We start from the raw sequence: 288,358 nt of genomic DNA, 5'->3' as shown, positions 1-288,358 counted from the left end.
ATGTAGTCGTTTGCTTAAATTAAGTACCTTAAAAATAAATATACCTTTAAACAGACTGGCATTATTATTACAGTGGGACACAGCTGCCAAACACCCACGAACAACTCACAGTTGCTTTTATACCTCAGGTTATGGGCCACAAAAACTACAAAATAAAAATACCTTTAAATTAATTTCTATCCCTGCTTGGGTCTGCCAACACATAAAAGAGATCCCACTTTACCAAGCAGGGGTCTGGCTCCCAGCCTACACAAAATAAAAGCAAACATGAACCACTTTCAAATCCACGACTTGTCAGAATACAGCAGGTTGTCTGTATTTGAACAAATAGCTGCCATCTGCAATGTGCATTAACAGCGTGTTTAAAAATAAACAGCAGTTCGGCATAAATATAATAGTGCTTCCTGTCCTGTCATTATAGCTATGAAGTCCATGTTATAACAAGCAGCAATAATGCAACACAGACCATAAGCAAATAATATTATCTTTAAGCAGCAATAAAATGACCTGCTTAGGGCATACACTTACTAAAACTCACAGTTAAAGCTGAACTACAGATATGAAAACAAAGCACCAATTATTGCAGTTATGTACAATATTTGTTAAAAGATAAAATGTACTTTGAATGAAAATAACGAAAAGGCAGCCCACAAATGATTCATGACCCGGATGAATAAAAAAAAAAAAAAAAAGACAAATATTTGCCCATTCGAAATGGATGTGGTAATCCTCCCACTGTGCCTTTGTATTCTGACAGAGAGGAGACTTCCCTGCTGGCAGCACTGATCAAGGGACAACAATCTGACAGGGCAGTTGTAAGAAGCTGATCGGTAGATTGACTTCTGTATAACCAACCTGTCCATACATGAATTGAAATTTGGCTGATCCCTGCTGAACCAGCGAAACTTTGATCCATGTATGGCTGGCTCATGTAGTTGAATTTGATATGCTTTGTATAGCAGAACACAGACTGGAAGAGTAAGTTGCAGCTAAAGGAACCAATATGGTGCGTCAGATGTACATGTATTGACCGTGAGCAAGCTGACAGGAGGAGAGAACAGAATGAGCAGTGAAATAGGCTGCTTCTTTTTAACTATTTAACTTTAAGCTGGGGGCAGGAAGGTAACTTAGCTTTATTGCTTAATGGCAGCAAAGGAAAAAAAAAAAAAGAAGGTCATCAACCTGATTGTACAGCGATCATCAACCTGATTGTACAGCCTGGCAGGACTGTGTAAAGCTTAAAACAGGCTAGAAAGATCATTTGGCAGGTAAATCAGCTCTTGTGTGCATTGCAACTTGAGCTTAACCACAGAACAAAGGACAGAAAACCACAGCAGCAGATGTCTGATGAGTCTCGATTCAGCTGCGATATTCAGATGGTAGGGTCACAATTTGGTGTAAAAAATATTAAAGCATGGATCCATTCTGCCTTGCATCAATGGTTCAGGCTGCTGGTGGTGGTGTAATGATGTGGGGATATTTACTTGGCACACTTTGGGCCCCTTAGTGCCAATTGAGCATCGTTTAAATGCTACGGCCTACCTGAGTATTGTCGCTGACCATGTCCATCCCCTTATGCCTACAGTGTACCCATCTTCTGATGGCTCCTTCCAGCAGGAGAATGCACCGTGTCACAAAGCTCAAAACATCTCATTACTGGTTTGTTGAACATGACAATGAGATCACTGTACTCCAATGGCCTCCATAGTCACCAGATCTCAATCCAATAGAGCACCTTTGAGATGTGGTGGAATGAGAGATTTGCCTCATGGATGTGCAGCTGACAAATCTGAAGCAACTGCGTGATGCCATCATGTCATTATGGACCAAAATCTCTGAGGAATGTTTCCAACACCTTGTTGAATCTATGCCACGAAGAATTAAGGCTGCTCTGAAGGTGTACCTAACAAAGTTGCCGGTGAGTGTATATAATACCTAGGGCTTACTCTGAAGACTTGTATGGAAGCAGTTTTACTGCTAAAGGATCAGCACAGCACAGGTGTCAAACACAAGGCCCGCGGGCCGAATCCGGCCCTCCAGGCCATTTCATGTGGCCCTCGCACCTCTCCTCCTTCTGATCCTACTCCAGACCCCTACTTTCTGCTTTCAAGCAAAAAAATAAACTGACAGGCGGACCTGAATGGTCCGCCCGTGTGAAAGGGGCCTTAATAGCACCCCAATGCACCTAGTCATCACACGTGTTACATTGTACCACAACGCATGACGCAACCCTACCATGCTTTTTAGTGGAGCATTAATAAAAAAAAAAAAAAAAAAAAAAAGAGAAGAGGTTATGCACTTCTTTGGTGTAATTTTAGATGTGGCGAGCAGTCCATTCAAATGAATGGGCTGCCCTATTGTAACGCACTGCAACCCGTGTGTCATCACATCACACAGGTGTAAACCCAGCCTAACATAATGCTATAGACTGATGCACAATGAGAAAATAAGATGAATTAGATTTCAGCTAAGGGATCAGCTAGAGATGAATTCTGCAATGTTTTTCTAATCTTCTATTGTGTCCAAATTTGGTGAGCCTGTGTGAATTGTAGCCTGTTTTCTGTTCTTAGCTGACAGTGGCACCCTGTGTGGTCTTCTGCTGCTGCAGCTCATCTGCGTTAAGGTTCAATGTGTTGTACGTTCAGAGATGGTATTCTGCATACCTTGGTTGTAACGAGTTATTTGAGTTAATGTTGCCTTTCCATCATCTCAAACTAGTCTGTGAAAATCCCAGTAGATCAGCAGTTTTTGAAATACTCAGACCAGCCTGTCTGGCACCAACAACCATGCCACATTCAAAGTCACTTTAATTCCCTTTCTGATGCTCGGTTTGAATTTCAGAAAGTTGTCTACACCACGTCTAGATGCCTAAATGCATAGAGTTGCTGCCATTGGATTGGCTGATTAGCAATTTGTGTTACCAAGCAATTGAACAGGTGTACCTAATAAAAGTGGCTGATGCGTGTGTGTGTATATACTGTATATATATATATATATATATATATATATATATATATATATATATATATATATACACATACACATACAGGGCTCAAAATTTCAAGTCCTGAGCTACTAGCCAGGCCTCAAGAGTTACTCGCCACCAGTTGCCCCACCTAATTCATACACTGCCCTGCGCCTAATTGCACCCGTAAACACGCCCTTGTAGATTATCTCATGGAATGACAATGTTTTATGCAGAATCAAGTTACAAAATTAAATATTACCAACAACAACTTTAACAAAATGGGACAGGGCACTGGGGGCAGACCAGAGGGACAGGGCACTGGGGGCAGACCAGAGGGACAGGGCACTGGGGGCAGACCAGAGGGACAGGGCACTAGAACTGGGTCTCTTCCCCATTCTCTTCCTGTCTCCTCTGCAATTCCCATCCATCCTCTCTCTCTCTCCCATTCATCTCATCATCAGGAGCCTGTGTGTGCGGCTCCACGCTTGCATGTCCCCACATCCCCCTTTTATTCAGGCTGACAGAGAGGAGAGGAGCTGCAGTACAGCGGGAGGGAGTATAATCCAGCGCTGAGATCCACACAACGGCACAGCCATTGACACCATAGCACAGCGCACACTGACAGCGCACATTGAGACCAGTCTGTTCACAGTGCTCAGGCTAAACTGTTGGACACTTACATAGAGCACAAGGAGAAGAAAACTGCACAAACTAGAAGGCTGCCGCTCTCATGTCAGGGCAACTTTCAGTGAGCGCTGCACCGGAGTGGTCATTTTTGCAATTCTCCACCTCACTCATTACTTTCTGCTCTCCAGCTACATTGGTCGGGGGAGGGGGGGCAGGCTCAGAGAGGTCATACTGTTAGGTCCCATGGCTTAATGAGAATTGTAAGTAGAGCACCTGTGTACTGCTCTGCCTGTGCGCGGCTCACCAGACTACTTTTCCCGAGCATGCACCTTTCCTCTTCGGCCGCCAATCTCATCGGGACTCTTAAGTGTAGGCACAGATTGGAGGGAGATTGGTCATGCAGCCCTGTCATCACTCGCCCCCAGCTTAAATCCACTCGCCAAATGCTAGTAGGCGAGTGGAAATTTTGAGGGCTGTATATATATATATATATATATATATACACACACACATATACACACAGACACATACACATATACACGGTTTCCCTTTTGTTTATCCAAGCTATTAGTGATGAGCCGATTTCTGGCTTGCACATGTATGTACGGTTTATAATCTACTGTATACAATTGTAATGTTCAGCAGTAAGCTATGATCACAAGTAATACTCCCAGATACTGTATGTAGCCATTGTGATTTCCAGCTTAATAAACAGATTTTACCTTGGCAGCCAACAAAACAAATACACTATTTAAACATACATTTTTCCTAAGGGCAGAGAGAGGCCAGTAGGGCCATATGCATCCACAGACCACCAGTACTTACAATATATTACTAGGTATGGACTAGTAAACAAAAATGTATGAGATCTGTACATGTAAATCCATCTGCAAGACCCGAGTGATCGTGCCCATGTGATATAAAATATCTGCACCACTTTTACAGGATATATTTATATTATGCAGTTTGTGAAATTCCATACTGCACTTCAACACTACCTAATTAATATTGCATTATTTATAAGGTAGGCATGGTGTTGATTTATTCAGAAAGCATCCTTCTACATACAGTATATTATACTAGTTTATTTTCTAAATATGTAAACTGTGCAAAGCCCAGAGACTGGTCAGAAACACAAGGAATGTACAAAAAAATGGGAACCAGCCCAAAGTCATCCACTGAGGTATTTCCTATAAGGGCAGAACTATTGATTGATTGATTTAATGGATTTATAATGCGCCAAATACTGACCCGTCAGGGCAGTGTCTATTGCAATATCAGCCTGTAGGAAGCAAAGTCCAGGAGCAGAGCAGACTATGTACACAGAAAATATGTCTTAACCAGAATAAATAAATAAAAAAAATCAGCCCCACAGATGGAAAAGAGCATCAGACAAAACGTCAAGATACAATAGGTATACCTTGACTTCAAAGCCGTGTCAGATGATACTGAAAACATTTTTACACAAGGTCCTAGCTAAACCACTATGGGTGCTAAATGCCAAATAGGATCCTTGGAACTACAATGTGGTTCACACCCCAGATTAAAAGGAAGCTGTCACCAAGCACAGTCCATAGGGTTTTACTTTTCTTATCTTACCATTAAAAAAACGTATTTACATCAATATCAATTTGGTGGCCCCATTTCTTTCCCTGGTTTAATAGCTCATTCACAAGTATGCATACATTTTTGTGGGTCCTCAACATATGTACATGGGCAAGAAAAAAAAAACCCTTTCTTTCTAGTTGAAGGGCAGGTGTGTTTATTTACTTCATGAATGTATGTTGGCGACCTATTAAAAATGAATGCCAATGCACAGCCCATTGTCATACCACATTTTAGTAAGCACATAGGTGTAAAAGGACCCTCAATGAACAAACCCTAATAGCCCTTTATTATTTATAGCACCTACACCATATAAAACCAAGTACCTGGTAGCACATACTATCTCCTGCTACATTTGTTGCACTGATTAGGTAGCATTGTTCTTCTAATAGGCTTGTCCTTTTAAGGGAAGCCATAACCTTTTTATGGTATTTAACATAAATAAGCAAACATGGTTAGTAATGTGTTAAAATAAGCCATTATTATCATTTTTTTTTTTTTTTTTTCCATTTCTCAGGGGGGGCTTAACCTGCCCCTACCTTTGTGTAATAGTGTAAGAAAAGAACAGAAAGGAAAATAAATATTATAAACCTCCACCACCAACTACCAGAGGGAGCTATCAGGCCTTCCCTTTATATTCATTTGTGTACTCAGCCCTCCTACCCCTTACCCACCACCCCCCAAAAAAAAAAAAAAAAGGGGGGAGAGGGGGGGGGGAGGAGATATATGGGGGAGAGAGAGAGCAATCAGGAGGGATCCACCTCATCTGTACCCCCCCTGCCCACCCGCCCCCCGCCCTCCCTAAACTTCCTCCATCCCTCCCACACCTCCTCCTGTCCCCTCCTAGAACCTCCATGGAACGCCCACATCTCCTCCATCCTTCTAATTCTGTCCACTTCACGGAACCATTCCTCTATGGTAGGCGCCTCTTTTTTCTTCCAATTCCTAGGGATAAGAATCTTAGCTCCATTTAATAGATTCCATTATTATCATAATTAAATCAATGAGTGCTAATGTTTTAAAAAAAACCAATTTTTTAATACAATTTGTAAATATCTATGTACATATGACAGCCATATTTTCTATGGTCTGAGCACTTTTAATCCATAAATCTGGATGTTGCCAACAACATTCAGTGATATACATATTACCATTAAGGATGTATTTACTGTACATCAAATTTGCATGAAACATTTTAGAAATAAACAATTAAAGTATACTGAATGTAAACCCAGCCCCTAAAACCTGACATATGCTTTAGCATAGTAATGTAATTTTAAAAGAAACTTTCAATATTTTGAAATACAGTGGAACCTTGGATTAGGAGCATAATCCGTTCCAGCAGAATGCTCGTAATCCAAAACACTCACATCGCAAATTGAGTTTCCCCATAGAAGTCAATGGAAACTAAAATAATTTGTTCCGCATTGACTTCAATGGCATGCAATACCAATGTGGCCAGAGGTGGTGGTTGGTGGGGGGGGGGGGACGGGGGGGTGAAGGGCCCAGAGAGCCTCGGAAATGCTTGGCTGACCTTGGAAAGACCCGGGAACAGAGTATTTCCGAACAGCTCGGAACCATTCCGAGTGTCACCAGCGCCCCCGCACCTCTGTCCAAATGCAGTACTGCACACCCCATTAGCTTAAATTCTGCTAGTTTTGCGAGACAACACTTGCAAACCAAGTCAGATTTTTTTTTTTAAAGTTGCTCGTCTATCAAAATGCTCATTAACCGCGTTACTCGTAAACCAAGGTTCCACTGTATACCGTTTTCATTAAAAGAAAACCTGATGATTTTGCCATGAAGATGCTTGCTTAGGCATTTCCTGTTATGGGGTGCAGTGGTAGGTACCTGTCTCCCAATTGTGCTCCAGGGTTGTCACCCTATTACATAGAATTCTGATGGAGACTACCAGTGGCTGTTGGACACACATTAGTTAGGCATGGTCCACTGTTGTCACAATCAGAAAACCCACCAGCAGAAATGTAGCACATGCATGTAAACTTGTAAATTTCCTGCAAAAAGGCTGAGAGGAAACCAACAGCACTGAGATGCAACAGTGGATAAAAAAGAAAGGTCAAAATAAGCATTTTTTTTTTTTTTTTTACAATGTGCCATTTTTTTTTAGGATAATGGTTTTTCACAGATGAAAGGGTTGGATTTACTAAAGACAAATAGACTATGTACTCTGCAAGTGAATTTGCTCCAGCGCTTAGCAAATGAGAGGTTGCTCTACTTTGCAAAGAATAATAAAAAAAAATCAAATTTTTACTTGCATATGACTGGATGATGGAAGTCGGCAGAATTTACCTTCCTTTACTAAGCTTTAGAGCAACTGCACTTACAAAGTGAGCAGTCTATTTGCCTTTAGTAAATGTGATTCATTTAGGATTTACATCTACTCGAAGCTACATAAAAACAAACTTTCCAGTAAATATTTTACGAATAAGTTAAAATGCATATTTGCTTGGAAAAAAACCAAAACACTACAGATCCCTTTATAAGGCGTTTTCCCATAGGGGTTTTTGCTCAGCTTAGAGGCTGCCAGAGGGCTTTCTTGATGATGCTGAAACCCCCTTTTAAAATGCACATAAGGGGACCTATAAATATATTGCTGCTGGGCACTGCTAATTACCAGTACCAGTACCAGTATTGCCTAGAGGTAGCTAAAGTGCACATATTTAGTACCAGTGTACAATATATTACCATAAAACATAACCGATTTACTACGTTTCTCTTACATTTTGACTGGCATCAACCTAGAAACCTTTAATAAATCAGTCATCAAACCTTGTTGTTCTGTTATTTGTAAAGGCTAAGGTCAGGACTGTAATATAAGCACATATAAGAATCGCAAAGTAGCCGGTGGACATATGCTGGCATGATCCTTGGGTCTTCTCGCTGGAGCTCTTCGGGGCTCATTTCCAGGTATTCGGTCACCTCTGGGCAGGGAATCACCCTGGGAATGTTAAAACCATTCTGTCCTCCTGTTAAAGTCCACAAGACAGGTAAATTGTTTTATACACATTTAACAATGATTTAAGTACTAGTTACATTCATAAGCTACTGTAAATGCGTTTGTGTGTATTATATCTGTGTGAGAGTCACATATACTTCGATAAAGTGTACTACTACTACTACTTCTATAGCGTGTGGCAGCAGGCAGGTTAAGTTCCCTGGTTGCATCCAGGATGCAATGTATATATCACCTAGGTTCAGGCTTTATACCAGTTTGTACCTCTAGGGGGAGTGCTGGGAGGACTTGATGAGCCCAGCTGTATCAGGTGGGCTCGTTAGGTCCTCTACAAAAGCTCCCAGCATGCACAGAGAGAGGCTCCAACCTGGAACCAGACTTGTGTGAATAGTCTGGGGAGTGTTCTCTGTGCGGTGAGACAAAGCCTGTGTGGCTACTACTACCACAACTTTAAAGGGGAGTTCCAGACAATATTTATGTTTATTAAAAGTCAGCAGCTACAAAAAGTGTAGCTGCTGGCTTTTAATAAACAGACGCTTACCTGCTCCAGCGTTCCAGCGACGCTCCGCTCCTCTCCCCGGCGTCTTCATTGTCACTGTGGGCACCCGGCCGTGACAGCTTTCGGCTTCACGGCTGGGCACCCACTGCGCATGCGCGAGCGGCCCGGCGCTGTTTGATTGGACAGGCGATCGCCTAGGACCTGTCACGTGTCCTAAGCGATCGCCTACAGGGCGGGGCTGCCAAAAGGCGATTAAGCTTAATCGCCTTTGCAGCCCCTCGGCGGAAGGAGGACAGGAAGTCCCCTTCTCCTGAAGCCCCCACTCCCCCTCCAAAAAAATTACATGCCAAATGTGGCATGTAAGGGGGTGAGGAGTGGGATAAGCAGAAGTTCCATTTTTGGGTGGAACTCCGCTTTAAACAGCAGGGAGTTAGGGACTGGGGGAAGCACTAGGCTGTACCCAGGTGTTAGTTAGGGACACTGATGTGTTTAGTGAGCGGTAAAGTGACCAGGGTTTATTTTTGCGTTTCTTTTGTTTCTGTCACATTTATTTTTGTATATAGTTCAAATAAAAAAACGCACTTTTTTGTTTTTCTCCTACCACCGTCTGCTGTGCCCAATTGTTTTTGTGTGCTGAACCCTTCCAGGGGGTCACACACACCCGCTGCCGGGCTAACCCCCTCACAAGCGGGATAAATTTATGCAGCACTTTAATTATTTTTTATACATTCACATCAGTCCCTGCCCTCAAGAAGCTGACAATCTAAGGTCCCCAAATCACATTCATACACATACTAGGGCCAATTTTACCTACCAGCACGTCTTTGGAGTGTGGGAGGAAACCAGAACACCCAGTGGAAACCCACGCAGCCACAGGGAGAACATGAAAACTCTGCAGGTAGTGCCGTGGTTGGGATTCAAGCCAATAACCCTAGTTATATATTATTACTTAGTAAATTTACACTGTAAATGTGGTATATTCTTTATATAAGGGGTGTATGTACTGAATTATATGCGAGTGTATTATTTAAGTACAAATGTGAGATTTACAGATACTTTGTATAGGGGTTATATATTTCTGTGTAGGAATTGTATATGTGTGCAATACTGGGAGAACAGCCTGCCAATGCCCTAATGGTCATACTTCTTCTGAGATGCCCCCTGCACACCTCTTCACTAGGAAGATCAGTTTCCTACTCTTTCTTCACCCCTAGCTCTCTAAGCATCTTATGCAGCTGATAATAGAGATTATGTGCTCAATTATAAAGGAAAAAAAGGTATTTTTTTTTATTTTTTATATATCTATACACAAATGTTTTGCCTTTCATTTATATTTTAAACTGGGTTGTTTTACATGGTTCACATATACTTTTACTTACCCTTTTTTTTAACCACTTGCGACCAGCCTCCGCAGTTTTGGTGAAACAACAATACCTTACGTCGCTTCGTCTTTTGGCCTCTCGGGTTGCGCGCCCACAGCGTGTACACCAAGCCGATGCTGGCGCGATGACCGCGGGGCACCTGCGATCGCTCATGACAGAGAGAGAACCGTGATCTGTGTGTGTAAACACACAGATCACGGTTCTCTCAGTGGAGAGAAGACTGATTGGTGTTCATACAATATATGAACACCAATCTCTCTCTTCCCCTAGTCACTCCCATCACCCCCTAGTGTTAACCCCTTCCCTGCCAGTGACATGTATACAGTATACAGCATTTTTATAGCACTAATCGCTGTATAATTGTCAATGGTCCCAAAAATGTGTAAAAAGTGTCCGATCCGTCCGCCGCAATATTGCAGTCTCAATAAAAAAAAAAAAAAAAGTGCAGATCGCCGCAATTCCTACTAAAAAAAAAATATATATAATAAAAATGCCATAAAATATATCCCCATTTTGTAGACGCTATAACTTTTGCGTAAACCAATCAATATACGCTTATTACGATTTTCTATTACCAAAAATATGTAGAAGAATACATAAATCGGCCTAAACTGAGAAAAAAAAAAGTGGGACATTTATTATAGCAAAAAGTAAAAGATATTGGGCCAGACTCACAAAAGAGATACGACGGCGTATCTCGGTGATCCGCCCGTCCTAACTATGCGGCCGATTCATAGAATCAGTTACGCATAGCTAGCCCTAAGATCCGACAGGTGTAATTGACTTACACTGTCGGATCTTAAGGATGCAATTCTATGCCGGCTGCTAGGTGGCGAGGCCATTGCGGTCGGCGTAGAATATGCAAATGACTAGTTACGGCGATCCACAAACGTCCGCGTTACCCGTCGCTCTAACTTTACGTTGTTTCCGTCGAGATACGCCGCGTAAAATTAGGGCTGAGCCCTAGTTCTAAGCCATGTTAAGTATGGCCGTCGTTCCCGCATCGGAATTGAAAAAATCACGTCTTTTGCGTAAGTCGTCCGTGAATTGCGCTGGACGCCATTTACGTTAACGTCTAAACAAATGACGTCCGTGCGACGTCATTTAGCGCAATGCACGTCGGGTAATTTTGCCGACGGAGCATGCGCAGTACGTTCGGCGCGGGAACGCTCCTAATTTAAATGGTGCCCGCCCCATTTGAATTAGGCGGGCTTGCGCCGAGCAGATTTACGTTACACCGCCGCAAGTTTACAGGTAAGAGCTTTGTGAATCAGGCACTTCCGCTGTAAACCTGCGGCGGTGTAACGTAAATCAGATACGTTACGCTGCCGTGGAGCAACGTAATTCTTTCAGAATCTGGCCCATTGTGTTTTTTTTGTTCAAAATTGTCACTCTTCTTTTGTTTATAGCGCAAAAAGTAATAAATACCACCAAAAGAAAGCTCTATTTGTGGGAAAAAAAGGACATCAATTTTGTTTGGGTACAACGTCGTACGACCGCGCAATTGTCAGCTAAAGCGACGCATCGCAAAAAATGCTCTGGTCAGGAAGGGGGTTAATCCTTCCAGGGCTGAAGTGGTTAATAAATAAAAAACTAAACAAAAAACAAATACAGGGACTGAAAACACAAATTGTGAAGAAATATAACCCACCTTCTCTGTCAGCCATGCTGTCAAAGAAAGCCCACAGGGGCAGTTTCTGGGAATTGAGTTTAATAAAGGCGACATAATGACTGGTTTCTATACATAAGACAGCAAAGAGCTGCAAATACTGTCTCTGGAACACAGCCTGTTCATTCAGATTTTTAGGCAAACACAGTTCCCTGGGATGATGGCTGCAGCGCTTCTTGTGAAGATGAACCTGTTCAGAAGAAGATGTCATGTTAGAACACCAAAAAGCCTGAAAGACAAACAACAAAAGGGTCTGAAATAAAGATCTCTGTCGCACAAAGCAACCAATCAGGTTCACAACGTCATTTTCTGTCTCTTGAAGAGAAAACCTGAAGTGGTTGCTATGAACTCCAGACACTTCTAGAAATGAAACTTTTCATGACAGGAGATCACGAATGTCATACCTGTCTACTGCAGATTGCACAGTATTGTTTTATGTGACCTGGCGTGATCCCTGTGTCCTCATAACAGTCCAGACACTCCACTACTGCCAGGGACTGACAAATACAGCATTGCCTTGGGGCTGTGGATAAGAGAAGGAAACCGATATTAAAATTCAAGATTTCAGAATGTTATTTTGAGCTTTAAAAATATGCACAGCATGTCAAGACATTTTATTACCAGCATCCGTATGCCAAGCAAACACTAACAAGGCTGGTAAACAAAAGCGTGAGGATTTTGCAACATTGCAACTTTCTTGCCAGTAGCAGCATATGATATGAGCAAGCTAGACGCCAAGCAAAAACAAAAGACTCAAAGTTAACCCTTTTTCACTACTAGAGCGTGTTTTTTCGCACATTTAAGCTTGAAGATTAGTTAACACCCCAAACATTATACATTTTCTGAAATCGGGAATCCTGAAAAATAATATGGTGGTAGTTGCAAGTGCACATTTTTTGGGAGGGATGAAGCTAAGGTTTCTTCCTTGGCCACAGCAGCTGGAGAAAGTGCACTTGAAACTGGAAATAATGTAATCCTTGTCACTTCTGCGTTCTTACTAGCTTGGGGAGGTGAGTGAACGTGTTCATTGGTCTCTTCCCCTCTATCTGGCTGTAGCAGCGGGGGGAACGTGTGGAAACTAGCCGCTGCTGCAAGCCTTATATCAGTGGCAGCAAAAAGGTTAATAAAGCCCTGTATTAATTCATACATTTTTAAATGTATTTGTTAATTTAAACAATGTACAGTAAGTACCTACATTTAATGTGGTATCAACCTCTTGCAAACCACTGTACAGTCAAGCTCAGACTAAGACAGGGAGAAGCAGCATTGTATACTGTGCTGTTACAAGGAATAGACAGCAGATTGATAGAGAGATGAGCATACAAGTGTGCTGCTTCTCCTCTCATTGTTCAGTCACAGGCAGGAGGAGGGACAAGACCTGTAGGTGTTAAGTTCCCCTTTAAAAAAAAGGAGACTGTAAAGCATTGCACCTGCGATCAACAGGTTGTGGGTGCCAGTGGAATTTTTTTTCAGGGGGCAAACAGTATGCCAACCCCGTCGGTCGGTAGGTAGGTAGCACTTACCCCATCACCGGCGGCATTCCCCTGCTTGGTGGCGGCAGCCTTCCGTTCTCCTGGTCATCACGGCGACGACTTACGTTTCCTCCCTCCTCCTCGGTGGCCAATCGGGAGCCTTCTCTTTTCGGACAATCGGAAAACGGATCTCACACACGCTTTCAATTGAGGATTAGCGTTTCAACAGCAAATATTTTTTCCCCGTTGTAACACACCTGGGTGAGCCAAGGACGCATCCTCTGCGACCCGAGCCTACCCCATTTTAAAGCCTATTAGAGCCTTTGGTTCTAATCAGGTGTTTCAAAAAGAAAAACCCTGGCGGCTGTAATTCATGCACCCGGTGCCCTGAAAGGGGCCTGACGCATGAATAGGGGGGGGGGGGGGCATGGCTAGATTCATGCTATGCATATAGGGGGTGGCGGCACCTGGGTGCCCCTAATGTATGGGCCACCACTGGTGGGTGCAGTGTCAGGCCTGCAAACTGTTTGTGTAGCTGCCTGTACCTCTGATACGGGCAGGCAGTTACTGAATGATGGGAAGATCAGTGAACTACCTAGAGTGCTCATCAGCACCCCGGTAGTTCATTATTTCACAGAACTCTGTTTTCAATTTATTGATTAGTCTTTTTCTTAAATACAAAACGTTTTTATTTAATCAAGATCACATTATGTATCTGTTCCTAGTCCTTATACAGAGTCTTGATTAATATCCATAAATCACATTACTATTAAAACAAAATTTCTTATGGACCTATCCCTACATATATTCTACGGTCTTCCATTCCCTTTCATCCTCCCACCCATTCATCCCAGAGAAAAAATAAAAATAAAAAAAATAACCCATAACCCACAGAACTCTGTAAATGAATGCGGCGGCGCTTTTTTAATTGTGAGAGCGGGTGCGGAGACAAGATCACCCACCCGCTGTGACAGGGGGACAATCAAGAGGAGGACAGATGCTTGACAAGTTACATCGTATACCCTAAATATGGGTGTCAGGCCCCGTACACACGACCGAGTTTCTCGGCAGAATTCAGCCAGAAACTCGATCGGAGCTGGATTCTGCCGAGAAACTCGGTCGTGTGTACACTTTTCAGCCAGGAAGCCGACAAGGAACTCGTCGGGCCAAATAGAGAACATGTTCTCTATTTCCTCATTGTTCAATGAGGAAAGTTGGCCCGCCGAGATCCTCGGCGGCTTCAACACAGAACTCGACGAGGAACTCGATGTGTTTGGCACGTCGAGTTCCTCGGACGTGTGTACGGGGCCTAACATGTTCACAGAAGTGAACTTTACCATTAAATGCAGCAGAGAAAAATCAGGTCTCCTGCCCTACCAGACAGACAGAGCTGTGCAAGTCTCAGAACTGGACAGGTAGGAATACATTTATATCATAAAACAGCTGCCTTATATCTGTTTTAGCTTCAATATTATAAATATGCACCAAAATTGTAGCATTTAAAACACATTACAATAGAATGTATTGTGAGCACATCTCCTATTGAAAACATCTTTTCTCTTTTCCTTGCATTTAGCTGCATTTGAATGAAGATGCACGTGCGTTCTTTTTTGTGTCTTTCCTCAGATGTTAAATAATGAATATGTAATAATTTCGGTCTCTGCCATGTACAGTAAACTCCATTTAAATCTCAAATACATTTTTATTGCTTTGTCCAAATCAAAAATGCTGCTACATTGTGACCCGATAGAGTGTGTTGTGGCCTCTCTTCTTTTATGATAATTGTACCCCCGATAAGATCCTCTCTGAGCCATAAATTTGGCACTCTATAAAATGTTGACCTTTGCCTTTTGTACAGTTTCCATGATCCATTTTTCTGCTTTCAACGCTTTGTCCTTCGGGAAGTATTATTAGATTTGTATTTACCGTATGTAAACTCAATAAAATGTTTCAGAAGAAAAAAAATGGAAGAAAAAAGTCACAATAACAGTACAGTCGGAACTTTTGCCCTCCTGACATCTCTCATGCATCTCCACCCATTGAAACTCTCTGCTTTAAGGGGAGGCGCAACTACTCAAACTTTAATATTTTGCTTCTATTGATTTTCTTTGTTTTATTTATAGCTAAGAAAGAATAAAAACAAGAATCAAACCGATCAGTATAGGTAACAGCTCCAATTTTGCTTCAGTTTTTGAACATTGGCACCTCTCTCTCTCAGTTCATAGCATCATAATTGTTACTTACCATCTTCAAGGAGATCAGTGATGTCCAATTGGAGAGTTGGAATAATTTTTGGAAACATCTTGTTCTTTCCATCTCTGGGCATCTGAATGATGAGGCAAGATGGAACCTGGCACAAGGACAGAAGCAATAATTACACAAACGATTGACACCATCCATCCATCAATCCATGTGGTAACAGAACCCAAAACCTCAATGCCAAAAGGCAGTAATACTAACAACAAGCCACGTTATAGCTTTTGGTGTGGACATACACTCACTGAGCAATTTATTAGGAACACTTTACTAATATTTGGTCATGCCTCACTTTGCTTTCAAAACAAGCATGGATGCCACAAACAATCCTTTGAGATTCTGGTCCTTGTTGACATGGTTGTGTTATGCAATTTCTGCAAATTTGTCAGCTGCACATTCATGCTGCAAAACTCCCTTTCTACCACATCCAAAATGTGTTCTACTTAGATTTGGTGACTGGCCTACCATCTGCGTGCCTCAGCAAAAAAAAAAAAAAACATTTATCACACAAGTCTACATTTTCCAGTCTTCACTTCTAGTTTTGTGAACTATGGAGGGAGATTTACTGCATAGTAGCCAGTTAGCTTCTAACTTCAGCTTGTTCAATTAAGCTTTGACAATAAAACCTGGAAGCCGACTAGTTTTTATGCAGAGCTGCACCAGATTCTGTGTGCACCAGCTTTTTTTGTAAATCCCCCCCAGTGTGCACTGTGGCCTCAGCTTTCTGTTCTTGGCTGACAGGACTGGAACCCTAATGCTGCGTACACACGATAGGTAGTCTGATGAAAACGGTCTGATGGACTGTTTTCATCAGACCAAACCGATCGTGTGTGGGCCCCATCGGTTATTTATCCATAGGTTAAAAAAATAGGAACTTGTTTTAAATTATCTGATGGATAAAAAACCTATAGAAAAAAACGATCGTCTGTGGGTACGTCCATCGTTTAAAAATCCACGCATGCTCAGAATCAAGTCGACGCATGCTTGGAAGCATTGAACGTCGCCGCGTTCTGACACGATCGGTTTTTTAACTGATGGTGTGTAGGCACGACTGATCATCAGTCAGCTTCATCGCATAACTGATGGAAAAATCCATCAGACCGTTTTCATCAGACTAACCTATCGTGTGTACAGGGCATTAGTGTTCTGCTGTTGCAGTCCATCTGCCTCAAGATAAAGCTTTTCTGCTCACCACAGTTGTAGAGAGCATAAAAGGTTATCTTAGTCTCATCAAGGCATTTTTTTTTGTAAAAATGATGCTCACTGGATGTTTTGGGTTTTCGCACAATTCTGAATAAATGCTACAGATTACTGTGAAAGACCCAGGAGATCGGCAGTTACAGAAATACTTAAGCCAGTACATTGCCACCAACAATCATATCATGGTCAAAATTGCCAAGATCAAATAGTTTTACCTGTACTGGAGTTTAAACTGAAACTCCTGACCTGAATCTATTTGATTATTTTAAGTGCTTAAGCCCCGGACCACTATGCAGGTAAAGGACCAGGCTCCTTTTTGCGATTTGGCACTGCGTCGCTTTAACTGACAATTGCGCGGTCGTGCGACGTGGCTCCCAAACAAAATTGACGTCCTTTTTTTCCCCACAAATAGAGTTTTCTTTTGGTGGTATTTGATCTGCGGTTTTTATTTTGATAATTGTACCCCCGATATTTTTTTTTTGCTCTATAAACAAAAATAGAGCGACAATTTAAAAAAAAAATCAATATTTTTTACTATAATAAATATCCCCAAAAAATATATAAAAAAAAAAACACATTTGTTTTCCTCAGTTTAGGCCGATACGTATTCTTCTACATATTTTTGGTAAAAAAAAAAACAACAAACACACAATAAGCGTTTGATTGTTTTGCGTAAAATGTATAGCGTTTACAAAATAGGGGATAGTTTTATGGCATTTCTATTAATATTTATTTTTTTACTAATAATGGCGGCGATCAGTAATTTTTTTCGTAACTGCGACATTATGGCGGACACATCGGACACTTTTGACCAATTTTTAGGACCATTGTCATTTTCACAGCGAAAAGTGCTATAAAAATGCACCGATTACTGTGAAAATTACACGGGCAGTGAAGGGGTAAACCACTAGGGGGCGCTGTAGGGGATAAGTGTGTCCTAGTGTGCGTTTCTTACTGTAGGGGGGCGTGGCTGGACGTGTAATGTCACTGATCGTCGTTCCCTATGACAGGGAACAGGCGATCAGTGACAAGCCACAGGGAAGAACGGGGAAAGGTTTGTTTACACTCACCTCTCCCCGTTCTTCAGCTCCTGTGACCCGATCGTGGGCCACCGGCGTCGATCGGGTCCGCGGGGCCGGTCACGGAGTGCCTTGTGCCCAGCCGTGCCATTCTGTCGACGTATATCGTCGTGCGGCGGTCCTTAACCGCTTGCCGACCGCCCACCGTCATTTACGGCGGCAAGTCGGCTCCCCTGCGCGAGAGCACGCGCCACCCGCTTGCCCCCAACCCTGGCGGGCGCGATTGCCGACGGGCACCCGCGATTGCTCGTTACAGATCGGGGACCGGGAGCTGTGTGTGTAAACACACAGCTCCCGGTCCCGTCAGGGGGAGAAATGCTGATCTTCTGTTCATACAATGTATGAACAGAAGATCGGTAATTTCACCTAGTGAGGCCACCATCCCCTACAGTTAGAACACACCCAGGGAACATACATAACCCCTTCCCTGCCCCCTAGTGTTAACCCCTTCCCTGCCAGTGGCATTTTTATAGTAATCCAATGCATTTTTATAGCACTGATCGCTATAGAAATGCCAATGGTCCCAAAAATGTGTCAAAAGTGTCTGAAGTGTCCGCCATAATGTCGCAGTACCGAAAAAAAACCCGCTGATCTCTACTATTACTAGTAAAAAAATATTAATAAAAATGCCATAAAAATACCCCCTATTTTGTAAACGCTATAACTTTTGCGCAAACCAATCAATAAACACTTATTGCGATTTTTTTTACGAAAAATATGTAGAAGAATACGTATCAGCCTAAACTGAGGAAAAACATTTTTTTATATATTTTTGGGGGATATTTATTATAGCAAAAAGTAAAAAATATTTTTTTTTTCAAAATTGTCACTAACTACTTAACCCCCGGACCATATTGCTGGTCAAAGACCAGAGCACTTTTTGCGATTCGGGACTGCGACGCTTTAACTGACAATTGCGCGGTCGTGCGACGTGGCTCCCAAACAAAATTGGCGTCCTTTTTTTCCCACAAATAGAGCTTTCTTTTGGTGGTATTTGATCACCTCTGCGGTTTTTATTTTTTGCGCTATAAACAAAAATAGAGCGACAATTTTGAAAAAAATGAATATTTTTTACTTTTTGCTGTAATAAATATCCCCCAAAAATATATAAAAAAACATTTTTTTTCCTTAGTTTAGGCCGATACGTATTCTTCTACATATTTTTCAAAAAAAAAATCGCAATAAGCGTTTATTGATTGGTTTGCGCAAAAGTTATAGCGTTTACAAAATAGGGGGTATTTTTATGGCATTTTTATTAATATATTTTTTTTACTAGTAATGGTGGCGATCAGCGATTTTTTTTCGTTACTGCGACATTATGGCGGACACTTCGGACACTTTTGACACATTTTTGGGACCATTTTTATAGCGATCAGTGCTATAAAAATGCATTGGATTACTATAAAAATGCCACTGGCAGTGAAGGGGTTAACACTAGGGGGCGGGGAAGGGGTTAAGTATGTCCCTGTGTGTGTTCTTACTGTGGGGGGGGGGGTGGCCTCACTAGGGGAAACACTGATCCTCTGTTCATACATTGTATGAACAGAAGATCAGCATTTCCCCCGCTGACAGGACCGAGAGCTGTGTGTTTACACACACAGCTCCCGGTCCCCGCTCTGTAACGAGCGATCGCGCACGCGCCCCCTAGTGGCCGCTCGAAGAGCGGTAGTATAGCTACGGGCTCTCGCCCAGGAGAGCCGACCTGCCGCCGTCTAATGACGGTGGCTGGTAGGCTAGTGGTTAAGCAATGTGCTGCTGCCAAATGAGTGTTTGATTAGCTAATAAAAGAAAAACGCAGCTCCCTGGTGAGTCTCACAGACCATGCTGCAAAACATGGGGTGCACGCCCTGCCACTGCCAGCATAAAACTAGTAGAATGGCTTCACTCCCTTATGCTTTATTAATATCCAAGAGTCATAAAAAGCAAAAAAACACAGGCAGGGGAACAAAAAGGTTGACACGTTTCACATGGGATTCGTGCTTTGTCAAAACCACGAATCCTGTGTAAAAAAAAAAAAAAAAAAAAAAAGCGTCAATCTTCCTGTTCTGTTCCCCTGCCTGTGTTGTTGCTTTTTATGATTTTTGGATATTAAAGTGGAGTTCCACCCAAAAATGGAACTTCCGCTTAATCCACTCCTCGCCCCCTTACATGTAATTTTTTTTGGGGGGGGAGTGGGGGCTTCAGGAGGAGTGGGACTTCCTGTCCCACTTCCTCCTTCCGCCGAGGGGCTGGTAAGGCGAATAGCTTAATCGCCTTACTGCAGCCCCTCCCTGTAGGCGATCGTCTGTCCAATCGGACGGCGCAGCGCCGCTCGCGCATGCGCAGTGGGTGCCCGGCCGTGAAGCCGAAAGCCGTCACGGCCAGGTGCCCACATTTGGAATGAAGACGCCAGCGGGGGGGAGAGGAGCGGAGCACCGGACGGTGCGTCGCTGGAACCGTGGAGCAGGTAAGTGTCTGTTTATTAAAAGCCAGCAGCTACACTTTTTGTAGCTGCTGACTTTTAATAAACATAAAAAAAGGCTGGAACTCCCCTTTAATAAAGCCTTTTTGGGGGAGTGCAGCCATTCGTCTTTTTGGTTCTACTGTTTGATTAGCCAATTAGGCAGGTGTACAGTTGTCCCTAATAAATTGCTTTCCGAGTGTGTATTAAATGCACACATGGCTTTTTAAAGCTGTTTTACCTCCGTAAACTTGAGATCACCATGAACCATGGACCACTCTAGCAACTGCTGCACTGATGGCACATCCACTGACTGCCTCTTCTCCATGAAGATCTGATAAAATATACAACCCTGTGGCTCCTTCTTGGGTGTCCTAAATAGATAAATAGGAGGTGTTTAATGAGACACTAATAAAATCGCATCATACAAACCTTGGCAAATGTAATGTTTCCATGTTAACACTAATAAAACATCTTTGTTGGTTTCATTAAAGCTGGTGCAAGTGTGGCAAAGACAATGCATATGGGTTTTCTACAGTCATTTGTCATAAAATGTGACCTGAACCTCATCTAAGTCACAACAATAGACAAACACAATGTCCTTAAAATGGAACTTCACCTTAAAGGGGGGGGGGGGGCTGTACCCCCATTTGCCCCATACATAGTGCTTGAGTATTTTCCCCAAACAATTAAATTTTCATTTGTCCATTAGTCATTAGCTCGTCCATGAAAAATTATGTTAGTGCAAATAAAAAAGGATCACGGACAGGACTCAATTTTCTTTGTCATTAGTCTACAAAATATTTTCCCAGTAGCATTGTGGTTTGCCAAGGTGCTATTTGGCAAAAGGTCAGCAGTGTTTTTTTTGGAGAGCAGCGGCTTCCTCCATGGTAGACTTATGAACGAGCATGTTTGCCAGTTTCAGTAATGTTTTCAAGCCTTTTGCCCTGTACACACGATCGGTCCATCCGATGAGAACGGTCTGGTGGACCGTTTCCATCGGTTAACCGATGAAGCTGACTGATGGTCAGTCGTGCCTACACACCATTGGTTAATATCGATCGTGTCAGAACGTGGTCACGTAAACCACGTACGACGGCACTATAAAAGGGGAAGTTCAAATCCAATGGCGCCACCCTTGCCTCTGCTTTTGCCGTTTCCGTGTTACCGCGTGTTAGTAAAAGTTTGGTTAGAACCGATTCGCGCTTTTCAGTCTTCGTGCTTTGCAGATCGTTTTCTCGGGTTCAGTTTGTGCTTGTGGGTTCGTATCTGTCTTTCAGTGCTTGTAGTCAGGTCGTATCTGTTTTGCAGTGCACTCCTGTCCGCTCATTTTCTGTTTTTCAGGTCGTTCTTTACAGGCCTTGCTGTACTTGGTTGCTTTTTGTTTTAAGTGCGTTCTGACCAGCCGACCGGTTTGAAGCCATGTTGGAAGCGCGTTTTCATTCTCGAGTTCGAGCTGCGTATGGGCTGTCTTCTGCAGTTCATAATCTTTCTAGATCTGTGGCCATGAACAGGGCGAGGAGGAGTTCATGGGCCAAGAATTGGTTGCGCCAGCGTGTCCAATTCTCTCATATGCCTCTGCTTAGGGAAATCCAGGAGAATAACCCTGATGATTTCAGGAACTTTCTCCGTATGATGGACCCCGTTTTACACAGTCTTTTGGATATTCTGTCCCCCTATATCAAGAGGCAGGACACTGTGATGCGCCAAGCCATCACGAGCAGAGGCTCATTGCTACGTTGAGGTACCTGGCGACTGAGAGAAGCCTTCAGGACCTTAAGTTCTCCACAGGCATCTCCCCCCAGGCGCTTGGGATCATCATCCCGGAGACGTCCATATGCCATCTCCATAACAAACGCTAGTTTTGCCAGAACGAGCGCTCCCGTCTCCTAATTTAGTCTGAGCATGCGTGGATTTTTAACCGATGGACGTGCCTACAAACGATCGTTTTTTTTTCTATCGGTTAGGTATCCATCGGTTAAATTTAAAACAAAATAGATTTTTTTTTAACCCATGTATAAATGACCGATGGGGCCTACACACGATCGGTTTGGTCCGATGAAAACGGTCCATCAGACCATTCTCATCGGTTTGACCGATCGTGTGTACGCAGCATTTTGGTGTTACTCGAGAATTCTGTTTTACCTCATTGAGGATTCTGCGTTGGCTGGGCTAAACTATCTCTATTCATAGACAATTTGTCTAAGGACCAGTTCACAGTCCAATGTGTTGTTTTCTGCATCAAAAAACACATGGAACGTAGGTTATATGTTATATGGTTTCCAATGGCATAATTCACACCAGTGTGGTCAGTTCCATGGCATTCCAGTTCCAGAAGAAGATTTTAACCTAAAACTTTATGTGTAGTTTTAGGTTAAAAGATGGACACCCAAAACAACAGGCATGGGCTGGCTGGAAAAGATGCCTGCAGATCTAACTGTACTCTAGAAATGAACACTAGTACGCAACTAAAAATAGGCAGACGTTTATCACCGCACACTCCTTTCTCAAGGCAGTGGGACACGTGGCCACTTATCAATTCTAGATTTAGATATTCGATTTTTAAACTGGTGATTGGCACCACACTTAAATGAGGTAAAACCTCTTATCCCTGTGCACTGATCACTGTTAATTTCTTCTCCAGGTAGCTTATTTCTGCCGTTTTTTTTCCCCCTCATTACTGCCAATGTTATGTTTTCTCCTCATATCCTATCCTGGTGATGAGGACAAACAGACCATACAAATCGGACAGATATTCAATCCATCAATAAATGGCCAATTTGAGATTTTAGTTCTAAACCTTAATTTTATATACTCACAAGCAATGGTTTTGCACAGAGCAGCCCCCTTTCTCCTCTTCTATGATCCGACGCTAGCGCTCTTGGTTCCTCTTTGGCGATTGCCCACCATAGGAAGCCGCTTCCTATGGGGGCACTCATGTAGGCTCAATCCTAAACCCCGCTGCATGCGCCTATAAACACAGATAGACCACCCACTCCTTCGTCATTTGATTGACAGCAGCAGGAGCCAATGGCTTTCGCCGCTATCAATCTGCCCCATGAGGAAGGAGAGAACGGAGAGAGCAGCTGCTCTTGGGCACAGAGCTAGGTCAAGATTGGGCTCAGGTAAGTATTGGGTTATCCAGGACACAGGATTTTATCATAATGTAGAGAATGGATTAAAGGGTCACTAAAGGAATTTTTTTTTTTTTTTTGCTGAAATGACTGTTTACAGGGTATAGAGACATAAAAGTTAACTGATTCCTTTTAAAAATGATTAAAAATTGAATTTAATCTATCATATAATGTGCCTCTAGTTTCACGTTCGGTTTTAAAGGTACATACATGAATTTCCAGGTGAGAGGTGAGTCGGGAAGACTCACAGAACAAAAACAACAAATCCTGGGCAGTGTTTTGTTTTTAAAATGAATCTGATTGGTTCTGAGGAGTTTTAGACACACAGTAATGACAGCTTAGACCACCGTGAAAATCTCCCAGCACCATGGTTATAAGGAAACAGGCAAGCAGGAAGTGTGGAGATCACAGCAGAATTACAGCTACTTCAAAGCAAAAACGAACAATGAGGACATGAAACCAGTACTGCAGTAAGGTAAAGGAAGCCATTTAGCTAAAAAATGTTTTTCCTTTAGTGACCCTTTAAGGTAAAAAAAAACATAAGGCTTTAGAACCAAAAAACTATTAGATAAGCACCTGACTGACCACAACATACAGGAATATACAATGTAATACTGACATATAATCTCACACACATAGGTTGGACTTGATGGACTTGTGTCTTTTTTTCAACCTCACCTACTATGTAACTATATGTAACCATTTCAAAGTTATACATGCTGCACACAGACCTCTTTTGTATACTTCTTTGTTTTCTACTACTGAAACATTTCCAGAGCAATTAGAAAAATGTAATTCTTCAGCTTATACTGTACTGTCCATATTAAATAAAAAGTAAGTAAAGTATGTTTTTCAGGACAATGCCTTTTCTTACCGAATATAAAAGAGCGGCTCTACCCTGAGAACCTGGAATAACTGATTTAGAAACTCCTCAGGATCTGTAAATGGGAAAAAGTGGGAGATGAGACATGCATATCAGACTTTAATATTAGACCTACAGTAGGATATGTGATCAATCGGGACATTTAATGTATTTCTATAGTATCTTAAAGTGAATGTAAAGTCTCATTTTTTTTTATATTAAAATAACAAACAGGTTATACTTACTTGCTCTGTGTAGTGGTTTTTGCACAGAGCAGCCCGGATCCTCCTCTTCTCGGGTCCCTGGCTGGAGCTCCTGGTCCTCCATCCTGCTGAGTGCCCCCACAAGCAAGCAGCTTGCTATGGGGGGCACACCGAGCCGAGCTGCAGCTCCATCTATCCATTCAGAAACAGAGCTGTGGTTTTGGCCTTTCTCCAGATTGGCCTTTCTCCAGATTGGCTAAATGCGTTTGACAGCAGAGGGAGCCAATGACGCCACTGCTGTGTCTCAGTCAATAAGGATGGAGAGTCCAGGACTGCCGATTTACTCATGGACATCACTGGATAGAGATGGGGCTCGGGCAAGTATTGGGGGGGGGGGGGGAGCTGCTACACACAGAAAGCTATTTATCCTAATGCAAAAAAAATGCATTAGGATAAAACAACCTTTTGACTTTACAAATCACTTTAACCACTTAAAGGACCTTGCCTGTTTTTAAGAATCAGTGTTTACACGTTAAAAACTATTTTTTTTTTGCTAGAAAATTACTTAGAACCCCCAAACATTATACATTTTTTTCCTAACACCATAGAGAATAAAATGGCGGTCATTGCAATACTTTGTCACACCATATTTGCGCAGTGGTCTTACAAGTTTTTTGGAAACAATTCACTTTTTGGAATAAAAAAAAAGACAACAGTAAAGTTAGCCCAATTTTTTTTATATTGTGAAAGATAATGTTACGCCGAGTAAATTGATACCCAACATGTCACGCTTCAAAATTTCGCCCACTCGTGGAATGGCGTCCAACATTTACCCTTAAAAATCTGCATAGGCGACATTTAAAAAAATTCTACAGGTTGCATGTTTTGAGTTACAGATGAGGTCTAACGATCGCGGTGATACCTCACGTGTGGTTTTAACACCGTTTTCATATGTGGGCGGGACTTATGTATGCATTTGCTTCTGCGAGCGAGTCGGGACGGGGCGCTTTAAAAAAATAAATAATAATTTTTGATAAATTTTATTCCTATTACAAGGAATGTAAACATCCCTTATAATAGGAAAAAGCATGACAGGTCCTTTTAAATATGAGATCTGGGGTCAAAAAGACTGCAGATGTCATATTTGGGCTAAAATGCAATAAAAATAAATTGTCATTTGAAAAAAATGACAAAAATAAATTGTCTCTTTAAGACATATGGGCAGAAGTGACGTTTTGACGCTGCTTTCGCCCTGCTATGTTATGGAGACTGGTGGGGGCCATCTTGGCCTTACTCGTATACTTGACAAGTTACGGACAGGACCCGATCCCCTCCACCGCTGCTGGTAAGAAGCAGAGGGCGCAGGGGCCCTCTCCCACCGCCGATAACGGTGATCTCGCTGTGAATCCGCCACGGAGACCACCATTATCATTCAAAAAGAGGACGTATATAGTCGTGCGCAGGTCCTTATGTGGTTCACCTTCGGAGCATCGCTTTTAATTCTGTTGCTGCGACTCCAAAACACCTGATACTATATAGGAACATGACAATGCTCAGGCCTAGTAGCCAATCCCTAAATCAAAACACTGTCATATGACAAAGTAAGTGATCATCGCCCTTTGTTAACTTCAACACTGGCCGACAGCGGATATTTTAGTAGAACTTTACATTTCACAATGCCGCAAGACAGCTTGGTGTACAAGTTTGCATTACTATAATGTATTCTAAAATATCACTCTATAATGTATTCTACAATATCACTGTAGTCACCTTTTTCTTCATTGGTGAAGCCTGTGCTCTTCCCTGCAGCCTCCAAAATCTTCCTTAAGGCCATTATTTTAGTGGCACATACATAGCCATTCCTAAATGAAGAGAACACATTACAGAAGGAATAAGTGGAGATAACTTAAAAAAAAATATCCATTTAATATTTTACACAAAAGTTAAAATCAACTTTTCTGTTACTTAAAAAAGTAATGAAGAAAAAACACAGTTTACCACACATCTATTAATAATTGACTGGATTTCCAAGAGGTTAATGGCCATGCAAAGACAATCATTTTAAAATACTCCGTTCAGTAGTAAAATAAACAGTCAATATTACCTGTCAGGAGGTACATCCATGTGAGCCAAAGTAAGTGAAAATACTTTGCAATTGAACAAGCAAGGAGTTAACTGACAACTAAGCAGAGATTGTATGAAGATAACTGTCTACTGTGGCCTTGAGAGGAGAGCATGAAATAGAGAAAAAAGACGGAAAAAAGAAGGAAAACAGTCAGTGTTAAAGGTGAGAAAGCTGCAGATAGTAAGGCATAGGGGGAGAAAGAATTGGCCAATCCAGATATACGTTTACATTTTAACATTACACTTTAAGTACCGGTTTACACCATGAATTAGCTGTGCGTTCTTGTGCAGTTCACAAGCAATCTGGGTGCAGGGCAATTTCAAACACATGGACCACGCTAAAAGTTGTGCATGCACAGAAACCGGATCATATGTTACTAATGTACCATGTGATCTAGTGCACTGCATTTGCGGTGCAATTAAGTTAACATTGACATTTTCAAAGTGATGCAGGAAAACTGCATTCAATGCCCAGTCTGGTTTGTACACTAATAAGCTGGTACACTCCTTGAATGTCTATTTATTTTGGAGAGGAGATCAATCTTGCCCCTAGAGTTCCCAAGACGTGCGATTTTACCCCAAATCACATAGAAAAAAAATCCTAAAGAAGGAAAATCTTTATTCCGTGCTTAGAAACAGAATACCACCAACCATGGTTTTTGGACCTTGCAGGGCCCATTTCTCAAGATAATGTCTTTTCCCTGTGAGGTCCTAAAATAATGGTTGGTAATATTTTTTTTTCTGTGATGTCAGTGATGTCCATGAGTGTCTAAAAGGGACACACCTCCTGATAGGCTGAGACACAGCAGCGGCGCCATTGGCTCCTACGGCTGTCAAAGTCAGCCAGCCAATCAGGGGAGAGATGGGGCAGGGCCAGGTCGGGTCTCTGTGTCTGAATGGATACACAGAGCTCTGACTGGGCTTGGGTGCCCCCACAGAGAGCTGCTGGCTGAGGGGCACTCGCCAGGAGGGAGGGGCCAAGAGCAGAAAAGAGGGACCAGAGAAGAGGAGGATCCAGGCTGCTCTGTGCAAAACTAACTGCACAGAGGAGGTACGTTTTTTTTTAAACAAGCCTTTAGGCTTGGTTTCCACTAGTGTGACTTGTCATGTGACTTGGGACTGCAAAGTCGCACGACAAGTCGTACCCCATGATTTCCAATGAGTACCGTTCATATCTGTGCGACTTCAAAGTAGTCCCTGCACTACTTTTGATTAATTAGATTTGGGGATAATGGCGCTGCTTATACTTTGTGTTTGAGTGTCCACAAGATGTCCTATATTATGAAATGATGTTGCATTTGTAGGGGAGCTCCAATTACTAGGAGAGACCAATGGAAGTGGGTCTCCTAGACCTTATTGTCGTTTATCCAAACGACCAGGTGCTACCCCCTTTTTTATTGCTTATAAACCGCACTGGTGTCCCAATGATCCGTTGGTTCTTCCAGTGAAATTAGTGCGTATGCTTCAAAGGGAGTGTGGAAACAGCCAGTAAGTTAAATTGTAGTTCTGGTAATGTCCTATGTGCTAAGTGTCACAAATGCTTTCAAAGTGTAACCTTGGAATGGTGATATGTGCAATATGTGCCCAAGTCCGGTATTCCATGATATCCAAATAAAATATATATAAAACACAAAAGATATGTATAGAGTGTCCCCCAGGGCACTGTAAGTGAAAAATCAGGGTTTAACACCCTGTAGTGACGAAAAATAAATTTATAAAAAATGTCAACCAATTTATATATGGATAGTGCCTTATTCCAGGACACTGTGCAGGCAAGAAGTGATGGTTGTACTGTGAGCCTTAATGTGAATCACTTCTACCAAAAAGTGAATTAAAAAATGAATGTAAAGAAAAAATAATACATAAAAAAATATATAATGAAAAAAAAGGGACAATACTGTTCGGTTATGACCAACCACAAATAATGTCAAACCTATTACAAAAATTAAATGCAGAGCGACAGTTGATTCATATCAATATATACCATCCCTAGAGGGTGCATGGAATAGGATAAAAAAAAATATATATATATATATATATATATATATATAAGCTAGCTGTTATTACTTAAAAAAATGTTCACAATGAAAAGAGAACATGTGAGGAATGAAGTGGAGTGTCCGAGATCACATATACAAATAATCAAAAATCAGCAACCCTCAGTGGGTGTAAGCAATGATTTTGCTAAGAAGACCTCTTGATTAAACAGGATCTCAAAGACCAAACAATAATTCAGTTTGGAAACAATGTATCACTGATGATAAAAGTGCATGATTGGAAAAACAAAATAGTGACTTCATGTGATTTTCTTCTTTATCGTGACTTTTGTGCTCCCCCTGTTGGGTCCCCACTCACCAGATGTTGGCACCCCTAGGGGCAAAAGGCAATGGTGGTGGTACCTCGGTAGTTGTTGTTGCAACAACAACTACCGAGGTACCACCACCATTGCCTTTTGCCCCTTGGGGTGCCAACATCTGGTGAGTGGGGACCCAACAGGGGGAGCACAAAAGTCACGATAAAGAAGAAAATCACATGAAGTCACTATTTTGTTTTTCCAATCATGCACTTTTATCATCAGTGATACATTGTTTCCAAACTGAATTATTGTTTGGTCTTTGAGATCCTGTTTAATCAAGAGGTCTTCTTAGCAAAATCATTGCTTACACCCACTGAGGGTTGCTGATTTTTGATTATTTGTATATGTGATCTCGGACACTCCACTTCATTCCTCACATGTTCTCTTTTCATTGTGAACATTTTTTTAAGTAATAACAGCTAGCTTATATATATATATATATATATATATATATATTTTTATCCTATTCCATGCACCCTCTAGGGATGGTATATATTGATATGAATCAACTGTCGCTCTGCATTTAATTTTTGTAATAGGTTTGACATTATTTGTGGTTGGTCATAACCGAACAGTATTGTCCCTTTTTTTTCATTATATATTTTTTTATGTATTATTTTTTCTTTACATTCATTTTTTAATTCACTTTTTGGTAGAAGTGATTCACATTAAGGCTCACAGTACAACCATCACTTCTTGCCTGCACAGTGTCCTGGAATAAGGCACTATCCATATATAAATTGGTTGACATTTTTTATAAATTTATTTTTCGTCACTACAGGGTGTTAAACCCTGATTTTTCACTTACAGTGCCCTGGGGGACACTCTATACATATCTTTTGTGTTTTATATATATTTTATTTGGATATCACGGAATACCGGACTTGGGCACATATTGCACATATCACCATTCCAAGGTTACACTTTGAAAGCATTTGTGACACTTAGCACATAGGACATTACCAGAACTACAATTTAACTTACTGGCTGTTTCCACACTCCCTTTGAAGCATACGCACTAATTTCACTGGAAGAACCAACGGATCATTGGGACACCAGTGCGGTTTATAAGCAATAAAAAGGGGGTAGCACCTGGTCGTTTGGATAAACGACAATAAGGTCTAGGAGACCCACTTCCATTGGTCTCTCCTAGTAATTGGAGCTCCCCTACAAATACAACATCATTTCATAATATAGGACATCTTGTGGACACTCAAACACAAAGTATAAGCAGCGCCATTATCCCCAAATCTAATTAATCAATATATCCAGGTTTCCTTGAAACCTGTCAGGGAGGCAGCAGCTTAAAAATCTTTTTATCCTAAGCGCGGATCCCCCCAATCTACCTGCACTACTTTTGTCCCACTTTAATGCGACTTGAGGTCCATAGACCTCAAGAATACACAGGCATTGCTTCAAGTCGCATCAAAATTGCGCGACTTTCAGGTCACGGTGGAAATCTAGCCTAAATAAACGGAAGACACAGGACAGCTCTCCATTTTTGACAAGATCAGCAGGTTTTTTTGCACCCAATAAAAATAGCAAAATGCTTCCAGTAATTTATTAGATAGACCAAAAGGGAGCAGAATTTCATTGTTGGGGCTTACACACAAACACACTTTATTAATATATTCACTCACTTCCGTAAAGGGTTAACTATCTCAGTGCGCAGCAAGTCTCGGGTATCAACATATGAATCATTATCATTCTTATCTGGAGGACGATGCAGCATGGTATCCATTACCGAGGAGCATGCAAACATACTGGTAGGAAAAAAAAAAGAAATAAAGTATTGTCACGATATATTACATTAATTATATATTAAGATATTTAAGAAAAAAATAAAAAACAACAAGAGCACACTAACCAAACTTGTTACAATTAGTATGTTTTAAAGCTGTAGTTCTTTTATTTATTTTTTTGTAATATGGGAAAACTTTCTCCAGATTTTTTTTTTAGATGAACATAAATTTGTCATCTAACAAAATAGGCTTACTGTCCTTGCTGTTGACATGTTGATTCTTCTTTCATTTAATCTTGCTTCCTGAACTTAAAGTACAGTTGCCACAAGAGCAATTTAGGGGTTTGAAAGTGCTAGTTGGCATGCTGTGTTTGCGCTGCTCCCAACCTGCCACTTTTTAACAGCAATTCGTTTTGACAGCTGGGACCTGTTCTCTAACACAGCAGTGGCTGCAACCTCTGCCAAGTAAACACAGAGCTTGAAAACAGAGTCTTTGTAAACACTGTTCAGGAGCATAACAGGGAAATACAATGTAACATTATTGATTGAATACCTTTTCTTTATCCTTATGCAGAGCAAAAGGGTTACCTTTGATCTGCATACAATGTCACTTAAAACAACCTTTGATTAATAATGTATAAATTATAATTCTATAATTTGTCCCTTTTAAAATTACACTAAAGTTAAGATTACGGTGCAAAGCTTTTTACGACTGAAATCAATTATGTGCATTTTTAATGGGACACCAAAAAAACAAAACAAATCCAAAAGTTGAAATAGTAATGCTTTAAAAAAAAATATATACATATATATATATATATATATATATATATATATATATATATATATATATATATATATATATATATATATATATATATATATATATATATATATATATATATATATATATATATATATATTAAAGGATTTTGTCACTGTAGATACAAAAAAATAAGTATTTTGTTTCAGAATATTTATATCTATTCCTCACACGTTCTCTTCCTCCTACCAGTTTGTTTTGTTGATTTTTATTATATATAGATAGATAGATATAGATATCTCTCTCTCTCTATATCTATCTATCTATCTATCTATCTATCTATCTATCTATCTATCTATCTATCTATCTATCTATCTATCTATCTATCTATCTATCTATCTATCTATCTATCTATCTATCTATCTATCTATCTATCTATCTATATAAAAATCAACAAAACAAACTGGTAGGAGGAAGAGAACGTGTGAGGAATAGATATAAATGTTCTGAAACAAAATAATTATTTTTTTGTATCTACAGTGACAAAATCTTTTAAACACTGATCAAAAAAAACAAAAGAAAAACTAAAATTAACTTTTTTTTTCTAATGACATTTTGTCTAAAGACTGCATTGAAAATAAAATAAATTTTGTAGGCAAATCAATATCACCAAAAGAAAGCCCTCTTTGTCAAAAAAACAAAGAAAAAACAAAACGCTTTGCTATCTTATGTTATAACAAAATTATTTCAAAATATACCGGTCCATATCACAAATGTAAAAATTGGTCTGATGGTGTACAGGCGAGAGCTAAAGTGGTTAAAGCAATTCTGATATTCCTATGCCCTCTTTGCTCAGTAGGGGATTAACATGGGAAGTTCATTCTTTATTTATTTATATATATATATATATATATATATATATATATATATATATATATATATATTTTTTTAAGTGATTTTCTCTGTCTTTTGCAGGCTGAATGACCTAAATTAGAGCCATTTATGACCAGCCTTACAGACCCTCTGTGTTTTTCTTAACATAGCCCTTAATAGCACCAACTAGTGGCAAAGTTACTGCTAAATTTCCAACAAATTATATACAGTATATTTAGCGGGTTTGTTCTTTTAGCTCAAACTCTCCAGAGATTAAGCAGAAGAGAAGAATTTTTTAATGTGAGAAGTTTCGAAAGTCTTAAGATTTGTTAGTGGTCAGTGCACAAGGGCTGAAATTATAGGAAACTGTAAAAACCTTTTCTCGAAGTTCATTAAAGGATACAAGGTAGAAGCAATTCTGAAACACTGGGTTATGCTGCTGCCTACAGGAGGATTGGATACCATCAAACAAATCTGTGAGAGAGACAGGTAAAACCCCTCCCTCTCCCATCATGCTACAGTTTTGTGGAAATGCAATATTAGGGGTTAATCAGAAGCACAGAGGATGGGACCTGTGTCCCTTAACTCCAAAAAAAGGATATTACAGTACTAAACCCTTCATTAACCTCCCTGGAGGTATGATTATGTCATATTTTTCATGCTGAAAGCGGTACCATTATTTTGCATAGACATTTGGCGTTTTCCATTGTAGGCCTGTAATTCTTAGGAACAACTCACTTAAATCTGTCCAAACAAGAGTCTAGTAGACATCCCAGGTATGAAGTTTGAAACACAAAATCATAAATTATAATAAATAACTATAAAAAATTATCAAAAATAATAATATAATAAAATGTATTCAATATTGTAATCAAATCAAAAACACTGAAATTTGTTCAGTTGCAGAATTGTCGTCACTTTCAGTGTTTGATGTTGAATTTCCCCACAAATCGCTATCGCTCAATTCTGCAAGTGATTATAATTTATTGTCACTGTTTTCTAGCTGCTCTAAAACCACTTTGTAGGACCTGTCAGCCACCATAACCCCCCCCCCCCCACCTCCTTGAAATTAGCATATTAAACAAAAACGTACAGCATTAGAACACCCTATTGCCAAAGGGTAGTTCAGTTTTGTCCATTGTCAGGGGTGACTGTCAATCTGCTTTGCCACATGAGGGAAGTGTGGGCTCACCTGAGGTGCAAAAAATAAATACAAGCGTGCAGTCTTCACCAGGAAATCCTGCAAAGAAACTTGCTCTACCGATGCTTTGCTGTTTGCTCCTGTACTGACAGCTGGTGTGCTAGTAGAGGATTGAAAGTATTAAGTCAATAAGCAAGTGGGTATATAGTATTGACTCTGTAAGAAAGCTGTGGTCAGGGTAAGGCCGCATTTAGGCAAAAGATGAGCATTGGTCAGGCCAGGCAGAGTCATGACACAAAGGGAAGTCGGGGCAACAAGGGAATCCAAATGACAGTAACATACATAAATAGAACAGATGATGGTAACAGACATAAATAGAACAGCATTGAGAATCTCAGAACTAAATATTCAACAACCATAAAAAAAATAATCTAAATATAGTAATACAGTATGCAAAAGCAGTACACCTAAGAGTTATACTACAAGTCAGAGCATAGGGACACTAGCAACAGAGCCAGTGAAAGTCAGCACAAGGCGCCAGCTTCTTATATAGATCCAGCCTCAAGTAAGTGTTCATTTGGTAACCGCACATCAGAGAAGGGTAAATAATATAAAAAATGCATCCTTTACAAGCATTACATTTGCTTTAAAAATGGTCTGCAAAACTGACCTACAAAAGGCCTGTAGTAATCATTTTTGGTGTTAGAAGTGGGCAGTACTATAGACCATAAACTGTACTACTTTTTATATCACAGATTTCATGGGATATCAGAACAATGTTTTTTTTACCAGAATAATGTTGCATCCAAATAACAGGAGTTGCAATGTCCTTGTATCCCCTTTTTCCAGCCAATCATACGCTCTAATCCTTCTTTGTCTGCTGCAGGTGGCGTGTTCTCCTCAACACATTCGCTACTGTACTCTTGGAATGCTGTGATGCAGATAGATCCCAGAAGTTAGAAAAATCTGTAAACTTTGTCATTTCAAATTCTAAATCCTAAAACCAACTTAAGCCTGCAATGCTTACCAATAGAGTTACATCTCAGAATCGGATTGGTTGGATCATGCAATGAATAAAAACGAGAGTCTGGGCGGCAGTTTCGCAGTTTCACAAACAAGGCTTTGTTGGGTCCACAGAAAAAATATCTTACTCCTCTGTAAATTCCATCAGTGTAGGCAGAGGGGAGCTCGTCCTCCTATCAAAACAATCACAAAATAAAATAAAAAAATCTGTTCCACAATCTATTACGAAAAAGTACAAACTTTTTGTTAGTTGGTAGTTGCACATAAAGAGGCACCATAATATATTTTACTATAGCAAGAAAAATGCTTGCCATACAAACATGCTTTAACAGGTTTAACCAGAACTATAAGATGGGGTAAGGAATTACTGTTGGTGCATTCAGAGGGCTGCCTTTGTGTGATTATCAACACATCACTATAGAACCCAAGTGAACAAATCGCTCAGTTAAAAAAAAAAAAAAGTTGATTTTAATGCAGGGCATTAAAACAGAAAAAGATATGATTCACTGGCTGACAATAACAAATTCATATACTTAGTTACACACCCACAGGGCCCCTAACGGATGAGAGAGTAGGTGACTGCTTTCTGTGGTTGGTGGAGACATATATAGAAAGTAACAACTGTAAAGTATGGAGGGGACTTTCAAGGCACACACAAGAATTTCATTATTTCCATGCTGCAAAAAATATTGTATATGACTTGCAACATTTATTAAACACTTAAATAAGTTTTTGGAGCCAGTTCACACTAAAATACTGTGCAGGAAAGACATGTTCCCATGCAGCTTCATGCACTGAATTCCAATCACACTGCCCTTGCGATCTTCAGCGGGTGTCAGTGCCGAGTTATCAACACTCCAAATGCAGGATGCAAATGCAGTGCGATTGCTCACACCTGATTGTATGGAGCAAAAGTACTATGTAAGCAGGTTCATTTTAAACAGTAGTGCATGCACAACCTTTGGTGCGGTGCAATTGCAGCCCATTAAAAATGAATTGCCTGAAATCGCACTGCACGGAACTGCATGTGAATAGCACAGGAATCGCATAGCATTCCTGTGCGTTCCAATGCAGTTCCTAGTGTGAACGAGCACTCAATAAGTGTTGTTTAACAAAAGGTGTTGATTTTATACAACAAAGTATTGCGGTATGGAAACAAGTTCATTCTTGTGTGTGTGCACCTTAAAGTCCCCTCCACACTTTACACTTCCTTTCTATATGCAGATGCGATGATGGCACACTACAGCAATGAATGATCTTTGATCTTCAGTTGCCAGTGGTTGGTGGAGACATACCTGGTTGTGTCAGTAAATTTTACCTTTCGAGAAAAAGGGAAAATAATCCCTTCTGTCCACCAAGGTTGGTTCCATTTTAGCCGCTATTTAAATCTGCAGATGCTATGGTACTGCACTCATGACCACCTATAGCCCCAGTGATCTTAGAGCATTAAAGTTTATCTGAGAGTTGACATAAGCACAATGGCCGTTATCACCAGAGGCATGCCTTGAATGTAGCATGGGTTAGTGGGTAGAATGTAAATAAAAACACTGCAGAAAACTATTTTGGTATGTTTAAAGTGTTACTAAACCCAGGCCCAGGACCCTGCGTTCACTATATGTGGTCTCCCACAGTACACAGACCATGCAATTGCAATTATTTTAGTAAATATAAACTGCTAAATACCCTTTCTCATCAGCAGTATAGCAGTCTTGTGACTTCTATCAGTTCCTGGGTAAAGCGGTTGTAAATCGCTGAAAAAATAAATAAAAATCCTGCAAGGCAATGGCATAATGTGCTAGCATGCATCTCATACTAGAACATTACAAAATACTCACCTTAGAACGAAGTCCTTCCAACCGCGACTGGGGCCGACATCTACTCTTGTCCTTTCTTCTGGGATCGCAGGCTGAGACGCTACGAGTGGCTGGAGCCGCGTTGAAGTCACTCCTGCGCATGGGAGCCCTCGGTTCCAGCAAGCAGCTCTGAAGATCCGTTGCGGTATGCCGGACCTTCAGAGCGCATGCGCTGTCGACATCAGTGGCTGCATGCAGGGTGAATATCTCCTAAACTGTGCATGTTTAGAAGATATTTATTTTACCTACAGGCAAGTCTTAGTAGGTAAAAAAAAAAATAAAAAAATACAAAGCAGGGTTCACAACCACTTTAAAGTTTGTAGGAGGAGTTTTCATACTACACTGAGCTGCCCTTTTTAGAATCCAGAACCCCTGACCCTCTTGTCCAGACCATGCTGATCACATGCACCCTCCCAAGAAAAAAAAACAAAAAAAAAAAAAACCCACCAAACTGAGCATGTGCAGCATGACTCCAGTAACTATCTTATCAGACCTGTTCTGGAGTCAGTGGAAGAAAGGAGGAGGATCTGTGCATACAAGATCAAACAGCCTTTTATACACAATGCAGAGGATTAACCCCTTAGGTTCCACAGTAAGTATAACAAGCATGCTTTACTGCATATACAGACTGATTTTACAGTTGTGGGTTTAGTAACACTTTAAAATAAGAATTTAAACATTTACAATGGTTGGAATTACTTTGGCTTTACATGTTGGAATTATTTGGCAACCAATCCAAAGTTCTGGACTACATGCAGGTGAATGGAAAGGAGTACATGAACACCACGTGCAGGTGAAGATCTGTCATCCTCTTATTGCATATTCTAGGTCAGCTGTTTGACATTCAAGTGAAAAAAATGTCAGTCCACTGTGCACTGACAAATTAGCCGCCTACAGCAAAATCTACCCAACGGTGCCCACAGATGTTTTAATCTAGTCGTCAAAAATCCAATTCAATATACTATTGGTATCTACAACAAAGCTAATTAATTTTTTTCAGCTTAAATTATTATTTTTTTTTATGAGTTTGCAGTCTGAAAAATTAACTTTTTTTTTGAACCGATCTTTCTGGGCCCAAAAAAATGATCTGCTTAAAAATAGCCGTTTTCATCAACTAGCTTGGCAGTACATGCAAAACTATTCTAACACTTTTTAGGAATAATACACAAAATATTACAAAAGGCAAGATTACCATTTCAAGGCCAGCAATGGTCCCGGGAGAGTCAGGGGTGTGTCCTATCCATCGGATCACTCCATATATGGGAGGATCGTTCACCTCAACCATAGAATTGAGTTCCAAACCATGTCTTATAGATTCTGGTTCAGACAACAGGCTGCCATTTCCAGGAGGATGGTACAGACTGGATGGGGGGTGGTGGTCTTCTGTCGGATGGTTACATACTTGGTCTTCCACTTCAAGAGGATTGTTCAATGGTTGTGGTTCATCCTCTTCAGCTGTTAAACATCACATCATGCTGTAATTATTATTAAGCTCTTTTTGATTATGAATTCTGCATTGATCATAGACCCAAATGCTTTATTAAATAGGCCTGTCTACACACATACAGTTCAGTTTAGTGTATCCTGTATGATATTGGTAAATACTCCCAGAGTCTGTGTGTTTTTTCTGAAAGGCATATTATTCACATACATCCTTCTTTGTACTACTTGCAAAGGCAACTAATAATCCAGTTTTAATAAAGTGAAGAGATTGCTCGGTTTTCAGCTTTTGCAAGTTTTATTAACCACTTGTGTATATCTGGACCGGTCCTTCAGCCCTGCTGCCGCTCCACCACCCCCTGTATTTTCCAGCAATTTTCAGTCATCCAAATGACAGCTGAGAATTGCTGTGTAAATAAAAACAGTCATAGATGCTGCTGTCAAAAAAACAGACCTTCAGACACAGTGGGCCGGATTCAGAAAGAAGATACGACTGCGTATCTCCTGATACGCCGTCGTATCTCTGAGTCCGGCCGGTCGTATCTATGCGACCGATTCATAGAATCAGGTTACGCATAGATATGCCTAAGATCCGACAGGTGTAAGTGACTTACACCGTCGGATCTTAGGCTGCAATTCCAGGCCGGCCGCTAGGTGGCGCTTCCGTACCTTTTACGCGTCCAATATGCAAATGAACATTTACGCCGATTCAGAAACGAACGACCGCCCGGCGCTTTTTTTTACGTCGTTTACGTTCGGCTTTTTCCGGCAGAAAGTTACCCCTGCTATAGGAGGGGTAAGTGCGGCGTATCCTATGTTAAGTATGGCCGTCGTTCCCGCGCCGAGTTTTGAATTTTTTACGTTGTTTGCGTAAGTCGTTTGCAAATACGGCCGGACGCAATTTACGTTAACGTCGAAACCAATGACGTCCTTGCGACGTCATTTGGAGCAATGCACGCTGGGAAAATTTGCGGACGGCGCATGCGCTGTTCGATCGGCGCGCGGACGCGCCTGATTTAAATTGTACACGCCCCCTAGCCGCGGAATTTGAATTCCGCCGGGGGATTTACGATACGCCGCCGCAACTTTAGAGGCAAGTGCTTTCTGAATAAAGCACTTGCCTCAAAAAATTGCGGCGGCGTAACGTAAATCAGATAGGTTAGCGGATCTTTAGATCCACGTAACCTATCTGAATCTAGCCCAGTGTTTATATACATTGTTAAAAAGTGGGAATTAAGATCTACAAAGGACAACGGTACTTTTCTATTCATTCATTCATTCATTTGCAGATACTCTTGCACACTGGTGCCAAAACCACAAAAATGTTGGGCGCCCCCCCCCCCCCCCAAGCTTTTTTTATTATACTGATCTGAATGCAGCACATTGATTTACATATCAGTAAACTATCACTGTGCTTAGAGCATTAAACAAAAATCTGCGTTACTATGCAGTATTTTTTCATGAGTACACATGTACACATGGCATTCTGGGAGCTAGAATTTGTATGCGCGCATACATTGGCTGGCACTATATGGCCCATACTCACTTTTTTTTGTGCAGGAACTTACTGCCATGAAGATCGGGCATTCATATATCAGTATCATATGTAAGGACCGTAAAGGGCATTAATATGCATATAATGTCAGTTATATGTATGAGCAGAGTAAATCTACCAATCCTGCCAGCAGATTTAAAAGCACATATAAAAAAAATGTTCAATTTGTCCATTCTCGTTTTGTTGTTTTAAAAGGAGATTTACAGAATAATTTACAGTTGCTCAACTTGACATATATTATATATCTTTATCCATTAGCCTTGTACTTTAAAAAAAAAAAAACAGACTTTATGGAACTCCCGCCTACTATTACTCTGCCCTTATTATATATAAGAATGTTAAAAGGGGAGTTCCACTCACTTTATCTTATGCGCATTGTGTTTGATATTGGCCATATTTTCAGCAATGGGCATTTCTTTTCTTGGTAGCTCACCATCATTCTAAGATTTTCCTTTTCTCTTCCGCCTTCTCCCACCCGCGGATATCTGTCTCATATCGGGTGGCGCACTGTCTCCGGGGGCCTTTGTGTCATCATTCCCAGGGGTCAGTGTGGATCGCCGCCGCTCATCATCACAAGATATCTTCATTGCCATCACAACAGGACGGGCACTTCTGCCACCGCCCATTGTGATGGCAACCTGAGACGTTTGCTGCGCTGCAAACTGTCCAATGCGTGAGAACAGGCGGTGCGTGCTGGTTATTCAGCAGCACCGTATACCGGAAGATTATCCTTGTGAATTTCACCTGCCCACAAGCAAGATGGGAACTCACAAGAAGGACAAATATAAGGTTATTTTTTAACTGTAGTGATGTAATTTAGAAGAATAATGAGTGCCACATTAGTATAGTATGATGTGAATAGATGCATTTTCTTTTTTTTAAAGTCTATATGTTGTTGGAACTCCACTTTAATTTTTAGGAAAGAAAATAGAGGATGAAGGCCTAATCAGCAGCTTCCATGCATGTGCTGCATATACTTGTGACCTAAAGTTCACATTAGGCCTTTGTGACGTATTTACTGTATGTGAGACTAAAATTAGAGCCACATTGTCTTGACTAAATGACATTACCATGTAATGTGTTCTCCTCTGGAGCAGATCGCTTCCTTTTTCGTTCTTCATCCGGTGGCATTGCTGAAATAAAAAAAAAAAAAAAAACTCAGACAATGTATAACAAATGCCTATATACAATCAACAGAATGGAAAGGAAGCCCACAGCATGAAAACAAATCATGCTGCAATCTGCTGTAGCTAGGAATGGCAGGCCATGACGTTTAAAGGGAATTTATTTTCCAATAATTTTTTATTATTGCTCAGGTACATACACCTCCATAAGGTAAAACATGCAATCCAATTTACATTTTGAATTGCATAGAAAATACTCCATATCGTATCCTGTCTAAATTGACCTAAGTATGTGTATGTATTATTGTGAGCTAGGTGCCTTAGATTGTAAGCTCCTTGAGGGCAGGGACTAATATGAATGTACAATATACGGTATATGTAAAGCACTACATAAAATTCTCGGTGCTTAGAAAATGTAAAATTTGCAGAAATGTCGAAGCAGTGGAAAAAAAAAAAAAAAAAAAAACGCCTGAAGCTTAAAAAGTACATGACCTTTTTTTGGGCAGATTGCAAGCATTTTTTGGCCCCATAGACTTCAATAGAAACGACTGACTTGAGCAGAAAAACGCTCAAATAGCAGCTCTCCGCCCCCTAGTGCTTTTTCTTGGCTAAACAAAAAACGCCTGAAGCTGTAAAACGCTTGTAATACACTTCTAAAATGTTTTTAAAAAGCTTGTAAAAAGCTGCAAAAAAATAAAAAACGCCAGTAAATCAATACGCTCAGGTGTGAATGAAGCCTTATGAAGAACAGTTGTTTAAAGATGGAAAGGAATGCTTATTTACTCTTAAAGAGAAACTAAGCAACACATGCAATACCTTTGAAGAGTTGAATTGTAATAGATTCCCAAGCCAGTAAAGATGCTTTATGGAGGGGTATGCACTTGTTGAGCTGTTGCTTTTGATTATAGTAAGGATTTAAAGATCTCAATTACGTATATTGCTCACTCTATAGGTGCAAAGTTTGCCAGGTTCAACCATGCCTTCAATTGAACCAATAAGCACACCCTATAATAATCCTGTAAAAACAGAAAAAAATGCTGCCTAGAGATTTGTGTTTTGACAGTATGTTATATAGGATCCTTTGCTGCAGGGGGGGTCAGCCTGTCAGTGTCAGACCATACATTGCAACCTGGATCAAATTGGTCTGTATGGCTGTGGTCCCAGATAGAAGCCTCTTCTAAAGATGATGCACAAAAAAGCCCGCAGTTTGCTGAAGACAAGCAGACTAAGGCTGCATTCACACCTTAGCGCGGCGTTTTGTACCGCGATTTGCCGCGACAAAACGCGTAGTTTTTTACCCTCGTTTTCGCTGGAGGGGTGATTTAACATTGTCGGCTATGCCGAACCCGCCTGAAAATAAGGGTCAGGGACTTGTTTTGAGCTTCAAGCGTACGGCGTTTTGGCGTTCGGCGTGGAGATGTGAACCATCTCCATAGAGAACAATGTTAAATCACCCCTCCAGCGTATTTTAGGCTGCAATAGCGTCGGGCTTCAGGCGTTAAAACGCCTAGGTGTGAATGGAGCCTAAGGACATGGATTACTGGAACCAGATCCTGTGGTCTGATGAGACCAAGATAAACGTATTTGAATCAGATGGTGTCAAGCGTGTGTGGTGGAAACCAGGTGAGGAGTACAAAGACAAGCGTGTCTTGCCTACAGTCAAGCATGGTGGTGGGAGTGTCATGGTCTGGGGCTGCATGGGTGCTGCCGGCACTGGGGAGCTACAGTTCATTGAGGGAACCATGAATGCCAACATGTACTGTGACATACTGAAGCAGAGCTTGATCCAGTATATACGCAGGGCAGGGCAGTATTTTAACATGATAACGACCCCAAACACACCTCCAAGACGTCCACTGCCTTGCTAAAGAAGCTGAGGGTAAAGGTGATGGACTGGCCAAGCATGTCTCCAGACCCAAACCCTATTGAGCATTTGTGGGGATATCCTCAAATGGAAAGTGGAAGAGCGGAAGGTCTATAGCATCCACCAGCTCAGTGATGTCATCATGGAGGAGTGAAAGAGGACTCCAGTGGCAACCTGTGAACTTCATGCCCAGGGGGGTTAAATGGGTTGTAAAGGTAAAAGTTTTTTCACCTTAATGCATTCTATGCAACCCTTTTAACCCCTTTAACCACTTAAGGACCGCCTCCTGCACATTTACGTTTGCAGAATGGCACGGCTGGGCTCTTAAAGGCTCCTGCGGAACCTGATCGCCGCCAGTGTCCCGCGATCGGTCACAGGAGCTGAAGAACGGGGAGAGGTGAGTGTAAACACACCTTCCCTGTTCTTCAATGTGGCAGTGACACTGATCGTCTGTTCCCTGATATAGGGAACGACGATCAGTGACGTCACGCCTACAGCCACACCCCTCTACAGTAAGAATCACTCCCCTAGGACACACTTATCCCCTACAGCGCCCCCTAGTGGTTAACCCCTTCACTGCCATTGTAATTTTCACAGTAATCAGTGCATTTTTATAGCACTTTTCGCTGTGAAAATGACAATGGTCCCAAAAATGTGTCAAAAGTGTCCGATGTGTCCGCCATGTCGCACTCAAGAAAAAAAAAAAAAAAGTTGATCGCCGCCATTAGTAGTAAAAAAAAAAAAAATTATTAATGAAAATGCCATAAAAATATCCCCTATTTTGTAAACGCTATAAATTTTGCGCAAACCAATCGATAAACGCTTATTGCGATTTTTTTTTACCAGAAATAGGTAGAAGAATACTAAAGGAATAGAGAACTCCGGCGCTGTCTGACGGACTGGGGGGGGGGGGGGGGGGACTGTGGATCTGATCCCAACAGAAAAAGTGATAATAATGTGAAGTATGGTAGCTGCGCTGTGGAGGGAGGAAATGGGAAGGTGGAAGTGAAAAGGGAATGCAAAGTAAAGGGATCGTGGGTGAACTTAAACAGTGAAATAAAAAAATAAAAAACATTTAAAAAAAAATTTTTATTAAGGTATCTGATGATACTACAATGAACAATACAGATGAAAGTGAACAAACGCCTATAATCCTGTAAAGATTTAACAGTTGCAAAACTATCAAAAATCACACATGTGATAAAGACCTGTCCATAAATAAGATCAAATCTAGCAGTCCAGCTATTCCTCCACAGAACAGTGTCTAGATAAAACACCTCCACCAAAATTGCAATGTGCACAAATGAAATCTTCAGTGATGACACCTTTGATGTGCTGGCAGCTCACCTCACAGCTGCTTATCCAAACAGCTAACCAAGATCCTGATCGCAACTGGATGTGTGGGCTGATAAAACACCTCCTCCTGACTCCTAAGACAGCCAATGTGTGTCATGGAAAAGAGAAGATATATGCAATGCATATAGCGTGACACTGTGGGGTACCTCGAACAGGTAAAGATTTGAGAAAATGCAGTCTGACCGAGTCTGAAATTTTAAATACGAGTTTGGCGCTCGTTGATATTTTTTCCGACTTCACTACCTAAATGTGAGTTTTTTATTTGTTTTTTATTAAATTTATCCATTATATGGAGTCACGCGCAAAAAATAAAAACCACAGAGGTGATCAAATACCACCAAAAGAAAGCTCTATTTGTGAAAAAAAAAAAAAAAAAAAAAAAAAGGACCCCAATTTTGTTTGGGAGCCACGTCGCACGACGTGCAATTGTCAGTTAAAGCAACGCAGTGCCGAATCGCAAAAAGGGGCAAAGTCCTTAACCTGCATAATGGTCCGGGTCTTAAGTGGTATAGGAAGTGCTGGAAAATAATGGTGGCCACACAAAAAAATTGACACTTTGGACCCAATTTGGACATTTTCACTTAGGGGTGTACTGACTTTTGTTGCCAGCGATTTAGACATTAATGGCTGTGTGTTGAGTTATTTTGAGGGGACGGCAAATTTACACTGTTATACAAGCTGTACAATCACTACTTTACATTGTAGAAAAGTGTAATTTCTTCAGTGTTGTCACATGAAAAGATAGAATAAAATATTCACAAAAATACGAGGGGTGTACTCACTTTTGTGAGATACTGTATATCTTAGCAAAATGCGAGGTTAAATTAATGCTCAAATATGGAATGTACTTGTTGGTGTAGAACTGTCCACACCAACAGGCAAGACTGGAGATTTTGTAGCATTCACTTTTCAAAACAAATGAATCACCTCCTGCACTACATGCAAGAAAGCAGCATGCTTAGTTAACATAAGAATTACATCATTAGCAAACAATCCAATCTGGTGAGAGCGGTGAGCAATATCAATTTCCGAGACTAATTGGTTATGTCCGATTACTGTCGCCAGGGGTTCCATCATTAAAGAAAAAATAAAGGAGAAAGCAGGCATCCCTGGCAAATGCTACTAGTAATTATAAAACTGTCTAATAATACATTAGCTGTGTACAGGGCCAGCGCTACCAATAGGCAAGGTAGGCACCAGCCTAGAGCACACACCATTAGGGGGCGCCGAAGGGGCTTCTTCTACCTCATTGGCTGGCTGCGTGAGACAGCCTGAGAAGGAAAGGAGACAGTCTCTCCATGGATAGTCCTGTAGGGCCCCCTCTCTCTGGGTCTCCCCAAAAATAATGAGGTTTCGCCTAGGGTGTTAAAAATCCTTGCATCAGCCCTGGATGTGTACAGTCAAGCAGAAGGTTCAGAATATATTCCATTATAGTTAAAAATACATTATGTACGGTAGTCCACAGGTACCCTGGCAAATGTTTTTTTCAGAATCCAAGGTAAGAAATATAGATGTTTTTGTGCCAGTGTCTCTTTAACCACTTGCCGACCAGTCGCTGTCCATATACTGCGGCAGGTTGGTACAATTACGCAAATTGCCGTAACTGTACATCAGTTTGTGTAATAGATACAGTGCGACGAGTGCACCTGCTGCGTGGCGACGGAGCCGATGCGCGTGATTGGCGCCCGTGATGTCGGCCGGCCACCCGCAATCGCGCCACAGAGAGCTTGTCTGATCAGAAACAGTGATCTCTCTCCTCCTCCAGTCAGTACAGTCCCACCACAGTTAGAAACACCTGCCTAGGGAACACATTTAACCCCTTGATCACCACTAGTGTTAACCCCTTCCCTGCCAGTGACATCAGTGCTATAAAAATGCACAGATCACTGTATAAATGTCACTGATCCCCCCCCCAAAAAAATCTGATTTGTCCGCTGCAATGTCGCAGTCCCGATAAAAATACATGATCACCGACATTACTAGTAAAAATAAATAATAATAAAAATGCCCCTATTTTGTAGACGCTACTTTTGCGCAAACCAATCATTATCGGCTTATTGTGATTTTTTTTTTAACAAAAATATGTAGACTACATATTGGCCTAAACTGATGAAGAAATTAGTTTTTTACTATATTTTCGGGGATACTAAAGCAAAAAAGTAAAAGAAAAATATTGCTTTTATTTTTAAAATTGTCCAGTGCTGTGGAGTCGGAGTCGAAGTCGGAGGAAATTTTGGGTACCAATGGTAAACAATGCACCGACTCCAACCCACGACTCCTACTAAATTTAGATTGCAAATTTAAATGTCCCAATTCACAAAAAGTTATAATTAATGACTTCTCTACTGTAAGAATAAAGACCAATGCATGCAGTGCCTCACGTAACCGCAAAACGAACACGTTAAGTGACCGTGAAGAAGCATGCTTTTCATGTGCTTCACTGTATGGCACGCAACGCACAATTAGAAGCAGCAATACTTATACTTTTAAAAATTAATAAAACTTTGTTGTTTTCATTGTGTTTGTCTTTTTCTTAAACTGTTCAATACAGTAGACTGTTGGCTTCCCAGCCAGTAGTCCTGTGGTAATGACATGTATGTTGCCTTTCTTTCGTTCAAGGAATGTATAAAATACATTTGCATATTAATACAGCGGAGTCGGAGTCGGGGAGTCAGAAGTACAAAAAACTGAGTCGTCGGAACATTTATCTACACATTTATCTACATCTACATTTATCACACGTGGGTAGGTACCGGAGCATGATGGGACTGTGAGGCCTATATAAGTCGGATGCACACCGCGCACCCGTCATTGCAGCGAGAAGAGGCGTCGGTTGAACATCGGAAGAAGGGAGAAGAAGAGAAGAGAAGACGTCACAGAAGAGCCGGGCTGGCCTTCTGCTAGTAATTGAGCTAACACACGAAGATAGCGGCGGCCAGCCCTGAAGGAGAAGGCACCGGACAGCGGGAGAAGAACCGGGGGAGCGCCGAGTCAACAGCGGAGAGCGGCGAAGATGGAAGAAGACCCCCCGAGAGCGGAGGAGACCCCCGGAGAGCGGAAGAAGAAGCCCCCCCTGCTAAAAGAGCTAAAGAAGACAGGGGGGGCCCCCGGAGCAGACTAATAAATTATTTTAAAAACCCTGTGTCGTGTGTTTATTAACTTTAAACACTTTGCCTCCAGGTGAATGGTTAGGGGTACGATGTACCCCATATCCATTCACTTAGGGTGGGGGGCCGGTATCTGGGGGCCCCCTTATTTGAGGGGGCTCCCAGATTCCGATAAGCCCCCCGCCCGCAGACCCCGACAACCAACGGCCAGGGTTGTCGGGAAGAGGCCCTGTCCTTATCAACATGGGGACAGGGTGCTCTGGGGTGGGGGGGCCCCGCAGTGCGCCCCCCTGCCCCAGAGCACCCAACCCCCCCATGTTGAGGGCATGCGGCCTGGTACGGCTCAGGAGGGGAGCTCGCTCATCCCCACTCCTTTCCTGGCCGGCCGGGTAGCGTGCTTTGGATACGGGTCTGGTATGGATTGTAGGGGGACCCCCTACGTCGGTTTTTCGGCGTAGGGGGGGGGGGTCTCCTTACAACCCATACCAGACCTAAGGGCCTGGTATGCTCCTATGGGGGGAACCCATGTCGTTCTTTTTATTTAAACAATTGGCGTGGAGTTCTCCCTCTCAGGCATGCATACCAAATGCCGCAGCTAGAATTGGCGGGAATCCAAGTCGGATCTCCCGTCGCTTCTATGACACGCTCGCTGGAATGTGCTTTGTCTATTCCAGCGAGTGCGAGATGTCGGCACCATGTCGCCGAGAATCAGCGCGATGCTGTCGTGCTAGAAACACATTCTCGGCAACATGTACTGTACATTATGAAATACAATATCAAAAAGGAAGCTTGTAAAAACAAAAACATTTTAAACAGACCCTATCAACAACTTAAATAAGTTTCCCTCCAACCACTTTGCATATTAAATCTCTCTCCACCGAGTCTGGCTGCAATCATTTTAACAGTGGGCTGTTGAGAGAGAGAGAGAGAAGAAAAGATAAGCCTAGGCTTTTTACCAGACAAGAAACAGGAAGTGGGCTGTATAAGGTATTTACTGGCAGAAATAAAATGTTTTACTATCCAAAGTTAAAAACAACAAGGGCAGAAGATTTAATAGATGGAACGTTGAAAAAATGACTGAAGTTCCGCTTTAAAAATTACAAGTAAAAGCACAGGAAAATTGTTTAAATGGTTACGTGCAGTATTTTTCTTTTCCATAAATAATTGCTTTCACTTGTAAATGTGCCTCTGAACCTGCTAGCAAATTTGACTACTCCAGGAAAAAATCAATTCTATAACAGAGCCCACCTCCTTGCAGATCAAAGCGCTCTCCTCTTCTGGGAGTGTCTAATTACCATCTGTGCTGGCTCAGAGGCAGGTGTCCCCTGATGCGTTTCGTCTGATAAGACATCGGGTGTGTTCACACACGTATGAATATCGAGACTATCCTCCTAGTATTTACCCCTTTAAGTCCACAACCTCTGGTAAGCCTTGATACAGTTGGTGGCGGCTTTCTCTGCAAGTCTTAATTCCACTTCTTTTGAGGCCCCTGTTCCAGTGAAAGTGGTTGATGTACATTCATCTTATCATATTGGGTTTTTTACTTTGAACCTCCTGTCTATGCACATTGGTGGACTGTTTAATTTGTATGATTTTTTTCCAATTTCCTATTGTATATTTATTTTTTTACATACTTTAACCACTTCCCATCCGCCCATCGACTTTTTACGGCCCTAAAATGCCAGGAGGCCATCAATATACGGCCTCTGGCCTCCCGGCGCTGTCCACCAGGCACCAGCGATCAGCAGTCACAGAGCCAGGGACGTGGATCTCTGTGTGTAAACACAGAGATCCACATTCTGTCAGGGAGAGGAGACCAATGATGTGTCCCTTGTACATAGGGACAACCATCGGTCACCTCCCCCAGTCAGTCCCCTCCCCCCACAGTAAGAATCACCTAGCAAGGTACACATATAACCCCTTGATCACCCCCTAGTTTTAACCCCTTCCCTGCCAGTCACATTTATACAGTAATCAGTGCAGTTTTATAGCACTGTTCACTGTATAAATGTGAATGGTCCCAAAAATGTATGAAAAGTGTCCGATGTGTCCGCCGTAATATCGCAGTCCTGAATACGGATCGGCCTAAACTGGAGGAATAAAATATATATTTTTTTAAAAAAAAATTGGGATATTACTATAACAAAAAGTAAAAAAATTGAGTTTTTTTGTTTATAGCGCAAAAAATAAAAATCGAAGAGATGATCAAATACCACCAAAAGAAAGCTCTATTTGTGAGAAATTGTCATTCAAAATGCGTCAGAGCTAAAAGCTGAAAATTGGTCTGGGCAGGAAGGGGGTTTAAGTGCCCAGTAAGGAAGTGGTTAAAAAAAAATTGGATATTTATTATAGCAAAAAGTAAAAAATATTGTGTTTTTTTCAAAATTGTCGCGCTATTTTTGTCTATAGCGCAAAAAAAATAAAAACCGCAGAGATGATCAAATACCACCAAAAGAAAGCTCTATTTGTGGGAAAAAAAGGACGCCAATTTTGTTTGGGAGCTGAAATCTCGCCTGGGCAGGAAGGGGGTATATGTGCCCAGTAAGCAAGTGGTTAAAGATTTATCATTTTACCATGATACTCACCTATGTAAATATCACAATTCGTTTTTGTTAATATTTTGTGATCATATATATGCGCATATTTTTATATCTGAGGGTTCTTATGGTAACCATTGCAAATAATAACCCAAATTCTTTTCTCAGTGAATACATTAAACTTTTGCATTAACAATTCTGTTTTAACAAACTGCCAAGTTTTTATTACGGTCTCTGATGCCCCCTGGGGAAAAAAAAATCAGCTTGTTTCCCGTTCTTGTGACACCACATTCTTTCCAAGAAAAAAAAGCTGAACTTGTGCTTCAAATAAAATAAACTCCATTATGTAAATCCCTGGTTATATGTGGCGAAGCATATCCTGTGGCCAGGATTAAAACAGTGTGGCGGAAGATTTGGTAGAGAGTTCACTCCATCTGTCAGTTCATTTGAAATGGTTCAGCCCTCATAACCAAATAGCATTACCTAGCCCCTTATGTTGCTTCCTATAATGTCAGTGCTACGTCAGTATATACTACTAACGCTTTAATGTATTTCTCGATTTCAAGCACAGTTTTTGGCTCTTGTAACTATTTAACACAAAAAAGGTGGATAATGAATGCATTTTAAAATTCAGATTACAATCAGGATACAGAGAAGACGATGCTAATCAGGGCATAATTCAGGCTATGTGAATCAATGGCTGATTACCACATTGTCACAAGGATTTTTAAGTATGCAAGTATATGGAGGGATGATGTTATCCTTAGTCTCGGTAGTACTTAGCCAGCTAGAGAAAATTTATGTTAACGGAGGGCTGATGAGCAAGGAACAAGAGCAGCGGCCCCAGAGCACTATTTTTACATGGGTCTTTTCTAGGCCTGTCTGTGCATCAATACAAGGTCACAATACATTGTACATACCTAAAGATGAAGTGAATATGCCATTTATAGGCACATATTAGAGCTGCGCAAGCCGACAGCTGTCAAAAAAAAAAAACTAAACAAAAAACAGGCAGTCTGCCAAGTTTCACAGCATTCCTCAGCAGCTGAGCCAACTATAAACAGTGTAACCTTTTGTTCTTTAGATCAGAGGAATGAAGTTCGGTCTGTAAATGAGGGAGAAAATGTAATCTCTTAAAGACTTAGACCTCTTTCACACTGGGGCGTTTTTCAGGCGCTTTAGCGCTAAAAATAGCACCTGAAAAATGCCTCATCTGCAGTCCCAGTGTGAAAGCCTGAGTGCTTTCACACTGGGGTGGTGCGCTTGCAGCAAAAGTCCTGTAAGCAGCATCTTCAGGGTGGTTTGCGAGTGGTGTATACACGACTCCTCCGCTGGCCCTGCCCACTGGAATGCATGGGCAACGTTGCAGAATCGCCTGCAAAGCACTTTGGCAGCGGCGCAACACGGGCTCTTTTAAACCCTTTAACCCAACCGTCCCGTGTGGAATGGGAATCGGTTAACGAGGAGATTTACCGATTTCCATTACACGCGGGACAGCGGACTCTGCCAATATCTTATACAGGGATTGCCTTCCTAGATATCCCCTTTTTTTCTGTTGCACCTTCCTCCCACTCATCCTTGGGCCTCAATGTCTGTTCTATCATTTGATTAGCTGACATTTACAAATGGACAATGTGAGACCCTTAGGGTTACACACTCCCACTATGTCTACCTTTCGTCTGTCCCCTGGTGGTGGTTGCAGCCGCTCTCTCCTCCTCAGCTACCATGCCATACATCAGCCACTGCTGCCTTTTGGGATTCAGCAATTTGGCTCTGCAGATCGCTACATCACACATGCATCCACCCCAAGGGAAGCGAGCTATGTCTCACAAAATGTGAGATACTGTGCATACTGTATGATATCTACATGTACCAATGTTACTTCTATCATGTGCAATTTTTTATTGGCTATGCTTTTGTCTACACCATTCATGTATATTATTTCTTGTAAATATAGTAAATACCATTTTAATCTTTTGATATTCAGTGGCTTATTGTGTTCACCTCACTCAAAGTCCCAGGACGACTCTCTGTGTGTTTGCTAGAACAGTGGTTAAGTGCCGCTAAAACTATCGGCACTTTACCGCTACCACCCCAGTGTGAAAGGGCTCTAAACCTTTCTGACTCTTCAAGTTAAAATCATAATTGTTTTGCTACAAAATGACTTGGAACCAACACACACATGCATATATATATATTTTTTAGCAGATATTCTAGAGAATAAAATGGTGGTTGTTGCAATATTTTATATATTTGCACAGCGGTCCTTCAAATGCAATTTTCTTTTGTGGGAAAAAAAATGCACTTTAACCACTTAAGCCACGGACCATTTCGCTGGCCAAAGACCAGGCCACTTTTTGCGACGTGGCTCCCAAACAAAATTGGCGTCCTTTTTTCCCCACAAATAGAGCTTTCTTTTGTTGGTATTTGATCACCTCTGTGGTTTTTATTTTTTACGCTATAAACAAAACAAAACAAAACAAAAATAGAGCGACAATTTTGAAAAAAAATGCAATATCTTTTACTTTTTGCTATAATAAAATATGCCCAAAACATATATATATATATATATACACATTTTTTACCCGGAAATAAACAAAGCCGCAATCGCGGCTGTCGGCATGAGATCGGTGATCGGTGAATTTTTCACGATCTCATGCTTTCAAGCCTGGAGGAGAGATGTGGGGTCTTATGGTCTCCATGTAGGGCGACAAAAGCAAGCCGCTTGCTGTGCGGGCACTCGACAGGAGGGAGGGGCCAGAAGCACCAAAGAGGTACCCGAGAAGAGGAGGATCCAGGCTGCTCTGTGCAAAACCAACTGCACAGAGGAGGCAAGTATGAAATGTTTGTAATAAAAATAAAAAAACACACACACACACACACACACACACACACACACACACACACACACACACTGAAAAAAAATAAAAAAAAGGATAGAAAAATTCTGAGATGATTTGGTTCTTTTGGATACTGCAGTCAGCACTCCCTCAATGCACTTTGTAGCATTATTTAAAAAAAAAAACACAATCTTGCTGCAGTTTAATTGGAACTCCTAAACCAGAAACAGACCCAAAAGAAAATACTAGACGCATATACAGTATATATAAAAATGATATCTCACCACCCTTAGGCATCTCTCTGTCTTTCTCAACAACTCTTGGAGCCTCATGCTTATTCTCGCTGGCTTTTGGTCCTTCTCTGTCTTTCTCATCAGCTCTCTGAACCTCCCGGCTTTTCTCCACAGCTCTTGGTGGGCTCGGGTGCTTAACTCCCCGTGGCAAAAATGTCAGTGGTTTCTGGTGGTTCCTGGGTCTGTGCACTAATTCGTCTTGCTCTCCTGAAGGCTTGTCATCCATGTCACTCTGTTTCCGAACTTGGTGTTTTCCCAAATCCCGCTCCAGCCTACTTCCTGGAACAAAGACTCCGCAATTCTCATTACAGTGGAAAAACCTGTGTCCACGGAATGAGCCATCGGTGAAGCCCTTTCCCTCTGCAGATCCCTGTGAATGCACAACAAAAGAAAATGAAACAAAAAAAATGACTTACACGTGAGGTCACATATGTCATAGGAGGAAAAAATAATAATAATAAAAAAATGTAGGCCTAATGTTTGGGACAGTTGTGAGAATGGGTGGTTGAAACACATAAGGGTGACCCTTCTCATTCACTTGTACATCTAATAGAACACATTGTAGTATGAGAAGAAAGGAAGACTCCAAGGCATGTGCATCATTTAACTAGGCCTTGGAAGTGAAGGCTACCAGCTAGAACTGAATTTTTTTTAAATTGGTTGTAAACCTCAGACATGAATTATGAACAAAGAATATCTCTCTATAGAAGTGGTCTCCAAACTGTGGCCCTTTGCTTGCCTTTCTCCGGTGTTCCATCAGAATAGGTGACCGGTCAGATTAGGTAACAGAAGTGATGTTCCGTCAGCTGAATACTTACTGCGCATGCCCTTGGGGCACTGTTCCCTTTCACTGATAAAAGACCCTCCCACTGACACCAACAATAGGGCATAATTCGTACTACTGACATCAACAATGGGGCATGATTACTCCTATTGACGCCAATGATGGGGCACTATTCCTGCCCCTGGCACCCCCCCAATGCCAAAGTTGCATTGTTAATTAACTCCCACTGGCCACAGTCCAGCCCCCAAAAGTCTGAAGGACAGTGTTAACTGGCCCTTTGTTTAGGAAGTTGGAGACCCCTGTGTTATAGTGTGCACGTGTCTCTATCCAGAGCACTAAGGGGGGTTGATTTACTAAAGCTGGACAAGCTGAATTCAGAAGCCAATTGGTTTCTATGCAGAGCTGCACCATATTTTGCACTCACCAGTTTTAGTAAATCAATCTCTAAGTGTAATTTCTGTCTAAAACACAAAACAAGCACCGCTCAGGCCATCGAGGTGCAATATCTCTACAGGTGCTCGCCCCGGCTCACCGTCACTGCTGAGGTACGGTATGTAGAAAGAAGGCCACACACAGGAACGAGATGTTTGCATGGAAGAAAGCGACAATAAGGCTTAATGTACACGGGACGTTTTACAACCGCCCCTGAAGGGCGGTTGTAAAAACATCAGTTTTGCCACGTTTACATGCTGTGTTATAAAATGAATTTATATATATATATATATATATATATATATATATATATAACGCTTCTATTTATCGTTTGAGTGTGTGTATATATATGAATGAAAAATGTCTATAAACAAAACGTGGCAAAACGCAAGATACCGCATTTTACAAGCTGTTACACTCCACACCAGGGAGAAAGCCTTGCATTACGGTGTGTAGTTACAGAAAAAACAGAAAGTGAGAATTTCTCAGAAGAAATAAGGACATTTAAAAGCAAAATCGAAGGATGAGGTAAGTGAAGGAGGACTTCACTAAGGTAAAGGAAGCCATTTAGGAAAAAAAAAATTGTACCATAGTGTTGCTAACGTAAGCCTTTTCACAAACTTCCAGTAGTCCAGATAGCAGATAACGTGTTGAATGATTGCATATGTTAGTAATCTCATTAGAGTCACATACATGTACAAAATATGAATATCTGCATAGATCTTACCAATAGCTGCACTCCAAAAAGAATTTCTTCTTTGTGATTGACAGATCCTTTGTACCGCAAAACACCCCTCTCCTTGCGTCCACTGGATGAAATAACCTGAACACGTACGTAGTCTCCAGTGCCGAGGTTCATAACTTCCTTCAACCTACTGCGTTCCCGATAAAAGACTAGACGCTCTTCTGCATCAGTAACTGCCAATAACATACTCCAAATCAACTTTTCAACTTCATGTACTGACTCGGAGCTTACACCAACCAACTTTTTGGATTCATGAACCCTAAGCCAAAGTGTCTCTGGATGATGAAGGGCACTGTCCTTCCTGTTGGGATTAGAAGGCGGATTTCCGGTTAATGTTAACAGGCTCCCTCTCTCTACTCTCTCAGGTGTGCCATCAGAAGACTGGAGAAGTGATGAAAAGTCCCGGGCTGCGATAAAAAATCTTGGAGATGACATTCTAGTCTTGATTACAGTCAATGTGAAGGTTCACAAAAATACCTGGTAAAAGAAAAGGGGGTAAAGAAAGGGGTCAAAATCTGCTGTAATATATTAGCACAAGCAACTGTCTGGCAGTTATACTGATGTAAAAGCTTCAACGCTTCACGTAATACTTATCTGGAACAAGTATCTTTACTCTGAATTTATACCAAAGACAGTCAGGAGGCAATCAGTATTGTCCAACGTCAACAATGTCACGTTTGGTACGGATCTCAGTATAGGCTTTATATAAAGGCAAAATTGGGTCTATTACCCTGAGCATGTGGCAGTAACAGAAACCAGATTAATAACATAATAGTAATGTTGCTCTTAAAAAAAGACAGCACCATGGCATAATTTGGGGAATAATTTCAATATGCAATCAAAAGAGTTATAGCAGAGGTAGGCAACCTTAAAGTGGATGTAAAACCGATTCATGAAAATTGAGCTGGGCACATACTGTATATCTGCAATGTTTTCTTATCTCTCTTCAAAGCACCAAGTCCTGTGGCTTTCTCCTGCTCCGTTCTTCTGTTATCTGCATGATAACTTCTGACAAGTCTCCCTGTTTAATCCAACACTACACTTCTACTGCTGAATGAGGAAATGAAAATTCTAACACCGTGGGGTTGATTTACTAAAAGCAAATCCACTTTGCTCTACAAGTGCACTTGGAAGTGCTGTAGATCTGAGGGGGGGGGATTGAAATGAGGGGAAACTCTGCTGATTTCTATCATCCAATCAAAAATGCCGTCTTATTTTCTTTGCATGTCCCCCTCAGATCTACAGGGACTGCACTTCCAAGTGCACTTGTAGTGCACAGTGGATTTGCTTTTAGTAAATAACCCCCCCATCCCTGTGCACTTTCTTAACAGTAGATAAAGCTGAGACAGCAGATATACATGTAAAAAACTTTTGTAGGAGGATTTGTTTAATCTAGGTGTATCATCTGAGGCTGCTTACTTCACTGGGTATATTTGAGGGTTTACAGCCACTTTAATAAGGTGAAGATCTACCTGAACAACATGGGAGAAGTCAAAGATCACCGGGCACAGTGTCACCTCACACCCGATTTAAACTTCTAAATGCCGTACTATCGTTTTGCAATCACATGCACTGCACAGCAATCATAAGTTTAAAATCAGGAGGTGAGGAGGCAACATCGCCTCCTCACCTCTTGTCAAACGAACTTGGATCGCTTTTCAGAGGAACAGAAGTGCCTGCTGCACTTGTGAATGAGCTCTTACTTGCATTCAGCAGTGGCACCCTTAGGGCTTGTTCACATGTAAAGTTGAAGGGCAGTAAAACCCTGCAGTTTATCACCCCCAATCCCTACCCCATTTAGCTGCTGAGGCAGCAGTCAAAAGGTATACACATGCCACAGCAGGAATTAAATCCCCTGTGGCTTTTGGTGGGTGCTACCTGAAAATCGCGACCCATTTGATTAAATGGGGCCATTCTACAAGAACCCCACAACTGCAAGCTTCTGCTTAGTCCAAGGGGAGATGTGGTAAAAACACATCAAGTTTTACCACGCCCAAAACTGCAAATGTAAGTGAACCCTTAATGTTCTGAGCCCCCTTATAAGGCTGCATTCACACTGATGTGCTGTGGTTTACTTGTACCGCAGATGCAGCGCAGTCCATCTGTGACTTTCCTGGGCTAGCTGCGCTTTGCCATAGACTTTTATATCCTGCAGGTTTAGTGCACTTTCTGAAAGTGCACCAAACCCGCAGGATATAATAGAAGCCTATGGCGAAGCGCAGGAAACTCGCAGGAAAGCTGCAGGTACATTGCACTACACCTGCGGTGTGGGAAAACCGCCGCACATCAGTGTGATATCAGCCCGATACTATTATAACCAGTGTATTGCTTCAAACTGACACGAAGATCTCTTCTTTCCTGCTGCTGGCACCATTCTGGAGACCACTAGCCGGGATAAGAGGTGGCGTGCAGTTGGCACAGGAGCCAGCACTATAGAAGAGGCATTGGGTAATGCAGCTTTTTCTCCCTACTACAGCTCCAACTTACAAGTAGACACTCTACACTGCACTCTGATTAATGCTCTGGGATGGTGGATAAGCAAGCCCAGCCCATCTACCAGTTACCTGATCACAATCTACTGGTAGATTGTGATCTATGGGTTGCTGACCCCTGGGTTAGAGACTAGGGCCCAGATACTCAAAGGGCTTACGACGACGCAACGCCATGTACGCCGTCGTAAGTCCTAATCTGGGCCGTCGTATCTATGCGACTGATTCTTAGAATCAGTTACGCATAGATATCCATTAGATCCGACAGGCGTAAGGCTCTTACGCTGTCGGATTTTAAATGTAATTTTTTTTTTTGGCCGCAAGGTGTCGCCTCCGTCGCTTTCCCTGTCGAGTATGCAAATTAGCTAGATACGCGAATTCCCGAACGTACGCGCGGCCAACGCAGTAAAGTTACGACGTTTACGTTAGGCTTGTCCCGCCGTAAAGTTGCCCCATGGTATATGAGGTGCAATCAATGTCAAGTATGGCCGTCGTTCCCGCGTCGAAATTTGTAAATTTAAGTTGTTTGCGCAAGTCGTCTGTGAATGGGGCTGGACGCCATTTACGTTCACGTCGAAACCAATGACGTCCTTGCGACGTCATTTGGAGCAATGCACCCTGGGATATTTTATCGGACGGCGCATGCGCAGTACGTCCGGCGCGGGAACGCGCTTAATTTAAATGCTCCATGCCCCCTACCCGGCTAATTTGAATTAGGCGGGCTTGCGCCGGGTGATTTACGCTACGCCGCCGCAACTTTACAGGCAAGTTCTTTGTGAATAAAGCACTTGCCTGTAAAACTTGCGGCGGCGTAACGTAAATGAGATACGTTACGCCCGCAGAGTTTTACGCCCATCTACGAGAATCTGGGCCTAGGTTCTCATCTCATAGCATTTGCTACTCTCCAGTCTAAATTGCTGAAAGCAACAACAATTCCTGCTATTAGAAATGGGCCTTACTAGTCAAGGTGTTCCAAAAATCAGCTGTCATTGTTGACCAACAGAAACTAAGACACAAGCCCTCAATGAAAGGAGTGGTCTTAAAAACCCAGGGCCCCCTTGGCCACCCCACCTACAGTAATAAGTTGCAGACTGCTGGTGTTAACGCACTTCCTGTCCTTTTTTGCTATCCCTTTTTCTTCTTGCGTCCCATTTCTATTTCCTCTTCCCCAGACTTGCTTCCCATTTCTATTTCCTCTTCCCCAGTCTTGCTTCCCATTTCTATTTCCTCTTTCCCAGTCTTGCTTCCCATTTCTATTTCCTCTTCCCCAGTACCTTGAGTATTGCTTGGCCCAAGAGAGAAGGAGAAGTCTGTCTGCCTGTTCACTGGCCTATAGTACCGGGTAGGAGTTTCTAATACAGTTTGTTACTAGCACTAGCAGCATAATAGTACACAAGGATCCTGTGTGACTGTTACACAGAATGACAGGATCTTCCTTTACAACTAACTATCCCATCATAAGGGATGTTAGCTCTCTGAACTAGGGTTTCACCGATACCAGTATTGGTATCGGGGTCGATACCAAGCATTTGCACGAGTACTTGTACACCCGGCGTCCTGAGTGTAGCAGGGGGGCCGGGAAGCCTCACAGATGATCGGTACGGCGTGAAGATCATCTTTTGAGAACAGATTTGCATACCCGTCTGGGATTGCACATTCACTGGATTGTGCATGGGACTTTTATATGAACTTTTTTATATTATGGACTTTTTTACCACTTAAAATTGGTAATTGACTATCACTATACACTAGCACAGGGCTCAAAATGTCAAGTCCTGAGCTACTAGCCAGGCCTTAAGAGTTACCAGTTGCCCCACCCAACCCCTACCCTCATAAATTCTCATGAAATTACACTGTTGAATGTTTTATGCAGAGTTTAGTTACAGAAATAAATATTAACAAATGGATCAGTGCAGCATCATTAGTGGCCACCAATGCAGCCCATCAGTGCAGTATATCACTGCTCATCAGTTCAGAGTAATAGTGCCCACTAGTGCAGCCTCATCAGTGCAGCCTATCCGTGCAGTCACAACAGAGCAGCCTCATAAGTGCCCATCGGCGCAGCCTACCAGTGTCCATCAGCAAAGCCTCATGGGAGCCAATTTTCCTCCCAGCAATCAGACAGTAAAATTATGAGGAAGGTAGAGAGGAGGAGAGCCGGCAAATCACACAGAGAGGGGAACTCTGCTGTCATACAAAGTCCCACTTCCTGGATCACCTCCTATGATAGACATCACACTACTTAAAGTGGAAGTAAACCCTCCTATCGGTTTCAGCCAAGGAAGCGGCCATCTTGACCTCTGTTTAATCTGTAACTGCCATAATGCTGTACATGTGACCTGTTATGAAACCAGCCATTGGATGGTTTAACAGTTTGGTTGAGAGCACAAGCAAATGTGACAGCTATAATTTCCGGCATGCCGGGAATGTTAACTGTTTTTTGTAACTATCAAATTGAAGGGTTTACTTCCACTTTAATTTTCCCAGCATTGGAACAGTGTGCTGTCTATCATAGGAGCCAACTCCAGGAGGCGGGACTTTGTTTGGGAGATAGTGCTGTGGTCAGATGATACCAAAATTGAGCTCTTTGTCATTAACTTGACTTGTCGTGTTTGGAGGAAGAAAAATGCTGAAACTATGACCCTCAAAACACCATCACTACAGTCAAGCACAGAGATGGAAACATTATGCTTTTAGGACCGTTTCTCTACTAAAGGTACATGCCATCTTTACCGCATTGAGGGACCAATGGACGGGGTCATGTATTGTAAAATATTGCACGAGAACCTTCTTCCCTCAGCCAGAACACTGAAGATGGGTCTTCCAGCATGACAATGACCCAAAACATACCTTCAAGGCCACAAAGGAGTGGCTCAGAAAGAAGCACATTGAGGTCATGGAGTGGCCTAGCCAGGTCCTTAATGCTATAGAATTTTTTTGGAGGGAGCTGAAACTTCATGTTGCCAAGTGACAGCCAAGAAACCTTAAGGATTTAGAGAAGATCTATCAAGAAGAGTGGACCAAAATCCCTCGAGATGTGTGCAAACCTGGTCACCAACTACAAGAAATGTCTTACCTGTTGCTTGCCAACAAGGATTTCTCCGCCAAGTACCAAGTCGTGTTTTGCTGGGCATCGGATACTTTTTTTTTTTTTTTTTTATAACCTTTGTACCATGTGTTTTTTCTCAATTTATCATTTAAAATACACCTGTGATAACAATTATAGACTCTTCATTTTTTTGTAAGTGGGCATACATATATTTGCAGGGAATCAAATATTTCCACTATAATAATTATGCTACCAAAATTAGTGTGTGCTGTAAATTGCCTCCAGCATTGCTCCTGTTTCTTCTTGCCAGAGGCTGCCATTTTGCTGAAGCCCAAAGCCCCTGAACAACACTAAATCTTTAGGCTGTCAACATATCGGCCTCTATGAATTTGGCACAGTACCTAATAGAAAGCAACTGAGCATGTGCAGAGCAGGGTGAGACAGTATAGGCGCTTATTTGTAATGATTTTAACAGCTTTACCTGCAAAAGGGGCCAGCATGAAGTGATTTAGCAGGACTTGATTTTCTGAATCAAATTCCACGTTAAGGGGCTCCGGAGAATCGTGTCTGAATGAAGGAGACTGGGGTTTACATTTTCTCCAGGATTGGTAATCCCAGATCAGGGTCTTGAGTTTGGAGACTTCAAAGAAGGGTGGGAAGAAGTTTCCAATCCAGTGTCCAGGTCTTATTGGAGACCTGCAGGCTGTGTGAATGTGCACACTTGTTATAATCAAGGACCTGACCATAGTGCAGGGCTCCTGTTTGGAGACAGGTGTGTGCTACTACCATAAGGAGAGGTGCTCGACTGAGGGGACAGTACGCCATGTTGGAGAGATTCCTTACCCACGGGGCTGGGAGAGTTGGGACAGCTGAGGCAACTAGGTGCATTCATAGGACTTATGGAGTCTGTGAGAATTGGTGGATAGGGATGAGCTCTGGCATGTTCGCACACTCCACGTGCAGAGCCCGCCAGGAAGTCTGCAAATTTCCCGATCTCTGCAGCCGAGCATCGGGACAATGTCTCCCTGCCTGTGGTTAGCACAGCGCCGTGCAGACTTCCTGGCGGGCTATGCGAACATGCCGGAGCTCATCCCTATTGGTGGAGTGAGAGAGCTCGGGGTGTCAGGAGATCCCATATTGGGAGGCCAAGGACTGGGCCTGTGCAGCTGGGTGCTGTAACTGAAGGATCCTGACAAGAGCAGCTGAAGAGAAAGCCAAGTGGCTTGACATTTTCATTACCTGTTTTGATAGAGAAAATCCCCTGCAATTATTTTTGACAACTGTTGTTTTGTTTACTAAAAGTAGGCCGGCGAGCCCTTAACTTCCTTTCAGACTGCAAATTTCAACCCCCAAATTACATAGAGCCAGGGCTGCCTTAATGAGAGGGCACACCTGGGCACTGCCCAGGGGCCCCAGCTGCATTGGGGGCCCCTGCCCTTTCCCCAAAGCAGCTGGTCCTTGAGTCTGGGCTGCCCCTCTACACCCCAGATATCCCCCCAGCACTCTGACCCCTCTACACCTCAGATATCCCCCCCCCCAGCACTCTGACCCCTCTACACCCCAGATATCCCCCTCCCAGCACTCTGACCCCTCTACACCCCAGATATCCCCCTCCCAGCACTCTGACCCCTCTACACCCCAGATATCCCCCCCCCCAGCACTCTGACCCCTCTACACCCCAGATATCCCCCCCCCCCAGCACTCTAACCCCTCTACACCCCAGATATCCCCCCAGCACTCTAACCCCTCTACACCCCAGATATCCCCCCAGCACTCTAACCCCTCTACACCCCAGATATCCCCCCCCCAGCACTCTGACCCCTCTACACCCCAGATATCCCCCTCCCAGCACTCTGACCCCTCTACACCCCAGATATCCCCCCAGCACTCTGACCCCTCTACACCCCAGATATCCCCCCCCCAGCACTCTGACCCCTCTACACCCCAGATATCCCCCAGCACTCTGACCCCTCTACACCCCAGATATCCCCCCCCCCAGCACTCTGACCCCTCTACACCCCAGATATCCCCCCAGCACTCTGACCCCTCTACACCCCAGATATCCCCTGCCTCCTACCTACTCAATTTCTGTTTACCTGCACTGTCTCCGTTGTAGGGGCCCCAGAGCATTACTTTGCCCAGGGGCCCATGATGCTATTAAGATGGCCCTGCATAGAGCTCCTCTTGCTTTGGGGCGCTAAACATTCATTGCTGTGCTTTATGAATGTGCATTTTTATTTTTAGGGCAATACTGCTTATTTATAGATGTTTTCATCTCTAAGTGAACTGTAACCCAGCTTGGTTACAATTAATCCTTCATATCTCTCAACCAGAGGTCATCTGTGCTACATAGCCTGCGCATTTTTTTGGGGGGGTACAATCAGCCTTCCCATACATGGTTCAAATCTCGGCTGGTCCCTGCTGAACCTGCCAAGATTTGAACCGTCTGAGGACCACTGCGGGGGCTTCGATCTGCATACTAGCTCGTTTTCATTTTGCCTTGAAGGTTTTTTTTTTTAGGGTTTACAACAACTTTAGTGGCATCCCAGTCTTAGTCCATAGGGTTTGATATTGAGTTGGCTCACCCTTTGCAGCTATAAAACAGCTACAACTCTTCTGGGAAGGCTCCACAAGGTTTAGGAGTGTGTCTATGGGAATGTTTGACCATTCTTCCTGAAGCGCATTTGGGAGGTGAGGCACCAGGAGCGGTTCGTCCATAGAGGGCGCCGGAGCGCCGCCCCCTCTGGCTCTCGCACAGTCACTAAAATATATAGATTCATGTATTGTATGAATCTATATATTTTCGCCGCTGCCGCCCACTATTCAGCTGGCTGGATGTTGAGCGCCAGCCAGCTGAATAACGGCAGCTGGTTGGCTGTGTGGAAGTGCCTATCAGAGCCAGCGGCTCTGATAGGCTTTCCGAGTACAGGCCTAAGGCTGTAGTCGGCTTCCTGAATGCTTATCCTCGGGACGTACCGGCGGTGCGTTCCTTGGATAAGACTGACAGGCGTCTCAGCCAATCAGGTAATCTGATTCTGGTAATCGGTAACCTGATCGGCTGAAGCGTCATCGAGGGCGGGACGAGGGACATCGAGGGACGGTAGAAGCACGGCTGACCTGAGAAAGGTAAGTGCCAGGGGGGAGGGGGGGCATTTTACAGGTCACAGTGGCAGCAATTGATGGGCACAGTGGTGACAATTGATGGGCACAGTGGTGACAATTGATGGCATGGGACAGTGGTGACAATTGATGACAAAGTGACTGTGTTTGATGGCATGGCACAGTGACTGCGTTTGATGGCATGGCATAGTGGTGACAATTGATGGCACAGTGGCTGCGTTTCATGGCATGGCACAGTGGCTAGGTTTGATGGCATGGCACAGTGGCTGCGTTTGATGGCATGGCACACTGAGGGCTTTCACACTGCGGTGGTGCACTTGCGGGACGTTAGAAAAAGACCTGCAAGCAGCATCTTTGGGGTGGTTTGTGAGTGCTGTATACATCACTCCCAAAACGCCCCTGCCCATTGCAATGAATGGGCAGCGCCTCCTGAAAAGAAGTGCTGCAACATTGGCGTTTTTTAACCCCTTATTCGGCCGCTAGCGGAGGTTAAAAGCGCTATCGGCCAAAAAGCGCCGCTTAAACAACTGTAAAGCGCCAATAAAACCAATAAACTTTACTGCTACAGCCTGAATGAAAGGGATCTAATTCATTCCAAAGGTGTTCCATCAGGTTGAGGTCAGGACTCTGTGCAGCTCCAATCCGTGAAATGTCTCGCTGCTAAGGATGAGCCGGAGCGCGTTCGCAAAGCCCAACGTGCAGAGCCCGCCAGGAAGTCGGCACTGCGCTGTGCTAATCACAGGTAGCGCATCGGGACAATGTCTCACTTCCTGTGATTAGCACAGCGCAGTGCCAACTTTCTGGTGGGCTCTGCACGTGAGCTTTGCGAACACGCCGGAGCTCATCCTTACTCACTGCCTGCGATTAGCGGTGTGCAGTATCAGCTTCCTGGCAGGACTGGACGGGTGGGATTTCAAACACACCCACAGGCACGGTGGGGAACACCATGATTACAGTGGACCTTAAACCTCCTAATATTTAACCCCTTGTTGGCAATCATAACTAAGAGAATATATATATATATATATATATATATATATATATCTATATATATATATATATCTATATATATATATATATATATATATATATATATATATATATATATATATATATATATATATATATATATATCTTTTTGATTATTATATTTGTATTTAATTATTGTTTTGATGCCAGCAATATAGCAATCATAAATAGTAGAGTTGATCAGTACTGGGAGAGTGCCCATTACCAGGGACTAAATGACCTGTCACACAGGACTAGGCACCGTCCCTGGAAACCCTCGGGTTACATTCCTATTGGTTGCTGAGACTGAACATGCCCCCAGTGTACCCCCAGAGCCCGGTGGTGATGAGTACTCACGTGTCGCTGCTTCTGTGTAGTCCAGCAGTGTGCTGGCAGAGGTAAGTCACACAACTAGGCAGCTACTTCGCTCTGGACTTTCCCCATAGCTATACAGGGGTTTCCTGGGAAATAGGTATTCTCTACGCTGACATAAAGTCCCTTCTATCACTTGAGTCAAGTTAGGGAATTTACAAAGAGGAAGTGTACGAGGATAAGAGTAGGCTGCAACGTCAGCCAATCAGCGGAAAGAAAGAGCTGTACGAGCCAATAAAAAAGGTAGAAAGCAGGGGTGGGCGGGGAACGGAAAATCCCATTCAGGGAGCCGAGACGAAACAAGCAGACGTAGCTGTGGGCGGGGCAGAGTAGAGTTCCTGATGTGGGGAGGGCGGGGTTATACAGAGTACCTGTTCAGCACTTGGCTCTGAGGGGATAGCTGTGTGTTCTCTGTCTGTACCTCACTACATGCAATAATCAATAAAAATCACTTTCTTTCATCCAAATGTATTAACCTTTCTTGGAAATCAATATTTTAGCTGAAATCCTCTAAAAAATGTTTTTACTGTGGTGTATTGTTTATTTTTTTTTATTTTTTTTTTAAGAATAATCTGCAGGAGGTAGACAGAGCATTGCACCCGCCAGCAACTAATCGCAGTCGCAATACATTGCAGGCTCAAATGCGATTTATTTTTTATTTTTTTGTCTTTAGAAATTAATATGTCTTTATTAAAATTAAATTATTTTAGCAAATGCTTTTTTTACAAGTTTAAATCCGTATTTTTTGCTAGAAAATTACTAAAATGGGGGTCGTTGCAATTTTTATGTCACACGGTATTTGCGCAGCGTTTTTTTAAACGACATTCTTTGGGGAAAAAATGTGTTTTAGTAAATAAAAATTATATATATTTTTTTGTATAATGTGAAAGATGTTAGGCCACCCCGTCGGTGGTTTACCCGGATTGATTCCTTGTTTAGATCATTAATCTGGAAAAAGAAAGTCGCCCGTATCCGTTTGTCTACACTGCAATACGGCAAAGACCAAGGGGGTGCTGCTGTACCCAATCCTAAATTTTACTTTTTGGCTTCCCAAATGCAGCACCTATGTGGTATGGGGCGGATTAATAGCAGGGACTCCATTGACACGCTGTTGCGGGGTGGGTCCGGGAATGCGTCGGTTTTGGCTTGTCTGGAGGCTGGGTTCCCACACCTTCCACGGGCAGCACCCACGGTTGTCCTCCTTGGAAAGCTGTGGTCCATGGTTAAGACGACTGTGGGCGTTTCGGGATTTCTTACGGACACCCCTTTGTGGGATAATCTAAATCTGACAGAAGTGTCCAGTCTTGAGGGTTTTATATCCTGGAAATTAGCAGGGATCCAGAATATTGCTCAGATCTACCATAATGACACACTTAAAGCGGGAGTTGACCCATTTCTAAAAAATTTTTTTTTCTTCCCCTAGATTCCTGCTCGTTCGGTCTAGGGGAATCGGCTATTTGTATTAAAATAGGTGCAGTACTTACCCGTTTTCGAGATGCATCTTCTTCCGTCGCTTCCGGGTATGGTCTTCGGGAGCGGGCGTTCCTTCTTGATTGACAGTCTTCCGAGAGGCTTCCGACGGTCGCATCCATCGCGTCACTCGTAGCCGAAAGAAGCCGAACGTCGGTGCGGCTCTATACTGCGCCTGCGCACCGACGTTCGGCTTCTTTCGGAAAATCGTGACGCGATGGATGCGACCGTCGGAAGCCTCTCGGAAACCTGTCAATCAAGAAGGAACGCCCATTCCCGAAGCCCATACCCGGAAGCGACGGAGAGGATGCGTCTCGTAAACGGGTAAGTACTGCACCTATTTTTAAATAAATAGCCGATTCCCCTAGTAATAACGAGCAGGAATCTAAGGGGGAAAAGTGCCCTCTAAGGGTGAACCCCCGCTTTAAGTCATTTCAAGACCTACAAAATGAGTTTGATTTACCTAGACATCAATTCTACAGATACTTACAGCTCAGACATGCTTTACAGGCCCAGGGTCGGACATCTGTTTTGCGACTATCCAGTCACAGGCTGATAACAGATGTTTTCCATGGTAAAGACAAAAAGGGCATGATATCTCATGTGTATTCCTCCCTTTTGTCATCCATACAAAATTCAGAGACCTTACCATGTAGGAGAGGCTGGGCGGAGGACCTGGGGGACATTGACGGTGAGACATGGGAATCCTGTTTACAAGCGGGGCCTTTGACCTCAGTTTCACAATCGCATAGATTGTCTCACCTGTTTCTGTTGCACAGGGTCTACCGCACACCCATTCAGCTGTTCCGATGGGGCAGGAGGGACTCTTCTCTGTGTCCCAAACTATGCGGGGAGGAGGGATCGCTTATTCACCTAATGTGGCGCTGTCCCAAGCTGCATCGGTTCTGGAGGAGTGTCACGGAGGTTGTCTCCTCGGTGTTCCAGGTTAGGGTCCCGCTGGACCCATTGATATGCATATTGGGTGCGGTGGATGAAGAGGTGTACCCTCCTCCAGTTAATATCGCAGTGATCAGGCTTTTATATCTAGCAAGGAAACAGATAGCTAGATTTTGGTTGTCCCCGCATGTCCCGACCAAAAAACAGTGGATAGACCAAGTGAACCTCATTATTGTGAGGGAACATTATACATATCAGCACAGAAATGCGTCCAAGAAATTCAACTCCATTTGGCAGCCCTGGCTGGAGACGCCTGGATTGGCACCTCCGAGACTGATTATGACTCGGTTGTTGCAGATGTAGGTGACATTCTCCCCCCGGGACTAGAATCTGAGTGTCTATAGCAATGTCTGTGATAATGAACATTATAATGTGGATACGAGAATGCACACCAAGGACAGGCAGTTGTTACAATTATTTGGGCAGAGTGTGGAACGCGGAATTCTGGGCATTGCCCGTTGGCCAAGTGTTTGGTTGTGTGGGAGGGTGAGGCGGTTCTCGCCTTCTCGACACTGTGTTAATTGTGCTATTGACAACAATGTTATTTCTTCAGGTGCTACGGTTCTGGCAAGTGTATGGTACTAATATCTGTGTGATGATGCTTTGTACAATGCTCTGAATGTTGATCTATATTCATGTACCTGACTTCATGTCCTATATTTTTTGGCACAATAAACAATTTTTCTGATTTAAAAAAAAAAGATGTTAGGCCGAGTAAATAGATACCTAACATGTCACGCTTTAGAATTGCGCACGCTCGTGGAATGGCGACAAGCTATGGTACTTAAAAAATCTCCAAGGCTACCCTTTAAACGCCTTGACAGGTTACCTGTTTAGAGTTACAGAGGAGATGTAGCTCTAGAATTATTGCTCTTGCGCTAACGTTTGTGGCTATATCTTACATGTGTGAACACTGTTTACATATGCGTGCGCGACTTGCGTAAGTGTTTGCTTCTGCGCGTGAGCACGGAGGGATGAGGGCACTTTACTTTTTTATTTTTACACTGTCCCTTTTTAATATTTTTTTTTTGTCACTTTTATTCTTTTTACAAGGAATGCATACATACCTTGTAATAGAAAAAGGGGTGACAGGTCCTCTTTATAAAGAGATCTGGGGTCAAAAAGACCCCAAATATCTTTTCTTTGCTTAAATTTTTTTTGATAAAAATTATTTATTTCCTGCCTGTTCATATGGGTAGAGTTGAACAGGACTGTTCCAAATACTATGCCTGAATCTGCTGTTCTCCTACTAGATTCACATACAATTGCGTTACGCTGCGGCGGCGTAACGTATCCCATTTACGTTACACCGCCGCAAGTTTACAGCGCAAGTGCTTCATTCACAAAGCACTTACCTGTAAACTTGCGGCGGCGTAGCGTAAATCCGCCCAGCGCAAGCCCGCCTAATTCAAATGGGGCGGGGACCATTTAAATTAGGCGCGGTCCCGCGCCGAACATACTGCGCATGCTCCGTCCCTAAAATTTCCCGACGTGCATTGCGCTAAATGACGTCGCAAGGACGTCATTGGCTTCGACGTTAACGTAAATGGCGTCCAGCGCCATTCAGGGACGACTTACGCAAACAATGTGAAATTTAAAAATTCGACGCGGGAACGACGGCCATACTTAACATTGGTTAGACCACCTAGAGGGCATGCTTAGTTTTACGCGACGCATCTCTACGGAAACGACGTTAATTTGGATCGACGGGCAAAGCGGACATTCGTGAATCGGCGTAACTAGTCATTTGCATATTCTACGCCGACCGCAATGGAATCGCCACCTAGCGGCCGGCCTAGAATTGCAGCCTAAGATCCGACGGTGTAACACAGTTACACCTGTCGGATCTTAGGGCTATCTATGCGCCTGATTCTATGAATCAGGCGCATAGATACGACAATCGTATCTCAGAGATACGACGGCGTATCAGGAGATACGCCGTCTTATCTCTTTTGTGAATCTGGCCCTCTATCCCTTTCATCACCGGTTCATTGTTTTTACATGGCTGGGTAATAAAGAGCACAGAAAAGACACCTGTTATGGACATTCCGTTACTACTGTTATATGCACCATACACCCCTAGGAATTCGGGGGAGCCATGAGGTAAATGTGCCACCCAAAGCAATCCAGCAGCTCCTCCGGGGGTAGTGCTACATAAATTATTGCAGTCTGCTTTGAATGTAGAAAAGTACTATAGGAGGGTTTCCAACCACTTTAAAGCATATATACTGTAGTCTGTACCAGTTTTCTCAGTGTATCCACGCAAATTTGACCATCCCTGCTATTGCTGACAAGAGGCCTCACTTTGAAGTCTACGTTTTAATAAATCCTCATTGATGACCTTTAACCACTTGCCGCCCGCCAATGACATATTGACGTCGGCAAAGTGGTTTCAATATCCTGAGTGGATGTCATATGATGTCCTCAGGATATTGAGCCGCTGCGCGCCCCCGGGGGCACGCATCGCAACGATCATTGTTGCAGGGTGTCAGTCTGACGCCCTGCAACACCGATCTAGGTAAAGAGTCTCTCACGGAGACTCTTTACCACGTGATCAGCCGTGTCCAATCACGGCTGATCACGATGTAAACAGGAAAAGCCGGTAATCGGCTTTTCCTCACTCGCGTCTGTCAGACGCGATTAGAGGAGAGGCGATCGGCTGCTCCTCTGACAGGGGGGGGGTTTGTGTTGATCGATTATCAGCACAGCCCCCCCGAGGATGCCCACTGGACCACCAGGGATGCCACTAGACCACCAGGGATGCAAAACCAAAACACAGGTATGCCACCCTAGACCACCAGGGATGACAATGACACAAATAATGGATGCCAATCAGTGCCCGCAATGGATGCCAATCAGTGCCCACAATGGGCATCACTGATTGGCAGGCATTGTTTGGCACTGATTGGCATCCATTAGTACAACACATACAATAGTGCCACCTATCTATGCCCATCCGTGACGCCTATCCGTGCCCATCTGTGCCACCTATCCGTGCTGCCTATCCATGCCCATCCATGCTGCCTATCAGTGCCCATCAATGCCACATCAGTGCCACCTCATCGGTGCCCATCAGTGCCGCCTTATCAGTGCCCGTCAGTGCAGTACCATCAGTGCCCATCAGTGAAGGAGAAAACGTACTTATTTACAATGTTTTATATCAGAAACAAAAAGAAAGGTTGTTTTCTAAATTTTCGGTCATTTTTTTTGCAGAAAATAAAAATCCCAGAGGTGATCAAATACCACCAAAAGAAAGCTCTATTTGTGGGTACAAAATGATAAAAATTTAGTTTGGGTACAGTGTAGCATGACCGCGCAATTGTCATTCAAAGTGCAACAGTGCTGAAAGCTGAAAATTGGTCTGGGCGGGAAGGTGTATAAGTGCCCTGTATGGAAGTGGTTAATTAACTTTCATTGGGCCTACACATTTGTTATGTGCGTTCCTTTTAGATGTCAGACTAGGTAGATTAGGGTCTCTACATTTTAAACAAACATCAGAGAATGCAATGGGAGATTATAGGTCAGCTTTTGCATATTGCTCCTAAAAAAAAAATCAGGAACATACCGCCTGCCCTCACTTTAATTCTCTAAAGAATGCTACTTACCTATACAAATAAATTGTCCTCTAGCAGGATTTTAGTTTGCAACTTTTGTCTATGTGTGTAAAGAATGTGGCTTATTCATCAAATTCTGCAAATTAACACTTGGGTTTACACCTATGCAAATTGGATGCGGGTTACCCTGCATCCAATTTGCATGTCAGATATTGTGACCGGCACTCTATGGAGCCGGTTCACAAATCTCTGCTGCGGTGCAATTTGCACAGGAGTCCTGTGCGTCTTTTGCTCCATTTTCAGCCCAAAAATTCAGGCTGAAATTGGACTGAAACAGTGAATGGTCAATAGTCAATGTTTCCCTATGTTGAGGGTATGTGGCCTGGTACAATTCAGGAGGAGGGGCGCTTGCTCGTGCTCACCCCCTTTCCTGACCGGCCAGGCTGCTTGCTCGGATAAGGGTCTGGTATGGACTTTGGGGGGGGCCCTCCACACGTTTTTTTCAGCGTAAGGGGTTCCTTTAAATTCCATACCAGACCGAAGGGCCTGGTATGCTCTTAGAGGGGGGAACCCATGACGTTTTTTTTTTTTGGTGCAGAGTTCTTCCTAAAGATTCATACTAGACACAGTGCCTGATATTGTCAGGGATCGAAATCAGATCCCTGTTCTTTGAAGTCGGACACATGTCGGACTTCAAGTCGCAGGGCAAAGTTGGATCCAAAGTAGAATGACTGTCGTGTCATACCAGTGTGAACCCGACCTGAGGCTGGGTTCACACTGATATGACACAACAGTCATAAGACTATCACCCTACTTTGCTCTAAGACATCAGTCCTACATCCATCCGACTTTCATGAACAGGATACTACTTTGATCCAACTTTGTGACAGTCTGACTTGCCATTTGACCAATGAAAACAATCCCAGAGTGACATAAATTCCTTTTACTGCTGCTGTAATTACAATGTTGGATGGTTAGGACAAGGATCTTACTTTGATCCGACTTCAATGATATTCAATGGGCTGAAGTAGGATCAAAGTCGGACCAAAAGTAGTACAGGGAGCATTTTCAATGTCGGACCGACTTGTGTCAGACCAGTTAAGACGGCTCCCATAGGGAAACATTGATTTTCACACGTCATGCGACATGAGCTCCTAATGTCGGAGCGTTTGTCGTACCAATGTGAACCCGGCCTTATACTCATAAATGCAATGTCAAATAAATTGTGTAAATGCGTAGCAACAATCTACCTTAACTTCTGATTTCATTGCAAACAAAGGTTATATGAACAGAGAATGGAAAAGGGGGCATCATCAGTGCCCACTACATGGGATTGTGGCTATCACAATATTTAATTTAAAATTGGGTTATAGAGTTTAAAAAAAAAACAAAAAAACAAAACTGGGTTTCAGTGAACACATTTTTGTGAGGTAGGAAAACAGGATTAGGCGGGATTTGCACGTGTTTTTGAGCGGGAAGGACGTGTGTGTTCAGGCGGGAAAAACACGTGTACTGATGACTCATACACGTGAGGTAGAGGGGTATATAAAGCCCACAGGTGTGAGGGTCAGGGCACAAAAAATTTTACCTTGTCGGGTTAAGAGCTCCCCATCCCCCCCGCCCTTGTCGCTGCACCTTTTATGTGGTCTGTCACCCTTGAATCAAGGGGGGACCTGGTTGATATTTCATTTATGGCAATCACTTGAGTCTTATGACTGAGTGAGAATGTATTGAAAGATTTGAAAAATATCTTTGAAATTAAATATTTATTTATTGAGATTTTAATAAAGATAATTATTTAAATAGATTTAATGTTTGTATTATAAATTATACCAATAAAGGTGCCGCGGCCACCATCTTTGATGGTCTTGGTTTGGTTTATTATTTATTATTGATAACATTGTATAGCCTACATTCCCATGATGTGGCTATCTTTTAGCATAAATATTGAAGAGAACAGAGATTTCCACTATTTTATTACCACTATTACAATCTCATTTGATTCTCTTATAAGGGACCTATAGCCGATAATTTCTGTTTTAAGAAAATATACACGGATATAAACTACCCTGTCTCTTCATTAAAAAAAAAACTGCAAAATCTTCAGTTCCTTGCTAATGTACAATTCCTAGCACAAAGGGCACTGCTGGATGCACCACTAACTAGATTGGAAGTCTACCATAACCACTTAGGCACAGACTGTCAATGCTGAATTTTAAAATGAAAACACCTCCTGTCTGGTTCGATGTTCCTTGTCCCTACCTATAGAAATATAGGACACAAACATCTTGCTTTTATACAAGAAGGTCTCATTATAATCCTCTTAAAACCCTACAGTGACATATGCATCTTACTGACCTATTGCAATTCTGAAAACCAATTTAAAAATCTTTTTTGCGTTATAGGCCTTGAGGTTAATAAGCATGTGCTTAAAAGTATAATTAAGTTCATGCTCAGACAGTAACCAGGAGTACCATTATACCACTGTATTTCTAAGTGCCAGTGGAACAACTTAAAAAAAACATATGGGCAACATTGACTAAAGATGTATCCCTACTTTCTTAACAATCTCTCATGGTTTAGAAACTACTTACTTTTTTTAATGGGCAGAAGCTTCCCTTCATCTGCCACAAGTACCCTCTGGGGTTCATGTACCACCAGTGGCGTATCTAGGGTATGGCAGCCATGGCTACCCCCCTAACAAAAAAAAAACACCAGTCCTCCTGTGGCCGCCTCCCGCACTAATGTAGCTCCTGGCATCGCGGGCAGCCTGCTGAAGCGTGGCGCAGGCACAGCAATTGCCAATATTGCTACTTGGCCTGGGGAGGGGAGTGACAGGTGCCCCCATGACGGCCGATGATTGGCACAGTGGCTGCAATTGTTTATTTTTTTTTAGCTGGCTTGTGCCCCCCCCCCCCCCCCCCCCAAAATTTTCAGCACCAGCCGCCAGTGGTCCCCAGTGTGCCTCTCTGTCCTCGTCGCACTGTGTCCCTGGTTATCTGAAAGGTTTCAAATGTTTTGACAGAGGCACAGGCGCCATTTTCACTAGATACGCCTCTGTGTACCACTAGTGGCTAAACTATGATGTGATACACACAGACCCTTCTGTAGGACAGATCTAAGCTTAGTTTTTACATTGGCCTTGAACATTAAGGGCCAGATCCACAAACGAATTACGCCGGCGTATCTATTGATACGCCGCGTAATTTCAAAGTTCTGCGTTGTATCTTTGTTTTGTATCCACAAAACAAGATACGACGGAATGAGGGATCGATCCGACAGGCGTACGTCTTAGTACGCCTGTCGGATCGTATGTGTATATTTACGCTGGCCGCTAGGTGGCGTTTCCGTCGAATTCCGCGTTGAGTGTGCAAACTAGCTAGATACGGCGATCCATGAACGTACGTCCGGCCGGCGCATTTTTTTTACGTCGTTTGCGTTCGGCTTTTTCCAGCGTATAGTTACCCCTGCTATATGAGGCGTATCCTATGTTAAGTTTGGCCGTCGTTCCTGCGTCGAATTTTAAAAATGTTACGTCGTTTGCATAAGTCGTTCGCGAATAGGGCTTTGAGTAGAATGACGTCACCGTTGTAAACATTGGCTTGTTCCGGTTTAATTTCGAGCATGCGCACTGGGATACCCCCACGGACGGCACATGCGCAGTTGAAAAAAAACGTCATTTACGTCAGGTCAAGACGTATTTACATAAAACACGCCCCCATCACATCCATTTGAATGGCGCGCCCTTACGCCGCCAAAGATACACTACGCTGCCGTAACTTACGGCGCGCATTCTTTGAGGATTAAAAAAAAAAAATAAGTTACGGCGGCGTAGTGTATCAGAGATACGCTACGCCCGACGGATATATGCGCCGATGTACGTGGATCTGGCCCTATATGTGGGCAGGCAATATCAACCTATAGGGATGTCAGATAATCGATCTATCCATCCTTCCTGACACACATTTTGGGGGTGCGATTTACGAAAAAAAGTCACGTCTGGAGTAGACAAGTACGTAGAATTTCCTTTGACTGTAATTTTAATGATGGAAGATACTATGGCAGGATAATTGCCTCATAAAGCAAAGTGAAACATTGACTCTTCCTGTCTAAGCTGGATTATTACGCTTTGATTCCATTCTTTCAGGCCTGTTCATCCCTGGGTTGGAGCAAAAAGTGTCTCTCTACATGGATGAAATGATAATCTACTTAGCTGCTCTGTAAACCTCCCTTACAGAATTACTGACAATCATACAGGATTTTGGTCCTTTCTTAGGCTCCCAGGATAACTGGGAATAATCTATTTTTTTTTTTTTTCGGATTGTTGCAGAGACATCTTTACAACGCCGTTTTCGTGTCCATTGCAGATATCTGGCACATAGGTATTGTTGTACAGCAACCCATCCAGCGATATCTTAGATAAAACCTTAACCCACATATTAATAGACTTAAGAATGGTCTTCAAGTGTGGTCAAAACTCCCATTAACCTTCCTGGCGGTATGATTCTTTCTGGTTTTAGGTGCTGAAAGCGGTACCATTATTTTGCATGGAAATTTGGCGTTTTACATTGTAGGCCTGCAATTCTTAGGAATAACTCACTTAAATCTGTCCAAATAAGAGACTAGTAGACATCTCGGGTATGATAAAGTTTGAAAAACAAAATCATAATATAATAAATAACTATAAAAAATAATAATGTAATTATAATAAAAATTATTCAATAATGTAATCAACTCAAAATCACTGAAATTTGCTCAGTTGCAGAATTTTCGCTGTCATTACTTATTTTTTATTTTTTTTATGACGGATTTCCCCACAAATCGCTATCGCTCAATTCTGCAAGTGATTATAATTTATTATCGCTGTTTCCTAGCTGCTCTAAAATCACTTTTGACATAAAGGGACACTTTTGGTTGCTGTGGACAATCTCCAGTTTCCAGGCAGAAAGAAGTTTTTATTATATAAAAGTACATGTAGGACACTGGGCAGACCACTAGGGACAAGGGGGGGTGTATTTTTTACATACGAATTTGGTGGCGTTCTCCGCCCCCGTGCGTCGTAACGTCGCAGGGAATGGAGATCGGCGGCACACGGGGACACTGTGTGAATCGAGCGAGGACCCGCTCGCTCACACAGCGGGGATGCATCGCTGGATCCAGGGACAAGGTAAGTAACTTGTGCCTGTGGATGCCGCGAGGCGATCCCGAGTCTGACTCGGGGTTACCGATCGCACAAAATTCTCACCCCGAGCCTGACTCAGGAATACCGCCAGGCAGGTTAAATTTGTTGGGTGGGATAAATACTTTCAAAATCATTTTCCTACCTCACTTTCTCTATATTTTAGGGTAACTAACAAATTTTATATTAATAAATGTTGTTTTCGAGACAGAATCAATAATTGCTTTTTTTTTTCTTTTTGGGGAGGGTAAACAAGCCAGGATTGCTAAAGATACTTTACAATTAATGCCATCAGTGGGTGGTCTGGTGGTATCCAATTTTCATACTTGCTATATTGTCTCACAAATTACTCATGCCCACTGGTGGCTATAGACCAGGGGTGTCCAAACTTTTTTTAGAGGGCCAGATTTAGTGAAGTGAACATGAGTGAGGGACGACCATTTTTCCTGACATTCTTTGAACCATTAAAATTCAGTCTAAGTGTGTTCATCTGAGCACCAATATACTGCCCAACAAGAATTCTCTTGCCTTTGTTGCTGTGTCTGGTGAAGAGTCTTAAGCCTCGTACACACGATCGGATTTTCCAACAACAAATGTATGATTGCAGGGTTTTGTCAGATATTCCGACCATTTGTACGCTCCATCAGACAATTGTTGTTGGAATTTCCGACAACAAATCTTTTATAGCATGCTTTCAAATTTTCTGACAACAAATGTCTTGTCGGATTATCCCATCCTGTGTACACAAATCCGTCAGAAAAAATCCAAAGTACAAACATTCATGCTCCGAACCAATGCTAACCATAGCACTACATTAGCAGAAGTTGCCCAAAGGGTGGCGCTAAAGAGCTGAAAAACCACGTAGTTTCGTGTATGTTGGCTGAAAAAATTCTGGTGTCTGTATGCATACCAAGTTCACGGCCAACGCCCTTCGCACAAAATTCCACAGATTTGTCCGATGGAAATCCATTCGTGTGTATGAGGCTCAAGGATAAGCTTGGACGTGTTATTTGCATATACCGTATTTATCAGCGTAAAAGGCACACCTTCACTTTCAAAATGAAGTATCAGGAAAAAACTTAAATTTTAAATAAGGAACTGTGAAGAAAAATAAGGGTCAGTGCCCATGAATGAAGCCTCACCATTTCCATGAATGCAGCCTAACCATTGCCATGAATGCAGCCTGATCAATGCCCATCTGCAGCCTTGGAGTGGACAGGGAGGGGGGCGAGATGAGCGCCAACAGATTACATACAGGAGAATCTCCCGTTTACTTGGTGGCCCCTTTAATACAAAGTACCGCCTCCTATGACCAGAACAGTCAAACAATGGCAGCACAGGTGACAGGACTTCCTATTACAGAGGCCGCTGAGTAAACAGGAGATTTCACCTGTATGTAATCTGACGGCACTCGTCCTGCCCCCTCCAATAAATACAGTATATATATATATATATATATATATATATATATATATATATATATGTTTTGTGTCCCTGTGGGCCACAAAAGATATATATATATACATATATATATATCCAAATCACCAGGGGGGCCACATTAAACCGGAACGTGGGACACAATTGGCCCACGGGTCGGACTTTGGACACGCCTGCTATAGATAGAGGCCAAAAATTGCAGCTGCTGCTTTAGAAGTGTCTTTCCTTACATCATATGAATCTCTTTAAAATACTATTGGGTAGATTCACGTACGGGCGCCTAAAATTAGGATGGCCTAGCCTACTCTTTTTAGGCTACACCGCCGAAAATTATTTAGGTTAGACGTGATTCTCAAACCACTTACCTTCAAATTTTCGGAGGCGTAGCCTAAAACGAGCAGGCGTAAGCGCGCCTAATTCAAATGACTGGGAGGGGGGGCGTGTAGTATTGAAATGAGGCTTGACCTCACGTTTTTTGAAGTTTTTTACACTGCGCATGCGCCGGGCGACTACATTTCCCAGTGCGCATTGTGGCTAAGTAGGCCGTACGGACCTATTGATTTCGACGTGTACGTAAACGACGTAAATCCCGATTCGCGGACGACTTGCGCAAACGACGTAAAAAAAATCGTACCTCGCGGCCGGAACGGCGGCCATACTTAACATTTTTTTTTACCACCTCATAGGTGGAATAACTTTAGGCGGCCTATCGCGCACGGAAACAACGTAACTCGACAGTGTAGGCCTGGCGTATGCTCGTAAATCGTCGGGAATCAGTTTATCCCCTCATTTACATAATCTTGGCCGGCCGCAATGGCAGCGCCATCTAGCGGCCAAAAGAAACATTGCAACCTAAAATAGAATGGCGCAAGCCAGCCCATCTTAGGTATGTTTAAGTGTATCTCTGTTTGAGAATACACTTAAACATAGGCCGGCTTAGATTCAGAGTTAGGTCGGCTTATCTGTAGATAAGCCGGCCTAACTCTTTGTGAAACTACCTAAATGTAGTACTCAATCTTAGCAATGACACTTCATATATTATGTGTTTCTCACTTGGTCCCATCAGGTGGGGACAATGCCTGCTCACCTAATACCCCTTTGTGGCATTACCCACAACTGAAGGAATTTTTCTTGAGGACAGACACTTTATTCTGGGCTAGACATGGGGTAAAATATAGGTCTCTTATCTTTACGACAAGGGTACTTTCAAATATTTTTCAGCGTTTCAACAGGAATTTGGGCTATTAAAAACAGCTTACTTTAGAGATTTGCAAATACGCCACACTGTTGCAGCTCTATTCAGCCTTATCGATGTAACGTTACAACTCACTGAACTGGAAAAAAAGAGATTTTTAATACAGCTTACCTGTAAAATCTTTTTCTTGGAGTACATCACGGGACACAGAGCGGCATATTCATTACTATGTGGGTTATATGGAGTACCTTCAGGTGATGGACACTGGCAATCTCAAACAGGAAATGCCCCTCCCTATATAACCCCCTCCCATAGGAGGAGTACCTCAGTTTTGTAGCAAGCAGTATGCCTCCCAAAATGGTCCCCATAAGAGGGGTGGGAGCTCTGTGTCCCGTGATGTACTCCAAGAAAAAGATTTTACAGGTAAGCTGTATTAAAAATCTCTTTTTCTTTATCGTACATCACGGGACACAGAGCGGCATATTCATTACTATGTGGGATGTCCCAAAGCAATGCTTACAATGAGGGGAGGGAGAACATCTTCCAAAGACAAAAGGATTTAATTTAGAGATATACTCAAATCATAATAAATCCAACTTAGTTGAGAAAAAATAATTTTAAATTTTAAATTTAACTCAAAAGGGAGCCCCCGGAATCCGAGGGTCTCAAACTGCAGCCTGCAGCACTGCCTGCCCAAAGGCTGTATCAGTATTCCTTCTTACGTCCAACTGGTAGAATTTTGTAAACGTGTCGACAGAAGACCAGGTTGCCGCCTTGCAAACTTGAGCCATAGAGATCTGGTGGTGTGCTGCCCAGGAGGCGCCCATGGCCCTAGTAGAATGAGCCTTTAATGATAACGGAGGAGGCAACCCCTTCAAGCCGTAGGCCTGAGTGATTAACTGTTTAATCCACCTCGAGATGGTGGATTTTGCAGCTGCCTGCCCCTTCTTGGGCCCATCCGGTAAAATGAACAACACATCTGTTTTCCGGATCTTCTCTGTAGCTTTAAGATAGGCCTTCATGGCCCTGACAATATCCAAGGTATGCAGCAACCCTTCCTTTCTGGAAGTAGGTTTAGGAAAGAAGGATGGTAATACCAAATCCTGGTTTAGATGAAAACTGGATATAACCTTCGGTAGGAAGGAAGGATGAGGGCGGAGAACGACCTTGTCCTTATGTAAAATAAGATATGGTTCCTTACAGGATAAGGCTGCCAGTTCCGATACTCTTCTGGCGGAAACTATGGCGACCAAAAATACTAACTTCCTTGTCAGTAAAACCAAAGGAATTTCAGCCAACGGCTCAAAAGGTTGTTTCTGTGAAATTGACAGAACAAGATTTAAATCCCATGGACAAAGCAGGGATTTAACTGGAGGATTAATACGTAAGACCCCTTGAAGGAAGGTCTTAACTAGCGAGTGGGTGGCCAGCGGCCGCTGAAACCACACTGACAAAGCTGAAATCTGTCCTTTGATTGTGCTTAATGCCAGTCCCTTATCCACTCCTAGCTGGAGAAAACTTAATACTCTATCGATGGTAAACTTGCGAGAAAGCCATCGCTTGGACTCACACCAGCCTACATAGGCCTTCCAGACCCTGTAATAAATCACCCTAGAGACCGGTTTCCTGGCTCTGATTAGGGTAGAGATTACTTTCTGAGACAGACCTCTACCCCTGAGAATCAGGGATTCAGCCTCCAGGCCGTCAAATTTAGATGCCGTAAGGCAGGGTGGAGGATCGGACCTTGCGATAGCAGGTCTGGCCGTAGAGGAAGAGTCCAAGGGTCTCCCACTACCATCTTCAGGATTAGTGAATACCATGCCCTTCTGGGCCATGCTGGAGCTACCAGGATGACTGGTATGTGCTCCACCCTGATCCTGCGCAGCAGGCGGGGTAGTAACTGGAGCGGGGGAAATACATAAAGAAGTTTGAACTGATGCCAAGGGCAAACCAGCGCATCGGTTCCGCAGGCCATCGGATCCCTTGAGCGGGATATGAACCTGTCTAGCTTCTTGTTGAGTCTCGATGCCATGACATCCACGTCCGGCACTCCCCATCTTTGGCAGAGTGTTTGAAAGATTTGTGGATGTAGAGACCATTCCCCGGCAACAGAGTCTGGCGACTTAAGAAGTCCGCCTGAAGGTTGTCCACTCCTGGAATAAATATTGCCGATATGCAGGGCACATGAGCCTCTGCCCACAGGAGAATCAAACTCACCTCTCTCTGAGTGGCTTGACTCTTGGTTCCCCCTTGGTGATTTATGTATGCCACGGCCGTGGCATTGTCTGATTGAATTCTCACCGGGAACCCCTGCAATTTGGACGTCCAAGCCCTGAGGGCTAGTCGAGCAGCTCTGAGCTCCAAGATGTTGATGGGCAACTGCCTCTCTGGCTGTGCCCAAGTACCCTGGCGAGTGCAACCATCCAAAATTGCTCCCCAGCCCGTCAGGCTGGCGTCTGTGGTTACTATCTTCCAAGACACTGGGCTGAAAGACTTCCCCTTCACTAGATTCTGAGGGTCTAACCACCAACACAGACTTTGTCAGACTCTTGATGAGAGCGGCAAAGGGATATCCAAGGCCTGTGGCCTCCTGCTCCATGCTGACAGGATGGCTGCCTGCAGGATGCGAGTGTGGCTCTGGGCGTACGGTACCGCCTCGAATGTGGCCACCATCTTGCCTAGTAACCGCATACATAGACGAATAGTCGGTTCTTTCTTGCTTAGAACCAGTAGGATTAATTCCTTGATGGCTTTGACCTTTATCAGAGGTAGAAACACCCTTTGTTGTTCTGTGTCTAACCTCATGCCGAGATATTCCAACTGCCTTGTGGGCTGGAATGCTGACTTTTCTCGATTTAGGACCCAGCCGAACCTCTCGAGGTACTGGACCGTGAGGGCCACTGCTCGTTCCAAGCCAGGAGACGAGTGATCTATGACTAGGAGGTCGTCCAGGTACGCTAGGATCGTGACCCCTTGGATCCTTAGCTTGGCTAGGATTGGAGCTAGGACCTTCGTGAACACCCGGGGGGCCGTAGCCAACCCAAAGGGAAGCGCCACGAATTGGAAATGACGCGAAGCCACCATAAAGCGTAGAAATCTTTGATGTGGCTGATAAATTGGAACATGAAGGTAGGCATCCTTTATGTCTATGGATGCCATGAAGTCGTCCTTCTGGAGTGTGGCAGCTGCTGACCGCACGGATTCCATCCGAAATGAGCGGACCTTTAGGTATGCATTTACTATCTTTAGGTCCAAAATTGGCCTGACATCTCCGTTGGACTTTGGGATGATGAATAGGTTGGAGTAGAAACCCAGCCCTTGTTCTAGGACTGGTACCTCTACTATTACTTCCTGGGAGAGTAGATGATTTAATGCCGTCATTAATGCGGCTCCCTTCTCCGGATCGTTTGGAACCCTTGACTCCTGGAAATGAGGAGGAGGAAACTTTAGGAAGTCTAGTTTGTAGCCCGTAGCCACGGAAGACCGTACCCATCTGTCGGGAATGCTGGCTTCCCAAACCTCTGAAAAGAGACGCAGCCTTCCCCCCACCCTCGTGGGTGGGGGCGCCCCCTCATAAGGTCGGCTTGGGGGCTGGTTTTGCTGGTTTGCGAAACCACTGCTTCTTGCCTCTAGCGGCCTGTCCCTGCGATTTGTTGTTGAAGTTAAAGTTTGATCTTGCAGGAGGCCGTCGATACTGTTTGGCATTAGAGGGCCCCTGCCCAGGGGAGTGCTGTCATTTAAACGCAGGCCCCTGAAACTTTTTCTTGGTCGGCAAAAGAGTACTTTTGCCGCTTGAAATGGTCTGAATGTATTTATCCAGGTCTTCTCCGAAGAGTCGTCCTCCATGGAAGGGGAACCCTACCAGGAGCTTCTTGCATGGGGGCTCGGCCTCCCAGCTCTTTAACCATTAGAGTCTTCTCATATGGATAAGGGATAACGATAAACGTGACGCTTGCTGGATAGAATCCTTAATCGCATCTACCGTAAAGCGTATGGCCCTAGGGACATCAGAAAATTCTTCTGCCTGCTGGGCAGGAATAAGTTTAAGCATCTGCTTAGTTTGATCCGATAATGCTTGTGCAACCCCAATCGCAGCCACAGCTGGCTGCACTACTGCCCCTGCAGTAGTGAAGGAGCTTTTAAGTAGTGCTTCTAAGCGTTTATCAACTGGATCCTTGAACACCTGTATGTTTTCTACAGGGCATGTTAAAGATTTGTTAACACATGAAATGGCTGCGTCCACCGCCGGGGTTGCTCATCTCTTGGAAAATGTATCTTCCATAGGATATAAGGCAGAGAATCTTTTAGGTGGTAAAAAGATTCTATCTGGCTTGGTCCAATCTTGGAACATAACTTCCTCTAGCAGAGGATGGATCGGAAAAACTGCGTTGTTTTGAGGCGCCTTTAGTGAGCCCAAAGCTGAAACAGTCGATACTTGGAGATCTGGTACTGGCAAGTTGAATGCACTATGGACCAAGTCCGTTAAGGCTTGAACCCACCAGCTCTCCCCTTGGGAGGCTGCCCCAGACTCCCCTGTATCTGGATCCTCGATCCCCGAACCTGCTTGGTCCTTGTCCAAGAGGTCGTCCAATTCCCCTGCGGAAAGGACCTCCTCCTCTGAGGGTCCACGCTCGGGCGACGGAGATCTATTCCGTTTTCTGCCCCGCATAGCCTTGGCTATCATCTTTTCCATTCTTTTTTCCATCTCTTTTAAGGAGGTGGACAGTACCTCGTCCGTGACCACCCTAGGGTTGGACTGACCCGTGCCAGCTCCAGCCCCAGATCCCGATGGTCCCATCAAGGCTCCCTCTCGGGAAAGCAGCGGCATAACTTTGTCCGAGACCTCAGACTCTCTGGGGGAATCCCCACCTCTTGTACCCTATGAACCAGATGCCATGGTACAATACCGAGGTACGCCCGCTAACTTATCGGTGTTTGGAACTATAAATAGTTATTGCCCAAAAACCCGTTTGGGGGATAAAAAATGCCTTCTTTCCCTTTAATGGTTCTTTTTCTTTTTTTTTTTTTTTTTCAAACCCAAGAGAGAAAAAACATTCTGTCCCCCTTAGTAGTATTGCCAAAAAACTGCTGAGATAGAAAAGAACAGCCTAACTCTAGGCTCTAGGACAGTCTTAGTGAAGACTGTAATATCTGTTTTGGCCACTGTGTGTCCTCGGCGCCCCGTGCTGCCGCTCTGGTCTCTTCCTCTCTCAGTTCCAGCATACACTGAGCTGGGAACAAATGGAAGGGCCGCCCCTTCCTTTAACATGCTGGCCCGCCCTTCCCCCCTCAGCTAACGGCGCGAAATTGCGCCCATATCACGGGGACGCGCGCGCCCGCCGGCGGGGGGGGGGGGGGTTGGGGGGAAGGAGACCACACGAGGAGGCAGTTTGTCCTGTCTCCAGGCTAGGAGGAAGAACCGTGGCAGCAATCGCCTGGAGGCTTTGCAGGTAAGCACAGCTCTCTTTACACACACACACACACACAGGCCTCTTTCTCAATGTTTACAATACTACCAGGGAGGTCACCTTTTATGGGGAATACACATAGAGCCATCCTATCTTTAAGACATGTGACTTACTTTGCCAGATGCAGCGCATAACTTTAGGCATGTCCCCTGTGAACCCCCCAGAAAAACCTGCTAAGAACCAAGTTCCGCAAGTTTCCCCTCACTTACCTGCTCCATGCCGCAGGACTTTGCAAAGCAAGAGGCCCAATCTTCCCCCATCTCCGTGGGGCATTGACCTTCAGGCCCTGGGTTCCTATGAAGTCCTGGGCCCATATAGCACTCTGGCAACAGAAACATTAGGCCCCCAAAGGTTTCTAAGTTCTGGGCCCAGGGTCCAGCTCTCTAAAAAGAAAGCATTATGGGCTATACCCCTTTGGTTTGGGGTCCGGTTACTGACCACTTTAGCGCTGAGGCCTTTGGACAGAACCGGTTAGCCCACCTAATCCCAAGGATGTGGAGGCAAGCTAAACCATGTAACCCACATAGTAATGAATATGCCGCTCTGTGTCCCGTGATGTACGATAAAGAAATGTCTCTAGTCTCAACCAAAACATTGTAAGCTTATCTCCCTTTATTACTCCAATCTAAAACGAAAAGACTCACACCTACAGAATCTCACTGGAGAAATGATATTCCTGAATAACAGGTGAAGCGTGGCAGGACATTCTGTCTTCTCAGGTCCCTATTGTAATTTCTTCCAGAGATAAAAGTAATCTGCATTGTATTGCTATACTTCTTATGTGCTTTTTAGAATGTCCTTCTTGCCCCAAATGCCTGGGAGCTGATGACACATTTTAACTATATGGTATGGGATTGCCCAGTTATACGCAGTTACAAATTTTACTGGTTCTGTGCTTCAGCTAGCCAATATATGTAACCCCTGCTGGCATTTACTGGGATATCTAGAGAATGAGGCTGTGTTCACATCTAAGTCGTATAGGGCTCACAGCAGGGGTCCGGTGCGTCCCCATTCACAGTTATAGGTCCGATTTCAGACCAAATTTTTGGCTGAATTCGGACCAGAAATGGACCAATGGACGCACAGGACCCGATGCAAATTCACACCAGAGTCGCAGCTGAGATTTGTGAACTGGCTTCAGAGCTGGTCAAAATCACCTGCTATTGCGAATTGGATTTGGGGAACCTGCATCCAATTCACACACGTGTGAACCCAGCATGATGCTTTACCTAACTGTACAAAACTCCTCCTTCATCCATTGTTTTGTTGGGTTAAATCAATTTATAGTTGCTCAATGGAAATTACAGACATATCCTACACTGGACAAATGGGTTAGACCCATTGATCAAGTTATCCTGATGTAAAAATTAACACACGAGTCCCAAGGCTGCCCTAAGAAATTCAGAAAAAATTAATCTGGTCCCCCTGGGGATCAAATACCCTTTTCCCCTGAGAGTCGGTTCACACTAGGGCGACACAACTTCCAGCACGACTTTCAGAGGCGACTCCGGCACAACTTGAGCATGAACCACAGGGCGATCTGGGGCGATTTACAACACAACTTGAAGTCATCTCCAGGACAGGAGACTTTCCAGTGGCCAATCAAACAACAATCAGCTCTGGGAGAGGGAGGGGGCGGGAGAGATTTGCCTGAGAAATGTATGTTATCTTCCTGGAAAGTCGCTTCAGTTAAGACAGTGATCGGACTTGGAGGCGACTTCCATTGAAATCAATGGGTACAAATCGCCTACAAGTCGGATTGAAGTAGTACAGGAACCTTTTCTGAAGTCGGATCGCCTTGAGTCGTGTGTATTAACACAGCTCCCATTCACTTCCATTGTTTTTCTCTACAGCGCGACTTGGGACGACTTGAGGCGACATGAAGTCGGATCCCAAGTCGCCCCAGTGTGAACCGGCTCTTACTGTGCTTTTCTGTTTGTTTTGATTTGGTACATTATTTGCTTTTGTATTTACACAAAGAAAAAAAAAAAAAAATTTGTTTATTAATAATAAAATCTACCCTAAAATAAAAAAAAAACAAAAAAAAAAACCTCTTCCTGTCCTAGTGTGACGTTCATTCACTGTACTGCATCTATGGAGTTGCAGAATTTTTACCCTCGGCTACTCTCCTGATTTAGAATACAGAACACATCCCCAGACTCATCTTCATAATATATAGGGGATGTCTAAACCGTTGGCAACAAAAGTGAGTACACCCCTAAGTGAAAATGTTTAAATTGGGCCCAAAGTGTCAATATTTTGTGTGGCCACCATTATTTTCCAGCACTGCCTTAACCCTCTTGGGTATGGAGTTCACCAGAGCTTCACAGGTTGCCACTGGAGTCCTCTTTCACTCCTCCATGATGACACCACAGAGCTGGTGGATATTAGAGACCTTGCACTCCTCCACTTTCCCTATGAGGATGCTCCACAGATGCTCAATAGGGTTTAGGTGGTTGTCTTTGAGGTGTGTTTTGAGTTATGTTATGTTGGAATACTGCCCTGCAGCCCAGTCTCTTAAGGGAGGGCATCATGCTCTGCTTCAGTATGTCACAGTACATGTTGGCATTCATTGTTCCCTCAATGAACTGTAGCTCCCCAGTCCTGGCAGCACTCATGCAGCGCCAGATCATGACACTCCCACTACCATGCTTGACTGTAGGCAAGAAACACTTGTCTTTGTACTCCTCACCTGGTTGCGGCAACACACACTTGACACCATCTGAACCAAATAAGTTTATCTTGGTCTCATCAGACCACAGGAATCCATGTCCTTAGTCTGCTTGTCTTCAGCAAACAGATTGCAGGCTTTCTTGTGCCATGCAGACCAATTTGATGCAGTGTGCAGAGTATGGTCTGAGCACTGACAGGCTGACCCCCCACCCCTTCAACATCTGCATTAATGCTGGCAGCACTCATACATCTATTTCCCAAAGACAACCTCTGGATATGATGTGCGGAGTACATGCACTCAACTTTTTTGGTCGACCATAGTGAGGCCTGTTTTGAGTGGAACCTGTCCTGTTAAACCGCTGTATGGTCTTGGCCACTGTGCTGCAGCTCAGTTTCAGGGTCTTGGAAATCTTCTTATAGCCTAGGCCATCTTTATGTAGAGCAGCAATTATTTTTCAGATCCTCAGAGAGTCATTTGTAATGAGGTGCCATGTTGAACTCCCAGTGACCAATATAAGAGAGTGAGAGTGATAACACCAAATTTAACACACCTGAGACCTTGTAACACGAACAAGTCACATGACACTGGGGAGGGAAAGTGGCTAATTCGGACATTTTCACTTCTAGGTGTACCCACTTTTGTTGCCAGTGGTTTAGACATTAATGACTGTGTGTTGAGTTATTTTGAGGGGACGGCAAATTTACACGTTTATACAAGCTGTACACTCACTACTTTACATTGTAGCAGTGTCATTTCTTCAGTGTTGTCACATGAAAAGATATAATAAAATATTTACAGAAATGTGAGGGGTGTACTCACTTTTGTAAGATACTATAGCTAGGAAGGCTAATAATACTGATAATTCAATTAAATACGGTATATAGTAAATTACAAGGACATGGAATTTCTGTCTGCAACAGGCATTTTACTTGCAGAAAAAAAAGCAGTCCCCACATCTAAAGATAATATATAAAATGTTCCTCTGGTTTAGATATGCATTTATCCTGAATATGCAAGTATGGGGAATGTTTAAACTCCTAAAGTATCTTTCGCACAATGAAGTCGTGTCATCACACAAATTGACAAATAGTTTTGAGTGCGGCATTAGCCTTGGGACTTCTTTTTAGACACAAGCCAACCTGCAAGTGTATGAACAGGAGATCCCTGATATTTAGCATCAGGGCACCAATAAAGAAAGTGCCCACTGTTTTTGAAAGCAGGATACTCTTCTGATGCGTTTTTACTTCTAGAGGTTTAACCACTTGCCAACCACCCCCTGCAGTAAGCAGACAGATCCCCGTTCTGTCAGGGAATTAGAGAGATATCTGCTTTTCCTAGTAATCAGGAACAGCTTTCTCTCTCTACTCCCTGTTGGTCCCAGCCCCCCCCCCCTTTTGAAACACCTCCCTAGGACACATTTAACTCCTTGATTGCCCCTAGTGTTAACCTCTTCCCTGCCAGTGACATTTATACAGTAATCAGTGGCTATTTTTAGCTCTGATCATTGTATAAATGTCAATGGTCCCAAAAAGTGTCCGATCTGTCCGCTGCAATGTCGCAGTCCCGCTAAAAATCACAGATCACTGCCATTAGTAAAAAATAAATAAAAAATGCCATAAATCTTATCCTATTTTGTAGACACTATAACCTTTGCGCAAACCAATCACTATACGCTTATTGTGATTTTTACCAAAAATATGTAGAAGAATACACATTGGCCTACACTGATGAAGAAATTAATAATTTTTTGGGGATATTTATTATAGTAAAAAAAATATTCCTTTTTTGCTCAAAATTGTCGGTCTGTTTTTGTTTATAGCACAAAAAATGTAATATTTGTGGGGGGGGGGGGGGCAATTTTGTTCGGGTACAACATCACAATTGTCATTTAAAGTGACGCAGTGCCGTATCGCACAAAATGGCCTGGTCATTAAGGGGGCTAATCGTTCCGGTCCTTAAGTGGTTAAAGTGCGACTCGAGCCAAAACTTTTTTCTACGTTTTGAATACAGTGGGGAAGAATGGAGTTTTTAACATGAGAGATGTCAAGTTGGGTCTATGACTTTTTTGGAAGATCTTTCCCATTTTCTATCATTATTAAGATGGGAAACGAGGGGGGGGGGGGGGAATACAGACAACATGTTAGAGGTTCAAACCCTCCCTAAAAAATATAAAAAATAAATAAAAAAATAGTAATCGGTTACAGTTGGGATTTAAGGATGATTCACAGGGCCCATACACAGCTTTGTCTTAAGAGAAAGTGTGGTAAAAATATGTTGTGTAGTGTGTTGTAGCACTGATAATTTGGAATGGCGAAAACAAACTATTGCACACATGCTCTGTGTTGTGGTTTGGAGCAATGCAAAAAAAAAAGAAAAATGCAAGGTTTATTTTTTCATGTGTTCGGTATGCGGTTAGCTCATTCAAACTGAATGGACTTGTACTAATGCAGCACACCTTCAGGGCCGCTGTTAGAAATCATGGGCCCCATACAGCCTACCTGAAGGGGGCACCCCCCTCAAATGTTTTGACATCCATGCCTGTTCAGCTTGTGTCCGCATACTCCACACAGTGGACAGGGGTGGACTTGCGATGACTCCAGTGGCCAGATGTGAATGGACTTGTGTCTATTTAAATGAGGATACCTCTAATCTGTTACATTTAGGTCTGGAAAAATAGAAATGGATGCTGTCCCTTTCCATTATTATTTTTTTTGGACCTAAATAGACACAGAGGCAGGCAGGTATAAGCGTAAACGGTTCATTTACATCCAGGCTCCCATAGACCTACATGGAGCTTTCAATCATGTCTGCATGAAAACCTGACAGGCATCCCTAATTGGAAAGCTTAGGTGAAAAGTTCTTAAATGGGAATGGTTGGGGGGTGGTAAAAACACAGCTCAGCTGTGTGTTTTTACTGCCCCCACAAACAAGTGTAAACCAGCATCTCACTGTGCTTATGAGGATCATCATTTTGATGATCACATCACAGCAGGTGCTGTATGGCTCTGTCACAGCGTCATATGGCTGTTGGGTGCCGACTTTGTTATGGCTGTACAATGTTGGTCTCTAACACACAGTGCAGCCATAAGTTAAAGTCAGCACCCAACAGCCACGTGACACTGTAACAGAGCCATACAGCACCTGCTATGCTGTAAACATAATGACGATGATCATAAGCACACAGCGGGGAGTCTGGGAACTGTACTTTACTTTTCACAGTAGCCTGTGTCACTGTGAGTGCAGGGTACTGCTTGCCTGTGCACCACCATCCACCTGCAGGATCAGTTATGCTTCAGCGCTGGTACTTACGGGAAAGGCGTGGATCTACATAGGGATCAATCCGCCAGAAAAGGAACAGCATAGCCGGTGGACTGTGCAGATCTACATGTGGCGCAGAATTATCTGCTTACGCTGACATTTTTAAACAAAAGTATCTTCTCTGCTCCTCTTTTAACCTAATGGGGCCCGGGAAAATTCAATTTTACACTCTCGTAAGAAATTAGGTTTGGGTATGTGGTTTAGTCCTATTTTTTTTTTTGCTAGAAATTAGCTCCAACGTTGCCCTGGGCCCTCCTGTAGAGCTGATAGGGCCCATGTGAGGTACAACAGGACCAGTTGTACCGCCTTATTAGCGGCCCTGCACACCTAATGCACGATAATGCATTACATTACACGCCCATAGTGAAGGGCCCCTTAAGGATTACAAACCAAAGACTACATTTTCTATTTTTGATGGCTTTGCATTGTAATTGAGGTTTTGTGAAATTATCTTAAAAAGGAATCTTTCACTTTACAGAGTTCCTGAGACTTCTATAATTAGTCATAGGTTTCCTTGGTTAGGAACCCACTATCTGATCGTCAGACGTAAAGAACACTGTAAATAAAACCAAGGTTTATGATATAATGGCACTCCAGTCAGCCATATAATCAAAATACATTTTTTTTGTCGAATATTTTACTAAGAGCAGAGTTGGGTCCTAAAAATGTACTACGTGAAAAAGTTGTAATAAAAAATAAGACAGATGTTTAATGAAGGGGAACAGAGCACCTTCTTCATTTTTGGTCATTAGAACATTCCATTGAAAAAATATTTACTAACAAGATTTTATTATGATGAATAAATACAATGGGAGTGACAATGCTTTGTATAAATATAACTATGTACATGACATGTACTGAACTGCGTGGCGCAGTGATAGAGTACAGAAACACCTTCTCTGTCTCTGGTAATAACAGTGGGCCAGTCCCAGCTTGCTCACTCGCTCCTTCTTTTATCTGCATTACAGAAAGAAACCATTAGGTTTATTTGGGCAGCAATGTGCAGCAGTCCCCACTAGGGGGAGGAACTGCACTTTGCTTTGGCAGGTCCCGGGCTGATAACATTTGCATCTTCTGTTCTACATGGTCACAGTTTTGTGTAGCAAATCAGACATGACAACATTCAAATGAGATGTTTGAGCGATTCCATGAAACCGTCAAGACGATGTCCATTGTACTGTTTGGCAGTGCTTGGCAAGTGTCCTCCAATGTCCTGCAGAGGACACTCCCAGAGTAGATTTGTCTTTTCTCATGGTCCACAGCTCTTATATGTGGTTGTCCACATTTCCTCAGGCTTTGAGGAGTCATGAGCCTCCTTCATGTCTTTCAGAAGTGGTTTACATCTGGAGAGTTTGTATTCAACTATTGAGTCTTCTCCCTCTGAAGTTGAAAGCTGAGGAATAATCTAATGGACTTTTTTTTTTTTTTTTTCCATGTTCTTGCCCTTGGAAATCCACTGTGCATTATGTCGTTGTCATTCCATGGCTTAATTTAGAACGTTTCCCTGGGAATTGGATCGCGCCATGTCAGTGATGACAAAATAGGTACAGAGTTGACCTTTACCCTTGACCTTGATGATCCCTCTCCTTTCACAAGTATATCCCAGCTTCTGAAGTACTTTACTGGTTTCTTCTGTGACCTAAAGGAAAAAGACATATGGAAATAGAGCTGAGTAAAGAGAAGGCAATTCAGGAGTGCATACTGTGTCTATGCTAAAAGGAGTATTGCTAGCCGTTGCATTCATTAGAATGTTTGCAAGCTCAAAAATGGAGCTACTCATTTTCTTGCAGCACTTAATAAAAAGAGGACATGATCTATTCCCAGTTTTTAATACTGCAGTGATTACACACAGTAGCTCAGTAAATGTTGATCTTCAGTTATAATCATGCTGGAAGTTTAATATATCACAAGCACAGTGTGCAGATCAAATAACAAGGAGGGTTGATTGGACGGACAGAGCAAATGGGTTGGAAGGCATCCAATAAACCAAGGCTAAAGGTCTAACTCGGAGCTAGCAGCCTACCATTCTATACAGTTAAGTCCTAGAATTACTCAATAACATTTTTATTTTAATGAAGGGCCTGTATGTGTGTGTAATATATATATATATATATATATATATATACACACACACACACACACACACAATATATATATATATATATATATATATATATATATATATATATATATATATGCACACACACACACACACACACACACATATATACACACATATACACACACAGTGATCTATATAAATGTATTGCACACACGCTAGACTTTACACCAATTAATATCATAAGAACAGTTGGCGCAGCTGCTCATCTCCAGTCGGCTGGTAAATTGTATACAGTAATAATGAGACTATGGAAAACCGTGGGCTAGCACAGCTACTTAACAGAAGCCCTTTTAAATAATGTAACATGTTTTATGGTATTTTGTATATAATGACAACACTCTAAAATTAGCACAAGGGCAGTGCTATTAAAAATGCATTAAAGTAAAAAAATAGATCTTAATCTATATGAATGTAAGTGGTATAAAACCTTGACAACAATGTGGTTTGATACAACATCCAACATTGGGTGTTATTTATGAAAGGCAAATCCACTTTGCACTACAAGTGCAAAGTGCACTTGAAATTGCACTGAAAGGCACTTGGAAGTGCAGTCGCTGTAGATGCGAGGGGGACATGCAAGGAAAATAAAAAAAAACAGAATTTTACATGATTGGATAAAAAAATCAGCAGAGCTTCCCCTCATTTCAGATCTTCCCTTCAGATTTAGATTACAACGACTGCACTTCCAAGTGTACTTTCAGTGCAATTTCAAGTGTACTTTGCACTTGTAGTGCAAAGTGGATTTGCCTTTCGTAAATAACCCCCAAAGTAGCCATTGCAGCACAACCTTACACATCAAGGATATGATTGGCAGGATTTCACATGGCTTGACCTCAATAGAAATAAATAGCTGAGAAAATATAAACTGGTTGATGGTTAATTTACCCCAGGAAGATGAGTATCACTACCCATAGACACGAGGATTATTCATAACCTAATCTGGGTAAAACTTTGCTGGATTAGGTCATGGTCAACGCATGTCTATGGCTACTTTTCCCAGGTGATTTATTTCACATGTATTACAAGATTTTTCTTCAACTTAGTAACTGAGAGCAGGTCAGATGATGAGTTCTCAAACCTTCTTTACCAAGTCAATCCTTGGCCACCCTTCTTCTTTCAAATCCAATATGTTACTTACAGAGAGATCTGGAATAATTTAAAGTAATCCTAAAAGGCTAGTGTTTTGTTTTTTAAATAGCAAACATGTTATACCTATATTCTCTGTGCAATAGTTTTAGAGAATGCCCCGATCAGCCCTGATCCTCTTCTTTTTGGGTTCCCCACCAATGCCCTGGTTCCTACTCCCTGCCGAGTGCTCCCTGATACACACAGCAAGCCTCACACACAGAGCATGGCTCACTCTCCCCCCCCCCCCCTCTTTTCATTGACTCACTGGCTGTGATTAACTGCAGCAGGAGCCAATGACTGTGGCAGCCGATGAGGAGAGAGAGCACCAGGAGAGCTGCTGCTCTCATGCACATCGCTGGATCGAGATTGGGCTCAGGTAATTATTAAGGGGGTCTAGGTTAGAACTGCACCCAGAAGGTTTTTTACCTAAAGGTAATAAAACCTTCTGCCTTTAGAACCACTAAGGCCCCTTTCACACTGGGGCAGGAGGTGTGGTGGCAGTATAGTTCTGCTAGCGCACCGCTCCAGTGTGAAAGCCCTTGGGGCTTTCACACTGGAGAAACAGCTGCCGCTGTTTAGGGTCGTTTTGCAGGCACTATTTTTAGCGCAATAGCACCTGCAAACTGCCCCAGTGTGAAAGGGGCCTAAAAGTCTTTTGCATACTTAAAAATACATAAAGGTTCACCAACAGAGAAGGATTTTCCAAAGCTGACCACATACCGTATTTACTCGAATATAAGCCGACCCCAATATAAGCAGAGGCACCCAATTTTACCACAAAAAAATGGGAAAACGTATTGACTTGAGTATAAGCCTAGGGTGGGAAAATGCAGCAGCTACTAGGTAAACAATGCCCATTTGCAGTCTCTTTGTGCCCAGTTGCAGCCGTACCTTTCATTAGTAAAACAGCGTGTCTGCTGCTGTGTAATCCAGTCTGTTCGGCCGTCCATTGTTAGAAAGCCCCGCCGCCTCCTCGTCCGTCCGTGTTAGAGGAACACTGATATGATGCTGGGAAACTGTATCAGTGTTCCGCCTATCACAGACGAGGAGGAGGCTGGGCTGTCTTACAATGGATGGCCGAGCAGACTGGATTACACAGCGGAAGACACATTTAGCCACCTAGTAAAAGAACATTTCACTGTTAAATTTAGAAGATTTAGCCAGTGTGGAAATAAGTAAGGTACTACCTGGATTTTTCCAAGTACCCCAGTACTGTCCATACGACTTGCCACATTGACGGTGTTCCCCCAGATGTCGTACTGTGGCTTCTGTGCTCCTATTACCCCTGCTACTACAGGTCCATGGTTAATACCTAGCAGGAAGTAAAGGCAACTTGTTACAAAGAAGTAAAAATACAATAAACAAAAATTTGATGAAGATGTATTCTAAATCAAATTACGAAAAAGGTTGAAACACGCATTACCTATGCGAAGTTTGAAGTTGTTAAAAGAATGCTTGTTGATCACGTCAAGTTTTCCAATTAATGCAGTGGCAAATTCCACCATGATACCAATGTGATTATAATTCCTGTCTCCATCCTGGCGGATAGAGAGAACAAAAAGCTAGTATACTGATATGCAATGTCAACACAGAAGTATCTCAATGGTAAAAATCAACATTCGCAATCGTATGAGTGGCTATGATAAGAATAGCAGAAACATAATATCACACAAGTGTCTGTATGCATTCCATATACAAAAAAAAACAAGACCTGATGTAAAAAAGATACCTGAGGGTTTTCCTGTCCTGATGTGGCATTTAATCCCGTAGCTGCCATATATGCACTGCCAATGGTCTTTATTTTTTCTACGCTGCTAAACTTTGGCTTGGAGAGTAGCTAAAGAATATATAAAATGCATAGATGTGTTAGTAAATGTAAAATCTAACGAGCATGTGGACAAAATTCATGATCATTAACAATCAGAGAAAGAGGCATAGGGTTAGGGGTCAACTCTCTGCTTTGGGGACCCCTATACAGGCTACTAGTGTAACAAAAACAAAGAAGCAGACGTAGTAATGGTTCTGTTGAAAAAGGGAATATGTTGGAAACTGGCCCAGAAAAGACATTGTGGGGCTGTAACATCTGGCAGATACAGCGAAGAGGGCATAACAACATTGGTTCCTATTCCTCTGCTACTGGTTGCCACTCTCACCCCTGCTTTTAGAAAAATGATCTTCTGTAATAAAGTGTACATCATTTAAAAGTGTTATTAAACCCACAACTGTAAAATTAGTCTGTATATGCAGTAAAGATAAGAATGCTTGTTATACTAGGTTTGGAAGTGATTAATCTAGCGCATTGTGTAAAAAAGCTGTTTAATCCCATCTTCTCTGATCCTCCTCTTCTTCCACAGTCCCCAATCAATCTCTTGATAGAACAGAGCCTTGGGGGCACTTCGTTTGGTGTGTATTGCGAAAGTTTTTTTTTCCCCTTGGGAGGGTACACATGATCAGCATGGGGCCAATCAGCACTGTCCAGACAGAGTTGGGGGTACTGCAGCCCCATGGAACAGTCAGGGGAGAATAAAAACTTCTCCAAGCTTTAAAAAGACATTGATAGAAGTCACAAGACTGCTATATACTGCTGACGAGAAAAGGTATTTAGCAGTTTATATTGACTAAAAAAATTGCGTTTCCATGTTCTGTGTACTGTGGGAGAACAGATATAGTGACTAGAGGGTCCTGGGGTTAATAACACTTTAACTACTACGTGTACAGATCAATGAAAACACAAACTGGTCACTTTATGTAACACTATTCACTTACACCTGAATTGTCTGAACACAGGGGAAGACAATGCTAAGAAAATACACTGGGTTGTAAGATTAATTACATTAAGGTCTGGTAACTCGGATTAAATTTGTATTAATCATAGACAGGAAGAACACACAGATGTAACATCTTTTCCACATTTATACAATTTTATACACTTATTGGCCTACATACCTCATCAAAGTCGGCTATTATCTCATTAAGTAGTCGAAGACACTCTAGGCCCTCGTGGTTTTCATCACACTCGGTGTAAAATTCCTTGAAGTCAGGTATGGAGGCAAAGATGACGCAAACACAGTCATAAGACTGGTAATACAGGTCCTGCAGAGATTACAAGTATGTACTGAGAATGGCAATAACCTATCCATAATAAACAAAGCTAAACACTTAAAAGAAATCAAATACTGGAAAACAAATTGTGATGGATTACCTCATTCCTAAGGTTCTGCCCAATGAACTGCTGGGCTACATCAGCAGGGAGGACATTTTCTAGTAGGACCCTGTTCAGATTCTCCATGGTCTCAATACGTTCACGCTCCATCTTAAACTTCCTTTTCCACAGAAAGTCAAGACGACAATAGAATTCGTTCTACAGAAGGAATAAACGCATACGTTTACACCAGGCCATGTCATTTCAAACTAGGATTTATTGCAATATGTAAAAGTAGAGTGTCATTTATTTGATGTTATTATTTCAGTTTTTACTTCAGATCTATCATGAGAATTTTTATTTTAATGTTCTCCTCCCTATTGTCCAAGGTACATGTAGTACTTAAAAAAGGGGGGGGGGGGGGTTTACATGTAGTACTTAGAAACATGGAACAAAGGGCTGGTACACACCAGATGCAGTCCTGTGCCTTTTTATTCTGCATCAAAAACGAATTGGACAGTGTTCAACCACTTCAGCTCCAGAAAGATTTACCCCCCCCTTCATAACCAGGCATTTTTTTTGTGATACGGCACTGCGTTACTTTAACTGACAATTGCATGGCCATGTGACACTGTACCCAAATAAAATGTGTATATATATATATATATATATATATATATATATATATATATATATATTGTGACAGGAAGTCAGGTAAATCTGTGGGTGTTGTCACAGACGGGAGATATATTTCTGCCTTGTTTAGACTATACACCAATTATTATCAGGTGTCGGCTGCAGAAGTGGCCAGAAAGATTTAAGGGCGTTGGAAAACTTCAGCTGTTCAGAATGAGGCAATTAAGGCCTCAATAAGTAATCCAGAGGATTACTACTGATTTCTGCATCCTGAGGCTTTTGAGTGAAGGAGAGCAGTGAGCAGAAATACTTCTGAAGAGGTGAGGTGCTGTTGATTTTTCTGTGTGAAAACAAAAATCAAAAGACTATTGTTATTCTGCTGTATGACCAGCAGTGTCTGCACAGCAGTAGGCTGTGCTAGACTCCATAGATAGGTTCCTGTGTGGCGAAGGTAGACGCCCCAAGTGGCCAGGGTTTATTTTATGTTTGATTTTGTTTATGCGGTTTGGATGCTTGCACTTGTTTCCAGCAAGATGGAAGAATAAACCAAATTCTTTGTTTTCAACCGTCTTCAGCTGTTTCTCTGTATTGTTCTGTGTGTAGTGAACCCATCCAGGGGGTCACACACCCCCGCTACCGAGCTAACCCCTTACAATATATATATATATATATATATATATATATATATATATATATATATATATATATATATATATATATATATATATATATTTATTATTATTTATTTAAATCTAATTTCTTCATCAATTTAGGCAAATATGTATTCCGATACATATTTGTGGTAAAAAAAAAAATCGGTATAAGCGGATATTGGTTTGCGCAAAAGATATAGTGTCAACAATTTATTTATTTTTTTACTGGTAATAGTGGCGCTTGGCGACTTATAGCGGGACTGCAATACTGTGGTGGAGAAAAATCGGACACTTGACACTTTTTGGGGACCGTTGACACGAATACAGTGATCAGTGCAAGGAAGGGGTTAACCTCAGGGGTGATTAAAGAGTTAAAGTGGATGTAAACCAGAATCTTTTTTTTTTATGTCACAATGTACAGTAAAAGATTTCCTATTATCTGTGCCCAGTCTTGCCACACAGCGTTAATCCAGCTCTTGGCAATCCTCTTTTATTGTTCAGTGAAATAAAACAGACTTACAGAGAAAAACCTTAGTCCGTTCCGCCCCCTTGCTGTGAGTGACAGGTTATTTACATATCTCATGCACTAGCTTCAGACAGGCATTATTTTTTAATTCCCACCCCACTGAAGTCATGTGGTTACTTTTCTGGATTTTGACTGGATGTTGGTGATCATAGCAGAATTCAGTGTAAGAAATACATAGGAAAAAATGCATGTTGACAAGGGGAGTGTAGAGGAGGGCAGAGAGTCTACTGACATCACAACTCCACTCACTGAGCTCCAGACAACAGACCCACCCACAGAATCTGCAGTTTTTCAGGTCTCATAACAGACAGAGGGGAGACATTTGACAGGTAAGGATACATGCAGGAGGCATCTATATCCTTATAGATCAGTACTATGGCAGTAGTTTAGAAAGGATGATAGTGGGTTTACATTCACTTTAAATGTGTTTCTATGGAGTGCTTGCCAACTGTGGGGGAGGTGCTTTGACTGGGGGGGAAGGTAAAGATCTGTGTTCCTGCTTAGTAGAAACACAGTATCAGTACATTCCCCTCTCACAGAACGGTGGTCTGCCTTGTTTACATAGGCAGACCGCCATTCTGCCTGTCTCCGGAACAATCGGTGGGTCTCAGCAGACCCGCTGATTGGCTCCCGCTGTGTCCAATCACAGTGGAGGCAGGTTGCCAACAGCACGCACCCCAGACCCGGAATTGTCGGATCACATACTAGGTACACAATCTGGCACAGAGCGGCCGCTCTGTAGCAGTTTATGCACGTGGGGCGGTCTGCAAGCGGTTAACAGATTCCAAAGACCCTAGTTCACACCAGTGCAGTGTGTTCCAGTACAGTCAACAAAAGTAGAACATGTTGCATTTATTCTTTATGGAATGCATTTGGGATGAAGCAAAACACACACAATTGTCCTCAATTCAAAGAGCAGCGAAAAAAAAAGTATTTTCAAGGCATCAAAAACGCACCAGAAGGCATTAAAGAAAAGCATCAGGAAAACAGAAATAGTGGTGTGAACCAGGCCTTCTCCCATCCTGATGTTGCCGATCCAACAGTTATGAAGGAGACACGCGATTTATAACAGCAGCTTGCCTCTGCTGTGTATACACTTTCCTGAGACAAGAAATAGCAAGAAGAATGCAAGGAGATGGGGTCTATGCGTCAGCCTCTGCATTCCTCTTGCCTTTGCTTGTTTTGGGAAAGTGTTCAAAGCTGAAACTATAGCTGTTTCCAGATCAGCTGTGGCAGAAGGGAAGACAGGTTGGTAGTCACAGGGCTAACTCATAGGGAAATATAGAAAAAAATGGCAATAAACATGAAACAATAGTCCCCCGAATATGAATGCTACTGGAAATTAAAGGAGGAAAGGGGGGCCAGGGAAACCGGCAGTAATCGGGCAATGTTTTTAAGCCTTCTTTTCTCCAATATGCTCATTTGTAGAACAAGAACACACACTGGTTCACATCAAGCTGACCTCATTTAAATGTATGGTGTATATATAGTAAACACTGAAATAACTATATTATATATATATATATATATATATATCTTTCTTTAACACAAATCTGCCACACCACTAACAGCACCATAACTGATGATAGTCACTGTACAAATTCCAGTTTGGTCTAAGCGCCCACAGCTTGGGGCTACGCAGTGATTCCTCATCAACGATTGCAGTCTAGTTAGGCAAGATCTCAGATGGGCACTCTTAACTCCGCTGTTTGAAAATGCAAATTCCATGGATTTATGGAGACATAAAAAGGACAAGGGGCCTGTTCCCAATCTGTCACTTCTCGCAGTTTATTAAAACATCTTGTAGACGAAACATCTCAGGAAAATTGTGTTACTATTGTAACCCATTCATTTTTTGCTGTCAAACTGTAATGGGACAATGAAGAATAGAATCTGGTTTGGTGCTATAAAAATTCCTGGAACAAATGTGTTTTCTGACCATGAATCCTTAAAAAAACTCACCTGTCTGGCCAGGGCAAGGAGAGTGAAATAGAAGATAAATAATGCAATACTGCCCATAATCTGTGGCTCTTTTAGGACTCCAGGCCTAAAAAAATGAGAAGAGTAGGTTAAAATAGCCTGAAGGTAGGTTACATTTTTGGTTTTAAATCAGTTTCTTATTTTACATACAGAATTCACATTAATGTTTAGCTGACAAATCTCTCCCCGTCATTATACCATCCAGTGTAAATAGCCTGCATGACATCACTTTGCCATTTCCTCCTAGAATCCTATTCTTGTGCATTTCCAGATTAGTTCTCCCTTCCTCATTCCATCATTTAGGGTTTCAAAACATTTGGCTAGCTGCACTCCAAAAATGAATGTGTTATCTCAACAGTTGCTTTATTTATTCTTTCACAATAGGAATAACAGAACATAACATTTCGACGCACTGATATGCAGTTACACGCAAAGAGCTGCCAAGGCTGTCACGGATTTGTACAGGCTCCTGGTCACGGCTGATTGCACACACCTGTGCACCCCCGCCCAAAGAAATGGGCTATTCTGCTTTGCCACGTGTCAGCCAAGAATTAGACAACCCAATTCAGGAAAACCTCGTCTCATCTTAGTTTCTGCTGTGACATGTAGTTGGTTGGCTCAAACATTGGGATACAAGGCATTAATCCGTGGATCATCCTGTTGTGTCACCCGTTCAGTCTGGAGATGGTGGTTTTATTTCAATGCCATCTGGTTGGTACAGACCAAAAAAACACTATGCACACGAAATTCCGACAACAAAATGTTCGATGTGAGCTTGTTTTAGAAAAATCTGACCGTGTATAGGCTTCCATTGGACATTTGCTGTCGGAATTTCCGACAACAAATGTTTGAGAGCTGGTTCTCAATTTTTCAAAAGTTCTTGTTGGAAATTCCAATCATCTGTAGCCAATTCCCACGCACAAAAATCTTACGCATGCTCGCAATCAATTTGACGCATGCTCGGAATCATTGAATTTTTTCTCTGCTCGTCGTAGTGTTGTACGTGACCGCGTTCTTGACGTTTGGAATTTCCGACAACATGTGTGTGACCGTGTGTATGCAACACAAGTTTGAGCCAACATTCCGTCTGAAAAAAAATCCACGGTATTGTTGTCGAAATGTCCGATCGTGTGTACGCGGCATATGAATGTTCACATAAACCTAAAATTTTCAAACCATTCCTACAGTTTTAACATTAAAAGTGGCTTTACATTGGTGTACTTAACATAGTGGACATTAAAGCAGACTTTCACCCTTATTTAAAAAAAGTAATGAAAATAAAAAAGTACAGGTCCTTAAAGCGGAGCTCTCCCAAAAGGGGAGGCTCTGCTTGTCTGCCTCCTCCATCCCGCTGCCACATTTGGCTTCTCTTGGGGGTTACTTGGTTTTCGACAGGTACCCTGAGGTAAACTGAGTTGGACGTTCAGCCCCCTCCTTCCCTGGCAGCCTTCTGGGACACGTCACAGGTCCCAGAAGACTGCGGACCCATTCACAAAATGCAACTTGCTTTGCTCATGCGCAGTAGGAATTTGTGGGGGAGTCTTGCATAGGCTTGGATGACATATACAATCCCTGCACATGCAAAGAACAGGGTGGCTCATTCCTAGGTCCTTTGCAGCATTTCTGCCCATGCGCATGGGTTCCACACACTGCTTCTTGGGATTTCCACATCACGCATTGGGCACTTTGCGGGATCTCATGCACATGCAAAAAAATGAGCGTCTAGACATGCTGCAGGGATCTGTCAGGTCCCATAGATCTGGGCATGGGTCGAATCTCAATTCAAGATGGTGGCATCTGAGAGCAGTTTAGGGAGAACCTTTTCTAAACGCAAGACAACACTAGACTAGCAAGAATATTATTTTTATAACTTTTTTTCTTATTTTTATACAGGGACAAGTTTTAGGATTTAACATTTTTATTTTTGATAGTAAGGGTGGGGTGTATGTGTGGGTATACATTTGTTGTCTTTAACCACTTCCTTACCGAGTCATAGTAATATGACGTCGGCAGGAACCCTCCCTCCGGGTGGACGTCATGACGTCCTGAGCTTCTCGGGCCGCTAGGGGTAGCGCACGATCACCGCATCGCCCGGGACCCGATGCGCGTGCCCGGCAGCTGCGATGTCCGCCGGGCACGCGCGATTGCCCGCAATCACAGCAGGACCATGGATCTGTGTGTGTAAACACACAGATCCATGTCCTGTCAAAGGAGAGGAGACTGATGTCTTCCCAGTACAGAGCAACACACATCGGTCTCCTACCCTTGTGAGTCCCCTCCCCCTACAGTAAGAATCACTCCCAGGGAACATATTTAACCCCTTGCTCGCCACCTAGTGTTAACCCCTTCCATGCCAGTCACATTTACACAGTAATCAGTGCAGTTTTATAGCACTAATCACTAGGGTTGTCCCGATACCACTTTTTTAGGACCGAGTACAAGTACCGATACTTTTTTTCAAGTAGTCGCCGATACCGAATACCGATACTTTTTTTAAATGTGTCCCCAAATGCAGCCATGTCCCCCCCATATGCAGCCATGTCCCTCTAGCCATGTCCCTCACATATGCAGCCATGTCCCTCTAGCCATGTCCCTCACATATGCAGCCATGTCCCTCTAGCCATGTCCCTCACATATGCAGCCATGTCCCTCTAGCCATGTCCCTCACATATGCAGCCATGTCCCTCTAGCCATGTCCCTCACATATGCAGCAATGTCCCTCTAGCCATGTCCCTCACATATGCAGCAATGTCCCTCTAGCCATGTCCCTCTAGCCATGTCCCTCACATATGCAGCCATGTCCCTCACATATGCAGCCATGTCCCTCTAGCCATGTCCCTCACATATGCAGCACTGTCCCTCTAGCCATGTCCCTCACATATGCAGCAATGTCCCTCTAGCCATGTCCCTCACATATGCAGCAATGTCCCTCTAGCCATGTCCCTCACATATGCAGCCATGTCCCTCACATATGCAGCAATGTCCCTCTAGCCATGTCCCTCACATATGCAGCAATGTCCCTCTAGCCATGTCCCTCTAGCCATGTCCCTCACATATGCAGCCATGTCCCTCACATATGCAGCCATGTCCCTCTAGCCATGTCCCTCACATATGCAGCACTGTCCCTCTAGCCATGTCCCTCACATATGCAGCAATGTCCCTCTAGCCATGTCCCTCACATATGCAGCAATGTCCCTCTAGCCATGTCCCTCACATATGCAGCCATGTCCCTCACATATGCAGCCATGTCCCTCACATATGCAGCAATCTCCCTCTAGCCATGTCCCTCGATGCGGCGGCGCGATGCGGCGGCAGCGGCGGGGGGGGGAAGGGGGGGAAAGTATTCTATTTAGGTATCGGGGGTATTTGCGCGAGTACGAGTACTCCCGCAAATACTCGGTATCGGTCCCGATACCGATACTGGTATCGGTATCTGGACAACCCTACTAATCACTGTATAAATATGAATGGTCCCAAAAATGTGTCAAAAGTGTCCGATCTGTCCGTCGCATTGTCACTGTCACAATAAAAATCGCAGATCGCCGCCATTACTAGTAATAAATATAATAAAAAAAATTGATATTTATTAAATCAAAAAGTAAAAGATACTGTGTTTTTTTTCCCCGCTCTTCTTTTGTTTATAGCGCAAAAAATAAAAACCGCAGAGGTGATCAAATACCACCAAAATAAAGCTCTGTTTGTGGGGAAGAAAACCATAAAGATTTCATTTGGGTACAGTGTTGCATGACATTACAATTGTTATTCAAAGTGTGACAGCGCTGAAAACTAAAAATTGGTCTGGGTAAGAAGGGGGTGAAAATGCCCTGTATTGAAGCGGTTAAAGTAATTGTAAAGTCAGAAGTTTTTTTATCTTAAAGCCTTCTGTTTGCAGCAGCCCCTCTAATACCTACATGAGCCCCCTCTCTATCCGGTGATGTTGTAGGAATGTCTCGGCTGCCCGGGACCCCCCTTTTCATTGGCTGAATCGGCAGCATGGCGCCATTGTAAGCCAATGAAGAGAAAAAGGGGGTGGGCCGTGGCTCTGTGTCTTAATGGACACAGGGAGCTCTGGCTCGGCTTGGGTGCTTGCCATGGGGGCACTCAACAGAGGGAGGGGCCTGGAGCACCGATGAGGGACCATAAAAGAGGAGGATCCAGGCTGCTCTGTGTAAATCCACTGCACAGAGCAGATAAGTATAACATGTTAATTATTTTTAATAATACAATTTTTTTTACTTTAGTATCACTAACTATATAATTTCATATATTTTATAAAACACCATGGGGGAATTTGGCTTTATATCTTCATCAACAGTCAAGACCAGAGAAGACAAAACTTGCTTTAAGATACAAGAGTGAATACCTAGAGATGTTCTGGTTCTCAGCAAGCAAGTCAATGTAACAGTCCGATAACCAGCTGTGAGTGTACAGGAAGATAATATTGTATATCACCAGGGCAATGCTGAGAAGGATCAGTTTGACTTCAAAGTTCAGAAGCAAAAAGGCAGAACAAGCCAGAAGCCCCAGAATACAGCAATACATGTAATACTAAAAAGAAGAAACATAAAGCAACAATTACAACACAATACATAAATATACTAGACAAGCATTTCCAAAATCTTGCACAGAACTTTACAGTACAACAGGCTCTAAACGTATGTGTTCACCGAGACCAGAGGGCATGCTTGCATAATGTGGTTATGTGATTATTTTCATGGAATTTAAACCTTGACATGTGCTGACAATCTAATTCATTTACAATCCGTCTCATCTGTATCACATTAAATACAATCATTGTATCTAGGGACTGTCATCTGACATTCAGATCCTGTTTCTGAATGCAACTGTGGAAACCTGATTTATATATATCAATATATTTATATATATATATATATATATATATATATATATATATATATATATATATATTTATATATATATATATATATATATATATATATATATTATATTATATTATATATCTCCATCTATACACATATATAATTATATATATTAATATACACGTGTGTTTGTACAGTTAAAGTATAATTCTAGGTCTGCCATAGGTCTAAATGATCCATGTCCATTAATAATTGATGCGGCTGCTATGTGCACTGTACTTCACTGTATTAGCACTAAATGACAGGAAGCAGTGCTGTGTTTTTAAGAAGTATGGGCGATTTTTTTTGTCTGCTGCCGAAACAAAATCGAGTTGGCCTGAATGCTTCTCAGCCAGTCAGCTGAAGCCTTATATTCTTATCAATGAACATAAGTTTCATCTGATTGGCTGAAGTTGAGAGGTGGTTAGATAAGGTCATGATTTGCGCTTTGGCTAATTAGAGGAAGCCCTGCATTCATTGGCAACAATACAACGTTTTCACTGAATGACCGACAAGCGTTCAGGTTTACTTGATCTAGTTCCAGCAGCAGACAATAAAATGCTCAAACGCTGCAGAACACAGCACCAGATACTGTAAAGAACATGTAGGCAAGCGCAGTACCCTCCACTGCAGATGGTGCTCAACTGCAGCAGCAAAGCAGATAGGGAGGAAGTTGAGGGGAATTTGGTTTCTCCAAGATCTCCTCTGTCATAGTGGGGGCACCATTGGATGACCATTGATGCTGGTGCCCATGTGGCTTTGGTGGCCATCTTGAATCAAACAGAGTCTATTTAAAACTCTGGCTCCTGGGCTTGGCGTGCTTTTGGCGAGTGGGTAGTGTGGGATAGGATCCCTGTCTGCCAGGGATAGTGCTTAGAGACAGGGAAAGGTTCCGAAGGAGTAGGGACTAGGTTTACCTTTCCAGGAAGCCTACCCTTTTTAATGTGGACAGGCCAGGCCACATTTCTCTCCTCATAGTACAAAGCAAAAGCCTAGGAGAATTACTAATTCTCCCTTTTAAGGGCTCATTCACATGTGCACTCAACTCTATGCAGCACTGTTTTGTTTACATTTTTTATTACCGCTGTGCACAGTCTATATCAATTAAATGGGTTGTATAGGCAGTACATTTTGAAAGGTACAAAAGGTACACGAGGATGGGGTGCATTGTCAGCTTGGCAATCATAAAAAAAGAAGGAAACAAATGGTTCTGCATGGGGCGGAGCGCTCATATTCTATTTTGTACATCAAAGCTGATAATATTGTACACGGATTAAGAGAAAACAGATAATACGCCCAGAGAATGTTAACGGACCGGCAGGCTATATACTGTTAAAATGACTGGAGTTACAGATGTATTAAAAGAGATTCCTGGACATGCCCCATCAGGTAGAAAAAACTGAAAGAAAAAGAAAAACAAAGGAGATTAGCTCTACTGAATGCATCCGAATGCTCAATAAAATGAATGAATTAAAAAAATGCCTTTGACGTAAAAGCCTCCAATAAACAAGACAGGTACTAGTTTAAACATATGTAATGTGGGAGCTGCAAAATGTTATATACAGTATCTCATAAAAGTGAGTATACCCCTCACATTTCTGTAAATATTTCATTATATCTTTTCATGTGACAACACTGAAGTGTACAGCTTGTATAACAGAGTAAATTTGCTGTCCCCTCAAAATAACTCAACACACAGCCATTAATGTCTAAACCGCTGGCAACAAAAGTGAGTACACCCCTAAGGGAAAATGGGTCCAAAGTGTAAATATTTTGTGTGGCCACCATTATTCTCCAGCATTGCCTTAACACTGTTGGGCATGGAGTTCACCAGAGCTTCACAGGTTGCCACTGGAGTCCTCTTCCACTCCTCCGTGACAACATCACGGAGCTGGTGGAGGTTAGAGACCTTGCGCTCCTCCACCTTCCGTTTGAGGATGCTCAATAGGGTTTATGTCTGGAGACATGCTTGGCCAGTCCATCACCTTTACCCTCAGTTTCATTAGCAAGGCAGTGGCCGTCTTGGAGGTGTGTTTTGGGTCGTTATGTTATGCCCTGTGGCCCAGTCTCCGAAGGGAGGGGATCATGCTCTGCTTCAGTATGTCACAGTACATGTTTAACATTCATGGTTCCCTCAATGAACTGCAGCTCCTCAGTGCCGGTAGCACCCATGCAACCCCAGAGCATGACACTCCCACCACCATGCTTAACACCATCTGAACAAAATAAGTTCATCTTGGTCTCATTAGACCACAGGACATGTTCCAGTAATCCATGTTCTTAGTCTGCTTGTCTTCAGCAAACTTGCAGGCTTTCTTGTGCATCATCTTAGAAGAGGCTTCATTCTGGGACGAAAGCCATGCAGACCAATTTGATGCAGTGTACGGTGTATGGTCTGACACTGACAGGCTGATCTCACCCCTTCAACCTCTGCAGCAATACTGGCAGCACTCATACGTCTATTTTCCAAAGTCAACATCTGGGTATGATGCTGAGCATGTGCACTTAACTTCTTAGGTCGAGCATGGCGAGGCCTGTTCTGAGTGGAACCTGTCCCATTAAACTGCTGTATGGTCTTGGCCAACATGCTGCAGCTCAGTTTCAGGGTCTTGGCAATCTTCTTATAGCCTAGGCCATGTTTATGTAGAGCAACAATTCTTTTTTTCAGATCCTCAGAGCTCTTTGCAATGAGGTGCCATGTTGAACTTCCAGTGACCAGTATAAAAGAGTAAGAGCGACAACACAAAATTTAACACACCTGCTCCTCATTCACACCTGAGATAACCTTTTAAACACTAACGAGTCACATTCACGGGAAGGGGAAATGGCTAATTGGACCCAATTTGGACATTTTCACTTAGGGGTGTACTCACTTTTGTTGCCAGCGGTTTAGACATTAATGGCTGTCTTTTTATTTTGAGGGGACAGCAATATTTACACTGTTATACAAGCTATACACTCACTACTTTACATGGTAGCAAAGTGTAATTTCTTCAGTGTTGTCACATGAAAAGATATAATAATAAAATATAAAAAAAAAAAAGTAAGGGGTATACTTACTTTTGTAAGATACTGTACATATTTCTCTAGGGATTTTCCCAGGTTTTTTGCTAGCTATAAATGTTTCTTCCCTTGGAGTGTGTTCCAAAAACGTTCTTTTCACTCATGGTTAGTGTTTACTCTTTTTAAATCTTTTTTTGATCAAAAGTTCATATACCCCAGTTCTTAATACTGTGTATTGCCCCCTTTAAAGTGGTTGTAAACCCTTTACAACCACTTTTTGCTAGAAGTAAGCCTATAATAAGGCACGGTTTAGGAGATATCCCCTTTATCAGCATGTGCCTACGTCATCAGCACATGCGCACTAAAGCAATGGCACGTCCGTGCTGTTGCTTCAGCTAGTATGCCGTTACCGGTGACGTGACGTCATTGCAGCTCTGGCCAATCACAGTGCCGGAGTCCGTGATACCCGGAAGTAACACTGGTAGTGATGTCACCGGGCCGGACCGCTGCAGAGACTTCAATCTAAGGTAAGTAATTCATAATGAGCTAGTATGTTTTTTTTTGTGGGTTTACAACCACTTTAACATCAATGACAGTATTTTGTGGTATTTGTGGATGAGGCTCTTTATCTTCTCAGATGGAAAAGCTGCCCATTCCTCTTGGCAAAAAGCCTCCAGTTCCTGTAAAATCTTGGGCCATCTTGCATGAACTGCACATTTGAGATCTTCCCAGAGTGGCTCAATGATATTGAGGTCAGGAGACTTAGATGGCCACTCCAGAACCTTCACTTTATTCTGCTGTAGCCAATGACAGGTCGACTTGGCCTTGTGTTTTGGATCATTGTCATGTTGGAATATCCAAGTACATCCCATGTGCAGCTTCCTGCCAGATGAATGCAAGTGTATCTCCAGTATTTTTTTGATAACATAATGCATTTATCTTGCCATCAAATTTTGACCAAATTTCCTGCGCCTTTGCAGCTCACACATCCCCAAAACATCAGCGATCCACGTATGTTTCACAGTAGGAATGGTGTACCTTTCATCATAGGCCTTGTTGACTCCTCCCCAAATGTACTGTTTATGGTTGTGGCCAAAAAGCTAAATTTTGGTCTCATCACTCCAAATGACTTTGTGCCAGAAGGTTTGAGGCTTCTCTCTGTGCTGTTTGGCATATTGTAAGTGGGATACTTTGTGGCATTTGCATAGTAATGGCTTTCTTCTGACGACTCGACCACGCAGCCCATTTTTTTTCCAAGTGCCTCCTTATTGTGCACCTTGAAACAGCCACACCACATGTTTTCAGAGAGTCCTGTATTTCACCTGAAGGTATTTGTGTGTTTTTCTTTGCATCCCGAACAACTTTCCTGGCAGTTGTGGCTGAAATCTTTGTTGGTCTACCTGACCGTGGTTTGGTTTCAACAGAACCCCTAATTTTTCACTTCTTGATTAGAGTTTGAACACTGCTGATTGGCATTCTCAAATCCTTGGGTATCTTTATTTTCCTTTCCTGTTTTATACAGTTCAACAACCTTTTCCTGCAGATCCTTTGACAATTCTTTTGCTTTCCCCATGACTCAGAATCCAAAAATTTCAGTGCAGCACTGGATGAAAGATGCAAGGATCTGTCAGGAGTCCAGAAACTCATTGACCTTTTATATACACACACACACTAATTACAAGCAAACAGATCACAGGTGAGGATGGTTACCTTTAATAGCCATTCAAACCCCTTTGTGTCAACTTGCGTGTTATCAGGCCAACTTTTGATCAGGGTCATTTGGGTAGTTTCTGTTGTGATTATGACTTAAAAAGAGTAAACACAGTTGACTGATAATAAATGGCTTCAGCCAAACATGACCCATGAGTGAAAGAAATGTTTTTGTGTTATTAAATATTCTCTGAAAAATGGCCAAGAAATCATAAATTCTGCCAGGGTATGTAAACTTATGAGCACAACTGTGTATATACATTTATTAAATTTTTGTTCTTCAAATAGTGTTTTCTGCAAGTTTTAGAATAAATATACAGTTGCAAAAAATGTACGATATATATTTTTTTTTGATAATTATGTTAGCGATCATAAGCAGCTATAAGGTTTAAAATGTAGTTGGTGTCACTGGTTGAATGGCTTGCAACAGTGGCTTATTAGGCCATTTGTTAAAGGCACAAAATACACAGATAAAAATTACCAAATTGAATACTGCCATAAACAAGACAGTAAGAATGGTCAGGATTCCAAAGGGCACTCTGAACCAAGGCTGGCTGGATACTGCAGAAGAGAGAGAGGGAACCCAGTGCAATATTTGAGGTCCTTTGAGGATACATTTCTGTTGGAGAAACAGAAGAAGGGTCTTATTAAACGAGTTGGCAATGTATAAAGCTCTATGAAGCTGTAAATGTTTGACTCAACCTCATATTGTACCGTGGAGATCGAATGAACACAGAAAAAGTCTACTTCTCATTTAGAAGAAATAAGCTCTCATGTGTACAGTACTACAAAAAAACAGTTTTAATCATTTTCCAGCTTTGAAAATAAGTTACAGAGATTCTGCTTGCCAGACTGCATTTGCTCACTGAACACATTTCAGCACCGTGTACCATAAACTGTCTCAGCTAGGAATGTTCAGTCTAGAGGATAGGGTTTGGCAGACAGTACTGAGATGAAGCAGCAAGATTTGGGACAGTAAAAAAAACACAAAACTGTGGATAAACCACAGGCAGACATAATTATTACTAAATTTGGATTTTAGTTGGCACTAAAGATAAGAAATGTTACTACGATATGCATCTTCCCCTCTGTCTGGTACTGATAAATACAACTTGGCATAAAAGGAAACCTCTTGCGGAAAAAACAGGAGGTAGGCTGCTGTTGTGGACTTCTTGAAAATGTGAGTTGCTTGGCTATTATGCTGACTACCTGGCTTAAATTTTTTTTTTTTTTTTTTTTAATGAACCTCTTTCTTGCTAAGGAGGCTGCCATCCTTTAAACCTGTAATCAGATGTTTTTTCTTTTTTTTAAAAGGTCTAGCAAGCTCTGGTGCAGGAAGAATTAAAGTAACATTAAACCTTTGTTATTTTAGTTAAAAAGAAAACAAACGTGTTATACTTACCTGCTCTGTGTAATGGTTTTGCACAGAGCAACATTGGTCCTCCTTTTCTGGGGTACCCTGCTGGCGCTACAGGCCCCTCCTCTTTGGCAAGTGCCCCCATTGAAAGCCCCCTAGTCACAGCGTTTAATTCACAGCAGCAGGAGCTCTTGTGCATAGCAGCACAGAAGGGTTTTACCTTATTGCCACATTTAAAAAAAAACGTCTCTTTTTTTTTGGAGCACTATAGCTTTGATCTTGGAACGGAAACCAGGACTCTCCACAGTGTTTAAATCACAAGTTCTCCTTAAAAGTTGCCCCAACATTACATGTACCCATCCAGATTCCACAGAGATCCTAGCTGTCTCGGCATGCGTACAACCATCGCAAATAATCCTTGTAATGTGTCTTAATATGTTTATTTACCTTTGATCGTCAGCTCCATCTAGGGACCACAGTGCAGCAGTTTCCGGAAATACTTCAGCCAGGAAAATACCACATTATGGCCACTAGATAAAAGTGACCATTTATAGAAAATATCATATTAGACATATTACAGAGATTATTTGTAAAAGCTGTGCAAATGCCAAGACACTTGAACGGCAAATTATTTATAGATAGACCTCAAATCTGCTGACAATGTTTATGATCCGGGCACTACGTCTTCTATGCATCCAAAGAAGCGTTTCCATATTTCGCTAAAGAGAATTAGATTCTCTCATATGCATGACAATAATGAACGGTCATCTGGACCAAGAGTCATTTCATGAAAAGGTTTTGCAGCTCTCAGTAAGATCTCTGTAGAAAGTGGACAGGTAAGTGTCGGAATTAGAAGGTCAACTATTGGATGTACATCTGTACAAAAAAGCTTCAACAAAATGGTTGACATCTTCACACAGACACCAACTGCCCGTTGCATAAATGTGAATGAGAAGAGTAAAAGATGGCTTCAGCTACTTTTCTCAAGCTGTACAGAACTCCTCAGACATGTTACGCCCTTTTTGGGGCTTAATCGTAGAGACCGATATAATTAAACAATGAAGGGCGCAACACAGCTGAGGAATTCACTACTACAGGTGGAGAACAGGAGCTGAAGACCTTTTACCCATCTCATTACATTTATGCAACAGGGAGTCTGTGTCTGTGTGCAGACGGCTACCATTTTGTTGAAGTCTACTGGAGCCTGGCATGCCGATTCTGTCTTGGACCAGTTTTTTCACATGCTGATCCACCTGACACAGGTTTGGGGGGGCATTCAAGTGGTACTATTTTCATAATTTTTTGCTACACATGTACAAAAAAATACGGTTATCCTTTAAGCAGGAGATGCATTGTGAGGCTTCACACTTGTGACCTAGGAAAAACAAACAATACCCAGTTATATACTACTCACCGCCAGATGTCCAGCAAAGCAAGTAAAAAGGTAGAGTAGGAAAAGGAAGAAAGAAATGCCATAGGAGATGCCAAGAGCGGTGTTCCTAAAGACAAGATGCAGTGTATTAGGGCACTGTGACAATACTAAATGTTGTAAGATACGTTAGAAATAATACCTAATAGCTATATAACTACTGTATTTAGAAGACCGATAATTTCTTTGTTTTCATGGGCTTTATTTTTCTGGAGAAATTGGGGCCATTACAAGCACTAATGTAGAAACAAAAAGTATGTGGTCTTTTGAAGGGCTTTCAGATGTTTTTCTTTTAGCTTTTGTTATTATACCATCAATATAGATAAAAGGCATATTACACAATCCTTATTGGTAAAACATTTTGTTGTCCACTTCATGTTAATCTATGACTGTCTGTCATGGGTTACTGCATTAAACTTTGTACTTAGATAAGCTATTCGTAAACAACTATGGCCAACATTCCAGGTCAACAAAATTTGGTGCATATTGTAGAGTTAAAAAAATAATCCAAAGTACTCGCATAGCAAAGCGAGTTTCCCTATTGAAGTCAATGGAAATTAAATTAATTTGTTCTGCATGGACTTCAATGGCATGCAATACCGCATGCGGCCACGGGGGGGGGGTGGGCGCCAGAGAGCCTCGGAAACAGCCGGAAAGGCCAGAGGACAGCTTGGCTAACCTTGGCAAACCTTGGAAAGGCTCGGGAACGGAGTATTTTTTCGTGTCTTTCCAAGCATTTCCGAACAGTGCCAATCGTCTGGGATCGGCGCTGTTCAGCGCTGGCGCCCCCACCTCAGGCCAAACGCAATACTGCACACCGCTTTGGCCTGAATCCTGCTTGTTTTGTGAGACAACACTCGCAAACCGTGTTAGGATTTTTAAAAATACAGTGCTCGTATTGCGAAACGCTCGTGTTACTCGCAATCCGAGGGTCCACTGTATGTGGTCATGTGGTGTATTTCCATCACTTACTTGGGAGACACCAACATCTGGACAGCAAAGTTGCAGGTAAAGATGAAGAAACAGCAGGCTGTGTAATATTTGAATGATGGTAGGTCAGATAGCCGGTACTGTGTAAAATAATCAAATTGGAGACCAGTTGTTCATAGGTTTTTCTTTAAAAATTCAATAATGTTCATAAAACATCTGCAACACTATTTTATCAAATGGGAGATATTTATAAAGATTAGGCAAGCTGACAACCCATTTACCGTGCCTTGATTTTTCACAACAACTAAAAGCCTATTTCACACTTCTGCGTTTAAAATGCATTGATTTTTATTACATATTTTTTTCAGGTACCATTTTTATACGCTCTGGTGTATTTTTGATGCATCAGAACACTACTTCATGCATTAAAAGACACATACGACAACGTATGTATAATTTAACATGTCAAACCATTCATCATCTATATGGATGATGGCATCTGTTTGCTGAAAGCTACACCTAAAAAGGCAAGCAGGCATTTTGTAAAGGAAACTTGTACCAAGGAAAATCTGGAGGTTGCCATCGCTAACATCCTTTTAAACATTCAATCTGCCTATCTACTTCTGACTTAAATGCAGATTCCCTGACCAAGATCATGTAGCATATGATGAAGTCCGAAATTCTCATTTGCATACCAGGTCAATGAATCACACTATTAAAAAGGTACTTGAGCAGTATTACCAGCAGGCATGTAGTATTTTCAGATGAAGAGGGCAGCAATGACATATACATTTCTCTCAATACAGGTTTCCTTTAAACTTACACTATCACCAACAGCAATACCTGGAGGGCAAAATACTGTATGCACCCCACCCCAATTACTGCAGGCAGCTACCAAGGAAGCAGTGGAGGAACTGTGAGCTGGGGTCTCTGGAGAGACGAAAGTAAAGATGAAGGGTATCCAGACATGGCACAGTTATTAATAAAATGCCTGCATAATTTTCAGCACAGCTTTCCTTTAAAAATGCAGCACATGAAAAGGCATGGGTTAGAAATATACTCTAGTAAAAAAAAAGCCGTCTAGAATTACCTATACTTTACACCTAAAGTAGAGCTTAAAGACTAAACTTTTTTTCCAATTTTTTTATTGAGTAGCAAAAGGATTAAAACCTCATTCGGTACAGACTTCCCTTTACTTCCTATCCTCTGGACACATCAGAAGGTAAGAGGAAGTGAGGGAAATCCCCTGTTGACAGTTGTCACTGGAAAAAAAAGTGCCCCCCCATTGTAAGATATAACATGTATTTCTGTTCCAGTGAGATCAAGTTTTGGCTTCATATACACTTTAAATAGCAACTAAACGTCCATTCAAGTGTACATGTATGAATGTGGTCCTAAACAGACAATTTTATATATTAAAAAACATGTCTGTTTTTTCCTCCATCATATTTACCTATGCAAGTCCCCCAGTGCCTCTACACTGAGAACCAAGCGATCGAACATCGCTGATGGCTTGGTACTCACAGCTCCCCGAGCAGAGAGCTCTTGACTGTCAACCAGCAGCTCTCTGCTCTACGTTCATTGGAGCACTGAGCTATGGAGGGGCCGGGAGCGGCCATCTCAGGCTCTCATCTCAGTGGCTCACTGAGAGGCCGAGACGGGTACCAGTCCAGGCACCTGGCAGATCCAGACTCCCATTGTCAACATGACACAGTGCCTGGACTGATTTCTGTGACGTCAGCATAGAGTGGACTTTAGCCTGCTCTCTGCTGAAAACGGGTCACAGGAGTGCAAAACAAATGTCACTCCTGTAACCCATAGAAGAAGCCCAGCCAAACGAGCTCAGGCTGGACTTCTCCTTTAAATGAACTATACACAGCATGCCGAACAGCCCTCTCCAGTCCTTGGGCCAGATTCACGTATCTGGGCGTATCTTTGTGCGGGCGTAGCGTATCCTATTTACGCTACCCTGCAGCAACTTAGACAGGCAAGTGCAGTATTCACAAAGCACTTGCTCTGTAAGTTGCGGCGGCGTAGCGTAAACGGGCCGGCGTAAGCCTGTGTAATTCAAAGTAGGCCTTTTAAGGGGCGTGTTGTATGGAAATGAATCGTGACCCCACGTAAATGATGCGCCTAACGAACGGCGGAAAAAAAAATTGCATTTAAGATCCGACAGCGTAAGAGCCTTACGGCTGTCGGATCTGATGCTTATCTATGCGTAACTGATTTTATGAATCAGGCGCATCGATACGACGGGCAGACTCAGAGATACGACGGCGTATCAGGCGATACGACGGCGTATCAGGCGATACGACGGCGTATCTCTTTTGAGAATCTGGCACCTATAAGTCTGGAGTTCATTTTATTTCTCTTAGGCTTAAACCTTATATACACAATCTGTGTTTAAAACTAAAACTTTTAAAAGAACACAAGATTCCCAGAGCACTAAGGAATAGCTAAAGATCCAGCACAGTAGTAGCTTGACTTGGATTAAGCATTACTTTTGGTTTGTATATTGCAGCTTGAGTTACTGAACTCTGTAAACAGAGGCTGCCAGAAGATAGCCTTATATTTAAATAAAAGGAAAATAAAAAAAAGATAAAAACAATTCAAGTTTATCTTTTTGTCCTAACCATAAAAAAATATATAAATAAAACTATACATTTCCTCCCCCCTTCATGTAGAGCCTTATCCCAGCAGGGATACGTCGCAGTATGAGCCCGAATACCGGTTTCAGTGGCAAAATAGGTACAAGCATTTAGGGGTTAGTCTAGCCTTAGGAAAAGGTCAAGAATTAATTTATGGCTAGGATTGGGGTCAAGGATTAGGGATTAATTTTAAGTGCTAGGTTAATGTTAGAGGTAGGGATAAGGTTAAGCATTAACTGGGAGATTGGATTGTTACTTACATTCTTTTTGTAGTAGTAAGCTTTTCACACTTACGCTTTTGAAGAAAGCAACATTTAAGCATTAGGGGGAAGATGAAGTTATCTATTGTTAGTGTAAATTTTAACATTATTATTGCAGGGAGGGATAGGGTTAAGCAATTACCTTGGGATAAGTATTATAAATAGGTTACAGGTTGAGGTATGAGTGGTTACAGTTTAATTTATATCTTGCTTATGGTGCCAAAGTCCCAATATGAAATTTACTGCTGTGGGTAATGATGCCAGAAAGCTAGTGTACCGTACCCGATGGCCCAGCTGCATTCATTGGCAAATGCAGAGGAAAATAATGGTCTGTAAACCGGAGGAAATGAAAAGCATCTGTGTTGCCCATAGGTATTTAAATTCAGTTTCTGCTCATTAGAAAAATGACAGATGAATCTTGGGGCAACAATACCACATCCTCTCGTTTAGCTTTATATATCGATGCCCTATGCCAATACTGAGGGGGTTTGAGTGTTAAGCTGGTCATACACATATAAGACTTATCTTGCACATTCTTCCACCTTCATTACACAATGCAGACGGACAAATCTCACGATGCGTCTACTGTATTTTGGCCCTGTGAACTGTCAAAATGCTTAAAGAGTGCCTGCATATGACTAGATGAAGACACTGAAACAGTCAACAATTTTCTCCCTGGCTCCTTTTATTTTGTAAATCAAGGACTGTAGGGAGAGGCGCAGCTGAAATTGCCACTCACTGAGTGTATTTCCTCCAGTTCATCAGGAATCAAGCAAACTTGACTGTGTACGAACAGCTTAATTGCCCAAAGGTTTTCTTTTTCTCCTGTTCATATTTGACAACTAGAGAAAATCTACACCGATACATTCTTTTAGGTTTAAAAAAAAAAAAAAAAAAATACACCTAAATTAGAAGTTTGCCATTCTAAGGAATGTACAGTATCTCACAAAAGTGAGTACACCCCTCACATTTTTGTAAATATTTTATTATATCTTTTCATGTGACAACACTGAAGAAATTACACATTTCTACAATGTAAAGTAGTGAGTGTGCAGCTTGTATAACAGTGTAAATTTGTTGTCCCCTCAAAATAATACAACACACAGCCATTATTGTCTAAACCGCTGGCAACAAAAGTGAGTACACTCCTAAGTGAAAATTTTCAAATTGGGCCCAATTAGCCATTTTCTCTTCCCCCGGTGTCATGTGACTTGTTAGTGTTACAAGGTCTCAGGTGTGAATGGGAAGCAGGTGTGTTAAATTTGGTGTTATCGCTCTCGCTCTCTTTGGTCACTGGACGTTCAACATGGCACCTCACGGCAAAGAACTCAAGGAATCTGAAAAAAATTATTGTTGTCCTACATAAAGATGGCCTAGGCTATAAGGAAATTTACACGGTTATACAAGCCGTACGCTCACTACTTTGCTACAATGTAAAGTGTCAATTCTTCAGTATCGTCACACGAAAACATATAATAAAATATTTACAAAAATGTAAGGGGTGTACTTCTGTTAGATACTGTGGGGTAGATTCAGATAGATTAGCGGATCTTTAGATCCGCGTAATCTATCTGATTTACGATCCGCCGGCGCAAGTTTGAGAGGCTAGTGCTGTATTCAGAAAGCACTTACCTCAAAACTTGCGGCGGCGTATCATAAATCCCCCGGCAGAATTCAAATTCCGCGGCTAGGGGGAGTGTATGCGCCGTCCGCGAAATTTCCCGGCATGCATTGCTCCCAATGACGTCGCTAGGACGTCATTGGTTTTGGCGTGAGCGTAAATTACGTCCATTCGTATACGCAAACGACTTACGCAAACGACGTAAAAATTCAAAACTCGGCACGGGAACGACGGCCATACTTAACATAGGATACGCCGCATATAGCAGGGGTAACTATCCGCCAGAAAAAGCCAAATGCAAGCAACGTAAAAAAAAAACGATGGACGGGCGTTCGTTTCTGAATCGGCGGATCTCCTCATTTGCATATTCGTTGCATATACAAATGGAAGCGCCACCTAGCGGCCGGCGGGAGATTGCAGCCTAAGATCCGACGGTGTAAGTCACTTACACCTGTCGGATCTAAGGGAGATCTATGCGGAACCTGATTCTATGAATCAGCCGCATAGATCCGACCGTCGGATCTCAGAGATACAACAGCGTATCAGGAGATACGCCGTCGTATCTCTATCTGAATCCGGGCCACTATGTTCAAACACTTGCCCACAGGGCTGTGTTTTTTTTTTTGCTAAAAAATACCCCAACATTTTGATAAAAAAACAACAGTTTTCTTTGTCGAATTTTTTTGTAAATAAGTATTTTCTTTCCTTCACTGATGTGCGTTAATAAGGTTGCACTGATAAGTACTGACGAGGAGGCACTGATGAGGCAGCACTGATAAGCAGGCATTGAAAGGCAGCACTGACTTGCATCACTGCTGGGAACAGATTGGCATCACCAATGGGCACATACTAACGTCACTGCTGGGGTTGCACTGATAATCAGTCCCCCGATTATCTGTACAGGTCTTGGCTCTCCTTTCCTCACACTCCGATATTTGGCCATTTTTGATAAATCGGCATCGGCCGATTATTATCAAAATTAGACTGATATTTAACACTGACCGCTGTTCCTCTTCCCTTCTCCACACTCAGCGGCTTTGGCAAGCATCAAGCGCCGCGCGAGTGAAACTGACGAGGGGAGAGAGAGAGAGAGAGAGAGAGAGAGAGAGAGAGAGAGAGAGAGTTGTCAGTTTCACACACAGTTACACTCGGCTCAGTGTGAAACCTGCTAGTGCCATTTTTAATCGGCCTAAAATATCAGCCACAAAAATCGACATCATATATCAGACATCGGCTGCCCCAATATCTAAATATCGGCATCGGCCAGAGAAAAACCCATATCGGTCAACCTCTAGTGCGAGGCGAGGAGAGCCGATAAACGGCATCCCCTTGTTTACATGTGATCAGCTTTGATTGGATACAGCTAGTCACATGGGTAAAGAGCCACATAATCGGCTCTTTACCGAGATCGAGGTCGCACAATGTCCTAGAACAAGAGATCCCGTCCACCGTCATTTGTCGATACAGCGGGTGGGAGGCGGTTGAAACTTATCCACAGTCTTTTTTAAATTAAGGGTCAGCAGCTACAAATACTGTAGCAATCGACTTTTAATAAACAGACAATTACCAGCCTAGGGTCTTTGAGTCGCAGCGCGGCGTTCGCGAGTGAGGAGCCTCAGTCTGACACGCCGCATCTCCGATCGTTGTAAGACATGATCAGCTGTGACCAATTACAGCTGATCATCGAGTGAACCAGGAAGTGCCGGTAAACAGCATTCCTCATTTCGCGTTGACAGGGAGAGCCGATCGTTGGCTCTCCCTGTCAGAGGGGTGATCTGTGCTGATAATCAGCACATTGATTATCAGCAGATCCCCCATCAAATATACCCATCAGCTGCCAATCGGTGCCCACTAGCTGCGGTGCCCCATCATAACCTCCTGTCAGTGCCCAATAAAGTGTCAATCAGTGCCCAGAACAGTGCAATTCAGTGCCCACCATAGTGCCAATCATTGTCCATCACAGTGTCCAGCATTAACACCTGTCCGTACCTGCCCAATCAGTGCTGCCCATCAGTGCCGCCTGTTAGTGCCCCCTATCGGTGTCCATCAGTGCTGCATAGCAGTGCCACCTATCAGTGTTCATCAATTCTACACATCAGTGCCTCCTCATTAGTGCCCATCAGTGCCACAGCAGTGAAAGAGAAAACAACATTTTATAATAGAAATTAAGAAAACATTTTGGTCTTTTTTAGTTTGTTTAGCAAAAAATAAAAACCACAGAGGTGATCAAACACCACCAAAAGAAAGCTCTATTTGTGGGAAGAAAATGATAAAAATGTATTTTGGGTACAGCGTTGCATGGCCGCGCAATTGTCATTCAAAGTAGGACAGCACTGAAAGCTCAAAATTGTCCTGGACAGGAAGGAGCGAAAGTGCCTGGTATTGAAGTGGTTAAACACCACCTTTTGTGCTCTGTTTCCTATATTAAATGACACCTTACCTCTTTCTCTATTGCTGGCTGATTGAAGTAGAGGGTGACCCTATTAAAATCATCAGATTTCTTCCACTGCCTGAGAAGCAGAAACATCAAACAAGGAGTTTACACATGTCTTTATACACATACACTGAAACATACATTTATTAAGAACATAAAAAGTATTAACACTGCTTACCTTAACGAGTTCAGCTCTTCCAAAACATTAAAGAAGTTCTCATTGGTTGGCTCATTTGCCTCCTTTGGAGAACGAGATCTAGAAACATTAGAGAATACAATTTATAAAAGAAAGAATAGCAAAGTAAAATAAATGTCAATTTAAAGGATAACTCCAACAGGCTTTGGGAGGGAGCAGACAAGTAAAATAATACACTGGTATTTTAGATTAACCACAGACTGTTGTAGTGACATTTACCTGGAAAGGTTTCTGTTTTTGACCCAGTGGTAGACAAAGTCACCAAGGGGCCAATGTCTGGGACCGCCATTCAATAAGTGGTCCAAAAACCTCTAAAGGATAATGCATCTAAAATGGTAGCCTGTTTAAGTTATGCTGTGTTAATGTGAACAATTAACAAATATGAAGCAGGTGTCATGGCAATCTGGCTGCAAAAGTGGAAATACACTCCAAGCCATTGAGCTGAAAATTAAATGATTCCGCTATCCACGCCACTGGGACATTGTATTCGGATTCTGACAGTGGCAGAATGAGTGTCCCTTAAATAAAAGTTGATTAAACAATCACCATCCGGTCGAGTGATGAAGCCCACAAATTGAAATTTGGCTGAATTTCAATCGGTGTATGGGCAGCTTAAGTCCCTCTGCATTAACTAAAAGCTAGATAGGAGCAAAAAAAAATGTCCAAGCCTAAATAAAATGGAAAAAGGTCCCAGTACTTCTCTTAGTCACATCCAATATAAATTGTCCCTCAGTGTTCTCTGCACCATGTGCACAAATGGTATTTACAGTGCCTTGTATTCATACCCCTTGAAATTTTGCCATGTTACAACCAAAAACAAATATATTTTATTGGGATTTTATGTGATAGACCAACACAAAGTGGCACATAATTGGTATAAGTGGAAGAATAATTATAAATGTATAAATAATAAAATATCTTTAAAGTGTAGCGTGCATTTGTATTCAGCCCCCTTTACTAAAATCTAGTGGAACCAAATGTCTTCAGAATTCACCTAATTAGAGTCCACCTGTATGTAATTTACGCTCAGTATAAACACAGATGTTCTGTGAAGCCTTCAGAGGTTTGTTAGAGAACCTTAGTGAACAAACAGCATCATGAAGGCCAAGGAATAACCAGACATTTCAGGAATAAAAGTAGGAGAACTTTAAGCAGGGTTAGGTTATAAAAAAAAAAATATCCCACGCTTTAAACATCTCACTGAGCACTGTTTAATCTATCATCCGAAAATGGAAAGAGTATGGCACAACTGCAAACCTACCAAGACATGGCCATCCACCTGAACTGACAGGCCAGACAAGGAGAGCATTAATCAGAGAAGCAGCCAAGAGACCCACGATAACTCTGGAGGAGCTGCAGAGATCCACAGCTCAGGTGGGAGAATCTGTCCACAGGACAACTATTAGTCGTACACTTCAAAAATCTGTCCTTTATGGAAGAATGGCAAGAAGAAAGTCATTGTTGAAAGAAAGCCATAAGAAGTCCTGTTTGCAGTTTGTGAGAAGCCATGTGGGGGGCACAGCAGACATGTGGAAGAAGGTGCTCTGGTCAGATGAGACCAAAATTGAAACATGGTGGTGGCAGCATCATGTTGTGGAGGTGCTTTTCTTCAGCAGGGAAGCTGGTCAGAGTTGATGGGAAGATGGATTGAGCCGAATACCGAGCAAGAAGAAAACCTGTTGGAGTCTGCAAGACTTGAGACTGGGGTGGAGGTTCATCTTCCAGCAGAACAACAACCATAAACATACAGCCAGAGCTACAATGGAATGGTTTAGATCAAAGCATATTCATGTGTTAGAATGGCCCAGTCAAAGTCCAGACCTAAATCCAATTAAGAATCTGTGGCAAGACTTGAAATTGCTGTTCACAGACGCTCTCCATCCAATCTGACAGAGCTTGAGCTATTTTGCAAAGAAGAATGGGCAAAAATGTCACTCTTTAGATGTGCAAAGCTGGTAGAGACATCCCCAAAAAGACTTGCAGCTGTAATTGCAGTGAAAGGTGGTTCTACAAAGTATTGACTCAGGGAGGCTGAATACAAATGCACACCACACTTTTCAGATATTTATTTGTAAAAACATTTTGAAAACCATTTAACTTTCGCCAGCCACTTCACAATTATGTGTCACTTTGTGTTGGTCTACCACATAAAATCCACTTATGTTTTTGGATGTAACATGACAAAATGTGGAAAATTTCAAGGTGTATGAATACTTTTTCCAAGGCACTGTATGTTCATGCCTGCTCGGACATCTCTGTTGCAGCAGAAGTTTTAAATTATCCTTTATTACCAACTCTAGTGAAGGCAGAGAATGGTGCAAGAAGCCATAATGTAGTGTCATTTGCCAGCAAATCAATTAAGTGAAATTTGTATAGAGTGGAATTGACCTTCAAATTACATGGATATAGTAACTTCATTATGTTAACTTCCAGACTGATTTGCATACATTTATTCTTTATATAACACACATAGTCAGCAGCACTTTTGAATATTGGAAGATCACAAAATATACACAAAAAGGGATAAACATGATGAAACAAAGACACAAGACACCAGGGCTCCCGTAAACCTTAGTCCAAGTTCACATGGACACTAAAATGGGGCTAATTGCTAAGCTTGCCATTTGAGCCCCACTGTTCTATTCATTTCAGTTGCTAGCCTGGCAAAGAAATTGCTTAAATGTGGGTGAAAATGTGCCTTCAAAAGTAGGTGCTAAATAGGAAATATTAAGAATCAAGTGAAACCAATCACTTAGCAGCTAGTGTTGTTCAGGAAACACTGCAACTGTGCAAATCCATTCAACGTTATGAAACCCATGAGTTATAAAAGGAATATGAAAGCTGCTTTGCCAACTTGTTTTTGAAGTTGCATTCTTCTAGGGTTGATATCCTCATTAAGTATATGTATATTAGGCTCCTGACATGCAATAAGTACGTTGGTGTGAAGTACCTGTGGTATGTTAGAACAATGTAGGCAAGGGAAGTTGGCAAAGTTCCAGGTCCTTCAAACTAAATTGTTAAAGCGGTACAAAATGCCAGTCCTGAAACTTGGAAATCGGATCAACAATGACAGCCCAAACATTCCCATAATGACATCTTCCTTTCAATCTGAGTTTTCCGTAATACTCTGCAGTCAAAAGATAAAGCTCTTTACATTTGCAGGTGGCAACTTTCTGAAGCATGTGCCATGTATCGTCTTCTTTTCCTGCTCAATTCATTACGAATCACATTCATTTTACCAAGGCACAAAGCGTTTACTACTGTAATGTGTATATGAAGAGCAGCAAGCCCAATGCAGTAGGTGAGTTTGGGAAAAGCCCTCTGCATTTCAAAAGTGGTTCCCAGGTCACCAGATTACTGGCAAAAGGGAATGGGCGTGGCGTGGTACATTATAACAATGCCTGGGTGGAAAAGATGAAATACAGCTTGGGTTGGCTGCATTTCTTATAAGCACTTCAAGGCTTAATTATAAGAAACATGATAGTATCCTTTAAATTAGCCACTCTCAACCTTTTTACTCCAGAGTAACCCCTGAAATGATTTTCACATCTCAAGGAACCCTTGCAAAAAACAATTTATTGGTGGCTAGTGAAAAGCATACCCATACTTACAGAGGTGGTCAAAATACCACCCTTACAGAGAGTTAAAAAAAAAAAAAACATTGGGTTCATATAGTTGGCTCAGGCAAGTGCCACTGGTCCCCAAACTATACAGGGGCCATCAGATTGGAGGTTAATCAGCTTCAGCTCAAAGAATCCCTAGCAAGCTCTGAAAGGACCCTGATTGAGAATGACTGCTTTAAAATTAATTTGTTTTAAGGGTAAGAGCCGGTTCACACTGGGGCGACTTGGGATCCGACTTGAAGTCGCCTCAAGTCGTCCCAAGTCGCGCTGTTGAGAAAAACAATGCAAGTGAATGGGAGCGGTGTTAATACACACGACTCGAGTCGCTCTGACTTTAAAAGAAGTTGCTGTACTACTTCAATCCGACTTGTAGGCGATTTGTATCCATTGATTTCAGTGGAAGTCGCCTCCAAGTCTGATCCAAGTCTGATCACTGTCTTAACTGAAGCGACTTTCCAGGAAGATAACATACATTTCTCAGGCAAACCTCTCCCTCCCCTAGAGCTGATAGTTGTTTGATTGGCCACTGGAAAGTCTCCTGTCCTGGAGACGACTTCAAGTCGTGTTGTAAATCTCCCCAGATCGCCCTGTGGTTCATGCTCAACTCGTGTCGGAGTCGCCTCTGAAAGTCGCGCTGGAAGTCGTGTCGCCCTAGTGTGAACCGACTCTTAGATGACTTCTTTAAATATTAGATGTTTGGACTGAATTTCACATAAAAAGCAGCACAAAAATCCTGGGGACAAGCCTGGAGCTATTTATAATGTAGGCTGATATTTGAAGGTCATTAGCAGAGCAGTTGGCACAGGTAGTGAGTCAGCTAGAAATAAGATGTAAATTATGTAAAGATATGAATGACTTTATAAGTAGGAAGAAAAAAAAATTGAATTCTGTTCTGTATGAAAATGTTATCCAGTACAGCAATTGGTAAGGAGCAGCAGAATTAGTGAAGCATAAAAAGCGGCCAAGAACACCAGAAAACATGAATAAAATTACAAATATATTCCACGTGGCTTTTGAAGTGCTTCCACTACCCTCTGTTACAGTTAAATTGCAATATGCTGAACCCAGAGGGTTCTTTGGTCTGACAGTTTAATTAAATATCATGTGGGGACAATATTTAATTGGACAATTATCCTTTCTCTTTTCAATCACAAAAGCATTCATCGGTTTCTGTGCTATAACATATTACAATGAAATCTCGAAAACCATCACTAACTTGGATCAATAAACTGTAGTGATGGATCAAGCTTGCAACAACTACCTGAATATTTTCCTGAATGTATAGCCATGCACACTGGCTGTACTAAGAAAGAGCATCAGTATGCCAGGCTGCATGTGTAGGCATGTCAATCACATAAAACTTGTCATGTTATCAGTGCTATCGGAAGGATAGAGATACAGCGATGAATCCTCACTTCTGTTAGACTACGCATTAATGCAAAAATATCTGGGTACTGCTCGACACTAAACTACTATACATGTACAGTATCTTTCTATAAATTCAGTATGACAATGTAAGAAAAAAAACAATACATGTATATAAATACTGCAATTATTTAGTGCTATATTCCCTCGGGCAGCAATATCCTACAAAAGCCGTTTGCTTGCTTCTACTGGCTTTCAATTTACTGCTTTTTCAACTTGCATATTAGACTCTATTACAGCAAACTATATACACTCGAGTTTTCCTATCCTGTGGATAATAGTTTAAAATGCTTCAATTATTATTATTAAATTAAATGAAAGACAGCCTTCGTTCCAACATAATCTCATCTATTTTAGTAGATAAACCAATGGGCACCTAGAAAAGTGCCCATTTGAGTAACCCTTAGAGTCGTAAATAATCTTAATGCGCCAATAAAAAAAATTAAAAAAATTAAAAAAATGTTCAAACCTAAACTATTAGGCGATTACAAAGTAAGTCTTTCAAAAGGAAACCAACCGAATCACAGCAGATTATAAGAAACGTGTTCAGGGCTTCATTTGCACTTTGCGTTTAAGGGCGGGCTACGAATTCCTGCGGGTAACTTTTTACGAACAGCCATGGGAAGCCCTGTACAAAGCAATGAGAGGCTGACAGTACACACCACCATTTGCATGTAAATCAGACATGATTACGGTGGGTGCAAACTGTTTGCATAAACCCTGCTGAGACTGCTGCAGGAATTTACAGTGTACCCCCAATTCACAAGAAAAATCCTCCAGTGCATGCATTAGTAATCCTCTAAAACATGCATACAGGTATATCAAGTCTCTACAGAACATATCTGCTATGATTAATCAACAGGATGTGGTTCAGCACATATTTTAGATGTCAAACATTTGTACTAAATAAATACAGCAATGACAAAACCCTTTTTTTTTTTTTTTTACAAATCTATGCGTTTGTGTTACATTCAATACTTGATAAATGAGCATTCAGTTTTCAGAAGGTAATAGAGGAAGGGGAATAGTCTTGAAATACAGGTATACAGGTGTGTGTGTGTGTATATATATACATTTTCCCTTTTAGGGTGCCATGTAGCAGTAGCTTGTTTTTTTAAGCACGTGATTAAAGCCCAAGGCTCCAATTGGCTTAAAAAAAAGGGTGGGCTTGGGGCGCAAAGCCGTGTGGAGAACTGTTGGCTGAACAGCAGCTGCATCCAATCAGATGCAGCCACTGTCTGAGTTTCATAATACATTAGTCGGCACTACAGATTCGTAGATGCAGATCGGCTATGTATACCTGTTGAATGGAAGAAAAATATATTCATGTAAGGCTAGTGTAACATTTTTAGGAGGTGGTAAGCAGCGGAAGGCCAGGCTTATTTCTCTCAGTCTAGGCTTCCTGCAATGAGTCAGAAGGTGAGGTGCAAACAGTTTGGAGAGAGAAACGATCTTAGATAACAATCACACAGTCACCAAGACAATTTGCGTGAATCTCCCCAGTAGGTACAGCAATTAAAACTGTTCAACACTTCATCACTAATCATAACTTGCAGGAATACCCAGTTTAATAACTGAACATAAATAAAAGATATAGTATTCTGGTTTATTTGCGGAGTAGGGGAGCCATGGTGTGAACCAAACAATAAGAGCACAAAACACGCAGACAAAAGAGATACAAGAACAGAAAAGCAGGATCCTTAGTCTCTACCCACAAGAAGCCGTGCTGACATCAGACAGAAGGCCACAGGACAGATGGGCCAAGCAGGAGAAAACAAGACAGCAGCAGCAGTAGATCCATTAAAGAGATGTATTTGACATCACAAGGCATATAGGAAGTAAAGGGCAGCAAGAGAGAAGCAGGTTTCAGTTCCTACTTGTCAGTACTCCGGTTTGTAGGTATAGAAGACATTGGGAGATCCTGTGGGGTAAAAAGCAAAAACAAGTTTAAACATGTAATGTGTAAAGAATAAACCGTAATGTAGGTTCCAGTGTAGCATGAGCAATACTCACCGTAATGCGGGAGGAACTCAGGTCTTCAGGTATCAGGCTGTCCCTGTGATTAAGGTGAGCAAATGGCTTAGCAGCCCCCCAAGATTCCAGATAGCGCGTCATGCGAACAGATGCCCTTGTCTTGGTGACCTCGGCAGACCTGTTCGGTAATATGTCATCTTCCTCACTGTCACCACTAGCCTGAAACAAGAGACAGCTGGGTTTAGCATCTTGCTATTGTGAGTCTATTCTTGGCCAGCATTTATATTTGGAAATAGTCTCCGTTTGCTTGTAGTAGCTAAATCATTTGTAGGTTACTTTTGTTGTTAAGGTTAAAGTTTATGAGCAACTAATTATAGGCATGCAAATATTTTAGCGGCTTAGTCTAAATATTACGCAGTCTTAAGCCTCGTACACGCGATCGTATTTTCCAACTGGAATTGTGTGATGACAGGCTGTTGGCGGAAAATCCGACCGTTTGTATACTCCGTCGGGCAATTGTCGGATTTTTCCACTGTCAAATGTGGGATAGCATGCTTTAAAATTTTGCCGTTTGTATGCAATACAAATTCCTGGCCACCGCCCTTCGGACAAAAGTCCTACGCTTTGTCCGCAGAAAATCCAATCGTGTGTACGAGGTTTAAAACATAGGGCAGGCTTACGGTTCTTAAAGTGGAGCCTGTGTAAATTGGATACATGTGTGTTTAGTGTTTTAGCTGCAAAAGGTTTTGTCATTTGGGCCATTATTGGAATACACACCCCTCTGCTAGTCAGGATGACCAGCCTCCTACTTCTCCGCTTCACATTACTGCTTCCTGGTTCAACTTTACTTCTCCTTAGACAATGTGGATAATGCTGATAAACTGCACAGGCCAAAAGGTGCACACATGTCATAGGAAGCCAGTTGTAGAGCCAGGAAGCTGCATTGAGCAGCCAGGAAATACAGTATACAATAACATGACCTATTTAGCTTCTATATTTATAAAAACCCACAAAATAAAGTATATTATGCAAAACTTCAATTTTGAGTCCTATTGCTGCTTGTGTCCCCACCAGGAAAGTTCACCCTTACTTCCTGTACTGGTAGCCACTGTTTCCAGGACAAAAAGTGATGAGAAATCCAAAATACAGGTATGAACAGAACAGAGGGAAATGAGGTACCTCAATGGATGTTCCTCCAACCATTCCCTGCTCCAGCCAAAAATTAAAGCTTTTGACTGGACATGCATTTTTATTCCCGAGTAAGGCCTCATTCACACAGGCGTACTTATGTGAAATGTTTATATAGAACATGAAGAAACATGAAGCAGATATACAAATGTAGAAATACAAGACGACTTACCCTAGGGTCAATAACCAGGTAAGTTTTTATGTTATGTTCTTTAAGGTAGGGGTCCCTCTGCATATGAGTTACATCCTCTACTTCATATTCCCCTCCAAGATGGGAGAGAGTGGCTTCTGTTATATGAACTCTCCTACAGAAGAATAGATAAAGGTTAGATAGCATGTCATTATTAAATATAAGCTTATATGCAGGGGTCAAGTCCTGATCCACTCCCCCACCAAAAAAAAAAAAAAAAAAGATATGCTCATATGCATAAATTACTAAACCGCATGTTTTTTTTAAGCAAGTTCTTTCTAAATCCAGCGATAACTCGCGGCAGACCTCTGGAATGTCTCCTGGGAACAATGACAAAAGCTCCCAGGAGACATTGCGGCATCGAGGAAGCGACGGAATACCCCCAACTACCCGATGAATCCATATACAGGAAGCGGCCAGTAACATAAAAGATTACGAAGGTTCGCCTGCCCCTGACAGTGACTCGAGCTGGGCATCGCCGCTTAGTGAAGGATTTGCTCGGGCGGCTCGTCTGCTCTAGTCCTGCAAAGGGAACTGCGTTCCTGCTGTGAAAAAAGTGCAGGAACTCCGTTCCCACACGTTCCCGCAGGACTAGAGCCCTGCTTATATGATTATAAAGGCTTGTGTTTTCTTTCCTAAAATAATAAACATGTTATATTTACCTTCTCTATGTATTGCACAGAGCAGTCCTTTCAATCCTCTTCTGGGGTCCCCAAGCCCCTTGCTATAGGGGCACTCGTGTGGGTTACATCCCAAATTGGGTTGTGTGCGTCTACAGACACACACTGCAAATTGGCCCCGCCCCCCGGCTCCCTCCTCACAACCAATGGCTCCCCCTGAGTCCAGAGAGGAGAGAAACAGAAAGCAGCACTGCTGCTCTCATGCACACCGCTGAATTAACCCCTTCCCGCCCACGCTATAGCCGAAAGACAGCTACAGTGTAGCTCTCCAGTTCTAGGGGGGTTGTCCATGGACGTCTTTCAAGAACCGCCTATTAGCGCGCTCTGTGATGGCTGTGTCCTGTGGACACAGCTGATTACAGATCTCTGTAAAGTGCCAATCACAGCAACCCTTTACCATGTGATCATCTAGGTCCAATCACAGCTGGTCACATGTAACTAGACTTGCTGGTTATTAACATTCCCTTCCTCACACGCTGTCTGTGTGAGGAAAGGAGAGTCAATAACCAACAAGTCTGACAGGGCACAGTGAGTACATTGCTTACACTGATAATTAGGGCTCTGATCATCAGTGTAGCTCCATCAGTGCAGGTTATCAGTGCGGCCTCACCAGCGCCTAGCAGTGCCGCCTCATCAGCGTCCAGCAGTGAAGAAGAAAAATTACTTATTTGCAAAATTTTATAACAATGAAAAAACTTTTTTTTTTTTTTTTTTTTTAATGTCAGTCTTTTTTTTCCGTTTTTATTTTTTGATAAAGTCCAGTGGTGATTAAATACCACCAAATGAAAGCCCTGTCTCAAAAAATGATAAAAACTTGGAACTCTTTGAGGGCTCTAGGGGATATTATCCGGTTACAGCTCCATTCCCCCATAGCGTGAGACATCCAGCTGCCCAACGCATGAGACGTACACGGACAGACCCCCCAGTATTTACTTTTAATAAAGAGCTTGTACACTACCTACTTTTTGTGAGTAACCCATTATGGGGGCCATAATGAATTACACTTAATACTACTCTCTTGTCGTTATCCCATGTGTTGGAGAGCTTGTCAGAAGTGAATGATGCCGATAACAGAGAAACGGAGCACCAGAGAGAAACGGCACTCAGAGCTTTGGAGAGGGATAAGTAAACACTGCAGATATATGTACTTGGGTCAGATTTCATAAATGGGGTTTACAACCATTTTAAAGTATAAACAATTATACATAACTATAAAGTGCTATCTCCAACAAAGAGCTTAACATTACATTTTGATATAAAGGAAATTATGTTTTCACTAAAAAAGGTATTAAAATATCAAAATGAAGGGTTCTGGTATTAAATGGTAATGCATGAAATAGGGGTCTTGCATTGATTTTCCAGTCTTACCCTGGAACTCCTCCTGCTTCCATATGATTGGCCAAAGTTACATCATGTGACCAGACATCATATTGCCATTTCTGGAGCCCGATTACTCCACACAATGTGTTTCCTGAATGTACCCCAACACGCATGTTAATATCCACACCTGTAGCCTTACGCAGCTTCCTAAAGAAATGTTACAACAAATGATTCAATTGACTGGATCCAACAAACAAATCAACATCTACACAAAGATTTGCACACATTTGGCTATTTGGTATGAATAAGAAACCAGCTTTTGTATGGCTGGCCACATTAAGCTGATGGAAGCCGACTTCTGCTAACTCTAATGCACTTTTTACTTCATTGCTAAAGAAACCCGTTGGTGTACAGTCATTTTCTATAGAGTCCTTTGGCGACTGGTGGTTTTTTTTTTTTGGGAGGGCTGGCAAACAACCACTCATAGAGCCCCCCCGCAGCACCCAACCACCCCCCCCCACTGTTTGCCGGCGGTCTGGCACTTACCCCATCATGGCAGGTGGCAGGCAGCGTGGTGTAGTGACTCAGCTCTGAGTCCTCTCCTCCATGATGGCTTCCAGCTTCTCCCCTCCTCGGCTTCCAAAAGGATAACCTGTCCTTTCAGCCAATCGGGTAATCGGTATCAAAACCAGCTTCCTGATTGGCCGGGAGGAGGATCAGTTTTACAACAGCAAATGTTAATTCGCTGTTGTAACACACCTGGGTGGGCTGAGAGCACACTCTGTGACCCAAGCCCACCCTATATTGAAGCCTATTAGAGCCTCTGGTGCTTCAAAAAAATAGCCCCCCCCTGTTGGAATTCATGCGCCGATGTCCTTAAAGGGGCCGGGCGCATTGATAGGGGAGGAGGTAATGGACGGGGGGGGGGGGGGCACCCGTGCGCCCTTAATGGACAGGCTTCTTATTTCTTTTAGGTGAACTGCAACTGAAAGAAATCTGTACTTGCCTACCTGGGTGTTCCAAAATGCCTTGTGAAGTTCCTGCTCCTCTTGCTGCATTTCATTACACAAATTAAAGTAAATTCACAATGGGGGAGTGAGATCCCCATTATTAGAGCAGCAGCAGGAGTGCACACCGAAAAGCTCAATCTCAAGAGATCTTACCCACCAAATTTGGGAAGCAGCAGTTGTCAGCAATAGAGGTTCCTCCATCCACACTGTTTGGCATGAATGGGGGGACTATGTTGACTTCTCTTGTTCAGACCGTGGGGATGACCAAGTGAAATCCTAATGTTGGGGGGGGGGGGGCGGCGAGGGCAGGAAGGGTAAAATTTATTTGTGGGTATTAAAGTGGGGCAGGCTATCAAGTGAATCTGTTTAAATCTACAAAAGTACAGGATCACTTTAAAGTGGAACTTTAGTCAGAAAATTAAGTCTTGCTAGGTCACTTCATGGTATAGCCATGTAAAACATTAAGAATAAGTGCCTATACTGTTTAAAATCCAGCAATACACTGTCTCACCCCGCTCTGTACATGCTCAGTTGCTCCCTATTTTTTGGAACTGTGCTGAAAATGTAGAGGCCAACCTGCTGCCACCCTAAAGATTTACTGCTGCTCAGGGGTTCTTGGCTTGAGCAAAATGGCAGCCCCTAGCAAAAAGAAGCAGTAACAATGCTGGGGGCAATTTACAGCACCCACTAATTTTGGTAACATGTGGAATATATGTTCTTTTGTTAAAAAACATTAATTGTTATCAAACATCTAATGTTATTAAACAAGTAATGTGTAAATTTAAAGGCTCAAAAAAAAAAAATATCATGAGTAAAAAAAAAAAAAAAAAAATTCACAGGGTTTACTCTGACTGGAATATTGACATAAACAGACAAGCAACTATTGTCTATACAAGTATACACTTCCTACACAGATCTACCATTCTACTGTTAAAATAACAATGACAACTAAAACACCACACACAAGTCTAGAAGGGTATCATGAATTCTCTCACCGGATTGCCTGGCACATGTCTAAACCCATCTGCACACAGTTTTTGCCATGGTCCGGCAAGCATTCTGGCAGCCCTGACACACAGTAATAGCAATCACCCAGGATCTTGATGCGCATGCAGTTATTTTCCTATAGAGAAGAAAAGAGATCTTAGACTTCATGACCTTTCCCTAGTTACCGATACACTGAAAATTACAGCGGAAAAATATCGGCCAGTAATAGCTGCCGAAAATGCCAGCAATTATGCCATGATTTTACCTTGCTTTTTTTTCATGGGTTTGTGACTCAAAAATGCAACAAGGGTGCATTTTTGACATGTTCTTGCTGCGTTTTCAACGGGGAGGTGCATTTGTGGTGCAGATTTTTTAACTGATCAAACGTGCAGCAAAAATTCAGCAAGCAGGGTTTTTAAAGTGGTTGTACACCCACTAAATAAAAAAATAAAAAAAACCTGCAAGATAGCATACTAGCTCATTATGAATTACTTACCTGAGATCAAAGTCCTCGCAGCAGTCCTCATACAGTACTCTAGCCAGTGACTTCCCTCACGGAGTTTCTTCCGGGTATTGCGGGCACCAGTGCTGTGATTGACTAGAGCTGCGATGATGTCACTCCCGCGCATGTGCACGGAAGCCACCGGTATCGGTATACTAGCTGAAGCAATGGCACAGACGCGCCATTGCTTCAGTGCACATGCTGATACAGGGGATAGCTACAGGCAAGCCTTATTATAGGCTTACCTGTAGCAAAAAGTGGTTGTAAAGGGTTTACGACCACTTTAAACACAGCTTTAGAAAAGGTGCCTATAATGGCTGGCAATAAATTCATATTCATTTAAATTCATGAAAAAAAAGGTTGAATACAATACAAGTATTCATTTTTTTTATAATATATAAAAACAGTCAATTTCAGTTTTGGCCAAGTGCATCCTGAATTTTCAGTACCAAAATTGTAATTTTGGTGCACCACTACTTGTTTACCTTGCTCTACTTACCTTTGCTATCTGGTCAAACTTTCCAAAAAGCTCATTCAACATGAGGACCAACTCCTTTGGGGAGCACTCGCTTGAGAGGAGCGTGAAACCAACAATGTCTGCATACAGGATACTGCAACATTCAACAAAAGGTTGTGTCACATACAAAACACAACATACATAAACAAATCTGACAGTAGAAGTGGGACCACTATGTAATGGCTGTGGTGGGCCCAGATACTTAAAAAACAAACAACCCACCCCTGTCCCAAACAAATAAAATGCTAGTTATACATTTTACAATCCAACCACTTGACCTTATGTACAGTTAATACTAAGATATTTGGTACTTCGGCAATAAAAAAAAAAATTTATTGACATGGTCACAATAGAGTGTACATCCCAGTCATCTGATATCTACAGTAAGTCGACATTGATGAAACTAGACATTTTCCCTACATGAATAACTCCAATACTGGATGTTTACATCTAATCTGATTCACAGGCATACCCCACTTTTAAGTACACAATGGGGTTTATTTACTAAAGCTGGAAAGTGCAAAATCAGGCTCACTTCTGCATAGAAACCAATGAGCTTCTAATCCCAGTTTGTTAAATTAATCTTTGGTAATAAAACCTGGAAGCTCATTGGTTTCGATGCAGAAGTGAGCCTGATTTTTCACTTTCCAGCTTTAGTAAATAAACCCCATTGTGTACATAAAAGTGGGATATGCCTGTATATGTAAAAGAAAATAATATTGCTGGACACGTGGATGATCCACTTTCATACCAGCACTACTTTTCTGTCCAGTAGTCCTACTGGAAGACAGGGATCAGTATGGTTTACATTATGGAATGGTAGACAGGACTTTGGCCCCAACAAATAAAGTACAACAGTTCGAGTGCTGCACAGATATGAAACCTTTCCATATTTATTGATAGAATTAGCACTTTTTTTAAATACATAAAAGTGACTTTTTTATTAGCCTTTGCTCCTTTAAAGATAATGATCTTGAGCTGTGTACCGATTCTCCTCACCTTACATCTTTGTGCCGTTTGATATATAGATTATGAAAGTTGTTGGTACTCTCCTGCTGCGGCTTCTTTTCTTTCAGCCTCTCTATGATCTCTTCTTTCATCTCGGTTGCAATATACTGTGGTAAGATGGAAAGTAACAACTGTTCCTGTGTTTACAAAAAAAAAAAAAAAATTATCAATAGAATAAAACAGTTGCTGCCAGGCACATAGACTGTAAATACCATCACAATCACTAGTTTGTGAGCAACCAACTATATAAAGTAAACAAACCCTGGATGACATTTATTTTAATGAGGCACTGCGTTATAAGCAATTTCCCTCATTTTTTTTAGAATATACCTTTTTTTATCCTATCTTGCATCTCTAGCCTTTTTCCGCTACTTCCTGTATGCATTCACTCTAACTCCAAAACTGGCTACAACCTCATTGCTCTAGATCAGGTTCTTGATAGCCACATTGGTGGACCATGCCTGTACTATGTGTTGGGAGGTGGGATGATGGATTAAAGTTGGGTGGCAACACAGGGGATCAATTTCGGAGACCATTGTCAACCCATAACAGTGGAATGTCTTAACAAAGACCTTTGTAGTAGGATCACCAGGGTTTCTTAATGAAAGCCGCATATTTAAAACAATTAAAGTCAGCTTTTGAAATGAAAGTGTAACTACAATGGCAGAATTTTTTTCTAGTTTTGAATAGAGTGCAGAGAGATTAAAACCCCTGGTAGTTTTTATTGCGGTCTGTGCCCCTGTTAAGGAGATTCATCCATTCGATTTGTCCTGTTAACCATTATCATTGTAGATATCAGTTAAAAAGAATCCCAAATTCCGGGTTGTCCCCAGAAAAGTAATAGGGGGGAAATCTTCCAATTGGAATTCTGGTGACCTGGGGGTCCCCGAGAAATTCCCTTAATTTGAAGGGATTTTAATCTGATAGGGTCATAACCATCCCTTACACTAACCAACATGAAGACAAAGTTTTGTCTATAGTTCTACTTAAAAAGAACATGTTAAAAGCATATATGAGATTCCAATGGTTGGGTTTAGATCTACTTTAAAGTGATTGGCAGTTACACTCCGACAGCAGGACTCAATGAACTACTAGAGTGCTCAACAGCACCCTGGTATTGCATTGAGAACTACAAGCCAAGAGTCGCAAAGGCTGTTGGTACTTGTAGTTTTCACAGAACACCATTCAGGGGTAGGGAACCTTGGCTCTCCAGCTGTTTTGCAACTACAAGTCCCATGATACATTGCCCTGACAATCACAGGCATGACTCCTAGAGGCAGAGGCATGATGGGATTTGTAGTTTCACCACAGCTGGAGATACAAGGTTTCCTACCCTTGTGGGAATGATACAAAGTCCTGCACGGCCGGGTTTTTTTTTTTTTATGACAGTGAACAGGGGGTGAAAATCTCTTATTTGCTGTCAAAACTGGGGATCGGGGGGGGGGGGGGCCTGGGGCATCCTTAACATGTTACACCCTGAATAGGGATGTAACATGTTACAAAAGGTGACCGAATACTTTAAGTAGTTCTGACGCTCATTTAGAACATACTAATCTTGAACCCACTTAGACAGTATTGACTTATCAGAATGACAGCAAGTGAACTAGAATTCAGAAAAGGAGTGTTCAGTCATGGAGGCCTCCATTGATGTCCCTTAACATCAGGTTCACTGTACTTGCTATACTAGACTTAGCACTTTACTCTTGTGTAAACTGTACCTTCAGCTAACATAAAAACAGGTCACAGACAGTGTAAAGCTAAAAAACAAAAAAAAAAAAAAAAACTGTACCTATGTGATGAATAACATTTTTTGTAGAATCAGATGTGCTGGGGATACATGTTCTTGCTTATAAACTGTCATGGCACCATGTAGGTTATATCACTACCTCACTCATAGAAGGAATGGTTGATCACCACTTTGAGGGCACCATATCTCTACATTCATGATAACATGGGTGATGCACATTATACCACAAGTTATGGTGAGAATGAGCCCTTAGAGAATTAACTGCCCGTTTTAACCAAGATCAGTTTAAAAAACATTATCCCATTGTCATTTATAGTGCTGGGTTGAACATCAAGCATCCGTCCTGGTTTCCAAACATGCTGGACAGGTAGGCAATGGCTGGTCATCCTTGATGACCACACAGGCTTTTTAGCATACCATAACCAATGGCAGGCAAGGCATATAGGTAAAGAGAACAAAGCTTCACTACAACAAATTTAGGAATGACACTCTAAAAAAATAAAAAATAAATCTTATTTGGTATTCTGACATTCCAAAACTATATATATAAAAAAAAAAAAAAGAATAAGACTAAATTCATTGCCTCAGTATATATTGGCAATAATGCAAGCACTCACAGTACCAAAACAATAGTGCAATAAAAAGTGTGATATTTTCAAACCTGTATCAAATGAATTAATAATTAACTAGTAACACCAATTTACATGACTTCATTTGTTTTGAAACAAAGCCACAGAGGCATGTGCATGTGAAAAAGGTTCTGTGAAGGGCTTTAGTACATCCATGTGATTTCATATGGACGGATGAATAGCAGTATGTCAAATTGTTCCTAGCATACATTCAAATAATTTATTAATTTAAATTATTGAGCGACTTGTGCTACATTCCAATGCACCAATGGGAATGTCAACACAGTCCAAAGATTAGGTACATTTTAGCAAAGATGAAGGCTTTATTTATACTTTCACTTCTATTCTAGAGTGATTTTAGATTGTGCTCACACCCAGTGCACTCGGCATGTACAGTATGCTGGTATAATATTTAATGACACTTTGCATACTTGCTGAGACACCTAAACAAAGCATTTTACACACAGGTGCAGCAGTCTACAAATGTCAATGAATACCGACTCCATTATCCACCATCTCAGTGATAAACATGGGCAAACATTGTACTCATTGTAGGTGTTTAAAGGTTTGTTCACACTGGCTTGCATAGGGCACTACATATTGTGGAAACAGGCACTCTCATGCATTTTGTGCTGCGGTTTTGAGGATCACATTTAATCCAACTGATCCGCTCAGCGAACTCCACTAGCTCAGTGGGAGATCGCTCCGTTGATCCCCGATGAGCCGGCGGATGACAAGTCTGTCTCTGCTCACTGTGCCCCCATCAGAGCCCCACTTATTTCTATGGGGAGATCAGAAGAAAAGACAGCATGTCTGTTTTCATCAGATCCCATCCGATCCAATAGACGGATGGGCGAACGTATCGCCATACAAGTGTCTTAAATGGATCAGATGGCAGCCGCGTGTCAGCGGACACATCGCCGCTGACATCTGCCTGCCCATAGGAGTCAATAGGTGGCCTGCTCAGATCCGCCTGAAAAACGGACAGGCAGATCTGAGCGGGCTTTTCGTGTGAAAGAGTCCAAAAGGGACTATGTAGGCCAACAAAAGCAAAATGCACTACGCAGTCCTAAGGAAACCAACAGCTGTAAATCGCCACAATCCATAGAAACATGACTGATGTTAACCAAGCCCAAAAACACACATTAATTTACACAAGTGTATCGGGTGGAGTTCTCTTAAAGTACCGGCCTGTAAAGGGGTTTTTCCGAGCAGTTTAAGGGTTATGCCTAGTACACAGGCCGACTGTTGGGAGACATTGGCTTTCGCGACTGTCAAAGTCAGTCAGCCAATCAGGGGAGAGAGGGGCAAGGCCAGGTCAGGGGCTTCGTGTCTGAAAGAATACACGGAGCTCGGACTCTGCTTGGGTGACCCATGTAGCAAGCTGCTGGCTGAGGGGGCACTCAAAGGAGGGAGAGATCAGGGAGTAGCAAAAAGTGACCCTAGAGGAGTATCCGGGCTGCTCTGTGCAAAACCACTTCACAGAGGAGGCAAGTATAACATGTTATTTTTTTAAACGAGCCTTTACATGACTTTACAATGTTTTGTTGGGCTGCATTCATAGCCATCTTGGGCCACAGGTTGCACACTGTTGCCTTACACCCCCAACGCTCTTCTCCCCCTTCTTTCCAGGACAGATCAGCACCGGCACAGAGAATCACTCTGATCCTTCCTGGAAACACTGCAGAAGGAAGGGGGAAAAAGATGGGGACCACTACACATAATTTACCTAGTCATAAAAAAACAAAAAAGTACCTCTTCAAAAGAGAAAAAAAAAAAAAATGTAGATATGCCCTTAAAAGAGGGCTACAGTTTAGAGATCTGCGAGGACATTACTTCTCCACTAAAGGTGCTTCCCACTTCACAAAAAATTGGGAAAGTCCCCAAGTTATAAACTTAAAAGTAACACATTCTCCTGCATGTAATCCAGCACCACTGGTTAGTAGTGATGGAAGCCCCACAACCCAAGGGTGTTCCCATAATGGCCACCACACCTGCTGCCTCTCCTGAGAGTCCAGCTTACGTCTGGAATGAATGAAGTTGATGGCTTCGTGGTAAGTGTCCTTTAATGCACTCTCCGTGACACGCTTGTGATAACCGCCCACCACATTTCCACACAGCAAAATTATGGCATTTGCAATCATCTGCAAAAAGAAACAGTCAGTCAAAAGATTTCAAATGTCATTGTTAATTATATTCATATTTCATGTTAATATGTTCAATATAAAGACTGCAGCAGATCTATGAAGAAATAAATATAACATTCAGCACACGTTCACTGCAGGTGTTTCTTCCTGGTGCACATGTTTTAAAGTACAGCGACTGATTCACCTGCAGTGAATATCACATATTCCCCTATTTGCAATAGACAGAACACGATTTTATATAGCCTTTTATGGAGGGAGAGATCACACCATGCTGCAATAATTACCAATGTTGAACTAATTTTTAGCTTCATTATAATAAAACTTTAATATAGTGTTTTGCCATGTTCCATTGTTGTAAAATATTAACCTATGTCTAGGACTAACCCACGGCATGCAGAACACTCATATCACCTCATATTTAAACTTTAACAAGCTCAAATTTGTCACCAGTTTGTTGTCTTTTCAGTGACAACTGAAAATATTGGATTTTTCTTTACTTTCAGTCCCGGTGATCATGGTCACCAGGACAAATAGAGAGAGTAATTGGTAATCTCTGCTGTGGGGACAGCAAGAGCAAAAAAAATAAGCTGACAGGGTTGGTAACCTTCATTATCCCCCCCCCCCCCCCCAAAAAAAAATAAAAAAATATGATCAGTGGTAGTCAATTTATCAGCTAAAGGGGGCCACATATATGTAACTGCCAGAAATTGTAGACCCAATAGAGGAAATAAGGGTCAGAGAATGTGGAAATGCAAAATTTTTGGCTGGGGATATGCTGCAGAAGATAATATGAAGCCAGGAACATGTTAGGTGAGGCTTGTAGAGATCAATGCTATAACCCTAATTAATGTTCCCACCACAGACTGCTGAGGTCCGGGGGCTGCACATTTTAGACTAAATAGTTGCAGGTTGGGCACCAGGACTTTAGATGCATATACAGAGCATCCAGAAAGTATTCACAGCGCCATAACTTTTTGGAAATTTTGTTATGTTACAGCCTTTTTTAAAATGGATTAAATTCATTATTTTCCTCAAAATTCTTTAAATACCACCCCATAATGACAATGTGAAAGAAGTTTGTTTGAAATCTTTGCAAATGTATTAAAAATGAAAATTTACAGCCTGTGCCATGACATTCAAAATTGAGCTCAGGTGCATCCTGTTTCCATTGATCATCCTTGAGCTGTTCCACAGTTAACAGTGCATGTCAGAGCACAAACCAAGCCATGAATGCCAAGGAATTGTCTGTAGAAATCTGACACAGGATTGTATTCAGTCACAGATCTGGGGAAAGGTATGAACAAGTTTCTGCAGCATTGAAGGTCCTAATGAGCACAGTGGGCTCCATCATCCGTAAATGGAAGAAGTGTGGAACCACCAAGACCCTTGAGCGATCGGGGGAGAATGGCCTTAGTCAGGGAGGTGACCAAGAACCGGATGGATGGATGGACTGCGCTTCAGTGTTTTTATGTGGAGAGAGAAGAACCTCCCAGAAGAACAACCATCTCTGCAGCACTCCCCCAATCAGGCCTGTATGGAAGAATGGTAGAGTGGCCAGACAGAAGCCACTCCTGAGTAAAAAGCACATGACAGATGCCTGGAGTTTTCCAAAAAGTCACCTGAAGGACTCTCAGACCATGAGAAACAAAATTCTCTGAATGGCAAGCATCATGTCTGAAGGAAACCAGGCATCACTTATCACCTGGCCAATATCATCTCTACAGTGAAGCATGGTGGTGGCGGCATCATGCTGTGTGGATGTTGTTGAGTTGAAGGTACTAAGAAACATAGTCAGGATCGAGGGAAAGGTGCATGCTGCAACGTACAGAGACATCCTTGATGAAAACCTGCTCCAGAGCGCTCTGGATCTCAGACTGGGACGAAGGTTCATCTTCCAACAGGAGAATGACCCTAAGCACACAGCCAAGAGAACAAAGGAGTGGCTACGGGACAACTCTGTTAAAAGGCCTTTTGTGGCCCAGCCAGAGCCCAGACATGAACCCGATTAAACATCTCTAGAGAAATCTGAAAATGGCTGTGCACTGACGCTCCCCATCCAACCTGATGGAGCTTGAGAGGTCCTGCAAAAAAGAATCTGACCAAAAATAGATGTTCCTAAGCTTTTAGCATCATACTCAAAAAGAATTGAGGCTGTAATTGGTGCCAAAAGGTGCTTCAACTAAGTATAGAGCAAAGGCTGTGAATACTTGTGAACGTGTGATTTTTTATTTTTACTAAATTTGCAAAGTTTTCCAACAAACTTCTTTCACATTGTCATTATGGGGTATTGTTTGTAGTATTTTGAGAAAAGGTTGTAGCACAGGCATGTCCAAAGTCCGGCCCGTGTTCTGGTTTCACTGGCAATTTGGAGAGATGGATATATAAATCTCTTTTGTGGCCCCCAATGAATCCCGCTCATGTAGGGGCGGGACAAGTGCCGTCAGATTACATACAGGAGAATCTCCAGTTTACTCAGCAGCCTCTGTAACAGGCAGTCCCGTCTCCTGGGCTGACATTGGACTACTATTCTGTCTATCATAGGAGGCTGGACTTTGTATTGAAGAGGCTGCCGAGCAAACAGTAGATTCTCATGTATGTAATCTGTCCTGCCCCCTCCGAGGCTGCAGATGGGCATGGATCAGGCTGCATTCATGGCAATGGTGAGGCTGCATTCATGGGCACCTACCCTCATTTTGCTTCACAGTTCTTTATTTAAAATTTACGTTTTTTCCTGAAACTTCCCTCCATGCGTGGAGTACGTTATATCCAATCACGCCCAAGCTAATCCTTAGTCCTGAGTGGTACTCAGGGATTCTATATACACATACAACAAATAACACGCCTGAGCTTACCCTTAGACTCTACACCACACACAGCCACAAAGAGCAAGAGAATTCTTGTTGGGCAGTGTATTAAACGCTGTTGGTATACTTCGGTCCTTTGAGACGATCTAGCAGATATTTATCATAGCATAAAGTACAAAATATTTCTTTTTTTTAAAAAAAAATTGGCTTTTTTTGTTTATAGCGCAAAAATTTAAAAACCGCAGAGGTGATCAAATACCACCAAAAGATAGCTCCATTTGTGGTAAAAAAGGACATACATTTTGTTTGGGTACAATGTCGCACGACCGCGCAATTGTCAGTTAAAGCGACACAGTGCTGTATCGCAAAAAATTACCTGGTCAGGAAGGGGGCTAAGTGGTTAATTTGCATTTAATTTTAATGGTTCAAAGAATGTCAGGCAAAATGGTCAGTCCTCACACATGTTCACTTCATCAAACCTGGCCCTCTTTGAAAAAAGTTTGGACACCCCTGCTGTAGCATAACAAAGTATGGAAAAAAGTGAAGCGCTGTGAATACTTTCCGGATGCACTGTACATGATCATATCCCAGAGCCTAGGACAGCAAAGCCAGCTACATAATACTAGTCACAAGTGCTTGTTATAATTAGGACACAAAGCTAGAGGGGTACATACAAATGATAAAACTCCAGCTATGATGTGCTAATAATGTTACATAATGCATCTATCTGTTTAGAATTATGACAGCGAGCATTAATAATGCTGCACCTAGCAATTTTCCAGCTGAAAGGAGAGGAGTTTATTTTAACAATACTAATATAAATTGAAAATAGACAAAAATGAAAGATTATTATCATATATAAAACTTTATGACAGGTTTGATCATTTTTAGAATACGCTCTAGCTATGGGAAATACTTTACAATTCTTCTCATTCTTTCCAAACTGTTGCCTTTAGGGCTCATGGAGCGTTTAGGAAGGTTTTCCCAGACCAATCTGCTCATTGCTATTCTAAGGTCTATTATTCTGTGTTCACAGTTTAATGGTTAATTACCTGGATGTGCACACCTTTTACGAGAACCCTACAGTTTGCGTACTTGGAAAAATCTACCCGTGAATTGAATAACAAAATGTTCTGACTACAGGAAGCTGTGACGCCTGGAAGTTGCATGCAGTTTATAAGAAGCATTTCCTACCTGTAAGGCAAAATCCCCTGCAGGCTGCTTACTGGTTGATGTCACATAGACACTAAGCACGATGATATGTGATGCTGAGCAAGCAAGCCCAGCAACGATCGCTCCCGTCATACATAATGGGAGCATGGTGTACAGGCTAATTGTCACAAATAACGTCCAATAAACCTGCAGAGAGCAACCACAACACAGAACGTTAGGCAAGAGGAGAAATAAAATACCCATGTAATCTAATCTTTTTAAAAACTGACACATTAAAATACACATTAGCGTTATTAAAAAAGAAATAAATAATTAACTGGTGATCCGGCCAGTAACACTTCCCGTATTAAGATGTGTCAACTCTGAATGGAGGAACAACAGACACCCTAAAACAGCAGCATTGTCAGTCCGGGGGGGGGGGGGGGGGGGTTAGATGGATTAGCATATTTTCAGTGATTGCAAAGGTTTGCGTTTTTTTTTTAAATAACAAACAAGTTATACCTAATGCACAGAGTGGCCCCAATCCTCCTTTTCTACGATCCCCCCAGGGCGCTCCTAGGTCCTCCTCTCCGAGTGCCCCTCTCCCTGGGGGCTCTTGTGCGGGGGTGCTCCCGAGTCCTGCCGTTGCGTCCATTGACACAGACTGCAGGACTCGGCCCCGCCCCCAGGCTCACATGTCACTGGATTTGATTGACAGCAGTGACGACTAATGCCTCCCGCTGCTATCAATCCACCATATGAGGACCCGAGACAGCGGCTGAAGCTGCTGTGCTCATCCCCGTCGCTGGCATGATCGGATCAGGCAAGTAAAAGGGGGGGGTGCTGCAGCACAAAATGTTTTCCACTTTAATGCATAAAATGCATTTAGGTAAAGAACCCTTAAGCCTCGTACACACGATCAGTCCATCCGATGAAAACGGTCTGAAGGACAGTTGTCTTAAGTTAACCGATGAAGCTGACTGATGGTCCGTCGCGCCTACACACCATCGGTTAATTAACCGATCGTGTCAGAATGCGGACACGTAAACCACGTACGACGGCACTATAAAGGGGAAGTTCAAATCCAATGGCGCCACCCTTGGGGCTGCTTTAGCTGATTTTGTGTTAGTAAAAGACGATTTGCGATTTCCTGTCTGTTACAGCGTAATGAATGTGCTATCTCCAAAACGAACGCTAGTTTTACAAGAACGAGCGCTCCCGTCCCCTCATTTAGTCTGAGCATGCGTGGATTTTTAACCGATGGTCGTGCGTACTAACGATCGGTTTTGACCTGAAAAAACTGTCAGGCGGATCTAAAAGGTCCGCACGTGTGAAAGGGGCCTTTGTCATAATCTGTACATATTGCATACTAGCACATTAAGACAGACTTATCTGAAAACTGAGCCCTCCAGAAGCGCGCTGTCACCGCTGAAGGCGCTGTCACCGCTGAAGGCACTTGCATCTTCATTTGGTCGTGGGCTTTGGCGATCTGAATGGCTGTTTAAAGCACAACTCTGAAGGAACAGCATGGGAATGCCGGTCCTTCAGAGAGCATGTGCTGGTGACGTCACTGGCTGCGTATAACGTAAAGATCTCCTAAGCGGTGCACGTTGAGGAGATATTTAAAGTACCTATAGGTAAGCCTTATCAAAGGCTTACCTATACGTAAAAATCATACAAGGGATTTTACTCCCACTTTAATGCAACCACCATATCTACGAATTGGTAAGCTAAATTTTTATTAAAGGACATTATAGTCTGACAGCAGGACCTGTGGCTGTCGGGATACATTAATCAGCAGCTGCAGATCGAGAAAAGCTTTCCAACTTGTCTATTCGACAGAAGTCAATAAAACAAAGGATTTCTGTCCAGCAGGGATGGCCGGATTTCAATTAGCTTATGGCTCCCATCAGTAACTTGAACCCCTATATTCAAATAATTTCCTCATCCAGAGCTGGGAGCAGCTGCACTATAAAAAGTCTGTAAATGGATCATACTTTGGTCGGTATATATACACCATCTGTACGGTTGCCCAATACGGCATAAAGGAATTATTTGAAAAAAATTCTCATGCCCCCACTACTGTTATTATTTTATTTATTTTTTGTGATTGAAGCAATAGCATATAAAATACTTTCTTTAAGAAGCCGATGCTGTACTCATTGGTGTCAGTAATTAAAAAGTTGAGTTGTCAACTCTATTCATGGCTTACCACATGCTTTATTAACAAGCTCTCTTACCTGGTCCCATGGAGTAACAAAACTGCTTGTAAAAATGAACGCATAGCCCATGGCTACCAAACATCCCCAGATGATGACCGCCAATAACTTCATACCCTTCTGCAGCACAGTTTCTATGCACACCAGTATGAAGAGTATAGTGAACACCCCTAAGGCACAGAAAACGGTCACTAGGAAGCCAACATTGTCCGAGAACGTCTGAAAGCACAAACAAAAGCAGAATATTGTCACCACACCCATCACAACATTGTGTACCTTTAATGTTGCATGAACACAAAACTTTTCATTTGAATTGTTAAAAGCATAAAGACGAAAAGAAATAGAACACAAAAAAAGTACATTTATCCAAATAATAATAATAAATACTTTAACTTCTGATTCACTAATTTTCACATAATACTTCAAAAGAGTGAATCTAGGGTGAAAGTTGTGTGAATTTTGTATTATAACATTGATAAACTAGGACAATATATATATATATCTTTTATTTTTAAAATACTGCATGTTTTTTTCTCCATAACCTCTGGCACTATAAAATCTCTGTCTATATATCTATCTATATAAAGATATATATTCGACTAAGATCTCGCTCACACTGGTCTTGTTAAAATGCAGGGTTATGAAAAAAGGCTTCCAAGTGGAGCATTTCACACATACCAACTACGAGAAAAGGCCTGTGTGCCGTAGTTTTGGCTGTACTGTTCTGGAGAGTTCCACCCAAGTTGAGGATTGTTACCACCATTTTTGTTGCTGCATTTGTGGAGTGGATGCATAGTGTGAGCCCAAAGAGTGAGAGATCCTCTACTGAGAGCTCGGTAAGATCTTCTGAAATGCAAAGCATTTCAACATGAATTTAAGCTTTAGAAGCTGGAGGGGTGTGTTCAGTTAGGAATAAGAATATTTCTGGTGAGTTGTCACCAGCAGTGTTAAATGTTGACGTCAACTTTGGATTTCGTTTTAGTCATAGTTCTAATTAAAATGCCGTTTTAGTCATATTTTATTCATCTAAATAGTTTTAGTTGTATTTCAGTTGACGAAAAGGTTTTCTATGACAAAATTACTACTGGTCACCAGAACAGAAAAAAAGAGAACGCCTTCTAATAGAGTTGCAGTGGCAACTGTCTAAGTGGGTATTTCCCTCACTTGGAAGAGATATCAGCTCACCTGTATGCCTACATGACCGTAATGACATTTTATTATAGACACAGATAGTGTAAAAAAATTACAGAGGTTTACCATTCCCTATATTATAAAGCAAACAATAAGGTTTTGATTTTAGATATACATTAAATTTATTTAGGGCCCATTCACACATTTAACTGGATAGACAGTTCTAAAATCCAGGTTATCCAATGGAAGAAGGAGGAGAAAAGGAGGAGAAAAGGAGAAGGAGGAGAAAAGGAGGAGGAGGAGGAGGAAGAAAAAGGAAGAAGAAACTGTGCTAATCGGGTCACATATGCAGGCGCACTCCCGAGCCAGGCTTTATGTGTCCACACAGTGAGGCCCAGACACTTACCCTATAAAAAGGGGCAATAGCAGTGATCTTTACTAGCCTTGTGTAATATATTATCAATCTTTCACAGTCTTCTGCAGCAGGTCTCCACCCAAACGTGTAGCATGCCCTCAGTCTCCAAACTTATTAAACAAAGGGCCAGTGTATGGTCTTTCAGACTTTAGGGGGGCTGGACTAGGGCCAGTGGGAGTTGAAATTACTGGCATCCAGTGGGAGCAAACAATGCCCTATCTTTGGTGTCAGTGGGAGGACTAGTGCCCCATCGATTGTCTCAGTGAAAGGACTAGCGCCCCATTGTTGGTGTCAATGAAAGAAATTCTGCCACATTGTTGGCGACAGTGGGAAGAATTGTGTCCTTTCATTTGTATCAATGGAAGGAATTATGCCCCACTGTTGGCATCAGTAGATGGAATAGTACCCCAAGGGTGGGATAAAAGCAAGAAAAGGACCGCTGCTCTAGAATGTCTGCAGCTTCTGAAGTCCTATCTAGTTTTACTACTAAACATTATGCGCAGCCTTTTGGTGATGTCAAGGGCTGCAGCAGAGGCCTTCTATACCTAGTAAGCAACAACCATTGCGCTAAAATAAAAAATAAAATCCTTTCAGAGATGAATATGGAGGCTACCATTGATGACCCCCTTTCATAAAGACTAGCTGTCTAGTTTTAATAGTTTGAGTCACTGACCCCAAACAAGCATAGACATCAAGGATCTCAAATCAAATGCCTGATTCACATACATCTTTTAATATAGTGACAAAACTACAGAAGCCACAGATAAAAACACTAAAAACACTAAAAAGGCAGAAAGTCAGAACTTTAAAAAGCAAATAATCAGCAATAATGGCTTTCAAGCATCTTTTATTGCAAGTTTCTTTAAAAAATATTGTAACACAAAAGTAGAGGATATCACAAAACTCACTTTATTCATCAATTACTTTAAATTAGACAAGAGAAGCTTTGGCTTATCACAGACCTCTTAGCTGCAGATATAAATAGTGAAATATATGCAATGTTGTATATTTTTTATATACACTGGTCTTTGAGATTATGCAGTTTCTCTAGAGTGGTGGTGCGTCCATAAGGGGTGCACAGGCGCCACCCCCTCTCTCCTGCCACATCTCTAGAACCATAGATAGATTGATAGATTCATGCATTGCATGAATCTATCCATCTATGGTCACCACTGCCACCCTCTATTCAGGTGCCCGGACCCTTTTCAGGTGCCTGGAGCCTGAATTACAGTGATGGAGTATGTTTTGGAAGCACCCGATTAGAGCCATAGGCTCCAAAAAAATTTGCACTGTGTGAAATCTTAATTTCAATTATTGAAAACAAATTATTATTATTATTATTATTATTATAACAACTTTTGCTTTTACCAATAGGCACCACCACGGATTTATGCTAGTCATGCAATCCTCCCAGTGACCAATACTTGTGATGATCAGAGAATTATTCTACAAAATGTACCCGATATCTGCAATAAGAACCTAGTGAAACACATGAAGAATGTTGCACCACAGTTGTTTGCATTATTTATCCCTGCATATGGCTAACCATACACTTGCAATATTTGTTTTCTCGCAACGATTTTACCAACCAATATTTCAAATTGCTATTCTTTTGGCCAACACACCTTAATCCTATCTAAAGCTGGCCATAGATGGATCGACTTTCGACAGGATCAGCGGGGACTGTCCAAATTTCACTCCATGTGTGGCCATTGCCACTCAACAGAAGTCGATCTAGCGATCAACTTCTGCTGAATGGACCTGTTGGAAAAAAGCCACTTGATCAGCGGCTGTAGCACGGATCTGTGTTTTCTGAAAGGAGAGGAGTCCTACCACTGTCAGAATACAATACCACAGTGGAGAGAATTCCTTCATCCACCTCAAAATGTGTGAATGGGGAAATTAGTTCAGTTTTCTTTCCATCCAGCCTTAAGCCTCGTACACAAGGTACGATTGTTGGCAGGGTTTGTCTGTTGACAGACTGTTAGTACGCTCCTTTTGACAACTGTTGTCCAATTTTCCCACCAACAAATGTTGGATGACAATGCTAGTATATTTTCGGCAGACAGTGGTTTGACGTCCGATTTTCATATGGTCAGTACACAAAATGTGGAAAGTACAAACACGCATGCTCAGAATCAATGCTCACCAAACAGAAATTAGCATAAGGGGCACAATGGTTGACGCTCAAGAGCTGAAATTCCTCGTAGTATGCCACAACGTTCGTGTTTTTTGCACGACAATTGTGCAACGTTAGTATGCAAGACAAGATCCTCGGTTGGCCAACAATCGTATCTTGTGTACGAGGCTCAAGGCTGGTGTTTTAGGAAGTGAGAGTCACCCATAGAGTTACTATGGGGCTACCATTGTTGGCTGTCTCTCTCTGCACCCACCTCCGCAGTGAAGACGCAGCTGACAGCTCAGCATGGGACTGAGCTTTAAATCTAATGAAAAAATCACTATACATACCTTCTTTTTTATTTATTATATTATCAGATTTTAGTGTTAGGGTGGACTTCTATTCTACTTTAATGTTAAAATAAACAATGTATCCAACTTTCCATAACTTTCGCCTAGACTTGTTCAAAATATTTCCCCTCCAGAAACAGGAGTATCTATTTTGAGATCATATGACACTTTAATTGCACACAAATGATTTTAACTTTAAATTTTATATACCATTTTGTATAAATAAGGGTCATGAAATTCCAGTTAAAGTATACCTAAAGACACAGTTTTTGGAGAGGATGAAGAGGCATTAGAATACTGGTCAGGTTTTTATTACTGCGTGCTCATTACTGCGTGCTCTATTTGTCTTGTTTACCATTATCATTGAAAAGTAAGGCTTCATTTCCATGGACGTTTTTACAGCCACTTTTTTTAGCCTTGTTTACAGCTTAAAACGCCTGTCCATTTATTTTTATTTTTTTTAACTGGAGCTCAAAAACGCCGCGGTAGCATTGTTGAGCGTTTTTGAGCGTTTTTGTGCGTTTAACGTCTGGCGTTTTTACAGCTCTAACGCTGGAGCTTCAGAACGCACTGGTCCTGTTTTGCAGCTTAACCACTTGCCGCCCGCCAATGACAGATTGACGGCGGCAAAGTGGTTGCTAAATCCTGACTGAACGTCATACGACGTCCTCAGGATATTGAGCCGCTGCGCGCATCGCGGCGATCGTTGTTGCAGGGTGTCAGTCTGACACCCCGCAACACCGATCGAGGTAAAGTGTCTCTCACGGAGACATTTTACCACGTGATCAGCCGTGTCCAATCACGGCTGATCGCGATGTAAACAGGAAGAGCCGATGACCGGCTCTTCCTCACTCGCGTCTGATAGACGCGAGTAGAGGAGAGCAGATCGGCGGCTCTCCTGACGGGGGTTTGCGCTGATTGTTTATCAGCGCAGCCCCCCCTCGGATCCACACAATAGAGCACAAATAGTAAAAAAAAACAATATTTTTTTTTAATGCAATTGATGCCAATCAGTGCCCACTGACTGCCAATATGGGCACTGACTGTAGCAATGCCATCAGTATCACCCCTCAGTGCCACCCAGTGTCCAGTGCCACCTCTTAGTGCCCATCTATGCCCAGTGCCCACCTATCAGTGCTGCCCATGAGTGCCCATCAGTGCCGCCTATGAGTGCCCATCAGTGTCACCTATGAGTGCCCATCAGTGCCACCTATGAGTGCCCATCAGTGCCACCTATGAGTGACCATCAGTGCCACCTATGAGTGACCATCAGTGCTGCCTATCGGTGCCCACCAGTGGCACCTCATCAGTGCCCATAATTGAAGAAGAAAACTTACTTATTTACAAAAAAATGAACAGAAAAAAAAATAAAAACGTTTTTTTCTTGAAAAATGACGGTCTTTTTTTAGTTGTTGAGCAAAAAATAAAAACCGCAGAGGTGATCAAATACCACCAAAAGAAAGCTCTATTTGTGGGGAAAAAAGGACGCCAATTTTGTTTGGGTACAGTGTAGCATGACCGCGCAATTGTCATTCAAATTGCAACAGTGCTAAAAGCTGAAAATTGGCTTGGGCGGGAAGGTGCGTAAGTGCCTGGTATGGAAGTGGTTAAAACCAGCGCAGCCATCTACAGCTCAAAAACGTCATGGTGGGCATGAGGCCATAGACTTACATGGAGAGCCGTTTTTAAGCTGCAAAAAATGCTCAGAATAGTGGCTGTAAAAACGTCTAAAAACGTCCATGGAAATGAAGCCTAAAAAACGAAATCCTGACATTATAATTATTGCTTGCCGTGTCACTTTAAAAAAAAAAAAGCTTTCCAGAAAAAAGGTACATATTTCTATTCATACATCAGCTGAGATTTTAAGTTTGTTGTCCAAAAAACTGGGAGTAACATTTTCATTTCCTATTTCTATTAGCATTCACAAGTAATTGTAGAAAGAGCAACTATAAATAAGCTGAATTTGGATGAGAGCCAGGATGAATGCTTTCAGAACCTAGCAACTACTGTATATTGCTTTGCCAACATTACATTTGAGCACCTTACAGTTAGAAAATGGTTTACTGAAGACCACAGCTCTTAAAACAAAGTCAGCTGCAATAACTCAAATCACAAAAATGGAAATAAAAACACAAAATGAGAATACAGAGCTATTCCCTATGGGGGTTATTTACTAAAGGCAAATCTACTTTGCACTACAAGTGCAAACTACAAGTGCAAAGTGCACTTGAAATTGCACTGAAAGTGCACTTGGAAGTTCAGTCGCTGTAGATCCGAGGGGGACATGCAAGGAAGATAAAAAAACAGCATTTTAGCTTGCACATAATTGGATAATAAAATCAGCAGAGCTTCCCCTCATTTCTGATCTAACCCCCAGATTTACAGCGACTGCACTTCCAAGTGCACTTTGCACTTGTAGTGCAAAATGGATTTGTCTTTCGTAAATAACTCCCAATGTGTCCTTCCCTCTTTTGATACAGACTTTTCTTCATACTCAAAACCATCAATAACATTTTGAACAAGAACACAAGTGATCATGGCAGTGGTTAAACATCTTCTAATTTTAAAAATGATTTCAAGCTCTAGTTCAGCTATATTAGCCTAGGTTAATTTTTTTTTTTTCTTTAACAATTTTTTTTTGTTTGGGGGGGTATGAAAATGTGCATATGAATACTGTTGCAGCAGGGGAAGCTCCATACTTAGGTTTAACAGACTGGCTTTCGCGACTTGTAAATGTTACATCAACCAAATAAAAAAAAAAAAGTGTCCAGTTCAACTATTGCTTTTCATTGCTTATACATCTTTTATCAAGCTTTCACTAAGCCTTGGAAAAACGCTAATGCTAAAATCCTATCTGAACACTGCTTGTGCTAATCGCATAGTTACTGAACAATAATAAGCACTATGTTGGTTACAAAAACCTTCAGGCAAAATGGAAAAGGTCTACCGTTTCACAGTAAAACTGTTCAGAAAATTGCTATTTGCCTGAGAAAAATTACCTTAGAATAAGTCAAAATGAAAGAAAATGTTGTTAATTATTTAAAATGGAACATAAATCCTAGATTTTTAGCAGAAAGTTTCCAGTCAAAGAACCAATTTGCTAAGAAAAAAAAAAAACAACACCACCACTTATGAGAGCCATACAGTTGTGCTCATAAGTTTACATACCCTGGGAGAATTTATGATTGCTTGCCCATTTGCTTGCCCAGTTTTCAGAGAATATTAATGATAACAAAAATGTTTCTTTCACTCGTAGTTAGTGTTTGGTTGAAAGCCATTTATTATTAATCAGCTGTGTTTTTTTTTTTTAAATCAACACCAGGGTATGTAAACTTAGGAGCACAACTGTATAGAGCTAGAAACTAGACTGAGCAACTTAGCTGTGTGGTCTATTATTAAGTGTTGGGGGGTAGCTCTGGTTTATAGTGGGTGGAGTGCCATCATGCCTAGTGAATACACAAGAGAAAACCCATTAGGGGTGTGACTATGGAGGCACTGAACAAACGTCTAATATATATATATATATATATATATATATATATATATATATATATATATATTAATTAAAAAAAAAAGAAGGATTTATTGGTACAAAAGGGATAAAATCTGGTAGAGCATACAAAACCTCATGATTGACAGATAGTAACCGAGATTTAAAAATGTCAGTTTTGCCACATTGGCGCTTAGAAGCGTCTTCTTTTCTTGCAAAGAGTCGAAAATGAAAAATGCAAGTTACCGCGTTTACAGGCATTTGGCGTTTTAAATGCCTCTGAACATCCGTCCTGAAGGCATTTTTTGGCTTTCCAAAAAATGCTTCTAAACTCAACTGCCTAGAAATGACTATAAACAGCCCTGTGTGCATTTACTGATAGGATAACAGAGGAGAGGTCAGGGGTAGCTGAAAAACACACCCAACTGGTCCTAAGGCTGCATTCACACCTGAGCGTAGCATTTTTTACCGCGATTTGGGCGAAAAAATGCAGCGTTTTTGCCGCGACAAAACGCAGTGTTTTTTACCGCGATTTTTTACAGGTCTAGGGTCACCAATGTAAAACGCCCAAATTCAAGCGACAAAAAAGGGTCCAGAATTCGTTTGGGCTTCAGGCGTTCGGCGTTTTGTAGTGGAGATATGAACCATCTCCATAGAGAATAATGTATTTTTTCCCCTCTAGCGTTTTGGGGCGTCGCGCTTCAGGCGACAAAACGCTCAGGTGTGAATGCAGCCTAAATGTCCGTTTACCAGCAGCAGTGTACAGTTGTGGCCAAAAGTTTTGAGAATGACACAAATATTAGTTTTCACAAAGTTTGCTGCTAAACTGCCTTTAGATCTTTGTTTCAGTTGTTTCTGTGATGTAGTGAAATATAATTACACGCACTTCATACGTTTCAAAGGCTTTTATTGACAATTACATGACATTTATGCAAAGAGTCAGTATTTGCAGTGTTGGCCCTTCTTTTTCAGGACCTCTGAAATTCGACTGGGCATGCTCTCAATCAACTTCTGGGCCAATTCCTGACTGATAGCAACCCATTCTTTCATAATCACTTCTTGGAGTTTGTCAGAATTAGTGGGTTTTTGTTTGTCCACCTGCCTCTTGAGGATTGACCACAAGTTCTCAATGGGATTAAGATCTGGGGAGTTTCCAGGCCATGGACCCAAAATGTCAACGTTTTGGTCCCCGAGCCACTTAGTTATCACTTTTGCCTTATGGCACAGTGCTCCATCGTGCTGGAAAATGCATTGTTCTTCACCAAACGGTTGTTGGATTGTTGGAAGAAGTTGCTGTTGGAGGGTGTTTTGGTACCATTCTTTATTCATTGGCTGTGTTTTTGGGCAAAATTGTGAGTGAGCCCACTCCCTTAGATGAGAAGCAACCCCACACATGAATGGTCTCAGGAAGTTTTACTGGTGGCATGACACAGGACTGATGGTAGCGCTCACCTTTTCTTCTCCGGACAAGCCTTTTTCTTGATGCCCCAAACAATCGGAAAGAGGCTTCATCAGAGAATATGACTTTGACCCAGTCCTCAGCAGTCCATTCACCATATTTTCTGCAGAAGATCAATCTGTCCCTGATGTTTTTTTGGAGAGAAGTGGCTTCTTTGCTGCCCTTCTTGACACCAGGCCATCTTTCAAAAGTCTTCGCCTCACTGTGCGTGCAGATGCGCTCACACCTGCCTGCTGCCATTCCTGAGCAAGCGCTGCACTGGTTTCACTCCGATCCCGCAGCTGAATCCTCTTTAGGAGACGGTCCTGGCGCTTGCTGGACTTTCTTGGGCACCCTGAAGCCTTCTTCACAAATGCAGTGGAAATTTTTTTTATGGGATTAAGTTAATTTTAATGGCAAAGAGGAACTTTGCAATTAATTGCAATTCGTCTGATCACTCTTCATAACATTCTGGAGTATATGCAATTTCCCATCTCAAAAACCGAGGCAGCAGACTTTGTGAAAATCAGTATTTGTGTCTTTCTCAAAACTTTTGGCCATGGCTGTACATGAAGCCTAATTGTAGACATAAATACACAAGACTGCAAAGATGTATATAAACAACTCGTATACATACATGGTACTTAACTGACCCAATTAACCTCCCTGGCGGTAGGATTCTGTCTGGAATTACGTACCAAAAGCGGTACAATTATTTTGCAAGGAAATTTGGCGTTTTATACTGTAGGTCTGTAATTTTTAGGAATAACTCACTTAAATCTGACCAAACAAGAGTATTGTAGGCATCCCGGGTATGATTTTTTTTTAAAAACAAAATTATAAATTATAATATAATAAATAATTATAAATAATAACAAATGATAATGTAATTATAATAAAAAATATTTAATAATGTAATCAACTCAAAATCATTGAAATTTGCTCAGTTGCAGAATTGTCGCTGTCATTACTTTTATTTTTTTATGACGTATTTCCCCACAAATCGCTATCGCACAATTCTGCAAGTGATTATAATTTATTATCGCTGTTTTCTAGCTGGTCTAAAACCATTTTTGACATAAAGGGACACTTTTGGACAATCTACAGTTTGCAGGCAGAAAGAATAGTTTTTATTATATAAAATGACATGTAGGACACTGGGCAGACCACTAGGGACAAGGGGGGTGTGTATTTTTTACATACAGTACTGTAATCTATAAGATTACAGTATACTGTGTGTATTGTGTTTGTTTACTTTTTTGAATTTGGCGCCGTTCTCCGCCCCCGTGCGTCGTAACGTCGCATGGAACTGAGATCGGCGGCACACGGGCACTGTGAATCGAGCGAGGAGGTCCCTCTCGATCACACAGCGGGGAGACATCGCAGGATCCAGGGACAAGGTGAGTAACTTGCCTGTGGATCCAGCGAAAGGTAAGCCGCGCCGCAGCACACTCTGCACATCCACCCCGAGCGTGACTCGGGGATACCGATCCTAGCATTGAAAACCCACCCCGAGTCACGCTCGGGGATACCGCCAGGCAGGTTAAATAGGTTACATCAATTTGTATGCCACTGTGCTTAAAACTAAGATGGAGTGGTCACCGATCTGCACTGGTGTTCTCTCGCCACACAACCACCGCAGGGCCAGATATGCCCCAACCCAGGTGTTTCACTACAAAAGCTCTCCCAATGTAGCTAGAGCCAGAGAGCACAGAGATAATCTGAGGTCTATGAAAAGACACACAAGGAAACGGGCCAATATATGGAGATTTCAAAGGAAATAAATAAATTGAATGACAGTGAAGACAATGTCATCTAGATATCCTATATACACACACACACACACACACACACACACACACAAATGATACATAATGATACACACTACCCATTTGGTCCTACAGTTGGCATAGTGTTTAGCTTTAAATTTCGTGCCATCAGGTAGTGTTGGATTGTGAGTTATATGCATATATTGGCAATAGCCACATCCTCCTCCACAGGAAAAACGTACCCAGATATTTGCAGGGGTCCTTATGACCCTTGTGATGCATTTGCCTATATGTCTCAGTCTAATTCTCCCTGCTTGCCCTGTGTAATTCTGTCCTCGGCTACCAGGTTATTGACGTGCTAATGTCCCCTCACTATTTCTAAAGGTTAATTGATCTATTGTGTTGTGTGAAGGAGATCTGTGTTTAAGTGGCTTGTGTTAATTATTCCGATTGCTCCAGTGTGGTAATTATCTCTCTATATGCGGGGTCGAGCGGTCTAGTTAATGTATTCAGTACAACTAGTAATCAGCGTCCTTGATGTCATTGTCTAAAGAAAATGTGTTTTCAGCATCGGCTCCGTCGTGTCTGCCTAATCATCTGTATGGAAGCCCCAGTGTGAGGGGGGCGGAGATTTGTCATTGTAACAGTTTTGGAAATGACATATAAGCTGTGTGTTATAACATTAAAGTCTGTCTTGTTCTAGCAGTAAGCCTGGACTAATGTGTGGCTTAATGGGCGATCTCAGGAATATTCCTCCTAGTGGAATATTGGGGTGATGTTCTTATGGAAGAAGGGAATCTTTGACGGGGATATCATACCGATACCGTCACAACCCTCTTGATTAAATTCACTATGAATAAAAGGATCTTACAGTAGGGTCAATGATAAGGAGATGTTAGTAATTAGTCGAGTTATGGAAGTCTGTGGAGTCGCACTCTTTTTTGTATGATTAAAAATCACATTGCATCCGCACCAAAATGGTACAGGGACCCTTTTTACCCCCCACACCTTGTGTTCACACCCACGCGATGCAATTCTGGCAATCACACTTCATTTTTAAAACCGATTCGGGGTGTCATTAGGAGAACATTGACACCCGCAGCATATCGCATGTACGATTTAATTGCAGGAAACGCACAGGATTCGCTGCATTTCCAGCATTGCATAAGTGTGCACCAGGACTTAGTCTATAAAAAGTCTATGCAACCAGTCTTGTAAACCAGGCATCCCTGCCCGATAGTGCAGCAAGATCCTGGACCTCCTTGCAGTGGTAGCATAAACCCTTAGCCTTCTGAAGAGCCAATGAAGAGCAACCGCTGTTATTAATTAGCGGTCACAGCATGTAATCACTGGCTCCTGCACCTCCCACTCTCAGTCTGAGTGCTGCTGTACAGGGGATTACAAGAGTCTGCTTAGACCAAATCAGGAACGTTGTTGCACTTAAAAATTCAAATTATATTATTTTCAGCTATATCTAAAAACAGCACACTACTGCGGTTTCTGAGCCTCCTATGAACAGCATGATTTCCATTATACTATTGTTTATATTGTTTGGATGACTAAAAGTAGAACCTACATATAGAATAAACCAATATGGCTACTTATATGTAGATATAGAATACAAACGATACAAAAGCACAAGGCCATTTAAAGATTCACATACAACACTAATAAGTACAGTACATCATAATCCTCTCTCTTAATATTGCAGACTATACATTTTAATTTCCCCTTAAAATAGTAAAAGTTAAATAAGAGCAAAAAGTCCCAAACATCTATTTTATGAATGCATATCTTCATTCTGCTCCAGTGAAGATTTATCAGAAATTTCCCTTTAAATGAACAACCACTTGCAGATTGCAGATGAAGCATCTTCCTCTACGCAAGCACCCAAATAGAAACTAAATGAGCAGTTTCCATCAGTTATCATTCATTGTCTGTGAAAGAAATTGGCAGACGAGTACAAGATCCATTTTTATCTTTTATAGATTAAGATCCACCACATTCCTGGAAATGAAAAGCTGAGAAGGCTTCAGTTAAAAAAAATATATATGACACATAGCAAGCAGACACTGAACAAAGGAGCATCTATTACAGCGACACAAATCTGGATATCGGAGCACTGGGCACAGTTTATTGAAGATTTGTTTATATCAGAGATTATACTCATTATCATTTGATAAAGCACAACTACACTCCAGGATTAAACAAAGCACACATACCTTGTAGTATTATCTCTTTGTGAATTGTCAGATAAAAGAACCATTACATCTGAACTATATAAAGCTCTACTTCTGGTTTAAGAAGATATTTTAAAAATAGTTACAAACAAAAGTTGTAAATAATTTAAAGGCCTCATTCACAATGGCAGTGTCAAACCTGCGTTTAAGCCGGCGACAGATGGATTGAAATTTGGACGAATCAGCAGGAACTGGTCAAATTTCGATCAATCTATGGATAGGCTGGTTGTAAAGAAGTCGACCTCTCGATCGACTTCTGTACAACCAGTCTTTTCTTTTTTCACCCGATCAGTGCTTTTGGCTATAAACAGCAACACTGATCATTGTATTCGGACAGCAGAGAACTGGATGGGAGCGAGAGTTGTGGAACAGTGATGCCTGATGTTGAGTGGTCTGCACTAGAGATGTATTATTATTATTATTATTATTATTATTTAGCACCTGGTTACTTCCAAGTAAGTAAGATGCTAGTTAAATTTAGAGGGGGATCAGAGTGTTAACTGACTCTGATCTAATGAATATGTTCAAAATTGGGTCTCTGTCTCAGCTTGGCTGTGGGCTCATTCTATTGCTTCTGGGGTGCTGTTCCCACCCCAGGACGATAGGTGGCAGTAGTGGAGTCGAGGTTTGGGTGCTCTTTCCCAGCAGCCAATCAGGAGGGTTTTTCCTTGCTGTGCATGCTGGGGGAGGGTATTTATGGAACAGATGCCATTGGTCTGGGTCTTCTTCTTCGAGTGCGGCATCCACCTTTAGGGTGACTGCATCACGGCGCCCCAGGCAAAATGGCCTTTCAGGCCGGGGTGCACGTGCCACGCGGTGTTCCTGGACCATGTTGGTCCGGAACATTTGAGCTGTGGCGGGGAGCCCAGTAGTCGACTGGGTTCCCAAATTCTAAAAGATCCCAAGCAAGGAAGCTCTTCGGTGGGGAGTCCATCTGAGGAGAGCCAATGAGAGGCTGGCGATCCAATAGGGTCTCGACAAGCCACCGGGGATCAAGGTAACCGGACACGGAGAGGCTGGTCACCTATCAATCGGTAACCTGTAAGCTATTTGAAGGAGATCCAGGCTAATTCTATTAAGGAGAATCACCTCCGTTATCTCAATCCTAGGGACTGTGGCAGAGACTTTTTCTGTGTGACATGTGTGTAGATCAGCTTGGACTTCTGCCATTCTAATCTGCATGCTTGTCCTAGGTCAATCATTTAGAAAGTATTAAAGCTAAAGAAAGCTAGGTAACAAGTATTGCAGAGGGAGTTCAGAAATGGCAGACACCATTTTTCTCCCAGTGCAGGTTTTTTATGCAAGACAAAAATATTCCCTAAATAGGAGTATGTACAGCATCAAATGATGACATCCTAAGTGACGTTCCTGCATCCACATACTGAACACAGAGAAGACACATATTACTTTGTCTGCTTGTGTTATGTATGTGGCTATGATAAACCCATATGACTATGTACACTGTACTGTATATATGGGATAAATCTTAAACAAAAAAAATCCCAAACAGAAAAAAATAATAGTCTTCTATTCTAATGGTTTAAATTTAGCCCCGATTAGGTTAAGCTTCTGTAGTCTCCATATGGAGAAAATAAGAGAACATTTTAATTTTTTCTTCCGATCATCCAAGCCATATAACATTTTCTATGCAATGTTATTTGCTCAACAAACCATACTCTGCTAATTTGGATGACATTTGTAAAACCGCCTGACAGTTGAGGTTCAGTGACCTGAAAGCCTACATCATGATTTGTTTTGGATAGTAGCACCCATTTTGCAATACTTCTTTAATACTAATTTTTCATTATTGCAACAACTATAATAACAAAATTATAATGCCTACTGGGCCCCCATTAAAATACACTGAACAAAAGAAGACAGGGACGTTCATAAAAAAACTGAGGCTGATTACACAGCATTACTTTGTTATACAGAAAACTTGAAGGGATTATGATGCTGTTCATAAACCGAGCTTTCATAGCTCAGCACTGTGTGAAATGCCATTGTTTCTCCATCTTTACCCATAATTCCTACAGAGCCCTGCTCTTTTATTTTGAGCTGCAATAATCCTCCCAATACCGTAGCCTGGGGTTGTGGTCTGACCACGTGAAAAATCATTGGTGGTTGAACTTTAATTAAAATTTCACTTTAGAATAAATAGTATATTTATCCATTTGCCCCCCCCCCCTCCCCTGATTGGACCTCACATTCCACCCTAATCCACAGATGCATAATTACCTCTGTTCGGTGGGCATGGTTCTGCTACGGTGGAAGTCCTCACTGTCTTGGACAAGTCTGCACCTTAGTGTCACATAGACTTCTATGGGGCTGGGCCCCAAGGCCAGAGGGGATGTCACAGAAGTCTATGGGCCAGATCCACATATAATTGGATAGGCGCAGTGTAAGAGAAATAAGCTACGCCGCCGTATCTTACCTGGCTTTAAGTCAAATCCAAAAAGTTTTCGCGCCGTAAGTTAGGGCGGCGTAGTGTTTTTCAAATCAGCGGGTAGGTGGCGTGTTTCATTTAAATGAAGCGCTTCCCTGCGCCGATTGAACTGCGCATGCTCTGTTTCGAAATTTTCTGCCGTGCTTTGCGCAAAATTACATCGCAACGGCGTCATTTTTTGAACTTAGACGTGACTTATGTCCATCCCTATTCACGGACGACTTGCGCAAAAAAAAAAAAATTCAAATTTCGACGCAGGAACGACGGCCATACTTTAACATTGCAAGTCTATCTATACGCCGCAAAATAGCAGCTTTAACTATATGCCGGAAAAAGCCGACTAGAGACGACGTAAGAGAATGCGACAGCCGCGCGTACGTTCGTGGATCGTCGGAAAAAGCAAATTTGCATACCCGACGCGGAAAACGACGCAAACTCCACCAAAGGCGTACGAAGGCGTACGCCTGTCGGATCGAACCCAGAAGCCGTCGTATCTTGGTTTGAGGATTCAAACTAAAGATACGATGCAGGTAATTTGAAAGTAAGCCGGCGTATCAGTAGATACGCCGGCGTACTCGCTATGTGGATCTGGCCCTATGAGTCTGTAATGCACGTGTGCAAATCAACAGTGGAACCTTGGCCATTAAATCCTGGTAAAATATGCACCTGGGGAAGAGAAGGCTACCGTCATTTGTCTATCGTATCTATGGCAGAAGCCATTGTGGTCGCACAGGATGAAATTTAAACTTTACTGCCTTTCCTTCAACTAGCATATAATGGAAATGAGCAATTAGTAGTCTACAAAAGAAATAGAACATTATGTTTGCTGTCTTTTTAGCTTACAGGAAGAAGCAGGGACACAGCATTTCTGGCAAGATCAATGGGTATTTTCCGTACTTGCCAAAAATATTCTTAACCTAAAAAATGAAAAACCGACGACTGTTAAGCAACAATGTATTACGTTTTTTTGTTCCTGAATTTAGTTATTCTTTAAAAGGATGGATTCACCTTTACATCACTTTAAAAAAAAAAAAAAAAAAATACCCAAACATTCCAGCTTCTCTAGTATATTAAACGTTTATTATAGTTATAGTATTATTCCGTTTATTTTATCCTGTTCGTTTTTAAAACAGATGCTTAAAAAGCTATTTACCTTCCTGTGTGCCCCTGTACACTGGACTGTACACATGCAGCTCTGTGTACAAATGTTGTCAATGCTGAGGTGAATTATCTACTGCGCATGTGTGGGAGTGACGTCATCTCGGGTGGACCAATGAAAAAGGTTGATGATCGGTACCGGAAACCTATCTGGCCGAAGATAACGGCTGGAAGGGAGCTATGGGACACCGCAGCGCTAGATAGAACGGGAGTAAAGTTATTTTAATGCAGGAGAGAGAAAGTAGGGGAGATTTACTAAATTTACTAAAACTGTTGCCCACAGAATCTGGTGCAGCTGTGAAAGGAAACCAATCAGCTTCCAGGTTTTATTGTCAATGTCTAATTGAAGAAGCTGAAGTTGTAAGCCAACTACTATGCACAGCTGCACCAGATTCTGTGTGCACTCGTTATTGTAAATCGTCTCTTCTGCATTAACAAATTGCTCAACCTGTGGCCCTCAGACCCCTCTGAAATGGCCCTCGACTCCAAATGAAGGAAGCGTATGCCCATGCTTTGAGAAGGTGGGTCGGCAAGCCCAGATCGCGATTATTGGGTTGCCGATCCGCCATCCCAGAGCATCACAGTGCACAGAGCCGGCGCCAGCAGCAGAGGAAGCAGGAACCGCATAAGCAGGCGCCGGCTCCTGTCCCAGGCAGAGTGATACCAACTGCAGTTTATCTGGGACCTTTCTAGTAGCCTAAAGAGCAATGCCAGCAGAAGCAGTTAGAGGAAAAGGTTAGTGTATGTATTAAAAAAAAAAAAAAAAAACACACAAACAGCACTTTTGCAATGCCCATATTAGCACCAAAAAAAAAAAGGGGGGGGGTTATAGGCTGCTTTCACACTGATCCGCATGTGCAGCGCAGCACACCTGCAGCTTTTCCTTCTATTATATCTTGCAGATTTGGTGCTCTATCAGAAAGGCCACCACACCCGCACGATATATTAGAAGTCTATTGCATAGCCCAGCTTACCCACAGGAAAGTTGCAGGTGCACTGTAAACTTGCATCACGCCATTGTGAAAGCAGCCTTATAGGGGCCTCAGGACAGTAAGGGCTCATTTACATTTACGGTTTGGGGGGCGGTATAACCCCACAGTTCAGTGTGGCCCTTAACCAGTTACCAAATCACTGAACTGAATCTCGCTCTATAAAAGGTTGAGCCCCCCCTGCTGTAGGCCGTGCGTAACCTCTCCCCGGCCTGTCCACAAAACTTCTAGAATGGGGGACCTCTTGTCCATTGCAAGCAGGTCCCAATAAGTACAGAAAGGGCTCCCTAAGACCCCTTTCACACTGGAGAGGTTTCAGGCACTATTGCGCTAAAAATAGTGCCTGCAAACCGACCCTAAACAGCCGCTGCTGTCTCTCCAGTGTAAAAGCCAGAGGGCTTTCACACTGGATCGGTGCGCTAGAACAGTGTTTCTCAACTCCAGTCCTCAAGGCGCACCAACAGGTCTTGTTTTCAGGCTTCCCATTATTTTGCACAGGTGATTTTATCAGTTGCACTGCCTTAGTAATTACCACAGCAGTTTCATCTGAGGGAAATCCTGAAAACATGACCTGTTGGTGCGCCCTGAGGACTGGAGTTGAGAAACACTGCGCTAGAAGCACGGTAAAAAAAGTCCTGCTAGCCGCATATTTGGAGCGGAGTGTATACCGCTCCTGCCCATTGAAATCAATGGGACACCGCGGCTATACGCCTCGGCTTTTAACCCTTTCTCTGCTGCTAGCGGGGAGGGGGGGTAAAATTAGCGGTAAAGCGCTGCTAAAAATAGCTCCCGCCCCAGTGTGAAAGGGGCCTAACTCATTTAAAAACATGCGCATTTACGGTGCACTCTTTTTGCCTCTGTTACACAATGCTGAACTCAGCCAGAGAGAGCACCAGACTTGCAGGTTTTGAATAAGCCAGGGCTTGACAAATTTGCTTGGAATCGAGGAGCCAGCTTAAAAAAAGTTAGGAGCCAGGAACGCACCCCGTCCGCTGAGCTTGCGCGAAAAAACAAACACATATGTGAGTAGCCATCATATGAAAGCAGTGTTCAAACCACACATGTGAGATATCGCCACGATTGGTAGAGCGAGAGCAATCATTTTAGTCCTAGACCTCCTCTGTAACTCAAAACATGCAACCTGTAGAATTTTCTAAACATCGCCTATGGAGATTTTAAAGGGTAAAAGTTTGTCGCCATTCTACGAGCAGGCGCAATTTTGAAGCGTGACGTGTTGATTATCAATTTACTCAGCGTAACATTATCTTTCACAATATAAAAAAAAAATTTGGTTAACTTTACTGGTGTCTTATTTTTTTATTAAAAAAAGTGTATTCTTTTCCCAAAGTGCAAGACCGCTGCGCAAATACGGTGTGACAGAAAGTATTGCAATAACCGCCATTTTATTCTCTAGGGTGTTAGAATAAAAAATATATATAATGTTTGGGGGTTCTAATTAGAGAGGAGGAGATGGCAGTGAAAACAGACAGGGGAAGCTCCATTAGCATTGCTGGTTGTCTTGTCATACCAACGGCCACCACAAGATGGTGCCAGATCACAGAAGGAAGCATAGGCCTGCAGAAGGCTTACCAAGCTGCGGCCTCAATCACTGGCCGGCGCGGCCGGGGGAGGTAGGGGGCACACGGAAACACAGGATACCCCAGCTGTGCCGCCACAGGCGCCAGGTTGCCAATTCTAGTCGCAATGGCAACCTGGCGCCCGGGATTTGTCGAACCCTGGAATAAGCTACAGTGCTAGTAAAGGTGCCACTTGTCACATGTCCAGCTCGTCCTGTCATTTAGGTAGGATATAGAGCAGGGATATGCAATTAGCGGACCTCCAGCTGTTGCAAAACTACAACTCCCATCATGCCTCTGCCTTTGGGTGTCATTCTTGTGGCTGTCAAAGTCTTGCTATGCCTCATGGACTTGTAGTTCTGCAACAGCTGGAGGTCCGCTAATTGCATATCCCCGATATAGAGGATCACCAACTCTGGTAGCTTTGGGAACAGGCTGGGAAGAGGCCATACACGGCCTACAAGTATGTCTTGGGGGGGGGGGGGGGGGATGTAAAACGTGAACAGGATAAAATAAAACAAAAATGTCTGAATTTGGGGTACGATCACGCAAACATGTGACAAGGAACCCTAGATGTGAAGATACTTTATTCAACCTTTAAAAGAAAGGCATTTAAATACTTCCAAGCACTAGTAGCTCCCTATTTTATGTGTGTGTGTAATTTCCAGGTAGTCCCATAATGATAGAGAGAGTATTGGTTCAATTTTGTACAAGTTATGCTGCCCATACACTCCACGAAAAATCTTCCAAACGAATTTTCGTAAAACGAACGTTCGGTCGTGAGCGCAAACTTTTTTTTACATATACCTAGTGCAGAAAGTTCGGACGGGAAACACATTAACCTTCCGATTTATCGTTCGTTCGGCAGAAAATTTCCAAATGTGTCCTTCGTTTTTTCGGCTCAAAAACGTCCCAACGATTATCGATTTTGTGCCCATTAACTGACCGAAAAACCAAGGAACTGTCTGAACGACCGAATTTCAGCCAAATTTTTATATAGTGTATGGCCAGCATTAGACCTGTATGGAACACTGAAAAAAAAAAGAAAAAAAGGGAAATAGCAGCTGTGAAATGCTAAGATTATATTCACAAAAATTACTTACAGAAAGACTTTTATTTTTATTTTTGCATATTACCACTTCCTTCAAAGGAGGAAGGACATAAACTTTCCACTTGTAGATTTGCGGTAGCCCTGGAGCAGTAAAGAAGAGAATCAGTTTTCATGTAACTCCAATGAGAGGTTAGGGTGAGGGAGGGAGAGGCAATGTGGGGGTTGTTTCTGTGAGGAAGTAAACCAAAAATAACAGTGATGTGTGGATCCAGTTGGAGTCCTCTGCTGCTGCCTCTCTGGTTGTCATAAGAAGATTGCTCATCAGAAGGTAAAACCTCTAGATATGTGATAAGAAGATAGTCATCTAGATTGAAGGTTTGTTTGAATTGTAAATTCAGAAATGTCAGATAGGGCCTACATGCATCAGGGAAACTGCACTCCCCTTTCCTCAGGTCTTGAGCAATAATGTCTGAGCAGTATTGTGTATTCTCACTGCACTGAGGTAAAAAACACTCAATCCCTATCCCTAACCAAGGATACAAAGACCTTTTCTTCACAATATTACGCATGATTGCTCAAGCCCTGAGAGAGGTCCACTTTCCACAAAATGTGTTGGTTTATTTGAACAGACATGTCAGATATACACATCAAAACCTCCAAGGGAGATGACCACCAGGCAGTTTTTCACCAGGCACTCCTAAGGCTGGGTTCACACTACGGTTTTCCCGTCCGTCAGCCGCATACGATTTCAGTATTGAAAACGTACGGGCCCGGACGGGAAAACATATAGATAGACAATGCATTGCAAATCGTATGCACTCAGATGCATCCGGGTGCGTACGATTTGCTGGCAAAACGTTTTTTAAACGTACGCAAAACCGTGTTCAACCACGGTTTTGCGGCCGTTTTTAAAACAGTATGGCAAACGCATACGTTTTCCTTTAACATTAACGTCAATGGAAAACGCACATACGTGCGGTTCCATACGTTCCCGTCCGTTTCAACCGCATACGGTTTTTCATATAAATCGTATGCGGCTGACGGACAGGAAAACCGTAGTGTGAACCCAGCCTTACCTAGGGTTACCAGACATCCCCAGTTTCCGGGGACAGTCTCCGGATTGAGGACACTGTCCCCGGACCAAGTCTGTCCACGGATTGGATTTGAACAGATGCTGGGGCAATTTTTAAAGACAGTCAGTGCAGAAAAAAAAAAATCTGTATCACACCCCGCCCCCCGCTCCTAGCTTAGGGGGTGTATTTTTTCCCCATTATCTGTTCCCCCTTCTGATGCTCATGGATCTGTGCCCCCTTCTGATGGAGTGATCTTCCTCTGCTCCCAACCCAGTAGTAGCCGAGGTCCAGAGAGTAGGGCCTCATACACATGACCGAGGAACTCGTCGTAAACGAAACATCGTTTTCCTCGACGAGTTCCTTGTTAGGCTTGTCGAGAATCTTGTCAAGCTTTCTTTGCGTACACACTGTCAAGACAAAATCTCGTCGTTCTCAAACGCGTTGACGTACAACGGCACTATAAAGGGGAAGTTCTATTCCACTGGCGCCACCCTTGGGGCTGCTTTTGCTAATCTCATGTTACTGCGTGTTAAGTAAAAGTTTGGTGATAGACGATTCGTGCTTTTCAGTCTGTTACAGCGTGACAAATGTGCTATCTCCATTACGAACGCTACTTTTACCGTAGGTGTACTCCCGTCTCATACTTTATTCTGGGCATGCGCATGTTTCTAAGCATACACACGAACGTGTTTCTCGGAGTTTCACGACAGTTTTCTCGACGAAAAACATACAGACCGTTTTCCTCAGCAAAAAAGCTCTGCCACCAAGTTTCTTGATGGATTCTGGCGAGGAAAACGGTCGTGTGTACGAGGCCTAAGACTTGACAGTCTGTGGGGCGGGCAGCTATGGGTAGAGTCTCTGCTTGTCGCCATTACTAGTAAAAAAAAAAATTCATTTGAAATTTGAAAAATCTGGTCACCTTATCCTAACCACATATCTAGGATGATATTTTTTTGACTGGTACCATTTAAAAATCCTCATTACTTTTGCAATAACTGCTAGCAAGCGGTATTAAACCCCAGGGATGTGAAAACAGGGGGTTGGGACACAGTTTTATTACCCACCTAGCATAAACAAAGAAAAGGGGCTTTTCACATCGTATTACCTGGGAAATGTAGCCTTATTTCCAGGTCAATGAGGCCACGCTGTAACCATAAGCTAAATGCTTGGCTTGCAGTTGCAACACATTAGTCCAAATGTATATTGCCGCTTGCGAAAACAAAAAATAAAAAAAAATACACATGGCTCATCATTTTAGAATGATATCGCAAAAAGGTGTTGTTGTGGTTATAGTTACAATAGCAACTACTCTGCATGGTAAAGTGGTTTAATCTACACATAAGTTTGTATAGTAAAGCCTTGTACACACACACACACACACACGCACACACAACTACCCCCTCTGTGAAGCGAGAAAAAAAAACTGACAGCTCAGATTGGAGCTGCTGTTCTAACAATCCGATGTTAGTACAGCAATCTCCCCTGCTGTGCCATTGTGTTCCAACAGGGGGATGCTCCCTTCCTTCCAGAACACTACGGTCAGCGCTCTCAGCCATTGTCCAAGAGCGCTGATCGCGAGTTGGTCAGCTGCTGGTTTTTCCATCATGCTCGACTGACAGAAGTCGGTCGAGAGGCCAGCTGCCATACACTCGGGCCAAATATTGAACCGGCCGATGTTGCCCGACATTTGGCCTGTGTGTACTAGGCATTACACTTGCAGCATAGCGCACATATGCACAATACTAAGGATTTTTTTATTTTTACAGCAGTCAAAGAAAACAAATACAACCACCACATTTAATGATTGGATACTGTGTTACCACTGCCAGTGTCAAGGTTATTTTAGTGAACAGCATGTAAGAATAGGAGCTTAAAGGGGTTATAAATAATATATTTTTTTTCCCTAAATAGCTTCCTTTACCTTAGTGCAGTCCTCCTTCACTTACCTCATCCTTCCATTTTGCTTTTAAATGTCCTTATTTCTTCTGAGAAATCCTCACTTCCTGTTCTTCTGTCTAACTACACACCGTAATGCAAGGCTTTCTCCCTGGTGTGGAGAGAGCCTCTTGAGGGGGGAGGGGGCGAGCAGGAGTGTCAGGACACTCTACTTTGCAGATAGAGAAAGGAGCTGTGCGTTAGTGGGCGTCCTGACACTCCTGCTCGCCCCCTCAAGAGGCTTTCTCCACACCAGGAAGAAAGCCTCGTATTACGGTGGTGAGTTACAGACAGAAGAACAAGAAGTGAGCATTTGTCAGAAGAAATAAGGACATTTAAAAGCAAAATTGAGGGATGAGGTAAGTGAAGGAGGACTGCACTAAGGTAAAGGAAACTATTTAGGGAAATATTATTTTTCCTTTAGAACCCCTTTAACTCGAAAACTCCAGCCTAGATAATGCAGGTTCCATTAAACCCTTCATGACCAAGGGTAAAAACAATCCATAATGCCCAGACGCAATTTTGCAACATTGACATGTGTTAGTAAAAGTGTAAATATGATCGCAACTACTTAGTGTATCCAGATGGATTATACCTTTTTCAGGACAGTAGGGCTTTAAAGGGGTTATAAAGGTAAAAAAAAAAATTCCCTAACTAGCTTCCTTTACCTTAGTGCAGTCCTCCTTCACTTACCTCATCCTTCCATTTTGCTTTTAAATGTCCTTTTTTCTTCTGAGAAATCCTCACTTCCTCTTCTTCTGTCTGTAACTCCACACAGTAATGCGAGGCTTTCTCCCTGATGTGGAGTGTCATGCTCGCTCCCTCCCTTGAGGGGGAGGGGCGAGCAGGAGAGTCAGGACGCTCTCTACGTTTCAGATAGAGAAAGGAGCTGTGTGTTAGTGGGTGTCCTGGCACTCCTGCTCGCCCCCTCAAGGGAGGGGGCGAGCATGACACTCCACACCAGGAAGAAAGCCTCGCATTACTGTGTGTAGTTACAGACAGAAGAACAGGAAGTGAGGATTTCTCAGAAGAAATAAGGACATTTAAAAGCAAAATCGAAGGATGAGGTAAGTGAAGGAGGACTTCACTAAGGTAAAGGAAGCTATTTAGGGAACAAAATTACCTTTACAACCCCTTTAATTTGGTGGTAAATGGTAATGGATATCTCCTGATTTTTTTTTTTTATTATCAAAAGGAAAACTGTCCCAAAATAGTAATAGCAAGAAATGTTTTTTTACCATAACCTACCACCAAAGAACAACCCTCAATAAAATTCTCCTGTTCCTGTGTATATTATTTGTGGTTTGTTTTAGGGCCCAGAAACTATAGTACACATTTTCCTTTTTTTATACTACCTAAAACACACTGATACCAATTTTAAAAATGCATTTTTTTTTTTTTAAAAGCCTACCTAAAATATGCTGACCCTGACCTTTGGCCCTGACCTTGACCCCAACACTAACCTAGATCAAAACTTGTCCTAGCCATTTTTTTTTTAAAAAAAAACATACTTTTGTTTGTTTACACCTTTCCATCCTGCAAGGAGAAAAATATACAAAATGTCTCTCTATTCGGAAGAGAAAGAAAAAACATATGGGTGGGCTGCAGAGTGATCACTTTGACAGCCAGCAATCAGGTGAACGGGGAGGTCTGGGTTCTGATTGTTAGTACGTGACCCAGGGGTCCTGGTGAGAGCCAAGTCTCTTTGCTGGGAGTGCATAAACACAGAAACACATACTGTTATTTTTCATTTGTATATATATATATATATATATATATATATATATATACACACACACACACACACACACACACATACACACACACACACATATATACACACACACACACACACACATATATATATATATACCGTATTTATTCGAGTATAACGCGCAAAATTTTATACCCAAAAAAAAGTTCAAAGTTTGGGTGCGCGTTATACTCGAGGACTTTTTCCCCCCCGCCGCTACCGCCGCCGCACACGCCGCTGCTACCGCCGCCGCACACGCCGCTGCTACCGCCGCCGCCACCGAAGCCACAAACGCCGCTACAACGTTAATCACGCGGCGCGGGGGAACATTAGACAGCTTTCGTTTGAATAGCTGTTTTCCCTGCCGCGCGTAGACACTCCCCCTTGGACGGATCTGTCCAATCACGAACGAGGGGGAGTGTCTATGCGTGGCAGGGAAAACAGCTGTTCAAACGAACGCTGTCTGTAATGTTCCCGCGCGCCGCGTGATTAAAGGTAAGGGGGCATGGCTGGACACATACAGGGGGCACGGCTGGACACATACAGGGGGCACGGCTGGACACATACAGGGGGCACGGCTGGACACATACAGGGGGCACGGCTGGACACATACAGGGGGCACGGCTGGACACATACAGGGGGCACGGCTGGACATACAGGGGGCACGGCTGGACATACGGGGGCACGGCTGGACATACAGGGGGCACGGCTGGACATACAGGGGGCATGGCTGGACATAAATGATTTTTGGCAATTACAATGATTTTATACCGATTTTTAATTGAAAATTAGGGGTGCGCGTTATACACGGGTGCGCGTTATACTCGAATAAATACGGTATATATGTATATATATATATATTTATATTACACACACACACACAATTATATATGTACACACACACACACACACTATATATCTCCATCTCTCTCTTTATATCCATCGCTCTCTCTTTCCATCTATAAAACGCACACACAGTGGGTAAAATTAAGTACTGAACACATCTCCATTTTTCTAGGTAAATATATTTCTAAAAAGGTGCTATTGACATGAAATTAAGTTATGTGTAATAAAATCAAATGACACAGGGAAAAAGTATTGAACACGCTAACTGAAATGTACATTAATTAATACTTCGTACAAAATTCTATGTTGGTTAAGACCGCTTCAAGACCCCTCCTGTATGGAGAAACTAGTCGCATGCATTGCTTAGGTGTTATTTTGGCCCATTCTTCTACAGTCATCAATTTTTGAAGGTTCCATGGGCATCTTCTATGAACTCTGATCTTTAGTTAAAAGTCAGGTTATTGGCTGGGCCATTCTGGCAGCTTTAATTTCTATGAAACCAATTGAGAGTTTCCTTGGCTTTGTGATCATTGTCTTGCTGAAATGTCCACCCTCGTTTCATCTTCATCATCCTGGTAAATGGCAGCAGATTTTTATCAAGAATTTCTTGGTACATTTTTCCAGTCCTTCAATGGCATGAAGTTTGCCAGTACCGTATGCTGAAAAACAGCCCCACACCATGATGTTCCCACCTCCAAACTTCACTGTTGGTATTGGGGTGTTTTTGGGGCGATGTGCAGTGCCATTTGACCTCCAAACATGGTGTGTATTATGGCATCCAAAGAGTTACATTTTGGTCTCATCTGACCAGACTATATTCTCTCAGCTTGTCGAAATGTTGTGCAGCAAACTTTAACATGCCTTTTCTTCAGCAATAGAGTCTTGCGTGGTGATTGTGCATACAGGCCATGGCGGTTGAGTGCATTACTTATCGTTTTCTTTGAAACAATTGTACCTTCTAATTTTAGGTCATTCTGAAGCTCTCCACAAGTGGTCCATGGCTCTTCGACAACTCTAAACATTATTTTCACTCCTCTGACAGAAATGTTATTTCCACTTCCAGATTATAGCCCCAACAGTGTTCACTGGGATATGTACAACTTTAAAAATCCTTCTGTAAAAAAATGCGATCAGTATGTTTTGCAACAATAAGGTTGTAAAGGTCTCGAGAGAGCCCTTTACTTTTACCTATCATGAGAGGTTTCTTGTGTGACACTTTGGTAATGAGACACCTTTTTATAGGCCATCAGTTGAGACTAAACCAACCGATAATAATTTGCACTGACAAGGGGCAGGATTGCTTTCCTAATACTGAGGGGCAGACTCACGTAGAGCCGCGTAAAATTGTGCGTAACGTATCTGATTTACGTTACGCCTCCGCAACTTACATGGGCAAGTGCTGTATTCTCAAAGCACTTGCTCTGTAAGTTGCGGCGGCGTAGCGTAAATCGGCCAGCGTAAGCCCGCCTAATTCAAATTTGGATCAGGGGGGCGTGTTTAATGCAAAACTACTGTGACCCGACGTGATTGACGTTTTTTCGGAACGGCACATGCGCCGTCCGTGGAATTTCCCAGTGTGCATTGCTCCAAAGTACGCCCGACGTAACTTTTTCAAATTTCGATGCGGGAACGACGGCCATACTTAACATTGGCTGCGCCTCATATAGCAGGGGCAACTTTACGCCGGGAAAAGCCTAACGTAAACGTTGTAACTTTACTGCGTCGGGCGCGCGTACGTTCAGGAATTTGCGTATCTACCTAATTTGCATACTCGACGCGGAATTCGACAGAAGCGCCACCTAGCGGGCTGTCGGATCTAATGGATATCTATGCGTAACCGATTCTATGAATCAGGCGCATAGATACGACGGCGCAACTCAGAGATAGGACGGCGTATCTGGAGATACAGAAAAATAGGAGCTGCGCTAATATTAACTAGTTATAACATACACTAGTGCATAGGAGATCCCCAAATAATTAAAGGGCATCAAAGTGCAAATAAACATTAATAAAATGAATACATTTGAAGGAGTGAAAAAATGCTAGTGCAAAAAAATGTTTTACCAGTCCCAAAAAAAGATCAGCATAAAACTTCCATGGAAGGAACACTGCACAATCACTATGGAGAAAAAAAGAGAACCACAATCCTGTGATAAGGAGTCCTGTAGTAAACAATTCAATAAATGCAAGTTTCTCCCCCTAGGATTTTTCTTCCTTCAGGACAAGTACCGCTCATAGAGAGGAGAGAAAGAAAACAAATATGGTGCAAATAACGTATGACAAAAGTAAAAAAGGTTACTGCAATACGGTGATTGCACTCACGATACACTTCTGGTTAATCAGGCTCAGCTGTAGAGACAAAAACTCCGCTCAGTGCTGCGATCTCCTCACTGGGACGAATCTCCCATCAATCGTGTCACTTAGGCTCCTCCCCCACGCGTATCATCACTGGACACGTGACTTATTCATGTGGAGATACGCCGTCGTATCTCGGTTGTCAATCTGGGCCTGAGATTGCAGCTGGTGTCTTGGCTTTCCATGAATTTTTGCACCTCCCTTTCTTCATGTGTTCAATACTTTTTTCCGGTGGCATTCCATTTTATTACACAAAACCCAATTTCTAAACGTATTTGTTTTGGTTTCTTTATATGCATGGATTGCATGGGTTGTTACTGACATGTGGTGAAAATTTCAAATCAATAGCACCTTTAGAAATATCTTTACCTGGAAAAATGGTGACGTGTTCAATACTTATTTTACCCACTGTATATATATATATCTCTATGGCAACTTTAGGCAGGTGATGCTTTTCATAAACAGTAGAGGGTAGGAAAGTCTTTGTAAAAAGTGTTTTATGCTTGAATGAAGACATAGTACTCTTTGTGACTGCACAGATTGCACATGCTAAAGGCCAACTCTGATCTGCAGTCACAGTGACATTCCTCTGAAAATGTTGGCATTGGAACCCACATTATTATGCAATGACCAGGGCATCACTTAAGTTGTTCATATGGCTGAAATTAGCTCTACTGGACCAGAAACTATGGAGAATTGTTCTAAGGAATCTGAAAACCACTGCAGAATTTGATGGTGGTATGTAAATTAATGATACAAAACCACATTTTGTTGACCAGTAATTTTTTTTATAAGTGTTCCCTTGTCTCAGAACAAAGCTGCATAGATAATATTATTTGATAACAATTGTATAGCTGGAACAGTAAGGCAGGCCATACATTAAGCAAATTGCTTACCTACAACCCAATTGCTTGATTCCCCCCCATCAACGCATTCAGTGTTGATGGTGGAATCCCTCCCACTGCACCATTGTATCCTGACAGAGGGAGGTTTCCCTGCTGTCAGAAAATGATTAATGCCGTCTGCTATAATCATACAAAAAAAAAAACCTGACAGGCTAGTTGTACTTCAGTTAATCGATGTCAGGATCTACAGGTATTTCACACAAGAAGAAGAAATACAAAAAGAGAGCAGGATACTTTGATACACGTACATGGTACAACATACAGTGACTGTATGTGTATTCATACCCCACATTTTGTCATGTTACAACCAAAAACGTAGATGTATTTTATGCAATAGACCAACACAAAGTGGCACATAATTGTGAAGTGGAAGGAAGGAAAATGATAAATTGTTTTCAATTTTTTTTACAAATAAATATCTGAAAAGTGTGGTGTGCATTTGTATTCAGCCCCCTTTACTCCGATATCCCTAACTAGAATCTAGTGGAACCAATTGCCTTCAGAAGTCACCAAATTAGTAAATGGAGTCCATCTGTGTGCAATTTAATCTCAGTACAAGTACATCTGTTCTGTGAAGCCCTCAGAGGTTTGTTAGAGAACCTTAGTGAACAAACAGCATCACAAAAGGCCAAGGAACAGACCAGACAGGTCAGAGATAAAGTTGTGGGGAAGTTTAAAGCGGTTGTATAGGTCGCATATCCAATTTTTTGGGGGGTCATCTGTAAAGCAAAACGCATAACGAGCTAGTATGCACCGCATACTAGCTCATTATGAAATACTTACCTTAGAACGAGGCGTCGGTAACTTACCTGGTCCACGCCGAGGTAGCTGACATGTTGCCTCGGCGTGTTGTCCGGGTATCGCGGCTCCAGCACTGTGAGTGGCTGGAGCCGCAATGTCGTCACTCCTGCACATGCATGTGGGAGACTTCTTTTCGGAAAGGTCTGGAGTCTGCCGGGCCTTAAGCCGAGAATCCCCTGTGCGCATGCACCGCTGCAGTCAGCGGCTCATTGCAAGGGGAAGATCTCCTAATCCGTAAAGGTTTAGGAGATATTTTTTTTCCTACAGGTAAGCCTTATTATAGGCTTACCTGTAGGTAAAAGTCCAAAAATGTACTATACAACCACTTTAAAGCAGAGTTAGGTTAGAAAAAAATATTCAATCCTTCATCCGAAAATGGAAAGTATATGGCACAACTGCAAACCTACCAAGAATTGCCCGTCCACCTAAACTGACAGGCCAGGCAAGGAGAGTATTAATCATAGAATGAGCCAAGATGGTAACTCTAGAGGAGCTGCAGAGATCCACAGCTCAGGTGGGAAAGATTAGTTGTACACTCCACAAATCTGGCCTTTATGGAAGAGTGGCAAGAAGAAAGCCATTGTTGAAACAAAGCCATAAAAAGTCCTGTTTGCAGTTTGCAAGTCGCCATGTGGGGGACACGGCCAACATGTGGGGGACACAGCCAACATGTGGAAGAAGGTGCTCTGGTCAGATGAGACCAAAATTGAACTTATTGGTCAAAAAGCAAAATGCTATGTGTGGTGGAAAAAGAACACTGCACATCACCCTGAACACACCATCCCCACCATGAAACATGGTGGTGCATCATGTTGTGGGGATGATTATCTTCAGCAGGGACAGGAAGCTGGTCAGAGTTGGTGGAAAGATGAATGGAGCCAAATACAGGGCAGTCTTAGAAGAAAACCTGTTAGAGTCTGCAAAAGACTTGAGACTGGGGTGGAGGTTCATCTTCCAGCAGGACAACAACCCTAAACATACAGCCAGAGCTACAATGGAATGTTTTAGATCAAAGCATATTCATGTATTAGAATGGCCCAGTCAAAGTCCAGACCTAAATCCAATTGAGAATCTGTGGCAAGACTTGAAAATTGCTGATCACAGACACTCTCCATCCAATCTGAGAGAGAGAGAGAGCTATTTTGCAAAGAAGAATGAGCAAAAAGTTCACTCTAGATGTGCAAAGCTGGTAGAGACATCCCCAAAAAGACTTGCAGTGAAAGGTGGTTCTACAAAAAGTATTGACTCAGGGGGACTGAATACAAATGCACAACACACTTTTCACATATTTGTAAAACATTTTGAAAATCATTTATCATTTTCCTTCCACTTCACAATTATTTGTCACTTTGTGTTGGTCTATCACATAAAATCCCAATAAAATAAAATTTAAATTTTTTATTGTAACATGACAAAAATGTGGAAAATTTCATGGGGTATGAATACTTTGTGAAGGCACTGTACACATATCAGAAATAAGAAAAGTTGGGATAACTTAAACCAGGGCTCGACAAATCCCGGGCGCCAGGTCGCCATGGCGACTAGAAATAGGGTCCTGGCGACTTGGCTTGGAAGGGGGGCAAAAAAAATAAAATATATATATATTTTTTTTTTGTGAGCTGGTGCCCTCTGGTGGTGAGCCGTTGGTATTACAAGTTGTTACCACCAGATGTGTTAGCTGGCGCCATCTGATGGTGGCCGTTGGTATTACAAGTTAAACAGCAATTCTAATGTAATGTTTCACTATTTTCACTGCCATCTTCTTCCCTCTAATTAGAACCCCCAAACATTATATATATTTTTTATCCCAACACCCTGGAGAATAAAATGGTGATCATTGCAATACTTTCTGTCATGCCGTATTTGCGCAGCGGTCTTACAAGCGCACTTTTTTGGGAAAAAATTACACTTTTTTTAATTAAAAAATAAGACAACAGTAAAGTTATCCCCATTTTTTTTAATATTATGAAAGATAATGTTACGCCGAGTAAATTGATAGCCAACATGTCACGCTTCAAAATTGCGTCCGCTCGTGGAATGCCGACAAATCTTCATAGGCGACGTTTAAAAAAATCTACAGGTTGCATGTTTTGAGTTACAGAGGAGGTCTAGAGCTAGAATTATTGCTCTCGCTCTACCAATCGCGGTGATACCTCACATGTGTGGTTTGAACACCGTTTACATATGCGGGCGCTGCTCACGTATGTGTTAGATTCTGCGCGCATGCTCGTCGGGACGGGGCGCGTTTTCTGGCTCCTAACTTTTTTAGCTGGCTCCTAGATTCCAAGCAAATTTGTCAACCCTGACTTAAACTTTAAGTCACTTCCAAACACTAGGCTAACCTGCTAAAATGTGCCCCATTTGTACCAAAAGTAAGAGTTTCACTTAATAAAAATAAAGGGATCACGGAGAAGGCTGCTGCATGTGAGACCAAAGTATAGCCTAATACACATTATTTGCCCTAGACCAGGGGCCTCCAAACTGCGGCCCGAGGGCCAGATGTGGCTCTTTGCTAGCCTTTATCCGGCCCTTGGGGTAGTATTGCTCCCAACAATATGAGGCACTATTCCTCCCAGTGACACCAACAATGGGGCATTATTTCTTGCACCAATAGCAATGATGGAGCACTATTCCTCCTCCTACTGCCCAACAACACCGGGGCCATGTTTATTCTCACTGATGCTCGGCCCTGGGGCATTTTCTACCCCCATTGGTCAGAATCTGGCCCCCCTGAAGTCTGAAAGACAGTAAACTGGCCCTTTGCTTGCAAAGTATGGAGACCCCTGCCCCAGACCAAAGAAATAAATCTTGTGCTTTTTCAAAGAAAAAAGTATAGTCTATTTTCACTAAACACATTCATTTCAGTGGATAAGCTGCCCACCCTTGCCCATCCTCTCCAGCTTCCCTGGCCATATGGTTAGTAAGCCTGCTGATCACAATAATAGGCCAATAACAAACATCCCCTGCAGAGCAGAAACCAGATTCAGTGCGAGTTCAATCAGGTTCTACTGCACTACATTATGCACAATGGCTGCCAAAAGAAAAAAAGAACATACTGACAACTTCAGAAACTTGATGATACATAACCCAAGAGGCAGGTGACAGAAAAGCTACAATAGTCATTCTGCCTATGAATATATATATGTATAATCACACAGATTATATCTGAGTACACCCCTCACATTTTTGTAAATATTTTATTATTTCTTTTCATGTGACAACACTGAAGAAATTACACTTTTCTACAACTTAGTGAGTGTACAGCTTGTATAACAGTGTAAATTTGCTGTCCCCTCAAAATAACTCAACACACAGCCATTAATGTCTAAACCACTGGCAACAAAAGTGCCACGTGCACATGTTACATATTCCACCCACAAGATTTGTTGGTTAAAAAAAACACCTGTCTCCCAACTTCAAAGCAAATTTGTCAAGCCCTGACAGGTGTACTTAGAAGAATTGATGCTGTTTTGAAGGTAATGGATGGTCACACCAAATATTGATTTGACTTGGATTTCTCTTTTGTTCATTTACTTTCCAAATCTCAACATTTCTCAAAACATTTTTAAAATTTACAGCATTTTTTCACACCCGCCGAAAACTTTTGCACAGTAGCGCATCTTGATCGGCATTAAAGCGGAGGTCCGCCTAAAAAAAATATTAAAAGCCAGCAGCTACAAATACTGCAGCTGCTGACTTTTAATAAATGGACACTTACTTGTCCAGGGTGCCCCTGTCGCCATCCTCGGTGAGGGAATCAGGAAGTGAAGCATTGCGGCTTAATTTTCCGTTTCCCTACTGTGCATGCGCGAGTCGCGCTGCGCGTCCTCACTGGTCCCCGCTCTCTTCTGGGACCTGTGTGTTTCCCAGAAGACAGCGGGGGGGGGGGGGGGCGTAAATTCTGCGGGGGTGTATGCCCATAAGTGGGTGCAAATACATTCCGAAAAGCAGAGGTTCCATTTTTTGTGTGGACATCCGCTTAAATGGAAAACCCAATAGGTATACTTTTGAAATACTTATATTGTTTTTTATGACCAGGTAGGCAACATCTATGCAACAGTGACCAATGGCACAAACAGATAAATCAGGACCCTGTCTGGCCTAAAAAGTAAAAAAAACATACCCATAACAAAGCACAGCACTAAAGCCAACATAACAAATGCAGCAGCTGCAACTGCAGAAAGTCATACATTTTAATCAATGGATACCTTTTAATAGGTCCTCTGAGCGCCCTCTCCCACTCCCAACATATACACATAACATGTCTTTGGAAGGAGAAGGTCAGTACTTCATTGGATTTAAACATCAGCGTCTTTACTGTACCAACTTAACTCTGTATAATTTACATAGTCTATGAGCATCCATTATCATACCATTATGACATTGTCTAAACCAGTGTTTCTCAACTCCAGACCTCAAGGCGCCCCAACAGGTCATGTTTTCAGGATTTCCCTCAAATAAAAAAAGGCTGTGGTAAAGGCAGTGAAACTGATCAAATCACTGGTGCAAAATAATGGAGAGCCTGAAAACATGACTCGTTGGGGCGCCTTGGGCAGGGCTGTCTTAATGAGAGGGCACACATGCGCACTGCCCAGGGGCCCCAGCTGCATGGGGGCCCCTGCACTTTCTCCAAAGCAGCTGGTCCTTGAGCCCACGCTGCCCGGAAACTGGGGGCCCCATGATGGCACTGAGAGTGATGGATACACAGGGGAGGCAGGCTGGCAGCGGTGCACTGTGCTGTGCAGAACAATACCTATTATTTCACAGATAGCAGGGAGGGGCAGGGTTGGAGCGCCAATGATGCTCTGACCCCGACCTATGCATCTTGAATGATCGGGACTTGAAGGCTCCGGGGTAGGATCTGGAGTGGCAGCGGCTGAGTCAGCAACACTGAGAGCCCACCTGTGGGAGTAGCATTGTGGATAGTGTCATGGTGAGCCCAACTGTCCAGCACTGTTTGCAACGAAGGGCTTGGAATGCCCAGAGGGATGCTCCCTCCATAGCCAAAAGTTCACATGCACTGTATCTCCACTGGAAAAGGGGGTACTACGTGGATGGAATAATGGTGCTTGGAGATATCAAGGGTGTATGGAGGAAAACAATGCTGAGGGGGGATCTGGGGTTTGTAGGGAGTAGCAATGCTTGGGGTATCTTGGGTGGCTATAGTGCTAGAGCTTTAAGGGATGTATAGAGGATCCAGAGTAGGGGGTATCAGGGATGTAGTGGGGTCACAATACCAGGGGTATCTTATAGTATATGGTAACAGTGCTGGGGGGGGGGGATATCTAGGGTGTAGAGGGGTCAGAGTGCTGGGGGATATCTGGGGTGTAGAGGGGTCAGAGTGCTGGGGGATATCTGGGGTGTAGAAGGGTCAGAGTGCTGGGGGGATATCTGGGGTGTAGAGGGGTCAGAGTGTTGGGGGATATCTGGGGTGTAGAGGGGTCAGAGTGTTGGGGGATATCTGGGGTGTAGAGGGGTCAGAGTGCTGGGGGATATCTGGGGTGTAGAGGGGTCAGAGTGCTGGGGGATATCTGGGGTGTAGAGGGGTCAGAGTGCTGGGGGCATATCTGGGGTGTAGAGGGGTCAGAGTGTTGGGGGGATATCTGGGGTGTAGAGGGGTCAGAGTGTTGGGGGATATCTGGGGTGTAGAGGGGTCAGAGTGCTGGGCGGATATCTGGGGTGTAGAGGGGTCTGAGTGCTGGGGGGGATATCTGAGGTGTAGAAGGGTCAGAGTGCTGGGGGGATATCTGGGGTGTAGAGGGGTCAGAGTGCTGGGGGGATATCTGGGGTGTAGAGGGGTCAGAGTGCTGGGGGGATATCTGGGGTGTAGAGGGGTCAGAGTGCTGGGGGGATATCTGGGGTGTAGAGGGGTCAGAGTGTTGGGGGATATCTGGGGTGTAGAGGGGTCAGAGTGTTGGGGGGATATCTGGGGTGTAGAGGGGTCAGAGTGCTGGGCGGATATCTGGGGTGTAGAGGGGTCAGAGTGCTGGGGGATATCTGGGGTGTAGAGGGGTCAGAGTGTTGGGGGGATATCTGGGGTGTAGAGGGGTCAGAGTGCTGGGGGATATCTGGGGTGTAGAGGGGTCAGAGTGTTGGGGGGATATCTGGGGTGTAGAGGGGTCAGAGTGCTGGGGAGGCATCAAACTAAAAAGATATATGCACAGGACAGCTTTGTTACTTTATGTATGTAGTATTTTCCCACTGTTTCTTTGCTGTACAGAAGGATTGCTCATGTAGTTAATGCAGGAGTTCCACCCAAAAGGGGAAGCTCTACTTTTCTGCCTCCTACTTACTTTACTTGATGTCTGTTTACCTGCGCTGCCTCCATTGTAGGGGCCCCAGAGCATTACTTTGCCCAGGGGCCCATGATGCTATTAAGACGGGCCTGGCCTTGGGGACTGGAGTTGAGAAACACTGGTCTAAACACCCGTCTTCACCACACATTCCAGACAGGTGTCCAATAACCATTGCTCTCAGAGGGCTAAAAGCCAGAATCATGAAAAACTGACAAGGTAAAAAAGAAAATCTACCAATAAAGCTGTGACCAGCTCAACAGGGGGAGCAGGTGGGTAGTCAGGCTCATAAAGACCAGTGATCCCACCACTCAAAACATGGTAAACTTTTCGACCCCCGCATACAGTGTTTGCATAATAATTAATCTAGGCTCTTTGGGGAGGAAAAAGAGATTAACTAATGTATGTAACAGATCATGTTTTTTAGCAGTCAGGACTTCCTTTCTTAAAGTGGACCTTCAGTCATTTTTTCCAACTTTCTATCTATTAAATATTCTACCCTTGTTGTTTTAACGTTGGATAGTAAAACATTTTTTTTGTCTGCCAGTAAATACCTTATACGGCCTATTTCCCATTTCTTGTCTGGTAAAAAGCCTAGACATCATGAACAGCTCTCTCTCTCTCACTTACGGGAGAGTTTTCCAGGAAGGGAGGGGGATGAGTCATAAGAAGACCAATGAGAGCTGCAGAGCTGGAGGTGTGCCTCTGTGTAAATCCAGGAAGTGAACAGGCAGCAGCTTCTACTGCCCACAGTTAAAATGGTTGCAGCCAGACTTCATGGAGGGAGATTTCTGCAGCATATTTGGCAAGTACACAATCCCATTACATATAAAATATGAAAAGTGGTTGGAGGGAAGCTTTAGAATGGCAAAGATGTTTTTATTACAAATTATGCGAGCAGACTGCAGTTTCTCTTTTAAAAAGGTGCTCGTTTTGGTAATGTTGTACTATATATATATATACATATATTATCTGAAAGACAAATGCTTGGAGGACAGCATGGTTGAACATTTATCGGACACATTCTGGCTCTGTTCAAAAGCACTACATTTGTTGCTAGATGGTGCAAAACTATGGTTATAAAACACAAAAAATAAATAAAAGGGCTACATACCCGCCTGGTGCCAAAGGTGATGGCTATAAGTGCGCAGCATATTGCCAGGACTATAAGCAGCAGGAGAAGGATCACTGGATATTGCTGACGCAAGCGATAGTAGGACTCATAAAAGAGACCTTCCTTTTCCTTGCAAAATCGTGTTGAGTAAGGGCTCAGGTGAGCCCTGCTGTTCTCTGGCATCTGTATCAACTATCTCTGTCTTTTGCTCCTGGAACAAGCTGGTACACGGAGGAACTGGCAGAAGAGTATGGAGCATAATTTAGGGTCCATCACAAAGGTCCAGAAACAACGTTGTAGGATCTCCATGGACAAGACATTGCGCTGAGAAGATTAGCATTACAGGAGTCTCAGTTCAAAATGCGATCTAAAAAATAAAAATACAGACAATTACAAAGTTAATGAAAAAAATTATAAATCCCCCCACTACAAAATTAGGATTATGCAATCACAGGTGTTTGTAGCCATATAATCATTGTCTGCAAAATCTATGCATTTGGTAGTTCCCAGCACAGCCAAAAAATTGACCGTGCTGTGCCCTCATGTCTAGTGTGGTCAGTTTTTTTTTTTTTTTTTAATCAGAAAAGGTCTTTATTGAGAAAAAAGATCCATACAAGATCACAAACATATTCTTTACATTGTGCAGCATATAAAATACTTGATACAGGCCGTATCCTAACACAAATCTTTCTTCTCGCAAAAAAAGGTTACTAAACAAAATATGCTGTATCCAAACAAAATTATTAACATTGTCATCCCTAGCGCTGTACATTTCACAACTAATTTTTATCTCCCTTCCTTCCTCAACTCCTGGAAACGTATTGAGGAGAAACAAGGTAAAAAATAGTTTTACGCAGAGGGACAGTCCACTGCCGGAGGGTGGGGGAGCACCATTTGAAGGGGGAGCCGAAGATCAGCTAAGTAAAAGGTGTTTCTCCTCTCCCCTAGACAAAGCAAGCTATTATGCCTTGCAGTGGGGCTTTGCCTGCACTGCAAGTAGCCGCTCCAGGTGGCAACCCAGATGAATATCCTCCGTTGCAGACAACTCAGGTGCAGGCAATGCACTTAGCAAAGCAGGAACAAAGATTGTTTCTGGACAGCCGCACTCTGAACAAATTGTAGCCTTTATTAAAAGGACGACAGCACTACAAGTCACAGCAACATAAAATAAAACCTGACCTCTGACACGTTTCGCACTGAAACTAGTGCTTAGTCATAGCTATGACTAAGCACTAGTTTCAGTGCGAAACGCGTCAGCAGTCGGGTTTTTTTTTATGTTGCTGTGATTTGTAGTACTGTCCTTTTAAGAAAGGCTACAATTTGTTCAGAGTGCGGCTGTCCAGAAACAATTTTTGTTCCTGCTTTTCTAGAAGGAGACTGTACAATCTGGTTGTATAATGTATGAGCGGCTTTAAGTTTGCCCTCCTTTTCTGCTCTAATTTCCCAGGAACGGATCAGTATGAGGTGTGAAGAAAAATGATTTGACAATATCCATTTGTTTATGACTAAGGCCAGAGTGACAGGGCAGATATAGCCCCTGGCTGCTCCCAGGGCAGTAGACTATTAGAGCAGCTCTCCCATAGAAGTGACAGCTGACCAGCCAATCTACAACGTCACTTTTTCCAGTCACAATGGAAATAGCAGGTGGGCAAAGCTCAATTTCTTGGAAAAGGACTTTAATCTTGTTTTTCTTTATACCCTACGGAATTTACAGAATTAAAAAAAAAAAAAAAAACACTACTAGCTTTTCATTCACCTGTGTGCACATATTTGTCTGATCTGCACAGAATCGAGCCGTTCAAAAAAAAAAAAAAAAAAAAATGGATTTCATTCCTTTTATTATGTACCATTTATAAGCCTTTCAACCATTCCTTCTCGACACACACACACACACACACACACACGCTAACCACGTGATCTCAGATTTTTCAACCAATCTATACATGCTTCAGATCCTCCAGTTATCAGCCTACATTACATGCGATAGCTTTTGTCATAGTTGTCATTTCCTTTCAACCTCCAAAGCATTAAATTCTAATAGATGTCCATTCCAAGGAATCCTATTCATACAACAAAAGTTGGAATAAGAGAAAGATTAGCTTTCAAAAGATTGCTAAAGCCCCCAAAATAAATACATAACAAATAATCTGCACTGCACTGGGAAAACTAGGACACGATGGCTAATGTGGAGCACGATTCCTCAGCCTGTCCTACATGTACCCCCAGGGGTGCTTGGGATAGATGCAGCAAACCTTTCAAATGAAACAAAAAAAAAAAAAAAAGAATCCAGAAACATGCTTGTAATCCAAAGCACTTGTATATCAAAGCATTTTTTTACAGGGTAGAAAAAAGAGAAGAGAGGCACCTCTAAGTGTAGCAATAAGTTGCTAAATGTTGTACCTTCATTACATGTAACCATATTACTACACTTAGAGGCTCCTCTCTTCTTTTTTAAACTCAGTTGTGACATGACGCTACTCTTATATCAAGACATCGCTTGTATATCAAGGCAACATTTATTAAAACATTTTGCTTGTCCTGCAAAACGCTCTCAAACCAAGGTTTTACTGTATAACAAAAAAGAGAAAAAAAAAAGAAAGAAAGAGTAGAAGATAGATAGATAGATAGATAGATAGATAGATAGATAGATAGATAGATAGATAGATCCCCCATGTCAAACTTGAGAGAAAATATATTTCAAAGTTGTGTTACAGATATAACTAAAATGTAATACAGTACATAAATAAGAGAGAGAGGGGAGAATGGGGAAAATATATTTTTTCCTCCCATTATTTTAGTTATATCTGTAAAATAATATTGAAAGACTTAGTAACATTTTGCTTATGTATTTATTATTATTATTATTATTATACACACTTGACACTTGTTAGAAAAAAAAATATTATGGAGCCATCACAGTGAAAGTGACCTAAATAAATATGTATTTATATCTGAAATACAACTCATCAACAAATATCTAATGTTTACAGAAAAAGATTTGATGACATTGACCTAGATTGGAAAGTAACAAAGGGGCAAGCCATTGGAAGTCTTAGGTGACTATAAGCAGTGCACAATACAGTGAACACCTGATCATGCACAATGCCTGATCACTTGCAATACATTGAACACCGGATCACATACTGAACACTGAACCCCTGATCATATCGAGTACACCTGATCACATACAGTACACTGAACACCTGATCACATACTGAACACCTGATTATCCAATACATTAAACCCCTGATCACATATAGTACACTGAACCCCTCATCATATAGAGTACACCTGATCACATACAGTACACTGAACGCCTGATCATATAGAGTACACCTGATCACATACAGTACACTGAACGCCTGATCACATACAGTACACTGAACGCCTGATCATATAGAGTACACCTGATCACATACAGTACACTGGACTCCTGATCATAGAGTACACCTGATCACATACAGTACACTGAACGCCTGATCATAGAGTACACCTGATCACATACAGTACACTGGACTCCTGATCATAGAGTACACCTGATCACATACAGTACACTGAACGCCTGATCATAGAGTACACCTGATCACATACAGTACACTGGACTCCTGATCATAGAGTACACCTGATCACATACAGTACACTGGACTCCTGATCATAGAGTACACCTGATCACATACAGTACACTGGACTCCTGATCATAGAGTACACCTGATCACATACAGTACACTGGACTCCTGATCATAGAGTACACCTGATCACATACAGTAAACTGAACGCCTGATCACATACAGTACACTGAACGCCTGATCACATACAGTACACTGAACGCCTGATCATATAGAGTACACCTGATCACATACAGTACACTGAACGCCTGATCATAGAGTACACCTGATCACATACAGTACAATGGACTCCTGATCATCGAGTACACCTGATCACATACAGTACACTGGACTCCTGATCATAGAGTACACCTGATCACATACAGTACACTGGACTCCTGATCATAGAGTACACCTGATCACATACAGTACACTGGACTCCTGATCATAGAGTACACCTGATCACATACAGTACACTGGACTCCTGATCATAGAGTACACCTGATCACATACAGTAAACTGAACGCCTGATCACATACAGTACACTGAACGCCTGATCACATACAGTACACTGAACGCCTGATCATATAGAGTACACCTGATCACATACAGTACACTGAACGCCTGATCATAGAGTACACCTGATCACATACAGTACACTGGACTCCTGATCATAGAGTACACCTGATCACATACAGTACACTGGACTCCTGATCATAGAGTACACCTGATCACATACAGTACACTGGACTCCTGATCATAGAGTACACCTGATCACATACAGTACACTGGACTCCTGATCATAGAGTACACCTGATCACATACAGTACACTGGACTCCTGATCATAGAGTACACCTGATCACATACAGTACACTGGACTCCTGATCATAGAGTACACCTGATCACATACAGTACACTGGACTCCTGATCATAGAGTACACCTGATCACATACAGTACACTGGACTCCTGATCATAGAGTACACCTGATCACATACAGTAAACTGAACGCCTGATCACATACAGTACACTGGACGCCTGATCATATAGTGTACACCTGATCACATACAGTACACTGAACACCTGATCACATACAGTACACTGAACGCCTGATCACATACAGTACACTGGACTCCTGATCATAGAGTACACCTGATCACATACAGTACACTGGACTCCTGATCATAGAGTACACCTGATCACATACAGTACACTGGACGCCTGATCATATAGTGTACACCTGATCACATACAGTACACTGAACACCTGATCACATACAGTACACTGAACGCCTGATCACATACATTGCGGGGGAAGCGAAGCCTTCCCATGTAGAGAAGTGAGGACGGAGCAGTTGTCCGGTAAGTGTCCCCCCCAGTGAGGATACTGACCTAGGAGTAGGTGATGCGCCATGGTGTGCTCGCAGTGCTCTTTGTCACTCTCGGTGGATAGTTCAGGATGATAAGATAAAGTTGGAGAATCAATAACAACACTCCGGGTTGGATCCCGCCCCATGCAGAGTGCGGCTGGCTTTGTGCACTGAGCTGTGAGGGGAGGAAGCGGGGGCTCAGGATGACGCCACGAGGAGGACAGCTAAGTACCTAGTGATACAAGAACGGAAGAGAACTTTGATCTGCAGGGAGGAGAAGGAGGAGGAGGGGGTGGAATGCTGTCTGTCTGTGTCCCCTGACTCGTACAGCACAGGAGCTGGGAGAAGTGTCCCGAATCTGTGGCAGCTCCGTGCCGTCCTCACTCCTAGAGGTGATAAGAAGAAAAGCCGACCGTGTGTGCGCGCTGTACTGAGCGTGCTCCGACTAGTACACAGATAACGTTACTCTTCTAGCTCAAGTTCGCTTCTTATTCACATGCAGAAGTTGGCTCCTTATTCTGCCAGCTTCTCATTCAGGTTGGCTCTTTATTCACAAAAGTGATTACTTACTAAACAATCATCTGCAAGGTTTATAATAAAATTGTCAACTTTAACAACAGTTCTTTCTCCCTAAATGCCATGTATTTAAAGGGGTAATTCCGAATAAATGTATGAAAACCTTCTTGGCTCACCCAAATTCCACTTATTTTATATTCATTGGGCATCCTACTATATAGGGAATTTCAATTTGGCCCAAACAAGGGGTAGAAATCCTAAAATATGGCACTCTGACAGCCATAGGTGTGCCCAGCCTATTACATTAGGGTGTGCAGTGCACCCTAAAGTTTAACCACTTAAGCCCCGGACCAAAATGCAGCTAAAGGACCAGGCCCCTTTTTGCGATTCGGCACTGCGTCGCTTTAACTGACAATTGCGCGGTTGTGCGATGTGGCTCCCAAACAAAATTGGCGTCCTTTTTTTCCCACAAATAGAGCTTTCTTTTGGTGGTATTTTATCACCTCTGCGGTTTTTCTTTTTTGCGCTATAAACAAAAATAGAGCGACAATTTTGAAAAAAATGCAATGTTTTTTACTTTTTGTTATAATAAATATCCCCCAAAAATATATAAAAAAACATTTTTGTTTCCCTCAGTTTAGGCCGATACGTATTCTTCTACCTATTTTTGGTAAAGAAAATCGCAATAAGCGTTTATCGGTTGGTTTGCGCAAAATTTATAGCGTTTACAAAATAGGGGATAGTTTTATTGCATTTTTATAAAAAAAAAATGTTTTACTACTAATGGCGGCGATCAGCGATTTTTTTCGTGACTGCGACATTATGGCGGACACTTCGGACAATTTTGACACATTTTTGGGACCATTGTAATTTTCACAGCAAAAAATGCATTTAAATGGCATTGTTTACTGTGAAAATGACAGTAGCAGTTTGGGAGTTAACCACAGGGGGCGCTGAATGGGTTATGTGTGACCTAATATGTGTTTACAACTGTAGGGGGTGTGGCTGTAGGTGTGACGTCATAGATTGTGTCTCCCTATAAGAGGGATCACAAGATCGATGACGCCGCCACAGTGAAGAACGGGCAAGCTGTGTTTACATACGGCTCTCCCCGTTCTTCAGCTCCAGGGACCGATCACGGGACTCCAGCGGCGATCGGGTCGCGGGGGTCGCGGGAGCGCGCCGCAACCCCACGGCTGGGCTTAAAGGGCAATATACGTTGATGTGCCCAGCAGGGGCGTCCCTAGGGGGGGGGGGGGCCAGAGGGGGCCCTGACCCCCCCAACATCATGCTGTGCCCCACCATGTGCCCCCCCCCCCAAAAAAAAAATTTTTTTTTTTGCAATTTTTGTATTTTGCTCCCCGAGAGGGAGAGCGTCCCCAGTAAGCTCTGCGGGGAATTCCTCCCCCTCCCTGTGCTCGTCGACACTGCATAATGCGAGCGCTCACACAACCAGATATTCTAGCCTGGGCCGTGTTTAAGTGTGTGCACTGCAGACTGCAGTACACTGTAATCACTGAACTACATTATCTCCATCCCTTCTGTCCCCCCGATCTGTCTCCCTCCCCCTCTCCTGTTCTTTCAAAACATTCACAATTTACTTTCACTTTCAGTTAGGCAGATAATATACGGTGCAATTTTCTTTCCTGCATCCACAGATTGCAGGAAAGAAACTTACATGATTCCCCCATTAACAGACAGTGGTGACAGGGGAATATCCCTCCTGCCCAGCAATTATATTCTCCCGACAAACAGTGATTATCACCAGTGGCTATACAGCAACCACTAGTGATAATTATAAGAGAATCTGCTCATTAATGGTTCAAATCTCAGCCAGTTTCTGCTGAACCAGCTGAGATTTAAACTGTCTATGGCTGGTCTTAGCTCTTAGGCAGCCCATACATTGATTAGCACTGTGGAGTGTCGGCTTCCTGGCGTGATCGGGCATGTGGGATTTCAAACACACCCGAGCCCATCTCTATTGGTTGTAGACAGTTGAGCTCCCTGCAGGTTGCTTAGCAGCAGTGGACCCTTCTCTGACATGCTGATCGGGATGCAATCCAGGTGATGCTCTTAGTCAAATCCTAGTCATAAATATCAGTGATTTTATTGATCAAAGCCCACACTTTACAGGCATAGAGCCCACATGGCTGCTGATCATACAGGTGATTATATTTATGTGGTTGTACTCTTGATGCTAATAAATACTGTGTTTATTAGATCTGACTGGGAGCATCACCTGGATCACATGCCGATCAGCATGTCAACAGAGAAGGTTATACAGCATTACTGCTGCTAGGTGACCAGCTGGGGGCTCGGCTCTCTATAACCAATAGTGCCAGCCTTCCCCTGCATGCACCCATAATGTCACCAGCACTAGATCCTAATAGACTGCCGCCGCTGCCAAGGAGACAGACGCCAGACCAGCTCTGTAAATAGCAGGGACAGGACAGCTGGGGATCCCCACTGTGGCAGAACACCAGGGCCCGGTGACAAGACAACCTTTGCAACCCTGATAGTTCTCCCACTGCTTTGGACCCTTATATTTTCTTGGTGTGCTGGTGACATATATCTCTTGTTTTCTGCCACCCTGGGGGGCCCCAGTATAGTAGGAAGGGAGCTCACTGCAGAACATGTGAAAGGGCCCATAGTGGGATCGTAGTAAAGGGCCCCAGGATATATATATATATATATATATATATATATATATATATATATATATATATATATATATATATATATATATATATATATAATATTGCATTTTATAGTTGGCCCCCCCACTTTTGTCCCTGTCCCCCCATGTGCCCCCCTAAATATGAAAGCTGGAGACGCCACTGGTGCCCAGCCATGCCATTCTGCCGACGCATATCGTCGTGCAGCGGTCCTTAAGTGGTTAAACACACATGCATGTACACATGAGATATATATTCTATCTATCTATCTATCTATCTATCTATCTATCTATCTATCTATCTATCTATCTATCTATCTATCTATCTATCTATCTATCTATCTATCTATCTATCTATCTATCTATCTATCTATCTATCTATATCTCCGCAGGGCAATAGACAGTGTCAGTAGAGAAGTGGATGGTGTCAGTAGGACAGATATTGGTGTCAATAATTTATCTTTATTATTTTTTTATTATTACTTACCATTTATTTAAAAAAAAAATTTACCATATTTTTTTTACAATCTTTTTTTTTTTTTTACATTTATTTTTTAGGGGCCCCATTGGAGGGCTTTTGTGAAATATTAGAGGTCTAGACCCCTGATGTCTCACTCTTGAGAAAGAGAATGGGACCGAGGACAGAGATTCCCCAATCCCTTTCTCTAAAGCCAAGCAGCAGGGAGAATCTGCTCAGAAGAGGGTGATTAGAGTGTGCCCAGGAGGCACACCTGGTACACCCATACATTTCAATGGGAAATTCCAAATAAGAAGCCAAGATATTCCTATATGAAAACCAACTTGGCTCACCCAAATTCCACTTGTTTTATGCTCATTGGGCATTCTTCTATATAGGAAAGTTCAATTTGGCCCGAGCCAAGTGATATAAATCCTAAAATATGGCACCTTGACAGCCATACATTTCAATGGGAAATTCCGAAGAAGAAGTCAAGCTATTCCTATACAAAATCCATCCTGGCTCACCCAAATTCCACGTGTTTTATACTTTACTCATTGGGTATCCTTCTATTAGTTAAAGTTCAATATGGAATCTGAACTCCACACATAAAAAACGTAGAAGGTAACAAGCAGAAGAAGTTGAGACGGTCATTTAAAGTGGAGTTCCACCCATAAATATAACATTACATCAGTAGTTTTAAAAAAAATGTCATTAGTCCTTTACGAGAAAATTATTTTTTTTAGATGCCTTCAAAGTGTTGTTGCTAGGCAGAATAGTTAATCTTCCCACTTCCTGCACCTAGGTGCTTAAGCTTCCTAACCTACACTGCACAGACTCCTGGGAATGTAGTGGGTGTAACTTTCCAGGAGTCTGTGCACTCCCCAGTCTCAAAGAATCATGTGACTTGGACAGCACAGGTGCTGAAACCTGATCTGACACTGCTTGTGCAGCACTGAGCATGTGCGAGATCTGAATGGCTGAAATCCAGGAAGTCATACAGTCTGGCTTCATGATGCCCACACTTAAGATGGCCCCAGTCAATTTCTATTTTATAAAGTGTCTAAATGCTGCAACAACCTAACAAAACGCACCTTAGTTTACAGCCTAACTTTACTAGAATACATTAAGCTAGTGTATTACAGGGGTATTTATATTTAAATATGAAATTGTGGCCGGAACTCCGCTTTAAGTTGTTGCTTCAGGCTGGGTTTACACTATACTACACAACAGCAGTACGACTTTCATCCTACTTTGCTCTGCGACATCGGTCCTACATTGGTTCTACATCCATCCGACTTTCATGAACAGGATACTACTTTTGATACGACTTTGTGATAGTCTGTTCTTTGACCAATCAAAACAATCCCAGAGTGAGAAATTCCTTTTACTGCTGCTGTAATCACATGTCGGATGTCAAAAGTCAAATGGTAAGGACAAGGCTCCTACTTTGGTCCGACTTCAATGATATTCAATGGGCTGAAGTAGGATCAATGTCGGACCAAAGTAGTACAGGGAGCATTTTCAAAGTCGGACTGACTTGTGTCAGACCAGTTAAAACGGCTCTCATAGGGAAACATTGATTTTCACACGTCATGCGACATTAGCTCCCAATGTCAGAGCGTTTGTCGGACAAGTGTGAACCCAGCCTCACATTGTGATCCCAAATGCAAGGCTCTCAGATGTAGTTCATTAATTTGTTAGTAATGTTATTTGGCTACAGCCCAATCAAATTTTTCTATATAGTAGGATGCCCAATGAGTATAAAACAAGTGGAATTTGGGTGAGCCAAGATGGTTTTCATATAGGAATAGCTTGGTTTCTTATTCGGAATTTCCCATTGAAATGCATGGCTGTCAAGGTGCCACGTTTTTGGTGCCATATTTTAGTATTTCTATCACTTGGCTCGGGCCAAATTGAACTTTAACTAATAGAAGGATAACAAATGAGTATAAAAAAAAGTTGAATTTGGGTGAGCCAAGTTGGTTTTCATATAGGAATATCTTTTCTTATTCAGAATTTCACATTGAAATGCATGGCCGTCATGGTGCCACGTTTGGTGCCATATTTTAGGATTTCTATCATGTGATTCGGGCCATTTTTAACTTTCCTATATTAGTAAGATGCCCAAATGAGTATAAAACAAGTGGAATTTGGGTAAGCCAAGTTGGTTTTCATATAGGAATATCTTGGTTTCTTATTTGGAATTTCCCATTGAAATGTATCACTGTTAAGGTGCCATATTTTAGGATTTCTATCACTTGGCTCGGGCCAAATTGAACTTTAACTAATAGAAGGATACCCAATGAGTATTAGGCCTCTTTCACACTGGGGCGGGAGGTGCAGTGATGGTATAGTGCCGCTATACCGTCGGAATTGCGGCGGTATTTGGCCCCTAGCGGTGCCACCACACAAAATTATACACGTACATTTTTTATCTTTTAACCAGGTTAAAAAATAAAAATCGAATCAAAATATAGATTTTCCAGCAAAACCACTTGACAGAAGGTGGTCATTAGTCACTTAATTAGTTCCTTCAGAGCACATGCGTTGGTGACATCATCGGCTGCCAAACAAGTAAATATCTCCTAAACGGTGCACGTTTAGGAGATATTGATCTAACCTACAGCTACAGAGGAGCTTTAGTAAAGCTTTGTTATAAGCTTACCTGTAGGTAAAAATCAAAATGCAGAGTTTACTACCACCTTAATAATGCCCAGGCTACGAAGCATTGTTAGTACTTCATTCACAGTCATATGTAAATCATGGTCTGATGTGATTTCCAGCTAAATCTTTTTTTAAAGAATAAATCAAAAGTAAATATGCCCTGGTGATCCTGTTCAACCCCAATATGCATGACGTACAAGTTTAGTTAAATGCTGCCTTTACATCAGCTGATTACTATGGTTGCTTATACAATTTCAAGCTTAATCTGGTTGATAATCTTCCTTTGTAATAGGGTAATATCTCCTTTGGCCCCTAGTTATCTGATTACATACTTGATGGCTGTAATGAAAAACCCACGTGCCGCTGCATGTTGTCACTATATAGGCCGCCATAGATTAGATTTTTCTTCTAAAGTCACTAAGGGAAGTAGTGGAGTCCTTGCAGATTAGAATCAAAAAAAAAAACATTTAGCAGAAATGTCATTTTAAAATGCAGCACGTTTGTTTTGGGTATTAGGATGAAAAACAAGAGCCCTATAGGATTAGAGAGAAGCAGTAAATAACAAATTATGTGTTCTTATTTACAGGACTAATGGAGGTAGTTGTCTTTCCAGCTTTGTGAACTGAAAAGGAAGCCCTGACGCCTAAGGTATGCATATATCACATGAATTTATGTTTCTAGTGTATGGATGTAGGTTACATAGGTACAGAGGCGTATCTAGTGAAAATGACGCCTATGGCAAGCACTGAAACTGCGCCCCTATCAAAACAAAAAAAACAGCTAACAAAACTACAAGTCAAGCTCTTTAATCTTTCAATTAACAAATTATGAATTGGCACTACATAAACTGCCCGATGGATCAGTTCACCCCAGCTCATTAAACAGTCTACTTTCAGTGAAAGTTCATGTACTGCAAAGTTTATTTATTACACTTTATATCTATTTATTTAATCCATATTGAGCGCTATTTGATTTTGCTTGGCACACATGCACAAGCAGCCAATCAAATATAGTGATCAATATGAATTAAATAAATATGCATAGCCATAGATATCAGAAATAAAAGTGTAATAAAGTGATTTGAGCAACAGCAGGTACTACTTTTAAATAGACTATAGATGAGACAGGAAAGAACCAGAGACTGTGAATGCAACATACTACATGAGATAACCAGAGACTGCGTATGCGACATACTACAGGAGATTATCAGAGACTGCGAATGCGACATACTACAGGAGATAACCAAGTAGCCAGTTTTCAAATTTAAACTTTCAGCAATGCACAGCTATACATGGGGGTAAACAACATTGTCAGGGAGTGTTTAATAACAGTGAGTCTGTAGGCAGAAAGACCTACCTGGCCAGACGGGCTCACCTCCAGCTCTCAGAGGTCCGGAGGTGGAACTTTCTGCGACAGGGGCGGGGCTTATGGCGATAGGGGGCAGGAATATTTGTGGTCCAGGAGAGGCGATCTCAGTGCTCCAAGCACATACAGAGTACATGGGGCAGGGCAGGGTCAGAGTGTCAGTGGAGCTCCCTGCCCCGCCCCTCCCTGCTGACAGAGCCTCCCTCAGCCTAAGCCAAGCCCAACAGCTGGCTATCTGATAGAGCACCGGCACTGAGATCCAGCAGGCTGGCCACTGCAACGGGGGCTATATTAGTCCGGGAGGACGGGTGGGGGGGGGGGGTTTTCATGCGGAGTGCGGCTTTTTTCCCCCCCATTTCCCACTTGCCATAACTTAGATACAAAAATGGGGGGAACTAATGCGCAAACCAACCTAGCAAGGGCACAGAGAACTAAAATAAATGAAATATCAACTAATAAATCTACTAAGCAGCAGCCACGACTAATAGTGCTCACACACTGATAACAGATTAAGAATAGGGGGGTGTAGTGGCGCTTGCTGATAATAAAATGAATAATACTAAATAATCATTCCTGTTGATAAAAAGAAAGTGTTTCCAAAAATAGTAATACGAACAAATAACAATTTCTAGTGAGTAAATACACCAATTCCTGTGTGTCTAAATGTGTTCCACTCCAGATGTAATCAAAAACTGCCCAACATCAATCAATTAATGTGGAGGGTGATGGGAGTGAATAATAAAAAAAATTACCTGTTAAGGTAAACAAACGTGCCACTAAGAGCACTGTGTTTGATGAGGTGAGAATAAACAGTAAAATAATCATAAATAATATGATCATTACAGCAATAATTTCTTCATAAACCATAAATAAAATAAATGATAATTAAATGTGAAGAAGCAATAAAATCCATAAAGTGCTACATCCACTAAAAGTGCATTGTGCAATAATATGTGAAATAAATAGTGAATAAAGTCCAGTGAAAATGGTCTTGTAAGCAAAATTCCTTAATAATGAAATGTTCAATATCATGCATGGGTGAAAAGGACCCAATCCATAATATTTCTGCAGTGAAGGTGTCCCATACAATCCACCACGGGATCAAACACAAAAAAGTGACATAAATATTAAAACATGCCTATTAAAAAACGTGTCCAGTGCACAATCGTGCAGAATAAAATAAATCCAATGTTTAGAAAGGAAATTTCAATCATTGATTTCCAAAGTGCATAAGTGCTCCACTACTATTCATAGTCCACAGATGATGCTTCAGTGCATGATGACAAGTGTGCACACGTGCTTGCAAACAAAGAGAAAACGCCAAGCTTTCCACAGTGTGGGTGTATAGATGAGAGTTTCTGCAAGCCCCTTACCTTAAAGAGGCTTGTATTAAGCCTATAGTAATGCTGATAAGGCTAGGAGTGCGTGTCCCCCAGCCAGCCTGCTGCTCCAATCCCACAAATGAAGGCTCACAGCGATGGCACTCAAATGTCTCTCCGATAGATTAGGGAAGTCGCTGTGGTTGTAGTACTCGGATGATTCCACCTGGGGCGCTGTCCCTTTCCGGTCACAACCGAAGCGAAGATAAGAGACGGCGCTCCTTCTTCAGGGACAAAGTGGCGCTATAATATATATATATATATATATATATATATATATATATATATATATATATATATATATATATATATATATATATATATATATATATATATATATATATATATATATATATATATATATATATATATATATATTTTTTTTTCTTTTTTTATATATTTGTTTTATTTATTTTTTTATTACAGGGCCCTGGATGGCAACCCCCCTTTTTTTTTTAAATATAAATGTTTATTTTTTTTATATATATTTTTTTATTTATTTTTTATTAAGGGGCCCAGAGGTTTATTTTTTTTAATTTTTATTAAAGGGCCCAGAGGTCCCAGATGGCAACCCCCCTTTTTTTGTAATTTCTTCTCATAAAAAAAAATATATTATTAAAGGGCCCAGAGGTCCCCAGGGCCCCAGATGGCAACCCCCCTTTTAAAAAAAATAAATATATATTTTTTTATATATACTTTTTATTTCTTTTTATTAAAGGGCCCAGAGGTCCCCAGGGCCCCGGATGGCTACCCTCCCTTTTTTTTTTATATATATATTTTTCTTTATTTCTTCTTTTTTTTTTGTAAAGGGCCCTGCTCACACATCCCCAAAACATCAGCGATCCACCTCCGTGTTTCACAGTAAGAATGGTGTACCTTTCATCATAGGCCTTGTTGAATCCTCTCCAAATGTACTGTTTATGGTTGTGGCTAGGGTTGTCCCGATACTGATACTAGTATCGGGACCGATACTGAGCATTTGCGCGAGTACTTGTACTCGGAGAGTGGGGTGAGGGGGTGGGGAGCGGTCGGAGAGGAGACCGAGAAGAGACTGAGGGGGCGGAGAGGAAGGCGGAGAGCTGAGCAGTCCTCGGGTATGTATAACACATGCCACTGTAGGAGAACTGCTGCCGCTGTCTAGTTGTTCGGCGCTCAGGGAACATAACAGCTTTCATTTGAATAGCTGTATGTTCCCTGCCGCGCATCGTCATAGCCCCTCCCCCTTGTCCGGGCACTTTGATAGACAGGTCCCAGGATTGGACGGTGATATGTCTATCAAAGTGCCCGGACAAGGGGGAGGGGCTATGATGACGCACGGCGGGGAACACACAGCTATTCAAATGAAAGCTGTTATGTTCCCTGAGCGCCAAACTAGACGGTGGGGGAGACCTACACAAAGTCGATATTGGGAGACACAACGGTGCATTTGGGGGGAGACATGGCTGCATTTGGGGGACACAAGGGGAGACATGGCTGCGTTTGGGGGACACAAGGGGAGACATGGCTGCGTTTTGGGGGGGGAGACATGGCTGCATTTTGGGGGGAGACATGGCTGCATTTTGGGGGGGAGACATGGCTGCATTTTGGGGGGGAGACATGGCTGCATTTTGGGGGAGAGACATGGCTGCATTTTGGGGGAGAGACATGGCTGCATTTTGGGGGAGAGACATGGCTGCATTTTGGGGGAGAGACATGGCTGCATTTTGGGGGGAGAGACATGGCTGCATTTAAAAAAAAAGTATTTTGTGGCAATGTGTTTCCTGATTGTGAGGAGGAGCTCCATCTCTCAAGGGCTGACTTGGAAGACGACTGGGGAAAAATCCATCGGATTAGATTCCATCAGATATCCGATTGTGTGTACAGGGCTTTGGAGGATGGTATCCTGGACTTGTGGAAGACTCAGAGCTCCTGTTTTCAGAAGGTGCTAAGACAACTCCAGATGGGGAAACTCCTTGTAGAGTAAATGAAGGCACGATGGCGCCAAACATGGAAGGAGAAAGAAAAACGGTGCTCCCGTAGTGCAGGTCAAAAGGTGGGTTTTAATGCAATAAAACCAACAGAACATTAAAATAAAAGTGATCACGGGTAACAGGATAAAAGCAATATGGGGAGTGGCGTACCAAGCCCACTCTTAAAACCAGTAAACACAGTCGATTGATAATAAAGGGCTTCAGCCAAACACTAACCATGAGTGGAAAAAAAAGTTTGTGTGTTATTCATATTCTCTGAAAAATAGCCAAGAAATTTAATTCTGCCAGGGTATGTAAACTTATGAGCGCAACTGTATATAAATAAAAATAAAACACACACACACACACACACACACACACACACACACACTATATTACCAAAAGTATTGGGGTGTCTGTCTTTTTCCACGCATATAAACTTTAATGGCACCCCAGTCTTAGTCCGTAGGGTTCAGTATTGAGTCGGCCCAACCTTTGCAGCTATGACAGCTTTTACTCTTCTGGGAAGACTGTAGGTCTGTGAGGCCAGGCACTGATGGACAAGCAGACCCCTGGGTCTCAGTCTCCACTCTAATTCATCACCAAACACGATCACCTACTGTCTTTATGGACCTTGTTTGTGGGAACAGTTTGGGGATGGCCCCTTCATGTTTAAACATCACCAGTGCACAAAGTTGGGAGCATGAAATGGTCTAAAATGTCTTGGTATGCTGATGCCTTAAGAGTTTCCTTCACTGAAACTAAAGGGAAAGGCATAATCCCTGAAAAACAACTTTACACCATAATCATCCCTCCATCAAATGATTTGGACCAGTGCACAAAGCAGACATGGATAGGGAGAAGGAACTTGACTGGGCTGCACAGAGTCCTGACCTCAACCTGATAGAACACCTTTGGAATGAATTCGAGCGGAGACTGCGAGTTAGACGTTCTCATCCACATCGGTGTCTGACCTCACAAACATGCTTCTGGAAGAATGGTCAAACATTCCCATAGACACACTCCTAAACCTTGTGGAGAGCCTTCCCAGAAGAGTTGAAGCTGTTATAGCTGCAAAGGGTGGGCCAACTCAACATTAAACCCTACAGACTAAGACTGAAATGTCATTAAAGTTCACGTGCGTGTAAAGGCAGGACTAACAATACTTTTGGTAATATGATGTATATGAAAAAAAAAAAGAAAAGAAAAAAAGATCAGTGAATGTGGCATTCATCAAGTGTTCACTGGAGGTGAATCAATTACAAATGTAAAATATGCACCAGGAGGCTTTATTTGCAGTAAATATTTAAGGGAATGTCACATTTACTGTTTTATAAGCATACCTATGCTATGATAGATAATGGATCATTACATTTTCTGCATAAAAAAGTATCATCTATTTTATCGTGTGCGTGGAAACATAACACTGTCCAAATCAAACAAAGCACAAGGTAGTCTCATGACAAGTGCAAGACGGTTGATAATGTCTCAGTCATCAATGAGAATTCAATAGCCAGCTCACAATGCTTTTATTACCAGTGACTTTGCGTAGGATGCAATCATGGGATTTCCTGTGAACCACGTGAGATATACACATTAATGTGATCCCAAAGTAATTGGAAGCAGTTAGGGCGTGCCCTTTATTTTGGCATACACCATAGGAGCGTGTACACAATAGGTCCCACATTTGTACTTTCTAAACCAACTGTGACAGCTCTGTTTGAATGTGTTACAAATGATAAATGGAGCTATACAGATGTCTAGGCATCAGTGCAGTTCTGCTAGTTCCCCTAGGTCCTGTCTACATTTGTTACGTGTGAGGATATGTTCAAGCTTAGTCCAGCAGTAATATACCGCTAATGAGATCTGGGCGCCTACCCTTCCCCATCACTAACAAGAGTCTTCTGCAAAGCTTTGCTACAAGACTAATCATCATTGTTACTGAACCATTGCAGAATCAGAACATTCCCAGCAGCGGGGCCGTCGCACTGCTCCTTAATTACTGAACCATTTTAAATGGGAAATGTAATTGCCTTATATACTTATTGAAGTAAAAGCAAAAAGATGGTCGCGGGATCATTACCGAATCATTTCGACGCAGGAGCTTCATTAAAGAACTGCTCCAGTACTACCGTATAACTGCTGAAGTATATAGAGCCAAGATCGCAACGAACCATTCAAAAATTAAGCTGGCACTATTGTGTCAGTACGCTATATGATCACGGGGACAAAGTCATTCCTATCCAACTGCATGTAAACATTGTTTAGCCGCAGCATTGCCACCACTAGAACCTCAGCACTAGAAAAACACGGTTTGTGGTTAAACAAAATGTAGCTTTGGGCTTGGCAGGTTTCCTACAGGCCCTGAGAACATGGCATGTATTTTTTCCTCAGCAGTCTGGGCGATCGTCTATTCTTGCTTAATAATAAATGCATTGAGTGAAAATAGTTCTTAATGCTTCCTTGGTTGGCAGTGGAAGATGTAATTCTAGGACTTAATTTAGTTTAATAGATCATAGGAATTTATGCTGATAAAGCACTATGGGCAAAAGACAATGATGTATATATACCCGTAGCAATAATAAAAAGATTAACGCTAAACTCCAGGGAAAGGAAAATGCTCCCTTGCATTGGAGCGAATGCCACACTGTAAGGGTTAAATGTTTAGGTCTAGGGGGCAACAAAAGCACTTTTACTTACCCAATTTCACGCTTCTGCAGGCTCACTCCAGAATGTAACTGAAAAAAATACATTTTGCTTATTCTCCTCCTCTCCCCTCATTGTAAACTGGTACCTAATTTTTACTGTGAAAGTCTATTTAGGGTCCCCGATTCCCCACCCCAGCAACCTCCTAGGTCACAGGTCCCAAGAGGCAGCAGGACCATTCAGAAAGGAGGTCTCTGGGATGCACAGTGGTGAGCTGGCCATGAGCCAGCAGGAATTCACAGCCAGCTTCCCACAGTCAACATAGCAGCGCCATTGACCCAAAGACCAGCAAAGAACTGGCCAAGGTGAAGACAGCACTGGATCCTGGTAAGCATCTTTATATTAAAAATCAGCAGCTACAGTATTTGTAGCTGCTGACAGAGCGTAGGGAAGTAGAGGAAAGTTCTGGGGAGTGGGCAGTAGAGAACCCTTAACGCCTATGGCAGCAGTTAAGAGCTGATGGAAACATCGGCTGGGGTGTCGACATTCAGGGCTGTCTTAATGAGAGGGCACACCTGGGCACTGCCCAGGGGACCCAGCTGCATTGGGGGCCCCTGCACTTTCCCCAAAGCAGCTGGTCCCCATGGTGGCACTGAGTGATGGATACATAGGGGAGGCAAGCTGGTAGTGGTGCAGAGGGGCCATAGTGATGGGGAGGCATCAATCTAGCATATATATAGATATATTGGGGCAGATCCACGTAGATCGGCGCATTATTCTGCCGGGCGTAGCGTATCTAAGATACACTACGCCGCCGTAACTTTTTTTTTTTCGAATCCTCAAAGAATTTGCGCCGTAAGTTACGGCGGCGTAGTGTATCTTTGGAGGCGTAAGGGCGCGGAATTCAAATGGATGTGATGGGGGTGTGTTTTATGTAAATACGTTGTGACCCGACGTAAACAACGTTTTTTTTGGACGGCGCATGCACCGTCCGTGGGGGTATCCCAGTGCGCATGCTGGAAATGAAACCGGAACAAGCCAATGCTTACGACGGTGACGTCATTCTACGCAAATCCCTATTCGCGAACAACTTGCGCAAACGACGTAAAAAATTAAAAATTTGACGCGGGAACGACGGCCATACTTAACATTGAGTACGCCTCATAATAGCAGGGGTAACTATACGCCGGAAAAAGCCGAACGAAAACGACGTAAAAAAATGTCCGAGATGCAGTCGTATCTTGTTTTGTAGATATAAAACAAAGATACAACGCGGGAAATTTAAAATTACGCGGCGTATCAATAGATACGCCGGCGTAATTCTTTTGTGGATCTGGCCCATTATATGCACAGGACAGCTTTTGTTACTTTATATACTGTATGTAGTATTTTCCCACTGTTTCTTTGCTGTACAGAATGATTGTTTATGTAGTTAATGCAGAGCTTCACCCGAAAGGGGAAGCTCAGCTTGTCTGCCTCCTACCTACTTGATATCTGTTTACCTACACCGTCTCCATTGTAGAGGTCTCAGAGCATTACTTTGCCCAGGGGCCCATGATGCCATTAAGACGGCCCTATCGACATTGCTGGATTCCAGGGCAGGTAAGTGTCCGAATATTAAAAATCAGCAGCTACAGTATTTGTAGCTGCTGACGGAGTGTAGGGAAGTAGAGGAAAGTTCTGGGGAGTGGAGGATTGGGTAAGTAAAAGTGTTTTTTTCTTACAGTTCCATAGACCCAAACAAGCATTTAAAGTGTTAATATAGCTAAAGTAGTTAATCTGTCATGTGTTGCATTTTCTGATACAGGGTTATCTTTCCTTTTCTCCTATGTTGCATTTCGAAATCTTTGGAACTTTACTTGATGTTAATCGTTTCTTTCGCAACATGGTATTAAGGAAGCATTTTAGTGCCGAGCCAAAATCCACTGTCTTCGCCTGTGGCTTCCAGGAGTGATATATCTATTTGTGACACCTTTAATTTTCAGTACCTGGTTATTAGGTCCATTCTGGAGAATATACAGTCAGAGACTACATGTGGAGTGCATGGTATTGCAACACACATCTGTGGAGGTAATAGATATTTTTAACCCGGTGCAAACACGTAGTGCAGCAATAGAAATGTTTCAGACTTTGGTTGAACAGGATTTCGTCTCACTTAGAGATAACATTGTAAGATTATCGCTAGAAAAGTAAGGCATTTTTTCTAAGACAGAGAGGGCTGCAATTAAAACTTTAAAATCTCGCAATATTGTAGTTATCAAACAAGCTGATAAGGGAGGGTCTGTCATTCTAAATTCGGAGGATTATAAATCAGAAACTTTATAACAACTTAAGTATGCGTCTACATATCGCATATTATCCAACAAGCCTACTACCATTTTTGAATGTCAGCTTCTGGACAAGATTTGGGGGTTCTGTCATCCAAAATGGTGGAACATCTTTTGGTTGATGACCCAGTGAGCCCAGTTTTTCATAATTTGCCTAAGTTACATAAAACACCAATTCAGGGGTGACCTATAGTTGCAGACATTGGCTCGCTCTTTGAGAAACTTGGTCACTGGGTTGACCAATTTCTACAGCCTTTGGTTGCCAGATTACCCGGCTAGATTCCAGTGGGTGGATACGTTTAGCTGGGTCTCTATGGATGTCAAATCATTATATTCTTGCATCCCGCATGAACAGGCATTGAAAGCACTGAGATTCCATCTTGAATGCTATAGTTCCTACAATTCGGAACTTAAAGAATTGTCCTTACTGTAGATTTAGTCAAGCATAATTTTTTCACTTTTGATAATGTTTTGTATCTACAATGTAGGGGTGCTTTAATGGGAGCCAAGTTCTCCCCCTCTTTGGCCAATTTTTACATGGGCTGGTGGGAGGAGAAATATCTTTGCCCACCGTCCAATCCGTTTGCAAGCCACATCAAGTGGCATTGTCGTTACATTGACGACCTGCTCCTTGTATGGGAAATCACCAATGACGATGTTGCTTCCTTTGTCATGTATGTGAATTCTAATCCCCTGAATTTGTAATTCAACTGTGAGTTTCAACATGAAAGTATAAATTTTTTGGACATCGCTCTGCAAGGCTGTAGTTCCTCAGGGGACATCCGCACTTACCGTAAGACATGTGATGGCAACTCATTACTGTTAGCCACTAGTTGTCATCCTTCGCACACTATACGGTCAGTGCCAGTGGGGGAATTTATCAGGACCAAACTAAATTGTTCAACATTGGAACATTTTGCGGATGAATGCAATGTAGTGTCCTCTAGGTTACAGGCATGTGGGTACAAACAAAACCATATAGAGAGAGCTATAAATATAGCTAAAAAGAGAGAGATAACGTAACTCTTTTAAAACATCAAAAAATGTCTGAATTAGTGGCACAGATTCATCCCATCACTTTTGCTACAACGTACTTTAACCAAGTTACTGATATTATACAGAGGCATCTTCCCATCTTGTCCACAGACAAGGATCTCAGTTAAATCATGGAAGCAGGTTGTATTTTCTTGAGTAGGCGAGCCAGCACACTGGGAGCAGTGCCGGCCCAAGAGATTGTGCTGCCTGGTACCAAGAATGAAATGCTGCCCTCCCCCCCCAAAAAAAAATTACGCCCACCAAAATGGCCCCACATCCATTATTTTATATCATGATAACTAAAGTGGACCTATCATGGCTCTATACATGTGTATAGGAGTATAAAAAGGACCTGTTATGGCTCTATTCATGCAATTAACCCCACAGTGGAGCGGAACGGGAGGAGCGGTCGGGCGGCAATTAGCCCCACAGTGCAGTGGAGAGTGGAGCTGGCAGAATGGGATGGCGTGCAGGCAGGAAATTTGCTGCCCCCCTGAAAGTGCTACCTGGTACAATGGTACCATCGGGTCCCATGGTAGGGCCGGCCCTGACTGGGAGATATTTTTTTCTCCCAGTTTGTTTCAATCAGAGGTTACACACCGTAGGCTCCTATGCCTGTGGTGTTAACACCTGCAGGTTTTGTACTAAACAGAAGAAAGAAAGTCACCGCTCCAGGTGGGTCTACTATACGGTCACACACTGTTACAGGATTCCAAGGGTGCTGGCGGTGCACTAGGCAAGCATAAAGGTTGAATGAAGGATGGATGGCCGCACTCCAAAAACCGTACAGGTTGTCTTTTATTAAATGAACAGCAGATACATCACCAGATCAAAACAGGAACAGGGGAACAGCCAACGTTTCGCACAAAATCAGTGCTTATTCATGGCCTGTTCATTTAATAAAAGACAACCTGTACGGTTTTTGGAGTGCGGCCATCCATCCTTCATCTATCTTTTGTACTAAACACTCCAAAAAAATAATCAAATTTAGTACGTTCATGTTCCACTGGCAAGAATTTCTTAATACGAGATTGCATTAATTGTGGAACGAATAATGTGGTATACACGGTGCAATGCACGTCTTGTCAACTACAGTATGTGGGGTGTTCTACAAGACCCTTAAGAACAAGAATAATAAGCACTATCATGGGGCATCATATGAGCCGGACAAAGGTTTATGTAATGTGTCCAAACATTTTAAACACCACCATGTCATCTTTCATATTTTATGGTTTGCAGAAGGTTAGAAGTCCACCCAAGGTGGCGATATACATCGCAAGCTCCTCGAACGTGAGGTATGGTGGATCTTGAACCCTCATACAGGACTCCACATGGTATGAGCCAAAGACATGATGTTGATCTGTTACTCCAATAGGCTTTTACAAGTATGGAGAACTTGTGCTGAACATATTTTTCTATTTTTGAAGTTTTTAAATTTAAAGCAGAGGTCTGCCAATTTATTATACTGCAGCTGCTGACTTTTAAAAGAAGGACACTTACCTGTCCAGTGTGCCCGCGATGTCAGCATCCAAAGCCGAGGTATCGGGTTACCTACTGTGCATGCGCGACTCACGCTGTGCGAATCGAATGGTCCTTACTGTCTTCTGGGACCTGTGTGCCTCCCAGAAGACACCGGAGGGGGGAGGGTGCCAAAAAGCGGAAGTTCCATTTCTGGGTGGAACTCCGCTTTAAATGTATACATCATATTGTTCTATGGATTCAATTACCCAGGTATGTCCTGTGAACAAGGCTTGTGCCGAAACACATCTGCATGTTCTTTTATACTTGGTCATATGAAATAAAGATACAAGACTGAGCCTCCAGAAATGCCGGCTCTTCAGTTTCTATCTCCGCATTTAAAGTGGTTCTTTAAAGGTTTTTTTTTTTCTTCCTTTATTAAAATAATAAACACGTCATACTTGCCTGCTCTGTGAAATGGTTTTCCACAGAGCAGCCCCGATCATTAGATCGACTTCAGTACAACCAGCCTGCCCATAGATTGAAATTCGGTTCCTGTTGAACTGTCAGAATTTCAAACTGTCGATAGCAGTGGCCATTAGGGGCTCACAGGTTGCGCTATATGTTTTCTGCTGCACCATTGGCATGGTTATATCTTCTTAGTCCTCTCCATAAAATTATCAGAAATTTGTGCTTAAAGTAGAACTATAGGCGACACTTTTTTTCATTTTGGATAGAGTAAGGGAGGGTTATAGACCCTGTCAGTTTATTTTTTACCATCCCTGTCCCATTGCAGAGATTTCCTTTCACATCCTGCCCCATAGCTAAACAGGAAGTGAGCGGAAATCTATGAAAATTAAGGAAATTCATTGCGCCCCCATGCCCTAAGAACTAGTGCCCCCACTAGAAAAATTCAGGGCAGGTCTTAAACAGAAAGGGGTGTGGCCTTGACAGGAAGGGGTGTGGGTCATATTTAAATTAGGAGGCGCACAAGTTTAGTCAGGCCTAGGGCAGCACAAAACCTAAATAAACTACTGGGTTATAGAATAGTTGTGTGGAAAAGCATTTTGTCAGAACATACAATATCATTATGGTTATTATTATTATTGGTATTACAAGTATGACTTCTATCCATAGTACTGCTCTCTAGTAGTATACCAAATATGTTGACAACTTTCTTGCTGCCTCTCCTTAATTTTGACATACTTTGTGTTAAAGTATAACTAAAAAAGACAAAGCTTTATTTTTTATTTGTTTATGACATAGTGGAGAGGGATTAGAAAACCCGTCAAGTTTTTATTGTGGTCTTTACCCCTGTTAGGGAAATCCCCCATCTCTATTTGTTCCATTTACTGGCATCACCAAAAGTGAAAGTATATCAAACTTTCCAATTTTTTTTTTATACTTACCAGAAATGGTTGTTACTAGGCAGATCACCCCAATCTGCCACTTCCCCGTCTGCTGTGGTCTTTCTTCTCCTCCTCGCGCTGCCTCCTGGGAAATGGGGAGCGGTGTCTTCTGGGACCTTGTGTGTGTCCCAGGAGACATCCGCCCATTCACATGCGCAGTAGGGAACTGGGAAGTGAAGCTGCAACGCTTCACTCCAGATTCCCTCACCGAGGATGGCAGCGGGGCAGCCGAGACCCGAGCGATTGCTCGGCTTCGGCTGCCGACATCGCGGGTACCCTGGACAGGTAAGTATTCTTATTAAAAATCAGCACCTACAGCGTTTGTGGCTGCTGACTTCCGACGATCCGACGGACGTGTTTTAATCGAACAATCCGACCGTCTGTATGCTCCATCGGACAATTGTTGTTGGTTTTTCAAAGGACAAATGTTCGCTGTGCATGCTCTCAAATTTTTCGACAACAAATGTCCGATGGAGGATAATCCGATCGTGTGTACACAAGTCCATCGGACTAAAATCCAAAAGTACAAACACACATGCTCAGAACCAATGCTAAAACATCAGACAACAGTAGCAGAAGTTGCCCAAAGGGTGGCGGTAAAGAGCTGAAAAACCACGTGATTTGGTGAATGTTGGCTGAAAAAGTTCTGACGTGTGTATGCATACCAAGTTCACGGCCAACGCCCCTTCGGACAAAAATTCACGGAAAAGTCTGATGGAAGTCCGATCGTGTGTATGAGGCTTTAGATCGTGGATGACTGTAGATTTAGAGATTTTAGTGTTAGCCCGCATTCACACCTAGGCGTTTTTACGCCGGTAGCGCTACGCCGCTGCCGCCAGAGGGCTGAAAACAGATGTCCCTCTATGGAGATGGTTCACATCTCCACGCCGAACGCCGGACGCCTGTCGCCTGCCGCGTGAAAAAAGGTCCCGGACCTTTTTTTCAGGCGTCTTCGAGCGTTCGGCTAGGAGATGGGAATCATCTCCATAGAGGTGGTCATCTTGGGGCACATCTAGGCGGCCGCTATTTTTACCGCGATTTGCCGTCGCGATTTCGTCCGCCTAGATGTGAATGCAGCCTTAGGGTGGACTTCTACTTTAAGAGTAATGACTATTTTCAGAGTTGACATTGCAAGGTGCTTCAGAGAGAGTTATTCAGGAGAGGTACATCACAATTTTTCTATGGGGCCCCATAATTCGTAGTAATGCCCCTGCCTTTAGTGATACATTAATGACCATACGGGTGTATTCAATTTGTGTATTTTATATCTGCCTGGAGTTCAGCAGTAAAACTGAAAAATAATGTTCAAGCAATTCTAATGACCTCTGCTAACCTGGAAAATATCCAGTTTTTCTATACAGCAGGCCTTAATTCATTCAGTGTTCCCCATACCATATGGCTGCTCTACCCTGAGGGTTACACATTCTTGGAGGTTCCAATTGTAATTCTGGAGAATTATGGGCCACCCACATAGATCTGGAAAACAATACGAAAACCGATACGGTTGTAACTATAGACACTTCTGTTATGTGTCAGTCACACCTCAAGACAGTTGTAACCTGTAAACAACCTGAATATTTTCGTTTTTCTCTGATCTTCCATACTTTCACTATTGTAACGCCTAGCAGGCTAAAAGAACGACTAAAGCCATTTATACAAAGAACAAGATGTGCTCAGAAAATATCTTTAAGCAGAGGCATAACTAATGGGGCCCCATAGCCAACATTTTGATGGGGTCCTCCCTATGGTCATTGATCGTAAAGTATTTTAATCAAGGACAAACACTGACAAGCAGAGAGTAATGCCATGTACACATGATAATTTTTCGGGAAAAAAAACGTTGTTTTAAAAAAATGTCATTTAAAACGATCGTGTGTGGGCTTCACATCATTTTTCGGGTTCTGAAAAACGACAACATTTTTTTTTTCGAACATGCTGCATTTTTTAACAACGTTTTAAACAATGTCGTTTTTCGGGTTGTAAAAAATGATCGTGTGTGGGCTAAAACGACGTTAAAAACCCGCGCATGCTCAGAAGCAAGTTATGAGACGGGAGCGCTCGTTCTGGTAAAACTACCGTTCATAATGGAGTAAGCACATTCATCACGCTGTAACAGACAGAAAAGCGCGAATCGTCTTTTACTAACACGGAATCAGCTAAAGCAGCCCCAAGGGTGGCGTTATCCGCATGGAACTTCCCCTTTATAGTGCCATCGTACGTCACCGCGCTTTGCTAGAGCATTTTTTTAAAACGATGGTGTGTGGGCAACGTCGTTTTAATGATGAAGTTGGAAAAACTTCATTTTTTCTACATGCCGAAAAACGAATTTTTTTTTCATGACGAAAAATGGATCGTGTGTACGCGGCATTAGGGTTTATGACAGAAGAGACCACACACAGCTCCCGGTTCTCGCTCTGTAACGAGCGATCGCGGGTGCCTGGTGGTGATCGCGACCGTTGGGTGCGGGAGTCAGGAGCGAGCGGCCGCTTCGAGAGCCGACGTAGAGCTACGGGCTCTCGCGCAGGAGAGCCGGCGGCTGGTTGGCATCTAGTTAAAGTGGATGAAAAACCCAAATTTTTTAATTTTTTTGCTGTCACAATGTAGAGTATAAGATTTCCTATCATCTGTGCCCAGTCTTGCCACACAGAGTTAATCCAGCTATGAGCAATCCTCTTTTATTGTTCAGTGAAATAAAACGGACTTGCAGAGAAAAACCTTAGTCCGTTCTGCCCCCTTGCTGTGAGTGACAGGTTATTTACTTATCTCATGCACTAGCCTGGAGACAGGAATTGTTTTTTAAATTCGCACCCCCACTCCTTTTCTCAAGTCATGTGCTTACTTTTCTGGATTTTGCCTGGATGTTAGTGATCATAGCAGAATTCAGTGTAAGGAATACACAGGAAAAATGCATGTTGACATGGGGAGTGTAGAAGTGGGCGGGTAGTCCGACATCACGACTCCACCCATCGAGCTCAAGATAACAGACCCACCCACAGAATCTGCAGTTTTTCAGTTCTTATAACAGACAGAAGGGAGACATTTGACAGGTAAGGATACATGCAGGAGGCATCTATATCCTTATAGATCAGCACTGTGGCAGTAGTTTAGAAAGGATGAGAGTGGGTTTACATCCACTTTAAGGGAAGGGCGTTAAAAACACAGCCAAACCTCTGTTTTTACCAATCCCCACCACAAATGTAAAGGAGTCCTTCAACAGTGGAGTTTTCTTTTTCTTTGCAGGACTACAAACAGCTAATTATTATTGGTTTTATTTTTGCTTTAATACAAAGCTGCGCAGATACTTCTACACAAGATAGAATGTTCTTTTATTACAGAGACAGAGTATATGCGCAACATGACATACAATAGTAACCATGGACAATGCAGGTCCTGCATTGTACACAAAGGACATGGGAGTGCTGGCCCAAAGTGCAGCAAAGTAGAGGAAAGGACTGGGCTGTGGTGTAGTAGGGCAAGTATTATTCCCTAGAACACAAGCTGTACGTTCTTCATCAGCTTGGGTTGGTGGGAAGAGGTGACATATTACATTTCTTTCTAAAGAACAGCCTGGAGTTCCGCCTTAAGCACTTTCCTGCTCCGGTCTGGGAGATCTCATTATAGATCTGTACAGGAGCACTGCCAATAACTTTAACAAGTGTTTAAAAGACTTCAGCCGGCATTTTGCCAGCTCTGGGAAACTACTAATCTCTGCAGGCAATACCTAAATGTATAGTGTATACCAGTCGAAGCATGCTAAATGCCTGCTGAACATGAGCCTTTTCAGGATTGTGTATACAAACCAAGATTTACATGATTGTACCTTAGTGGTACAGAAGGCGTTATATTTCCAAAAAACTGGTTTAATATGGTAGACTACACAGATCTGTCTGTCTTGCTTACTGTAGTACTAGGATAAACCATGTGGCATGCTTGAGGTTGAAACTAACAGTTGTCTACTGATAACTAGGCTCTCATTGGGATTCTTGATTGGAGTTTTAAACATCAATTTGTCTAGGCACTCTCCATATATTTTATAACACTGATAAGAACAGAGGAGTTAAAGGGTCACTAAAGGAATTTTTTTTTTTTGCTGAAATTACTGTTTATTGGGTATAAAGACATAAAAGTTAACTGATTCCTTTTAACAATGATTAAAAATTGAATTTAATCTATCATATAATGTGCCTCTAGTTTCACTTTCGATTTTAAAAGGTACATACATGAAGTTCAGGGTGAGAGGTGAGTCGGGAAGACTCACAGAACAAAAACAAACAAATCCAGGGCAGTGTTTTGTTTTTAAAATGAATCTGATTGGTTCTGAGGAGTTTTAGACACACAGTAATGACAGCTTAGACCACCGTGAAAATCTCCCAGCACCATGGTTATAAGGAAACAGGCAACCAGGAAGTGTGGAGATCACAGCAGAATTACAGCTACTTCAAAGCAAAAACGAACAATGAGGACATGAAACCAGGACTGCAGTAAGGTAAAGGAAGCTATTTAGCTAAAAAAAAAAAAAATTCCTTTAGTGACCCTTTAAAGTGGACATTCCCTATCCAAGAGATTGGTGCATGCAGCTCTGCATATTGATACCAAATTATTATAGTTTCTATAGTGAAAAGAAATGGCATTTGGCCGTTACATGCATTTAACTTCTTTATCCTTTCTGGTCTCTAGAGCAGTGGTCTCTCATCTGTGGGCTGGATGTGACCCTTTGCTAGCCCTTATCTGGCCCTTGGGGCACTATTCCTCCTCCCACAAACACCAATGATGGGCACTATTCCTCCTCTCACTGACACCAATGGGGCACTATTCCTCCTCCCACTGACACAAACGATGGGCACTATTCCTCCTCTCACTGACACCAATGGGGCACTATTCCTCCTCTCACTGACACCAACAATGGGGCACTATGCCTTCTTCTACTGACCACAGGAACAGTGTCATTTATTTACTCCCACAACCACCAAGCCTAAGGCATGGTTTATTACTACTGAATGTGGGACATTTCCCCCCACGAATCACAATCTGGCCACCCTAAAGACAGTACACTGGCCATTTGTTAAGAAAGTTTGGAGACCCCTGTTCTAGAGGAACTGAGGATGTAGCCAGTGCCTTCCATATGCATACCTCCTAACTGTCCCTGATTTTGAGGGACTGTCCCTGATTTGGAGCAATGTCCCTCTGTCCCTCATTCTCCTCATTTGTCCCTCATTTTGGTCTGATCTATATAGATGTATATAAAATGCACTTTTTATCTATCAAAAAGTGTTTTCCAGTGCTAAACCTTTCATCCGATTTCCAAATTGCTGCATTTGTAAATTCCAAAAGCCAATATAAAGAAATAGTAGTGATAAAAAAAAGCACTTGTGGGTTTAACCAATCTTATTTTTTTGTACAATTCTCCTTTAAGGGGGTGTGGCAAGGGGTGTGTCCTATGCCTGCATACTTTTGCTGATAGGTGTCCCTCATTCCCATCTCAGAAAGTTGGGAGATATGCATATGTATCCTGGAAAGGCTACCTCACCCAGTGCCTTCCTGGGGAAATATCATGATGACAGCATTGTGTGATCTTGTGAAAATTCTGATAAACTGAGCGTTTTTCTTTCTCAAATCTAGTGTCACATGGGGGGGGGGGGGAGAGAGATGGAATAGTAGGCCAGTAAGGGGAGATAGAATCCTCTGCCCTTTCTTAAAATGGAATAGCTTTAATAAAAATAAAAAAATGGGAAAATGTAAAACTAAAGCTTGCAAGGAAGGGTATATATGTACTTTCGCAGTTTTATTTTAAACAACCTTTTGCATGACGACTTTCTTTGTGACAGTACAGCCAAGGCCCGCTTTAAAGCCAACTTGCTCTAAAGATAGAGATCATTAGCGAGAATATCATCCATGCAAACACAGACACTGGCCCTGTAGATTGTGCAGTTATTGACCCATTAATTGTTGTAAATGATACTAATGATGACTAGCACCACTAGCTTTTGGGTGTGCTGAAAATGTTTATTCCTGTTTATCTCTATGGAGATGTATAGAAACCATTGAATCCCAGAAATGCTCCCAGATCGTAATAGTCATATTCCTTGACATACACAAGATAATGAATGTGTTTGTTGGGCGGGTAGAGGAACGTTCAGATATCTCATCTGCTCTGATCAGATCCTTCTGGTTATGGCCAGGTTGGGGATTTCTATACATACTCTCTTCTGTAATGTTCTAGCTTTTTCTCTGTTGGTGAACAACTATCCAATCCTCGTTCATAATAGTGTTAGGATAAAATCTTTTCTTCAATGATATTGGTTTTTTTTTGGGGGGCATACCCGACAAGAGAATACAGTAAAACCTTGGTTTGAGGGCGTTTTGCAAGACCAGCAATTTTTTTTTTTTAGAAATTGTGACTTGATATACAAGCAATGTCTTGATATAAGAGTAGCGTCATGTCACAACCGAGTATCAAAGAGAAGAGAGGCACCTCTAAGTGTAGCAATATGGTTACATTTAATGAAGGTACAACATTTAGAAACTCACATGATTGATGATTAAAAGAGGCACATCTAAGTAAGCAGGCATCCGGGGTAAAGCTGTCCACATAGACTATCCTTTGCACCACCATTGAGCGGTTCAAGCCTCGCTTTCAGATCGCTCTACTGCAGGATAGTCTTCCCGGTCATGATTGCAGACTGACAGCGGTGAGGAGGATGGTCTATGTAGATCGCTTTACCCTGGATCCCTGCATACTTAGATGTGCCTCTTTTAACCATCACCCATGTAAGTTGATAAATGTTGTACCTTCATTAAATGTAACCATATTGCTACACTTAGGCCCCGTACACACGAACGGATCTGTCCGCTGGGATTTATCCGCAGATCAGTTCAGGCAGATAGATCCGGTCGTGTGTAGGGCCTAGCGGACATTTTCAAGCGGACATTTGTCCAGCCGACGGTTTTCCAGCGGATAAAAATTTCTTAGCATGCTAAGAAATCTATCCGCTGGAAACCTGTCCTTCGGACTTATCCTGTCGTCTGTACAGACTCACCGGATAAGTCCGTCCGATCCCCATCCCTCGCATGCGTCGAAATGATTCGACACATGATTGGAAGTATTTACCTTCCAGGGTCGCACACGTCGCCGCGTCATCGTCGCGGCGACGGCGCGGCCACGTCACCGCTGTTCGCGGGAAATTTGGTCTGATGGTGTGTACAGCCATCAGACCAAAATCCGCCAGCGGACATGTCCGATGAAAACGGTCCGGCGAACCGTTTTCATCGGATATCCACCCGTGTGTACAGGGCCTTAGAGGCGCCTCTCCTCTTTTATACCCTGTAGATCCTGCTGGATTTTGCTTCTAATCCCTTTTGGGAGGCTGCCATTTGTGGACATTTTATGGTTACACAACTTATCACATTGCTATAATCTTTTTATAGGAAAGTGTAAAAATGTGCAGCGCTAATAGTAAACAATATGTTTAAAAATATCAAAAAAAGTCAAACAACATAAAAATGAATAAATAGTGTGAATCAATTACACTGAAACAGGTGTGTCTCAGTCACAGGTGAAAGAACATCAGAGAAGTCTAAAGACTTCAGAACCATGAAAAACACACCCCCCAGATTAAGTGGAGTGATGAATTAAGTGCAACTGTATAAATAATACTGATCACACATGAAATAAAAGTGTCTCTAAATCGCTAATATGCGATCTCCAAAGTGCAAAGGTGCAGACAAAGAGGGAGGACATCCATCATGGTATAACATGGGTGAAAGCATCAGATACAAAGTTAGTGATCCCACCACCATAAAGTAAGGGTCGGTACTCTTACCGTAATTGGTGGACTCACACACTGGTCAGTGGCAAGTCAGAATCGCAAAACGGCAAGAGTATCAGGATCTTGTTTTCTTCAGATGCAAATCAGAGTGAGGTTCCCGATGGCTGTCGGATCAGACACGCACCCTGCGTGAGAGATTAAAAAAGGATCCCACTTTCAACAACCGTCCCCTTCACGTGGAGATGGTAAATGGATACCTCAGATGAACAAAAATGAAAAGAAAAAAAAGAAGCCTCCACATGGCATAGATCAACAATGACCAAAGAATTGAATGATAAAAAAAAAAAAAAAAAAAAAAAAGGATAAAATACAGACATCTGGTAAATGAATGTAGCATAAGTGATCACAAAAATGGTTGTAGGCGCAGTAAATAGCAACAGATGTAAAGCACCCTATGCATTTCGTCCCATAGGACTTCTACAGGGGTGTGTGCTAACCTGTGGCTACTGCGCTTTTTTTTTTATCATTAAATTCTTTGGTCATTTTTGATCTATGCCATGTGGAGGCTTCCTTTTTTTCTCCCCGTGAAGGGGATGGTTGTTGAAAGTGGCATCCTTTCTAATCTCTCACGCAGGGTGCGTGTCTGATCCGACAGCCATCAGGAACCTCACCGGTCATCTATTCTGATTAGCATCTGAAGAAAAGAAGAACCTGTTACTCTTGCCGTTTTGCGATTCTGACTTGCCACTGACCAGTGTGTGAGTCCACCAATTACGGTAAGAGTACCGACCCTTACTTCACTACATTTGTATCTGATGCTTTCACCCATGTTATACCATGATGGATGTCCTCCCTCTTCGTCTGCACCTTTGCACTTTGGAGATCGCATATTAGCGATTTAAAGACACTTTTATTTTATGGGACTTTTATTTCATGTGTGATTAGTATTATTTATACATTTGCACTTTATTCATCACTCCACTTAGGCCCCTTTCAGACGTGCGGACCGTATGTCCGTTTTTTCATCCATCCGTTTGCGGATGAAAAAGGGGACATACATTGGTCCCTATGCGATTGCGGATGTCAGCGGATGAACATCCGCTGACACCCGTAATCACCCGCCTCCGCAAACATCCGATTTTGCGGACGGAAGAAAACCCTATTTTTTCTTTCGTCTGCGGATCGGATAAACATGGACACACGGTCCGTGTTCATCCGTTCCCCCCATAGGGGAGAGCGGAGAAAAGACAGGGCGGTCCCTGCACAGTGTGCGGGGACCGCCCTGTCAGCCGCCGGCTCAGCGGGGATATACGGAGCGATCCCCGCAGAGCTTACGGACACACGGAGGCGGATCACCCAGTGCAGAGACCGCCCTGTCTCTCCTCCGCTCTCCCCTATGGGGAATCGGATGAATACGGACCTTTGCGGATGCATCATCCGCTAACGTCTGCAATCCCATAGGGATACATTACAAGTACATAAACGGACTTGTAATAAACGGACCGTTTGTCCGTATGTGTGAAAGGGCCCTTAATCTGGGGGGGTGTGTTTTTCATGGTTCTGAAGTCTTTAGACTTCTGATATTCTTTCACCTGAGACACACCTGTTTCAGTGTAATTGATTCACACTATTTATTCATTTGTATGTTGTTTGAAATTTTTTGATATTTTCAAACATATTGTTTACTATTAGCGCTGCACATTTTTACACTTTTTTTTCTTCACACAATTTTCTATTTGTTTGTGCCGGCTGCTTCACATACCAGATAGCGCGGTAATATCTTTTTATACACCAATCTTTTTATATGGACTATAGCCTGAAGGATTTATGAATAAATGGTTGTGGAACGAATTATTTGAGTTAACCATTATTTCTTATGGGAAAATTTTGCTTTGGATTACGAGCATGCTTCAGGAACAAATTATGCTCGCAACCCAAGGTTTTGCTGTACTTGTATAAAAAGCTGTAATGTGGTATAGCGTCAAAGGTACACCTATGTGCTTTAGGGAGATGAATAATGAAGCAGGGATTAAAAAAAGTAGAACATTTGCTGGTAATCTCATACATACCTACATCTATCTGAACGTCTTTAGTTGTCTCTAAAGCATCTGCATACATAGCAAATTCTGCAAATCTATTTACCCCATAGAGATCAGTGTTCTAACACAGAAAAGTGTGTTGCAATTAACAACCAATCAGAATACAGCTGTCGTTTCTTTCGTTACCTTGTTTTTTTTACCATCGGCATAGGAATAGGGGAAGATTACAGAAATATCTTTATGAAAGCATTTTTTCTTTCCCTGGGTTTTCAAACTATAGGAACGATTCACTCAAATTGGAGAGTGTAAAATCTGGTGCATGGTAGCAGAAAATCAGCTTCTAACTTCAGCTTGTTCAAATAAGCTTTGGCAAAAAGACCTGGATGATTGATTTCTATTCAGAGCTGCACCAGATTTTGTGCTCTCCAGTTTTAGTAAATCAACACCTACGTTACGACAATGTTTAACTTCCTAAAAATCACCATTATTTCATGTTCGAAATTGGAAACAAATTTAGGTCTAAAATAACTGACACACTGTACACACACACACACACACACACACCATGATCTCCTAATAATATAAAAACAATACTTTGAGGTTGATTTGCTAAAACTGGAGGGTGCAAATTGTAGTGCATAGAAACCAATCGGCTTCCAGTTTTTTTGTCAAAGCTTAATTGATCAAGGTGAAGTTAGAAGCTGATTGGCTACCATGCACAGCTGTACCTGATTTGGCACTCTCCACTTTTAGTATATCAACTCTTTAACCCTGGTTCATACTGGTGCGTTTTGACATGCGATTTAAAATGTCAATTTGCATGTCAAATCGGCGGTATTTGCCGGCAATAGCACCGTCCTAATCGGTGCGACGCCACATCTGCGGCTCTGCACTAATTTCAAAACGCCACATCTGCGGCTCTGCACTAATTTCAAAACGTAGTTCCTGTACTACTTTTTGCGATTTCGGCCCGCGATTCACATTGACATCTGTGCAGTTTCTGCACAGATGTCTCGGTAATGGCAGCCGCAATCAGCTGAACTCGCAGGGCTTCACTCCCGCAGCCCAGTGTGAACCTGGGCTCAATGTTACATTAATATAGTTATAAAACCACACACACACACACAAGAAAGCTAAAAACCTGCTACCGTAGTGTTATTTTTACGAAACTTATACTCATTATAAAAGCCAATCAGGTTGTGTAAAAAAAAAAAAAAAAAAAAAAAAAAAAAAAAAAGAAGAAGGGGAAGGAAGCATGTAAAATGAAAGCCAACTACTTAACCAGTCATCGGTTTTTGTATAAATACAAGGTTTTAACTTTCTAGCGATATCCCTGAAGTCCAGTACACAGTCAAAGTGCAACCTATTTACTATTTTAATGCAGATTCCTTACAGGAAGTAAAGCTGCGGCAATAGTGCGAAAGCAAAGCTCATTGATTGTATACATTTGCGTCACTGTTTTCCCCATTATATACCCTATGCATGTAACCTTTTGCATTCCATTCAAACAAGTTTTTACAGTGTTGGTTTGTCTCATTTCAACTCAAATTTAAATAATAATAATAAAAAAACAAAACACACATTTATGTATGTATGTATGTATGTATATATATATATATATATATACATACATACACACACACAAGATACAGTAGTAAGATAGGCACTCTTCCAGATAATATCATTAATACAAATGGCACATAAAAGAGGATTATAAATATTGTAATAAGTCCGCTAATATCAGAAATGACCCTGCTAATAAATAAATACAAAGCGGCATTGCCATTTTATGCGAAAGCCATTTAAATGGCATGGGAAAGCTGAATATATCAAAGCCATCCCATACAGTTTTGCTGTTGAACTACAAATTCCAACAAGCCCTGAAAGCTTTTAGCATGCAGTGAGCTGTAGCTCTATACCAGGAAGAGCACCGAATGCTGTAATTCACAGAGATACTTTAGGTATCATTACTGAACAATTCACACCAAAATGTATTGCTACAAATAATACTGTGCTAATTTGTAAGCTCTCAGAAGCCACTCTATCAGAGTAGGACCCAGTGATGCTAATAAGCCTCTGGGAATATGACAGTTTAGTTTTGCTGACAGGCAGAGAACATGGAGTTAAACGTTCCAGTAGTGTGCTGTCGCTAATGACTGTTCTGGTATCAGTACATCAGGATTCCTGCTTCCCCACATAACACTATGATATCCATCATTCCCTGTCTAAAGATTTCCAGCTACACATCTATTTTCAGAAAAAAAATCAGAGCGCACCACAATCCCAGCTTGCTTAATAATTATCTTACCTCACTGTCGAGACACATGCCAACATCTGCTCAGATCACAGTCTTTAACAGCACTTCCACTTACTCGCTAATCTTGCTTGTCTGTCAAGTGGAAGCCAACTTAACTTTCCAGAATAATAGTCTAGACCAGACTAAAAACCTAGATTGACAGATTCCGGCATGCACTATTGGCCATGGCCATCTGGGACTTGCAGTTCACCCTGTATGGGAGAGCCGCCCACTGCCGATTTACACTGATCTCCATTTATCTTATTATTTCAGTTCTTAAAAGCCACACATCTCCGCAAACACAGCAGCAATCGCTCAGCATCATTACAGCATATCTTTTCCAAATACCTTGTTATGTAGAATGACTTGCTAGCACCTGTCCGGTTAGCATTGGCCTTTCCCCACTCTGTCCAGACAGATAGCCGTAGTCAGTTTCATGCATTCCCTTCTACTCTCTTCTGAGATTGCCTTCAGGTTGCTTCTAGACTGAATGTTCAAAGCTTAGAGTCCCACCCCAAACCTTATCCCTCCTTCTCCCTTTCCTTTCTCTTATTTCTCTGGATATGTACTGTGGTATTCTTTTCAGTACGTCTCACCTCAATATTGGTGTATCCCTGTCAGTCCTATCCCCCCCACCCTTCCCTTCCATAGCTAATTAGTTGTCATTAGCAGAGTTTATTAGTATTTTCCATCTTTGTTTCTTGTTGTCTGATGTCTGACCCACCCTGCGGTTTCCTGTGTATCCCTTAACTCTTCCTGCTCCTCTTCGGCTTGTGGATTTTTAAAGAACAAACCTTAATTTCAGTTGTAACCCCCTGTAATCACAGCCCAGCTGAAGAACCTCCATCGAGTATCGAAGTCCAATCTATTTCTGTACTGACGGACGCCTTCTTCCTGTCTCACATCACAATCTATTCCAGCGCTGAATGATACCTCCATCCTGCCAAGCACTTTGCTCTGCTAGTCCACTTTTGCCTGCTTTCAAAAAAAAGTCCCTCTTGTGCCCTAATTGTATTTTCGTTGTACAGTTATTTCCTCCTCTTGCTATAATGTTATCAGCTTTTCATCACAAATTCCCATAACGAATTCTATTTGTTCCTAATTTACTAACCTCATTGCAAGGACAAAGCCAGCTTCTCTGGTATCAGTTCTAGTTATGTCTGCGGGTGGGAACTGGCAAACTAAGAGACAGAGATGCAAATAATAATTAGATTGTTTTGTGTCCACACAGTACCGTGTCAGCTGGTGAGCCGCTGGCACAAGCATTGGGACATTGTATAAAAAGTGCCCAGCAATGTTTGTCATCAAATGCCATTAGCAATACATGGATCTGTTTCATGCCAGCTAAGCAACACAATTGTGTTGTCAGCAGCGGTAGCGGCAGGAAACGGTTAAAAAGACACTTGTGGGACGCAATGCAGTTAAGTCTGCTAGGTCATGTGCTTGCAAGTAATTAAGGTGTGATATTGTGCAGATTCCTCAAAAGGAATCCATAATTATCTCCATATCTGGGGCATTTGATTTAATTTTAATTAGATGCCATGAAAAGAGAAGACAGAGGCAAAAGAGGAACCACAGAGGTTTAGAGGAAAGGCGGATAAACCCAGGACAGGTAAGTGGTGGATGACACATAGGTATAATATATCAGCAGAGCAGGTAAGAAATTGGAAGTGACAGCCAGGTGGGAAGGAGGCTAGACAGAAAAGATAGGGACAAGTATGAGCATTAGATGGGCATGGAATGAAACAGGGATGCATTTGAGCATGAGATGGACATGGAACAAAAGACCAGGGACATGTAACAAAAGGACTGGGACATGTATGCGCATGCGATGGACATAGAATTCAAGAATAGGGACATGTATGAGATGGACATGGAACAAAAGGACAGGGGCGTGTATGAGCATGAGGTGAATAAGGATGAGCTCTGGCGTGTTCGCATAGAACACGTGCAGAGCCCGCCAGGAAGTGTGCACGGCGCTGTGCTAATCACAGCCAGGGAGACATTGTCCCGATGCTCGGCTGCGGGGATCGTGAAATGTCTCCCTGGCTGTTATTAGCGCAGCGCCGTGCACACTTCCTGGCGGGCTCTGCACGTGTTCTATGCGAACACGCCAGAGCTCATCCTTAGAGGTGAACATAGAACGCAAGAATAGGGACATGTACGAAATCAACATGGAACAAAGGGACTAGGACATTTTATGAGCAAGAGATGGATATAGGAACAGAAAAATAGGGACATGTATGAGATCGACATGGAACAAAACAACAGGGATATGTATTATCCATGACATTGCACAAAGGGACTGTGACATGCATGAGATGGACATGGAACAAAAGGAGAGGGACCTGTATTAGAATGAGGTTACATGGAACAAAACAACATGCATGAGATGGACAAAGATGTGTATGAGCAGGTAATGGACATAGAACAACAGGACAAAACATGTATGAAAAGGCATGGACCAAAAGCACTAGGACATATATGAACATGGAACAATAGGGGAAGGAATATGTATGAAATGGAGAGGGATATGTTTGAGAATGAGATGATCATGTGTAGCACCCTTTTGGTGTAGAGCAGGCTGCTAGGTTACATTTATTTTGGATCCCATCTAATCAGTGCAGCAGGGGTTGATTATTTAGGTCTGCTCAGTTTTTCACATGCTGTTGCTCTGTTATTTCCCCTTACAGTATTCAATAATTATTGCTGAAGTACTGGGCATGCATCCTAAATATTTATGGAGCTCTAACCAAATCCCTTGAGAGATTGGCCAGTAAGTGCCTGAAGAGTAAGGATGAGCTCTGGCGTGTTCGCATGGTACACGTGCAGAGCCCGCCAGGAAGTGTGCATGGCGCTGCGCTAATCACAGCCAGGGAGACATTGTCCCGATGCTCGGCTGCAGGGATCGTGAAATGTCTCCCTGGCTGTGATTAGCGCAGCGCCGTGCACACTTCCTGGCGGGCTCTGCACGTAGAGTTGCCACCTCATCCCTTTAAAACCGAACACATATGAATTACACAGGTTCTGAGGCTAATTTAATGCAGGAAAGGCACCAGAGTCTAATTACCACCTTAATTAGCCAAAGAACCTGTGTAATTAATATGTGTTCGGTTTTAAAGGGATGAGGTGGCAACCCTATCTGCACGTGTACTATGCGAACACGCCAGAGCTCATCCTTACTGAAGAGGCCACAAATATTCTGAGGCCTGGGCAGCAGTGTTCCTGCGTCCAATTCTGCTGGAGGAGACCCCTTTGCAGGGGTTCTGCCCCTGGGAAGCCATCTAGCTCCCAGCTAGGCTTAGCTGATGGGCCTATTCGCAAGGTTAAGTGGAAGTAAACCCTCCTACCGTTTTCAGCTGCCATCTTGGCCTCTATTTAATCTTCAACTGCCATGATACTGAACATGTGATCAGTTATGACACTAGTCATTGGATGGTTTGACAGTTTGGTTGAGAGCATAGTCAATGTGACAGTTAGCATTTCTGGCATGCTGGGAATTAGGGTTGCCACCTCATCCCTTTAAAAAGGAACACATCTGAATTACACAGGTTCTGTGGCTGATTAAGGTGGTAATTAAACTCACTTGGTGCCTTATCTGCATTAAATTAGCCTCAGAATCTGTGTAATTCAGATGTGTTCCTTTTTAAAGGGATGAGGTGGCAACCCTACTGGGAATGTACCTTTTTTTTTTTTTTAAATGAATAAATCAATGGGTTTACTTCTGCTTTGAGTTGAGGCTGGAGAAGCACACTGGAGAGGGACAAGAGGAAGTTGATGGGAAAGAGTCCAACAGTCTTATGGTGGTGTGAGTCTACATCTCCTTCATTAGAAAGAGCATGGTAACTGATGATCCTTTGGCTGTGTGAGTAGATGAACCTCAATGCTAAAGAATAGTGACGGTCTGTATAGCTTTTAAATCTGGAAGTACAGATCATCAATGGCATAAGAGATCCTGAGGGGCATTCAGTTTATTTAATGCAGCCAGCAGTTTGTGCAGTGTAGCCAGAAATTGAGGAGTCCTCAAGTTGTTCAGTTTCGTAGTTCAATCAGAGTATCCCATGATCCTATCCCTATCCAAGTTCATCATTTAGATTCAAAGGAAAAATAAACCCCTAGATTGTTTTTTGGAGCCAGTGGAAGAGTGCTGAAAATGCGATGTGCCTGGCTGTGTGCACTCTAAGGGGGAAATAGGACCAAATTTGCCAGTGGCTCCTTTTGGGATGCGCTACACGTGGATCATAAGGACTGAGAAATATATGAGCAGGAGATGAACATAGAACAAAGGAACACATATGACTATGAGAGAGACATGGAACAAAACAGGGACCTGTACGAGCATGAGATGGACGGGGACATGTATGAGCATGTGTAATGGACATGGAAGAACAGGACAGAGACATGTACTGTATGTGCAGGTGTGATAGAAATGGAAGAACAGGACAGGAGCATGTATGTGCAGGTGTGATGGACATGGAAGAACAGGACAGAGACATATACTGTATGTGCAGGTGTGATATAAATGGAAGAACAGGACCATGTATGTGCAGGTGTGATGGACATGGAAGAACAGGACAGAGACATATACTGTATGTGCAGGTGTGATATAAATGGAAGAACAGGACCATGTATGAGCAGGTGTGATGGACATGGAAGAACAGGACAGGAGCATGTATGTGCAGGTGTGATGGACATTAAAGAACAGGACAGGGACATGTACTGTACATACAGGTGTGATAGAAATGGAAGAACAGGACAGGAGCATGTATGTGCAGGTGTGATGGACATGGAAGAACAGGACAGGAGCATGTATGAGCAGGTGTGATGGACATGGAAGAACAGGACAGGAGTATGTATGTGCAGGTGTGATGGACATGGAAGAACAGGACAGGGACATGTACTGTATGTGCAGGTGTGATAGAAATGGAAGAACAGGACAGGAGCATGTATGAGCAGGTGTGATGGACATGGAAGAACAGGACAGGGACATGTACTGTATGTGCAGGTGTGATAGAAATGGAAGAACAGGACAGGAGCATGTATGAGCAGGTGTGATGGACATGGAAGAACAGGACATGGACATGTACTGTATGTGCAGGTGTGATAGAAATGGAAGAACATGACAGGAGCATGTATGTGCAGGTGTGATGCACATGGAAGAACAGGACAGGAGCATGTATGAGCAGGTGTGATGGACATGGAAGAACAGGACAGGGACATGTACTGTATGTGCAGGTGTGATAGAAATGGAAGAACATGACAGGAGCATGTATGTGCAGGTGTGATGGACATGGAAGAACAGGACAGGAGCATGTATGCAGGTGTGATGGACATGGAAGAACAGGACAGGAGCATGTATGTGCAGGTGTGATGGACATGGAAGAACAGGACAGGAGCATGTATGAGCAGGTGTGATGGACATGGAAGAACAGGACAGGAGCATGTATGTGCAGGTGTGATGGACATGGAAGAACAGGACAGGAGCATGTATAAGCAGTAGATGGACATTGAACAAAAGGCTACAGAAATGTCTGAGCAGGAAATGGAACCCCCCAAAAAGGGACAGGTATGAGCTTGGGATGGACAGGGATATGTATGCGCTTGAGATGCAAAGGCGTATGTATGAGCAGGTGGTGGACATGGAACAACAGGACAGGGACATGTATGACCAGGATACTTCCATAGACCAAAAGGACTGGGACACGTAGCATGGGAAAGATGAACATGGAAAAAAGAACAGGGACATGTATGAGCAGGAGATGGCCATGGGACAAAAGGACAGGGACACATATGAGCATCAGATGGACGTGGGGAAAAAAACAATAGCGACATGCATGAGCATAAAACGGACATTGAACAAGCAGGGGCATGTATCAGCATAAGATGCACAAGCAAACAGAGGTGTGAGAGTGGATGATTAGAGACAGTTGTGGCAGCACGCCACTAGATGCAGCCAATTTATCCGTGCTGATTTTTAATTACCAGATTCATTTGGAAACCAGCCCAAAGGAAGATGACAAACCATCACCCTCTCTATCTTTTCTCTTCCATTCACTCCTGTGTGTCCCGCGCCTGTCTTATCTCTGCTTGCCTGTCCAGTTTTCAGTGAACTTGTCTATTCTCCATAGAACTGGTTTCATCCATGTGTGTCTGTCTGCTACTGTCCCCCCTCCCCAACTTATTCCCTGACCGTCCATCTTGTCTGAAGCCTTAAGTTCAAGTTTAGTTCTATTATTTTTTTTATGTCTCCTTCACTTCCTCATGCATTCTGATTTGTATTACCTGCCATTGAGTTGGGTGGTTCTCCAGTCAGCCCCTCTTGTTTCAGGTTAGCAGATGACAAAAAAAGCTCCGCTCTTACCTGCGTAAAGGAAGAAGGGGGCACAGCGAGGGGACACAAAGCGGCCTGCGTTCGACAACTTTACGTGAGGGTGTCAGAAACATCATCTGCCCCACACCTGACAGCCACAGGCCTTTGGAATGAGGTAAAACCAGTCGCTGCTTTAAAGAAGGCAGAATATAGCAGCCTGGCTGCTATCTATTTTTAACCCTTTGTAAGACAGAAGGCATTCTTGGAAAGGTCAGCTGTTGTAGTGAGGCAATAAGGAACTGTAGGTGTTGGGTTACCACAGATTAAAGTGACTTCATCAAAGAGGAGGCTAGGATCATTTAAAACCTCTGTACGCGCAGTTAACTCCTTACAGTCTGTTACCTGAACCAGGAAAACGACAAAGTACACTGCTGTGTTGTCCTGGGGGGGGCGTTTTTTTTTTTGACCGGTTAACCATTTATTAACTCCAGGCATAATCGCAGTGCTTGTGAGTTAAAGGGAACTGTCTGGAGTTATTTAGGCAGTGTAATTTAATTATGGTTAGAGGGTAGTTGTCACAAAACGGGAGCTGCCAGACTTGTGGGATGCATACCAGTTCTGGGCCAGCTACATCGCTTACAGAGAAGCGGAATAGGTCAGACTTTACTGCCTCGGAGCTAGTATGCTGTAAGGGGACGCAGAATGGCAGCCCTCGTCTGAGGCTTCTCACACAGGTGTCTTCCAGTGTGACAGGTTCCTGAAAAGAATTCATGCGTGATGGAACCAACCACCTTTTGCTTCAGGCGTTGGCACAAAGTCACAAAGCATTCAGTACTATTATCAGAAATGGCACCCAGGATGTAAAAAATATATATATATTTTTCCTTTTCTAGATTTTGCATGGAATAACATTTAATTTTTTTATATGTCCATGATCTGTAATACACAAGAAATAATAGCAGCATTTGAGTCTCAATAGACAGGATTGAAAAACATGATGGTTGGTTATGAAAGGTCCATAGCAATTAGTGTTCTTGTTTCATTTTTCTATTGCATGTGTGAGAATGAAAGCGAAACCCTAATTGCTTGATACAATTTGACATTTCCAATTTATTTTTTGCTCCTTTTTATTATGAGTCCGTTTTTATGCATGCATAGCATCTGTAATAGAATATAAATGTGTGTGTATACACTATATTGTCAAAAGTATTCAGACGCCTGCCTTTACATGAACTTTAATGACATCCCAGTCTTATAACTCGTACGCACGATCAGATAATGGTACGACTTATCGTTCGCATTTTGTTGCATAATACTAATATCGAATTCAACAGTGCATTTAGCGCTCTACGAAATGCACCAGTTTTTTTTATCGTGCGACTGGAAAACCTTCCTGTTTGCGTAGATACGTATAGGAAATTATGTCAAATACGTGTGACCCCTGTGTCTGCCAGGCCTTTTGGCTATTTCTGTTTGTATTGTTCTCCCATCTCTTTCCGGGTTATTTTCGTGTTTCCGATCATGCATGGTATTTGGCTATCGATTTTTAGCAGACGCATACTGTACTGATTAAATGATTGTCATTCGCTGGGCTATCGTCTGAGCAAAGTTTTCGTGTTTGTCCCTTAGATATTTGTTTGACGGACTGTCAGGATTGGCTGTCGAGAGCTGTGTACGAACGATCAGACTATTGTGCAGTCAATCCGAAACCGATTTTTCTATTATCTGATCGTGCGTACGAGGCATTGGTCTGTAGGGTTCAATATTGAGTTGGCCCACCCTTTGCAGCTATAACAGCTTCAACTCTTCTGGGAAGGCTGTCCACAATGTTTAGGAGTGTGTATATGCGAATGTTTATCCATTCTTCCAGAAGCGCATTTGTGAGGTCAGGCACTGATGTGGATAAGAAGGCCCAAAGTGTTCTATCGAGTTGAGGGCAGGCCAGTCAAGTTCCTCCATTTCAAACAAGCTTATCCATGTCTTTATGGACCTTGCTTTGCGCATTGGTGCGCAGTCATGTTGAAACAGGAAGGGGCCATCCCCATGAAATTGTCCAAAATGTCTTGGTATGCCGATGCCTTAAAAGCCAAGACCAACCCCTGAAAAAACAACCCCATGCCATAATCCCCCCCACCACCCTATTAGTTTGGACCAGTGCACAAAGCAAGGTCTATAAAGACATTGATGAGAAAGCTTGGGGTGGAGGAACTTGACTGGCCTGCACCTCAACTCGATAGAACACCTTTGGGATGGATTCAAGCGGAGACTGCGAGCCAGACCTTCTCATCCACATCAGTGCTTGACCTCACAAATACGCTTCTGGAAAAATGGAGAGTTGAAGCTGTTATAGCTGCAAAGGGTGGGCCAACTCAATATTGAACTCTACGGACTAAGACTAAAATTTGTGTAAAGACAGGCGTCCCAATATTTTTGGAAATATTATGTGTGTGTGTGTATGTGTAAAATCTCCCTCTCCCTCTCGTTCTCCTTCAGAGAAAGCAGCTTTCTATGGGGGCACTCATTGAAGAGGAGGAGCAAGGAGTGCTGGCGGGGGACCCCAAAAGAGGAGGGTCGGGGCTGATCTGTGCAAAAAAAATTTCACAGAGAAGGTAACTATGGCATGTTTATTTTAATTAAAAAAATTAACACTTTACAATCACTTTAAGATATTTTTTTTGGTTTTGGTAATCGAGTTAAATAATACTGTTGTTGTCTAACTAGTATGTGCAGTTCTGTCACTCCAGCTTAAAGTGACACTTAAGGTTCGTGTTTTTTTTTAAAATAACAAACATGTCATACTTACCTCCACTGTGCAGTTCGTTTTGCACAGAATGTTTTGGGGTCCCACGGCGGCTCTCGTGGCTCCTCTCCGCATTAGATAACCCCCTCTGGGAAGCTCTCTCCCGAGGGGGTTACCCTGCGGGCGTGCTCCTGAGTCATTATGACTTGGCCCCGCCCCCCGCGTCATTGGATTTGATTGACAGCAGCTGGAACCAATGGCTGCGCTGCTATCAATCTATCCACTCAAGAGATGGGAAGACGTGGAGAGAGCGATGGCGGGGACGCATCACGTAGCTCAGGTAAGTAAAACGGGGGGGGGGGGGGGGTCTGGGGGGCTGGACACTGCAAGGTGTTTTTTCACCTTAATGCATAGGATGTATTAAGGTGAAAAAACATGAAGATTTACAACCCCTTTAAACTGCACAAAAGCTCTTAGCCACCTCTGTCCTGACTTTCCTGTTTCATTCTATTCTCAATGGGAGCTTGCTTTTCTATTCTTTCACTGCTGGAATTGTCACTAATTAAAGTCACTCCACTCCCAGAGCCCGGAGAAGCCTCCCAGAATCCTTTGCTCTGTTCCATCTGCTAATGAATATAAGAACAGCAGTAACTGTACGATGAGAGATAAGGGCACACTGTGGCCTGTAACGTGGGTGTGATGGGGTTAACACGTGTTAAGGGAGGAGATGGGAAAGGATTGGATACCTTTTTTGGATCTCTTTTCTTCATTTTTTTTTTTTTTTTTTATTGCAAATATTGTTTACAGATTTATTTGAAATAAAGGAAACGTGATTAGTCATGCCATTCTCCAATAGAAAGTTCAGTTGTGGCAGCCTCCCATGTTTCTTTAATGAGGGTGTTCCTTCATTTATTACATTTATGAAATTAGGGGCACAGTTATTATATCTATAAGCCTAACAAGGAAAAAAAAGATACAAAATATTGGTTCATTTATAAAACACAATGGTGTGCTTTACAAATGTGCTACAGGAATCGATAGTACGTAGAGTAACTTTCAGGTACTACATTCACAGCAGAGCAGAGTGATTTTTCAGGTATAATTCTTTTTTTTCTAGCATTTTTGCACGCATATACAAGAATTTTAGAAGTGTATTTCAAGCTTTCTTTCATGTGTATATAAGCTTGAGACATTTCTGTTTTAGCCACGGAAAGCACTAGGTGGAGATTAGTTCTTACAGGCTAAGAATGCCTAAAATTAGTATATTTCTTATTCAAGTCTATAAAGCCAAAAACACCACATTCTGCCTCAAAAGTAGCCTGCGTAGCATCAGGCTTTGAGCTACAGGCTAAATGCTCAGCTAATTCTCTGAACATAAAGTAAATCTACAGTATGTTCACAGCATACACTCTGATTTTTATAAAAACAGTACTTAAATACAATATGTAGCACCCCGATGTTTAGGCAGGGTTGCTATTAAATTTATTTGCCAAGTGATAGTTACCTTGGCCAATTGATAGGAGGTCAATTGATTTCACCCTAATTCTGAGATTTCTGCTTTTCTCTCTGCTGTCACTAGATGGCCAGGTATCTGGTGGCATTAAATAAGACAAGGGAATTGCAAGGACAGATTAGGAATGAATGGGGTGTCTCAGCCAATGGGCATGGATTTTCTTGGGCTCCTTGGCCTGTTGGGAGAGCCTATTTTTTTAGGTGGAGTCAGGTGATTGGGGTTCTGTGCCACCTGGATGGCTGTCTGGGTGGACGTGTGTTGTATTGCCCCAGGCTGCTAGGCCAGAAACCTAAGGCCTATCCTGGGGACAGCTGAATGTTAGGCTATCTGAGAGCCTATCCAGAACTAGTGCATGGTTGGGACTGCAGGCTTGTAGTCCAACTTGAAGTAACGATTCCGTCGGCCATGGAACATGTCATGGTAGGGGGTAGAGGGGAAGCTGTCGCCACAAAGGAACCATCCACCTTGCTGCCGGAGACCACAGTAAGTGAACGGAACGCTAGTATCAAAGCAGACTTCTCGCCAACCGGGGACGGTGAAGAAGTGGGAAAGCATCAGCAAGTGCTAAGTCAGGGACCCAGCGGGATAGCAGGGGTGAAGCTTGAGGAGTATCTGTGAGTACCAAGCCAGGGACCCAGCAGTGAAGCGGGGGTGATGCTTGAGTAAGATGCTGAGTTCTATAGTAAAAAGAGATCCGGGGATCCAGTGGCTAGTGGATCTGAAGTCTAGTGAGAGAAACTGGGTGCTCGTTGAGTGAAGATCCACAGGGAGTGAGTGTGGGGTAAAGAGAACTGTTTGTATTGCAGAAAGTTGAATACTTTTACCGTTGGTAACAGCTACAAAATTGTTGCCATAGGAGACAGTGTTCCAACCTGTATAGAAGTAGTGTCCGGCTGGAGGCCTTCACCTGTATAGCTGTCTACCTATAGAAGTTTGCCAATTGACATTGCATCTACCTAAGGGTGTCCTGGCCCTAATCCTCTCTGCCACAGTTCTGTTTAAGAGACAATAAAACTCTTTGCAGTCAATAAAAAGTTTCTAGCGCTCACCTGTTCATCTTGCATTACACCAACCATGCCTTGTAACCCATTCTACACTGAAGGATGTCAGCTGTCCTTAACTCTGGAGGTCACCATTGGGCTTCAGGGGCCCTGGGATTTTGTTACAAATACAAACAGTATGTGACCATAACTTGTGAAAAAGCTTATGGGTGACACTCAAAGCATTTACCAAAATGTCTCCAGGGAATCACATAGAAGGTGGGGGCCAGCGCTAAGAGCCAGTCCCCGCTCTGGTGTATGCATGTAAAGAAAGCACTACACACTGAAGAAACAGCCTGAGTGTATAGAATAATCAAAACTGCTTCAGCTCGGCTCCTCCAAGCCCTGCCTCTGATGCATTTTATCCCACTCACAGCGTGAAATGCGCCTGTGAAATGTCCTAGGAGGAGCTGGGCTGAAGCAGTTTTGATTCCTGTATACACTTGAGCTGTTTCTTCGGTGTATGGCACTACTTTCTTGCTTTCTTCACCATACAAACAATAGTTATTATTGACAATATAAGATTTCTTGACAAATCTCCTTCCATATTGTGATTTCTGCCTGTCTGCTGGCCATCTCTTTCCACAACTTCCTGGATTCCCTGCATGCTTTGCAGTTTCTCATCTTCGGTTTACTTCAATTTCTTAGGACTATATATCCCATGGTACCTTGTTGATTCTTGTACTGATGCTGCCTCCTGAAACTCCTCTCAGCACCTCTGTAGTTCAGAAGGCAGGCTCTGTGAAATGTGTGACATAGAAATGTCTACTTACTAGGGGTGTTGAGCAGCATCGGTGCATCAGGATTCGGACGTTCACGATGCTACGAGCTGGCTGAATTGATTTAGATAAAGCAATGCATGGTGGATAAAGCCCCCTCACCTTCACTGAAGCAGAAAGTCAGCTGATGAGCTGACATCCAGTACAGTGGAGGGGGAGAAGCTGAAGGAGACCTGACATGAGCAGAGGAATCATTGGAGGCACCAGAAGGGGGAAGACACACTGAGCAGCATGGAGGATGGGGAATCAACTGAAACTAATAGCAGGTGAGTGCCAATGTCACTGATTCCCATCCCTCCACTACCATCATCCCACCATGCCAGTCTGATCCCACCATGCCTCTGATTCTGCCATCCCACCATGCCTCTGATCCCACCATTCCACCATCCCAGTCTGATAACACCATCCCAGTCTGATCCCACCATGCCTCTGATCCCACCATGCCTCTGATCCCACCATTCCACCATCCCAGTCTGATAACACCATCCCAGTCTGATCCCACCATGCCTCTGATCCCACCATTCCACCATCCCAGTCTGATAACACCATCCCAGTCTGATAACACCATCCCAGTCTAATCCCGCCATCCCACCATGCCTCTGATCCTACCATTCCACCATCCCAGTCTGATAACACCAGCCCAGTCTGATCCCACCATGCCTCTGATCCCGCCATCCCACCATGCCTCTGATCCCACCATTCCACCATCCCAGTCTGATAACACCATCCCAGTCTGATCCCACCATGCCTCTGATCCCGCCATCCCACCATGCCTCTGATCCCACCATTCCACCATCCCAGTCTGATCCCACCATCCCAGTCTGATCCCACCATCCCAGTCTGATCCCACCATCCCAGTCTGATCTCGCCATGCCTCTGATCACACTATGCCTCTGCCTCTGATCCCAACATGCTTCTGCCTCTGATCACACCATCACTCTGCCACTGGAGAAAAATCGTTTTTCTGACCATTGAATTTTTGTATTAAAAGTTTTTAACCATGCGCACTTGCGCAGTAATCACTATGCATAGTGGAATCGAAACAAATCTTGGACAAGATAATCGTAATCGAACCGTGAGACCAGTGAAGATACGTATCCCTACTACCCACATGGCATAGTGAATACATGTCACAGGATCCAAGGAAGTAAATGTTCGGGGATCTTCACACGGAAAGTTTACAAACTTCAAGATTTCTCAGAGTAATAGGAGAGGACTTGAAATACAATATAGGGATGAATGCACGATTCTATACTTTGCAATAAATGCGCTTTAAGGATTAGCACTGTTTTAAGTGATTAACGTTGCATAAGATAAGGATGGTTTTCAGCAGTTTCTAAAGACTGATTTGCCCATTACAATTGATCTTCATAGAGCCTAACCAAGCAAGCCATTAAGGGGCTGTATTTGTTTTAATTATTATGGCTGTAAGTATGACGTAAAGAAAATGAGCACAAATTGTAGTTTGACCTAATGGAAATCAACGATCTATATATTTTTTAAATTACAGGGTGACCTAATAGATATCTTCTAAAACCAACACTAATTTTATTGCTCATATTTTTTTTCTTCTGTTTTCAGGCTTTTTAGTCATGGCCCAAACTGCAAAACCACAGAGCCCAGGGCATCATGCAAAGGGTATTAAGTGGTTTTACTGTTCCACATACACTGACAGTAGTGATCATCATAGACCTAGAACAGTATCCAGCACACCTCCTCTATTAGTGTCTTATTGATTGACTATCTGTGCCATTTGTAAAGTGAAACTCAAGTTTTGTTGAGAAAAACTATCCTTTAAAGTAAATGGGGATAAGCTAGGGCATCTTTCTCATCTCTAACCTGAACACTGAACCCCCACTTTTGTACACCAATAAACTATGTCCTGGGTCATTCCCCACCCCACAGCTTATGTGAGCCTGGCCCGCAGCTCACTGGGAGTACAAAAAAATAGGAGTCTAGAGTTTGGGTTAGAGATGGCTTTGGAAGATGCTCAAGCTCATTTCCACTGCTAAACTGGGACATACCTGGCATCATCCTTTTGCATCCCTTTACAGAACAGCTGTAAAAGGAGCAAATCTGTTCAGGTGCTAACTGGAAGCATGCTGATAGGAAGAGAAAGCAGAGTGAAAGAGAGAGGAGCTTACCACTGTGCTAATTCTCCTTTCACTATCCAGGTATAACCTGGACTGAGACACTGTGGGTTAAATAATGCTGGCCATCAGACTGAAGACATCTAGTGGCAGAAAAACATACTGCAAGGGAAATCTCTGTATCACAGGTGAATATTGCAGCAAAAGCTTTGTGCTTGTAATATGAAAGATAAACTTAACACATGCATGAAAAAATTTCCCCATAAAAAACATTCAGTACGGCATATCGGGAGCAGGAACAATTTGCGTAATTCTTGTTAATTATGTAACAGACATGAGCCACCAAGATGTCAAACTAAGGTCCCATCATCGGGAGGGGTTGACTGTTAAGGTAGCATCATGCAGTGAGCTGGGGGATCCCTTTGCATTGTGGAGTAGCATAAAAGACAAGGCCATGGTAAGGCAGCAGGTAGCAGCCTGGTGGAACATGTGTTGAATAGAAGAGCGAGAACTTAGACTGCCATACTGCACAGGAGAGGTCAGATGACAAAAAAAAGGGGGGGGGGGGTTAAGGCCATGGTAGGGCAGCAGGTAGCAGCCTGGTGGAACATGTGTTGAATGGAAGAGGTGAGAACTTAGACTGCCATACTGCACAGGAGGGGTCAGATGGCAAAAGGGGAGGATTAATGGAATAGCAGCAAGACAGGGTGGAGAGACGAGCACAGCCAGGGGCGGACTGACAACTCATGGGGCCCCCGGGCAATAGAAGATTATGGGCCCCCTGGACTTACAGATGGCCACCACACCAGGAGGCAGTGCAGAGGCGGGGCAGCTAAAATCTCAGGATTTTCACATCAAAAGCATGTCGGTTTCGGACATAGCAGGGACAGATGTAAAAAAAAACATAGATTTTTACATACTGTCCCTGGTTTTACTGAGCCTGGCAACCCTGATGGGGCCCCCTAGTGGCATGGGGCCCTCGGGCAGTGCCCGAGTGACTCAATGGTCAGTCCGCCCCTGAGCACAGCAGACAGTGGCATGGGAACAGCAGATGTAGAAAAATTGGTACAAAGAGAGGAGGACAGGGTGGGGGGGAACCAAGAGAGGAATGAGTGGGAGTAAATCGAGGAGGGAGAAGGGGGAGGGGAGAAGTGCGATGAAGGGGGGGGGGGCCAAATTGGGACTATAGGGCTTAAGGAAAGGGTGGGGAGAAGGGAAAGGGGTGCCAAATACAGGGGCCACCCCACACATGGAAACTCCCTGATACCCATTTCCCTCACCCCGGAGAAGTGGTGGTGATGCTTGGGGTAACACAGTTGTAGTGGGTGGGCAGTCAAATAGCCTTAAGATCGAGAGATGTTATTTTCTCTTTTAATAGTCTAGAGTCGTTTTTTTTTTTTTTTTTTTTTTTTGGGCTGGAGTTAGGCTTTACATATAGTAGTAACCAGTTTGAAACATATGCAACCTAAATAGGCACTGTGCACATGAGAAGTCAACTTGTGTGGTCAGTTTGTCAGTAGGGGTCCTCTTAGCCATGGTGTGCCATCTTGAACTATGCTTTACTCTGCTATGCTTCTAGGGGAGGATTTCAGGAATAAATATCCTGTGTTTTTTTTTGTTTTTTTTGTTAAAGGCCATTATGTGTAATGCCCATGAAATCTCATTCAGGAAATGCCAGCCTGGTACAAAAGGCTGTATCTTACACCATTTTCAATGCTTCCTTATCCCATTGTGCTGTGCCCTCTACAAGGTGGGAGCTGACCTCTGCCCTCTGTATTACAGAGATTAAAGCATGGTACAGGGCGGAGGGGCTCTTTCCTGTTTAAAGGAACATCAGACAACAGGGTGTCTCTGGGGAGGGCACAGACACTGATTGTGCAAACTATTATTAGGGTGCCAAGGTTGGTATCTACAGAACAATAGCTGGATAATTGGCATCATTTGTTATATGCCAGCGCTGTGAAGAAAGAACAGCAGCCTCATGGTTAGGATCTGTCTGTCTCCTAAATGTAGATGTGTGAATAGAACTTCTTTTTAACAATGTGGTTTAACCTTTCAGCATGAGAAGCAACACTAGTATTTGCAAGGCGGAGAGCGAATGCTGTGCCACAGTCTTCAGGGATAAACCAGTGGCGCTGCCAATCGAGCTTTTCAAAGGAACCTTTATGCACGTATGGAAATGTAAAAAAGCTAACATGTGTATGTATTGTTTATTCCCCCCCCCCCCCAATGTTACAGGTGATCCTTTCCAAGTGATGAAAAGGTGTGCCGTGGACAGGATGCAATGCTCTGCAGATCTCAGTGTGCTCCCCCCCCCCTCCTCCACTCTAGATGATGTTTCAGCAGGGAGTGGGGGCTTGTGGACTCCTATGTCCTTCCTGTCATTGTGTGTGATCAGAACACGCCTGTCCTGCATCACTGCCGCTTCCCCTGCCAGCATTCATTAACCTTTGCATGACTAAAGCTTTTGGGAATAGACCTTTATGTATATAGTAGTGATGTTAACCCGTTTGTCTGGGCTCGGTATTACTATACCGGGTGTGTGGGCACCCCCACGATCCAACTACGCCTTACAACAAAGTCCTAAGCCATAAAGAATCCTGTATAGAAGGAATACAGCTCAGCCAGTCTGGGTTATTTCTGCTAATAACTTTTATCCTTTATAGATATGTTGCTGTACATCTGAGTTTTTGTGTTTTACGTCGCCTTCATCTTATATCTTTTGTGTTGTACCCATCTTCTTTATCTATCTTTGGTGCTGCCCCTTGAAAAAGTATTGTGTAAGAGAAACTCATTTATTTCTTACCTCTCACAGAGATCACGGTAGTCCTCCAATTTGGCCTTTTATCTGCTTCTCTCTTCAGAAGGACATTTTTGTTCAGGGTCACCATCTACTTTATGGAGCTTGAGAAGCTGGCCCAGAGACGACATGATTATATAAATCCAGGTACCCCTGCCGGGGGTGGTGTTAGGACAAGTCTTCTCTTTGGAGGAAAGCAGGCTGGGTTCCCAGCATAGCTAGAAAACTGACCATATTGGGCTCTTGTGCCTAGTGTGGTTAGTTTTTATTAGTAAAGTAGAAGGACTGGCAGGAACATCAGGGATGTCACACAATGGAAGCAATACAAAGAGATCAGGACATTTTTTTTCAGGTACTATCCAGGATCTCCATCTACTTCCTGGAGCCTAAGAAGCTAGCCCAGAAGTGTCATGATTACATAAATCCAGGTACCCCTGCAATTTTTTTGATTGTGTTAACAAATGTTTGATGCACATCAGCCCCTTGCTGCAACTTCTCACCTTGTGATCTGCTGTTAAAGCGGAGGTTCACCCTAAAAAACAACTTTCTACCATGCCATCCAGCATACTAGCGTCAGCTACAGTATGCCTTTATTTTTATTTTTTGCGCTGTACTCACAGTTTAATCCATTAGTTTTGTTTCAGACTCCCGCCGGGAAAGGCGTTCCTATGAAGAGGGGAAAATGATTGACGGCCGGCTATGGCGCGCCACGCGTTCTGAAAATAGCCGGAGTAGGACTCGGCTCTTCACGGCGCTATAAGGCGCCTGCGCACAGACTAGGAGCTGACTGCGCAGGCGCCGTGAAGAGCCGAGTCCTATTTCGGCTATTTTCAGAATGCGTGACGCGCCATAGCCGGCCGTCAATCATGTTCCCTTCTTCATAGGAACGCCTACTCCCCGCGGGGAGTCTGAAACTTAACTAATGGATTAAACTGTGAGTACAGCGAAAAAAATAATAATAAAGGCATACTGTAGCTGACGCTAGTATGCTGGATGGCTGGATGAAAAAACACTGAATGTAAACTCAGACTGCTTTTAATGCTAAAAGATAAAGCACCTTGGAAAAATCATACAGTTAGGTCTTGGTTGGCAGTTTGTAACAAAAAGTTTGCAGTTGGGAGACAGTAAAAATCCACATCTGAGCCATGTTTTACCACCCCCAATCGCTCCCCCTTAAAGTGATTGTAAACGATCACCTTAGAAAACGACCCACTTAGTTTCAAATAGTTTACAATGAAAGGCAAAACATTTGCGTGTAGCTATAAACATTTTTTTATAAATACCTTTTTTTTTTTGTTCCCCATTTTACATGACCTCTGTTCTCAGCTGCATAAGAACTGGGGGGAGGAGAAACAGCAATACACTGATCTTCCCAGTGAAAGGCTGTATGTGTGTGTGTGTCAGGACAAGGCTGATCATTGGAGGAGAGCACACCGGGTTCCCAGCATGGGAAAACGGGTGTATAGGTGCTACATCCTCTCCCCACATGATAAATAATTATTATTTTTTATTCTCTCCCCACAGCCATGACTAAGGACTAATGTCTGAAAAGCATAGGATGTTTTTACAGCGTTGTACATAAAGGAATACTATTTTTTGGATGTCATACTGAGTGCTGACCATTACTATCCTTTCCTTATTCTGAGTTCCCAGCATGGCTAGTGAACTGACCACTGTGTGCTCTCTTGCTTAGTGTGGTCAGTTTTTAAAGGGAAACAGAGGGATTGGTAGGAAGACCAGGGCTTTCAGACACAGGAAGCAATACAAAGAGAACATAATACTATTTCATACAAGTACATGGTACACATGTCAGGAATATGAAATGTTGGGTTTACATATTCTTTAGGTTGCAATAACAGCGGATGGGCGTGTTCACAATTCTTCCCACAGGTGGTACTGTGACCCATTCACCTGAATGGGGCCAAGCTGTTACTGCCAGGGCTGTGGGTTTATAGGGCTTAAAATAGGCAGTGGGGTGGCAATATAATGCCCTCCCCCCCCGTCAAATGCCCTCTGAAGATCAATCCAAAATTGCTCTTCAGCGAGCACCACAAGTGTAGACGAGCCCTTGACATGTCAGGGAATGTATTAATGCAGTTTCGTAAGGCTATTGAATGGTCCACTCTAAGCAGAGCTAAAAGAACAATCGTTATCACTGTTATTTTTAGCTGATGTACACAGGCACTTGCATTTTGCTTGTAAAAAGTTGCTGAATGTGGAAAGCGAAGATTTGAGTATTGAATTGGATCTTGTAGATATTAAACATGGATCTGAAATGCCCTTGTTGGCATATTTTATAAATAATCTGCATAGCTGTTTTCTCTTTTAAAACTGAATGTAAATCTGTTCTGTTCGAATGGGGCAAAATCAAATGTTCCCTGACTATTTTCTCTGCAAATGGAATTTATAAATGGGGAAAATAATGCATTATGGCCACTAGATGGCACCGGGTCTCAGAGAAAATAAGTATGCTCAGCTGCTCCATCTAGTGACATGGATGTGAATGTAATGCTGAAAATTGTGTAGTCTTCCCAGATTTCCTGAGAAAAAAAATCTAGGCTGCTGCTGTTGACTTTCTACTAAAAATGCTAGTTGCCTGGTTTTTACTGTCCTCAGTGATTTTGAGACATTGAAGTCTGATTCTATTCTGACCTTGAGCCCTGGTTCACACTGGGCTGCGGGAGTGAAGCCGTGCGAGTTCAGCTGAACTCGCACGATTTCACTCCCGCCGGCAGTCCCGATTTCGGCCGCGATTTAAGAGACATCTGTGCAGGTTTCTGCACAGATGTCTATGTAAATCGCGGCCCGAAATCGCAAAAAGTAGTACAGGAACTACTTTTTGAAATCGGTGCAGCGCCGCAGATGCGGCGTCGCACCGATTAGGACAGTGTCATTGCCGACAATTTCCGGCAAATGCAGCCGATTTGAGATGCGATTTCACATGTGAAATCGCATCTCAAATTGAAGGAAATCGTACCCAGTGTGAACCTGGGCTCAATCTTACTCAAGGTCCGTGACTCAGGAGATATTGGATCAGTTTAAGGCCCCTTTCAGACGTGCGGACCGTATGTCCACTTTTTCATCTATCCGTTTGCGGATGAAAAAAGGACATACATTGGTCCCTATGAGATCGCGGATGTCAGCGGATGACCATCCGATGAAACCCGATCTCGTCCGCCTCCGCAAAGATCCGATTCTGCAGACGGAAGAAAACCCTATTTTTTCTTCCTTCTGCGGATCGGATCGGATGAACACGGACATACGGTCCATGCTCATCCGATCCCCCCATAGGGGAGAGCAGAGAAAAGACAGGGCGGTCCCTGCACAGTGTGCGGGGACCGCCCTGTCATCCGTCGGCTCAGCGGGGATCAACGGAGCGATCCCTGCTAAGCACACGGAGGCGGATCATTACTGATCCGTCCCGTGTGAAAGGGGCCTTAAGCCGCGTACATATGATCAGTCTATCCGATGAGAGCGGACCGACGGACCGTTATCATAGGTTAACTGATGAAGCTGACTGATGGTCCGTCGCGCCTACACACCATAGGTTAAAAAACCCGATCGTGTCAGAACGCGGTGACGTAAAACACGACGTGCTGAAAAAAATAAAGTTCAATGCTTCCAAGCATGCGTCGACTTGATTCTGAGCATGCGTGGATTTTTAACCTATGGACGTGCGTACTAACGATCGGTTTTGACCTATCGGTTAGCAATCCATCGGTTAAATTTTAAAGCAAGTTGCCTTTTTTTTAACCGAAGGTTAAATAACCTATGGGGATTACACACGATCGGTTTGGATCGATGAAAGCGCTCCATCGGACCGTTATCCTCTGGTTAACCGATCGTGTGTACGAGGCCTTACAGTCAGGCAGTTGCCATTTACTGACGGAGATGGCAGCCTCTTCTTCTCAGCACAGGTTTCCCTTACTATATTTATGAATAATACATTTATCCATTGAATTTACATTCCTGTCCTTCCGATATGTACATCAGGGTCACCTAAGCACACAAATACTTTAGATTCTCAATTTATTGTATGCAACAAAATACCTATATGCACCTGGTTGCACAAACATTAAAAAAATAGTTTTTTATTTTTTACCTACTTGACGTAGCAATGAATGAATCAAAGCTTTAACAGGCTGCCCATCCCTGGTGCTGGTATTGTTACAGTTGCAAACCTGAACAAATCACAAAGCCTATAGGGGAGTACAATGACATTTAATATAATGGCACAGTACAAGCTTTGATGTGAGGCTGTTCTGCTCACACATTCATTTCTTTATATAACGTTGAGAGACTAAGCTAAAATATATTCTGTACAGCTCATGGTTTCTCAAAATGCTTCCCAGTTATTTTAAAAACTGATTGAGCACTTACCATTTTGTTTGTTGTGTTTGGGCTCATCCACACGTAAGGTTTGCTGCTATTATTAGCAAGTCAACATTCCAAGATGTAAAGAGGAGTTAAAGTGACCCCCAGGACCGTCTTTAATGTTGATTGGACCATGGGCAAAAATTTTCTTGGGCCCCCCCATGCAATTTTGCTCTCCACCTGCTCTGAGACATACAATAAATATTAACTAGACTTAAAATCAGTTTACTTTATCAGATCAGGCAATGATTGTGATTGGTTGCCAGAGGTTACAGCATATCATTACCACCTACTGACTGGTTGCTAGAGGTTACAGCACACATTACGGCTCACTGATTAGTTGCTAGAGGTTACAGCACATGATTTCTTCTTGTTGATTGGTTGCTAGAGATTACTGTACAGTATTACTGATCACTGATTGGTTGCTAGAGGTTACAGCACATCATCTCCTCATTGCAAAGGGGCATGATATACATATGAATGCCAACGTTATTTACATATGAATGCTGCCTCGGATATTTACATATGAATGCTGCCGCTATTTACATATGAATGCTGCCGCTATTTACATATGAATGCTATTGTTATTTACATATGAATGACGGTTATTTACATGTAAACACTAGTAGGTAGATTCAGTAAGGCCCCATACACACAATAGAATTTATCCGCGAATACGGTCCAGCGGACCGTTTCCGCGGATAAATCCTCTCGAGGATTTCGGCGGATTTTCATGCGATGGAGTGTACACACCATCGCATTGAAATCCGAGCCGAAATCCTCTGGCGATGACGTGTCGCGCCGACGCCGCGATTATGACGCGGCGACGTGCGAGACGCTGTCATATAAGGGATTCCACGCATGCGTCGAATCATTACGACGCATGCGGGGGATCCCTTCGGACGGATGGATCCGGTGAGTCTATACAGACCAGCACTCCAGCAGATGGATTTGTTCTGCATGTCAGCGAATATTCGATCTGCTGGAATCCATCCCAGGGGAGAAATATCCGCGGAAACAGATCCGCTGGCGTGTACACACCATAGGATCTATCCGCTGAAACCCATTTGCTCAGATTTATACGCGGATGGATTCTATGGTGTGTACGGGGCCTAAGAGTTAGGCCGACTTATCAGTAGATAAGCCGGCCTAACTCAGAATCTACGCCGACGTATGTTTAAGCGTATGCTCAAACAGAGATACGCTTAAACATATCTAAGATACGACGGCTTGCGCCGTCCTATCTTAGAGTGCAATTTTTCGGATGGCCGCTAGGTGGCGCTTCCATTCGGTCGGCGTAGATTATGTAAATGAGTTTGTACGCCGATTCACGAACGTACGCCCGGCCGCCGCAGTCGATTTACGCCGTTTCCATAAGGCCTTAGGAGGCCTAAAGTTATTCCACCTATTAGGTGGAATAACAATGTTAAAGTATGGCCGCCGTTCCCGCCGCGAAATTCGAAATTTTAACGTCGTTTGCATAAGTCATCTGCGAATCGGGATTTACGTCGTTTACGTCCACGTCAAAATCAATAGGCCCGTGCGGCGTACGTAACCGCAATGCACACTGGGAAATGTAGTCGCCCGGCGCATGCGCAGTGACAAAAAACTTCAAAAACGTGAGGTCAAGCCTCATTGCCATTAAACACGCCCCCCCAACCCATTTGAATTAGGCGCCCTTACGCCCGCCGCATTTACACTACGCCGCCCTAAGTAGGGAGGCAAGTACTTTGTGAATCATGTACTTGCCTCTCTTACTTAAGGCGGCGTAGTGTAAACACGCTAGGCTACGCCGACCAAGATTTGCACGCCCCTACCTGAATCTACCTAAGGGTCTGCAGGTGAGTCATCTGTACACAACAATAGGGCAGAGCTTGGCAGCATTAGAAGCAGCACTTCACACTGAGATATCAGGACACAGCATCAGGACTAAAATGTCAAGCGACAAGGGAATTTAAACTGAGATAGTTGTCAAGTATGAGGCAGCTGCTTTGGGCCCCACAACAATGACAGGGCCCAGGGCAGCTTCCCCTTTTGCCCTGCCTTAAAGACGGCCCTGGTGACCCCTGCCATCCCTCACGCTATGCCATCTTAGCAGTACCATGCATTATTAGAGGATGTTGTGAGCTCTTTACTTCTTCCCCTTTTGTGTCAGCTCCCCAACAATTCCTAAATAGCAGCTGTGAAAACTCTGTGCAGATCAGACTTTTTAAATAAAAGTCTGGCTGAGCTCTCTAAACACAGTGACACCATTCATTCTTTCCTGATTGACTGGATGCTTGTTAGGTTTAGGGCAGTGGTTTCCAGTCCTTCTCAGTCCTCAAGTACCTCAATGAGGAATTATTTGATCTCCTGCAGATTTTGTAAGTTTGCCCACTTGCAAAGAAATGAAGGGTCTATAATTGTTATCACAGGTGTATTTTAAAAGATAGAATATCAACCAAAAATCTAGAATAAACACATGATACAGTGAGTAAAATAAGTATTTGATCCCCTACCAACCAACAATAATTCTGGCTCCCACAGACTGGCTACAGTATGTGCTCATGTGGTACACAGATTAGTCCTGTCAATTTATGAAGGTGCGCTTAACAACAACTTGTTATGTGTATAAAAGACACCTGTCCACCGAATCTTTCTTCCATTCAAACCCATCATCACGGTCAAGACCAAAGATCTATCAAAGGACATCAGGGACAAGTTTCAGCAAGAAGCTTAGTGAGCAGGAGACAACTGTCAGTGATTATTCGCAACTGGAAGAACTACAAAATAACTATCAATCGCCCTCTGTCTGGAGGTCCATGTAAGATTTCACCAGCTGGGGTAAAGATGATCATGACAAAAGTGAGGGATCAGCCCAGAACTACTCAGAAGGAGCTTTCTGAATGATCTCAAGACAGTTGGGACCACAGTCACCAAACCATTGGTAACGCAATAAGTCACCATTGATTTGAAATCCTGCAGTGCCCGCGTAAGTTCCCCCTCCTCAAGAGGGCACATGTACAGGCCCGTCTGAAATATGCCAATGAACATCTAAATGATTCAGAGAAGGATTGGGAGAAGGTGCGATGGTCAGATGAGACCAAAATGTAGCTCTTTGGCATAAAACGACTCGCCGTGTTTGGAGGAAGAAAAATGCTGACTGTGACCTAAAGAACACCATCCCTACAGTTAGAGGTGGAAACATTATGTTTTGGGTCTGTCTCTCTGCTAAAGGTACAGGCCGACTTTGCGGCATTGAGGGGCCAATAGACAGGGCCATGTATAGTAAAATCTTGGATGAGAACCTTCTTCCCTCAGCCAGAACAGTGAATATGTCAGGGATGCCTAACACAGGCATCCAGCACAGGTTAAACAGATCAGTGGGCTGCTTAAGGAATCGGGCACAAAAGTAAGTGAAAAATATATACAGTCCTGATCAAAAGTTTAAGACCACTTGAAAAATGGCAAAAAATCATATTTTACATTGTTGGATCTTAACAAGGTTCCAAGTAGAGCTTCAACATGCAACAAGAAGAAATGAGAGTGAGACAAAACATTTTTTGAGCATTCAATTAATTAAAAATAACGAATAAACTGAAACAGGCTGTTTTTCAGCTGATTATATGTTTAGGACCACACCTCCAAAAAAAAAGCCTAAACCCCCCAAAACAGAAATCCAACTTTCAAACATCAGTAATGAGTAGCTCCGCCGTTATTGTTGATCACTTCAAAAATTTGTTTCGGCATTCTTGATGCAAGCGTTTCCATGGGGTGAGTGGGAACATTTCTCCAAGTGGTGAAGACAGCCGCACGAAGGCCATCTACTGTCTGGAACTGTTGTCCATTTTTGTAAACTTCCCTTGCAATCCATCCCCAAAGGTTCTCAATTAGATTTAGATCAGGGGAACACGCAGGATGGGCCAAAAGAGTGATGTTATTCTCCTGGAAGAAGTCCCTTGTCCTGCGGGCATTGTGTACTGTAGCGTTGTCCTGTTGAAAACCACACAGACGAGGGCCCTCAGTCATGAGGAATGCTCTCTGCAACATCTGAACATAGCCAGCGGCCGTTTGACGCCCCTACACTTCCTGAAGGTGTTGTGTATCGTAAAGGGTTCCAGAGGTGTGGTGCTATGTAATGTAAAGGGGTCCAGAGATGCAGGGTGCTGTGTAATGTAAAGGTTCCAGAGGTGCAAGGTGCTGTGTAATGTAAAGGGGTCCAGAGGTGCAGGGTGCTGTGTAATGTAAAGGGGTCCAGAGGTGCAGGGTGCTGTGTAATGTAAAGGAGCTCAGAGGTGCAGGGTGCTGTGTAATGTAAAGGGGTCCAGAGGTGCAGGGTGCTGTGTAATGTAAAGGGGTCCAGAGTGCTGTGTAATGTAAAGGGGTCCAGAGGTGCAAGGTGCTGTGTAATGTAAAGGGGTCCAGAGGTGCAGAGTGCTAGAACCCCACATCCATCATTAACCGCCACGCCAGTCCGGGCCTAGGAGCACATATACATAATCAAGGCAGGGATGAGAGACGAGGGGGAACCGGTGACCAGATGGAGGGAGCAGCAGCAAGGGGAAGCTGGAAGCAGGAATCAGGGGACAAGAGTCAGGGACTGGGTACAGGAAAAGAGTCCAGGACAGGGCAGGAAGCGGATCAGGAACAGATTCAGGCAACGGATCAGGTCAGGCATGGACAAGGCTTGCAGAGAGGATACTGAAGCCCTGAGCCTTAGTGAAGGGGGGGCATATATACTCCCAGCAGCTCACATCAGGTGCAGCTTGATTAATAAAAAGTCCATCTACTGGGAGACACCCGCTGGTGGCCACCAGAATTACACTCTTTGGTGCTGAAAGCAATAGTGCCACCAACAGATGACCCAGGCAATGACACTGATCATGACAAAAGATGGGTAGTGTATGGGTCTTCCAGCATGACAATGACCCAAAACATACCACTAAGGCAACAAAGGAGTGGCTCAAGAAGAAGCATATTAAGGTCATGGAGTAGCCTAGCCAGTCTCCAGACCTTAAAGTGGTTGTAAACCCCATCCATGAAAGTTGAACTAAGCAAATACTGTACATCTGTAGTGTTTAATCGCTCTCCAAAGCTCTGTGTGGTTTCTCTCTGATGCTCCATTCCTCTGTTATCAGCATGAGTCACTTCTGACAAGTTCTATGACAGACGAGATAACAGTAGCTGGAAATTTGTGTCGGGGAGGAAGCTTAGAGGTAGATAAGCAGGGAGTTTGTCTATTCAGACTACAGTTCTACATGTTCCTTTGTTCCTCTGTCTATGTGGAGGGAGGGGGGTGTCCCTTCCCTCGAACACAGAGTAAGTCCAGTATCCCTACCTACCCCTATATGCTGCTAAAAGAGGAAGAAAGATTTTTTAACATGATCTGCACTTTCCCAACAGTGTAGAAAGGGGAAGACAGCACATACACATGTACAACTTATGTAGGAGGGATTTGTTTAATCTCTGTGTATCATCTGAGGCTTTTTACTTCACTGGGTATATGTGAGGGTTTACAACTACTTTTAATCCTATTGAAAATTTATGGAGGGAGCCAAGAATCCTTAAAGTAGTTGTAAAGCCAGAAGCTGAGCCCCCCTCACCCCTCCTAACACTTACCTGAAAGCATCTTGTTTCAGCGATTGTTGCACGAAATACTCGGCTGTACAGGACTCTCCGTCCTGATTGGCTAAGACAGCAGTGGTGCACCATTGGCTCTCGCCGCTGTTAATCAAAGTCAGATGGCCAATAAGAAGAGAGAGGGGCTGCGGCCGGGCCATGCCTCCGTGTCGGAATGGACACACGGAGCTGTGTCTCAGCTCGGATGCCCCCATAGCAAGCTGCTTGCTGTGGGTGCACTAAGCAGGAGGAAGAGGCCAGGAGAGCCTAAGGCCCCATACATACGAGAGGATTTATCTGCGAATACGGATTTCAGCGAGGATTTCAGCGGATTTCTCTGCGATGGAGTGTACTCACCATCGCATTGAAATCCGCGCGGAAATCCTCTGGCGATGACGTGTCGCGCCGTCGCCGCGATTATGACGCGGCAACGTGCGCGACGCTGTCATATAAGGAATTCCACGCATGCGTCGAATCATTACGACGCATGCGGGGGATCCCTTCGAACAGATGGATCCGGTGAGTCTATACAGACCAGCGGATCCATCCGTTGGGATGGATTCCAGCAGATAGATTTGTTTAGCATGTCAGCGAATTTTTGATCTGCTGGAATCCATCCCAGGGGATAAATATCCGCGGAAACAGATCCGCTGGAGTGTACACACCATAGGATCTATCCGCTGAAACCCATTCGCTGGGATTTTTCAGCGGATGGATTCTATCGTGTGTATGGGGCCTAAGAGGGACCCAAGAAGAGGATCTAGGCTGCTAAGTATGACATGTTTATTATTTTACGATCACTTTAAGGATTTTGCAAAGATCTGTAAAGAGTCGACCAAAATCCCTCCTGAGATGTGTGCAAACCTGGTGGTAACCAACTACGTAAGTAACGTCTTCCCTCTGTTCTTGCCAACAAGGGTTTCTCCACCAAGTACTAAGTCATATTTTGCTTTGGGATCAAATACTTATTTTACTCACTAAACGGCAACCCAATTTATAGCATTTGTATCACATGTTTTTTTTTTTTTAAGAATATTTGGTTGATATTGTCTCTATCATTTAAATTCAAATATGATAAACCCTTCATTTCTTTGTAAGTGGACAGACCTACAAAATCTGCAGGCGATCAAGTAATTATTCCCCCACTGTAAAATGCACCTGCGCCCTTGTTGGGTGTACTTGAGGACTGAGGTTGGGAACCACTGGTCTAAAGAATGAGGAATAAGGTGTAATATTTACCAATACCTCCCAACTTTCTGAGATGGGAAAGAGGGATACCTATTAGCAAGTATGTAATAAGGAAATACCCAAGTCCTTTTTTTTCCCACTATTCCTTTATATGGTCTTTTAAAATGTACAATTGCAGCAGTTTAGAAACTGGATGAAAGGTTTAGCACTGTAAAAAAAAAAAAAAAAACATTTTGATTTTTTACACTGGTGTATACAGTACATCAGACCAAAACAAGGGACACATGAGGAGTAAAGGGGGTCAGAGGGACTTTGTTCCAAATCATGGACAGTCGGGAGCTGAGCTTTCCTTATTCCTTACTCTGGCAAAGGGGCGTTGCTAGGTGGAAAAAAGACTAGGGGCTTCAGCCTGGCACCAGTGGGGGGGGGGGGGGGGTTGTGTGGAGGAGGTGGGTATTGTTGTGCGGAGGGGGTAAGCTCAATTGCTGGTTGCTGCCTGGCTTACCAGTGCCCATCAATGCTGACCACTAAACTCACCTACCTGACACTAACCTATCTGACCATTATACTGACCTATCTGACTCACACTGACCTACCTGACCCACACTGACCATTACACTGACCTACCTGACATGCATTGACCTACCTGACAAACACTAAAAAGCACTAACCTACCTGACCAGACTTCAGGCAACCTCCTCCTGCAGCTCAGTCGTAGTGTGCGGCAAGCCCATCACAGTAGACAGCAGGCAGCCAGAGCCAGAAGAGGAGAGCCTCCTGCCCGAGCGCCAATCTTTTCATAGTGACGCGGCCGCATTTTAATTCCCGCCTTCTGGAGTCTGTCTGCAGCGCCTATGATGGATATCACATGTCCTACATTCCCAGCCAAAAGAGGAGAGCCACCTGCCCGAGCGCCGAGTAGGGATCTTCTCATCGTGATGCGGCTGCATTGTAATTCCCGCCTTCTGGAGCCTGCAGCGCCTACAATGGACGTCCCATGGTCCCGATATTGGACCGGTGGGACTTCCATCATAGGTGCTGCAGGCTCCAGAAAGCGGGACCTGCTATGTCACTCGGCCACGCTCGGAGTCAGATTGGTCCCCACTTGGGCTCAGGGCTAATAGAGTTCTGAATGCCCGAGACCCAGGGCTTTGTGGGGGCCCACTCTGGGCTCCAGCCCCCCTCAGCCTCCCTCCCAACACCCCTGCTCTGGCAGGCTCTAGTACTCTCCTATGCTCCAACTTGAGTGCTCTCCCTTGCCATCTTCATAAATAATGGAGAGCTATTGGCCTTGCATTGCAGTTGATGATGTCATTGTACAACCGCAGCCTGGAGCATCTTATAGAAGAGGTTTTATAGGACTGGTCACACAGATGCCTGCTGAAATGCACCTTACTTCACTACCTCTAAACTTAAAGGTGAGGTTCACCCTAAAAACGACTTTCTAGTATTACATTGGCCCCCCACATTACAATACAATTATGCCTATTATGTTTTTTTTTATGCTGTACATACCTTGGTACAGCTAATTCACCCGTGGCTTCCGGGTTGCGAGTCCCGCGGGAGTGGGCGTTCCTAACATGCTGGTGATTGACGTGATGACAAAAAACGAGCTCCCCCCGTCGCATAAGCTGCGTCACGATTGGCGAAAGGAGCCGAACGGCGAGTCAGCACTATACTGCGCCTGCGCACCGCCTTTCGGCAATCGTGACGCAGCTTACGCGACTGGGGGGAGCTCGTTTTTGGTCATCACATCAATCACCAGCATGTTAGGAACGCCCACTCCCGCGGGACTCGCAACCCGGAAGCCACGGGTGAATTAGCTGTACCAAGGTATGTACAGCATAAAAAAAAAACATAATAGGCGTAATTGTATTGTAATGTGGGGGGCCAATGTAATACTAGAAAGTCGTTTTTAGGGTGAACCTCCCCTTTAAAAAGCATGTAGCCCTTGCACTGTGGGGTCAGTCCACTGGAAGGATAGTCTTGTAATACTCAGGAGTTGGGCTTTAAATACTAAATGGGGAAGAATGAAGCATAAGTGAAAGTACATTAAGTGACATTTTATCACAGTGTTTTACTACTGCTTTCTAAGGATTTCTAGAGAGCTGTAAAATGAGTAAGTAAGCAATAAAGCATTTGTAACAGCTTCTATGCGCAAGTGCTGTTAGTTGGGATAGCCGGAAGAACAACATGGCTCACTCTAACCTCTACATAAGTTTGTTTACGTATTTCTATATAAATCCCTAGTGTAGGTGCTCCTGTTCAGTTGAATAGGAACAACACTTTCCAAAGGAAACTTGAGTCTGCAATATGGATTACTCATAGATTTGCAATTTTTTTGTAAACTGAGACCTTTTCTTTACTGAAATGTAAGAAGCAGGTTTAAGAAGGTTTCCTGTTGCTAGCTAAGGAGGTTAAGTGTAGGGTAGCTTGTTTTTTTCTTTTTTTGTATTTTGTGCTCTGTCCCACTGTGCATCTTCTCCATTAGTTATATATTGATTGCACACGTACCAGGTTCAGAGTAACCTGTACTGAGAGAAATACAGATGCTGTCTTCAAGTAGCATACTTCAATGTACAAAATTCTTTTTATTTTGGAAAATTCTTTTTATTATGCTTTATAAGTACAAAATACAACAGAGGCAAAGAAAAGCCATAAGAGAAAAAAGCCACAACCAGCCCAATTAACAAAAACATCACCCTAAAATAGGGTGACCAGACACCCCCGGTTTCAGGGGACAGTCCCCTGATTGAGGACACTGTCCCCAGACCAAGTCTGTCCCTGGTTTTGTCCCCAGATTGGATTTAATAGGGGGCAGGGGCAATTTCAAAGACAATCAGTGCAGAATTAAAATAAAAAAAATTGAATTACACCCCCCCGCTCCGCTGTGCCTACTAGCATAGGGGGGTTGTATTTTTCCCATTATCTGTGCCCCTTTCTGATGACGGGCAGAGAGTCGCTGATTGTTGCCATTAGTAAAGAAAAAATATGTCCCCAGATTTCATTTATAAAATCTGGTCACTTTACCCTAAAACATAACTCATGTAAACAAAACCCAGAATCTCCCCCCCCCCCCCCGCCTCTCTCTGTGCCATCCTCCCCCCATTTAAACAGAAGAATGGCATTACCATACAGATAGCAGAGTAGTCAGATTCACTGATTAGATTAAAGCTTGGTACACACGGGCCGAATGTTGGGAGACATCAGACAGTAAAAAAAAAAGAAAAAACAGCCAACATTAGGCCCGTGTGTATGTTGGTCTGTCTGACAGCTTCTGTCGGACGAGTATTCTGGAAAAGCAGCAGCTGAATGACTCCCGATCAATGGCAGAGAGCGCTGATCAGTGTGTTCTGGTGGGGGGCGTTCCCCTGTCAGAACACAACAGCTCAGCGGGGGGGAGATCGCTGCACTAACTTCACATAGTACAGTGACTCCCGACTGCAGCTGACAGATTTTTTTTGGTTGAACGAAAAAGAAACTCCTTGTGCGTACCAGGCTTTAGGCCCATCCATATACTGGCTAGGCTTTGAAAGTTCAGGATAGCTTAACATAATATAAGATACACATTAACAGAGGCTAAGGGGGCAGACGCCATTTTTCGGTGCTCTTTGTCTCGTGGCCCTCCTGGCTCGAGGTATGTGATGATTGATTTTCAGCCACAGGGCCACGTTGGCCTGAGACTGCATCCTTGCCACGCAGGCCCAGTTGTGCTGACTGGGGCCTGTACTTTGGAGGTGATCCTGCGCATCCGTCTTGAGGGAGGAAGCAACTCAATAAGGGAAACCAGGGGAGGACCTGTCCTGGAGAGGACCAAGCAGAAGGCTGGTATCTCGGGGAAGGCCTGGTGACTTTATTGGAGGATGCACCGAAGCCTATGTTACTTTACAGTGTGCCGGGTCGGCTTAAAGGTTCTAAACTGTAAGGCTGGATATCTGAATGCTAAATCCTGTGGCAGAGGATCATTGTACAGTTTAACTTCATCGCACTAAAGTCTGTGGCAGAGACTGTTATTCTTTCTTTTTGTTTGTGCATCATCCCGACTGCTAAGCCAGTGAGAGGGGCCTATCCAGGTGAGCAATACCCACTCAAAGGAAAGTGGTGAGTGTGACTTTTGAAGCTTAAAAGCTCCCCAGTGATCTGCACTGAGTGCCTGAACCTTCCACTGACCCTACATCCCTCTACCTGTGCAAGTTTGTGTGAATACAGCTTAACAAAAAAAGATTTGCAACTTGTGTGGGCATTGAGGTTTCTATAGACTCTCATTCCCCTACACAACGAATGGTGAGGTAACGTGCAGGCCCAAATCCAAACCAGCAGCTCCTTCGGGGGTAGTGCTACATGTGAATTTCTAAAGATTGCCATACACAGCTCAAAAAATAAAGCCTTGGGTGCTTCTGGGGCTAAACAAATGTTGATTTGTGAGGTAGCCCAATGAAAAATTGTCAGACAAATGGTGCCTGCATCCACTCATACGTAAGCATTGTTGGGGCATGGGATAGCACAAAGTAGCATAAATTATACAAATAAAGAGTCTGACAACACCAATAAGTTTAAATGGTCATAACTGGCCATGGTGTTTATTTTAGGGTAACCCAGGTTTAATAATTAAATAAACAAACTTATATATCTGCATATTTATGTAGTGCTACCCCCGAAGGAGCCGCTGGTTAATTTGGGATCTACTCTCTTTTTTTGGCTCAGCTCACCCCTATTAACTAGCTCGAACCCTCCCTTGACACATCTGAAGCCTGGTGAAGGAGATATGGTGGCCTCTGTTGGGCTGGGGCCACAATAGCAATGATAAAACAGTAACCAAATTACCTGTTATCACGGGTTCAACCAGGCAAGAAAATACGCTTTACACCATAGACACGTTTAAGGTAAAACCAAGAATAAGTTTACTTAGTGAAAACTTGAGGTAACAAGCATAGATTATAATTGCAGCCACAATTAATAAACAGTAACTCACTATGGTTTTGCAAGGGCCCTTGCAGGAATCATTAATTAATGACAGTGAAGAAAACCTGACTAAGAGTGGTACCACTCATCTAAACTAGAAGGAAGTCTGTACTCATGGGTGCCCTCTGGTGGGCGATCCTATAGAACAGTTAATGATCTCATTGTGGCCAGTCGGTGCACATAAGAAATTGTAAATCCAAATCGGCAATTGATGAGGAAACTCACAAAACAGAGTGCATGGAACCGTGAGTGGGGATGAGCTGGTGCTTGTCAGCGTAAGTCACTGCTATGAGCGCCCCGGACACTTGACTGGGCCCTCTGAGTGTCGGGCCAAGACCAAGAGCTTGTCTCTAGGCTCTAAGTGTCTGTGTAAATGGAAAGTCAGAGGTTGAGCAAGTGCTCTCTCACCCTTCAGGCCGATCCGCCTGAACTCTTCTCAGGAGGCACTTTGGTGGATCACCGCTCCACAGCACAGAGGTCCCGAACGAGAGTTCTCCACTGGTTCAACTGGCAGCTGGATCACCTCTACGATCTCAGACACAAAGCTAGATGCTGGGGTCTTGCTTCTTTCCGAAACGGCTGGTCTCTCTGTGGGTTCAGGCCCAGGCTTCTGGCCTAACAGCACAGCTGTGGTATCTCAGCAGCTCCGCAGAGGAAAGAAGTGCAGGTCCCAAGAGAGCGAGATCAGCCGCACCCTTTCTATAACTAACCTCCCCCATAAGGCTGTGCGGAGGTGTCACATGTTCAAAGGGCACAAGGCATTGTGGGAAGTGTAGTCTATTTCTCTTAAGAGTCCATGGAGTCCATATCTCCTGCTACTTGTAGGCCCACAATGCATAACTTTTCCTAAAGGTATCATACATATTTACAAGTGTGAATGTAAGTCCAGCGGAGACAACCTGTCGTAAGGTTCTGACAGGATGACCCCGCTACATTTAAATTTTCATATGCCTCAAATTAGCGAATACATCAAAACAAATATTGCTGTCTATCCAGACTAGACTGGATGACAACCCCTCTAAATAACACAGTGATGTAGGTAAGGGAGGGTGGGAGGGAGCGCGGTCCATTCCTCTTCAGGTGGCTGGAGCGTGAGAGGAGAATATGGCTTATAAAGGCTCCAGAACGACGCAAATACAGACCCGCGAAAAGGCACCAATTAACGGCTTGTTGCTGCGGGAGAAACGGCAGGAGAGTAAGGTAAAACTGCCCTATTGAAAGGGACCCGGACTTTCTTTTAGCCACTGGAGCCAGCTGTAAGATAGTAGCCAACAGGGAATGATTACACCTGTGCTGTTTAGTGTGGATGAAAGAACCTATACCTAAACAGTCAGGTTTTCTTCACTGTCATTAATTAATGATTCCTGCAAGGGCCCTTGCAAACTTTTCTTATATCCATGGAACAGTCAATAGCAATACGTCTGTACAGGAGTTAACTACTTAAATAATTCACATAATATATTTTCTCCTTCTGCAAGAGAATACAAATATGTTCTTGCCATTTCATGGAAAGCCTAAGGCCCCTTTCACACTGGGGCAGGAGGTGCGCAAATTTTGCTGCGCTATTTGGCCGTTAGTGGGGCGGTTTAACCCCCCGCTAGCGGCCAAAAAAGGGTTAAAAACCACCTTAAAGCTTTGCCCGCAGTATAGCCGCGGTGTCCCATTGCTTTCAATGGACAGGAGCGGTGGAGGAGCAGAATACACACCGCTCCTTCACCGCTCCAAAGATGTGGCTAGCAGGACTTTTTTTCCGTCCTGCCAGCACACCGCTCCAGTGTGAAAGCCCTAGGGCTTTCACACTGGAGAAACAGCAGCCGCTGTTTCAGGTCGGTTTGCAGGCGCTATTTTTAGCCGCAATAGCGCCTGCAAACCGCCCCAGTGTGAAAGGAGTCTAACAGGTGCCGGAGGCCCAGATTCACAAAGGAGATACGACGGAGTATCTCAGATACTCTGTCGTATCTCTCAAAGTATCTATGCGACTGATTCATAGAATCAGTTACGCATAGATAGCCCTAGGATCCGACAGGTGTAATTGTTTTACACTGTCGGAACTTAGGATGCAGTACCGCAGCCGCCGCTGGGGGGAGTTTGCGTCGTAAACCAGTGTTGGTTATGCAAATTAGGAGTTACGGCGATCCACGGCGGTTTTTCGCGTTCGCTACGTCGCTGCTAGTCTAGTTTCCCGTCGCAAAGTTAGTCGTCGTTTTGGGTGCCCTAACTTTACACAGCACACGTATGTGCTGTATAAAGTATGGCCGTCGTTCCCGCGTCTAAATTTAAAAATTAACGTCGTTTGCGTAAGACGTCCGGGAATACGGAAGTACGCTACGCACGTCGCCGTTCGGAAAAATGACGTCAGTTCGCGCAAAGCACGGCGGGAATTTCAGAACGGAGCATGCGCAGTAGGGAGCGCGCCTAATTTAAATGGCACACGCCCCTTTGAATTACGCGGGCTTACGCCGGAGGCCGCCAGAGTAGGTTTTCATTGCAAGTGCTTTGTGAATCAGGCACTTGCGATGAAAACTTGCGGCGGTGTAACGTATCTACGATACGTTACGCCGCCGCACTTCTACGTGAATCTGGCCCGGAGATGCCACAGCAACAAGCTAACAGCCATCATTCCACTAGTCAATGGATTTATTCACAGGCCTCAGGAATGTATATTGTATATGTATCGCCCCCTTACTTTCAGTAAAAGCACTACGCTAAAGTTAGTGGGGGAATGAGAGAGATAATTTGCTCTCATTCCGAATTATGTTAAATTTGTCTGTCGCCAAATCTGGATTGTTCTGTGTGCCAGACTGCGTTCTAGGGATGCGGTATTATCCCTGGGCGGCAGGTGGCACCAGAGAGGTCCAGGCGGAGCCGCTTTTTCTCAGCAGACAATGAGAGGAGTTTTCCCTCGCGGGGCATGCTGGGGAGGAGTATTTCTGTGGCGGAGGCTGTTGTTCTTGGTTCTTCGCGGGTTCCTGGTTCCAGGTGCGGCACCCACCTTTAGGGTGTGCGCACATCGCGGGCCCCACCACTATGGCCTACCTGGCCTGGGGTCGCGCGCAACGTGGAGTTCCGGACTCTGGGCCCTCCTGGCCTGGAGCAATTGATGCTACAAAGGGGCCCCAGTGACTGACTGGGTCCCCCTTCTACTGAGGAGATCCCAGGCTGTATGCCGTTCGGTGGGGGGTCGGCTTGAGGAGAACCCGGAGGCAGGTTGTCCAAAAGGGCTTGAACAAACCATTAGGGATCTGGTGACCGGGACAGGTACACTTCCACTGTCAACCGGTGACCCTAGCGCAAATTTACTGTGAGGATAAGCTCAACTATTTAGCTCATCCAAGTTCTAGGCCTGTGGCAGAGGCCCCATCAGAGCCAGGTCTGTGGCAGGGGTCTGTCCGAGGGCACTTCACCCACTCTGGCTGGAGTGGCGACGAACTGTATCTACTACTACTGAGAGCAGGATTGCTCTTCCTTCTATCCAAGCCTGATACTGCAAGGTTTTCTCACTTCATCAACCTTTCCTGTCTTACCTCATGTTGATGTTGGTCGTGTTGGGCCGAGAAATAAAGCATTCAGAAAACCTATTTCGCTGATTGGACATTTGTTTACTGCTCTACTCACTACCATCACCCCTGGACAACACATAGAGGTAACCTAATACGCCGATCCCAAATCAACCAACTACCTGAGGGGGTAGCGCTACATATATTATGCCCCAAACTGGGAAATCTTCTTTAGTATACTGCCTTTTTTAAAGGTAAAAAATTTTTTTTGCAAAAGAAATAATAAATGCACCCATTTTCATTGAAAAAATAAAAGTACATTCATTATTTTTTACATAGAAGCCTGGAAAGCATTTTACCCATGATCCATGGATTGCACAGGTTCCTCCTGCAGAACTGAGATTACATCACTGCACTTGTTTTTTTTGTTTTTGGGGGGGCTGCAGAATCTGACCATACTTAATGCTACACCCTCAACATGATCTATGGTCAGAAAGATAGAGTTGGCCTTTCAGAACAGTAGTTCTGTTTTGAAGACTTCATCCTGAAAGAATCTGTAGGATTTTTTTTCCCTCTTTGAGCCAAGTTGAATTATGTAACTGTACAGAATCCTCAGAATGTTATCCGCAGAAGTTTTGAGAACAGATCAGTCACCTGTATGATATGTTCTTTTTTGTCGTATACAAGTTATGCAGAGCTTTTAGTGAAATAACATTCCAGTCTTTTTGCTATTGTGAAGGCTTTGTGGCTTGACTGACTGCCATGCTTATCTGGCAGTCTTTCATTTTAACCAGCCTGTTAGAATGCTTAGCATCTAAGCCACCTAGCCCTCTGCAACAGTTTCCTCCCCCATGCTTAGTGCCAGAGGGGCTCAGCGTCTGGGACACTTTTTGTCAATTTGCCATTATTTTGTGCACATTCTACAGCCAGTTGATATTCTGAGGACCCTTTTGGAATCCCTGCTCAAAGTTGGGTACAACGGAGAAGTGGTAGCCTGTATGTAGATGCCTGTGGGAAAGGATCAAGCCATAGGTTTGTACAAGTTTAGTTAAAGTATTACATGGCAATAAAAAATTAAATAAAAATTACATGTACATTTCCCTAAACACTATTGATCTACCAGAAATCTAGTGTGCACCCAACTTCCTGTTCAAGATGACAAACCCAGCGAGCATTGTCCACCCTCCCTGCTGGACTACAGAAGTCTACCTATCTCTTATGCCGCGTACACACGATCGGTTCGTCCGATGAAAACGGTCTGTTTTCATCAGACGAACCGATCGTGTGTGGGCCCTATCGCTTTTTTCCCATCGGTGAAAAAACTTAGAACCTGTTATAAAATTATCTGATGGTTAAAAAAACGATAGAAAAAAACAGTCGTCTGTGGGGAAATCCATCGGTTAAAAATCAACACATGCTCATAATCAAGTCGACGCATGCTCAGAAGCATTGGACTTCATTTTTCTCAGCACGTCGTTGTGTTTTACGTCACCGCGTTCTGACATGATCATTTTTTTAACTGATGGTGTGTAGGCAAGACTGATGAAAGTCAGCTTCATCGGATATCTGTGGAAAAATCCATCAGACCGTTTTCATCGGATGAACCGATCATGTGTACAGGGCATAAGTCGTCTCTGTCCCTCTTGCAGATACATACATACAGTATATGCAGAGCCTGACTACAACTGGTGGGTTGGAAATTGGCTGTTGGTATCTGCAGCCCCTCTAGAAATGTTTCAAGCCTGTTGATGTCGCAGGGGGAAATCAAAGCTGTTTTTTTGCTAAAGTAACAAGGGAAAACAAAACATTGATTAGTTAAGATATGCCTCTGAGGGAAAGAAGAATGTTTTGGGGTAAATGCCTGGACCTATATTAGCAGGTTATTGAATCATACGCTGGAAACTTGTTGTATGCATAATATACTGTACCTTTACTTTCATGGAGGATATCAAAGCATGTCTTTATCATGGAACAGGAAACAGGAGGATACAACTACACGCACTTAGGAATGAAGGTACTTCCTCTAAATAAATTACCATAGAATACACAATATAACACTTCAGTGCCACCTACTGATATAGCTAGGTATAATGCATAAAGTATATATAGTTCACAGTACAGTACTTTACATTACATGCTGTTGCTCTTCCAACACCCCTTCTCAACAGCATGTGCTTTGTCAAATTATATTCAGCTTCTTCTGGAAATAATTATGACGTTCCTTCAACAAAGGCTTTGTGAGTGCATCGGCAGTCATCTCTTCTGATGGGCAGTATTGAATGTCAATAACACCTTGCTCTTGATTGTCCCTCAGTAGGTGATACTTGACAGTGATGTGTTTGGTCCTAGGATTGATTCTTTCTGATTGTGTAAGCTTTATACATCCCTGGTTGTCTTCAAAAATGGGAATTGGTTTTGACATGTCTATCCCAATGTCCACAAAAAGTTGACAAATCCATATCGCTTCTTGACATGCGTGTGCTGCTGCAATGTACTCTGCTTCAGTTGAAGCAAGTGCGATAGTTGCTTGCTTTTGACTAGACCAACTTATGATTCCTTCCCCATACTGGAAGATGAATCCACTGGTAGATTTGCGGTATGTGCAGTCTCCGGCTCAATCAACATCCACATATCCGACCAGTTTTGAAATGGATGTTGCTGGTAACCGTAACTTCATCTGAATTGTTCCTTTGAGTTACTGCATCACTCTTTTTTACTGCACTCCATTCACGCTGACAGGGATCTCAAACTTTCTTGCATAGTATGCCCACTGCTGCGGCTATGTCTGGTCTTGTCACAGTGGCAACATATAGCAGCTCACCGATTGCTCTGCAATATGTGTCATTGTTGGGTAGAAAGTTTTCTGTTTAATTGTTTTTTTGATAGCTTGGTTCCATAGGAGTTTTCAATTCCTTTGCACCTTGCATATGGAATTGTTCCAAGATTTCGTAGATTTTCTGTGATTGGTTGAGAAGATAACTTTCATCTTCTTCTCTCTCTATTTGGATTCCTAGATAGTAGCTAATGTTCTCTAGCTCTTTAATTAAAAAAAAATCTTTCATCTTGTGAACTATCTGATTATATTCCCTTTCTTGTTCAAAACAGATTATAATATCATCAACATAGATACGGATGTATACCTATCTATCTCCTTGATTCCTGGAGTAGAGACGGGTCTGCTTTACTACTTGAGAATCCCTCTCTTGTAAGTACTTCTCTAATTTTCTCATTCCACATGCTTGCGGATTGCTTAAGACCGTAGATGTTCTTCTGAACTTTACACACAAGGTTGTCTCCTTGCTCAAATCCTGGTGGTTACTCCATGTAGAGATCTTCCTTAAAGGGGTTGTAAAGGAAAAAATGTTTTCCCTAAATAGCTTCCTTTACGTTAGCGCAGTCCCCCTTCACTTACCTCATCCTTCGATTTTGCTTTTAAATGTCCTTATTTCTTCTGAGAAATCCTCACTTCCTGTTCTTCTGTCTGTAACTCCACACAGTAATGCAAGGCTTTCTCCCTGGTGTGGAGAAAGCCTCTTGAGGGGGAGGATGCAAGCAGGAGTGTCAGGACTCCCACTAACACACAGCTCCTTTCTCTATCTGCAAAGTAGAGAGCGTCCTGACCCTCCTGCTTGCCCCCTCAAGAGGCTTTCTCCACACCAGGGAGAAAGCCTCGCATTACTGTGTGTAGTTACAGACAGAAGAACAGGAACTGAGGATTTCTCAGAAGAAATAAGGACATTTAAAAGCAAAATGGAAGTGGGGCGTGGCCTGGACGGGCATGTGAGCGGTCGCAATACACGGAGCTCCCGCTAACGATCCTCTTCTGATCCTGTTCCCGGACACTTGTTGCACCGACGATCGGTACAAACACACAGTCTTACCTTACCGGCCATAGCGGAGGTTGAATCGGCGGTCGGCGGAGCCTCGGATGACTCGCAAAACCGAGAGGGGAGCTGCAGCCACGGCGGCTATGGATGTCCAAGATGGCGCCGGATCCTCTCAGCAGCAGAAGGCAGCGCGTGGGGCAGACAAGCCACCGGAGATGGCGGTAAGACACTCAAGGCACAAAAACACCATGGGAAAGAGCCCCCCAAAGACATGCTATATTACGCTCAAAAGCTGCAGGGCCCCACCAGCTCCCCTGTCTCACTGCCGCTGACGTGGGCGCAGAGGGTACAAGAGCAAAATGGCGCCTCAGCCATGGACGACACGCTGCCGTTGGAGATCTCCTCTGATACTGTGCATGACATATTTGCGGAGTTACAGGAGGATGCTCCCCACCCCACGCTGAGTGAAATTCTACGTGCTGAGCATAAATGCACGACCACTGTGACAGCCTCGGTGGATGGCTTAAAAGTACAGTTTGGGGAACTTACTGAGACGGTGTCCCTCCTGCGGCATGACCTCCAGAAAATCAGGGTCGCATTAGTGAGGTGGAGGACCTGCTGCCGCCCCTCACCAGGGACACCAGATCAGCATTACAGAAATCTGCACAGGCCAATGCGAAGGCAGATGACATCGAGAACCGCCTAAGGAGGAAAAATGTCCGCATAGTGGGTCTCCCTGAGAAGGTGGAGGGCAGGGATCCCACGGCCTTCATAGAAGCATGGCTCCAGGACATTTTCGGCAAGGAGGCATTCACCACATTGTTCGCGGTGGAAAGGGCGCATCGCACACCTCCCAGACCCCTTCCCCCTGGCAGTCCACCCGAGTCCATGCTGGCCAGGCTTTTGAATTACTGGGACAGGGAGATTATACTTCGACTGGCCAGGGAAAGGGGAGCTGTACACTACAATGGAGCCAAAATATCGTTCTACCCGGACTTCTCGGCTGAGGTGCAGCGCAAGAGAGCCAAATTTACTGAGATAAAGAAACGCCTGCAGAGGATCCAAGTAACATATGCCAAGCTACGGGTTACAGTCAGAGGACAAGCCACCTTTTTTGAATCCGCCGCGGAGGCTGCAGAGTAGCTCGACCGCAACGAGCAGGACCTGAGAAGGCACCGTGATGCAGATATGGGAGATTGAGGCCTTGCACCCATCCTCGCGAGGTCGGCATGTTTCCCGCAGTTCAGATACGTCTACCTTTTGCAAACTGGGATTTTGCATGTTCTTAGTTTGTTAGCGCTTGGTGAGAGCTTTGGAAGTTGAAGTATACCTCCTCTGGAATTCAAGCTACGGTGGGGGGTCTGCATCCACCTTAGCTACTATGACTACGTTGAGTCCCTGTTGGGGGGACTTGTTTTTTGGTGCCCTGTTTGCACGTATTACTTGCTGGGTCCACTCACTGGAGCTGATTGGCGGCGGCTTGCCTCCACCCCGGACGAGGATGCTGAGTGGACCCGGGGAGTTTGTTTTGGACTGTTCGTAGTTTTTTCTATAATGCTCACGTTGCTATACCACCTGATTCACTTCTGCTCTCTGATCCCCCGCCGGCCATGCTGGTGGCTACGCCTGCCTGAGGTGACTCTAGGGCCCTGGGCCCCTGACAATGACTACTGTTTACTCCAGCCATGGCCACCACCCCGATAGTGACTTGGAATGTTCGCAGTGTTCATGATCCGCTGAAGGGTTTTCCTGGGTGGGCAAGGCCTACCATTCCACTCATACCTCATACTCACGGGGGGTGAGTGTACTGGTGCACAAATCCTTGGCTTACCAGGAAATTGATGCGGCTGTGGACTCCCTTGGTAGATATGTTTTTTTATATTGCAAAGTGTTTACAGTGACAATGATAAATGCCCTTGTGTATATACCCCCCCTTTTTCTAGGGAGGTTTTGCAGCTTCTCCTGTCTTACCTGGTTGATAAACCTGATGTTCCTATTATGGTCATGGGAGATTTTAATGGCTGTCTGGATCCCAGGGTAGACAGGCACCCTCCGGCCCCAGTGCCACAAGGGGGCAGGGGTACTGTATTGAGCAGATTACTAGGGGAGGTGGGCTGGATTGATGTCTGGAGGGCAAGGTACCCGACAACCAGGCAATTCTCATGTTTTTCAAAAACACACGGGTCCCTGTCCCACACAGACCTCTGTGTGGGGTTCCCTCAGGTTCTACATATGGTCCCCAGAGTGGAATACTTCCCCAGGGGGGTTTCTGACCATTCTCCGCTGGTGGCCCACCTGGTTTCCCGTCCGGTTTCTTCTCTACCAAGAGCTCCATGGTAATTGAATGCCTTTTGGCTGAAGCTGTTTACATCCCACGATCGAGTTGTTCACCAGATAGACCAATACTTTTTAGAAAATTGGGGAGATGTGGATCTGGCGCTGGGTTGGGATGCCCTTAAGGCCTGTCTGAGGGGAACATTCATTCAGGAGATTGCGTCCATTAAACATAACTCGTCTGCTCTTTCGGAGCGGTTGGAGGACCAGGTGAGGCAGTTAGAACTCACATTTATCCTAGACCCCACAGATTCCGCGAGGGAGGCATGGATGTCGGGTCAGGACTCCCTGGACCGATTGAGAACCTCCGCCGCGGCTGTATAAATCACGTGATGATTATACAGACGAGGAACTGCAACAATAAGGCCCCGGGGAATGATGGGATCCCCATGGAGGCGTACACTCAATATGGGGAGGTGCTGTTGCCCAAGCTACTTATAGTTTTTAACTCCTCATTTAAGTCGGGTAATCTGCCCCCATCCATGACAAGGGCGAACGTTATCCTGTTACTGAAAGCGGGCAAGGATCCCTTGGATCCTGGCTCGTATAGGCCCATTTCGCTGTTGCAAAGCGATGTTAAGATTCTGGCGAAGGTACTGGCCATACAGGTTAACAAAGTTTTTCTGTCCTTCGTCCAGGCAGGGTTCATGCCGCGTAACTATACCGCGACCAACCTTCGGCGGTTATACCTGAATATGCAGACCCACTCGGACTCCGTCCGCAGTAGGGCACTATTGTCTCTTTATGCCAATAAGACATTCAACAGTGTTGGCTGGCAGTATCTCTGGGCGGTGCTGGCTAGAATTGGATTTGGTCCTAATTTCCTGAGGTGGGTGAGACTTCTGTATGATGCGCCACAGGCGGCCATACGCATGTCTGATAGGATGTCCCACGCTTTTTACACTGGGCAGGGGGACCAGGCAGGGATGTCCCCTGTCCCCCCTGCTCTTCGCTCTGGCTATTAAGCCCCTTGCGGCCCTGGTGAGGGCTGCCCCGCGGTTCGGGGCTTTAGATATGGCGACATGCATGTGAAAAACATGCTGTATGCCGACGGCATGCTCCTCTTTCTGGAGGATGCGGATGACTCATTGATGCAGGTTATGTCCCTTATCACTGACTTTGGCCGTTTTTCGGGCCTTACCATCAACTGGACAAAGTCTGCTCTAATGTTCCTAGATGTGACGCCTGTGCCTGGGGGGAGCCTCCCTTGCCCCATCCCTGTAGTGTCCTCTTTCAAGTATTTGGGCGTCTGGGTGTCCCCTAAAATAAAGATTTTTGCAAATTGAACATCTATCCCCTGCTGACCAAGTTCAGAGACCAAGGCCCAGATTCAGATACATTGGCGCATTTTTAGGCAGGCGTAGCGTATCTCTTTTACGCTACGCCGACGCAAGTCAGAGAGGCAAGCATGGTATTTAGAAAGCAAATGCTCCCAACGATGCGCCTGCGTAACGTAACTTTGTCCTGAATCAGTTGGCCTGAGTCAAAGTAGGAAGGAAGCGGGCGTGATCCATTTAAATGAAGCGTGACCCCATGCAAATGAAGGGCGCATGCACCGTGACGTCAACGTATGTCCTGCGCCCATTTGCGCATGCTCACAACTACGCCCGGCGTAACCCCTAAGATTCAGGCGAGGAAGATCATTCTTCTTAACTGGAAATCAAATATACCGCCCAAGGTCAAAACGTGGATACAACACATGGGCAGAACGCTCATAATGGAGAAATACATATAGCAACACAGGGGCAACGCCCGGAAATTTCTCAGACTTTGGGATGGCTTGCTGTGCCTGTGCTGTTTATTTGCCCATAAACGCATTTGCTCTTACTGCACGTGTGCTGTTTATTTTCCCATAAACGCAGTTGCTCTTACTGCACGTGTGCTATTTATTTGCCCATAAACGCAGTCGCTCTTACTGCATGTGTGCTATTTATTTGCCCATAAACGCAGTCGCTCTTACTGCATGTGTGCTATTTATATGCCCATAAACGCAGTCGCTCTTACTGCACGTGTGCTATTTATTTGCCCATAAACGCAGTCGCTCTTACTGCATGTGTGCTGTTTATTTGCCCATAAACGCAGTTGCTCTTACTGCACGTGTGCTGTTTAATTGCACATTAACGCAGTTGCTCTTACTGCACGTGTGCTATTTATTTGCCCATAAACGCAGTTGCTCTTACTGCACGTGTGCTGTTTATTTGCCCATAAACGCAGTTGCTCTTACTGCACGTGTGCTGTTTAATTGCACATAAACGCAGTCGCTCTTACTGCACGTGTGCTATTTGCCCATAAACGCAGTCGCTCTTACTGCACGTGTGCTATTTATTTGCCCATGAACGCAGTCGCTCTTACTGCACGTGTGCTATTTATTTGCCCAAAAACGCAGTCGCTCCTACTGCACGTGTGCTATTTGTTTGCCCATAAATGCAGTCGCTCTTACTGCACGTGTGCTGTTTATTTGCCCATAAACGCATTAGCTGTTACTGCACGTGTGCTGTTTATTTGCCCATAAACGCAGTTGCTCTTACTGCACGTGTGCTGTTTAATTGCACATAAACGCAGTTGCTCTTACTGCACGTGTGCTGTTTATTTGCCCATAAACGCAGTTGCTCTTGCTGCATGTGTGCTGTTTAATTGCACATAAACGCAGTTGCTCTTACTGCACGTGTGCTATTTATTTGCCCATAAACGCAGTCGTTCTTACTGCACGTGTGCTATTTATTTGCCCATAAACGCAGTCGCTCTTACTGCACGTGTGCTATTTATTTGCCCATAAACGCAGTCGCTCTTACTGCACGTGTGCTGTTTATTTTCCCATAAACGCAGTTGCTCTTACTGCACGTGTGCTGTTAATTTTCCCATAAACGCAGTTGCTCTTACTGCACGTGTGCTGTTTATTTGCCCATAAACGCAGTTGCTCTTACTGCACATGTGCTGTTTAATTGCACATAAACGCAGTTACTCTTACTGCATTTGTGCTATTTATTTGCCCATAAACGCAGTCGCTCTTACTGCACGTGTGCTATTTATTTGCCCATAAACGCAGTCGCTCTTACTGCACGTGTGCTGTTTAATTGCACATAAATGCAGTTGCTCTTACTGCACGTGTGCTGTTTATTTGCCCATAAACGCAGTCGCTCTTACTGCACGTGTGCTGTCTATTTTCCCATAAACGCAGTTGCTCTTACTGCACGTGTGCTGTTTATTTGCCCATAAACGCAGTTGCTCTTACTGCACGTGTGCTGTTTATTTGCCCATAAACGCATTTGCTCTTACAGCACGTGTGCTGTTTATTTGCCCATAAACGCAGTTGCTCTTACTGCACGTGTGCTGTTTATTTGCCCATAAACGCAGTTGCTCTTACTGCACGTGAGCTGTTTATTTCTGTGCAGGCCAATAAAATGTCTGGAAGGACAACAAAGAGAGGCAGAGAGTCACAAGGGCAAGCAGGCTCTGCATCTAGAGGCAACGCTGGTGGTGGACACGGGGCATCCTCTTCAGCTCGTGGCCGTCTGACATGCTCGTCCTTCTTTTTCGGCAGCTGGCCGTGTTGAGCCTCAGCATGCAGAGAAATTAGTAGAGTGGATGACCAAGCCGTCCTCATCCTCCTCATCCTCTCTCACCCAGGCTGAGCTTAGTTTGTCTGGCAAAGCAGCTGCCAGGGCGTCCTCTTCCCTCTGCACAATGGCATCACACAATCCTTAACCTAGTCCCACCATGTCCTCCTGAAGAGTCCCCCGAACTGTTTCAACACAGTGTTGGGTACATGCTGCATGAAGATGCGCAGCGTTTTGAAGGCTCCGATGACGGAACACAGATAGAGGAAGGCATTGATGTGAACCCAGAGAGAGCGGGTGCCCGAGAGGGACAGCAATCTGGCAGTCATGTTCCCCCAGCTGCAGCATACTGCCAGGTTTTCGACAGTGATGAGGAGGGAGGGGATGATGAGGTCACTGACTCTACGTGGGTGCCTGATAGGAGAGGGGAGGAGGAAGAGGAGGAGGAGGTGGTGGAGGAGGAGGAGGAAGAGGCACAGGCACATCTCCAAAGAGGCAGGATGCCCTTCAGGGGCCAGCTTAAGGGCAGCACACCAACTGCATTACATCGCAGAGCTACGCCTGTGCAGGGCGCTGCTGAGTCTCAACGGTACTGCAAAAGTTCTTTGGTGTGGGCCTTTTTTGAGACATGTGCATCAGATCGCACCTTTGCTATTTGCAACATATGTCTCAAGCGTATCTCGCGTGGCCAAAACATCACCCGCTTGGGCACCACATGCTTGACCTGCCATGCAGTTTGTTGGCAAGCATACCAGAAAGACCCACACCAAAGAACAAAGCGGACCTCCCCTTGCCCCTCATCAGCTGGCACCTCCAACCCCACTAGACCCTCAGTCCTCTCTGAAGCCTGCACTGATAGGACTGAAGGTGTAGAAATAGGTGTGTCACAACCTAGTAGTACATGTGGGCAATCTACTGATGGTACCAGCCAAATTTCCCTGCCCCAGCTGCTGCAGCGCCGAAAGAAGTACTCTCCGGCCCCGTACACACGGTCGGACAAAACCAATGAGAATGGACCGAGGTTCAGTTTCATCGGTCCAAACCGACCGTGTGTATAGCCCATCGGTCTGTTTTCCTTTGGTCCAAAATTTTGAAACATGCTTCAAAACCGAACCGATGGACCGCTGCCCGATCGGTCCAAACCGATGGTTAGTACAGAAAAGCAAAACCCGCGCATGCTCAGAATCAAGTCGACACATGCTTGGAAGTATTGAACTTAGTTTTATTCAGCACGTCGTGTGTTTGACGTCACCGCGTTCTGACCCGATCGGTTTTTGGAACGATGGTGTGTACGCACATCAGACCATCAGGCCACTTCAGTGGTGAACCGATGAAAACGGTCCGTTGGACCATTCTCATCGGTTTTGTCCGACCGTGTGTACAAGGCCTCCCAGCCATCCACATGCCCAGCGGTTGAATGCTAGCTTAGCGAAATTGCTAGCACTTCAACTGCTGCCTTTTCAGTTGGTAGATTCTGCCCCCTTCCGTGAGTTTGTGGAATGTGCGGTACCTCAGTGGCAAGTCCCCAAATGCCACTTTTTCTCACGGAAGGCGATTCCGGCTCTCTACCGCCATGTGGAAGGCAATGTCCATGCCTCACTGGACAGGGCGGTCAGTGGTAAGGTGCATATCACCGCTGACTCATGGTCCAGCAGGATTGGACAGGGACGTTACCTCTCTTTCACGGCGCATTGGGTGACTCTGCTGGCAGCTGGGAAGGACGCAGTGCAAAGTACAGTAGTGTTGGAGGTTGTTCCGCCACCACGCCTCCAAAACACTACTACTGGTTGTGACACACCTCTCTCCTCCACCCCCTCCTCTTCTTCTTCCTCTGCAGCCTCTTCCTGTGTTGATGTTTCCTCTGAACCAGCCATGCTCCGTAGGCGTACGAGGGGCTACGCAGGAATGCAGGCCAAGAGATGCCATGCGGTGCTAGAGCTGGTGTGCTTGGGAGACAGGAGCCACACTGGGGCAGAGGTTCTGGCAGCTCTACAGGGACAGGCTCAGAGGTGGTTGACGCCACGCCAGCTTAAGCCAGGAATGGTGGTTAGCGACAATGGCACCAACCTCCTCTCTGCCCTGCGACATGGACAACTGACCCATGTGCCCTGTTTTGCTCATGTTCTGAATTTGGTGGTGCAGCGGTTCTTGGGCAGGTACCCGGGCTTACAGGATGTCCTGAGGCAGGCCAGGAAAGTCTGTGTGCATTTCCGAAGGTCATATAATGCCACTGCTCGGCTGACAGACCTCCAAAGGGAATACAACCTGCCCAAGAACCGCCTAATCTGTGACATGCCCACCAGATGGAACTGTACATTGGCCATGCTGCAGCGTCTGCCCACGCAGCATAGGGCCATCAATGAGTACCTGTGCCAATATGGCAGCAGAACTGGGTCAGGGGAGCTCGGTTTTTTTCCCCACGCCAGTGGGCCTTGATCAGGGATGCATGCACTGTTCTGACACCATTTGGGGAGGCCACGAGGATGGTGAGCAGTGACAGTGCATGCATCAGTGAGACTGTCCCTCTTATTCACATGTTGGAGCACATGCTACGTGGAATAATGGACAGGGCCCTTGCGGCAGAACAGAGGGAGGAAGAGGGGGACTTCCTTACCTCTCAAGGCCCCCTTTATCCAGACAGTGGTCCTGCATGCCCGCCTAGCACACAGGAAGAGGACGAGAAGGACGAGGTGGAGGAGGAGGAGGAGGATGATTGTATCAGCAGCATGGAGGTGGAGCCTAGCACTCAGCATCAGCAGTCTTCAAGGGATCACTTACAGTCCCAAGGAACCTATGGACTTTTACGTGGCTGGGATTAGGTGGCTGCGGAACCTGTCGTCCTCAGTGACCCAGAGGACTGTGCCCCGAATGCCTCAGCAAACCTACGCTGCATTGCCTCCCTGATCCTACAAAGCCTGCGTAAGGATCCTCGTGTTCGTGGTATCAAGGAGAGGGATCATTACTGGCTGGCAACTCTCCTTGATCCACGTTACAAGAGTAAGGTTGCAGAGCTTTTCTTGCCGTCGCAGAGTGAGCAGAAGATTAAACATCTTCGGGAGGCCTTGCAGAAGGGTCTGTGCAGCGTGTTCCCAGAACCTGGGGGATTACCAAATCTTGTTCCTGGACAACGTGTTTCTGAGGCTTCGGTGAGTCACAGAAGGAGCGGTGGAGAAGGTGGCCATCTGACCGATGCGTTCAGACAATTTGTTAGTCCGCAGCCCCAAGGTATGACCGGTTCCAGCAACTATCACCAGCGTCTGGTTTACATGGTGCGTGAATACCTAGGGGCAAGATCAGACTTGGACACCTTCCCCACCGAAAATCCTCTGGCTTACTGGGTCTTGAGGATGGATCACTGGTCAGAGCTTGCACAGTACGCAATTGAGCTACTGGCTTGCCCTGCATCCAGCGTTCTTTCAGAACGCACATTCAGTGCTGCTGGAGGCTTTGTGACTGATCACAGGGTGCGCCTCTCCACCGACTCCGTCGATCGACTGACCTTCATAAAAATGAATCAGGCTTGGATCAACACCAGCTACCAAGCACCTGATGCTGATGTAACTGAACAATTTTTTTGAAATGACAGATCCCTTGGAGACTGCCTATGCTGATGCTGAGTGACTGTCCTGTTATGCTGCTGACTGAATATCCTTTTCCTCCTCACTGATCTTGCTGATAGCTAGTAAGAAAATGTTTGTTTCTGGGCTCCGCCACCAGTGCCTAAGGCCCAATTTTTCTGCCCCTGTTTAACAGGGGCGTCTAATAACAATTTTTGATGCAATACTTTGCATGTGGCTCTTTGCTGCGCTCCAATTACAGTATCTGTGAGGGGTTGCAGTGTTGTGTTGTGCCTAAGGCCCAATTTTTCTACCCCTGTTTTTTTTTTTTAAATTCTTTATTTTGTTAACAGCAATCCTAACAACATTATGCACTAATACACAGTCACATGTCAATATTTCAAATTACAGTTTACATCCACTTCTCTGATTATTACATTCTTTACACCTATCCTCTTTACCACTGGTTATCCCTTAATTCTGAACAGCTCAACTATCACTCTATATTATTAGCACAAAAACATTTTACCTCCTGTCCGACTGAGCCCCCCCCATTCTCAGCCACACCCTTCTTATCCTATGCTGTTTAAATATAAATAAAAACAAAAGCAGAGAGAAAAGAAAAGAAAAGAAAAAAAAAAAAAAAACACCCTCCCCCTCCCCCTGAGGTCCGGTCCCCCCTCCCCCCCCTTGCACCCCCTTATGGATTCTGTTTCTTATATTCCTCATATGGTGACCATACTTCCTGATATTTCCCTTCCTGTTCTTTTAATATCATAGTCAGGTTTTCCATTTGTTGAATCTCCGTTATTCTCCCTATCCATTGCATTTTTGTTGGGGCTACTGTACTTTTCCAAAGACTCGGGATGCATGCTTTTGCTGCCGTAAGTAAATGTCTCACCAAAGAATTTTTGTATTTTAACAGGGGCGTCTAATAACAATTTTTGATGCAATACTTTGCATGTGGCTCTTTGCTGAGCTCCAATTACAGTATCTGTGAGGGGTTGCAGTGTTGTGTTGTGCCAAAGGCCCAATTTTTCTGCCCCTATTTAACAGGGGCGTCTAATAACAATTTTTGATGCAATACTTTGCATGTGGCTCTTTGCTGAGCTGCAATTACAGTATCTGTGAGGGGTTGCAGTGTTGTGCCTAAGGCCCAATTTTTCCGCCCCTGTTTAACAGGGGCGTCTAATAACAATTTCTGATGCAATACTTTGCATGTGGCTCTTTGTTGCGCTCCGATTACAGTATCTGTGAGGGGTTGCAGTGTTGTGTTGTGCCTAAGGCCCAATTTTTCTGCCCCTGTTTAAGAGGGGTGTCTAATAACAAATTTTTGATGCAATACTTTGCATGTGGCTCTTTGCTGAGCTCCAAATACAGTATCTGTGAGGGGTTGCAGTGTTGTGTTGTGCCAAAGGCCCAATTTTTCTGCCTCTGTTTAACAGGGGCGTCTAATTTTTTTTTTTTCACTTTAAGCATCATTAAAATCGCTGCTCCAGAAAAACTACAGTTTTTAAAACTTTTTTTTCCATTGAACATTTTCCCTGGGGCAAGACCCGGGTTCTCAAAGACGTTTTCCAACAATAACTTGAATATTGGGCTTTAAAATAAGCACTTTTGAATTCGAACGTTCGAGTCCCATAGACTTCAATGGGGTTCTAAATGTTCGCGTGAACGTTCGGTCCGTTCAAAAGTTCTGGTGCGAACCGAACGCGGGTATGTTCGGCTCATCCCTAGTGCAGAGGATAAGAGAAGGGATACTTGGTTGGGCGATTGGTAAAATCTCTGGATGGATGGGTGGCCTGTGGGGGGGGGGGGGGGGAGGGCAGGGGGACAGGGGTTTGAGCAGAATATGACATGCATGAAGAGATTATGAGAAGACTGTTTGTTTTCCTGGTTGCGTGCTGTGCTCAATGACTTGTGATATGTTATTTCAATGTCAGACTACAGTGTACAGTATTTCATATTTTCATATTTTGTATGTTTTGTGAGCAATAAAAACCTTTTGATAAAAAAAAAAAAAAAGCAAAATGGAAGGATGAGGTAAGTGAAGGATGACTGCACTAAGGTAAAGGAAGCTATTTAGTGTCATGGATATGTAGTATGTCTGGCAGCTTACCTTTCCCTTCCATGTGTTCATTAGAGGCCAGACTCTCTTATCTGGCTGCCTTTATCATCTCTCCTCCCTGTATGGCTCCACCCCAGGCCATCTCAGGAACTCTATATTAACCAGTTCATTGCAGGTCTGCTTTGCTGATCAACGTTGTTTGTTAGCATTGTGCTCCTGCTTGCCGTGTGCTACGTTATCTCTGTGTACCGATTTTGGCTTGTCTCCGACTACTCCAGTTTGCCTGTGACCCTGACCCTTGGCTTGTCCCTTGGTTATCCTCGTCTGCTTGTTGCCCCGACCTCGGCTTATCCCTTACTATCTCTTGTGTCCTGAGTGGCTGCTTTCCCCTCTCTCCCTACAGAGCATGACCTAGGGGACTCCGGGGGCCACGACCTGGATCCAGTTGCAGCGAAGGTCATTCTCACCACTAGAGGCTCTGGTGAATACCAGCTGGATGTTAGACTCCGCGCCTTGGGGAATCTTGGGCTCAAGCCTCCCGTAGGGTCCCTGTTTGTGCCCCAGTGAACCTCTCCCCCATATACACTCTGTGGTCCATCCGCAGCAGTCTGCTATAGGGTTCACTACCTTGCGGTGCACCCCTGACTCCAACGGGGTGCACTTGTCATCTGGCCACAGGTGACCTGACATTTGGGGAATTTTTTTTTTCCTTTACAACCCCTTTAATGTCTCCATGTAGGAAAGCAGTTTTAACATCTAAGGCACCGTACACACGACCGAGGAACTCGACGTGCCAAACACATCGAGTTCCTCGTCGAGTTCAGTGTGGAAGCCGCCGAGGAACTCGGCGGGCCGACTTTTGCCATTGACTAACGAGAAAATAGAGAACATGTTCTCTTTTTGGCCCGACGAGTTCCTCGTCGGCTTCCTCGCTGAAAAGTGTACACACGACCGAGTTTCTCGCCAGAATCCAGCTCCGACCGAGTTTCTGGCTGAATTCTGCCGAGAAACTCGGTCGTGTGTACGGGGCCTCAGTGTTTGACTTGCATGCACTCTGATGATGAAGTATTTTACAAGGGGAGCAAATGTTTTATCGCAATCTTCACCGGATTTCTGGGAGTAACCCTGGCTTTGCATTTGTGGGTATTCCCTTCTGAGTCTGACTTTACTTTGATAGTCCACTTACTTCCTATAGTTTTGCAGTTAGGAGTGAGATCTGTGAGTGTCCAGGTTTTATTTTATTGAAGTGACTTTAAAGTGGAGTTCCAGGCTTTTTTTATGTTTATTAAAAGTCAGTAGCTACAAAAAGTGTAGCGGCTGGCTTTTAATAAACAGACACTCATCTGCTCCACGGTCCAGCACCGCGCCGCCCGGAGCTCGGCTCCTCTCCCCCTTCTCCGGCAGGCATCTTCATTCCTAGTGTGGGCACCCGGCTGTGACAGCTGTCGGCTTCATGGCCGGGTACTCACTGTGCAAGCGCGAGTGGCGCTGCGCTCTGTGAATGGTCAGATGAACACCTGGGACCTGTCACATGTCCCATTACATATCGCCTAAGCGGTCCCTGGGCGGAAGGAGGAAGTGACAGAGGAAGTCCCACTCCTACTGAAGACCCCTATCCCCCCCCCAAAAAAAATTACATGCCAAATGTGGCATGTAAGGGGGCAAGGAGTGGTTTAAGCGGAAGTTACACTTTTGGGTGGAACTCCGCTTTAATTCTTCCTCTGCTGCCTTTCTCCATTTATTGGCTTCATGTTTTGGCAGTTTTTCTATGTCTTTAAAGGATGTTGGTTCAAGTACGTTGTGTGTTTTGACAGTGTATGACAGCTTGTAGTCTGTGTGTAGTCTGAGTGGATCTTCTGGCTTCCAGCAGTTCAGCAGTATCTGGTGCAGAACTTGATTTAGACAATGTGAGTTCCACTTCCTTGTTCTGACCCCTGCACTGGTTCGCTTTGGTCAACTTCTTCTTCTGGTTTGTTGAGTATATTCACTTCACAGTTTTCAGAGATCAGTGTTTCTGGTGATGGGTGTTAAAATAAACACTATGGCTTATTGTCACTTTGTCAGGCTTTGGGTGTAGGATTTTGTAACCCTTATGCCGCGTACACACGATCATTTTTCGGATTGTAAAAAAATGACGTTTTTTTTAATGTCATTAAAAATGATCGTGTGTGGACTTCAGAGCATTTTTCGGGTTGTCGTTAACGTTGTCGTTTTTCGGGTTGTAAAAAATGGTCGTGTGTGGGCTTTAATGATGTGAAAAATGCGCGCATGCTCAGAAGCAAGTTATGAGACGGGAGCGCTCGTTCTGGTAAAACTACCATTCGTAATGGAGTAAGCACATTCATCACGCTGTAACAGACAGAAAAGCGCGAATTGTCTTTTACTAACACAAAATCAGCTAAAGCAGCTCAAAGGGTGGCGTCATCCGAATGGAACTTCCCCTTTATTGTGCTGTCTTACGTGTTGTACATCACCGCGCTTTGCTAGAGCATTATTTTTTTCACTATCGTGTGTAGACAAGGCTGATTTAATGTTCGAGTTGAAAAAAACTTTGTTTTTTTCTAGACCTTTTAAAAATGTTGTTTTTTACTACCCGAAAAATGATCGTGTGTACGCGGCATTAGTTTGCTCGCTGTAGCCTACTAAAAAGCCCTCTATGGCTCTGTTCTCCAGCTTGGGTCGCTTCTCACTTGGAATATAGACATATGCTTTACATCCAAGCACTCTGATGTAGCCTATGCTAGGTTTTGATCCATGCCACATTTGGAATTAAGTACTTTTAATGGCTCTTGAGGGTAGTCTTCTCTCTAGGTATGTTGCAGTCATGACTGCTTCTCCCCAGTACTTGTGAGGTAGGTTGGCATCCTACAACATGCACCTGGCCATTTCTATAAGGCCCCATACTCACGAGCAAACATGTCTGCTGAAACTGGCCCGCAGGCCAGTTTCAGCAGACATGTTTGGTCGTGTGTGGGCGCGAGCGGGCCGAATTCCAGCAAACATTTGCCCGCCGGGCCTTTTCCCAGCAGACAAATATTCCTGGACTTGTTTTAAAACAGTCCGCTGGAATTCAGCCCGCTCGGACATGTACGGTCGTCAGTACAGACCTACCGTACATGTCCAGGCGCCCGCCGTCCCTCGCATGCGTCGAATGACTTCGACGCATGCGTGGAAGCATTTTAAAGGCGGGCCGCCCACGTCGCCGCGTCATTGTCGCGGCGACACCGCGTCATCGACGCGGCGACACCGCGGACACGCCCCGCGTATTGTTTACGCGCGGACTTCTGTACGATGGTGTGTACAACCATCGTACAGAAGCCCTCTGGCAGACATGTATGGTGGAAACGGTCCGACGGACCGCTTTCACCATACATGTTTGTCCGTGTGTACCCGGCCTCAGAGTTCACTTTTTTTTCCTTTATGCTATGCCATTTTGTTCAGGAGTGTATGGTGTGGTTGCCTGTTATACTATTCCATGTCTCTTCAGGTATGAGGCCGCTTCTTTGCTTATGTTTTCTCCCCCATTGTCGGTGCGTATTATTCCTGGATTCCTTTGGAATTTGTTGCTAGACATGGCAACAAACCCTTGAAGTTTTAATGGTGTTTCACTCTTGTGTTTCATCAGATAAGTAGTTGTGTACCTGAAATAATCATCAATGAAAGTCAGTAAATATCTGTTCCCACCTGCCATGGGAGTCTTCATTGGAACGCATATGTCACAGTGTATGAGCTGTAGGGGGTGGGTTGTTTTTCTTTGAGATGCCTGTGGAAGGGGAGCACATGTGGCTTTTGCATTTCATGAGCATTTGTTGAAGTCGGATATGATGAAACGCATAAGTGCATAATCCACACGGTAAACCGAAAGTGACGCGTGCGCTCCACCGTCAGCTGGTCCTAACAAGGAAGTAAATATGAATTCTGTAAGGAGATACAAGCTTGTATTTGGTTGGCGAAACAGTGATTGCAATTGCTCTCTTCATTTTTTATGCTTCATTGATTATAATACCGTGTACGTATTTATTTAGGGGGAGTTTCCTGTATTGGGCTTTTTAATAATAAATAGTATTACGCTATGTTGGCATTTTTTTATATTTTATGACCTTGATTGGAGCACAATTACAAACTTACCTCCTGGGATGTTGATCATCTAAATCGAAGGAACATTTCTCTTAAGGCTGAAAAATTGCAGCCCTCTGGTAAATGTAACCCCTTGGGGGGAAGTGTGCCTCATGTTATGAAAATTGGCAGTTCGGTGTAAGGTGCACACTGTGACAACTGTTTAGGATCACCCACTGCTGTTTGGAGCTGATTTCACGGTCATCACTTTTGTAAAACCATGCAAAAATTTATATATGTATTATATATCTATATTGTAACCTATACTATATAACTATTGCATCTGTATTAATGTGTATGAGTCCCTTGTTTGCTAATATATATGACCAGAGTGTACTAGGCTTAAGGCTATAATGCTAGTTATAAAGACAGATGCATTTGAGTAAAACAGTTACATTTATTTCCTTCAAAGTAGGAATATCACATTCTAACAACAAACATCTATGGCCTAATAACAATACTGGCAAATAACAATGAAAGATACTTAACACTTCCTTCCTCACTGGCTGAGCTCAGGTGTTCAACGAGAGAGAGGCCTCGGTTTTGGCCACATGTCTTAGGCCCCAAAATGGCCACCAGGCTTCCACAAGGCCTTCACCAGCCGAGCTCCTCACTCAACCTTGTATCGACAAGAATAGAGGACTCTGTGTTACATCCAAACTCACTTATCATTTATTCAAACTCCCTCCCATTTGCCTTTTGGACCAATCACTGCTCATAGGGTTGTAGTGTATTGTCTTACACATATGAGCCAGGCCCACCCCTGCTATGCAGAATTTTCCTGGGGCCACATTTCTCTGTGCCTTTACAGATTGCAAGTGTCATTTCGTTGTAAAACCAGCTGAATTGTTCTGCAACAACTTTATATAAAGACTGTAGTGTGGAGTTGGCCATATGATATACAATTCTCAACATTAGAGCTGTTATAGTACCTGTCTGATGCAGAAATTGGACTGTTTTTCTCCTATGCAATTTTTTTCATGAACTATATAGATCAGACCAAAATGAGGGACAAATTAGGAGGAAAGAGTGACATTGCTCCAAATTAGGGGCAGTCCCTTGAAATCAGGGACAGTTGGGAGCTATAGTTATACCGGAATGATGCCTTCAGGTTTAGGTATCATCTTGGTATTGTTTTTTTTCAGCCGGCGGTCGGCTTTCATGTAAAAGCAATCCTAGCAGCTAATTAGTTTCTAGTTTTTATTATCCATGCTTAATTGAACAAGATAAAGTTATCCGTTTTAGTAAATCACCCCCAAAGTTTAATGACAGCATCACCAAGTGAAAATAAAGAACAAAATAGCCTGAAAAAGAAAGTAAAAAAAGGAAATCAGCCATCTCATCTAAGGGTCCTTAAGCTGCAATATATTACATTTGTGTCCTTGAATTTAAATATACTTTTATTGAATACATTTTTTAGGTACACTTAGATACAATCCTTTATAGGAATGCTGGTGAAGTCGGTAAAATTATGTGTAAAATGTCAGTTCCTGCTGTGAGTTGGCAGTATGAGTCAGTGTGGGAGGTACTGTGCTGTATATACAGAACACACAGAAAGTTACATGGCAATTAAAAGGATCTGCCTTATTTTATGTCAACAAGAAAGGACAGATTTCTTTGGACCCTGACACAGCCAAATAAAGCCAATCATGAAAAGCGCAGCTTTTACCCTAGTGATAACAATTAGCATGACTTTTATTTGCACATTATAATTACAATATGTACAAAAAAGTTAGTCTGGACAACCTAGAGCCAGTAGTGCAAGCAGGCGCAGTCTACACGAGAGTGGCATCTCTGGCCTAAATTTGGGAACAATGCATCTTCACCGCAAGCTGCATGGGTTAGACTTCACTAGTAGGCTTAACAGGTGTTTGTCGGACTTTGCCAGGGTACTATGAAAAAACTGTAAGTGCGGAGGAACTTATAATTACAGTGTCATTAAGCTCAAATCATTAAAAACTATCAGTACATCCTGCATTACAAAAGGATATGTGCAGCGCTAAAGTGAAATATCTTTGTATATCTACCGGATGATCAGGTGTGTGCGTCAGCAAGTGAAAAAAAGATTGTGTACCATGAAATCTCATGTACCAGGCAATTGTATACATAAATATAAATCTAACACTGATATATGAATTAAAAGAGAAGTATGTTTTTTTTTTAGATTCATACTTACCTCGGTGGATGAAACATCAGACCACCGTCTGCACTGAGAACCGAGCCACGTAACATCGCCGATGGCTCGGTTCTCACAGATTCCAGAGAGGAAAGCTGCTGCCTGTCAGCGTCTTTCCTCTCTGCTTCTCCATGCTCATTGGATCGCTGAGCAGTGGAGGGGCAGAAAGAGGCTGTCTCAGCGGCATCAATCAGGGCATCTGGCGGATCCAGACACGGAAGTCGTGATGACACACTGCCCCAACTGATGGTAGTGACGTCAGCGGAGAGGGGACTTCAGACCGCTCTCCGCTAAAAACAGGTCACAGGAGTGCAAAATGAATTGCACTCCTGTGACCCAGAGGAGAAGCCCAGCCTAAAAAGCTCAGGCTGGACTTCTCCTTTAACAGTGAACCAAATTTGGATAATGTGTCAAAAAGTGGAGTAATCACAAAAGGAAAAAAGTGAAGAAAAGGTCAAATCAAAATGAGTTTACATAGGTGAAGAACAAGTGTTGAAATGGAATCCAAAAAAGGAAGGTAATTCCTTATGGTTTCAGCAAGGATCACATAGGGATCATGTGTGTGTAGAGGAGACAACCATAACCAACTTTGAGAAGGCTTACCAGAACGTGTGGATTCACGTGTGCCCAATGAGTCGCCAAGGCTTGCGGTGTATATACACCAATAAGATGGAACTTCCACGCCTCTTAATCCTGGGCACAATGGGAGATGATCCCTCCGTTCCTTTGAACGGCTCAATGTTGTAATAACTGTTCAGGACTGGCAGCCTCATATCACCTTACACATGCATATAAGTAATTGCAGAGGCATGATGGCGCACAGTACCTGTTCTTTACTAGTTAAGGGCTTGCAGGTAGTTTAGACGCATGAAGTTTCAAAGTCTGGCAGAACGGTATCTTGTGAAAGTGGTGCAAGCAGCTCCAGATCCTCTGTTTAGAAAATATATTTCCTTGCTGGAGGGTCCAGATCAAAGCATCTAAAAAAAAAGCTATACCATTTGAGTGTTTAAGAAAGACTTGGTTCATCCTTTGTTTTGAGGTTGCCAGTCCTGACCAGTTTTTACAACAATGAGCCGTTCAAGGGATGGAGGGATAATCTCCCATTGTGGCCAGGATTAAGAGGCTAACACTACACATCACCCTGAACACACAATCCCCACCATGAAACATGGTGGTGGCAGCATCATGTTGTGGGGATGCATTTCTTCAGCAGGGACAGGGAACTGGTCAGAGTTAATGGGAGGATGGATGCAGTCAAATACAGGGCAATCTTAGAAGAAAACCGGTTAGAGTCTGCAAAAGTCTTGAGACTGAGGCAGAAGTTCACCTTCTAGCAGGACAACAACTCTAAACATACAGCCAGAGCTACAATGGAATGGTTTAGATCAAAGCATATTCATGTGTTATAAGGGCCCAGTCACGGTCCAGACCTAAATCCAAATGAGAATCCGTGGCAAGATTTGAACATTGCTGTTCACAGATGCTCTCCATCCAATCTGACAGAGCTCGAGCATTTTGCAAAGAAGAATGGGCAAAAGTTTTACTCTCTAGATGTGCAAAGCTGGTAGAGACATGCCCAAAAAATACTTATGTGGTGACCGGGGAGGGTGAGCCCCACGGCCACACACATGCGCTTGATGGTTAGCTACTTGGTTCTTGGGGCTAGGAGCCCAGGGTCAGGTGGTATTAACCCTTAGTGAGGGTCAGATGGTATTAACCCTCTCTGTCACGTGACGCCACTGTAGTCTTGGAATACCCCGGGAAACTACAGCTCCGGGGGCCTCCGTATCCCCGCTAGTTAGGATGGTAATAACACAGTCCACAACAGGGGTTAAAACAACGAAGGCTTTACTGGCATGAAGGCAGGTGTCAAAATCTTCACATCGTTTAAACAGAGTGTCAAAATATTCTGCAGGCAGTCTCTGGATCACACAGCTGATAATGCTTGAGCTTAGTTGATCATATACTGTATATACTCGGCTGCAAAAGCCGGAATAGTAATTGAGGGCCTATGCTTAACTAGGCTGAAAAATAGATACACTTACTGAAGTGTCTGTAGACTTGAGGCTTTTCGCCGGAATAACGGATTGATCCGATAAATGAGCTGAAGTACTGGTTCTGTAATGTTTGGGGATACTCCACTTTTTGCTGTATTTTCTCCTGGAGGCTTCGGGCCTGCACTGCCTCTCCTCTGACTGTGTTGGCTCTGCTAGGAACTGTGTGTAGTCTAGACTGGCTTAAACAGGAAGTACAATCCCTTATAAGGGCCTGCTCAGACTGAAGCCTATTGGTTGAGAGCTGTGGATCATAGAGACTGACCTGTAGTATAACACAACACAAAAAGGTCTTGTCTAGCATTTAGTCCTCCCGACTCTAATACACTCTGACTGAACATGAGATGGTAATACACTCTGACTGAACATGAGATGGCTGGCTAAACCCCTTAAAGCTATACACACCTAATAAACGTATTATCAACCATAACAGTATAAATCACATCATAACTAGCTGAGTCCCTGCAGGGGAGACCCCACAAGCCGAGGGCCTCAATCTGACAGGGCCTACAGCAAATACCTGCACTGGGACACCACAAACCCCACCACTAAACAGAAGTCGTCCTCGACGATGAAGGCACTGACGGATTGAGGAATGAGGTGACCTTGGGGCCACTAGAAGTCCTGAGGCATTTGTACACCAATGTCCGTTCCAGGTTCTTTGGGAAAAATAAACATATAAGAACAGGATCATATGATAAGTCCTGAGGCATTATACACATAAATGTCCCTTGCAGGCTTATTAGATAAAGTGAGATCATTATTTTGTGCAGGGTAAGTGGTTATCTGGGTCCCAGACAGAATACATATCTGTTAAACGTTATCACTCAGTTTTGAACAGTATATTATTGTTAGATCACACTTTTAAGACTGAGCAGGTTTTGGATTGGGCTGCCGGAGGCTTTCTACCCAATGCCTTGGCTACTGGGGCCCTTAGGCTATTAGCTCTTCTCCCCAGAACACACTTTAATATTTGCTAGACATTTTTATTCTATGTCTGAAGTACACAATTAGACATTCCTTATAGGATACCCTTCTCTTTTTGTAGTGCTTAAGTGAGGGATAGGAGACTTACTGGCCAGGTATGTTCCTATACACTAAATAAGGTAAGTAGGTAACTAGTGACATATTAGTTAGTAATGATGTATACTTGAGATGTATACTAACTGAGGTGTATGTAGTCTATCTACATATATCGTATGTATAATTAATAGATTAATCCCTATACCTTGCTGGGGGATATCCGAAATTAGATCTGGCGGATCTACGCAACACCATTTCTGAGTTTTCTGGAGCACTGTTTTCTCCTTGAACACTTGCTTCTTCTGGACTGACAGCTGCACCTTCATCTTGGACAATGGGGGCCTGTGATGGCTCTTGACTTATGGAGCTTTCTCCCACATTAGAAGGTTCTGATGGGACTGCAGCAGGTGAGCGGATGGCTGGAGTAAACTCTGGAGCTTCTGGTGCCAAGACTGAAGTGGATGGAATGGAACTGATTGGCACATAACCAAAGAAGACGTTTTGATCAGAAGGGAAGAGAGGATCATCTTCGAACATCAGGAGTGGCCTCTCAGGCTCAACTGGCTTGGTGGGCTGCACTTGTGCTGGCTGAACTGGAGGTGGAAGACTTGGTGGTGCAGGCACCAACACAGGCAGGTTCCCTTTGTGACACAGCTTGATCCGGTTTCGGTGGACAACTTGAGGTTCATATCCGGCTTTTTGAACTGAGTAGACATCAGAGTCCGGATAAGGGATGGAAATCACTGTGTATGGTTCAGTTTCCCAAAGGCAGTCCAACTTATGGGTTCTAGGATGCTTCTTCAGCCAGACTTTATCACCAACTTGCAACGGCTGGGCAGAGGCATGGCGGTTGTAGTCCTGTTGCTGCCTATAGTGTGCCTCGCCCATCTTTTTGTTGACTATCTCTCTCGCTTCCTGAATCCTTTTCTGATGTTCCGAGACCCACTCCGAAGAGGCTTGGGGGGAGTGGTTGAAAGGTGCTTGAAGTCCAAAGACCCTGTCTTTAGGCAGTTGACCGTGTCGGCCCATCATGAGGTAAAATGGAGTATAACCAGTGGAACAGTGGATGGTATTGTTGTAGATTTCCAACAATTCGGGCATTAGTTGAGGCCACTCTTCAGGTCGGGATACAGAAGCCGCTCTCAGCATGTGGATAAACACCTGGTTGATCCTCTCACAGAGTCCATTCCCTTGCGGATGATAGGCAGTGGTCCTGAGTTTCTTACAAGCATGGAACTGGCACAATTCTTGAAACAGTTGGGCCTCAAAGGCCGGACCTCGGTCGGACAAGGCAGTTTCAGGACATCCAAGTATCTGTACCCAATGGGTGTAGAACATCTGGGCTGTTGTCTTGGCTGTTAAGTCTTTGACTGGCACAACCACTACCCACTTGGAATAGTGATCCACCATGGTGAGAGCATATGAATACCCGGACCGGGTAGGTGACAGCTTAACATGATCCAAGGCGACCAATTGGTTGGGCCTCTCGCTCTGAATGGAATGGAGAGGTGCTCGCGCATTCTTGCGACCATTCTTAGTGATATTGCAGACTGCACACTCACTGCACCACTTTTCAACGTCGCTCCTCATTCCAATCCAGTAGAACCGGCGTCGGATGGTGGCTTCTGTTTTATGGACCCCAAAGTGTCCTGACTGGTCGTGGTAGGCATTCAATACCATGGCGGCATCTCTCCGAGGGATCAGAATTTGGTGTAGCCTTTCACCCGACACTGGGTCCAAGAAGTTCCTGTACACCATTCCTTTGTGCACAAATAGTCTTTTCCTATGACGCCACAATCGCTTCAATTCGTAGTCATTCTTGCCCCGTCGCAACCGGGGAGGTACCCTCCTGGTCAATAAATACTCCTGCAGATCTCCCATAGTCTGACTTTCTTCCTGTAGGGTCCTCCAGGTATACAGGTCTTCCTGGATTGCTTTAGACCCAGATTCACTCCCCTCACGGGTGACGACCACATCCTGATTCACGAATCTTTGATAGAAGGGAGGCATCTCCACATCTTCCCACTTGTCCTCCACTGGGGAATCTTCGTCAGGAGCCATGCGTGATAGCACATCCGCATTAATATTAGACTTGCCACTTCGGTACTTGATAGAGAAGTCATAGTTGGCCAGTCTGGAGGCCCATCTTTGCTCAAGGGCACCTAGTTTAGCGGTGTTCAGGTGAGCCAGGGGGTTGTTATCGGTGTAGACCGTGAATGAGGTGGCTGACAAATAGTCCTTAAATTTTTCGGTGACTGCCCACACGAGGGCCAGGAGCTCTAACTTGAAGGAACTGTAGTTAGAATCATTCTTCTCAGCCCCTCGCAGATTCCGGCTGGCGTAAGCTATCACCCTCTCTTGTTTTCCCTGCATCTGGGACAACACTGCTCCGAGTCCTTCGAAGCTGGCATCTGTATACAGTCGGAAAGGCTGTGTATAATCCGGATAGGCCAGGATGGGAGGCTCTGTCAATAGATGTTTTAGAGCCTGGAAGGCCACCTCTTGCTCTTTGGCCCATTCCACAGGCAGCCTGCCATTATAGTTCCCCTTCGCCGTGCCTCGCAGGAGAGAGGTCAATGGCACGGCAATTTGTGCAAAATGAGGAATAAAGCGGCGGTAATATCCTGCAAATCCTAAGAAGCTCCGAATATCCTTAACGGTGCGTGGGATAGGCCAATTCTTGACAACTTCGACTTTAGCTGGATCAGGTTGGACCCCTTCGGCCCCTATGACGTGGCCCAGGTAATGTACTTGTGGCTTGAGTAGGTGGCACTTGGAGGGTTTGACTTTCAGACCATGCTGGATCAGTACTTGGAAGACGTCGGACAGGTGAGTCAAATGTTCCTGATAGGATTTGGAATACACAATCACGTCATCCAGGTAGAGTAGGACACTCTGGAAGTTAAGGTGTCCCAGACATCTCTCCATCAGCCGTTGAAAGGTAGCTGGGGCATTGCACAGCCCAAAGGGCATACTTTTAAACTCGAAAAGACCCATGGGGGTGACAAAGGCTGTTTTCTCCCTGTCTTCGACGGCCATGGGCACCTGCCAGTATCCGCTGGTCAGATCCAATGTAGAGAAGTAGGCCGCAGAACCCAGCGCGGTGAGTGACTCCTCAATCCGGGGGAGAGGGTATGCGTCTTTATGGGTGATGTCGTTCAATTTCCTGTAATCAACACAGAAACGGATGGTCCCATCCTTCTTCTTAACTAACACAATGGGTGCTGCCCAGGGACTCTGGCTCTCTTGTATTACATCCGCCTCCATCATGTCGGTTAATAGTTTCTTGACGGTTTGGTACATGCCTGGTGCCACAGGCCGATGCCTTTCCTTGATGGGGGGTTTATCGCCGGTCAGGATTCGATGCTTAATCATGGAGGTTTTTCCAAAATCGGTTGGGTGTTTGCTGAAGGCACTCTGGCACTCCTTCACCACCTCGATGACCCCTTCGACTTGTTCTGGTGGGGTGAGAGATCCTCCTATTTGCAGTTGGCGCCACCAAGGTTCTGGAGAATTTTCGGTAGCCCCTGACACGGTTTGGGCACTCAGCTGTTGGGCCGCCTTCCGTGAAGAGAGTATGTCACTGGAGTCCAAGAAAACAAGTTGGGCCACTGGAGTGTACTTTGGTAGGGTGGTGGCTACGCCGGACAAATTAACTAGGCGGACTGGGACCCGTCCATTCACCACCGTCACCAGGCTCCTTGCAGCTCGGACCAAAGGAAAATCTTCAGATTGTATGGGCTCCAGTAAGGCCTGATAGTCCTGATTCCTTACACCAGGGCGCGCCCGACACCACAAAATTGTCTCTGTGTTCGGCTGCAGGGTCACGGGCCTCATGTCTTGGATCCGAACTTTACCGATTTCTCCTCTCCGGTTCGCAAACTTCTGTTCTGCTTTCAGAATTTTGAGATGGTGTTGCGCAGTCCTCTGACCTGAGGAAGACATGTGGGGGAGAGAGGCATGCAAGGCATCCAAAATATCACTGAAGCAATGTCTCATTATATTCATCCCCAATATAAACTCTGTGGCCCCTGGTACCGTGACATTAGTGACAATTATACCTTGACCTCTAAGTGTGTGACCTCTCAGCTGAATAGTGGGCTCCCAGTACCCATGTCTGGGAATTGGTTTCCCGTCCCCTGCCAGGACACTAAAATCCATATCATCAGGTTCACACAATGAATCGACATTCCAGTACCTATAGAATAGGCCCTTAGAGATGGTAGACACCTGCGAGCCTGTATCAATCAGTGCCTGCAGTTGGACACCATCTATGGTAACATTTAAATAGGGGTAGGATGCAATGTATAAGGACTGTCCTGAGTATATTGGCTCTTCTGCTGGACCTGTGATTCGTTTTCCTGAGGGCCGGTCCTTGACCTCAGGGGACGCCTGTTTAAAGCCCAGCATTGCATCTTCCAATGACCGGGTTTGTCACAGAAATCACAGTAAGGCCTACTAGAAGGTCCCGAGAGAGGCTTGCTAGAACGGGGAGGAGGGGCAAGAGTAGGTCTCTTAGTCTCTGGAGGCTCTCTAAGTACCCGAGTGGTGTGATTAGCCAACTCCTTTACCACTTGGGTAAGCTGGGCAATGTCTTGTCTAACCTCTTGAATCTCAGTAATTGTAGTGGAGGCCGGGGGGACAGCCACGGGTGGTAACAGTGGTGCAGGGCACGCCGCCGCACCCATGGGTTCCGTTTTAGGGTCAGGATGCTCCTCGGGGCTTGCCCCCTGCTCTATAACTTGAAGGGCTAGGCGCTTAAAGGCAGAAAAAGGCAGAAAAAGACATATTGGGGTTCTGTACAGCTAACATCTTTAATTGCGCCTTGTCCCATTTATTTTGGACCCCTTCTATGAATCTATCCATCAATAGTTTGTTACCCTGGTCAGGGGTGATATTGTCCAGTTTCTGGACTGCCTCCAGGGCATTCTGCAAGGCTACTGCATATGCCCTTAGTGTTTCCCCCGGCTTTTGTCGCCTCTCGTACAGCCTGAGGCGGACCTCTGAGGGTGAGTGGGACTCAAATACCTGATGTAATCCCTCGAAGATCTGATCTACTGTAGTCTTCTCAGAAGTGGGCCAGGTACGGACTTCCTCACGTGCAGGTCTCTGCAACTGTCCCATGAGCAACAGCACCTGTTGGTTAGGGGGGAGAGAGTAGAGAGAGAAAATGCTTTGGAAGCTCTCCTGGAAATCCTTGAGGGAAAAGGGATCCCCTCTGTAGTTAGGCAACACAGGCTTCCCCAGGTAGAATGGGGGGGCCCCACTGTCATGACGTCGTACTGGAGGTGATCCCGGGGGGGTAGCTTGTGCAGGAGACGCAAGAGGATCTGGTACATCACCTGCATCTGGTGATCTTGGGGCTGACATGTTGTAGCCTTGTTTGAGTGCGCTGTCACTTTAAGAAACTTTGAGTGCGCTGTCACTTTAAGAAACTTTGAGAGCGCTGTCTTTGAGAGCGCTGTCTTTGAGAGGGCTGTCTTTGAGTGCGATGTCGTTGAGTGCGATGTCGTTGAGTGCGCTGTCTTTGAGTGCGCTGTCTTTTATTGCCGGACACGTTGCTATGGCTGCGCCCGGCAACTTCCTTTTTTTTGGTCCGGTCAGCAATTGTTTCCTCCGTGCAACACAGAGTGGATTCTCTAGTTCCGGCTTGCACACTGAAGAGGCGTCACCGCCGGGGCTTGACTGGGCGGAGCTGCGACCGCTCCCACGCGCGGGAAATGTTGGAAACAATTTAACCCCTTCAGGTACAGACTTTCTCCACTTAATAATGGCAGCTAACAGTCTTTCCTTCACCTCCCCCACCACTTGTATATGCGCCTCGCTGAGTAAATTACTTTCAATGACACAGTTCAGATTCTGGGGGGGGGAGGACTTGCTTTAGTGGCTGAATGGTTAAGGCGTACACCCGTATCCTGTTCGTGACGCCAGAAAACGATGTGGTGACCGGGGAGGGTGAGCCCCACGGCCACACACATGCGCTTGATGGTTAGCTACTTGGTTCTTGGGGCTAGGAGCCCAGGGTCAGGTGGTATTAACCCTTAGTGAGGGTCAGATGGTATTAACCCTCTCTGTCACGTGACGCCACTGTAGTCTTGGAATACCCCGGGAAACTACAGCTCCGGGGGCCTCCGTATCCCCGCTAGTTAGGATGGTAATAACACAGTCCACAACAGGGGTTAAAACAACGAAGGCTTTACTGGCATGAAGGCAGGTGTCAAAATCTTCACATAGTTTAAACAGAGTGTCAAAATATTCTGCAGGCAGTCTCTGGATCACACAGCTGATAATGCTTGAGCTTAGTTGATCATATACTGTATATACTCGGCTGCAAAAGCCGGAATAGTAATTCAGGGCCTATGCTTAACTAGGCTGAAAAATAGATACACTTACTGAAGTGTCTGTAGACTTGAGGCTTTTCGCCGGAATAACGGATTGATCCGATAAATGAGCTGAAGTACTGGTTCTGTAATGTTTGGGGATACTCCACTCTTTGCTGTATTTTCTCCTGGAGGCTTCGGGCCTGCACTGCCTCTCCTCTGACTGTGTTGGCTCTGCTAGGAACTGTGTGTAGTCTAGACTGGCTTAAACAGGAAGTACAATCCCTTATAAGGGCCTGCTCAGACTGAAGCCTATTGGTTGAGAGCTGTGGATCATAGAGACTGACCTGTAGTATAACACAACACAATAAGGTCTTGTCTAGCATTTAGTCCTCCCGACTCTAATACACTCTGACTGAACATGAGATGGTAATACACTCTGACTGAACATGAGATGGCTGGCTAAACCCCTTAAAGCTCTACACACCTAATAAACGTATTATCAACCATAACAGTATAAATCACATCATAACTAGCTGAGTCCCTGCAGGGGAGACCCCACAAGCCGAGGGCCTCAATCTGACAGGGCCTACAGCAAATACCTGCACTGGGACACCACACTTACAGCTGTATTTGCAGCGAAAGGTGGTTCTACAAAGTAGTGACTCAGGGGGGCTGAATACAAATGCACGCCACACTTTTCACATATTTATTTGTCAAAACTTTTGAAAACCTTTTGGCATTTTCCTTTCACTTCACAATTATGTGCCGCTTTATGTTGATCTATGACATAAAATCCCAATAAAATACAAGTTTTTGGTTGTAACATGACAAAATGTAGAA

The 288,358-nt window shown here is 43.3% G+C and overlaps 2 protein-coding genes across 6 annotated transcripts; both read right to left on the bottom strand.

Annotated features, from left to right (window-relative positions):
* Positions 1-7,635: 7,635 nt before the first annotated feature.
* LOC120940484 (ubiquitin carboxyl-terminal hydrolase CYLD-like) lies at positions 7,636-64,554 on the bottom strand. Its single transcript, XM_040353394.1, has 15 exons — positions 64,345-64,554; positions 54,304-54,798; positions 52,352-52,730; positions 40,310-40,372; positions 37,437-37,699; positions 34,396-34,564; positions 34,158-34,299; positions 30,491-30,613; positions 26,141-26,232; positions 24,180-24,243; positions 20,413-20,545; positions 15,441-15,546; positions 12,129-12,247; positions 11,707-11,914; positions 7,636-8,187 (listed from the first exon to the last, which is right to left on the bottom strand). Exons 2-15 carry the CDS (start codon positions 54,754-54,756, stop codon positions 8,003-8,005), a joined length of 2,499 nt encoding a protein of 832 aa, XP_040209328.1. The 5' UTR covers positions 54,757-54,798; positions 64,345-64,554; the 3' UTR covers positions 7,636-8,002.
* Positions 64,555-90,381: 25,827 nt separating this feature from the next.
* Positions 90,382-226,048, bottom strand: ADCY4 (adenylate cyclase 4). Of its 5 annotated transcripts, none has more exons than XM_040353350.1 (26): positions 225,954-226,048; positions 182,637-183,003; positions 145,410-145,607; positions 143,212-143,376; positions 139,061-139,210; positions 134,682-134,827; positions 133,665-133,776; positions 132,672-132,799; positions 130,715-130,873; positions 128,649-128,781; positions 127,328-127,507; positions 127,192-127,235; positions 120,249-120,326; positions 120,077-120,146; positions 113,150-113,247; positions 112,163-112,247; positions 109,873-110,010; positions 105,994-106,077; positions 104,162-104,346; positions 99,781-99,865; positions 96,064-96,222; positions 95,808-95,954; positions 94,591-94,698; positions 94,285-94,399; positions 94,049-94,173; positions 90,382-91,250 (listed from the first exon to the last, which is right to left on the bottom strand). In XM_040353350.1, the coding sequence occupies exons 2-26, from the start codon at positions 182,817-182,819 to the stop codon at positions 91,098-91,100; spliced, it is 3,228 nt and encodes a 1,075-aa protein (XP_040209284.1). In that variant the 5' UTR covers positions 182,820-183,003; positions 225,954-226,048; the 3' UTR covers positions 90,382-91,097. The 5 variants fall into 5 exon arrangements, with proteins under 5 accessions (XP_040209284.1, XP_040209304.1, XP_040209294.1 ...); XM_040353370.1 differs by lacking the exon at positions 225,954-226,048 and adding an exon at positions 220,704-220,725; XM_040353360.1 differs by lacking the exon at positions 225,954-226,048 and adding an exon at positions 220,387-220,468.
* Positions 226,049-288,358: the final 62,310 nt, after the last annotated feature.

The sequence above is a fragment of the Rana temporaria genome, chromosome 1 (genome assembly GCF_905171775.1).
Source record: "Rana temporaria chromosome 1, aRanTem1.1, whole genome shotgun sequence".
Taxonomy (NCBI): Eukaryota; Metazoa; Chordata; class Amphibia; order Anura; family Ranidae; genus Rana; species Rana temporaria.
This window is presented reverse-complemented; position numbering and strand designations above follow the sequence as displayed.

What these genes read in the sequence shown, in the direction of transcription:
- LOC120940484 (XM_040353394.1), bottom strand. Translation starts at nt 54,756, where the DNA reads ATGTCATCTCCAAGATTTTTTATCGCAGCCCGGGACTTTTCATCACTT. An exon ending in AGAGGAGAACACATTACATG is followed by an intron (nt 37,700 to 40,309) that starts GTAATGTCATTT and finishes GATGTTTAACAG; the next exon opens with CTGAAGAGGATGAACCACAA. An exon ending in TTGGATGCAACATTATTCTG is followed by an intron (nt 30,614 to 34,157) that starts GTAAAAAAAACA and finishes TTTTCCTACCAG; the next exon opens with TATGTTTGCATGCTCCTCGG.
- ADCY4 (XM_040353350.1), bottom strand. Translation starts at nt 182,819, where the DNA reads ATGCCAGAGAACAGCAGGGCTCACCTGAGCCCTTACTCAACACGATTT. An exon ending in AAACGGCACAAAGATGTAAG is followed by an intron (nt 133,777 to 134,681) that starts GTGAGGAGAATC and finishes TGAATGTTGCAG; the next exon opens with TATCCTGTATGCAGACATTG. An exon ending in ACCTGGTTATTGACCCTAGG is followed by an intron (nt 127,508 to 128,648) that starts GTAAGTCGTCTT and finishes CTCTTGTTTCAG; the next exon opens with GCTAGTGGTGACAGTGAGGA.